The following is a 259,464-nucleotide window of genomic DNA, read 5'->3' on the forward strand; positions in this document are numbered from 1 at the left end:
TAAATTGAGTTATTGTCTCCCAAAAGAAAGAATCGATTGTGAACTTCTGAAACGAGTCGTCAGTAATTCCAGTCTTACTCCCTGCACAAACCTAAAGTGCCACTTTACATGCACTTCAAAAGGACGAGGACTCGGGCTCGGATGTACAGTATGCAGTAAATCCACGCATGTTACTGTTCACATTACTGTGTGTATCAAGTGCTGAAGAACATTGGAGCTGAAGTTCAGATATTGTAACAGTTTATATCCAACATGTGCTATAAGCTGTAGACCAATCACAACACACTGGGTCATCTGATCAATCAGAGCAGAGTATGCTCTCAAAAAGGAGGGTTCCTTTATCAAACCGTTTCAGAAAAGAGGCGAGAAAAGATGCTGCAATGTATACACTTCTTATCAGAAGAGTGAAGTTTTCTTTCCATTGTTGACGTATTTCCTATTAAAGTTGGAAAAGCAGGCTACTTAATTTTTTTGGAAAACAAAACAATCCAAACTTTACTCTTCCTAAAATAAAGAGGATGAAACTATCACCATTTGCTACCAATTATCGGCTTTTATTAGGACTTATTATGTGGTCTTATTCTTCCTTTTCATTTTCTTTAGAAGCTTCTGTGGGAAAAACAGACCACCCGCCATGACACGAGTCAACACTGACACCAACCCAAACCATCTGAGACCAGACATCTTTGATGTAGGCTACGTAAGGGATAATCCACGGCTAGCTGTGATTTTAATGCAAGACTGGAGGCAAAGAACCACCCAACGGGAAGCAGAGTGCATTCAAATCGTTTAATGCACAGCTAGTCGTGGATTATGCCACTTATACCATGGTCATTTGCCATCATCAACAACTTTTAAAGCTGTTATAGATGTTTGAGAGAGATGGGAGATGTGTGTGTGTGAATTACCTGCATCTGTTCAGCATCTCTCTCTATCAACAACAAAGCTTTTAGTTTAATTACTTCAAAACCAGCAATGTTACCCCATCGTTGCTGAGAAATATACTGTAGCGATTCAGTAGCGAAGCTATTTTATCAATAAAAGTCGCGTTGATAACAAGTTTCTGTGCTCCTGAATGTTTCTGTGTGCAGCGCAATCTCCGAGTGATGTATGCTCAGTGTTGTGGAGCAACTACGAAATTTACAAAAAAAAAAAAAAAAAAATCTAATTAAATTACAGTTACTTATGATAATGTTAATGATTACAAAGGGGGTTGGATAGGATATGTTGAATAATATTAATTCACGAGTTCACACGTATTTGTGAACTCATATTTATGCGTATTTGGCTTGCTGTCCAGGGGAGGGCTCCCAGCTCGAAATTTTGCCCGAACCCAGAGTACACCCCCCTTATACTGGGGTAGACCCAGCCGAGTGTGATGTGATGGGGTGGTGGAGGGATGCTGAGAAACTTGTCGTGAGACCGAAGGTGAGGAAAAGCTTTATTTATACCGGCTTCCTCTTGAGCTGATTGGTTGATTACCTGGTCGTGCTCCTCCCAAACTTTGTTACATAAAACTTCATTCTGTTGCTTTGTCTATTTTTGATGTGCACAATGTCTTCTGCCATTTAAAGGCCATTTAGTAAATCAATGCTATTTTGTTGCTTTGTATTGGCTCTTTTGTTTGAATTTGCACCACGTCTGCCAATCACATCAATCCGCATCGCTGCTGAAAGCTTTAGGCTACAACCTGTCTGCGAGTTTAAGAGATAAAATTGCGTTACAGTGCTGGAAATTTAAAAAAACATTTCATCCAGAAATCAGCACATTAATATAGAACTGTAATTAAACTGACTTGGAACTACCTGTGCATTAAACGGTTTTATTGCACACCTTCCAGCCAATCGGAATCGAGTATTTAGACAGACCATGATAAAAACCAAAACAATGCCATATTCTTTTGGTTTTACTGTATAAGTTACTGACATGCAGTTTTTGTAGTAAATGTCAAACACATTTTGTTGACCCATCTTAAAGTCAACTAAAAATTAAAAAATAAAATGATGTCCCCAAAAAGAACACAAATGTGTATTAAGAAAGTAAATAAGGTTAAATTTGATTTGGTAGCACTTTATTAGACAAGGTCTCATTTGTTAACATTGTTTAATGCATTAACAAACATGAACTAACAATGAACTATATCTCCTTACAGCATTTATTCAACTTTGTTAACAAAAATGTTCATAGTTAGTTCACAGTGCATTAATTCATGCTAACAGATACAAATTTTGATCAGTAAATGTTGAGATTAACATTAGCTAAAATGAATAAATGCCATAGAAGAATTTGTAATTGTCATTTCATGTTAACTAATGTAGTTAAAGGAGAACTCCGGTCAATTTTCACATTGAGCTCATTTGTTTGTACATTTGGAGTGCTGTCAATACAGAGAACAACGGCAAAAATCGGTGTTGCCTACACCGAGTTATTCTATTTTTAAAATTTGCACCCTGTTGACTTCAATGGGGCAAGTACTAAACCTGCTTTTAGCCTCTTAACATCCTTGATGTGTCATTACAAGTGCACAGAAAATGTGAGTGATTCCTTCTGAGTGAACACGAGTTAATCTGACTGCAGTAGATGTGAAAGATATTTATAAAAATGATGTTATTTAAGCCAGCGCATATACCTGTGTTTACATCCTGTAACTCCATTGCCGAGTTCACGCGCATAGGTTTAGTTACCTATGATCACGCGCGTGAACTCGGCAATCGACTACTTTGGGCTTCAACCGAAAACAGGATGTAAACACAGGTATTTGCGAATTTTAAAAATAGAATAACTCGGTGTAGGCAACACCGATTTTTGTCGTTGTTCTCTGTATTGACAGCACTCCAAATGTACAAAAAAATGAGCTCAATGTTAAAATTGACCGGAGTTCTCCTTTAATGTATGTTACCAAATGAAACTTTATTGTAAAGTGTTACCGTTGATTTTATGTTGACTTTAAAAGTGAACACTGTGTTGAGTTTGGTGATTCAGGCCAATTCAGCATGTGCTTTATTTAGATCCAATTCTGTTCATAGTTAAGGATGTGGAATCTGTCAGCCGTTGGATTTCTGTCTGTCCCTGTTTTATATCAGTGTGCTCTTATTGATTGTGTGACTCCAATCACAAAGGCACATACATTCTCATATAACTGATGGTATATCCCCTCTGTTACATTTATAAGCGGTGATTTGAAACAGACCACTATAAACAGCTGGAGAGGTGGGCACATTTGGCTTAAAGTGAAGGCTTTGCTCATAACAGGGTCACGACCTGGTCTGAAAATGAACAGACACACTTCAGCTCTTTATAAATAAAGTATATAGGTCTCAATTGACTCCAAAAGCCCATATGGTGAGGTGTGAGGGGATACACTCTTTAAAAACCATTATTGGCCACAGTTAACTCATTATTCTGCTTTAGGTCTGTACTATTCAACACTGTCAAACACTCTGGTCATTCATATAGCAGCCGTTATAATATAAAAAAGATTTAACCGTCACTGTAGCCTAATTAAAGTGTCTTAGCATCTCAAACTTCACATTTTAAATCCTGATACTGTCTGCAAATGTGTTCAAGGATACAAATAGCACCCTCTGCTGAAATCATCTGAGATAAAATCATCAAAGGAATGGTGCTAAAATTGTTCAGAATATCAAACCAGCTAATAGTATGGCTAAACATTCGTAAATGAGTAAAATAATGATAATAAATCATTTTGCCACGCACTTTTAGACATTGTCTTTTAAACAACCCTCTTAGATGTCTTAAAGTAAAAATGTGAAGTTGATTTTATACATTTTTAGTCTTATTTGTTGCTTTGCAAACTGGTTATATAAAGTACAACATTATAGCCAGCAATAACAGAATTAGCTTCATTTGCTTTTGAATATTTATTTTAATTAACCATCCCCCTATAGAAGATCCATGAAAATGCAAATGAAAGCTCTTTAATTATCAGGCACCAAGAGCTCTGGATTGCCTTCTCTCCTCTCCAAATGTGTGTATAGCATGGCCGGCTGAACTCCAGCAAATAAACTCTGACCCTTTAAGACTTTTTCTTCTGCGTGACAGATTCTGAATGACAGACAACAGCTGTTTAAACAATCAAAAGCCTGTGTGTCTTTAAAAAAACTGACATGACCACAAACAAAGGTGACATTGGTCGTAACACAACTTTCCATTAATCATGAAGACGCCTCTATTAAAACCTTGCACTGCAAACACTGAATTCCTGTCTGCATCATATCCCTATTGGAGGATATATTTAGTTGGCAAACCCTTAAATGTGCACTCGCAGTGTATTCTGAATCTTAAAAGTATATGTATATTTTTAAATTATTGGCCAACTTGCAGGTAATATAATAAGGTTTAACTTAGGTTTACAAGAGTACACTTTCATGCCTTTTAAAAAGGGCACTTTGTAATAATAAATATAATGACATACACATTTCAATAGATATATATACATATATATATAATAGGTTTTTTTATTTATTTAAAAATAAAAAATCCATAAATGCTTGTTGTACATTCTGCAGACTAATCAAATTTCAGAGACAATAGAATTAATTATGAAATTACCTATAAAGATGTAGTCCTTGGTGGGTCAAAAATGACTCATAAGTTCAATGTAATTGTACATGCAATTAAGTGTCCAAAAACATTGCAAACAGTTTGCACATACAGTAAGTATTTCTAGAACCAATATTATTTTAGTATTAAATGCCCTTTTTAAAAGTATGCTAAAGTGTACTAATTCTTTTCCACCTTTTTTGTTGTGTAGACAGCCTTTTTCAGTAATAGCTCCTTATTTGTAGCCCAGTATTTTGGTGTTAAAAGTGTCAAGTCGAATATTGTACAACATAGCACTCTTAAATTAAAGGGAAAATAAACATCAAAGGAGGAAAAACAGATGAACGACAGGAAGAGTAAGGGGTTAAACTCAGGCTGGGGAAACCTGATGCTAATTAAGTCTTTGGAATGCCACACACAGGCTGTGTGCCGAAACCTAGCAAGCCCCCTAACTAGACAGCAGTTTTGGCCATGATTTGCGGATATAGCAGTTTTGGGACATTGTTGGTGTGTGCAGCATTATTGGGCATTATAGGCACACGTGGAGCATTTGTGAACATCACATGTGCATAGGATTATTTGGGCATTATGCATGCAGCAATTTTGGGCCTGCTTGGCACAAAGAGCATATTTTGGCACACATGCATTTGTTTTGGGCATTATATGTGTGCAGAATTTTTCCAAACACTTCTGGAGGAGAATGACATAGACTGCCTCAAAACTAAACTGCATGAGCTTCATTCTTAAACAGCATCTGTGGGCATCATACATTCCTAATTTGTTCAAAAATGCAGCATGGGACGATGATGCCCAGAACTGCTGCTTACATTGCCCAAGAATTATGTAAATGCACATTTGATGCTCAAGAATATTGCATGTGCACTTACAAATGATCAAAACTGTTGTGCATCTGCTTGTGGTGGCCAAAATGCATACACCAATAACGCAATGCTGCATAAAATGATGATTCTTAGAAAAACTGTACACATCTATGATGCCTACATGTAGCCTACATATGATGCCCAAAGAAATGTTGCCTAGATAGGGAGCTCACTGGTTTTTGAGACACAGCCTATAACATTCTCCTTCAGAAGTGTCTAGAGTGTCTCACACACACACACTGCAGTAAAGGAGAGATGCTCACCTCCTGCTGTTTATATTTTAACTGACATTCCAACAGAAGGCAGCTGCAGGTAATATATTTTCACTGTTTAAATAGTTTATCTGCGGATTAAGGCAAAATCAAAATATCTTTATGTTTCAAAACATACAGTTGTTGACGTAGCAAACTTTCTATTTTAACTCTTTTAAACGCGTTTTCCAGCTTGAGTCATAACTGTTGTTTTTTATTTTAGTAGATAAATGAATTAACAATGTCATCATCCAAAAAAACACTATTGCTGCTGGTTTATGTATGCACGTTCCGCTCCGCGCGTTCGGGGGACTCTGGAGACGCCAGACCCTGCTCCGGATCACACTGTCCGGGAGGCAGATCGCACAGACCACCGCGACAACACAGTCCGATAACACAGGGCAGATCAATAAATCAACATCATGCTCCCTTCAGCTTTTCATCTGAACATCACGCTACGTTTCTGTCCCAGCGCGGGCGGTCTGGAGACCAGACAAGGGAAACCGTCCAGACGCGCGTCGCTGGAGTGTTTGATCCTGTGTGCGCAGATTGCGTTACGCCTCAAGGACCAGATCATGTTGCGAACGACACCGGGGAATGTAAAGGAATTGAGTGCCGTCTGCCTCTGAGGATACGACAGAAGCCCCGATCGAGACCCTGCGCTGGAGACGGGTGTGTACCCGAGCCCAGCCAACCAACCCTCATCCATGTGGCAGACAGAGCCGCTCAGTTTCTGGGGGAATTTCCGGACATTGGATATCCCGCATCAGAGGTCGGGGCTCCTCTGGGAGTTCAGCTCACGTGTGACATCAAACCAGGTGAATTGAAACAGTGGTTCCAGCTGTTCTGCACTTCTTGACTGAAATAGCATAACACTTAACCAAACAGAGTAAGCTATTGTATTACTATAGTGTATTAAAAAAGGAAATCCAGCTAAAATTATTTTTTGCTATACTTCACAAAAAGTACTATGGTAATACAGCATGCTTTGTTGAACATGGCAATATTATTTTGAAACATGTAATAAGTCATTTTCATTACTTTTTCCACTAACAAAAAAAGTACAACTTTATTTTTTTGTTTGTTAATGTAGGCTACTGGTAATACCATGGTATTCCTCAAAGTACCTTGGGCTGTGGAAATTGCATAGTTAATCATTCAGTACCATGATATAAATCAGGTGATTCCAACCTTTGTATTCACCTGATTATTTTAGCGGTAACACTTTACAATAAGGTTCATTAGTTAATGAACTAACAATGCGCAATACATTTGTTACACTATTTATTAATCTTTGTTAATGTTAGTTAATAAAAATAGAGCTGTTCATTGTTTGTTCATGTTAGTTCACAGTGCAAGTAACTAATTAACTAATGTTAACAAATACAACCTTTGATTTTAATTAATATGAACTAACATTAATAAATGCTGAAGAAGTATTATTCATTCTTAGTTCATGTTAAATAAGGTAGTTAACTAATGCTAACTAATGAACCTTATTGTAAAGTGTTGCCATTTTAGTTTTACATATTATATTTCATTAAAAAATGTCCATAAATTAATAAATAAAATTTAAACCATCTAAAATATCTAAAATAGATATTTTTTCGAATTGTTGAATTTATTTGATAATTATATCACAGAATTATATCATATCTGGGATTACCTTAAAGCTACAGTGTAATTTTTTAAGTTGATTCTTAGCAAAAAACACTTTGTTCTTTCAAAGTAATATGTGCTCATTAATATGTAATTACTTCTACCAACTAATCAAGTATTCTCGTAATCGTAGAATCTGCCATTTAGAATACATACGAGCGAGTCGCTCGAATGGCGGCAGCCATGTTGCGCCTCCATCTTGAAAATACATAAGCCAAAGAGGGACATACCTGGAAATTCAAGCTTCGCCTTTCGCGTTTTTACACTCAGTGGCACCGTGACGAATGTGAGGGGGAGATTACTCGCGACTGCCGGCAGATTTGAAATAATACGGCCACCATAAGAGTTAAAACGCCGTCGGAATGGGAGGGGCTAGAAAGTAATATTCAGTTGGTAGTCATAAACAATTTCACCGCTAGACGGGAGAAAATCCTACACAGTGTAGCTTTAATAAATTCCATATCATATTATCACTGATCCTTGGTGCCCCACACTGCTTTTTTTTCAGAATTATTATCTATAGATGTAATACAAATAATGTTGTCAAGTAGTCTAATCCAAACTACACAGAATAAATCTCTTTAATGCTTGTGTGAGACGTTTGAGTAAATTTACAGATATCACAGAAGAATTCTCTCTGTTGTCCTTGAACAACATGAGAGACATGCTGCAGGGTGGGGAGTGTGCACAAACTATCAGACTCCATAATACTCATCGTTTATTTGATTTTCACATCACTACTGGTATTTCCATACATCAATGAATAGGGGAATTTGACAGCTGGTCCAAGAACTATTATTGCAAACACACACATCTGCTTGGCTTCACAGAGGGTTGAAGAGCTGCAGAACCACTGGCAGTCAACTGTCAAGAAATTGCAAACTACTTTGATCCATTTCCATATGATTGAAATAGTTCTACCACCGAAAAAAAATAGTGCTTGGTTGTAAAATTATGCAATGAAATCGCTTTGACATTCACACATCAAAAAGCTGTTAACTACTAATGATACTAATTTACTAATCACTTCTATAACCATTTTCTCAGTTCACACAAAATTGCATCAAAGCAAGAGCATGTTAAACTGTATGTCTCTAATTACTCCAAATAATCATTTTTATATAGAAATATAAGGTAGAAAGGACAACTATTAATTGAAATGTACATGTCATTCTTAAAGGTGCACTTTGCAGGATTTTCAGTTCTAATAGTAAACGACGCCCTCTTACCGACATGATATCAGGCACACGGTCCATCCGACGCAAAAGAATACCAGCGGGAAAATGAGTGATGAGCTTTTTGCAAATATTTTTGCAAATATTGTGTTTATTATGCATAAATGGCATTTTTTGTGTATATGTAGCCATCTTCAGTCTTGCTCGCTAATAAAAAATAAGTACGTGTCACCATAAAAACATAATTTTAAAAAAGTTTCAGACAACAGTCAAAAAGGCAATAGCAACATTAGCAAATTGTTTTGTGTCGAGACAGAAGAACTTAGCGAAGCTTCCTGAGCTTCAGACAGACACAATAAAGTCCCGCCCTCACCTGCGCCGCGCGTTGCCAAAGGTTGCAGTCCAGAAACATTGTAGACACAAACACCGTCACACATTTCTAATGGATCATAAGTATTGATTGAGAGGCATTGTTTTTGAGTCTATACTTCTATTTTGATGTTTTTCCAAAAATCCACTTAATGCCACTTAGTCTTGTCTGTTTCGTTCTTTCACAAGGAGAAAATGAGGTCCCTGCCGAGGACGCACTTATCCTACACCTACAGCTGGCAAAGGGACAAGAGAAGCTGGTGGAGGCTTTGAGAGCTCAGCAAGTGGTGATTCGTGATCTGCAGCAGAGGCTGGTGGAACAGCAGGGAGCCCTCCTCTCCCAGCAGCGTGAGATACTCTCCCAGCAGCGCCGCATGTTCGAGCAGATGGATGTGGTGAAGGCTCAGTATGGTCTGCTTTCTGAGACGGTCAAGCAAGTCTCTTTCCAAGGTCTGCAAGGAGAACTGAAAAGCCATTTCGAAAGTCACCTGGCCGATCTTCAGAACCAAGCACGTAGCCACCTGCAAAAGTCCTATGCTGTGCATAAGGTAGATGTGGACGCCAAAGTGATGAATGTAGTTGGGGACGCAGGGCGTCCATTGTTGGGCTGTCGAATTGCTTGTGGACCTGAGGAATACTGTGACTTCCAAAAGGATCCACCGCAGTGTGAAAGGTGCACTATGTGTCCCCCTGGATTCTTCCTGGTGTCACAGTGCTCGCCCACTGCTGATAGGATGTGCCAGGTGACACTGTGGCAGAAATTGCATTATGCATGCAATACATAAGATTTCAGTAAAGAGCAAGCAAAGGTGTATGTGTTAATCTTTAACATGTCTTTGAGTAACAAATATCTATCAACAGGACAGGGATGAATGCCTTGAATTACCGAGCTTGTGTGGGGAGCGAGTAAAATGTCTTAATACCCCAGGTAAGCAAAATAAAAACATGATGCAACTCCAATGTCTGCCTTCAAATGGTCTCTTCCTGGGATTCACCAAGCCTATTTTTTTGTTTTGTTCATCAGGAGGGTTTCGTTGTCTTGGTGTCTCTGAGAGGGAGATTTCCGCAGGGCTGTGCGGTCATGAGTACTTCTACAGTCAGGAACTTCAGGAGTGCCAGGCTTGTTCAGACTGTGATGGTGAGCCTGTTGGTATTCCCTGCACTTCCACCAGTGATGCTGTATGTGGAACTGTGTCTGAGAACATGCTCTCACAGTCTTGGGCTGCTTCGATTGCCATACCACCAACAAAATCGAAGAGTACTTCCATCTATCCGGGGCTACAGCTTAATATTCGTAGCAAAGAGGGAAACAACCTATTGACCAACCATGATGATTACCTCAGTCTCCAACAACATGGACTGGTCTGGATAGACTACAACTTTGCACTAAAGCACAGCTGCAGGAACTTTCTCCAGGTCGGGATACGGATAAACGGCAGTGAAGAGGAGGGTCGAGACCTTAGCGGGGTTCGAATTGAGCAACCAGAGAGAAAGTTCTTCCAGGGTGTGACAGTAAGTGCAGCAGTTGAAGTGGAACCCAGTCATATACTGACACTCGTGCTGAAGAGTCCCAACCAATACTGCAACCAGAGTAAAGATATTCAAGTCTATGAGTTTGGAGGGGCTTCGTTCAGCTTGCTGTGGCTATCCCATGACACCGGTGCCGTGGCCATGACTGCTCAGATGTCAACAGCAGCCCACTACCAGAGTAACCATCGCCCAACCTTCCGTATAGCCGCTGTTTCTGATCCTTACATAGTGGCACTGACCCATGACAGCCGTGGGGTGCGTTTCATGGAGAGTGGCGTGGTGAAGTTTGTGCTCCAGCAGGCCATCTATTCCATGGGCCATGCTTGTGTTCGAGAAGGTTTCTCACTGATTGCCTACGTCAATCGAAATGGCACTAACCAGGAGGTGCTACGCTCCTTTAAGTCTGGTGTTAACTACAGGGACACTTCCATCACCCTTTCCGGAGCCACAAGGGTAGACAGAGAAGACTGGCTTAATTTTGAGATTGTTGCCCCATCTCAGTGCAATGTCCGCTACTTTGGCGATAGTTCTGGGATTAGTATGCTAAGCTTGATCTGGATCCCCACCACTGTCTCCTCTACATTCACAGCCACTGTCTCAAGAACAGGTCTTCCCACTGGGGCAGTACGAAATAAACCCCTGCTTTTCAGGCAGATGAGCCCGAATACAGACCAAATGCGGCTAGCTGGTTCAGGTGAGGCACATGCCCAGAGGAACTTTGTGTTTTCTGAGGCTGGGACAGTCAGTGTGGCCCTCAACCTAAAGCTGATCCACTCCTGCAATGTGGTGAAGGTGACCCTTTACCGGCAAGGTAAGGATGGAGGTCAGGCGTCGTCCTTGGCCCAGCAGGTGGGGGGACATATGCCTGAAGGTAGTGAGTGGGCCAGCGTGGGGCTGAGAACTTCATTCGAAGTGCAGAATGGTACTGCCATCTATGTTTCTTTGGACTGCGTTCGTGGGCGAATTAACCAGATCACCCATGAGGGAGGCACCAACATCTCCATTCTTTGGTTGGCATCATGATCCCAAATATGCAGATCAATGGTTTTGTTATTAACTGATTTTTTTTTTTTTTTAAATGGTGCTTTCATAAAGTGCAGTCACACAAAGTAGAAACAATACAGATGGACTTTGATTCATTTTTAATAGCTGAAATGCACAGGTGCTATTAATACTCCTCTGGTATTCAGATTCTGTGTTTATTGGAATTATGTGAGGAGGAATGTAGGAACAGTTCAGTTACAGAAATAGAAATAGAAATAGAAATATGAACATGTTTCTTTCTTTTCTTGGCCGGAACAATGAACTTTAAAAAAAGTACTTTAAGTGCTTTGGCTGGTTGAGCAGTGACCAATTTTGCTTTTCATATCTGTTTGTTTTGGAATCGATTTAAATTTGCGCAAACAGTATTTGCGTATGTTTGTTACAGAGTGTGTTTGTTAAAAAATAAGTAAGAATGTAAGAATTTTTTATATGTATTTGTGAGCTGATGTGATGATTTTACTGCACTTAATCATAGTGCAGAATGTTGTACAGTGCACACTTTTGTGTTTTTCTTTTTAAACCGATTGGGATTCAAATAATATAGCTTAATCTATATGAAAGATATAGATGCATTATTGACTTATTTTTTGTTTTAATATTTTACAGTAAGAAATCAAATAACGAAAATCCTTTTGCATCTTTCAGATCATGAATATTTATATTTAGTACCATGAATGAATACTGCTGGCCATAATGTCCTCTCATTGTTTATATTTTATATTTATATATATATAAAAATACAAAACAGACACAAATTTGTCCTAAGTTACAGTGTAGCGTTATTAACTGTAAGTGGCATATGTCTTCTATTACTCAAATACCATTGCCATATGCTGCCTTGCATACCATGTTTAATTGCTTCTGTATGTGCTCAAACTACAGATCACAAACAGTGAGGTGAACAAACATTTGACAACATTAATGCCATGTCTGCTTTGGACTAGTGCATTTTGATGCAACGACTGGGAATTCATTTACTCTAGACATGATGTAATGTGTAATCTTTGATAAAACAAAATTAAAGTCATAACAATTGCAATTCTGCCAAAGAACAATATTCTTTTTATTATTTTATTTAAAAAGCTTTTTGGTGATGCCAGAATTTATAAATTACTACCTATGGACCGAAATCTGTAAAATTATACTTTCGAGAACATGATCTAGATCATTGTTGATCCCAGATGTGTACCAGACAACCTTCTATTGGGCACAGCGTCAACTTAAAGAGGGCAGCAGTTTGGTGAAACCTCAGATGGCAGTACAGGACATCTTTACACTGAACTACTTAAGTGTGACAAAGAAAGAGCCATGTCATTGGAGCAAATAGTGCCCGAGATATATTTGCAATACACTTTTTACAAGTTTTTCAGGAACTTGATAATGAAAACAATTGAATGTCTGCCGTAACATGACTAATAGTGCTTAAATTAGCAAGAGAACTGATTGTGAGAAACAATAGATTGGGAATGGAAAGCAGGTGTGTAGAGCGCTGAGCCAGATGTTTCTGGTGTAGATGAGATGTCACTGCATACAAGAAAATATCCATATAAATGCTATTGCTGGGAAGAGAGACAGACATCAACTATACAGAGAGAGAGAGAGAGAGAGAGAGAGAGAGAGAGAGAGAGAGAGAGAGATGTATGAAAAGTAAAAATACAACATATTTACACATTTTTTATTAAAGTCTTCTTCTATCTTTTCTTCTATCTTTTGTGATACAGCCAATCAAAAATACAGGACTTTATATACCCATGTCAAAATGTTATGTGTTAAAACCGCCCTATAAATGATCTGAGATAATTTTTCAAATGTGTGTATGTGTGATTCAGATACGAACATATGCACAAACAAATTAACATACAAACAAAAAACAAACATACACACATACAGCTCTCTTCCAGATGTGAAATCTATTTCTGCATTATAGGCCATTTATAGCCTATAGATTGGCCGAAATAATTTACACATGTAGAACCAAAGTATGCATACTAAATAACGTACTGGTTACTTTCGTAACCTCGGTTCCCTTAGAGATAAGGGAACGAGTACTGCGTTGCAAACGCTATGGGAAAACTCCTTTTCTCGAGAATATTGAAGCCTTTATTTTAAAACGCATTTGCTACAGCACAGGCGAGAGCATCAGACCCACGTGAGTGAGCTGATAGGCTGTGCTGTGGGCAACTGCACAAACCAATGGCGGATAGACAGAAGCGCGCGAGCCAATCAGGGCGCTTGGCGCTCTGTCACTGTCAAGCGCGCGAAACTACACGTGACCATAACATATAAATACAGATAGAATCCGCCATTTGACAGGTATAATCGACTGAAGCGACAAACCTGCCATAAGAAAAATAGCACGGCAAGGCAACGCAGTACTCGTTCCCTTATCTCTAAGGGAACCGAGGTTACGAAAGTAACCAGTACGTTCCCTTACGAGAACGTTCTCTCGTACTGCGTTGCAAACGCTATGGGAACGTTTCCATTTAAAACGCCGTGCTATGAATCTTTTGGCCGCTCTGACTCACCAGAGTTCCGGGAAGTACAGAATAGCCAGGATAAAAAGAGACCGAACATCGGGCCCATCAATTATCCGTAATAAAGACTGGCCAGAGCCAGTCATTTAACCCACAAGGTGATAGCCGTGTGTTTAATATCAAACTAGTCTGGGTCAGCAGAGCCAGAGTCTAGACTGAAAAGACTGTAACTGCAAAGCAGGGACATTAAAGTTATAATTCATCGGATCTGGCCAGAGCCAGTCACTTAGCCCACAAAGTGAAAACCGTGTGTTCAATATCAACTAGACTGGGTCACAGAGCCAGTGTCTAGACAGAAGAACTGTAGCTACAAGCAAGGGCATTAAAGCTATAATTCAACAATGTGGACGGAGCGGATATCCGGCCGCCGCACATATGCTATAGATGGAAATACCCAAGTGACCATGGTTCAAAACTAGTCTGGATCCACAGAGCCAGAGTCTAGACAGAAAGAACGCATGTCTGCAGAGCAGGGACATCCAGCTTATAGAATCTCACAAATGTGGACGGAGCGGACCAGCCGGCCGCCGCACAAATGTCTTCAATGGGAATACCACTTGACCAAGCCCACGAAGAGGCAACACCTCTCGTGGAATGAGCTCTAACACCTATGGGACAAGAGAGGCCCAGTGAGGTGTAAGCCAGGGCAATGGCGTCAACTATCCATCTGGACAGTGTGGTTTTAGTGACCGGGAGGCCCTTGGATCGGCCCCCGAAACACACAAAGAGCTGTTCAGACTGTCTGAAAGAGGCCGAACGCTCCAGATAAATTCTCAAAGCTCTGACTGGGCAAAGCATGAGAGAATCGCTATCCTCCTCGGAGGAGGGGAGAGCTGACAGAGAAATAACCTGGGCTCTGAACGGAGTTGAGAGCACCTTAGGAACATATCCATGTCTTGGCCTAAGAATGACCTTGGAGTCATTAGGACCAAACTCCAGACAGGAAGCGCTGGTAGACAGCGCCTGTAAATCCCCTATTCTCTTTACTGACGCCAGTGCTAGAAGCAGGGCGGTTTTCAGAGAGAGAGACTTAGGATCAGCTGACTGAAGTGGTTCAAAGGGAGGTCCCTTAAGAGCCCGCAGGACCAAGGAGAGGTCCCAGGCCGGAACAGACGGTGGCCGAGGCGGGTTAAGCCTCCTGGCGCCCCTGAGGAAGCGAACTATAAGGTCGCTTTTTCCTAAGGAGGCCCCGGCTTCCAATACGTGAAAAGCAGCAATGGCTGCCACGTACACTTTGAGAGTGGAGGGGGAGCGACCCGCGTCCAACATCTCCTGTAGAAAAGACAGTACTCTTGGTACTTCACAAGTGTATGGGTCGAGGTCTCGAGCTAAACACCAGCTGGAAAACACTGACCATTTACTGAGATAGAGGCGTCTGGTAGACGGAGCTCTAGCTTCCTTTATAGTATTCAGGACGCCCTCTGGGAGGTTCTGGGGTACCCGTTGAGTGGCCATACATGTAGGGCCCATAAGTCGGGACGGGGATGCCAGATTGTCCTGTTGGCCTGAGTCAGGAGGTCGCGCCTCACTGGGATTGGCCACGGGTCTGCTACAGACAGCTGCATCAACTCTGGGAACCAAACCTGGGTCCGCCAGAGAGGAGCTACTAATAGCACTGCGCTTTTCGTGTTCCTGATCCGTTCAACTCCGTCCACCCGCGTCCAACATCTCCTGTAGAAAAGACAGTACTCTTGGTACTTCACAAGTGTATGGGTCGAGGTCTCGAGCTAAACACCAGCTGGAAAACACTGACCATTTACTGAGATAGAGGCGTCTGGTAGACGGAGCTCTAGCTTCCTTTATAGTATTCAGGACGCCCTCTGGGAGGTTCTGGGGTACCCGTTGAGTGGCCATACATGTAGGGCCCATAAGTCGGGACGGGGATGCCAGATTGTCCTGTTGGCCTGAGTCAGGAGGTCGCGCCTCACTGGGATTGGCCACGGGTCTGCTACAGACAGCTGCATCAACTCTGGGAACCAAACCTGGGTCCGCCAGAGAGGAGCTACTAATAGCACTGCGCTTTTCGTGTTCCTGATCCGTTCGATGACCTGAGGGAGCATCGAGACCGGGGGGAACGCATAGAGAGGAAGGTTGGGCCAGTCGTGGGCCAACGCATCCCTGCTCTTTGAGAAAAAGATTGGGCATTGACAGTTGTCTTCTGAGGCGAAAAGATCTACTTCTGCCTTCCCGAAGACCTCCCAGAGTAGGAGAACTGTCTGAGGGTGGAGAGACCATTCCTCTGGGGGAACTCTGCCCCGAGAGAGCATGTCTGCTCCTGTATTCAACGTGCCTGGCACGTGAGCTGCCCTGAGCGAGCGCAGATTGGTGTGAGCCCATAGCAAGAGCTGTGAGGCTATGGTAAACAGGTTGCGGGACCTGAGGCCGCCCTGGCGATTTATGTAAGAGACCACCGACATGTTGTCCGTCCGTACCAACACGTGGTGTCCCGCCAGGTATGGGAGGAATGTTTTTAGGGCTAGAAAAACTGCTCTCATTTCGAGGCAGTTTATGTGTAGGCGTTTCTCCGAGCTCGACCAGAGGCCGGAGGCAGGCCTGCCCTCGTACAGAGCTCCCCAACCGGAGTTGGAGGCGTCTGTTGAAATCATCCTCCTCTCTGAAACTACCCCCATGCTTACGCCCTGCTGGTACCAGCTGGCGTTTTTCCAAGGGGCCAGGGCTTGAACACAGCGCTGGTCCACCTTGATAATCAAGTGGCCTGAATGCCAGGCGTGGGGTGGCACCAGAGGAGCCAGCCACAGCTGAAGAGGACGCATACGCAGTAGGCCTAGTTGAAGTACTGATGATGCAGAGGCCATCAGGCCAAGGATCCTCTGAAACGTTCTGAGGGGTACAAGAGAGCCCTCTATGAACGATGCCGTGAGCTGCTGAATCGTTAGAGCACGGGCCGGTGTGGGCCATGCTCTCATAAGCACGGAGTCGAGAACTGTTCCCAGGAACGTGATACGTTGGCTGGGCAACAGAACACTCTTTGCAACATTGACCCTGAGCCCTAGACATTCTAGATGGCTGAGGAGCCAGGCTTTGTGAGTATGTGACTCCGCCTCTGACTGGGTCAGTATGAGCCAGTCGTCGAGGTAGTTTAGGATGCGCATTCCCCGCTGTCTCAGGGGGGAGAGAGCTGCATCCATGCACTTCGTGAATGTACGAGGCGCTAGTGCCAGTCCAAATGGAAGAACTGTGTACTGGTATGTCTGCCCCTCGAAGGCGAATCTCAAGAATGGCCTGTGGTGGGGGTTCACTTGAATGTGAAAGTAAGCGTCTTTCAGATCTACTGAGAAAAACCAGTCGCCTGGGCGAATCTGCGTCAGGATATGTCTGGTCGTGAGCATTCTGAACGGCCGTGACATGAGAGCCTTGTTCAGATGTCTGAGATCTAAAATGGGTCTCAGGCCGCCGTCTTTCTTTGGAACAAGAAAGTATCGGCTGTAAAAACCTGACTCGCTCAGAGAAGGGGGGATCTTCTCGATGGCCCCTTTCGCCAGCAGACTTAACACTTCGGTGCGGAGGACATGACTCAATGTGCCCCTTACCGTGGTTTGTATAACCGCGCGAAAACGCGGTGGTCTGCGGGCGAACTGAAGCGAGTAACCATGCTTTATGATGTTCATCACCCATACTGAAACTCCGGGGATAGCTTGCCAAGCTAGAGCCGCAGAGCTAGAGGCATTATCATATCTGGAACACCCAGAGTGGGGGGCTCGGACTGACATGTATGCATGTGAGAAATTATGCTCGATTTGTGCTTTGTGTGGGTCGCTGTTAAAACAGCGTTTGTTTGCAGGGGTGCGTGACATGTGACGGGCCCATGAACTGCATTTAGAACTGCTGCAGCCGCCTGAACTGAAGAGGGAGCCGTGAGCAGTAGTCGAGCGATTTTTGGGGCTGGTCCAGCCGCAGCGGGACAGTGACCCCTCTTTGTGCCGGTTAGGACGGCTTCTTGGGCTCGTGATCGAGCGTCAGCTTCGGCCGCGGGCCCTGGCGCTTAGGGAACGGGAACCGTTTCGCTGGCTTCATGTGCTTACTGGTCTCAGCCGCTGGGCGGGGCTGGAGGACCTGGGACACCACTTTCTCAGGTCGCGGCGTGCTCTTGGGGCGCCGTTGGACTGAGCTGGAGCGCTTTGGTAGAAAGTGTCTCATGGCGCTGGAAGCCTTCTGAGCTTCAGTGAAGCGATCGGCGAAGCCGCTGACAGATGGGCCGAAGAGACCTGAGGCTGTGACGGGCGAGTCGAGGAAGGCAGATTTATCCGCGTCCCTGATCTCGGTTAAGTTTAGCCAGAGGTGGCGCTCCATTACCACTAGGCTGGCCATATTGCGGCCCAGGGCTTGAGCGGTGGTCTTCGTGGCCCTCAGTGCCAGATCCGTGGCACTCCTGAGGTCTTTAAATGTGTCTGGGTCCGGGCCTGACTCATCCATGGAACGGAGAAGTTTGGCCTGGAAGGCTTGAAGCGTCGCCATGGCGTGAAGTGCAGAGGCGGCTTGACCGGCGGCAGCGTATGCGCGGCTGGCAATGGCCGAAGTAGTTCTGCACGGCTTAGAAGGGTGCACCGTCTTAGACCTCCAACTACCTGCAGTGGGGGGGCATAAGTGTGCAGCGACCGCTTCCTCCAGTGGGGGGAGAGACACATATCCTTTCTCTTCAGCGCCGTCAACAGTGGAGAGCGTAGAAGAGGCAGATGAGCGCGTTCGCGCTGAAAAGGGCGCGCGCCAGCATTTTGTGAGCTCTTCGTGAACCTCAGGCATAAATGGAGCGGCGCGCTGACGAGGGGCCTGCTGGCGCCCCGGCAGGTACCATTCATCGAGGCGGCTTCTGGCGGGCTCAGCTGGAGAAAGCCAATCGAGTCCCAACTCGTCAACAGCGCGAGACATGACACGGAGAAGTTCGGCGTCAATGCTCGCTCGAGTATCAGAAAACTCTAGCTGAGAGGGGGGGGCGGGGTCCGCGGAGCCCGACCAATCCTCGCTCTCAGATGCCGCCATAGAAAGTGCGTCATCGACGTCATCCGGAGATGCGCCGAAAGAGACGAGTCCAGCCGCTTCAGACGAGGGGCGCTGCTCGCTCCGAGAGAACAGGACAGGCGAAGAAGGCGTGGGCGAGGCACGAGGAGAAAGGCCCGGCGTGCACTCGCTAAACTCACCGCGCTCAGGACGCCTCTGATCGCGCCGCTTCTTCCTACGGGGCTCGTGGGGCGCCGAAGACGGAAGGTGGGCGGAATCGGTCACCGTCGAAGACAGCCTTGAACGGAGAACGGAGACAGGCATCCCGTCGCAGAATTGGCAGCCGCCTTTCATGAGCGCTGCCTCGGCGTGCTCAGGGCCGAGGCAGGCCGCACACTGGGTGTGTCCGTCGGATGCATGCAGGGAGACCCCGCAGCTCTCACAGATGGAGAGAGGCATTATGCCGCGCTGTGAAAACAGCGGTTTGCTCTTTTAGATAAATATGCAATGAAAAGGATATAATTTTTCGTCGGATGCCACAGGGAAACGCTCAGCTGGTGAGATGCCGGGATGCGAAGCTGTTCCGCTGGACGGCTTTTCCACGACGAGGGCTTCTTACGACCGCAGAAAATCAGCGACAAGGTGAGTCGAGCTGAAGGAGATTAAATCTGTCAAATGGCGGATTCTATCTGTATTTATATGTTATGGTCACGTGTAGTTTCGCGCGCTTGACAGTGACAGAGCGCCAAGCGCCCTGATTGGCTCGCGCGCTTCTGTCTATCCGCCATTGGTTCGTGCAGTTGCCCACAGCACAGCCTATCAGCTCACTCACGTGGGTCTGATGCTCTCGCCTGTGCTGTAGCAAATGCGTTTTAAAATAAAGGCTTCAATATTCTCGAGAAAAGGAGTTTTCCCATAGCGTTTGCAACGCAGTACGAGAGAACGTTCTCGTAAGGGAACTGAACTTTAATGCTGTGTAATTAATAAAACAAGGTTTTATTATTATTATTGCTGATTAGATATCCAAATACCTGCAGTACTCCGACTCTGCCATTAGGAAAATAGCATACGCCTGCTTAGAACCTAACTTTTTTATCTGAACACTGTCATGGATTTAAGTGTATGCACACTATAACATCAAATCTGTGCGTACACAAGTTTTATAAATGATGCCCCAGGTTTTATGCTGTACAAGCTGTGGAATGAGAACATAATTATTTTGAGATTTCTTTGTCCATATACTCAACAGTTCACATAAAGCAGAACAAACAAAAACTTTTAGAAGATCTGAAACTAATATGAAAGGACAATGAAAACCCAAATACAAACACAACCTTAAAAACACATACAATTCCATTACATGCACTCACAAATAAACCTGCTCTGTCAATAATGATGTAAGTTTACATTCTGGTCAGAAATTTGGTTACTTTAAAAATATATCCAAAATTATGTAATTAAAGGAATATTTGGAATAAAATAAATAAAAAAAAGACACAAAAACAAATTGAAAGATGCAATTATTCCCATCTATTTAGCAGATCTCTAAATGAATACCTTTATGTTTGTAATGAGCCCAAGACAAAAAAAAAGTATACACTACCTTTTTTTAATATATATTATGTGATGATACTTGTTACTGCTATCTCTCACACACCTCCTTATTTTTATGGCCAACTTCGTCCACTCACACTTTCTCTCCTCCATCTCATCTCTGTTTGCTCATTAGGCTGTTTACTGAGGCATGTTAATGAAGGCCAGCAGGTCACCACGCACAAACAGAGAGAAATTCACAGTCTGCAGCTCATGAAAGCCTTTTCAGTTTCACCAACCACAAAAACCTTCCTCCCACTCAGCAACATTTTCCAATGAACTCATAAAGATGAACTTACCGTGTTTCCTATGGAAAAAATAGTAGGTGTCTATGTGGTATTGTAATCATTACCCAGATATAACGTGATGGCACCCATTTCACACAGTTTGGATTTTTTTAGAACACTGACAAAAATGCATCCTATTATTTAAATCTACATTTAATAAGTGAATTTGTAACTATTGTTTTGCCACTGTCATGACTCTATATTTTAAGACATCACTATCACTATTACTCATACACAAGGTTAATGATTTCAACAAACTTCTAACCCTAAGCATTAAACTTACCACCATATGTGCTAAGGACATGAATGGTACATAAAATCACTTGGCTTGTTGAAGACAAGTGCAGTATATGACTGCGTCTGAAGTACCTGTGTAATCACTCATTGGGGTAACGTCATCCTGTGATAGTGACGGCGTACCGTGGAAGCAATAAAGGTTGTTTCTGTGCCTTCAGTAAGCGCTCTGTGTGAATCATTTATCTTATTTGGTGTTTGTCCTATTAAGAAATGAATAAGGAGCATAAAGATCTGTGTGTCTCCTTTACATTAAGGAAGGTGACACACATGATCTGTGTGTGGTTTGCTAGTCTTGAGAGACTGGCTCTCTTATCAGCATGGAAACTTCTGCCAAATGTGTCTCAGTGAGTCCTGCAGACTATTGAGAGAGGCTGCAGAATTATTCAACGGGGTCCTTCCCACCGTGGTAGGCCCTGAGCAGGCTTTGGTAATGGAACAAGAAGTAGTTACTCTCTTGGGATGTAGGCCATAGAACAGGTTCCTCTACCCGAGAGAGAATCTGAGTTCTACAGCCGGTTCTTTGTCGTTCTGAAGAAGGATGGGGGGTGGCCTCCAATCTTAGATATGCAAATTACATTTTATGGTTAAAACATTTAAGTTAAAAATGCTAACAGTGAAACAAATCATGACTCAAATCATATCCGTTTTTTAAATGATCTCTAGGACGCATACTTCCATGTATCCATCCTTCCACAACACAGGAAGTCCCTGAGGTTTGCTTTCGGTGGCGGGGCTTACCAATATCAGGTTGCGGTCGTGCCCACTTTACAAACTGGCATACCAAATCCTCCTGTGGTCCCAGGGGAAGCTGCTCCCTGAGAGCGGCTTACATCCCTGGGCACCAAAACCAGGGAGCAGACATCCTGTCGAGGCAGGGGCTGAGGCCCGGGGAATGGAGGCTCCACCCCGAGGTGGTGGAGAATATATATGGATGGAGTTTGGCCAGGCAGAAGTGGACCTATTTACATCTCAGGAAACACACAGGCCACTCTGGTTCTCCCTCACACTTCCAGGTCCGCTGGGGATGGATGCCATGGTGCAGACGTGGTCTAGGCTTCCCCCCCCCCAATCGATCTGCTCCCGGGAGTACTAGAGTGTGGTTCTCAGACCTATGTCTCACCTCGATGGCTCTCCATGGGAGATTCCCATCATTAGGGACCTTCTGTCCCAAACAAAAACCCTCACCCAGACTTGTGGGTTAGGCCCCTGAAGGGGTCCAACTCATGAACTCTGGTCTCTCAATCGAGGTTGTTGAGACCATCCTAACTCTAGAGCTTCCTCCACAAGGGAACTATATGCCTATAAACTATGCTATAAGTGGAGAGTCTTCACTTCGTGATGCAGGAATTGCCAGCTGAAGCCAGTTATTTGACTGGTTGGTTCAGTGCTGGAGTTCCTTCAGGATCGCTTTTCGGGTGGGCGATCTCCCTCCACACTAAGGTTTTCATGGCGGCCATAGCTATTTACTATGCACCTGAGGTAATGGATATCTAAGGAGACACCCTCTGGTATCCTGTTTCCTTTGTGGCGCAGAGGTTAAGACCTGCTACACATGCAGGAGTTTTAGGGATTTCTCGCTCAGTAGTCTTGCAGGCTTTTTATCCTCCTCCATTCGTGTACCAAGGGAAGTTCAAGGGTCTCAGGTGCATATGTCCTAAGCTTTGCTCGATATGATTCACACAAGAACAGGCACTGGTCAGTATAGCGCAGTGGGTATTATCATTCCCATAGCGTCGCTACTTCCGACACAGCACGAGTTGCCTCAAAAGCGAACATCTCAGGTTACGGCTGTAACTATATTGTTCCCTGAGAAGGGAACGTGATACTTTCTGCATGCCTGTGAGCAACTGTGAGCTGACTTGGTTTGGTCCGGGTATCCTTTATAGCACCAATGAACGATTACACAGGTTCTTTAAATCTACAGAACAGAATATCATAGAGACTTGGAGGTGGGGTCTTTTGACTTGGACCAGTAAGAAACCAAATAGCGACTATTCAGGTCCCACCTTACAGCCACCACTAAAAAACACTCAGAGCATCTTACCACCCGAATAGTAATGCCTCATATCTTTGTGGTGAGTTTGCAACGGCGGACAAAACTATTCTGGTCACAGTAACTGAATGGCATTGATTGATTTGCTTTAGTTATTGCTGAGAAGGGGCCAAGAATATAAAACAACAAAATAGAGTGAAAAAAAAAACAATGTATTTGCATTGTTCCAAAACATGTCAGAAAGAACGCTCTTGCCCTGAAACAATAGGCAGCTCAGGCTCTGACAAGATGCAAGATGTATGGTGTCCTTTTAAAGAGCTGAGATCAAAGCCGTTCCCCTGTGAGCACTGAGGTTAATTGCCTTCAGCAGCAGGAACTGAGAGATTAAGTGTGTGTAAACAGCTGTAAACAAATTACCTTCAATATACAGTCACAAGCTGGCTACTCTGAGCACAGTATAAATTATGGTGATAGCATTTAGCTTATGTATAATTACAATATTGTGAAATATTATTACAATTTAAAATAATGGTTTTCTATTCGAATCTATTTCAAAATAATTTATTCCTGTGATAGCAAAGCTGAATAATAAAGTCGGCATGAAATGGAAGTTGTGCAATGCCCTCTTTTCTTGCATACTGTGACATAAGTGCAAGTGAAGCTTCTAAAAAAAAAAAAAAAAAAGCCCATCTGGAATTGATAATCATTGTGGTTTGCTATTGGTCGATCTCATGTGAGTGACAGGTTGTCCCGCCCTTGCTCAATGGATGTCGCTGTAAGAGGGAGGGGAAGTTATTTTGATTAAAGATTATGAGATTGGCTCATGGATTTATGTGCATGGATAAATCATTTAACACTGCATAATTCTATAAAAAATAAGAATTGTCCATTTTGATTTCATTGTGACGACCTAGCACTTCCCATAACTTATACCTAAAATCAGAGAGAAATGATAGGTGAATAACACAGAAGCACCTAACCCTGGTTATAAGACGAAACATGACATAAATTGTAAATTTGTCCCTAAAACCTTGTTGGTTGATTGGAATGTTGTTCCAGGATAAACAAAGATGTCATGCGAGACTGCAATCAAGTCAAGTCACCTTCATTTATATAGTGCTTTGTACAATACAGATTGTTTCAAAGCAGCTTTACAGAGATATTAATGCAACAAAGATTGTTTTGGCTGTACAGCAGTTCTAGAAGAAAGTCATTATAGCTTAAGTAAGTTTTTAATAAATTTATTTCTGTTGTTCTACTAAATTCATTAGTTATTAACTTAGGGACTGCTTCCTCAACACTGTTTTCAACAGAAAACTTTTAATGCATTCTGGCTGTTCATTTACCCGACAATGGCGCAAACTCTCAAGTAGGTTACAAAGTGCAAGTGCTGTGTCCAAAAGAGCCCATTCTCAAGCTTCTCACTTTAGCAAACACCACTTAGGTTTTATAATAGATTCTGTGGTGTTATATCATATATGCACTTTATGTCACAGGAAGATTTTTTAGCGTTCAAAATCAATACACAAAAAGTGAAGTACATACTTTGCAGTGGTAGAACAGGCTTTGAGGACAGCCTTTTTGTCCTTTCTGAACACTGAATACTATGGAAGCTTGTTTCCGATTCTGAAACAATTCTGACTTTTTTTTTCTCAGAATTGCTAGAAATAAAGTCTGAATTCCAAGTTATAATGTCTGAACTGCGAGATACAAACTCGTAATAGACCTTAATCAGGGCAGCACCATATTTACATTAGGGAAGTTCAGGACTGAAAATGAGGATGTGATGGATAGAATACTGTCAATGGAGTATACTGTTGTTTAAAGACATACATTGTTCAGCTGACAAAAAGAAAAAAAAACTCAGCAGACGAAACAGTTGTAAAAATTATGTGATTTAGAACCTTTATATAGTGCTTGCTATGGTAAGGACTGTAAGTCTATTCCTCACCCTCGTTTTCAGTGAGAAATAAACTCGCAATTGTGAAAAAACAGCCTAAATTTTGCCTATATCTGGCAATTTGGACTTGAAATTGCGAGTTTATATCTTACAATTGTGAGAAATTAAGACAAACTCAAAATTCTGACTTTTCTTCTCATAATTGTGTTAATATCTAGCAAATCTGACTTTATTCTGACTCGCATTTTTTTTCATATAAAAAATCAAAATAGTGAGTTATAAAGTCAGAATTGTGAGATATAAACTTAGCAACTACCTTTTTTTATTTTTTATTCTTTTTTATACAAGCTTCCATATATAGTTTCAGTGTTTACTCTGAAATCTGACCTCTTGAACACACGGCCAGAGTTTGTCTGCATGTCAGGAGATCCCTCAGGAAGTCCAGGGGTGACACCACACCAGATAAACTGCTGCCACGCAGCGGGCCGAGGGCTGAGTCTTGTCCTGTGAAGAACCTGCACCTCACATCTGGTTTGGATTAACTGCCCCGAATGGCAATACAAGCAGAAAGCAACATATGACAGTACTGCCTAAAAGCCTTCTGGAGGAGACAGCCTATTAAAGGTCTAGGGCCTCATTTATTAAACGTGTGTACGCACAGATTTGAACTTAGAATGTGCGTATGCTAAAATCTACGCCAACGTTCAAATTTATAAAAATGGTCTTTGCCGTGGAAAAGTGGCAGAGAGTATTTGGAAATCTAAGCGATTCTTGCTGCTTACAGTTCTCAAGTAAGGGGCTGTTTACAAAACACCGTTTTCAACTAAAAACACAAAACTTTATGCGTTTTGGCCGTTCATTTACACGACAACGCCGTTTTGGGGGCCTGAAAACGCAAACTTCTGAAAACAATAGCATTATCGTCTAAACCACGAATTTGTGAAAACGGTGACGTCATGCATGTGTATTACATGTTGAGTCTATAGGCGCATATAGTGTTTCTTTACAAACTGACATCGCCAACTACTGGCCTAACAGCAGAATACAACGTTTTTAGTCATTTTCACAGATCCGTGTGAACGGGGATCATTTTCACTACATTGTCCTATGTACACGAAAAAAGCTAAGGAAAAACATTGTTTTTAGTGCATTGTTGTCGTGTAAACGTACCGTAAAGTATTTGGATGTTGACTGGTGCTCTTTTATATGTTTATGGCATTAATTAGGCGTTGTTTACAAGGCAAAAATCTGAAACCATTCAGCAGTTTATGAGATATAAACTCGCAATTCTGACTTTATATCACATAATTCTGAGATAAAAAGTCAGAAATGCGAGATGTAAACTCGCAATTGTGAGAAAAAAAGTCAGAATTGTGAGATAAAAAGTCGCAATTACCTTTTTTATTTTTTATTCTGTGGTGGAAACAAGATTTCATAGGTTTTTTTTTTTTCTCAAGAAATCTTTTACATCTATTTTCTTGTTATAGGTTATATTATTGTGTAAAAATAAAAAGATACTCGAGGCACCATTTATGGTTCCTCACATCGTTAGCATCATTTCAAAAAAGACTTGTTCTAACAAAGTTCCAACAAAAACTCTAAAGATCAGAACTCTAGGATCTGCAGGATTCAAATGTATAACTTGAGATTGAAATGTACTGTGCAAACTTAAAACACAGGACATGCATTTAAACATTCTGCATACATCAGAGGCCATTACAAGCAGAAAGTAAACCGTTGATTTAAATTTTTTTTGGAATCAGGCTCACAAAGTAAATGTGTGAGACTTTAGAGCAAACACTGCGTGGTGATGGTTTCTGATCACATCACGCACATAGCTGATGCATTTTATCTGCAGTGACATGATAAGAAACAGGACTGAACTGATAACAGCGGAACTGATGGTTTTCTATGTATAGCTGCCTCAGACAGATTGCATGACTATATAGGGAACAAATTTGCCTTGGTAAGCAGCAGCAAAGAACGCAACTTAAAAATGAGGAAAAACCAAAGAGGAAAGCTGAGAATACTGGATGTCTTGTGAATGTAAACACTGCGACCGTTTGTCAAGAACAATTTGGATCAAGAAAAAAGAACAAAGGGCAACTTGGGAAATTAATTTCATGTATGCCGAGAGAAGGAAAACAAGCTGGAATGTTCTGCTTTTTCATCACTGAAAAGTGACAACAGTGTGTTTTTTTCCTGGTACTGACAACTGTGCAAATCCAGCTTAGATCCGTGAGCTGCCAAACCTCAGTAAAGCTCAGTCTGTTGGTGCACTTCTATTTGTAATCAGTGTCATGAATGTCTCAGATGGGGGATTTGGTACATATGAGGCATTTGTAAGCACGAGTGCTTCTCTTCTTTCATGTTTGCATATTATTGCATATATTATGACATTTGTTCAATATCACTTGAGTCATGTTTTCTATATGTGTGAAACTCCTCAGAACTGAATGAGAGATTTCACATGAAATATTAGAATTAAATTTAAATTGTATTTTTACAAACTTTTTACAAAATAGTATTTATTTATTTATTTATTTATTTATTTATTTATTTATTTATTTATTTAAGTGTACTTATTTTTGTAGGGTTAATAAATAGAAGAAAATCACAGCTGGGTACAGCACACACAATTGGGGATGAGATATTTACTTTCAACAGCTATAAGATTAGTATGTTATATATGTAAGCTTGTTCAAGATTATATTCATTTTAATAAAGCAATTCATCTAAATACTTATAATATTTAGATAAGAAAATTACTTAGTGGCCACTGCAAAGAGAATAAGCTTTTTAAATTGATACTAAGATTAAGGTTGAGGGACAGGTTTTTTTTTTGTCCTCTATCTCTGGTTTAGTTTGGACTTCCGGAGAAGACAGTGATACATGTCACTCGATTGGGATTCAAGTTCAGGATGTCAACATTCAAAATATTACAAAATGTTACGGATTATTAAAGTAAAGTAAAATAAGAGTCAATTGTTATTATTATTATTTTTACCAGTGATATGTTTAAAATGTTTAAAAATGATAAAGCGCATGTTGTACTGGAGTTCACAGTGGCACTAGTAAGGTCACAGTGCCCCCTGTAGGTTGATATCAGTCAGTTATTCAACTCTCAAAACCATTGGTTATTCCTGTTACATCCTCTGGGAGTCCTACTACATCACAACACATCTCACACACCCTGATGAGACGAGATGTGAAATTACATCCCCAATGACTCGAATAATCATGGCAATCTCTTTCCAGTTTATTAATAATCTACCACTACAAGTCATTATCAGTCACAACAGAATTATGCAGAATACAGACAGACAGACAGACAGACAGACAGATAGACAGATAGACAGATAGACAGATAGATAGATAGATAGATAGATAGATAGATAGATAGATAGATAGATAGATAGATAGATAGATAGATAGATAGATATTACTGAAGGTCAAGTGTGTTGCTGTTTTGCGATGTTGGAGAGGCATGATGGTAAAACACCAGCTCTCCTTATGCTCTGCAATATTTACTGAAGAACCTCTTCAGATGCCACTTCACTTTATATGGCTTTATGTAACTTTTTGAGATAAATTTAGCAGCATGTTCACAATTGACAGTGCTTTATGACTTTTAGTTTGATCTACCGTATAAAGAATACACAGAAAAGTAATGGACTTTAATATATTTAAAATTTACTAAATTGTAACTTCATCCTCACAAACGTGTAAATGTGAAAAGTTTCAATTGGAATTACACGAAAATATACTTTAATTTACTTTAATGCTTGTTAGTACATTCTGCAGCATTAACCATATTTAATAGACCATATAATTATGAAATATACTTATAAAGAGTCCTACTTACAATGTAGCACTCTACATTTTCAATACCATTTTAAATGTATAATGTATAATGGATTTTCATATAGTGTTATAAGTGACCGGAAATATTGAGTTTGCACTATATATTTTTTTACAATATTATTATGTATTAATTACTCTTTAAAAAAAAAGTTTACTGTACACCATTTTCACAAGGGTGGGTGGATACTATTTTGTTGCTAGGGTGTTCTGAAAGGTTGCGAGGGCATTGAGATGGTTTCTAAGGCCCTGTTTACACCTGGTGTTTAAATCTGTCTCTTTCGACCGCTTCTGTCCTGCATTTCTTCGAGGGGAGGGTCTATGGGTGGGTAAATGTATGGCCTTTGTCAGATCTTTCGATCTAATGGACAAAATAAGCTCACACAACTTGTACATTTGAACACGTTCGGAGATGACGGAAAAACATGCAGAGATAGTCAGCTTTAGTTTCTCCTCTGACAGCCGCAAGACCAGCCGAACGCTGTGAGTGTGTGTTAGAAATCAGGAAGTGAGAGAACATTGTGCTTGGTATGTTTTTCATCTTCAAACTAAACTTGGGTCTAAAGAAGACAAAGTTTAAATCCTGTCTGGCTAGTGCGCATCTCATAATGTTTATCCGTTAAATCAGTAGGCGGAGAATAGAAGGTCTTTTGTGGCTGTTCAAACGCGTTCGACCACATGAGCATATACACTACAAAAGCAATCCGGTCGAATGCTTTTTGACTACCTCAGGAAGTGGTTGAAAGTGGGCAAGCTTCAAACGTTTTAGACCTTGTTTACCCCTGTATTTAGCGTCATCCACTTGTGATCTGAGCGACTGAAACTCATCTTAATACCAGCCGTGAACAGGGCCTGAGGTATTCTGGGAGGATGCTTGGTCAGAAGAGCCCACTGTCTTTCAAACAGTCAAGAGATGAGGTTTCATAAAAATCCAGACAGGCTTGTTTGGCAGTAACATTTATTGGTGTTTCCCATGAAAGTAAAACACATTTCAAGAGGGTCTGTTATCTGCCTCTCTCTATATAATTTCAACACACTAGTTTATAACTTTCATCTGAACGTCAGTTCCTCAGATAATCACTTTTCTTTCAAGCAATGTTGGGTGACAAAGAAAAAAAATGAATTCACCCAGTCAAATGGATGACCCTGAACTCGGTCAGGTTCGTGACAACACATGAGTTCCTCATTTGACAAACTGATGGACATGATGGGTAGCCGTGAAACAGCAGGAAAACACTGCTTTTAAAGGTCTGAGAGCTGCTACAGGGCAAAGCAAGAGAGAAAGACACACAGGAAGAAGAGAGAGTGCGATAGAGAAACACTGAGACTTTGAATATGCTTATACAGAGGCATGCCAAGAAACTACACACACTAGTATTAAAGCTGCGGAAAAGCGATAGACAGAGAGAAAGATAGAGATACGGTTGCAAAAGCATACAACTTCTAGCCACACAGAACATGCTTGCTTAGCAGATAAATACGTTGGGTAATGCTAATACAGAGTGAGCAAGCTAGCGACAGTGTACTATATATTTGAAGCTAAGCTATCCATTTGCCACTAAAACTAACACCAGGTTACACTATATATATATATGAATATCTGGGATTGTATTTCACAAGCTCGGAAAGCAAAGCGTTCATGCACGTGCAAAGAGAGCAGGTTTGTAGCAGCAGCAGCAGCGGGGAAAGACGGCACAGTGGGCGTTCCAAGACTACCACGTTGAGGATGTCAATGCGTTTGTCATGATTACAACAGCTTAAAATACACAAACCATGTGACACAGCTTGTCGATCCAATGAAATAACACTCATATCTCAAATATTATGAACTTAGCATTCCTTCCATGCTGAAAAACCAACTTAAACTAGCCAGTTGTTAGCTGGTTGAAGTTGGACTTCCACCCTGACTAGAATGGGAAAGCGGCTTAGACCAGATAAGGCTGGGTTCAGTTGTGTTTATCCAACCCGATCTCATGGCAATTTTGGCACGAATTTTACGAGGTGGCTAATTCGTACGAATTCATAAGACCTCATTCGAATTTTACTAAATCGTACATATTTTACGAGTAGCCCAATTCGTATGAATTCGTACGAATAACCTACACCTGACCCCGCCCCTAAACCTAAACAAATCGTGCGAATGCGTACGTGTGAGGTCGTAGGCATTCAAACGAATTAACCACCTTTTACTCACTTGTACGAATTCGTAAGAATTGGTAATGAGATAGTGTTGGTTTTTCAGCAAGGTTGACTGTTAAGTTCTGTAAGGATACAGGTAGTAATGTATAGCATCAGCAAATCTACCAAGGATTTCAACTATAAAGCAACTCTCATCCTGAAACGAACATCCAAGCTGGGACACATTCAGACAACGCTCAGTTTCTTAAAACATCAAACTATGAACATCCATTGGACAGATCATCATACATATAAGCTAAAGTGCACAAGCTCCTCTTCAGGAGAACTAGACAATACTGGCAATTAATACTAAGGCAATACAGTTACAAACACACAAAAATACAAATCGGCACAGGATGTCAAGTTTATCACTTGGGCACAAATACAACCAGTATTGGTTCAGAAATGGCTCTCATAACTACCGAAATGTGCTATAATAATCATTTCAAGTTAGTATGTTTAAATGCAGTGGCTTCAAGTGGATTTAAAGCCAGTTCCTTCATACACATATCTTTGCAGTTACATAAGTCATCATATTCAACACATCTGACACGCGCACACACAACCATTTATGATTAAATATTTGTTGAATAGAGAAAATAATATATATTTTTTACCACACAAATAGACTCTGCCTTATATACAGTACAGTGATGTATTCACATAGATATGTAATTGATCAAGAACATCTTAAAAGTCTATTTACACTATCATAGGGCAGATCCCTATTATGCTTATGTGTTGTTTTCTTTTTGGAGTTTATTTATAACATTAAATTTAGCTCTGTTAATACCCTGAAATATCTATAATTCTGTATAAGAAAGCTAAATAAGTACATGAACGGGTCGGTAAATTAAGAAATCTATTGCTATTATGTATGTAGAAAAGCATGTTACTACACAATTAGACTAAATTTGTTTGAATTTAAATACAGCATATAATGTGCATGTGCTATTGTTGTGTATTAAATAATATTTGATTTCTTTTTTCTTTTACTTTGCTTAAAAGTGAACATTTACCTGGGCAGCGCCACGTTTACAACGAGTTTCCAAGAATAACTGCCTTTCAAATGCTGTTTTATTGCACTTTTCCAAGAATATTCTTAAAATTCTTAAAATAACTATTCTTAGTAAATTGCACATGCTATTAGAGGGAAGAGAAATTCTCATTTTAAAGGGCATTTTATCCTGCAAATAGGATGAGTCAAGAATATTTGTCGGGGGGTTTCTGGGAAGATACATTTTAATTTATTTTTGTCCTTTTTCATTATTATAATTTTAGCTTTTAGAAGCACATTAGCATATCAAGGACACAAATTTTAAATGTTTAAGTTACATTTTTGTCAACATAGACATGTCTATATAAAATGACCTCTTTCCAGCGCAGTCAAACATTATATTTGTGCTTATTTTTGCGCATACTTTAATTATCTTCATCTATTTATGAACTTCTTGGTCACACTCAATACTCAACAGCTCAAATCTCTTCTGAATCTTGACATATCAATAAAAGATAAGTCACACATTGTCTGTGATTGCAAAAGCTTAAGGTATGATGAAGTGTTTTTGGACAATTATGTGTCTTTACTATTATAATATAGTCATATAGATTAACGAAACCTGGCACTTTAAATAACTAGTCAAATAGAAACGTATGACCTGCACTGAATAGAAGCAAACAACTCTTCATATTCATATTCATTAAACACATGTAAACAAACAAAGTCATGTCAAAGACACTAAGATAGACAGTAAAAGCAGACGGTAACACTTTTACGGGGCTTTGGACCACGAAGCCCACAACAACGCTACAATACTAAAGTCTAGATATTTTCATATTGTCATTTTTTTAAATCATACTATCTTTATGTGACTTTGGAGAAGAGGAATCAAAGATTTACCGTTACATTCACAACAAATATTCGATCCATCCAGGGACACAAGAATAACAGGTTTTGGTGCAGTGAGTTTTTAAAGATCCTGCCCCAGTCGCTCGATCTCTTCAATGAGGAAGTCAATGTCTTCAAAGGTAGCGGCTGGGTTGGAGATGACCATTCGGAAGAAGTTGACCTTGTCTCCTTGCGGCTGATAGCTCACCATGGTCGTTCCATACTCCATCATTCTGGCTTTGATTACAGGGGCAACCTGTGAGAGAACATTTTATTAGCTTTGGGAATGACGATATGCTTTGTGCTTCACGGTTTCCGAAATTTTTACAGTTTGCCCTTGCAAAACTTGTTGGGTACTGTTGGTGGTTTTCATGGCATTGCTGGTCACCGTGATTTTGCCAAGTAAGACATGTTCTTGGATCAACATATTTTGTTGATCCTGGAATAACATACCTGTCCCAAAATTTTGTCCTTACCCTATCCCTACCCCTAAACCTAACCCCACTCATAACATTTTTTGCCTAAAGTCAGAAGGAAATGATAGGCGAGTAACACTGATGTTGAACCATCTCACCCTGGTTCTAAGCCTAAACTTGACAAACTGTAAACTTGTCCCTCAAATCTGATTGGTTGATTGGAAAGTTGTTCCAGGATCAACAAAGATGTTGATCCAGGAACATGTGGTACTTGGTGAAATCACGTTTACCTTGCTATATGGTTCCTAAAGTGTTCAGTGTACTTTTTAACATCTTGCTGTGTGGTACTGGCTGGTTGCTAGCGTGCCACTATAGGTGGTTGTTAACTGGTCCAAGTCAAAAGAGTCTCTATGATGGTCTGGTGTCTCGATGTGACGGGTCTCTCCTTCATGTAAGTCTTTATTCCTCACCTTATTAAACACCACTAATAACAGTACATCTCCAACTCACTGAAAAGTAGTAAACCTATAATAAAGTGCTAAATGACGGCAGTACTTGTGTTTTGTCGATGCGCTGTCTGTTATTGATCGTAATGGCAGCGCTTGAGCAGCCTATTGATTTGTTGCCATGGTTACCTAAGGCGACTTCTGAATTCTATTCAGTGCATTCTGATTAACTTGGAGGCAAACTTTTGTGGTTACTAAAATATTCTTTGAAAACCCTGTCTATATGTGTATATATACTGTATAACTACTGTTCAAAAGTTTGGGTTCAGTAAGATTTTTTGATTTAAAAAAATAATAATTTGAAGACCAAGTGATCAAAACATACAGTAAAAACAGTAATATTGTGAAATGATATTACAATTTAAAATAAGTTTTCTATTTTAACATTTCTTAAAATGTATTTTATTCCTGTGGCAGCAAAGCTGAATTTTCAGCATCATTACTCATGTATTGTCACATGATCCTTCAGAAATCATTCTAATATGCTGATTTGCTGCTCAGGAAATATTTATTATTATTATCAATGCTGAAAACAGCTGTGCTGCTTAATACTTTTGAAATATAAATTGTTACTGACATTTTAGACCAATTTAATGCATCCTTGTTAAATAAAAGCTAAATTAAAAAAATAAACTTACTGACCTCAAACTTGAATGTTAGTGTATGTACAGTATACGTACTTTTTAAATACTTAAAAGGAACAAACCTCCGTACAGATAAAACACTGTCAAAATGATTCCAGTTCACATGGATACGCGGGAGCGACAAAAACTATTTTTATTATGAATTTTTAAGGCCATACAAGTAGTTTGTTGAGGTCAATTTGTAAGAAAGACTACACGCCTGCTCACATATACAGTATACTAATTTTAGCTGGACAATAACTTTATTCTAGAGCTGCTGTAAAGCCTAAACAGTCTCTGTTACTGTAATTTGAAACAATCTATATTGTTAAAAGCGCTATATAAATGAAAGTGACTTTACTTGTCTTCTCACTTTTAACTAGTTGCTTATTAGCATGCATATACTAGGATATATGCTGTTTATTAGTACTTATAAAGCACATAATAATGCCTTATTCGGCATGACCATATTCTACATCCCTTAATCCTACCCAATACCTAAACTAACTTACTAACTACTAATAAGCATTTATTAGGAGGCAAAAGTCATAGTTAATAGTGAGAATTGGACCATAAACTAAAGTGTGACCCAAAAAAGTTATATTTAAGCAAATACAATAAGAAAACTGCTAAAAGTGTCATGTTCAAATAAATACTAATTAATATACTGACCCAAAAATTAAAATACTGTCATTATTTACTCACTCTCATGTCATTCCACAATTGTTTAAACTGTTTTTGTCTATAAAATAAAAGTCAACGGGATCCAAAATAACACTGAACGTCTCGGTTACGTATGTAACCCTCGTTCCCTGAGTAGGGAACGGAGACGTTACGTCGGATGACGACGAATGGGGTTTCGCTTAGAAATCCTATCATCTTCGAGTATTAAAACACGAGCCAATGGCAATGAAATGCCATGGGTCTGCGGAATTTGCATAGCGTAACTCCGCCCCATGCAGGGGGTATATAAGGAAGTGCGCGAGCAACATGCAGACTATGTCTTCGCTGAGGAGCCGAGACTGAACTCAGGCGTTCCAGCGGTACAGCGGAAGTGGCAGGGAGACGTAACGTCTCCGTTCCCTACTCAGGGAACGAGGGTTACATACGTAACCGAGACGTTCCCTTTCGTTGTCACTCCGAGTTACGTCGGATGACGACGAATGGGGTTCCCAGTGTAATCACGCCACCTCTCGACTGTCTTCCAGTGCCCTGCGTAAGTCTGAGCTCCCTGTCGTGAGACTAGCACGGACGAAGGACTCCTACTTAACACAGGAATACCAAGGTACACTGGGAAGCATATCCAGTAGAAATATGCAATCATGCCCAGCCCGAAGGGGGGGACTTAAGAATACACATATGACCCGAAGGAACTGCATAAGGAGAATCACTGTGGTGTCCAGCCGCAGGTGGAATATTTCAACCCCAGGGGTGGCAAGGTGGCTTGCCAAGGGAAAGACACATGCTCAAGGAGGCTTACAGTGGAATACACATGTGGGGGTCGCCCGGAGGGGAACCATGCACATGGAGGCACCTAGCCAACGCGAAAGCTGCCGGTGGCATAACTCTGGCGTTGACGTCGTCAGTGCTGGAGGAGACTCAGGGCTTATTAGGCTCACCTGAGGAAATATCGCACGTATCCCGTCCGTGGAGAGGAATGGCGAGCAAGCGAAGACACCTGAGCAGAATCTAGTACCGGCTAGTTGAAGCGAGTACATGAGAAGAAACTGGCTCTACTCGGAGATTGTAAAATCTCGCAAATGTGTTAGGTGTCGCCCAGCCTGCAGCTCTGCAGATGTCTGTTAGCGAGGCGCCATGCGCTAGAGCCCAAGAGGATGCCACACTCCGAGTGGAGTGGGCCGTCACACCAAGGGGGCACGGTCGACCTTGCTGCTGGTAAGCCAAAGCAATGGCGTCCACTATCCAGTGAGACAACCTTTGTTTGGAGAGAGCCTTTCCCTTCAGCTTCCCACCATGACAGACAAAGAGCTGGTCTGAGGTCCTGAAAACACTGCGTTCTGTCTACGTAAGCACGAAGGGCGCGTACTGGACAGAGCAGTGCCAAGGCTGGGTCTGCCTCCTCCAAGGGCAGCGCTTGCAGGTTCACTACCTGATCTCGAAAGGGTGTGGTAGGAACCTTGGGCACATATCCAAGCCGGGGTCTCAGGATCACGTGAGAGTTAGCCGGCCCGAATTCCAGGCACGCTTCGTCAACCGAAAATGCCTGCAGGTCCCCTACCCTCTTGATGGAGGCCAATGCAACCAGGAGCTCTGTCTTCATTGACAGGAACTTAAGCTCCACTGATTGCAAAGGCTCAAATGGAGCACTCTGCAGGGCAGTCAGAACCACTGAGAGGTCCCAAGAGGGTACGAGGGGAGGGCGAGGAGGATTTAGTCTCCTCGCTTCCCTCAGGAACCTGATGATCAGGTCATGCTTCCCCAGAGACTTACCTTCAACTGCATCGTGATGTGCGGCAATGGCGGCAACATACACTTTCAGGGTGGAGGGAGACAGCCTTCGCTCCAACCCTTCTTGCAGGAAGGAAAGCACGACACTGATCGGGCATTTCGTGGGTTCTTGCTGTTTGGAAGAACACCAGTTGACGAAGAGGTTCCACTTCAACGCATAGGCATGTCTCGTGGACGATGCTCTAGCGGAAGTGATGGTAGCCACCACCGCTGGTGGTAGGGTACTCAAACCTACCTCGTCCCGTCCAGAAGCCACACGTGGAGGTTCCAAAGACCGGGACGAGGGTGCCAAAGGGTGCCCCGTCCCTGAGAAAGGAGGTCCTTCCTCAGAGGAATTGGCCAGGGAGGTGCTGTCGCAAGGAGTATGAGTTCTGAGAACCAGGTGTGGCTGGGCCAGTATGGGGCAACCAATATAACCTGCTCCTTGTCCTCCCTGATCTTGCGCAGGGTCCGCGCAAGAAGGCTCACTGGGGGAAACGCATACTTGCGTAGGCCCCTCGGCCAGCTGTGCGCCAGTGCATCCGTGCCGAGCGTGCCCTCGGTCAGGGAATAAAACAGGTCGCAATGGGACGAGTCGTGGGAGGCAAACAGGTCTACCTGTGCGTCGCCGAACTGATCCCAAATCAGCTGAACCGTCCGGGGATGGAGTCGCCATTCTCCAGCGAGAGGCTGAACTCGAGACAGCTCGTCGGCCGCCTGGTTCAGGTGTCCCGGGATATAAATGGCTCGAAGCGACCTCAGATGCTTCTGACTCCATATAAGGAGGTGGCGGGCGAGTTGCGACATACGGCGGGAGCGTAGACCACCCTGATGGTTGATGTACGCTACTGTTGCGGTATTGTCTGATCGGACTAGTACGTGCTGACCCCTGAGCAACGCATGGAAGCGGTGCAGGGCGAGACGTACAGCCAGCAACTCGAGGCAATTGACATGCCAAAGGCGCTGGGGTCCTGTCCAGGAGCCCGCGGCAGCATGACCATTGCACATGGCGCCCCAGCCCGTGGTGGAGGCATCTGTTGTGACAACAACATGCCAGGAAACTCGTTCTAAGGGCACTCCGGCCCGTAGAAAGCTGAGGTTCGACCACGGGGTGAAGGTCTGACGGCAGGCCGGAGTCACTGGGACCCGGAGCTTGCCGTGTTGCCATGCCCACCTCGGGACTCGATCGCGAAGCCACAGCTGAAGCGGTCTCATATGAAGCAATCCGAGCGGCGTTACTGCGGCTGCGGATGCCATATGCCCCAGGAGCCTCTGAAAAAGTTTCAGTGGGACCGCACTCTTGCCCTCGAACTGGCGAAGACAAGTCAGCAGTGACTGCGCGCGCTCGCTCGTAAGCTGCGCGCACATGGCGACCGAGTCGATTTCCATACCGAGAAAAGAGATCCTCTGCACTGGGCAGAGTTTGCTCTTCTCCCAGTTGACCCGAAGGCCCAGACGAGCTAGGTGCCGGAGCACAAGATCCCTGTGTTCGCAAACCTGGTCTCGAGAGTGAGCTAGGATCAGCCAGTCGTCGAGATAGTTCAGGATGCGAACCCCGTGTTCCCGGAGGGGAACAAGGGCTGCCTCGACGACCTTCGTGAAGACGCGAGGAGACAGGGCTAGCCCGAAAGGGAGAACCGCGTACTGTATGCCTGTCCCTCGAAAGCAAACCGTAGAAACGGTCTGTGTCGAGGAAAAATGGAGACATGGGAGTAGGCGTCCTTCAGGTCGATCGCTGCAAACCAATCCTGCGGCCGCACGCATTCGAAAATGCGTTTGGCCGTGAGCAACTTGAACGGCGTCCTCTTTTTTGAAGGGAGCGGTTCAAGACGCGCAGGTCCAGGATTGGTCGTAACCCACCGGATTCTTCGGTACAATAAAGTAGGGGCTGTAAAACCCAGACTTCATTTCGGCTGGAGGGACAGTCTCGATCGCACCCTTCGCCAGTAGGGTAGCGACCTCCGCTCTCATGACAGGGGCATAGCCACCGGCCATAGTGAGTGGATTCCCCTGAGGTGGGGAGGAGACCACGCGAACTGAATCACGTAGCCGAGCCTGATGGTTCTCCGACCCGGCGGGACAGTCCGGAAAGCTCTAGCCAGGCCTCCAGAAACTGCGCCAGCGGGGTTATTCGAACCACAGACGTACCGTCGGGGGTGCAGCGAGGCGGAATGACCGGCCCAGGCGTGGGTGGCATAGCAGCCCGGTGCGGGGGCACGGCCATAAACCGCGTCCTGCCAGAGGAGGCCAGGGGAGGACCAGCGTCCCACGGGGGCGTGCTCTGGCAGGGGTCTGGCGACAGAGGGGGATGAGAGGAGCGTGGCCCGTGGGCGGCGCGTGCTGTCATCCACAGCCTCTTGGGGCTCAGAGAAAGAGCATTAGTTCTTTTGTAGAGATCTTCACCCAGCCCTCAAGTGGGGGAAGGAGTGGTCCTGCTACCAGCTCCTGAAGAACTGAGCCCTAACTCCAAGCTGCCTGTCTCAGGTTTTGTGCTGCTCAGCCAGGTGTTAGCCGGCTAAGGGGCAGAGACAGGCGGTGCCAGCCTCCAGCGACCCCCTTGTGCTCAGGCCAGTGAAGGCTCGAGGGGAGGAGCCGCAAGGAGGCGGCGTCGGCGGGAAGCAGACTAAGCAGACCACACCGACAGATGACCGTCAGTGCAGAAGCCTCAGTCTGCTTGTGGATTGATCGAAGACTGTTGGGCGCAGTCCTCAACCACCCCGCCGACCAGGCAGCCCGCCTCAAGGTGCTGCTTAGGCTGGCGTGGCAGTCTAAGGGGCGGAGACGGGCAGCGCCGCCCTCCTGCGGCTTCCTCCTGCTCAGGTCCGTTTGCAGGCCAGAGGGGAGCAGCCGCATGGATGGGGGCTTGGCGGGAAGCAGACTGAGGAGGCCGCACGGATGGATGACCATCGGTGCCGGACCCGAGTCTGCTTCAGGTGGTCGAAGCCACACCGCCAAAGAGCTCAGCCTGGGACATGGGGGAGCTGAGAAAATGAATTCTCAGACCCTGCCACATCAACCTGGCTAAGCCCATGTCTGGACCACATAGTGGACATCACCTGACCCAGGATCACGCAGGTACCGATGTCGCCCGAGAGCGAGGTCAGTAGTGTGCGTGGCGGAACAACCAGGCCGGGCATGGGAGGCATAGCGTCCCAGCATAGGGGCGTGGTTAGAATTTCCGCGTTCTGCCAGGGTTGGCCAGGGAAGGACTAGCGTTCCACTGCGGCCGGTTCGACAGAACTCCCGGGACAGCACTGCATCGAAGGCGCAGGCGACACACAGCACTGCATGACCGTGCCACTATAGTGACAGGGAACATACAGACCATGATCGCCGTGCGATCGAAAGCAGCGAAGGCGGAGGACACCCGCGGGCCGCGAAAGTCACGTGGAGTTTCGCGCAGCGCAGGTGTCCTGATGCACGTCCGGGAGAAGCTTACAGCGCTCGGGGGGAGGGCGGGGCCACTCCAGCCGATGCTTTCAGCTGCCCGGGAAAGCATGGCTGACAGCTCTGGATCGGTCCCGGCAACGATGGCACTCCCGTGGGAGGCAACGCAGTCGAAACTTCATTTCCAGAGGAATCAAGCCCGCCTTGTGATGCTGTGAGTGCATGGTCTGCGATGTGGAGGGGGGTGTGGCCCGAGGAATTGACTCGTCGGTTGTTGTGCCACACCAAACCCTCAGATCACCCTGGCCACCAGCCAAAGTATCCCTTCTCGAGGAAGAGATAAATTGGGGTGTGGCAGAGGGGACTCTACTCACATGGAGATCATTGAGTCTTGATCTATAAACATCGCGATGGTCATGTTCCCGCAATGAAAACATGACTCATCAACGAGCGCTGCCAAGCGTGATTAAGCCCAACACGCAAAACAGCGCTCGCGACCGTTAGGCAGATGACTGACGCACACACATCCAGAAAATACACGGGCGAACCGTCTTGAAAAAGACGTGCCGCGTGCAGCTCTTTTAGAGAGTGGAAAAGCTCAGCAGAGTGCTGAAGCACCCAGGGAGAAACACACTCACTGTCGGCAGATTACTGCACAAATCAGCAGCAGGAAATGCGATCTCGCTGGAAGCGCCGTCACACCAACACACTGAAGAGCCGCTCGTCTCGAAGAGATTTGAGATGACACTCAAAAGGCTTGTGGAGTGAAGTACTGAACTTGGCTCCGAAGCGAAAACATAGTCTGCATGTTGCTCGCGCACTTCCTTATATACCCCCTGCATGGGGCGGAGTTACGCTATGCAAATTCCGCAGACCCATGGCATTTCATTGCCATTGGCTCGTGTTTTAATACTCGAAGATGATAGGATTTCTAAGCGAAACCCCATTCGTCGTCATCCGACGTAACTCGGAGTGACAACGAAAGGGAACCCCATTGATTTTCACATGGACAAAATAACACAAAGACATTTTTGAAAGTATATTATATTCCACAGAAGAAAGAAAGTCATACATGATTGTAACAACATGAGAGTGTGTAAATAATGACAATTTTCATTTTTGGTGAATTATCCTTGAGAAAGTCTTTGATACAGTACACCTAAAGGGAAATATAAGTTATATGTCAGTGCTTTTGTGTTCTCTCGCAAATTATTTGCTTTCCTCCTTTTTTCCATTCCTTTAGGGGCTCAATACTTTGAAAGCATAATTCAAAGCATAAAATATTTGTTTGATCATTTTTTGCATTTATTTGGATGTACATTTAATAATACAAGTAGTATCAGTGGGAGAGTTGAAAGACAATTATTTTCGCGTCAAAGCAAAGTCTCTATGTTAAGCAGTTCAAGCTAAATTCATTGCAGAATTTTTATATTTTAGACCAAACCCTGTCCAGAATGTTTGAGGAATATAAATACAGTGCTTTCTTGTAAGCATACATCCTCATCTTGTTGTTACTAGGCTTAGCTTGAGCAGAACTGAATTGATTAGAGCAGAAGCATTGGACAGTATGTGGGACTGTAATCTGAATAAAAGACACACAGTCACTCATCACCACATAATTACACTCACTTCCCCTCAAATCTGTTGCAGGTTTCCAGATAATACCAGCCGGCCTGTGTCCAACACCTACATAACCTTCCATCTCTATGAAACAAGCCTTGATATACTGGAACCTGTCCAGTAGTGTCTTTTCATAGGTCTAAGACAAACAAAAAACTGTTTTCCCTGCAAACATATGTGTGTATCCTGTTACCCGAGAGTCTCCAGAAACCAGTTTCTATCATTTGTAACAGAGAGAGCATGAATGTTCTACTTTCAGGTATATGAGGAGTGGTTTGTGGGTAGTGTGAGATAGAGAACCTCTTTGTATGAGTAGCACGCGCACCATCTGTTCGGCCTAATTGCCGGTTATAGCTTTACAGGCATGGGAGTGACAGCCAATGAAAGGACACCTGATGAACAGCCCCTCCTCCTACAGTGACATCACTGCAGGGTTGTCATTTTAAATATTTTTCTGGTTTGAATTATCTAGACATTACAAACAGACATCACCTTAACTGTCATGTGCTGAGACTTATTATTATGTTTGGGGCCCAAGTGCTATAACAGTCATTTTAAAATTACCATAATTTCCCTTTAGAATATTTTAATATCCCTCATGAAAAAGACATACACTTAACATACTTTTAAGAAGAGTACTAATTATGGAAATAATACACTTTAACACATTTTCCTTTCATTCCAATTAAAATGCAATTAAGTATATTCTTTTAAAGTTTACATTTATATTTAATGCAATTAGCTGGTCTTTAGATTGCTTTTTTGACCCACTTATAGGAATTAAGCACATCTTTATATGTAATTGACTTTGAAATATGGTTAAAGTGTATTGCTGTATGCACTGACAAACATTTATGGTAAACTAAAATATATAAAAAAAAATTGTATGTAATGTGTTTATAGTTGTAATTGCACATTTGTCATGATGAACTCCCAAATTAGTGCATTTAAAATATATAAACGTTAAATGTAATACTGAATAATATACAGTTAAAGTTATAATCAGGTACTTCGCATGTGCTTTAGTATATTATAAATGTGTTTCTTGAAAGCATGACAAATGATAAAAACAATGATTTAATGCGCTTTATTTATCTATATTAATTTGACATTATCACAAAGCACACTTTTTAAAAGTGTAAGTGTGTTATGAAAGTGTACTCTCTTTAAGTACACTTAAGTACACTACAAGAGCACATTCATTTAAGCACACTTCTTTTAAGGGATGTTTCTCTGCCCTACACAACATCTAAATAGATAGATAGAAAAAGAAAATAGATAAATACTATTCAAGCTTTAATTCCTTTTGTTTCACAGCACACATATGTAACCATTTTGAGTTACTTAGCATATGGAAATTCTGCATAAATTCAACAAATTGAATATATATTTTATTTATACTGTATAGGCTAATGGAGGATTGTTTGTTCTTTAGCTTATAATCTGTTCTTATAAGATAATAGCATGCAGTATCAATCTGATATCTCAATGTTAAATTTGTTTTTGGGTTTGTTTAAATGACCTTGGTATCTTTTAAAACTCCAAAACCGAGCATTAAGCGTAATATTCTTTTTTTACGGCAATGTACCATTGAAATGAGTTCAGTTCACATCCATTGATTGAATCGAAGTTTTCTCACCTTGTGCAGACGCTTCGTCTTCTCCACTTTGTCCTCCAGGTTGCGCATACCCGGTGGAAGGTACCAGAAACACACATTGGTATGCTGAGGCTGCAAGGACACGAGACAACCAGATAGCATCAGCGTACGTTCACGCAACACACACACCTATCACGCAATTTAACATACGACACACGCTTGCATAAATAGAGCACTCTGGGGAGTCCATTAAAGATCCGTGACGGAATATTCGATTAGGAGCCGTCTGGGGCCATAATGGGAAATTTTGTCGCTGTCAGTTTGGAAGCAGCCATGTAATCTATTCAATCAAAAGCCTTTGCTTTGAGGGCTTTGAGCGCTTGAGCAGGTAGCTCATAGACAGACACTACAGTCCATTAGAGGCCCTCATGGCCATTATGCGGCTCCAGGGGCCATGCTGGAGAAGAATGCCTCCATGCACCAGTGAAAAGGGCTCATTAGCCATTCAGATGGTGGGACACACAGACAAAACACAAATCGAGTCATACCTCACTGTGCTAGAACCAAAAAGAGCATGCTAAACATCAAATCGAGAGCTGAAATGTTTTGTTAAATGTCATTCGATCATACTGCAACACCGCAACCTTCCTTCTTCAACAAGAGCACGCTCACTGAGAAGCCTCCAGCCAAATCATTTTGTCACATTGGCACCAGGCACAATTTACATTTAAATGAGCCTCGAACGACTGCTCAGTCATTTCAAGGGTGAAACATTTCATGTTAGCTGAATTAGTGCACACAATCAGCTCTCAAATTTACTTAGAAATACAGGACTTGCATTTAAATTTAGAGAGGATCGTTGTTTTTTTAAAAAGGCATCAAATGTGATTTAGAAATTCAGTGTGTTTTGTATCTTTAGCAGATGTGCTATTTCCTGATAATTCAGGATGAAATAAAATAAAAAAAAGGAATTATTAACTGCAATAATTTCCATCCCACCATTAAATTCTGAATAAATTTAAATAATGAAATAATAAATGAACCACAGTGCACAGTTCAGATTCTTTAAACATAAAATAATAAGCAAAAAAAAAAATTAAAGGTGTATCTACGAATTAATTAGCACATACACGCATTACACAGAGACTAACGTTCAAAAGGTTGTGGTCAGTACGTTTTTTTTTTTTTGAATCAATTCGAATCAAGTTTTCTGCAAGGACATTGATCAAAAGTGATGGTAAAGTACAAACTATTTCTATTTCAAATAAAGACTTAAATTATGAATTATTATATTAATAAATAAATCCTGAAAAAAAAATATATGATGGTTTCCACAAAAATATGAAGCAGGACAATCTGTTTATGTTTTTAACATTAATGACAATAAGACATGTTTCTTGAGCAGCAAATCAGCATATTAGAATGATTAAATTGGATCATGTGACACTGAAGACTGAAGAAATGATGCTGAAAATTCAGCTTTACCATCAAAGCAATAAATGACATTTTAAAATATATTCAAATAGACGACAAACCCTATTCCTAACCCTAGAGAAAGTACATGCTGTTAATTAATGTTGTTAATTACAGACCTAAACGTTTTGAATGGTATGCATCTGTATCATGTTTAGCCCCACACAGTCAGACTTTTGAACATCAATATAAAGCCTAATCAACACGGCAGATTATTTATTCAGGAAGAGCCCCCTAACCGAAACGGGTGGGTTATATGGGCATGGTTTCACAGACAGGGCTTAGATTAAATTGTGGTGCGACAGCGTCACAGTAAAAATAACAGAAAATGTCTGTCCATTATTGTGGTTTTATTGTGACATTATTAGCATTATTGTGTGTAATATGCTGAGGGCGTCAGTGCACAGACTATGTGCGGTCCATTTATATTCCATTCTGTTTGCTCAAACCAAACAACAGCAGAGAAGTTCTGTCAGTAGAAATGGCCTGTTATTTGGTAGTTTTGCCTAATTCCTTTTTTTGAGAAAGGTGATTTTCTCTTTTCTTGAACAGTTTCTTGATTTCTACTGAATAAAAATCATTGATCACATGATGCAAGAGTAAGACAAAATAATCTAATGAGACTTACCTTTCCATCAAACACCATCTCATATCCTTCCCTGTCCTTGATCTTGTTGTAGAGATATTCTGAAAGCTCCAGACATTTGTCAATCTGAGACTCAAAACCAATGGTGCCCTTCAGAGAAGAAGAGAGAGGGCAAACATTGTGATAACACAATACATCACTGAACAACCAACCAATTTGGTTGTACCTTGTAGCAAAACGACTGTCCCAAATGTCTTTACAGGGGTCACTTAAGGCAGGGCAGCTGTGATGCTGGCTTGTCTTAGTGTCAACTTAAATTCTTGTCTTAAAATAGTTTGAAGTTAGGTTAGCCTATGATAGGATAGGATAGGATAGGATAGGATAGGATAGGATAGGATAGGATAGGATAGGATAGGATAGGATAGGATAGGATAGGATAGGATAGGACAGGATAGGACAGGACATGAAAAGATAGGAGAGGTTAGCCTAGGATAGGATAGTAGAGGAGAGGAGAGGAGAGGAGAGGAGAGGAGAGGAGAGGAGAGGAGAGGAGAGGAGAGGAGAGGAGAGGAGAGGAGAGGAGAGGACCGGGCAGGATAGGATAGGTTAGCCTATAGGATAGGATAGGGAAGTACAGGATAGCCTAGGATAGGACAGGACAAGACATGATAGGATAGGATAGGATAGGATAGGATAGGATAGGATAGGATAGGATAGGACAGGACATGAAAAGATAGGAGAGGTTAGCCTAGGATAGGATAGTATAGGAGAGGAGAGGAGAGGAGAGGAGAGGAGAGGAGAGGAGAGGAGAGGAGAGGAGAGGAGAGGAGAGGAGAGGAGAGGAGAGGAGAGGAGAGGAGAGGACCGGGCAGGATAGGATAGGTTAGCCTATAGGATAGGATAGGGAAGTACAGGATAGCCTAGGATAGGACAGGACAGGACAGGACAGGACATGAAAGGATAGGAGAGGTTAACCTAGGATAGGATAGGATAGGATAGGATAGGATAGGATAGGATAGGATAGGATAGGATAGGATAGGATAGGATAGGATAGGATAGGATAGGATAGGACAGGACAGGACAGGATAGTCTAGGATAGGACAGGACAGGACAGGACAGGACATGAAAAGGTAAGAGAGGTAAGCCTAGGATATGATAGTATAGGAGAGGAGAGGAGAGGAGAGGAGAGGAGAGGAGAGGAGAGGAGAGGAGAGGAGAGGAGAGGAGAGGAGAGGAGAGGAGAGGAGAGGAGAGGAGAGGAGAGGGCAGGATAGGATAGGATAGGATAGGATAGGATAGGATAGGATAGGATAGGATAGGATAGGATAGGATAGGATAGGATAGGATATGATAGGATAGGACAGGACAGGACAGGACATGAAAAGATAGGAGAGGTTAGCCTAGGATAGGATAGTATAGGACAGGACAGGACAGGACAGGAGAGGAGAGGAGAGGAGAGGAGAGGAGAGGAGAGGAGAGGAGAGGAGAGGAGAGGAGAGGAGAGGAGAGGAGAGGAGAGGAGAGGAGAGGAGAGGAGAGGGCAGGATAGGATAGGATAGGATAGGATAGGATAGGATAGGATAGGATAGGATAGGATAGGATAGGATAGGATAGGATAGGATAGGATAGGATAGGATAGGATAGGATAGGATAGGATAGGATAGGTTAGCCTATAGGATAGGATAGGAAAGTACAGGAAAGCCTAGGAAAGGACAGGACAGGACAGGACAGGACATGAAAGGATAGGAGAGGTTAGCCTAGGTTAGCCTAGGTTAGGATAGGATAGGATAGGATAGGATAGGATAGGATAGGATAGGATAGGACAGGACAGGACAGGACAGGACAGGACAGGACAGGAAAAGATAGGAGAGGTTAGCCTAGGATAGGATAGGATAGGATAGGATAGGATAGGATAGGATAGGATAGGATAGGATAGGATAGGATAGGATAGGATAGGATAGGATAGGATAGGATAAGATGGATGGATAATAGACAGACAGATAGATAGATAGATAGATAGACAGACAGATAGATAGATAGATAGATAGATAGATAGATAGATAGATAGATAGACAGACAGACAGACAGATAGATAGATAGATAGACAGATAGATAATAGATAGATAGATAGATAGATAGATAGATAGATAGATAGATAGATAGATAGATAGATAGATAGATAGATAGATAGATAGATAGATAGATAGATAGATAGATAGATAGATAGATAGATAGATACTGTAGATAATTTGCAATAATTTATCTGAACTATAACTCATGTTGTTATAGAGGGTATGCACGTGACGACACCGAGTGACTGTGGTTACGCCCACTGGGTGGCAAAAAGACTGAGCTGCAACATTGGTTTTCAGCGTGGATGCCGCGAAAAACACACAAAACACGTTCTAAAATGGGAAAGAGCTTTGAGACTGACTGTACAACTAGATTTGACAAGAAATCTGAAGTAAATTTTTACAGACTGCCGAAAGCTACAGAACAGAGAAGCAAATGGATCGCTGCAATTCATAGAAACAACTGGACTCCAGGCAGTGAAACGTGGATTTGCAGTTATCATTTTTGTGTCAATATGCTGAATTTAGTGGTAAAATCATACCCTATATATTGTACTGTTATACATTGTATTGATAACTCATCAATTAAATATTTACCATCATATATTCTGCATAATTTGACTTTTTTAATAAACGCTGACAAAAAAAGTTTTAGGTCTAGATGATATGATGATATATATAACATTTGTTATAAGTGATCACCCGGATTTAAACCTACCTATATTGTATTTATATAAAGCATTCACAGGCGAATTTGCTGTATGTATTTCCCCGGCGTCGAAATCAGAAATGTCAAGAAACACGATTCCTGGCTGCATGTCAATATCCATGGATCACTGGATCTTTAGTAAGTTGAAAGGAACACTATATTGAGTCCAATCTTTAGCTTAAACTGATAATCATTTGTTTTACTCGTGTTTTCGCAGTTTCCCCTATTAAATCCAGTCATCCAGCATCTCTTCTGCCACTCAGTCCGGATGATGGGGGACGTGTTCCGGCGGGAAAGTGACGTCAATGCATTCCTTCTATTTGTAGCTATAAGAGGTGTTTTGCAATATCAAGCAACACTGAACATTAAGCTGTACAATACCTTAGCTCTCCACATTAGCCATAGTTTGAAGATGTCCACATGGCGGCCGCACTGCAGGGCCTTGTCCCCCGTGTCATAGGACAGATCATAGTGCTTGTCCTGCTGGAACAGATAACAGGCCTGCATCTGATTGCAGCTCTGCATCAGTCCCTGGATCAGATAACAAGAAGAGGAAGGAAACAAATTACAAAAAATAAAACAAATTTTTGATGCAAATGATGTTCACATGTTAAGTGTGAATGTGATAATGTGATGAAGTTGTAATGTGATAATATGTTAAGTTTTGGTTTTGATAGAGAAAGCAGAGAGCCTCACCTCCTCTCGAACCAGTAGAGCAGAGCACTGCAAGGGCACAGCCATCATTTTATGAGGGTTCCAGGTCATAGAATTAGCCCTAAAATTGTATAAAAATAATTAAAATAGCACATGAAATGAATAAATAACTACATAAATATGTATTTTGATTTAGACAACATTCCTCCCCGAGGCATTGTGTTGTGCATTTCACGGAGAAAACTTTTCAAACAGAAGTTTGTGGATTTCTCAATCATATTTCATTCATGGCAACTCTTTGAATTTAACAAGCATTTACTGATAAGAATGAAGTGTTGTCATGGTGGACTAGATATGTCACGCTGCTACTGCTACTACTGGGCAAGTACTAAGACTTGTTCTGTTAAACATGCTCAGACAAAGATTTAAAGGAGAACTCCGGTCAATTTTAACATTGAGCTCATTTTTTTGTAAATTTGGAGTGCTGTCAATACAGAGAACGACAAAAATCGTGTTGCCTACACCGAGTTATTCTATTTTTAAAATTTGCACCCTGTTGACTTCAATGGGGCAAGTTTTAAACCTGCTTAACATCCTTGATGTGTCATTACAAGTGCCCAGCCATGTGAGTGATTCCTTCAGAGTGAACACAGTGAATCTGACTGCAGTAGATGTGCAAGATATGAATAAAAATGATGTTATTTCAGCCAGCGCACATACCTGTATTTACATCCTGTTTTCAGTCGAAGTCCACAGTAGTCGATTGTCGAGTTCGGGCGCATGATCGTACGTACTAAACCTATGCGCGTGAACTCGACAATCGACTACTGTGGACTTTGACTGAAAACAGGATGTAAATACAGGTATGTGCGCTGGCTGAAATAACATCATTTTTATTCATATCTTTCACATCTACTGCAGTCAGATTCACCCGTGATCACTCTGAAGGAATCACTCACATTGGCTGTGCACTTGTAATGACACATCAAGGATGTTAAGAGGCTAAAAGCAGGTTTAAATATTGCCCCATTGAAGTCAACAGGGTGCAAATTTTAAAAATAGAATAACTCGGTGTAGGCAACACCGATTTTTGTCGTTGTTCTCTGTACTGACAGCACTCCAAATTTACAAAAAAATGAGCTCAATGTTAAAATTGACCGGAGTTCTCCTTTAAGAATGCAGCTGCAAAAGGTAAAGTAAGAGTAACCCTTCGTTGCAGATTTAGACAGGTGGTGCTGGGGACGAGGAGGGATCAAATGAAGAATTCTCATAGCTTGCACAGAGAACGTGCACCGGCTAGTTAAGTTGGCATAATAAGGAGCTATGTGGATGAAGAAGTGTGATCAAAAGGGCGTGGCACAAGCACTGAGAGAACCAATCAGCACCAGATAGATTTTCATGATTGAACTAGACATTTAGTCGATAAGAACTGCAGATTGTACTGACCTCTCGACTCCATTCAGCTTCCACCGGTGTTTCCGGGACATTAGCAAACTTCCGCCCCATGCTCCCTGTAGGAGCACAGAGACAGCAGTCATTTTAAAGACATTCTCATACGTGTCAATATGAACATGTTTGTCCTTCTTGTTTTAAAAAAAGGAAGGAGGGTTTAATCTAGATCAAGCTCCAACCATTTGACCCAATTGGCTCTGAGTCTGCAACGAGCACCACTTGAGATATGAATGAAAGCATGATACTCATGTTTATTATTACATTTCTAAAGGCAGATCTTATGTTTTTTTCATCATTATATTCATGTACATCATATTCACAGCTCATTTGACATTGCACAGGAGTGGGATACAGGTCTCATTCTGTACTACATGTCTAACTGCTGCCTTGAGGGTTGAAAAATGAGACTAAGTGCATCCAAACGTGATTCATGTGTTTGAGCTCCGGCATGCCTCCACAATATGTCTGTGTGGCTGTTGAAATGCCAGAGGCGTTTATATTGTTATATTGAGGAATAATATCAGGTCCATGAGAATGAATACACACATGTTCACACTCACACAGACTGATTGAAAGTAATTCCTCTAATAGGAAACATTTAGATGAAGCTACATTTCAAAAGGAGGTCATTTATTGCATGCTTGCTAAATTAAATCGTTGCCAAATTTCAAACACAGCTGGGTCAATAGTAACAAATAATGAGATTTTTACACTTTCCATTTAAAAAAAAAACATTCTGGGTGGTCCTGGGTGTTTGGAGTGGGTTTTTAGCACATTGGTGGTTTCTAGGGTGTTCTTGTTGGTAACTAGGAAATTGCTGTATCCACTAATTGAAAATCAGAAGTTTGATTGCTTAGAAAGTAACAGCACAACTTTACTCAACAGTACAGGAGTTCTACAAGGCTTTGTTTAAATCCCTGACTTTATGTATAAGCAGTGAATACTTTTTTTCTTAAAACATACAGAGCTCATCAACACTCAGTAGTCCATATGTTACAGGCTGTAATGCAGAACAATCGAGAAGGTCCTCAGTTCTGCATCCAGAGAATGATACTTAGGCTTTGCCAACACTGAGATCACTCTTGGATCACAGTCCACTGTCTGTATTTCACAGGTGAAACGTTCAGGAAGTTCATGTAAGTTCAGGGCGGCAGATCTACTCACATCCACATGCATCCAGATTTCATGCTTCTTGCAGATGTCCGCTATAGCGATCAAAGGATCAAAGGCACCATAAACCGTGGTGCCGGCCGTGGCGCTGACGAAGAACGGCACGTATCCCTGTGAGAAAGAAATCAGCAGGTTATTCAAGGGCCCATTTTGCCACAGAACCAGACAGATTATTCAAACAGACCCAAGAAGAGAGACACATGAGACGGTCATGGAGATACGGTCATTGGAATTACCTTCTGCTTGGCTTCAATGATCCTCCTCTCAAGGTCGGAAGGAATCATCTTACCCCTGGCAGAAATGAGAACAGTAAAGCTGAAGTCATGTGGTTTAGTGTTTATTATGTTAAGACACACATTTCTCAGTCGTCCAGTCATGAAGTAATGCTTCAGTTGTGACAATCCAGACTAACCTTTCATCAGCTTTAATACAGATGACACTCTCTGTACCGATTCCAAGTGCGGCTGCTCCTTTCTTGATTGAAAAGTGACTCTGGAAGGCATAATGATAGAATAATAATAGAAACTGTGCTCAGAATATAGGTAGTGTATTCATTTTCTGGAATTATTACTAATAAGAGTAATCTGTTACAAGCATATCAATTTTTGTCTTTTTTTCCCCGCATTTTAATGTGAAATTGACATTTTTCTTTACCCTTTTGACACTTCAAAAAGTTCAGAAAGAGATCATAAAAATAATCCATATATGAATTGAGCGGTTTAGTCCAGATTTTCTGCAGAGACTTGATCGCTTTATATGATTAACAGATTTAATTTAGGTTTTTATTCACATATAAACATTGATCAGTGAACTAAAACAGAAGTTCAACCAAACCGGCTATGATGCGCGAGAACAAACCTCTCCTGGAAGCTCAAACGTGCTGCATAACATGAGAATGAACCTCATTGGTTCTTGCTGAAGCTCAAACGTGCTGCGTAACACGAGAATGAACCTCATTGGTTCTTGCAGAAGCTCAAACACGCTGTTTAACAAGAGAATGATCCTCATTGGTTCTTGCTGAAGTTCAAACACGCTGTGTAACACGAGAATGATCCTCATTGGTTCTTGCTGAAGCTCAAACGTGCTGCGTAACACAAGAATGATCCTCATTGGTTCTTGCAGAAGCTTAAACGTGCTGCGTAACATGGACTAAACTGCTCGTTTCATATGGATTAGTTTTACGATCTCTTTATAAACTTTTTGAGGCGTCAAAGTGGTAGTTGCATTGTAGTCAAATCTCCTTTCTGGTTTGTTTGTCAGACAAAATGGTGGATTCGTGGATTCATTATGATTGGTCAGATCACCTGTTAATCAAACTCTAATGTGACAAGTGAATTGGGGTCTATTTCCACAAATGACTGGTCATATAATAATGGTCATAAAACATATTACATTAAAACAAAAAGGGCTTCTATTTTGACACCAATGATTGAGTCATGTGCAGTGACTGACAACATTTATTTGTAATTGAGTTATCTCTCTGTGTACTTTAAAATACTGCCCAAAAATAAGTAGACATATTGCTGTTTAGGAGAAACATCTTTACTACAGGTTGTTGTTAATTATACAGGAGGACAGGTAAAAAAAAAAAGAGATAAATAAATGGACGTACATGTTCAGATGTGAAGGCCACCAGTCTGGGTACGGATGACATTCCTTTCTCCTTCACCTCAGGGAACATTTTATAGCGAGCCAGGAGCATGGCATACATGTTGGAAATGGCGCCACCTAGAGAACAATAAATCAATCCTTCCATTCCATCACTCAGGTAGGGCTTGACTTCTGTCAGTTTTTACTCAAGCCTAATTCTGTGCTCTAATTCTCCACATCACATCCCAATTGTGATCTGTTTATCAGTGCCTACAATCTGAGTCAACTAGAAGGCTTTTTTTTGCAAAGTGGGGCAAAGAAAAGCAGTGCAGAAATGACAATAATTTGCATCAGTTTCACTTTTTTTCTTTCTTAATGTGTATGGTTGGAGTCACATTCATTGTTAGATAACACTTTTACAACCCAACCCAACAAATAACTGAGATTCTTCTTTTTAAGATCCTCAAAGAGTAATAGAGAAATCCTGTCCAAAAACTTCCGACTTTTCCTGCGCTTGCGCTCACGTCGCAGCAGAAGCACGCAGTGCAGAATGAGGCAGGTCACTCAGATTGACAGCTGCTTACCCGGGGAGAATATTCCATCACCGCGACCGTCCTGCCAGCCAATGATCTCCCTCATCTTCTTCAGCGTGACATACTCCAACAGCACGAAGACCGGAGCCACCTCATAGGTGAACCTGTTTGCACAGAGATCACATGACCCAGTTACACAAGCCAGAAAAAAATGTCACGACAAGCAAACGTCACGACAACCTGTTTCGCAACTGATGTTTGAGGGGATTCTGCAAGAGTCTGCAGGTTTTACAGCCGTGTGTCATTGCCAGCTTAAAACGATGATGGAAATATAATCCTGACAAGACATGAATTTTTATAATATTTAGATTTTTTAAAAAGTATTTTCTAAAATAATACATTTGATTTCTATAATATAACCAATTAAACAAACTGAAAAAGCTGTTGTACCCTCACAGAAACTGTTACATTGTTATTACATTGTTATTACATGTTTAAGCGTCTGTTAAATTAAAACTTTGACTCCCAACATAAAATACATTTTCTTATCAGCCTGAATATGAATTTCCATATCATTTTCTCTCTGTGAATGAATCTGAGCACAAGATGAAAGAGGGGAGGTTATATTTGCTGCTCTGATTTCATCTGTGCCTTTCATTTTATTCCATTCAACTGATATCTGTGAGGTTAAGGTAGCCACCACAAAGACCAGGTCAAAATAATGCTTATGAAGGCAGAGAAAACAGAAATGATCTCAACCTGCGTTGTATTTTAATGGAAGGAGACACAAACTCACATATTGGTGTTGGCAGTGGACGTTAGCCAATCTGCAGCCAAGCCAACCATGTCTAACCCAGTGGAGAGCTGATTGAAATACCTGGGATGTGCTGAAGATTGACACAACATACAGGGAAAATATAAAATTAATGAATTTAATGTCTGATAACTATATTTATGCCCAACTAATAGTCCACTAAAAATAGTCGCTTGCGGCTTGATGTAAAAGCTCAAATGAATCTCAGACCGGCGCAGACAGCAATAAATCAATCAATCTTTCTGGTCATTCATATAATTCCCAAAACGAAAATCATTTTTCTCTTAGTTAAAATGCCACAAGAGAAAATAAAATCGTCCCTAGACGCATTCATTTAATATCACGTCATGTTCCGATCTGATTCGATTCGCCTTCAGGCACAAACTGATGCTTGTGGTTCTGCGGTCTAAAAAATCTGTTTTTACAAGCGAGGCAATCAATAAAACATCTTTTTTTATAATGTATAGTCTAAGCTAGATGATATATAGATATGTTAGATTGAATATAAAAAATATAAAATAATATATATTTTAGTATCGATATGAACCCTTGTATTGCTTACTAATTAAAACACTCACCAGTTTTTATGGCGTATTTTAGCGTCGCGCGACAGCTGATCAGAATATCATCCAAAGTCTCGGGTTCGTCCGAAAGCTCCCAATTATTCCTTTGGAGCAATTCATTTGGATAGTGAAAATCAATCACTTTCGTTGATCTGTCAAAAGATTCCACTATATAAGCCAGCAATATATCAACAACCTCCTGCAGAAAATTCAGAGTCTTCGCGTCCCCGTCCAATGCAGGTAAAAGATCTGTAAATAATAATAATAATAAAACATGACTGCATTACAATAACAGATGATGGTGTTTAGTGCAGAGAGCAAAAGTGAAATAGCTTCATTTAACCTTGAATACAAAAAAAGGACAAAGCATTCATTGATACATAATAGCTACCTTTTTTATTCAATAATTTACACAACAATGCACATGCACGCTTTTATTTAACTTATTCTTTATTTTTCTTTTTATAATTGTTTTTATTCAATATAATGAAATTAAAAAATGCCTTGGAAATGGCATTTTAAAATAAGTAGCCTTTGAAACAGACGACGTGCAAAATCAAGAAATAGCCTAGATATATTTAAAAAATTAGTTTTAACGAAAAACGTCGCCTGGATGAACATACCACAAACAAAAACTACTGACACCATATCGAATAAAACCACGTAACCAATATAACAATGATATCCAGGCGATTTGACCCTTTATTCAGGTGTGATCTAGAGATGTGATTTGAGGTGATTTACCTGTTGAATAGAGATCAGAGAATCCCACGGTGGCTTTGGAGCAGTTACAGGGTTTATTACAGGCGCAGCTCTCGGCTGTAGACTCATCTTCGGCTTTAACTGAGGCTTGAGCTGCTTTCTCAGCCTCCCCGACATTTAACAGAGCTACAGGAGAAACCATTACTCTATTATCTGAATAAAAACAGCACCTCAAATTGTAGGCAATGGTTACTTTTTTATTCGTGTAGGACTCCAAAAACGAAAATATGCTTTTATAAATGATTTAGCCAATATATCACATTTTAGGAATGTAGGTGAGAGGCACAAATAAAGATCTTAAATCATGTTAAAAATAAACGTACCACATAATTTGGAGCCGATGCCTCCGGAGAATTTCTGGGCCGCCGCCTGACACCATGCTCTGGCTGAAACGACCAAGTGCGGGATTTAAACACCATATCCGTCATAAAACTTCCATCAAGAGCATCAATTATCCATGGCATGGAATCTGCCTTAAAACACCGAACTAAATTCGGTTGTTTATCATGCGACACACTTGACATGACATTTCAAGGTTTAAAATAACCTTGAGCATTCAAGACGCAATAAATGTCGCATTTCTTTGTCTCATAGCCACTAATATATAAAACACAATTTCAGGCTTCCTTTTGACGCCACGCCACTTACGAGTGTTCGGACTTTGACTGCCGTCTCCAGCCGGGTTTTCAGCACCCATAAACCAAAACCCGTGTGATGCCATCGCGAAGAGAGCGGATCAGAGCAGAACCAGAGAGACGCGAGCAGCAGCCATCCAGACGCGCGTCACGGGGGAACGGGAGCTGAATACAGCTGCGTATTCACAATCACACCTGTCCGAACGCTTCGACTAGCTTAATTTCTAAGGTGCTCATAAAAAGATGTTCAAACCCCTCTGACGGAGAACAGCCGAGACGGAGTGTCTTTATTCAGTTAGTGCGCCGTGCGCAATGATTTGGAGCAGCCGTCACCGAACTCACGGAGAAACACTGGCACTGATGGAGACACATGCATCCACTGACTCTCATTCTCTTTCACATGGCTCAGCTGCAAATGCAAGTTGAGGATGCACAGTATATTTCTAAAAACGCACTCGTAGCAATCCGTAGCGCGGGCTCTCCAACGTGCAAACTTGCAACTTTAGTGGTAATGAAAGCTTGTTGTGGCGTAAAGATAATCCGCCTCACGTCACCAGAGAAATTCCGGCGCGATTCGGCTCATGACGACACTATTTTGCGTCGTTAATCGTGACCACACACACACACACACACACACACTAGTTTATGAACCTCCATGGCTCACCACCCGCATCTGTGCCGAAGGCACAACAGTTTTTTTGATTCTGTAATTGCTTTCCTCTAATATTGAACACACCACATCAGAAGCAGGAGGAGCAGCCGGGCCGCTCTATGGACCATGACATTCAGATCTGTGGTCCATATCCCTGCCCCCCTTTTTAAATCATCAAATCATTTCTTATGTGAAAATTGGAGACCCAGTTTCAAACATGATCGGGATAGCCTAGAATTAGTCAAAACATTACTCTGATTTTATTTATTATCAATGTCAGTTGTGTGCAGTGATCGTGCGCAATGGTACACATGCTATTTTTCTGCATGTATATAATAAAACGAAACCCTTAATAATGCAGAAATAAACTACAATCATAAGATGTAGAAAATAACAGCTTAATCAGGTTAATGTTGGTGTGTAGACATTGTTTAATCACATAGAAAAGCAGGTCAATAGAGTTACATCGGGGAATTTTTTTTCAATGTCAGTCCAATAAGCAATGGTCATGGTCAATGTCAATGAATATAATAATAATAAAAAAAAAATAATTATTAGATCAATTATTAAATAAAATTGGAATTTATTAGGCATCTGCTTTCCACTGTTGTTACTAAACATGAAATCCAAAACTATTTAATACAATGTATTTCACATGAACTAAGACTAAAAAAAATGAAGCTGAAAATGGCATAAGAAAATGAAACTCGTACAATAATTACATTTCTCTATAACTGTAGTCCGCTCAGGGTTTATCATCAACCATTATGTACACTATTGTATGCATTTTATCATTTCATTTGACTAATTACAGAATAATTAAATATTTATAAAATCATATTTACAAATAAGTGACATTTCAAGAATACATATATCCATGTGTTTGCATTATGTGAACAAGATACAAGTGCATACTGTACATGCATCTGGAAAAGTATAAATATAATCTATATTTTTACATCCTGCTGATGTCTGACTCACTAAATCATCCAGGATCCATTAGAGACTGTAATTCAAATATAACCCCTAATTGGTGGAAATATAAAGGTCATTTTATGAATGTCTTTGAAGACGAATCTCTATTCCCAAAGAGACTTGAACAGAATGCATCAACAAACATCAACGGCTAAACCTGAGTTAAAAATCAAGCAAGGGCAGCACTAAGAGCACTGGAGTTTGGCTCCATCCATGAAAACATTACTTCAATTCATTAAGCCTCTGATTAGCTTATTATTGTTACATTCTGTGCAGCAAAAAAACATTAATTGGTCACTATTTTCGTAACTATTTAAACTAAAGCTATATTGCAGAATCCATGCACATTTATCTTTTTAAAAAATATGTAAAGAAAAAAAAGTAAAAAATAAATAAATTCATGCACCCTCATAATCAAAATAACTTCCCCATCTCTTCTTTGATCATGTGTTTACTGGCGTGAGGGCGGGACAACCTGTCACTCACACCAGATCCACCAATAGCAAACCACAACCATCCAATCAACTCCCAAAAGACAAAATCAAGTCCCGTCCTACATTGTTTCTAGTCTGAGAAGCCGTTTCACTTGGATATACGTCACAATAGGGAAGAAAAGACTATCACAACTTCCGTTTCTTTGAGAAACCAACCAAGTGAACTGATTTACTTAAAGAAACCCGTCACCCAAAGAGGTAATCTGTTAACCTCTGCAACCGGATCAGTCTGATTTCTGAACAAATCGTTTCAATAGATTCAGCTCTGACTCAAAAGAATGATTCTTTGATTAATTAAACATCACTTTCTGGCTTATTGGAGATTTGAAAGCTTCAGTTCTTGATTATTGTATTATATGGAAAAGAGCGGCTGTAACATTATTCAAAATGTCTCCTTTCGTGTTCCATGCGAGAGAGAAAATCATCTGGGTTCGGAATGACAAGGCGGTGAGTAAACGATGCCAGAATCCTTTAAGGACAAACAGCATTCTCTGCTGACCACATTGGTCACTGACAGTTAACATTAGTCCTGTTGTTGAGGGTTATGGCTGTGTTATAAGCCTTCTTCTCTGGGAGGTCTTCCTCAGTATCTTTCTATAGTCATAGGGGTTGTCCTCACTTTGACTCTCTGTAGAGGGCATTTTAGAGAACGAGTGCCTGTGGACAGAGAGATAAAGCATGACTTCACACAGAAAGGGAAAGAAAGCGTGGATATCTGCATCTTCTGCTCCAACACATTCATCAAGTCAGCAGCTCAGTGTATAGCAGTGTGAGGTCAACGTCCTGAGGAGTGCATTTGTTAAACAGACTGAATGATGCAAGAGTTCTTTCACCTCTTCTCCTTTGGATCTTTAGGGATATCAGATTTCGGGACATCGGACAGTGGCGTCTCAGAAGAGCGTCTTCTCTCAGCGGAAGCCCTGCGTTTGCTGGAGCGCCGTCGGTCACTGGGCAGGCTTGTGGATTTACTGCTGCTCAAACCCTGGTAGTACTGGTCATCATTGTCCAGCTTTTTGGGGCTGGTGGGTGCAGAGAAAACAGATGAATTTGTACTTACACTCTTAAAAATAAAGGTTCTTTATTGGCAGTGAAGATCCATTGAACCTTTACAATATACAAAAGGTTCTTTATAATGGAAAATGCTTCTTTAGATTATTAAAATGTTCTTCACACTAAGAAAAAATGATTATTTTAAAGCCCCCCTGTAGTCAATAATTGTATTCCTTAAAACTCATCTTTCATCACCAATATGACATATTTAAATGTTTTTTCCTGTGGAAAAAAATTCTTCATGACTTAAAATAGCTTGAATGAAACTCTTCACTCGGCCAGCTTACTGTAGTAAACGTTGCACAATGGTATGGCTCTGTCTTTACAGCATCGGACACATAACGGACATTAATATGATTAGCCTTTTGCTTGACTATGTTATCAAACAGCTAATAATGTGTTGTGAATGTTACACAAACCATGTTCCCGTTCACCATCTCAGTCTGCCTTCTAAAAATCAGCATCCTTACAAATGCTTTGAAAGGCATATAGTTCATCATTACATCATAATATACATCATATACATAATTCACCCACTATATTGCTAAATGTGCCTGCTTTCATATCAACAGAAAAATATACCAGGATAACCTGTCTTCTTGAGACTCCCCTGCTACAGAGTTAATGATATGCTAAAGCCCGCCGGCATGTTGACGTGATTGGTTAAAAGGTAGTTTATGACGTCAGAAACACCAGCGATTTCAAACCGTGTTTTTGAGACCGTCTTTGGCCTTTCACTGCAGTTTTAAGGAGAAAACACTCAGCAATGGTGTTGACTGATGAATTTACAGACGGTTTGTCTTAAAGCATATTAAAATGACATGCGTTTGAGTGATCATAACAGAACTATTACTGTTTACAATGCTGTATTTATAATTCTTTGCTTCAGAAAACCCTGCTTGCCGTTAGCCAAAGTTTGTTGTTCCCGATCATAAATAACGTCTATTTTGTCATAGCAGGCTGATATTAATAGTTGGCCATTATGCTGTATTGGGTGCATTTCATGGCTGTTCTGCAGTATGTAAGCGATGGCCTTCAGGACAGACTCTGATTCATGGCTCCTCAGCAGACTCAAATGGGAATGTTCTTTCAGTAGACTTTCCCATTGTCTCAAGGCTTATGGAATGAAAACAGTCATCTATGAAACCAATGAAGCCAAAAGCCTACGGTCAGCACCAGTCAGCAGCACCACTGGCCTACTGACGCTCTGATATCCAACCAACAACTAAATATATACATCAAAAAATTATTTAGTATTATTTTAACATGTATTGGTAACACTTTACAATAAGGTTTCATTAGTTAAGGTTAATGCATCGTAAATGCATTATATTAACTAACAATGAGAACACATTCGTTACAGTACTTATTCATCTTTGTGAACATTAATTAATACAAATACGACTGTTCATTGTTAGTTCAGGTTTATGAACTAATGTTAACAAATACAACTTTTGATTTTAATCACGTATTAGTAAATGTTGAGATTAACATTAACTGAGATTAATAGATGCTTTAGAAATATTTTTATTGTTAGTTCTAATGTTAACAAATGAAACCTTATTGTAAAGAATGTAATCTTTTATAATATGATACTTATAATAATAAAGTATTAATATAAAATTTTTAAATATACAGTTTGTATATTTTTATTGCCATAAAAATTATATTTATAATAATTTAATAGATTATGATATGATACCTAAAATAATAAAGTATTTAAGCATTTTTTCTTTGTAATACAGTTTATGCTTTCTACCTTTATGCTGAATTTAAATTTGACAAAAATTCATGAAGGCGAATTTGTGCGGGAAACATTAAAAAAAATGCCAAAATGCAGACAAAGTATTAATGTATGAAATATATTAATAAATAAATGTATTTATTAAAACACTTTTATATTATTGACATAAACAATGGTGTTTGAGAATATATTAAATATCAAAATTGAATGCATTATGATACTTTAAATAATAAAGTATTTAAGATTTATTGTTCTGCCTTAATGCTGAATTTATTTATGTTTTTAAATGAATCATTACATCTACGTAAGCAGAATTTATGTGGAAAATGTAATGTAAAAAGTATTAATATAACATACACAGAAAAATATATAATGCTTTAAAAAGGCCTTAAAATAGTATACAAATAATAATAATTTAAAACTTTATCATATGATACATAATTATTAATTGTATTTAATATTTGTTGCTCTGCCTTTATGCTAAATTATTATTATTATTATTAAATGATGGCATTTGTGTAAGAAAAGGTTGTGAGGAAAACATCATGAAATTACTGTCAAATGTCAAAATGCCAAAAATCTAATTATAATGGTCATAAAATTATGCTTCATTTTCTTCATGATTAATATAATTTATTTTTGTCTTCTTTGAATTTCACAGTGAAATGTGCCCTGTCCACGGTTAGATGAATTCATATGGCAGTAAAAAGCGAGTGTTCTGCTACATCTTTCTGCTCTGTCTCTCCAGTTGTGCACATTTGTCCCGCAGGACTCCCTCATTCCCTGTGTGTCCTAAGCCTACACTCTTATCCCGCCAAGATCCCTTAATGTTCCCCTATCTCTCTCTGTTTTCTCTCTTTCCACTTCCTCTATTTCTCTCTGACACAACATGGGCCAGTTATCAGACAGAGCCTGAGATTTGTCCATCCTACTGACCTTCTCACTCTTCAAGTCAACATGAAACACGCAAACCGTTTGAACTCCTCGTGTGACGTCCAGTATTTACAAGTGAAACAGGATATACAGTGAGGAAAACATATCCTACACTATTACTGATAGATCACAATGCTCATGTATTGTTCACAGCAAGACCAGGAATATGTATTATGGAAGTTGATTTCATGAATACCGTCAGCTGCCCATATCGACATTAATTGCTATTGCTCATTTGCTAAAACTACTCGTCCTTGATGTTGTGTGTCTGTAAGTGGCGTTATAAAGTGTCTGTCTGTCAGAGCTGTTCGTCACTCGACTGGCCTGTGAAATCTCCCGTCAGCGGCGCTCGAGGAGGTCCAGATTCATGTTCACACACACAATATTTCACACATGCTGTGACACTGCAGATATGTCACGCTGGCCTCAGTCCTGACAGGGAAACGCTACAGGAACTAGCCGTAATATGCCAGCTATTAGCATCCGCATTACAGTTGCCTGTTAATATAATTAGATCAATCTGAACATTGTCTATAATTCAGCTTTTGAATTATAAGTATGTTTCCTACATGCTTTATTACTGTATGTGTGGCATGAGAACACATATCACTGCATGAAGTATTAGTGGTTATATACTGAGAATTTTTAAGAGCAATTAAGATATGAACCTATTCAGAAGTGGCCTGGCAACAACACAATTATTCACCTAAATTAGATTTTAGGTGAACTGATATCAATCATGTGTGTTAGGATTGAGCTTTATATTCAGTTTTCTTATGGATTACTTTGCTTTGCTACGTTTGGAACAGTATACTATAGTAATGCGTGTACTATTTCGGAAGTTTTTGTGCCAGTATGCAAATTTTCTTACCCATAATGCCCCACAACATTTCTAATTTGTGCATTGCACAGAATACCTTATTTCATCATGCATTGTGTTTGTCATTTTGACCTTTGTAACATGTCTATCTTGCCTCTAAATTAGTTAAATGTTATTGGATTTAATTAAATTAAAATGCAAAATGCAAAATGATAAATGAAAAATTAACAAACTTGCATTACTGGTCAAAACTTTGGGGTCATTATTTATTTATTTATTTATTATTAAGACATTTCGGTTTCAAATAAATGCTTTAAAAAAACTTTCTATAACAATTACAAACGTTTCTTGAGCAGTAAATCATCATTTTAGAATGATTTCTGAAGGATCATGTGACACTGAAGTGATGATGTCGAAAATTCAGCTTAGAATAGAATGCAGTTATTTAAAATTGTAATTAATGTTACAGTTTTTATTGTATTTTTGATCTTTGGTGAGCAAAGGTTCTTTCAAAGACTGTAAGAAGTCTTTCTGACCCCAAACTTGAATGGTAGTGTATTTCTGAGACAGTAAATAGCAATAAATATTTAATGCATTGAGGTCATGTGACAACAATGTAGTGAATTGTTTCATTCCACATCATACACCGTTCCATATACTATTAAAAATGCAGTATAAGCAGCAGCATCTAGAGAGAGGGCACATTCTTGTTCAGTAGGCCTATTCACTTCTGCTTATTGATTTACCTTTGTTTTCTCGGCCTCCTTTTATCGTCCTGGACAGACCTCTGGAAAAGACCCAGCATGAGAAAGATCATTAAAGCAGAAGCCCAGATAATCCTCAGATAAAGTGAGTGCCATTGTGTGATGTAGACTCACATGAATGAGTGTGTAGTACGTGGAGTCCTCTGGTGTGTTCAGGGTCTTGGGTTGTTGTGTGCGTCGAGGCGTTCGGGACTGCTTTGTGTCGGCTGTTGGTTCAAATCACATCAGAAAAATAAAAGGTGAAAATGGAACAGGAAAAACCAATCAACGATTAAAGAGTGCCTAGTGATATTTGACCTTGAAGCCTTTTGAACCTTGTCTGGATATTTTATTATGGTCCCCTGTGTGCACGTTGAACAAAGAAAATACAACAAATAATTCCCTGGTGGGAGTCCCACTGAGACAAACTGAAGAATAGGATCAGCACACAACATCCAGCTGACCTTTGACCCCTTTGTTCTTATCGAACAAACCGTGTGGCACGGTTTAGCCCCTGGGTCTCGCTATTGTAATTATCCACTAACAATCAATCAGAAATGCCCTACCAGTCACAACATGTTCCTACAGACTGACAGACAGAGAAACTCTGTTCCAAAGGCAGCATCATAACTGAAATGGAACCTCATAGGTGACCGACTTGAAACACTCAAAATAGGCTAATTATTTCACAATCGATTGCAATAGAGTTTGATGTTAGCATGTTGCTAAGCTAACTGTGCAACACTTTAATGAGCATAAAAATAGTAGACTTAGACTTTTGGTAACACCTTATTTTGATGGTCCCTTTTGAACATTCTGTTGACAATAAGGAACTTTACAACTAGATGTCAACTAACTCTCATTAAAGTATTAGTAGACTGTCTGCTTAAAATCTGCTAACACTTTATTGTGATGGTCCACCAACAGACATTCTACTGACTAAAGTAACTTTGCAACTACATGTCAACTTATTCTAACCCTACCTGTCTACTAATACTATACTAACACTCTAATGAGAGTTAGTTGACATGTAGGTGCAACTGTACTTATAGTCAACAGAATGTGTCAAAGGGACCATCACAATTAGCAGACTTTTTGTATTAATATGTTTCATTACTGAAGGAAATACATTTATGATTTTGCTACCATTTTTTTAACTAAATGTAAATAACAATAAGCAATATATTTTACAGCATTTATTAAGCATTGTTAATGCTAGTAAATAAAAATATTCTTGTTAATGTTAATTCAGTGCATTATCTCATGATAACTTTTAATCTTAAAAATGTATTAGTAAATCTTGATTACATTAACTAAGATTAATAAATGCTGAAGAGTAATTTTTCATTGTTATTTAATAACTAATGTATATGTTAACAAATAGAACCTTATTGTAAAGTACTACCATAATTTCTCTCATTTCTGTTGAATTTTGAATATTTTTTTTACCTTGTTCTGTTGCAAAGAGTTCCGCATGTACCTTCGTCATGAAGGATACATGCAATTTTCAACAAAAAGTGATAAGTATGAAGAATAATTTGGCATGCTTACTGTTTTAGGCACCTATGATGCCTAAAAATGCTGAATGTAGGCTGGCTAGGTTTTGAAACGGAGTTATAGAGTGTTACACACTGAAATGTCTTTCAAAGAGAATACTGTTTTTATGAAATGTGATCTTAGAGATCAAGAACAAAAAATACAAAAATGACCTTTGATGTATTTAAATATCTGGTAACTCAAGCACTGTTTATCATGTACAAAAGTCAGGTATGATAGAGAATACTTTTTTTATGAAATATGATCTTAGAGATCAACAACAAAAGATACAAAAATGACCTTTGATGTATTTGAATATCTGCTAACTCAAGCACTGTTTATCATGTACAAAAGTCAGGTATGAAAGAAAATTAATCAACGTCCAGCTGGACCAGTGGGAACAGGCTCGAGAGTTTGTCATATTTATTGAATGTGTCTCTTGAAAGGTCATCAGCAATTCTTGATTGCTCAGAGGTATAAAGCCAATTTGCAGCTCTTATATTAATGCTTGCTATAATTGCCAGGGCAATTCGATTAGCATTTAAAAACCTTTCATGTACTGGCATTGTGACTGGCATTCAAAGGGCACTTCTATGTGGAAACAATAATAATTGCACAATAATTTCCACACAGAAAGATTCTGGTTACAAAGCAAATTAAATCTAGATTTTCGTAGAACTTCAGCTTTCACAGAAATTGAGACTGTGTGAGAGAAGAAAACCACATTCGTCATAAACAAACCATAATCACTGTTGACATAATAATCCAGATTCATTTAGACATATCAAGAATAATAGAATCTGCAAGAATTATCCTTCCAAAAGCAATTACATATATCGCAACAGAAATCAAATGAAGAGTAAATCTGTGCAGGCAGGGGAATTTTCTGATGACACATCTTGTTGAGACCAATTTGCCTGTTTTTGATATGATCAGACAGTCACTGTTTCATCAGTCATACTGATAAAATCGATAGCAAGCAAATATAATTAAGGTAGAGCTTTCCTACAGCTATTTTAATCTCTGACAGAAGCAGTTTTGGATAGTGCACTAGGAATACTGAAAACATTAGCTATATGTTTCCATCTTTGAAAAAAAAAACGTTAGTTTTCTGTGCAAATAACCAAAGCCCTTGTGAAAAAGAAGTACACGTTAACATCATTTTAAAAAGAGTACCTAAGTAAAAGATGGTAACACTTTAGTTTGGTGACCAATTCTCACTATTAACTAGTTGCTTATAAGCTTGTGAATTACTAGCAGTTTAGTCATGTTTTAGGACACGTATGCAATTGCAATTAAAGGATAACGGATTACATTTTTAGCTTAAGGGGATAGTTCACCCAAAAATTAAAATTAGCCCATGATTTACTCACCCTGAAGCCATCATAGGTGTATTTGCCATTCTTCTTTCAGACTAATATAATCGGAGTTATATTAAAAAATGTCCTGGCTCTTCCAAGCTTGATAATGAGAGTGAATGGCTGTTTGACTTTGGAAGTCCATCAAAGCGCATCTATTCATGATAAAAGTGCTCCACGCGTCTCCGGGGGTTAATAATGGTCTTCCGAAGTGAAGCGATGCATTTGTGTAAGAAAAATATCCATTTTTAAAACTTTATCGACTAAAATAACTAGCTTCCAGCAGACGGCCATACGCATCGATTCACGCCAAAAGAGTAACACTTGAACTTGATGGGCAAGGTTGCCTGTTTGTTTGAACCGCGAGAGGCCTTAATTGACGTCATTACGTTGTGCGTCAAGTGCAAGGGCATTTTTTCTTTCAAATTTTGCTTCCAAACTTTGGTCTACCAATTAGTTTGGGGGAGGGGGTTGGGGAGAGAACAGCTAAAAGTACTGAGAGTCATGATTTAAGACAGATGTTTACCTGGCGGCTGATAGCAGCCCATGTAGCCATTCATGGCTTGTCCTTTCACAAACATCCCATTTTTGCTGGGGTTGAGCTGATGGGCAAGGATGATTTCATTTAATTTCTTCTGCAGGGAAAGGTAATCTTCAGAAGCCTTGGTTACCTGAGCAGGTTACAAAGAAATATGACAGTCATCAAATTAATTTTGTGTAAAAGACTTGTCAAATTTCTGAAATACATACAATAGTTTGGATTGACATCAGGGTGGGTAAATGAGAAGAGAATAAAAATCAAACTAAAATAAAAAATTATCAACACCTCTTTGAAGAGCGACTCCACTTCCTCCTCCTGTTTTTGTGATGTAGCTTTCAGGTTCTTTCTGTCTTTGTAACCTCTAAAATTGCTCTGGATTTTAATGGCTGCCTGCTGCTCATCGTATTGGCCTTCCTCATCCTGAGTGTCCTCCTCCTTCTTTTCTAGCTGAACATCTGTGATATCCAGACCTTCCTCATTCTCCTGCTCCTCCACCTCTTCTGACATTTCTTGCTCGCTTCCTGTGGCTCCTCCTCTCTCAGCTCTCAATCTCTTTCTCTCCTTGTGGCCTCTGAAATTGCTTTGTAAAACAGTTGCGGCATGTTCTTCATCTGCCCCTGATGGACTGGAATCTAGGTCTTGGTCTTGATCCTGGTCAAGTTCTACTGGAGGAGGAGGAAATTCCTCAATCAGAATGTCTGGTTCTGAAGCTTCTGGATTAGACAGATCCTCTTTAGTTTTTTTCCTTGGTATTTTGCCTTCATCCTGGAGTCTTTTACGTTCTTTGTGGCCACGGAAGTTGCTCTGAAGGACCACAGCGGCTTTGGCCTCTTCATCGTCTCCTGAGGGTTCAGCTGGAGTTTCATCTTCCTGTTCCATTTCCTCTGTGAATTCCATCAGTTCTTCCGGAGGTGGTGGATCTGGAATAGGAAGCTCATCCTCAACTAAAGGACCCTGTGTCTCCCTCTTCCCTCTAACCGGCATCTTCCCCTCCTCCTGGAGTTTTTTACGTTCTTTATGACCTCTGAAGTTGCTCTGTAGAACAGTGGCTGCCCTGGCTTCCTGTTCAGTGTCCTCATCTCCTCCATCTGCAGCCTCTTCCTCAGTCTCCTTTTCTTCCTCTATATTCTCTGGCACTTCCGTTTGTATAGCATCCAAATCTTCTCCAGAAGTATCTTTTTCAGTGCTGGATGAGGAAACATTCAGCTCATCCCCAGTCAAGGTCTTATTCCGTTCCCGACGCTCCTTGTAATTCTTCCTTTCTTTGTAACCTCTGTAGTTGCTCTGGAGGACCACAGCAGCCTTCTCATCAGCATCATCCATTTCCATTTCACCTCCTTCCTGTGGCGGCTCCTCTGAATCTGGACCATCTGCTTCTGATGGGACATCCGTCCCTTCCTCTGTTTTCTCAGTCTTTTCCTTCTGCATGGCTTCTCTGTGTAAAATATATCAGTTTATACAACCACAGCATTGTCAAATATTTGATTCTATGAGTATCTAACTGGTCAATTGCAGCATTAAGGGCCAGACTTACTAATCAGGGCAAATTAGCGTGAGAGCGCAATTCCAAAAAAGCACAGATGGGAGTGGAAAGTTCTGCACGTGATCTATCTATATTAAAGAACACAGACACAGCCGGATCATTTCCATAATAACCAATGCAATCTTCCAAGAGCAGAGCAAATTAGTGTCTGGTTTAAGACATGCTTTTCTTGGCCGTTAAATAATGGCGCAAATACCAGTAAATTGACTTGCGCAAACCTTAGTAAATCACCTTGCATGATTCATTTAAATACTCTCCTCCCATAAATTTTACGTCTGAAAGGGAAACTCCAACAAATGCATATGCAATAGGGTCAGCCGCAAACATAATCATATCCACGCTTTTCCAGCGCATATTTTTCACTGCGTGTGTCTATAACAAATTCTGACAGTAGTTTTTTAACGCCAAAAGAGGGTTTGCGCTGGCCAAGCTGTTTGCAAATCTGGCCCTAAGTGTCTAAGATTTTAGTATATCCCAGCATCCTGGGCCATAGGCAGCGAAACATTCTAGAAGGATGGCCAGTCCACTGCAAGGCTAACACACAGATACACATTTACACTTACACCTATGGACAATTTAGTGTCTCAAATTCACTTATCCAGCATATCTTCATGGATTGTGAGGGAAACCGGAGCAGCCAGAGGAAACCCACAACAACACGAGAGAACATGCAAACTGGCTCAGACCGGACTGGCGATGTTAATGACTCTCCAAGGTATGTCAACATACCGGTGTTACTGGTGTCGCTCATATCACTTCCCTTCTCTCATTTCATACCAACACAAGTTGGAATAGCTACTGTAATCAACCTCATCTTGCTAATTTAGTAAGGTCATTTTAATAATTAATTTTAATGGCCACCATATACCTTTTGTTAGATAGCTTGAGTCCCCAGTTAAAGCAAGAATATAAATACATAGCTTGGAAGCACAATGAAGCAGTAAGAAAAAGAGCTGGATAATAGAGAACTTAAAATGACCTTTGATGGACTGAATATTATGGATTTTGTTTGTTAGCAGATTCTTAAAGCAAATCTCCAAGAGAATAAAATCAGATGGAATAAGAATAGGTCTTACTTTTTCTTCTTAAAGCTCTTCCTCTCTTTGTGTCCCCTGTAATGGGCCTGGATCTTTGCAGCAGCTTTGTTCTTCTCCTCTAGCAACTCCTTGTATTTCTGCCTTGCCAGATATCCCCTGCACACTGCACGAAGAAGGTGTGATTTAGTCATTATGTATGACTTCTAAACCCATTTAAAGTGCCCCTATTATGGATTCATACAGTGTGTAATGTGTATGTGAATGTAAACAGTCTACAAAGTTGTAAAGCTGAAAGTGCATCATAATTAAAGTTAGTTTATCTCAAAAGAAAGAGTCGACTCTGAACCGCCCAAACAAGTTCTTTGGAGTTTGAATCTATTTTCGCGAAGTTCATACGTCACAACTTATTAAATTAGCATAATGTCCGTCTACATTCTGCGTGGACAGGACATCTTGCTGAAGCTCGTTCGTGTGGATATCATGTCGTCAAGACGCTGTCTGTGCTCTCTACTGTGAAAGTAAATTTGGTTTATTTTCACTTCCAAAGGATGAGGCTGTGAAGAATCTGTGGTTAAAATGAATCTTTACCACGATACCACAGAAGTGTAATCACAAACTTTTGCTGTGTTCCCTTCATTTTACTGAAGACTGCTTCTATAATCTTGGAGTTCAATGAGGGATTCACTTATTCTAGAAAGATGGATCAGTACCATTTATTTGGACTAACTTGCTCCTCAGAATCACAACCTGTAAGTATGACTAATTATTGATGTATACATTTTCTACCGGTGTTCAAAATACTTAGTTTTGTGTTTTATATTGTGTAGGTCTCCTGCTAACTGGCTCACTCACATATTACTGTCTCATTGAAATACTTCTGCCCATCATCTGTGGGCCACGATTACCTAAAACTGTGTCTATGTAGATCATCTGTCATTCTTACGACTTTGAGTAAAGATAAAGGATGGAGCAAAATTTGTTTTACCAACGTTTATGTGACATCAGTCATTAACGCTAGAACTCGTGTTTGATACAGTTCCCTCATGTGCACCGCAATAAATTAGAAATATACTCATCGGTTTGTTAATGGACATACATTTGTTAATGCTGATGGGGAGGAATTACAGTTGCAACATCTCATAATGTACCTCAAACTGAGTAGCGTATCACTGAGAAACGTCCTGCTTGAGTCGTCCTTGCGATGGAGCTTCGGGTTGAATAAATATTTCTTCCAATGTTTCATCTTTGGACTCAAGATTGCGCTCAGATTGATATGGTAAAATCAAGTAATCGTTTGTTACTGTCTTTAGTTTACGGTGTGCAATCGCTGAGCTGTAGGAAGCCTCCGGATGGAGCTGAAGTTCAGTTATGGTAATGGGTGTTTCACAGACCATGGCCTATCACAGATATACAGTATATGTTGAGTGTGTGAACACAATGGCCAATCAATGGGTGTTTATGTTTTCGACGCGCTGTACGCGGTAGACCAATCACAACAGACTGAGCAGTCCAGCCAATCAGAGCAGCTCGCGGAAAAGAGGGATTTAGAGAGATTGATTTATCCATGGAGTCGTTTGAGAATCATTGAAAAATGATGCACCTTTGATGCATGTAAACCTGTTCTAGGAGACCTCCAAAACAAAATTAGGAGACTTTAAAATAGCATAATAGGGGCACTTTAATAGTCTCTTCAATACTTGTATGATTTCTTTTGTCTTACAAGCTTGAAATTGGGTTAAAACAACTTCAGACTTTGCTTTGCTTTTCTCATCAGCCACTGTTTTCCGAACTTTGTGTCCTCTGTATGCTAGAAAAAAGAAGATTTTAGAGCTGGTTCAACAGATTATTGAACTTTTTGCATTTTAACATCCAGTCAACAACATGAGCTCACCTGATTGTAACACCACGGCACTTTGTTCTCTCTTTTCCAGCATCAAACGATATCGTCTGAATGCCAGCCAGCCCCGTACACATGCCTGGACTAGAACAATCCGGTCCGTGGTTTGCCTCACCATCAGATTCAGCTGCTCCGCGTGATAGTACTTAAGAAAGACCTGAACAAATAATTATCATACTTGTGAGCTTTGTTGAACATCAACAGCAGAAGTTATTAATGCTTTTCTTAAACAAACCTTTGTTTTGCCCAGAACCCAGTTCTCTAGTTTGGCCTTCTCCAAAATAACCGCACATGTCTCTGGATTCATTGGTGGCTCTTCATTGGCTCTAAATGCTAATATAGAGTACCTGAAAAATCCCAATGGTTAGTAAAATATTGAACATAACAACTGAGAAATTCTACACCCAGGAGGAAATCTCTTTTTCACCGGCAATGTGCTAGTGCTGGTACAGGAACTGGTGGTTTCCTTGTCTTTGAAGTTTATTTGCCATACATTTGATCAACTTTTGATTGCTGAATCAAAGCCAGTTTGTGATGGCATAATGGATTCTTAATTAAATGACTTTGGATTTTAAAATAAGTTTTTAAAACTAAGATCAAAGTTGATGATGGGGGTGAATCATGATTGTTTGTGGGCTGGTTGTTTACACTCTTAAAAATAAGGATTCCAAAAGGAGGTTTTCACAGTGATGCCATAGAGGAACCATTTTGTGGAACAGTAAACAGTTCTTAAAAGAACTTTTTTTTCTTAGTGTGAAAAAGAACATTTTAATAATCTAAAAAAAACGTTTATGCAATAGAAAGGTTCCATGGATGTAAAAGGTTCTTCATGGAACCATCAATGCCAATTAAAGAACCTTTATTTATAAGAACACAGCCTGGTTATGAGGTCCTTTGGCAGGGTATTGGCTCCAGCACCAACACAGACACCATTTAGGTGGAAAAGGGGTTTATGCAAAATTGATATGATCATATCATCTGTCTGACCTCTCAATGAAGTTGTTGAAGAGAATGCGGTGAGAGTAACCCTGTCTGCGGATCTTGGCCGTCTCTAGAATTCCAGTGTAGCGTAGTTGGATCAGAACCTTCTCCCTGTCGTACTTGTTGGCTTGACGATCATTATTGGGTTTTATGCAACGGACAAAGTGAGGCTGGCCTGCCACCATCTTTGATAACAGGTCCATTAGAGAATACTGCAAAGTACAGTGAAAAAAGAAGAAGCAAGATTGTGGACACGAGTGGGACCATTTTATTGGTTCTTATCAATATTAGGTCTTCAAAAGTCTTACTCTGAAGTAAGAGGCAACAGTTTGAGTCTTCATGTTGGTGGTCTCTCTGGGGTGATGTGTGGTTTCCCCTGTGCTCTCCGCCTGTACAAACACAAAATATTCAGCATGCTGATCATGAAAATCTACAAAAGGGATAATGGGTCTCTTTATAAACATAAAAAGAGTCTTTTTATAAACATAAATCTGTGTTTATAATAAATTTATGCATGTTGCCTCTTGGAGACAAGTCATACAACAAATCACCATTTGCACAGTGGCAACAGGCAAGGCAAGGATTGATTTGTCATGGTTGGGAGTTAATTTCCGAGAAGAAGACTGAAAAAGAAATGCATAAAGATTGTGATAAGACAATCTGATTTGAATCCAGAAAAATATATAAAACTGTTCGTTAAAAATAGTAAAAAGAATAATATACATGACATTAACTACATGATTCATTTGCAAAGCAATCTAACAAGCATTATTTTAGGTGGAACTTATGCCAATTATCAATAAGACCAAATTTCCAAATGGCGGCCATGAATTTTTCACCAGGCTATATTATCAAGGTGTTTTCGATATTGAACACAAAGCAAAATCACACACTAACACAGGTGCTTTTATTTTACGTGGGCTAAAATGGATGGAATCTTTCATGTGAAATTTTCTAAAGACAGCATGCTGAAATATGCAAAATAATGGTAATGTATGCAGGTCATCATCAAAGACATCATTTCAATATGTTTAAAACCCTCATTCATTTCAGAGTGCAACCTGAATGAGAGCTCTAAGTAGCTCAAATGTTCTCTTAATAATTCTCTTAGGAATAATGAACTTAATGGTAAAAAATACAACTTGGAACACAGATATTTTTAACAAACACACAACTGCACAGAAACAATTCACAATTCTCCTTATTCCACAGGGACACTCAATTCTAATGAGAATTATATGAACTAATCTACAAATGCATTAGCTATTAGGGAGCTGGTAGGGCAATGTGACATGAGAAGATACTCTTTCATTCTCACAGACATGGGTCATTTTCAAGAAATGGTGTCTCCATAACTACTGTCGCAAATAAGACTTTTGGTGCATTATTTGATGGAGCTGACTGTTAGTATATAATACAAAAGAACTTTTAAAATTAAACTGAATTTTACTTGTTAAATGTTCGATTCTCAAAAAAGTCAATGTGCATGACTCTATTCACCACCATTGGTATTTTGACATTTCCCCTTTTCATTTCTTTTTAAAAATCATGTTTTATTGGACCCCATGATGAGTTTCTCTTTAAAAATTGTATCAGTATTTCATTGTTCACACTTACATTGGCCCCATCAAGCTCAGCATTTCAATATCTTTATTCAAAAACTTTCCTTTTTTTTCAAAGTTACTTGATACAAATAATGATAATAATCACTGTAAATCATGTGATGTGGTGCAAATTTATGATATTTGCTAGTTAAAGCTATCAATTTTGTATATTTTAGCAATGCATTTTATTCAACCCTTAAACATTTTAAATGTTACTGAGCTAGAATAAAACATTTTTTGAAAGATAAAATCTTTTTCAAATGAAACAATAAAAAAGCACCATTTCCTGAGAAAGACCCACATGTACACAAACAGACACCCGAAACAGTGAGCACAGTGTCGGCTGGCAAAAGGAGCATATCCTTTAAGAACACTTCTCTACTGTACAGCACAAACACTACAGGATCATTACCTCACCGACTGATACAGTACTGAACAACATAAGACCCTCCAACTTTAGACAGAGGACATTATAGAAAGGAGGAGTGGAAATTTCATTGATGGAAAAGTAGAAGAGATGGAGAGACAAAATAGAGTGGGAAAGAAAATTAGTAAAGTTCGGAGCTCCTTTCAGATAAAAACAGCACAACCATGATCATATTATATATGAATGTTCAAATTTACATATCAATACCTATTCAGGTTTCAGCAACTTATTGTTGCTCATTTCACTTCCATAAAACTAGCCAATCAAAACAGTAGTCATTTACATATGGAAGTCTTAAAGGCACAGTGGCAATAACAGAACAGAGAGGAAAAGAGGGCAAAACAAGGTACCTTGGCAAAGTTAATGGTGCGCTGTGATTGTTGCGTTCCCATACGAGCAGAGCCCGCCTTGCCTTTAGTGTGAGCCAGGTTACCTGCACAAAGAGAAAGGTCAGGGGAAATATCTCCTCTCACTGTGATAACCACACACATTAGAAATCTGCTGTTGATCCTTTATTAGATAAGTCACATGTTGTTCAAAGATAATCTACCATTTATTTCAAGGTTAACCATTTCAAGGGCCCGGAGATATACGGTCTTTAGAGGTCAGTGCTGTGACAGATAAATAAGCTTCACAATGGTCAAGTAGCTAACAAAAGACTTATGAATGAAGTCTAGTTTTAAAAATCCCAGCAGACTTCCTGGAAACAATCCCCAGTGAATCTCATTGGATGTAATCGACTGTGTCAGTCAGACGACCTTCATTCATCACGTTAGACCACATGGGAGTGAGCACATTTTCTTTCTAGAGAGAGATAGCTATATTGGCCTACATTCATTCAGACCAATGGATCAACATCCCTGCTTAATGTTTTAGACAGGATGGTGTTTGCACTGTCATTTCCAGTCTGTGTGATTGTGGTGTGACCTATAATGCAGTATATCAAATAGAACGTGACTATACTGACCATTTGGCTACTCATGCAAGCTATGCTAAATCAGGCTAGTATTGTTTTCTCTAGTGGATCATGTACAGGAGCACCAGTTAGAAGAATATTTTGGTTTAAATACAATTTAAGGGCCTGGTTTCACAGACAGTGCTTAGATTAAGCCAGGATTAGGCCTTAGTTAAATTAGGACATTTAAGTAGCTTTTATAAACGTACATTAGAAAAATCTTGAGACAAAACAATGGCACTGACATAGTTGAAGACTTTAGTTAGTAATCTGGGACTAGGTTTAAGCCTTGTCTGTGAACCCGGGCAAAGATCCTTTAACAGAATCTGTCATGTTGTTAGCAACCATGTCACTCGTCCGTCAGTCTAAAGGACAAATGTGCTTATGAAGAAAGACTTTGGGGCATATTGACTGCAGGGTTTACATTGTAAATATGTACACCTTGTTTTTTTATTTTTTATTTTTATTAAAGCATTAACTTAAATTCTTTCCTACCATAAAAAAAAATGTTGTCCAAGCTGTAAAATTTCACTACTTTTATTTGTGGATGAATTTAAGATTTTGTGGCATTTCCTCCATGCTCCAGGTTCTTGATAGTTTATTGGGAATTCTGTTTTATTTCTCCTGGATTCTGTGTTTTATGATTTAATATAAATGTGTAATCAAAACTGGAGTCTAATGAAATTAATTATTTAAACTCTCTAATATTTTAAAATGTTATCAAATGAAAATATAACAAAAAAAAAATGGCAACAAAACATTGCATTTGATTTTTGTCAAATAAGGTGCTACACAAAAATTGTAAACTGTATAAATAAATAATGGGCTAAAATATATTGATTGTATATGATATTCCTTAAAATAATAATAAGAATAATAATCTGTTTATAATATAATTAATATAATATAATAATTACTACTACTTTTGAGAGATACATTTTAAAATAGATAATAGTAATATATATTTTTGTTTGAATGATTCAATCAATATCAATATCTTAGAGATAAAGTTTTATTTTGGTTGGTTGTAGTGAAGACCTTTGAGGTTCAGTATTTGTATTTTATTATGTATTGCTGATAGCTTTTATCATTTTTGCCCTTGAAATACTAAAGATGTGAAGATGAAGTTGAAGATGACGTTCATTTGGAGTGTCTCATATAAATTAGAGACAGTAGATGCCAAAAACACCATAAACACATTTATGGTCATCATGTCATCATTCACACAGAGACACATGGAACGTGTGAGCTACATATGTAAAAATGCTTTAAGAGTTTATTATCATTATCCTGGATTTTTATTTTCTTATAAATATCAAGATGTATCGAACAACCCTAATCTAGGATTTCATGTGAATAGAGCCTCAGCCCTTGTTTCTCGCTTTGCCAATAAAAAGCAATCACACTGCAGGACTCTAAAGTCATGGAAACTGGTGGATGTACTCAAAGCAACAAAATGTCCCCATTTTCTTTGTTCTCTGACAGCACAATGGAAAACCGAGTCCTTGAACCAAGTAATTACGCAATGATAGGACTGACTGACACATTAATAGAGGTCACTGTTTAGAAAATCTATCTCACAGAGACAGGGCGAATTAAAAATACACACACACAGACACACACACACACACACACACACACACACATACATTGTGTTTTCATGTTTTAGGGGACTTTCCATAGACATAATGATTTTATACTGTACAAATTGTATATTCTATCCCCTTACACTAACCCCACCTCTAAACCTACCCATCACAGAAAACTTTCAGCATTTTTACATTTTCAAAAAACATCACTTAATGTGATTTATAAGCTGTTTCCTCATGGGGACAAAAAAAAAATGTCCCCATAAGGACAAGGATTTTGTATATTGGTGCACACATATGCGCGCAAGCACACACACACACACACACACACACACAGTAAAAAGTCAAAGCAAACCTGTTTTAGTGAGCGGGTGAGTAACCAGTTTACGGATCAGTTCATTTTCTGACGACCTCAGCAGAAGAACAATATCAGCAGGAAGAGCATCTCTGTTCTTAGCCAGGAAGCCGCTGGCATTATAGATCACCTAATCACATGAGAAACAAGATGTATTTACATCCAACAGGCTATTATCTTCACTTAAAGACATGCAAATGAGAATCCTCTCATCATTCACGCACCCACACATACATAAAAGAAGATATTTTAAGAAACGTACAAAAGAAGTCAAAGGTTTTGTTTCCAAAATTCTTTTAAATGTTTCTTCTTTTATGTTGCACAGAAGAAAGAAAGTCATACAGTTTTGCAATGGCATGAGTAAATGATGACAGAATTTTCATTTTTGGACCAACTATACCTTCAATTATCCTTAATATCTGTTTCTGTTTTTAGCATGTCTAAAACAATAAATATTGATAAAATATAACATATTTTTACCTTGCCAGCATAGTGATGGATTCCAAAGCCCAGATCAACTCTCTTTGGTCTCCAGAAGTTTTTAGATTTTAAGTTGTCCTCAAATTTCTCTGATTAAACAAAAGATGTGTTCATTACAATTAATTCATTCACTCATCCATTTGTTCAATAGCTCATTCATTTATTTATTCGGTCCCACTTTATATTAAGTGGCTTTAAATACTATGTACTTACATCTAAAAATAAGTACAATGTACTTATTGTGTTCATGCTGTATTGTAGAACACATTGAGGTGTGATACGGGTAAGGTTAGGGATAGGTGTGGTGGTATGGGTAGGTTTAAGGGTGGGTTAAGGTGTAAAGGAAGGGTCAACAGTGTAATTACAAATGTATTTACATAAATTAATTACAGCTGTAATGCAGGTATTTTTAAAATATAAGTACAATGTAAAACATGTATGTACACAATAAGTCCATTGTATCAAATTATTCATTTCAATGTTAGTACATAGTAGTTAAAGCCACTTAATATAAAACATTTATTCATTTAACTGTCTATTGTCTACATTCCCGTCAGTTTATTCATTCACTCACTCACTTGTTCATAAATTTGCTCATTCACCGACCTGAACCATACACTCATTCATTAATTAATTGATCCATTCATGATCTCATGACATACGCGTGAATGAATTCATCCATCAGTTTCATTCAGTATAAAGGAAAGCTAGCTCATGGAAAACCAGCTAGGCGTCTAGTCTTGGGATACTGAATTATTAATCTGTCAGTTAAAGACTCCATTGAGAGAGTCCTCAGAAGAAAGAAGATGAGAACTTAGCATGCAAGTAAATGTTTGATGACTGTCTCTCCCTTGTTCTCGTGGGTCTGACCATACGTCTGAGTGTATGTGTGTGTATGTTTGTGAGAGAGAGTGAGCAAGAGTGTTAGTGTCTCTCTGGTCATAACCCACTAGGTGAACACAGCTAAAGATTAAGGGCCCTATCATACACTCGGTGAAATGCAGCGCCAGGCGCCAGAATGGGAGATGAGACTCTGATTGGTTTATTGCATGTTACGCCCAAAACACACCCATTACTCATTAAGAATAGGGACAACCCTTTTAGACCATGCGTCGAGCACGCCGACCATTTTTCCAGAAGTTAAACTAGCAAAAGTGGATTCGGACATGTTCTAAGACAAGTGCACTTGTGCCGTGCGCTTTAGACCTTGTGTTTAGAGTGTTGAATTAGGGCCCATGAGCTCTATGATGTTTTAGGGAGGGGAACTTGCCGACGAGGGTCTGGTCGGTTGCCTGAGGAAAGCGACTCTCCTCGTCCAGCAGCGATAACATTCCCATGGGCTTCTGAAGGAACAGGTCCAGCAGCGGCCGGTTGTCTTCATATTCGATCACTCGAGCATCCACATCTTCGTTCAGATACTCGTCCTGCAGAGAAACCACATGTTTTGCTGAACTTTCTATCCATCAAATAATCCTGAAAAAACGATTATTTATCACGGTTTCCATAAAAATATGAAGCAGCGCAACTGTTTTCAACATTGATAATAATAATACGTTTCTTGAGCAGCAAATCAGCATATTAGAATGATTTCTGAAGGATCATGTGACACTGAAGACTGGAGTAATGATGCTGAAAATTCAGTTTCGCCATCACAGAAAAAAATTTGCATTTATATAATGAAATAGAAAACAGCTATTTTAAACTGTAATAATATTTTTACAATATTACAGTTTTTAGTTAATTTTTGATCAAAACTAATTTTGTTCTTCTTTCAAAAACATTAAAAAACCTTACCAACCCAAACTTCTGAATGGTAGTGTAGCTGTAAAACTATCAGTATTTATTTCTTTTGGATAGAAAAAAAAATTAACCTCAAAGTCTACACACAATTTTATGAATATTTCTTCATATTTTCTCCAGACCAAAGCTGGAAAACAGCATTAAAAACAAATTTAAGTATGATGGGTCACTTTGCATGTCACTTAGGTGGTCTCTTTCTGTCTAAGTGTGGGTTTTTGGCCAGAATAAGCTGCGACTGGACAATAATTCATGCTGATAGTCAATATTCTGGTCTTGCGTGACTAATTCTACACGAAATGTCAAAAGAAAACTCTTTATTATAAGACAATGCATTTATATTTTGAAATGTCTTGTTTGATTACACTATGTCTCTGAATGTGATGTTTTCTGTGACCTTTACGCTTGATGCATGCTGTTGTTTTGGCCCTGAATTTCTCCTTGGGGAAAGAATTTCTGTTCATATCCTCAAATATTTGTAAGCTCTCAACAACACTGTTGAACTCTGCTGCCACTACTCGATCCGTACCGGAAACACGATCTGTACTGCGCATATGCGAAAGCGCGTCTCCTTGTCTGAAGTATGTGGAAAGCATTTAAGGCAGTTGTTGTTCGACACTACACGATCCGTATCGTAAATAGTTATTTACTAGTGATTATCTTGACAGAAATAGTTTTTTTTTTTTTTTTTTTTGTAAAATATATCAAGGTTAATATGTGGCATACATTAAATTGATTAAATTAAATAAATGGAAAAATTAAATAGAATTACACTAAATTGTTTACATTTGCTAGATCCCATATGGGAAATACAGATGTGCATTAAGTGTGTTTGTTTACATTTAATATTTCATTTTGTAAAGGGTTGTTCTACTTATTTCAGCATACTTTAACAAATGTCTGCAATTAAGAAAACACACAGGATAACTATTTATTTATTCATAAATTAATTCATCCATCCCTCCCTCCCTCCCTCCATCCCTCCATCCCTCCGTCCATCCCTCCCTCCCTCCATCCCTCCCTCCCTCCGTCCATCCCTCCATCCCTCCGTCCATCCCTCCATCCCTCCCTCCATCCCTCCCTCCCTCCATCCCTCCATCCCTCCCTCCCTCCCTCCATCCCTCCATCCCTCCATCCATCTATCCCTCCCTCCATCCATCTGGCATTCCAAAGAAAACACAAAATACATAATATGTAATTAAATGATCAGTTCTGAACACTGAACATAAAATTATCAGTTCTCTTCTTTTCCTCTGACAGGACAACTAACCGCATTTACTGCCTACTGTATGAAATGTAGAAGATGGCCGATGTAGAAGAGTCTGCTGTTTTAAAAGGAAAAAAGAAAACGTCTGAAAGAGTTGAAGTTCAAAGTAAATAGAAAAAGATCATATTACTATCTGATATCTGACAGATTAAACTACATTAAAGTATATTAATACCCAGATATGGGAGCTGAACAAGTACAGTTAACATAACTTTATATTTTAAACAAATTTGTGAATTTAGCACATGAGGTTGTACCAGTCAGTCAGTTCTCTTCTTCTTTTTTCATTATAAAAGCTCTCGGTTCTTATACCCCCGGTTTCACAAGGCTAGGCCCAGAGAGTAAAATGCATATTTGAGCTGTTTTAACTGAAAGCAACACTGTGACTGATACTGTATATCTTAAAATATGTCAGTGCCATTTTTTTTTTGTCTTAAGATACACACCAGTAATGTTTATTTTTCTAAGGCACGTTTATAAAAGCTACTCCCTGGTGAAAAAAATAAATATGCTAAGTATACCTGCAGCGTATATAGTATAAAGAGTATAAAGTATAAAAGTATAAAGTATACTTGTAATGCATTGTTATAATGATCATTTCCAGCACACAGTTAAAATACATTTTTAATAAAGTGCAAATAAATACACAAAAAAATAAACTGAAATTTCACTTCAAGCATAGTTTTTTTAATATATTTTTAGAAAATATACTAAAGTACAATTATTTTAAAGTGTGTTAAAAGTTGAATTGTGAAAATAGGTAAAAGCATGATGCTAATATACTTTTAATATATTTAAAGATAGTAACATTTTTGTTAGTATTTGCAATGTACTATTGAAAAAAGGGAATATATTTCAAATACAATAAAGTATACTTTTTTTCACAAGGGCTTATATGGCATAATTGAACTAAGGCCTAATCCTGGCTTAGTCTAAGCCTTGTCTGTGAAACTGGAAAATTGATGATAAAATTCGTAGATGCCCGTTTCATTTTCCGACGCTCTGCGTGATTGTCAGGAATTTCGGATCCTTTTAAGAGAAATCCTTGAACTTGTACATAAAATGCAAAAGAATCCATGTAAATATCTATGCTATCTACGTAACCAAGACAGGACGGATCGAGTAGTGACAGTGACGTAATTGTATTAAAAACGTTGGCGATGACAGGAAGTGACAGCAAAACTTGCGCAGTACAGATCGTGTTTCCGGTACGGATCGAGTAGTGACAACGCCTGGAGCTCCGTAACCTCCTAAAGGCAATTCATACTGCTATAAGATGACTTCCTGTGAGCAAAACACTCAACCCGAAGAGCAAATGACCTGTCTGTCTTGTCTCTAGACTGCCATGTTGATAAATTACAATACACACATGGACCAAGATTGTTCACTGGCGAAATGCATCAACACACATACAGAAGCTAATCCAAGAAATCTAATCTCTGGTGTAGATTAGAGCTTCTAGCCGTGGGTAAAGTCATCCGGCGAATGGGGAACAACCTAATTTTTTGGGACAGTAAGACTGCTGTTGACATACAAGCCTCAGGGATGCAAAAACAACAGCATTTCAAAGCAACACGGGCACCACAAGAATGACAGAAAACATGCTCTCAAGTGTTTACTTGAGGCTATATACTCCTGTGTACGAATAAAAATATGGACATCAACAAATAGGATATTAATAGATTTTACATGTGAAGCTCACAAAGCCTTTTTTGGGTCACATATCAATCCAAATTTTATGAAAAACAACTTAAATAGTATTTTTTTTTGGGGGGGGGGGTACCAAGTTTGGACAATTTGCATTTTGGTATTATTGTTTTTATTCTAATGGAAATTAAGCACTTACCCCAAATTATCAGTGTAATTAAAATATCATTCTCATTAATATGTATTATTATTTAAAATATAAAGTATTTATAGACACTAATATAGTGTCACGCTGGGGTTGAAAAAAACAAAACAAAAAACAAACAAATAAAATACCTGGATCTGTTAGCAAGCAGTACCTTTTACCGAACATAAGTACCTTTATACTTTTCAGGTTTTTGGGAAACAGAACAACCATAATTGTAATGATGATCTGACATCTAAAGAGACAAACACAGGGCTACAAATAGACCCCTTTACAGTTGGTAAACATGGTGACATTTTTTTGTGGGCGGAGCTTAGGTGGGGGCAGAACGATCCCTCTGGCCGCTTCACTAACGTTAGTGTGCAAGTTTTGTTAGCTTGTTTTTGAACAATGACTGGAGAAAATCCAATTTTATCTTAATGTGCAAGGTCACTCACTGTCCAGGACCGCGATTGTTATTTGCAAAAGTTATTTTTAACGGACATCCCAGATTGGCTGACCCGGCATACACGCTCATTCAATGGATGGACGATCTGACAGGATTAACGTTAACGCTACCTCCGGTTGAGTGGCCTGCCTTCTACACCTACCCGATAGAGAAACCGAGGGTAAAGAGAAACTGAGGGCATATACATATTTAGATGCCTATAACTGTACTAAATGGTCACGTACAAGACTTGTGTGGTAACGTTAGCCTACGATCCGCAGTTCTGCCTAGCCAGCGCCATGGCCAGACAGAAGACGACAATGTAAAGAGTGACATACGGTGCAATTTTAATGATGTGAATATTTTCTAGAAATAAAAATTCCAGATACAGCATATTCATTTTTTTACTATGTATTTGATTACACTTTCTTACCAGGTTCTTCAAAAAAGTCTAGTCACAATCAATCAAAACAATGTATACAATCATAGATGATTCACAAATAATCACAATAATTTAGAAAACATTATGTGATAAAATTTCAAATTGGAGCCTGTACTCCATTGATTCTTGCACCCAACAACACAACAAGATGACATTTAATAACAATAATAAAAATTTAAGCTCCTTATTATGTAGCCGAATCTGTGCTGGTTTGTATTGGGCGCCTCCAGTTTTCCGTTTGTTTTGCCTCCAGCTAACGCTGTGACGTAATTGTGACGTCAGCGCAAAAGGGGTCTAAAGCAAACTAAACAAGGAAATGAGAGACAGGTGTAGGGAATGAATCAAACAATAAACCACCGTAGTAACACAAGCAAACATAGGAAAACAGAGCAAAAACCAAATCGAAGTCAAACTAAAACAGACTCAAATTCAGATCACCTGTAACAAGAAGCTTGTTTTACTGCTTTTAATTAAATCTGATTAAAATCAATTTAGTTTTTTTACCATGTACATTAAAGATGATCTAAAAATTATCTAAAAGCACATTTCCCCCTAAAATCTCATTAGTATAATTTAAATAACCATTCCCATTTTTGAAATGTTTTAACTATTTAAAAGTATTTTATATTTTTTAGTGGTATGTTTTACTGCCTTTTAATTGATACTGATTTAAAAAAAGAATAATTGTATTATAGTATGTTTTACTTAATACATAAAATAATACTGTATTACAGTAATAAGAATCTATAAGAATCACCACTGAGAAAAATATAATAATAATTTAATAATAAATTCTTCAAAAGGTAAAATACATATTACAGGAAATAATTGTATTTAAAAGTATTTTTATTTTTGTAGTGGAATGTTTTATTATGATTTAGATAAATAAATGTTTTTACTGTATATGACCTGGGCATTTCCTATGTTTTTTTTTTTTTTTTTGTGAGATTTACTCATATAAATACCAATGAATTATGCATTAACAACACATATGTGGACTTCACACTCACACATTTACGTAAGGCAGCTGCTTATAGAAACACCAGCAAAGTCAGCGGCTCCTGACGTAACCCTTGTTTCGGATGATTTATGAAGCCACTAATGTGGGTTAGTCTCAAACGTTTAGAGGCACCAAATCACTTTCTCCCCAAGGCTACAGTCAGTCCAGTCAGTCTGGGGAATTGCCACGCTTGTCTGCGTTAAAAGAAAACTGAATATTCTGCTCCGCTTCCCTCCCTCTCTCACAGCACTGTGAAACCATAAATGATGAGGTGTTACCACCATTTAGATGGAAATAATGTTATGCTGAGATAGAGAAATAAAAATGCTCCCAAAAGGCATAGAAAAGCTCTCAAACTATTCAGGATGGGATGAGATGACTTTATCAGAGTCGGGATGTACCTGCTCCCAGGCGAAGATGTGCTGGTTGAAGTAGAACTGGATCTGCTCATTGGCGATGTTGATGCAGAGCTGCTCAAAAGAGTTCCTCTTAAAGTTTTCAAAGCCGAAGATGTCCAGGATGCCAATGTTCAGACCCTTGTCTTCCTCGCTGAAGAGAAATTCAAAGATAGAATCAGAAAATTTTGACATTGAATTTTAAAAATGCTATATAAAGAGTTGTCATTATTTCTTTCCAGACTGTCTATTTGTACCAAGTGCAAATAGCTTGCCTTGTTGGCAGAGGCTATTTACACTAACTCCACCAACCAATGTCTGGTTGAGCAAGACTAAATTATGAAAGAAACCTGATAATCTGATAACAGGAGAAGTGGTGTGGGCACAACCTGATTTCACTTAGTGCAAAGGAAATACTGCTATTTTCACTTTGTGTAAATAGCGATATATGGTAAGGAAATACTGATTTTAACAAAGTAAATTGCATCTACTGCAATTTGCACTAACTGCAAATAGCCTCTGCCATTTCTTTCTAGTATTCGGTTAATTAGGAGAAGTTGTCTCAGCGCTGGTCTTGGATGAACAATTTGATGCAAAAATGTTCATATTGAGAAAACGTTGAAATCTTGGCAAATCTAAGCACAGTTTGAGAACACTCTCTTTCTCTCACCCTGACTGGTTGTCCGGTTTCAGGAGAGAGTTGATGCGGTTGACAATCCAGCCGAACAGGCGTCCATAGAGAGCTTTGCCCATGGCGTCCCGCACCTCAGTGGCCTTCTCCACTGTGTTTGACCTGACGATGGTTTCGCCGCGTGTGACCACGCAGTGAGAGGTCAGTGCTTCCTGTAGCTCATCTGCACGGATACACAGCAGCGACGCAGCTGCACATACAAACACATACGAACATAATGACAATCTGCTTCAATTTGTATATTGGATCTGCATGCCACTTCTACTGAATGCAAAAAGTTTGTCCTGCATTAGTGATTTTAAAGTACATAATCTCAGTACATGTGACAAGCCAGTGCACCAGTTTAGGAGCATGGTACCAGCTCATGAAATAGCAGAAAAATTGTATACCACAAACCAGGGTTACTATATAGTTAAAACTAAAACCATAAAAAAAGGAATTTATTTTATTTCAGATAGTTGCCAACATGTCTCATTTTCATTTCATTTCAACTTGATGCACTAAAATAACTAAAACTGAAATAAAAATTTATGAAAAATAAACAGACATATATATATATATAAAAAAGATTAATAAAAATTACAAAAACACACAAGAAATGTACTAAATTTTACTAAATTACTAAAACTTTAAAATTAAAACAGAAAATGTAAAACTAAAAACAAAAACTTTTAATAAAAACTATAATAGTGTTTTAATTAACTTATTTATTTTACATTCTGTTAGCTTTGACATCTAGCCAAATTCGTTAAAATTATCTTAAAATTTATTCGAAAACCCCTTTGCTAAGCTAATATAGGAAATTAATGTACTATGATTGTAATTTTAGTATTTTTTATATACTAATACAGTATTTATTAATTTTAAATTTATTAACTTTTTTTTATGTGCTTTTGTCATTTTTAATTAATTAATTTATTTATTTTTAATCAGTTTTAGTTTTAGTAATTTTAGTACTTCAAAATCAACTTAGGTAGTTGCCAAGTTTAGGTTTAAGATTTCATCTAATATTTATTTTTTATTTCAGCTATATTTCAATGACCAAAACAACAACAACAAAACAGTGGCCCTCCAGGACCGAAGTTGCCCATCCCTGATCTATACTTTATATAGTATAGATCAGGGATGGGCAACTTCGGTCCTGGAGGGCCACTGTCCTACAGAGTTTATCTCCAACCCTGAAAAAATCACCTGCCTGTAACTTTCTAGTAATCCTGAGGACCTTGATTAGCTTGTTCAGGTGTGTTTGATTAGGGTTGGAGCTAAACTCTGCAGGACTGAAGTTGCCCATCCCTGGTATAGATAGTATGTGACTGGAGCCGCATCCCAATTTACATACAAATAATAATCATTATTGGTATACTTTTAGGTTCAAATATTTAAAACTGCTGTCTCATACCTCACACCATTTTTTTTCTGCAACAATAATGGCAAATCATCACAAGGGCGAATCATTGTAGTGCAAGGGGTTATGGGTGAAATCATCCTAGACACTTTATGAAATTAACCCAGTATGATTTGAAATGCACTAACCCTACATACTATTTACTACCCATGATGACTGTGTAAAAAAAACTAGTCAAATGTGGTTTGCTGGTTTAAGTTGGATAAGCTGGTCTGGATAAGCTGGTGAAAGGTGCCCTTAAACCCTCTAAAACTATTAAGTCAGCTAAGAGCAACAAACCACCTTAGGCTTGTTTATGGAGATTTTTTTCAGAAGGGATGCCAATAGGGATTTACCAAGGTTTTTTTATGGCTCTTCAGAATTACATAAACACACAACACCCATGACTGATTATATAACTGTGCTCAGGCTCAGATCAAGAGGTTGTGTTGTACAGCATGAAAGGTCAGCCTTGAAAAACTGGAATGCATGTTAATTCTTACCACTCTCTAGCACTGCCATGTTGGAAATGTTGCTTTTGTCCGTCTGATGTTCAGAAGCCACTGATGTGAACTCGACATCACCTGCATTTAGGATCCCAGCTAAGACGCTGTAAACGCTCCCGAGCTCCTGATGAAATTATGACATAGAAATGCACCACCGTTGGTCATATTAGTGGAGAAATAATATGTATTAAGTACCACAGAAGAGATGTCATACATAACTTGATTTATTACTAATAACATCAGCGTTTAAGCATCCCGGCCCAGAGGAATAAATACGCTGCATATTTCTGCAAATGTAGCATAGCAGATAATATCAAGTGGCACATTGCCATGTCTGTTTATTTGATTATGTGGATCCCTTATGAATACCATGTTCAGTAATGTCACAGCAGTCACAGTCATGTCAGTCAATGGCCTGCGATTACTTCTATCTCCTTTGAGAAATGGGAATCTAAACTGACATTACAGAGATAGAATAAGTTTCTAATAGAAAGCATTGATGTTTGTATCCCTCAGATATCGGCCTGGTGGTAAGTTCAGTGGTATAAAGCGCAACAGTGGACTTTTTTAGATTTAATATATTTAAAATGTATTCTAATATTCTGTTTCCAGGGTGTCAGCAACTTCTCGGATTGCTTGATCTCTCACCAAGATTATGGACTGTGTAGTTCTTCACAAGAATTCGGCTATTTAAATAATTTCTTATTTGTAGCTTCTAAAATATACTTTCGCATAACCTCATGTGTTTGCATTTCTCTATGAAGAACATTAATTGGGTTTTTACTTTCAAAACCCAACTGTTGCTCTCTGTTGTGACAGTTTCACGATCTTGGGATATCTTATATCACTGATAAGCTTGGATGTGGCCTTCCAGATAAAACATGCTCTGGTAATGTATTCCAGCATGCATCATTGATTCGCCTGATGGTAATTGTGGAGACTGATGGCATTAGAGCACTGGGTCACAACTTCTACATAACCCTCCGCATAGGCCATCAACAATGTTCAGAGCACTGGACCTGAATGGACAGACAGGCAGATCACGCTCATTGCACATCAGCGTTCCTCCTACCTACAGTTGTAATCAAAATTATTCAACCCCCATTGCGAATCAGGGTTATTGGCAAAATTTACAGACTTTCAGCTGTTTGCAATGAACAAATCAAACAAAAGTAATTGGAATAGCTCAACACAACAAACGTTTCAAGTGGTTTCCCCAAATTCAACTGAAAATGCAACTTTTAAAGACTTCTGCAGTCTCAAAATTATTCAACCCCTTCAAGGCAAACATCTTTAGCACTTAGTAGAACACCCTTTTGCTGTTATGACCTGCTGTATACGAGATGTATAACCAGACACAAGCTTCTGGCAGCGTTTCTGAGGAATCTAAGCCCATTCCTCATGAGCAACGGCCTCCAGTTCCGTAATATTCTCCAATGGTCCAATGGCTCCATGTCCAATGATGCCCAAGCTTCAGCTTCCTCACTGACGGCATGAAGTTTTTTCCAAGGATTTCCTGATACTTCAATGAATCCATCTTGCCTTCCACACGCTTCAGGTTTCCAGCGCCAGAGGATGCAAAGCAGCCCCAGAGTATCACAGCACCACCATGCTTAAATGTAGGCAGAGTGTTCTTTTCAGCATATGCTTCATTCTTCTTCCTCCAGACATACCGCTGATCCACAGGGCTAAAAAGTTCCAGTTTTGTTTTATCACTCCACAGAACAGAATCCCGAATGTCTGTGGCTTATTTATACGATTTTGATCAAATTGGAGCCAACTTTTCTTGTGCTTTTGGGTCAGTAGTGGTGTACATCTTGGAGTTCTGGCATGGAAACCAACTGTGTTTAGTATGCGTCTTACTGTGCAAGCTGAAACCTCAGTGCCTGTTGCCACCAAGTCTTGCTGCAGGTCTTTTTCAGTCACTCGAGAGCTTTTTTCAACCTGCCTTCTCAGAAATCTGGTTGCAGCTGTTGATAGCTGCCTTTTTTCTGCCTCGTCCAAATAGTGTAACCACTGTTCCTTTAACTTTGAACTTGCAAACAATGCTTCTAACGGTGTCTCTAGGAATATTTAGTGCCTTCGCTATCTTTTTGTATACTGTTCCTGTTTGTGAAGGGGCGATGATATCTTCTGTTAACTTCTTTTGACTTAGCCATATTTCTATCATGCAGGCAAACATGACACTCAACAAACCTAGCCAGTTCATATATTTCATGTGTTCTAGCTCAAGAACACCTGGTGCATCTAATGAAGCCCTTGATTAGTTGCACCAGGTGTGCTTGAGACAACACCTGTTTTACAGATTTGTGCTTCTTTTCAGGGGTTTGAATAATTTTGAGACTGCAGAAGTCATTAGAAGTTGCATTTTCAGTTGAATTTGGGGAAACCACTTTGTTGTCTTGAGCTATTTCAATTACTTTTGTTTGATTTGTTCATTGCAAACAGCTGAAAGTCTGTAAATTTTGCCAACAAACCTGATTTGCAATGGGGGTTGAATAATTTTGATTACAACTGTATCACCCTTCATTATTTAGTAACTATAAGGGCCTTTTAGCCCCTTCTCCAAAAGAAACAACATTTGCATTTTGGTGTAACGACAGTCAATGCTATCACTTACAATTGGCCAAAAAAAAAATCAATGCTGACTCTACTTGAAAGTACAAAAATAAAAGTTCTCTGCAGCAAAGAACACTTATTAAAAATGTCACTATATACTAGTATTCTTGTGTACCTCCAGGGTGAAGCCGATGACTTTGAAGCATTGCTCCACTGTCTCAAACTGCTCCTTATAGAAGGAATTGCCCACAATGTCAGGCACTAATTTAACATTCTCATTGTGGAGATACCTGGAATTGAGAAAAACAAAGAGTACAAAATAGAAAAAAAGGATGTCAGATGAGGATAGAGATAAAAGCAGCAGGCTGTTATCAGGTGTTCAAGAACTTACTTTGGAGTTTTGCTGTCTGACAGCTTGTAGTGGCCGAGTTTCTTCCTCTCTGCCAGACCAGAATAGATATAGTAGAAGATGTGAAAGTTACGCTCCCCTCTGATGAAAAGAATGCTTGGTTATAGAATGGATTTTTATGGAGCCCCTAAAGGGACGTGGTGGTGAAAAAGAAAGTTAATGGGAAGAAAAATAATAAGTCAATATTTTTGCGTTCTCTCGCAAAAGTTTTGCATTCCCTCGAGAAACTTTGCATTCACTCGCAAAACCTTTTAAACTATTTGCGAGCAAACACAAAGTTTCTTGGCGGAACACTAAAGTTTTTGCGAGGGAATGCAAAGTTTCTTGGGGGAAGTGTCACATGTCTGTCTTGTCTTGTTCTGCACTTGGGTGTTTGTTATGTTGTGCCATGTGCTTGTGTCATTGTTAGCCCCGCCCTACTTGTTATCTGATTATTGTTTGAGTTCTCCCACCTGTTCCCCCTGATTAGTTTCCCTTTATTAGTTCCCTCTTGTTTGCAGTCTGTGTGGATCGTTGTCTCTGTTTCCCCCTGTGTTATGTTTTGAGTATTTGCCTGCCTTGTTTTTTCCCCCACGAGGGAGTTTTGGTTTTTGGTCTGTTTTGTTGTTTATTCATTAAAATTCCTTTCTGCACTTGAATCCTCGCCTCACCTTTTGACTTCCCGTGACAGAACGATCCACCTAGAATGAGGATTCAACAAAAGGATTCCTGCCCTCACCTGGAGCGAATCATGAAACTCAGCGGGTTGGTTTCCCTCCGACAGCAGGGGACCAGGGTGAAGGATTTCGCCCGGAAATTCAGCGCGGCTGCAGAGGGACTCGGGCTTGGGGATATAGTCCTCAAAGACGTATTTAATATTTGTTTGGATGTTCCCTTGCCTCAGTGGGAGATGAAGGGGCTGGAAATTTTAGACTTCCCGGGTTTCGTTAAGTATCTCCACCATCGTGCTCGGTGGGATACATCGGACCCGCCTGCATCCCCGCTGCCCAGCCCAGAGAATGCATCGTCGCTGCCCAGCCCAGAGAATGCATCGCCGCTGCCCAGCCCAGAGAATGCATCGCCGCTGCCCAGCCCAGAGAATGCATCGCCGCTGCCCAGCCCAGAGAATGCATCGCCGCTGCCCAGCCCAGAGAATGCATCGCCGCTGCCCAGCCCAGAGAATGCATCGCCGCTGCCCAGCCCAGAGAATGCATCGCCGCTGCCCAGCCCAGAGAATGCATCGCCGCTGCCCAGCCCAGAGAATGCATCGCCGCTGCCCAGCCCAGAGAATGCATCGCCGCTGCCCAGCCCAGAGAATGCATCGCCGCTGCCCAGCCCAGAGAATGCATCGCCGCTGCCCAGCCCAGAGAATGCATCGCCGCTGCCCAGCCCAGAGAATGCATCGCCGCTGCCCAGCCCAGAGAATGCATCGCCGCTGCCCAGCCCAGAGAATGCATCGCCGCTGCCCAGCCCAGAGAATGCATCGCCGCTGCCCAGCCCAGAGAATGCATCGCCGCTGCCCAGCCCAGAGAATGCATCGCCGCTGCCCAGCCCAGAGAATGCATCGCCGCTGCCCAGCCCAGAGAATGCATCGCCGCTGCCCAGCCCAGAGAATGCATCGCCGCTGCTCAGCCCAGAGAACGCATCGCCGCTGCCCAGCCCAGAGCTCCATCCACCATTAACTCCGTCCAGACCTGAACCTGCACCTCACCATCGAAGACGGCGGAGGAGGAGGAAGACCTCCGGCCTCCCCAATGTCCCGGAGGATTCCGTTCCGGAGGAGCCTGAGACTGTTCACGTCACGTCTGCCCAGCCAGAGACTGTTCACGTCACGTCTGCCCAGCCAGAGACTGTTCACGTCACGTCTGCCCAGCCAGAGACGGTTCACGTCATGTCTGCCCAGCCAGAGACGGTTCACGTCACGTCTGCCCAGCCAGGGACTGTTCACGTCACGTCTGTCCAGCCAGGGACTGTTCACGTCACGTCTGCCCAGTCAGAGACTGTTCCAGTCACGTCTGCCCAGTCAGAGACTGTTCATGTCAAGTCTGCCGAGCCGGTGTCTTCGGACAGGATGGCCGCCGCCGAGGGTGTTCCCGTCACATCTGCTGAGCCTGTGTCTTCGGACAAGATGGCCACCACTGAACCTGTTCACGTTACGCCTGTCGAGCCTGTGTCTTCGGACAAGAAGGTCACTACCAAGACTGGGTCTTCGGACAAGATGGCCGCCGTCAAGCCTGTGTCTGAGCCGGTGGTGTCTGTTCCTGAGACTGAGCCCCCAGTGACCGCGACACTGGCCATTATGGCCACAGCCATGTGGTGTGTGTGGGCTACACACACACTTGAGCCGGTGGTGTCTGTTCCTGAGCCGGTGGTGTCTGTTCCTGAGCCGGTGGTGTCTGTTCCTGAGCCGGTGGTGTCTGTTCCTGAGCCGGTGGTGTCTGTTCCTGAGCCGGTGATGTCTGTTCCTGTTCCTGAGCCGGAGCCAGTGTCTGTTCCTGAGCCGGAGCCAGTGTCTGTCCCTGAGCCGGAGCCCGTGTCTGTCCCTGAGCCGGAGCCCTTGTCTGTCCCTGAGCCGGAGCCCGTGTCTGTCCCTGAGCCGGAGCCCGTGTCTGTCCCTGAGCCGGAGCCCGTGTCTGTCCCTGAGCCGGAGCCCGTGTCTGTCCCTGAGCCGGAGCCCGTGTCTGTCCCTGAGCCGGAGCCCGTGTCGGTCCCTGAGCCGGAGCCCGTGTCTGTCCCTGAGCCGGAGCCCGTGTCTGTCCCTGAGCCGGAGCCCGTGTCTGTCCCTGAGCCGGAGCCCGTGTCTGTCCCTGAGCCGGAGCCCGTGTCTGTCCCTGAGCCGGAGCCCGTGTCTGTCCCTGAGCCGGAGCCCGTGTCTGTCCCTGAGCCGGAGCCCGTGTCTGTCCCTGAGCCGGAGCCCGTGTCTGTCCCTGAGCCGGAGCCCGTGTCTGTCCCTGAGCCGGAGCCCGTGTCTGTCCCTGAGCCGGAGCCCGTGTCTGTCCCTGAGCCGGAGCCCGTGTCTGTCCCTGAGCCGGAGCCCGTGTCTGTCCCTGAGCCGGAGCCCGTGTCTGTCCCTGAGCCGGAGCCCGTGTCTGTCCCTGAGCCGGAGCCCGTGTCGGCCCCTGAGCCGGAGCCCGTGTCGGCCCCTGAGCCGGAGCCCGTGTCTGTCCCTGAGCCGGAGCCCGTGTCTGCTCCTGAGCCGGAGCCCGGGTCTGTCCCTGAGCCGGAGCCAGTGTCTGTTCCTGAACAGGAGCCAGTGTCTGTTCCAGTGTCTGTTCCAGTGTCTGTTCCAGTGTCTGTTCCAGTGTCTGTTCCAGTGTCTGTTCCAGTGTTTGTTCCAGTGTTTGTTCCAGTGTTTGTTCCAGTGTCTGTTCCAGTGTCTGTTCCAGTGTCTGTTCCAGTGTCTGTTCCAGTGTCTGTTCCAGTGTCTGTTCCAGTGTCTGTTCCAGTGTCTGTTCCAGTGTCTGTTCCAGTGTCTGTTCCAGTGTCTGTTCCAGTGTCTGTTCCAGTGTCTGTTCCAGTGTCTGTTCCTGTGTCTGTGGTGCCTGTTCCAGTGCCTGAGCCGGTGGTGCCTATTCCAGTGCCTGAGCCAGTGGTGCCAGTTCCAGGGCCTGAGCCGGTGGTGCCAGTCCCAGTGCCTGAGCCGGTGGTGTTTGTTCCAGTTCCTGCGTCCTGGCCGCCCGAGGGGTCTTCACCGTCCTGGCCGCCCGAGGGGTCTTCTCCGCCCTGGCCGCCCGAGGGGTCTTCACCGCCCTGGCCGCCCGAGGGGTCTTCACCGCCGTGGCCGCCCGAGGGGTCTTCACCGCCGTGGCCGCCCGAGGAGTCTTCACCGCCCTGGCCGCCCGAGGGGTCTTCACCACCGTGGCCGCCCGAGGGGTCTTCTCCGTCCTGGCCGCCCGAGGAAAAGTCTCCGCACTGGCCACCCGAGGGAAAGTCTCCGCCCTGGCCGCCCGATGGACAGTCTGCTCCACCCTGGCCGCCTGATGGACTGTTCGTCTCTTCCGTCCTGCCCTGTTCTGTCCCTCCCGTCCTGCCCTGTTCTGTCCCTCCCGTCCCGCCCTGGTCTGTTCCTCCCGTCCCGCCCTGGTCGGTTTCTCCAGTCCCGCCCTGTTCTGTCCCTCCCGTCCCGCCCTGGCCTGTCCCTCCGTCCCGCCCTGGTCTGTCCCCCCCGTTCTAGTGGAGTGTCTGGAAGCCACTCCTTTAGGAGGGGGTTATGTCACATGTCTGTCTTGTCTTGTTCTGCACTTGGGTGTTTGTTATGTTGTGCCATGTGCTTGTGTCATTGTTAGCCCCGCCCTACTTGTTATCTGATTATTGTTTGAGTTCTCCCACCTGTTCCCCCTGATTAGTTTCCCTTTATTAGTTCCCTCTTGTTTGCAGTCTGTGTGGATCGTTGTCTCTGTTTCCCCCTGTGTTATGTTTTGAGTATTTGCCTGCCTTGTTTTTTCCCCCACGAGGGAGTTTTGGTTTTTGGTCTGTTTTGTTGTTTATTCATTAAAATTCCTTTCTGCACTTGAATCCTCGCCTCACCTTTTGACTTCCCGTGACAGGAAGAGAGAACGCAAAAACATTGACAAATATATTTTCCTCCATCTATTTTTTTTTCCTTCACCATGTCCCTTTACGGGCTCAGTAGATTTGACTGCAATTGGGTACAATTGCAGGTGGTAAATGATGATAAGTGAACACATGGAAAGTAAATACTTATTTTTAACATATATTGTAGTCTTCTGGATTAATGAAGCTCAACCATCCACCATTCAAACTTTTTACAATATTTATTGTAAGAAAATAAAAATTTCCTTTTTTCTTTTTTCCTTTTTAAAGTTTTCCTTTAAAATCACCATGAAATCAAATTTGACAGTTATTGTTTTTAAAAAAAAAAGGAATATTGCATTATTTATTATAAATTATTTATCCATGCACATCATTTTCTTTTCTTTTTTGAATTAATGTGCCCTCATAATCTTTAATTAAAGTAACTTCCTCTCCCTCTGGCAGCGACATCTCTTCTCTGATGACGTGTTTTCTAGCGTGAGGGCGGGACAACCTGTCACTCACATGAGATCCACCAAAATCAAACCACAACAATCCAACCAGCCAATCAATTCCCGATGGACAAAATCAAGCCCTGCCCAACATTTTTATTGTTCAAGAGGCTGTTTTACTCGGATATATGTCACAACAGGGAAGAAAAGACTAGCCTATCACAACCTCCAACTTTAATGTATGGGAAATATAAGGTCATATAATTTGTTGAAAACAACAAGGGCTTAATGGTTGTCTTTTTTCTTTTTAAACAAATGATGTACCATATTCATTGAAAGTGCTAACTGATAAAACAGGATAACCATTAAACAAAAAATGTGTTCAGTAATTTTGATCAATCCAATGATTTGATATTTAATTTAGTATGCATGCTGAATTTGGTCAAGGTCATATGCGACGAGAGGACTCTTACACAGCCTGGTGTACGACCCGAGACTTCTCCAGGAGGTAATCTGAGATCTGAGCTCCCACCACCGTGCCTCCACAGGTGAACTTCATCTCCAGATACTTCCCAAAGCGACTGGAGTTATCATTGATCACAGTGCAGGCATTCCCAAAGGCTTCCACCAGACTATTGACCAACAAAATCTTCTCCTGGAGGGTCCGGTTGTTGGCCTGAAAAAAAAAAAAAAAAAAGAACTGGTCAACTACTTCCCAATAAATGAGCATAACATTTATATGAGTTGAAAGAATTGTATTTTTTGAGAAGAAAGAAAGCAAGAAGTGATATGAGACAATGCATGACAACAACTTGACATAATACAACAGTGAGAAGATAAAGCCGCTCTCCAAACCTTTCCGAGGACGGTGAGCTGTTGGACTAACAGGTGGGCGCTCTCTGTTTTCCCAGAGCCACTCTCTCCGCTGATGACAATGCACTGCACAAAGAGATGAACACGGATCAGACCACGACTGATACACTCCAGCAGCTCATAGGGGAACATACTCTACCTGATCAGCATTATAGGACACCATGGATTGATATGCGATGTCTGCGACTGCATATATATGAGGAGGGTTGGACGTTCTTTTGGCTCCAACGTAAATCTTAGAATGCTGCCAGAGAAACAAAGTATTCAACAAGGGTATTCCAGATGCACCTATTGCTAGACGGTTGGTTTGATGTTCAAACTGTTTTTAGCATTAGCTATTAGCTATAGCATTTAGCTATTGCTAAGCTGTTATGAATGGTTGCAGAGGCGTTGCTATGCATTAGCTAGGGTGTTTAAAGGGTTGTCAGGGCACTGCTAAATGGTTTGGAACGACATGAGGGTGAGAAAATTATGACAGAATTTATATTTTTGGGTGAAATATCCCTTATTTTAAATGTACAAATTGCAACTTCATCAGATCAAATGTGTAATTACAAACATATTTAAATACATGACAAAAGTTCAAATAGAAATGTCATTAAAGTATATTTTAGTTTATCATAAATGCTTTTCAGTCCATTTGGCAGTACACAAACCATATTTCAAAGACAATAGAATTATGGGTAACACTTTACAATAAGGTTTCATTAGTTAACATAGTTAACATGAACTAATAATTAACTGTTCTTCTACAGCATTTATTAATCTTTGTTAATGCACTGTGAACTAACATGAACAAACAATGAACAGCTGTATTTTTATTAACTAACATTAACAAAGATTAATAATCTCAGTAACACATTTATTTCTCATTGTAAGTTCATGTTAGTTAAAACATTAACTAATGTTAACAAATGAGACCTTATTGTTACCGAATTATGAAATTACACATAGATACTTAAGTTCTACTGTTCTAATGTTCAGCTAATCGCATAACAAAATTCTAATTCATTTTCATGTAATTGCAATAAATGTAATTAGCTCAAGTGCTTGGAAAAAAATATTCACAACTTTATACTTTTAAAGTATATTATTTCCGTAATGAGTACTCTGTATCCTAAAGTGCACTTCTGGGTTTTTTTTTTTTTTTTTTTTTTTTACAAGGGAATCAAGAGAGAGGAGAGCATGTGCAATGCATGAATGGAAAAGGGAAATTAAATATACACTCTTTCTGCACAATACAATGACACAAAACTGATGGCTGAGAAAGAAAATGAATGAGAGATTTGGCAGCAAATGGAATGTAGCCGACTATGAAATGTTGACGGCATCCATAATGAAATATTATACACGCACCTCAGGCGTATATAGCTCCGTATTCTGGAATGGATTGACCGCTATAAGGATGTCTCCAACATAGGTGTAGATCTTCTCCTTTGTGTAACGTCTCTGTAGCTGTTCGGTGATTGTGTTCTAACAGAGAAACAATTACACATCACAGATGGCCATCCCATCAAACCACTGCACACCACTGCACAACAAAATAACCACCAGTACCGCACAGGAGTCTCCATTTTCATGCATGACCGAACATAGACACAGTAAGATGATTCATTATCTAGACTACTGCATTCAGAACTCTTTACATTGTGATTACTGCACACTATGTACTTTGTTGTTGCCATATGCGCCTAATATGACCATACAAGACAGTTACACACATCACAGGTTTCCATCTGGTGACATCAGTCCAAGGACATAGGCACAATTCAAGCGCTTCCTGTCAAAACTGCTACCATAATGGATGAGAAAATATATCTAGTGTCAATGAGACCCCCTCTGAATTGATAGATCACCTTAAATGTTTTCCAATACAAACTCTGTTATTGTTCACTAATCTGTCTATTTATTCACTTGACAGTTAAAATATAAGACTACTAGGAAGAGTTATGGTCACTTGCAGTCTCTCTGAAAAATGCTCCTGGAAAATGTAAGAAAAATGAATGAAATGAATGGGCTGTCTGACAGAGGGATGGGAAATTTCCTGTCTTTCCTGAGTCATGTATTGATGATCAAAACTAGTGTGTGTGTGTTCTTTGGCCTTTCTCTTGTGGGGCCTGAGTATTTATATTCTTACTTCATCCAGAACCTCTAGGACTGCCAGATCTTCCACGTCATCACACGTTTGACTTTGAGACTTCATGTGGCTGCCTTTTTTGGTGTGGATACGCTCATGCCTGCAACACAGGATCAACGTCTATGAAAAGCAACCATGGAAGTTAAAATCACATAAATTACTCATACAAATGACCTTGTTGGAATTATTGATAAAGGCATTAAAAGTTAATGATGAAATAAAAATCAATAGTTATATAAAAATTGCTTTTTTACCCAATTCATTTGAAGAGCCCCATAACTAATTTCTATCTTTATTTCAAGGTTATTCTACTATTTAGCTTTGTTTCAAAAACTACGCAAAATAATTATCACAACATATTCAATAAGAGTTTGACAATGTCATTAAACTAAATAGATGCTGTAACAAGCAAATACAATACACTACTGTTCAAAGGTTTGTCAGTAAAAAATTTTTCCAAAAGAAATTTATTAGCAAAGATGCATTAAATTGTTATAATTGTCACAATTATATTTCAAATAAATGCTGTTCTTTTGAGCATTTTATTCATCAAAGAATATTGAGCAGCACAACGGTTTTTAACGTTGATTACAACCAGAATTGTTTCTTGGCCAGCAAATCATCATATTAGATTGACTTCTGAAGGATCATGTGACACTCAAGACTGGAGTAATGAAGCTGAAAATTCAGCTTTCATCACAGGAATAAATTACATTTTGTTCAAATAGAAAACGGTTCTTTTAAATTGACATCAATAATCAATCATATTTCAGAATACTTTTTACTTTATTTTTGTTTAAATAGATGCAGCAAGATGAGCAAAAGAGACTTTTTTTTAAAAAAACATTTGCACATGTGCATATGTATTAATAATTATGCTGCCTTAAAATATACCTCAATGTAGACAGTAATTTCAGAATACTTTAAAAATATTTTTTGCGAATATGCTAACAAAGAAATGCTGACTTACCATGCTTTTTAAAAAACAAAAAAAATCCTAAATGGTATTATTAAAATATCTCAGCTAGTTTTACCCATAAATAATATGGCTGAACTAGTTTACCCAGTTTTTGTGTTTTGTATTGTTTATGCTTCCTAAGGTCCTTCCACATCAAACACAAATGTTGTTAGCTTAGCAACATGCTAATAGCAAGCCCTTTCATGCTTCTTGTGAGTAACAAATGCTTGAAAAAAATACTGGGTAAAGCAAGTATCCAGTGTAGGCCGACCCTTAACGCTGGTCCAAACCATATATTTACACATTTAAATTTTGTGAAAACACAAGAACACAACATTGGATACACAATGAACACTTTTGGGAAAGTAACAAGGGGAGTTGCCACAACACATGGCCAGATACAGGAAGCTGCTACTACTACATCCACAGGAAGTAGGGTTGATCTAGCCCATGTGACAGTCAATATCTCATACCTGGAATCACTGTCTCTCCTTTCTGTCATTCCAAGATGGCTTAAATGATAAAAATAAAGTTAATATCTTATGCCTGCTTCAGACTGTGCGATTTCGGCAATCCTAAAAGATCATTACAAATCACTGCACCACATGGATCTAATAAACTTGGGTACGACATGTATGTAGACTGTACGATGATGACACCTACTGAATCATAGGCTATGATGACGCAAGTAAGTATAGAAGAATAAATGTCATTAACATGCACTAGTGGTAAACAAATAGAGCAAGATGAATCACACTTTTGCAATTGTGGCTTTTATGTGCGCTGAAAAAAAGAGGAGTAAGTGAAAGAGGAGAATGTGGATGAGGTCATGGCGAGGGAAAAGAGGCCAAATTGGCATGCAAAATTTTGCAAATGGAGCTTGAGGTAAGTATTTTTTAGTTTAATCACCATATCGCATGATCAATACGTCATTTCATGTTGCATTTTTAATGGCTAGTCAGTAGACGTAGGTCGTAGCAGCAAACACACTGTGAGAAGATCATGCTATATTTCGGACACTGTCAGAAAATGACCTATCCAAGGTCGCAAGACCGGGACAATGGCTGTCTTTGAACCTCTGTCACTGTACGACGTTGGACCACCATATAGGAGCCATGACCACAGAAATCGCCACGATTGGTCATCTTTCGTCTGGGACAGCTCAAAATCGTACAACATGTACCGGGCATTAGAGGCATAGCAGGGGTTATGATGGGGGTCTTGGCCCTTCTAACTGGTCCAGCCACAATGGCTAAAACTGCATTCAGCAGAGATACCATATTTTCATCTACATGTTTATGTAAGTTTTAAAATGATTATAAGTCTGATGACCTCTTCCTGAGTAAGTGGGCAGTTCTTGACCAAACGCAGCAGCTTTAGAGCCCAGACCTTATGTCATCAAACAAGACTACTCACAGAAAGCACTAGAGCTGATATTTACGTCTTATTACCTTGTTTTCTCAATAACGCCGATTTGCTGGTTGAGGTCGATCAGCTCCATCAGCTGCATCTGCAATATCCTCTCTCGGCCCACAATCTGTTTGATGAAGACATGCTGAAGAAGGTCAAACACATTGGGCCTGAGCTCAAAATCCTTTATCAGACACCTGAAGGGGATACAATCGAAAAATGGGAGAATTTGTGCTGAAATGTCCAAGATGTCACATCAAATGGCAAATGATAAGGACCAGATTCAGGAAAACACAAACTAAAGGTTGTTGAGATTAATTCAGTTACAAACAATGTTCTGGTAAAAACAGTAGGCGGTTCATTGGAGTATGATGAAGCTTTATGAGAAGCTCTTTATGAGAGTAATTAACCTACAAAATCGGTATAGAAAAGAAAAACTAGCAAAACTTTTACAACCAAACTTTGTCTGGCAAATACAAATAGAAATGCACTTAATCTGTGTTACTCACTTGCATATAAAATCGTTAAAATCGTTTGACCAGAGCTCTGGTTGATGTAGGGTGGGTGGAGGATTTCTGTTCAGAGAAAAACAGATAAATAGGCAAAGATAAGTGTGAGATGAGAATTGAGGAGACAACCGCTCGCAGCAAATTGATCCCATTAATTTCAAAGGTTCCTCACTTGATAAAATTATTGGATTACGGTTTAAAAATTTCTGATGTTTAGATGAATAATTTAAATGGTCCTTATAAGCATAGATAGACAATATAGCGTATACGCAAAGAAAAATGTCTATATACCAAAATGCATATCTGCATATACTACAAGAGTTATTGAGTTATTCATCAGAACCCATTTGTATCCCAAGTGTGTGGGAGAACGTGTCCTGCAGCAGGGTAAATGAACTGTGTCTTTTTTCTTTTTTTTTTTTTTTATAGCAATGACTAATGAATAACTAGTAATGTTTTGTAGTGAAGGCTCGAAGCTTTGTGTCTATACAGAAAAAAAAACAAAACAACAAAAAATAAACCCTGCAAAATATTAAATGGGGTAAAAAGTGTGACAGTTATTCCCGCTCTCCATTATGTTTTTATTCAAGGCTGAGGTTGCACAAGTGAAACAGCATTTTCAGTAATTTTGTGTTCTTGTGAGAAGCTTTGTCCATGAAGGCTGCCAGAACGCTTTTCCCTGTACATGTAAATAAGTAAGGACATAAACACTTAAACGGTGTCACGGAGGATCTGACAAGCATTCCCTGCTGTGGAACAATAGAGCTAATTAGCCATCATTTGGTGTCCTGGTGAAGGGTGCTATTAACAGAGGGAGAGCAGGGTTGAGGAGGTGCACTCCAGCTCAACGGCTAGCGCGTCAGGAGCGCGCTCTGTGCCTCTGACAGCGATTCATTACCCTAATGGGGGGGCATACATCTCTGCTTATCTCACGCTGCACCCCACACAAACAGCTGGTGTCAATGGAAACGGCAGGAGAAACGCTTGGACTATTAAAATGCATCCTTATCACAAAAAACAGCAGCATAAAACAGAAAGATTACAGATAAAACAACATGCCATCTGCAATTTAAAGCACAATGTTAAGAGCACGGCATTCAAAAACCACAAGACAACAGCAGTAATGTAGGCTGAGATGTGTTTTTGCTTTTGTTTTGGTTAATCATGTCACCGATAAAAGCTGCAAATAATCAGTATTTTTAAAATGTCGGGTCGGTAAGATGTAATGGTTACAGTAAAAAAAAAAAAACTTTTCTATTTTAATATACTGTTCATTCCTTTGACGCAAAGCTGAATTTTCAGCATCATTACGCCCGTTTTCAGTCACATGATCCTTCCGAAATCAGTCTAATAACAATAAGAAAAACTTAAATCAGCTCAAAAACATTTCGTATTATCAATGTTGTGCTGCTTCACACTTTTGTGCATCTTTTCAAGATTCTTTTATGAATAGAAAGTTCAAATACAGCATTTATTTGAAGCATTATAAACGTCTTCACTTACTTTTTGATCAACTTAATGCATCCTTGCTGAATAAAAGAACTAATTTCTTGATAAAAAAATTGGCTGCCTTTAATATTTTTTTATGTTAATACACTGCAAGTGGAATATATTTAAAACACATTTATTGAGACCCTTAGTTTTTTTTTTCTATTTGCACCTGTTCATGTGTGAGTGGCATATTCAGATTGAGCATGTCATTGGATGTGTTTATTTCTGGTTCATTTAGGCTTTTAAGCTCCTGTCCACTAGCTACATGGGTGTATTCCTGGTTTGCTTTGTTGGTGGCAGGGGGGCTGAACGCAGACATGTTCCATGGCTCGAGGCTTAGTCTGCTCTAATCTGGGTCACACAAACGTAACACTTAACATGCCATCAGCATGTGCCACTGGCCTAGTGCAGTTCAATGGGCACCAACTCTCAAACCCTGCAGTGCCACCGTCATACCAGATCAACTCTATGATTCGACCCAAGACAAAATCATTCAACATAAGAGACTCAAATCTGACTAATGCAAACCTGAGACATGACAGTTCTGCAATAAAATGGGGATCTAAGTGGCAAGATATAACAGAGCCACATTTTTTTAAGAATTAGCAATACAAATTAGAAACATTCCACTATTTTTATGGTGACAGAGTTACATTGTACTTACTCAAATAAGTACTGAGTAATATTAGTTAACTTCATGTACTTACTATAGAGTTAGGGTTAGGGTTTGGTTTAGGTTTAGTTACTAGTAATTATGCATATAGATATTAAATTAAAACATTTTTTTTTAATATAAATGTAATATATTTTGTAATATCATACATTTTATGAATATATAAATGTAATCTGAACTATAAATCTTTACTGCTCAAAATGTTGTTGTTTCTTCAAAAAAATAAAATACTTTTTTTTAGCAAAGATGCATTAAATTGATCAAATGCGATAGTAAAACAACAACAACAACAACAACAACAACAACAACAACAACAACAACAACATTTCCAGAAAAATATTGAGCAGCACAACTGTTTTGAACACTGATAATAATCAGAAATGTTTCTGAAGAATCATGTGACTCTGAAGACTAAAGTAATGATGCTGAAAATTCAGCTTTGCATCACAGGAATACATGACATTAACATAGAAAAGATTTATGTTAAATTATTATTTTTAAATTATTATTTTAAGTAATAAGATTTCACAAGTAGAGTTTTTTTTCTATATTTTTGATCAAATAAATGTCAAAAAAAGAAGAAGAAGAGACTTCTTTCAAAAACATTTTAAAATGTTGGTTACATTTATTTTACAGTACATGTACTTACAGTGTACTTACCCAAGAATGTACTGGGTCATAAGGTAACTACATGGGTAACTACATACATCCCTTAGCAGGTTAAGGGTAGGTTCAGAGTTAGTGCCTTATAAGCCAGTTATTGTAATTGCTATAATAAGCACCTATATGTACATGCAGAACAGGACTGTAAAATAAAGTGCTAGTGTATATCCAAATACCTTTCAAAATGAATCTTGAGTGAAATATTTGAGATTATAATGGCTGCGTTCCAGTTTTGTCACATTGCATTGCTCGTAATCAGTTTGGATGGGTGAGGGGTGTAAGGTGTGTTTTTTCTTCTAAGCAGGAAATGGGAACATTTGAGAGACCCAACAAAGACTGCCTGCAGTGTGTACATGAGCAGTCAAAAACATTACCACACCGCTCTGTGATTATACCCCCCCCCCCCATACACACCACTGCTCTGAGCTCAATCAATGGATGCTGTATGTGTGTGTGTGTGTGAGAGAGAGAGAGAGAGAGAACACAAAAGTGCTGCACCATCAAGATGACACTAGTGATAACAGTTTCTGTTCTGAGCCCGAAAACAGTAAACAATCAAATTCCACCTTCAGACAAGTAGATGCACAATGGAAAGAAAAATTGCTTGTTCTCTTTTTTGTGTCCACAAAGATACATGTATTTCAAGACATCTGACATACAGTACATTAAAGCTGCTCTAACATAAAAAAAAATAAAAAAAAGCCCTAAGAATGAACATATACTGGTTTCTGACAGCTCCAAGGCCCAACTATACAGCAGTGTCATTCATCTCTGTGCTAAAATCACAAATTATTCCAAACACTGATACAAACGTGACTCTGTGGACTGTGAGGTTCCTTTGTGTCTGAATCTCAAAAAGTGTCATAAATGTACTGAAATGAAGGCGTGTCACCTTGGAATTTTGAAGAGAGCTCTCATTGGATGAAGTTCAGCGAGGGGCGGGTCTCCATCACCCAGCTCTATGGCAGTGATACCCAGAGACCACACGTCACAGCGCTCGTCATACGTGGAGTCGAGCTGCTGCTCACACGCGATGACCTGGTCAAACATACAAACACATTCATTACTCAACTGCAAATGTTCATAACGGACCTTGACTGCTGAACACAGTAACCAGAGTGCATTAGAAAATGCCACAAAAATGGTGAAGAGCAATTTTTTTGTAATTTGTATATTTTACACAGTTCCGCTTTAACAATTTAAATGCCTATTTACTTATTATAATGCATAGTATTTATTTATATTTAAAAAACAGAAATGGAAAAATATGTCAATAAAAGCCAGTTTTTCAAATGATCAAGTGATAAAATCTATGAATGGTCTCGCTTTCAATTAATCAGTTGGAATTTTGAATTTCAATTATTTTGGTTTCACTTTATTTTAAGGTTATGTAGTTACATTGTACTTAATCAAATAAGTAATGAGTAATATTAATAAACTACATATACTTAGAGTTAAGGTTAGGGTTTGGTTTAGGGTTCGTTACTTGTAACTATCCATAATTTACTTTTATTACTAAAGTAAGTAAATGTGTAACTACGTCCCGTTCAGTGTTTTTAATTAAATTCCAAGACAATTTACACAGGTAATGACATTCTGGGAAATTAAGCGTTCTTGATTATATAACTTTTTGCTTATGTTAACTATAACTATAATTACATTATAAACAACATATGCTTAATAGTATATCAGATACACAGGAATATTACACACTCTAAAAGCATGTTAATTTTAAAAGATTATATTCATAAAAAATAGAAAATATAAATTTAAAAATATGATTAAACAGAGGATGAGAGAAATTAAATGGATCTAAGGTTAAATAGCTACAAATCAAATCGTTTTTTTTTTTTTATAAAATGGTGAAAAATGGCGATTACACTATTTTAAGGTGCCCTTGTTGAAGTTTTAATTATACATTTATGAGTAATATTAAGTAATTACATGTAGGTTTAGGGTTAGTTGTAAGTAATTATGCATAATTTCTAGGGTAACACTTTATTTTACAGTGTCCTTGTTACATATGTTACATGTACTTACCATAGTAATAACAGTAAATAATGCATAATTACATGTACCTAACTCTCAACCAAAACCTAATCCTACCCTAACCATATAGTAAGTACATGTTGTTAATTAATATTAGTCAGTACTTAAATATATAATTACACTGTAACAATGATACCTTAAAATAAAGTGTAACCATTTATAGTTATTACTATAGTGACTACATGTAACATGTATAAAAAGGACACTGTAAAATAAAGTGTTACCAAAATGGCTTATTTATCCATTAAGCACATTACATGTACATCTCTTTATTGATCTATAAAATTGCACAGTATAGAAAACAAGAAACCAGAGAATGGATTGCAGGTGGTCTTACCTCAGAATTAGAAACACAAATAGTGTGTAAGGTTAATCCATGTGATTAGTCCAGAAATGAACCCAGAATGTTCACTGCAGATGTTTAGGAATCTAAAAGTGCACTAATGATAAATCTCTGTTTGTGTTTTGATTGTACTGACACCTAGAACAAATTGAGGCACGTAAGCCTCTACCCTTGAGTCATATGGAAATTTTGTCTTTTGACACTCAAAACAACTTCAGAGCTATAGTCCTTTTCCCCTCTCTCATATGGAAATCTTATGGAAAAAAACTAAGCTAACAAAAACATTTGCAGTCCACAAAGTCACCTCCATGCTTTGCAAACGACTTGCCAATGGGTCTCACCTCTGGAGCCATCCAGAAGGGTGTACCGACAGAAGTGTTCCTCCTCAACCGGGTGTTTGTAAGCTGGGCAGATACTCCTAATGAAAGGAAGAAACACAAAACAAACAAAGTTTTATGTTAGGTTATTCAAAAAGATTGTATGGATGACTGCTGGTTAAGTGTCTTTGGATTGTCTGCAAGTACATAATGGACAGACAATGAACTGGCTTTTAGCCAAGTACCAATGGAAACAATTTGAATACAGATCAAACAAGGTTACAAACAAAATAGAATTTTTAATCTTGGTCTGCGGTGCTCATAGTAACCTAACACTAACCCTCACTGAAACAGAAGTGGTTATATCACTGTAAGAGCAGCATGGGCATTATGCTATAAGTCATATGAAGTTTTAAAGACATGATGGAGAGTAAAGGAAGACAGAATGATAATTTTTGGGTGAACTATGCATTTAAACTAGAGAAATTTAGATAAGAAGCTAAATAGAGTTGTGCAGGTATTACGTCAAAACCCAGAAGACTAATTCGCCACTGGTTGCCTCGAGATTTTCCTATGAGGTTTTATAATGTTTTTTTTTTCAACTTATGAGTAAAATAAGGTCAGTGGAAAACAACTGTCATGTGCATGTTGTTTTAGTTTAGTTCTAGTTCCTGTACCCGTTTCCTTAGTTCCCATTTGTCATGTCACTAGTTAGTTTTCTTGGTTACTGATTAAGTTACGCACCTGTTTTATTTTCTATTGATTAGCCTCCCTAGTGTATTTAAGCCTTCAGTTCTTTGTTCGGTGTTAATTGTCGTCTTAGTGATTGTGATTGTGTTATGTATTCTCCAGCGATCTCCTGAGTGTTCCTTGTTTATTTAATTTTGGCGCTTTTCCACTACACAGTACCAGCTCGCCTCGGCTCGGCTCGGCTCGACTCGACTCGGCTCTGTTTGGTTTTCCACTGTGTAAAAGTTGTACCTGTACCTGCTTTCAGGTACTTTTTTTCGTACCACCTCCGGCGAGGTTCTAAGCGGGCTGAGGCGAGCTGAGGCGATACTAAAATGTGACGTGAAATCACGGCAGACTGCTGATTGGTCAGAGAGAATCGTCACTATTCACTGCGTCATCATTGCACGCGTCAGACGCAGTATCCTGAATAAAAAACAGCAAAAACAAAAACAAAAACAAAAACATCAAAAAACAGCATACACTCGATTTCCTCCATTGTCCTGTGTGTGTGGGTAGCGGGTGTGTCTCGCGCGTCTCGCGTAAAAGATTAAGTCACGGCAGTTTCCTGCGGCGTCGCTATGACGACCAGGTACTATTGTGGAGGTACTATCTGCAATGGAAAACGGAGCGGAAAGCGAGCTGAGCCGAGCTGAGTCGAGGCGAGTCGAGTCGAGCTGGTACTGGTAATGGAAAAGCGCCATTAAAGACTGTTATTGTTTCTCTACTCCCTCTTCGTGCTGAACGTTTTGCTCTACAACGTAAATTACACACACCCATATCGAAAACACATTTTTTTTTAAACTGTCATTCTTTAAAGTATGTTTATAATAAGTGACTAGATAAGAACATTTGGGGTGTGAGTGTGTCCAGTTTACGTTGTAAAACAAAATGTCGAAATGTTGTCAAATTATGTTTACCAGAGGCCGTATTTTACTCATAAATTGAAAAACCCCATTATAAAACCCCTAGCAAAATCTCAAATGGAACCAAAGGCGAATTAGTCTTCCAGCTTTTGATGTCATCCCTGCACAACTCGATTGTGTAAAATAATAATTTTTGTTTTCACTGGACTTTTTTTAACTAGACTGGAAAGGAAAGGAAAGGAATGGAAAGGAAACTATGGTGGTTGTCGAAAGGCAAAACAAAGAGAGTGGTTATTGTTAGGTAGGTTTACATTTACATTTAGTCATTTAGCAGACGCCTTTGTCCAAAGCAACTTACAAATGAGGACTAAATTAAGCGAGTCGTTGTGAAGAGGCAAAAACAACACAAGAAGTGCTCAAAATACAAAGTTCAGGCATTGCTCAGAGTAGCATAAGCCAGACAAGGGAGGATTAAAGGAAATAATTTATGAGGTTAAGTGCTCACGGAAGAGATGAGTTTTCAGTTGTCTTTTGAATGTTGTCAGGGATTCTGCATTCCGGATGAGGGTGGGGAGAGCATTCCAGCAGCATGGAACCGTGAATGAGCTGAGCCTGTGGTAGATCTGTACGAGTCAATGCCTTGAACTTGATGCGAGCAGCGAGTGGTAGCCAGTGCAGTGAGATGAACAGAGGAGTGACGTGGGCCCTCTTAGGCTCATTGAAGACAAGACGAGCTGCAGCATTCTGAATCATTTGTAGAGGTTTAGTTGCACATGATGGAAGTCCAGCCAGAAGAGCATTGCAGTAATCAAGCCTAGAGATGACCAGGGCCTGGACGAGAAGTTGTGTTGCATGCTCAGTTAGGAAAGGCCTGATCTACCCGATGTTGTGCAGTGCAAACCTGCATGACCGAGCTGTCTTTTTAAGTTCAGCTGGTCATCAAATATTACTCCAAGATTTCTGACCGACCTTGATGGGGTGATTGATGATGAATCTAGCTGGATGGTGAAGTCATGCTGTAGAGACGGATTGGAAGGGAGACAGAGAAGCTCAGTCTAACAGTTCAACTGCGGGGGGAAGGAGGGGGCTCTGAAGGTGGACGAAGAGCTGAAGAAGATCTGGAAACAGGCAGAGATGTCAGTCGGAGAGACCAGGTGGAGTGGATGGTGGAAGAATCCATGAATGAGTAGATAGCCGATGAGAGCCCAGAGCACAGCTGGAGGTGGCCAGGACTAGGGTGTCCCACAGCAGAACTGATGGAGGGATGACCCAAGGGGAACTCTGATGGACTGAGAGACCAAGCGGCATAGATGGACCCGGGGACCGAGGCGGAGTCCCGGCGACAAGGGGTCAAGGTGGAGCCTGGGGGCCGGTGGACCGAGGCAACTCCGGTTTGAGCGAGTACCCCGGTGAAGCCTGAGGGATGGAGAAGTCCGACGGAGCCGAATAGGGGTGGCATTTGCTGGGTTTCTTGGCCAGCGGTGGGCTCTTGCTCCACCTCCACAGTGGGTATGGGTGCTGGGTCTGACTCTGGGGTGATGGATGGTAAGTGGGGCTGGCGATGGGATCCTCATCTAGTCACTCAGTAAAAGAAGATCCTTCCACCCATAAGGCAAAGTTGATGTACTCAACCAGTGTCCAGCAAGAGTTTTCTCTTGGCATCACCATCCGGCTTTCGCCATTGAGTCCGACCTAGAACCCCCGATGAGCGTGATGTTGCTGAAGGTGGCACAATGGAAGATACTCAGAAACACCTCCACGTACTCCTCCATGTCTCTACCGTTTTGAAAAATAAACTTTGTAGCCCCATCAGGGCTATATGGAGCCAATCTCCATTCTTGTGTGGTCTGGCATTCACATACTTATGACATACTTACCTAAAATGAACACTATTCTATTCCTTCAGTAAATGCAATCTAATCTAATGTCAAATGTTCTGAGCACAAACTTCAGAAAATTTTCCCTGGGAAACAAGATATTACGAATTGGATTTATGCTGTGAAGAACCATGAAACATAGCCAAATTCAATTGAAATCTGTTAATCACAAAGAATCTGAAATGTCTAGATTAGAGCAGATTAAACATATTTTGCTGCTAAAATTAACTATGTACACATGAATCATTTAGAATCTTTTTAAATAGCATGAATCACCAGCATTAAGTAGACATCCCATTGTTGGCGGTATCAAAAAGGATTCCTTGCATTCACAAGACCCACAAACATATTAAATCCCCACAACACCAGAAACAAATACAAAAACATGGATTCATATATGCTGTGGGCTGAAAATGGACAGCAGACAATAGATGTACTGAAGAACAACAGACAAAAACACACACACACACCCCCCACTAAACAGTCTCCTGCGGCTGTTCCCTTTCTGCTACATTAGATCTGCATGGGGCCCCGGGGCCGGTCTTAATAATCATCAGAGATAACACTGCCAATTAGAATATTCATGACAAAGCCACCAAAGCGCCCTCCTCCATTCCCCCCTTCCTCTCGCTCATTTTGTCTAATAATGCAGCTTTTTTCGTTCAGATGAGTCAGTGTGGGGGCTTTATCTGCTCAGCATAGCGTGAGCCCCTTCACACGGATAACGCATTAGCCCTGCGTGACTCTGAGCGTGCTCTGAGACGTGGGCATGTGGAACCCCTGCATACAGTCGCGGTCCGACAGCCACCCACTCGCCGTGGCTCCGTTTCTGACAGTGGGAGACAGATATCGCCCCCAGCCACATATCTGGCCAAGCACTCAACGAATGCACTCTTTTTGGAAAAATTAGGTTGACGATAAACTCAGCTACGAGAGAGGTTTGTGTGGTTTTGAGAAGAAAGAGAATGTAACTAAATCAAATATCCTGTTTTCACAATAGGTTATACAGATTTTATAGTCTACTATAACATGGATAGTTGCAACATACAGATTATATAGTCTATTATAACATGGTTGCAATAGTTACAATCCTAAATGCTGATTGGTCAATATTGTGTTCTAACCGAGTTAAAAATAGCAATTGTAGGATTTACTTTGTAATATTTTAGCCAGTAAATTTCACAAATAATTATAAAGAAATGACAAGTGACGTACTGAATTATAGTAATTGTGAAATTTTTGTTTCATTTGCACCACAAAAATTAAAGTCGACATGAAATGAAAATTTACCCTAGCTATTTTATAAATGTACGTTATTGATTTTATTGTGAATAATTCATATATGCATGTGTTAAATTTTTGCAAAAACAAATTGACCTCGTAATGTTTAATCAAAATGTCATAACTCGATCTTCCGGGTGAAAACTACTTCCCTCCATTGGTACTGAACTTCTCCAATTATTTAGTCTACTTAAAGGTAGGGTAGGTTGTTTCAGAGAGGCTATAGCAATAGTATTTGAATACATAACATCCCACATTCCCTTCAGAGCATCTCCAGGCCACGCCTCCTCCAAAACACATGAACGCACAGCAGAGTCTGCAAAGCATCACGAGAGAAGGAGTTAAATGCCCTCATGTCTCAAAGACATAACATTACATTAATAATGAATGTAAACAACTTAGAGAGCTCTGACTTGTACCACCTGAATGCTGCAGATTCATTTTACAGTTGATAGTGTTGACAATGCCAAGGAAATGCATAATTCTGAGGATGTGAACAGCTCAGAGTAGAACATCACAGGTTGCCATCTCTTAATTACGGTAATTATGATACGTGAACACAGCATAAGTTCTTTTTTTTTTTTTTTTGACTTCAATGCAATGATTGCACTGATTATTGATTGATATTAGGATGTGAAGAGAGTTTCAAACAGTATAACAAAAAGAGTTTATGAAAAACATATAAACCTTTAAACCCGGCCTTTTACTAACAATCGACTGCAAACTCTCATTCAAAACCGCCTCCATTCAATAAACAACCGATGGATAGAACCAAGCCCCGCCCTACTTTTTTTTTTTTCAATAATTCGATTTACTTGAATGTTGTAATTGTTGAAATTGGTCGCTGCTTGTTTCTCATTGTGACTTTAATGATCTTTTATCTCTCCTTTTCTGTAAAAAAAAATCATAAAAATCTGGTTTACAGTGAGGCACTTGCAATGTAAGTGAATGGGGCTCATTTGTAAGCGTTAAAACGCTCACCGTTTTAATAGTATAGCCACAAGAAACAAATCAATAGTGATTTTAGTGTGAAAAAAAAAACAAGGCCTTCAAGGATGTTCTGGATTATGAATAAAGTCATAACTGAAGTGGTTTACACTGCATGTTGAGCCTAGCAACATTTAACGTGACTATATTCAAAACATAACACCACCTCTCGTACCTTTTTGCTGAATTAGCCATATTGAAAGGTTTTTTCACCCTTTGATAACATAAGCTAACAAGCTAGATGCTGACAACATAACAAATGGAAGTAAATAAATCTGAAATAAATCTGGTAAATGGAAGATTATGTAATATTATATCATATTTTAAGATATAATTGGTATAAAAAAGATGGCATTCAGTCGTTTATGTTTATGAGTCTTGTTAGCTAGCTTAGCACAAAGTGTGACTGATCTACGTCCTTCAAGCCCTGTCTGAAATGAAGGCAGTGTAGACGATTTGGTTATTAAGCTTAAATAAATAATACACAAATTGTGAATGATTTAATAATAATAATAATTTGTTACATTTATATAGCGCTTTTTCTGGGTACTCAAAGCACTTCACATGGAAGGGGGAATCTCCTCAAACACCACCAATGTGCAGCATCACCTGGATTATTGGTGGAGAGGAGACAGAGTGATGAAGCCAATCAGTATATATATATATATATATATGGGGATGATTAGGAGGCCATGATGGACAGAGGGCACTGGGCAAATTTGGCCAGGATGCCGGGGTTAAACCCCTACTCTTTTTTCCGAAGGACATCCTGGGATTTTTAATGACCACAGAGAGTCAGGACCTCGGTTTAACGTCTCATCCGAAGGACGGTGCTTTTTGACCGTGTCCCCATCACCATACTGGGGCATTAGGACCCACACAGCCCACAGGGTGAGCGCCCCCTACTGGCCTCACTAACAGCTCTTCCAGCCGCAACCTAGTTTTCCCAGGAGGTCTCCCATCCAGGTACTGACCAGGCTCAGCCCTGACACTGGGCAACCAGTCTAGGGTGATATGGCTGCTGGATTTGTTTATATCATGACATCAACCCAACCCATGGTTTGATAATCATGACTTTCTTTCCTGCCTTTATTGCCATTATGAAGTAAAAAATATATATATATTTTTTTTGTATCTATTCTTTATGGCCATTCAAAAGTAGCAGTGTATTCTAACACAATCATTTTGGCAGGAAACATACTAATCTCATTTTGCAAATGTATATTTTCCTCTGTCTGCTAACATAATTTATGATTTATTTACTTACAGCTCAAAACAGTGACTAATGAAGGACTGTGTAATTTTTATGGTGCCATCATTTGTATAAAACACTGTGAGGGAGAATATGCCATCAATATTTTTGGTCCAAGAGAAAGGCTGTAAATTTTAAATGAGTATATCTGTTAAAAGTTTATTTTGTCAACCTTTAGAAGTACACTAACATATATGGCCTCAACTAAAAGCAAGAAATGTAAGATTTTTCATAAGGCCTTTAAAGTGTTACAGACCTTTCAAAAACATCTCTTTGAGTCATGCACTAATGCCACATTACCCTTTTGCATTTATGTGGTTGCATTAACACTAATCAGCCCCTCTGCATGCACTGCTTATGTAAATACTTCATGTTAAATTATGCAGATTTGAAAACCATATATTTTGAAAGAAATGGCTTAAAGAGGATGTTGAAACTGTGAGGAATTTTTACTTAAAAGTGGGTTTCTAATTACTTGAATTTTGGAGGCAACCATCATGAATTAAGTCAGAAATAATGACCTTTAAGCCATTGGTCAAACTCTGCATGCCCTTAAAGGGCACTGTAGGAAGCGACCGCAATTCAGTGATATGATCACGGTTGGCAATTTTTTGCCACTGATTCAGAACCCCAATATTTTCATATTTAACCGATTACCTTGACATAAGCTTTCATTGTAAAAGCATTGCTGTGTAAGCACTATTTTTATGCAATTTTGTTAAGCATGTACTGTATATGTTTTTGTTTTTTTGACTCTCAAAGTGATGGGAGCCATTGACTTGCACTATATGAATCAAATTAAATTAAATTAAATGATTGACAAAGCAGTTTAAAATGGTGACAGGATGCACGTAACTAAGCAACAGAGCGATCTGTTAAAGACACAATTATGAAGTATGTAGTAAGTAGTATGTCCCAAGGCTTGCCTATGCTATTCTGCTAAACACTTAGTTAGTATACCTTTTCTTCACAAAAAGAGTTTATACTTTTAAGGTGTAGTATGAGTGGGTAAACTGTGACGCAGCAACTCACTATATGCCGATGGACTTCTATTGGTCAAATTTCTGTGATGTCACTGAAGAGTTCAGTCCTTGTCCTTGAAAAACTCTGATAAAAAGCTCATCCTGCTGACAGCTACTTTGCTACAGCAGTTTGGATTTTCTTGCATGACTCATCACTCTATCACACTCTGGCTTTTCTGTCTTTCTGTCTCCACGGCACTCACTCCACCTCTCCTCTCTCTATCCATATGCCCATCCCCCAACCCCTCCCTAAAAAGAGGAGGATGTCCCGTTATCTCCCGCATCCCTCGGATGCAGTCCACTAATTATGGGCTTTATGTGCCTCTGCTCTGGGACTGATACGTGCAGGAGGGGGCTTTGGGAGGGGGCGGGGGCGGGGGGGGGGGGGGGGGGGGGGTAAATATCTCCTCTCAGGGGCTAAATGCGCCAAGAGAATAACAAGAAGAGATTACATTTAAAGTGGATTTTAGGCTGGAAATTAATAGTGAAGGGGGTGAAGGGAATATGTGGAGCATAGCAAACGCTAGTCTGTGCGACATCACAAAAGCCTACGATTGGCTGTTTATTCCGAGGAAAAGCCTTTACTGGCTTTCTAAAGGTTTATAAGCTCTCGCATAAGGCTATTCAGGCATAGTCTCTTGAAAATGCTTCACTTACAGCCTCAAAAAAAAAGCCACACGTTTCCCCAACAGAATGAAAAGAGGCATTCGGGAATGGTCTGTTTCACTATTGTATTTTTGCTTGGGATTCAAGAGCTGGTTTTATTTGGAACAAGTTTCATTTTTGAGAAAATACAGAATAACCGATACATTTTTATGAATTTTAAGCACCCTCAAATGAAAGCAACAGCACCCTCAGTTGATAATATCATATCGACGAAACAGATTTGACAAACGCTCCAGTGCGTATTTGTGTTTGAGCTCTGAAGAACGACAAATGTTTCTATTTACAACATGCTTTTGCAACGGTGAGCAATGTAGCCAATCACAGACATGTTTGTTGATCTCTTGAACACAGTGGCCAATCAAGTGTGTTTATTTTAGTTTTTTTCAGTGCTAAGTTCTGCATGCTCCCTTATCCTCTCATTAACAAAGTGTAGTAAGTAAGAGATTAACTGTGCAGTGTCGACAACTTAATTTATCATCACAGAACTTTGTGAGATCGCGCTAAACTGAGATGAGTGACAGCTTTTTAGTAATTATAAACGGAACATGCCTTGCACAGTTTCTATGCTATAGCCTATAATTCGTTCAGAATTTTGATAAAAGTTTTGTTTTTCATGCTGCTAAGAGGACTGATGACCAATTACACGCTGCAGTTTCGAAAGCAACAACATCCACATATAATTGCGTTATTCACTCTTAAAATTCCAGCGATTAAATAGTAATAACCATAGCAAGAGACAAAAATATGTACAAATAGATACACATTAAGCAATGTTAATGCAAACTAATAGATTAATAGAAAAATATTAAAATTTTCGTATCAATATTTTTGAAATTCTATTCTAACTATTTGTAAAAGTCATGACTTCTAAATAATCGTGTTAATGTCTCACTGTACATTGCTATTCTTGTCATGGTGGAGCCATTGCATACACCAGCACTTTACTAGAGAACCCTCACTAATGTCAGAAGCACCCTCAGTGATTTGATTCTGGAACCTGGAGTCCTGTATGATTCCAGTCAAATCATGCATCTGTTTTAACTCACTCTGTTTAAGAGAGCTTCATTTGGTCAAGGAAAGCTAAAAGCAAAATCATTAGTAACTCAAAGCAGACAATATCCTCTGTCCCAATGACATGACAGTCAGGGGCTTTAATGCAAGAGTGTTAGACATCCATCAACAGCGTGCATGTAAATGCACTGCTTTTGATGAGAAGAAATAAGTGCTATTCAATTAGCATTGAAACGCTCACAAGTAATGGCTTTGACCCGTGTATAAAACAAGGTTGATCAAGCTATCGGTCTCTCACTTGCACACAAACACACACTCAATCATTCAGGCTTTCTCTTTTACAGCCAGCAGTCACTTCTCAATAAAAGAACAACTTCCTCACCAAAGTCAACCAGCTTGATTCCTCCTTCTGTGGTGAGCAGGATGTTGTTGCCCTTGACGTCTCGATGGATGGTCTTATTGATGTGTAAATGCTGGAGACCCTTCAGAGACACGAGCACATGTTACAGAGCCAAGCAGTGAAACGGCTCACTGAAAAGGTGCATTTTAAAACATAGAGGAATCCAGGTTGGTTTTTGAGTTTTACCATGATAGCTTCATGCAGGATGAAGGCTATGATGGGTTCCTCCACGCGGTCTCCTCTTTTCAGCATACCTTTAGCCAGATCTGTGACAGACCCTCCATTACACAGCTGCAAACACATAAATACATTTTTTCATTTAAAGAACACATTTATATGCAAACATGTTATATATGGCAGTGCATATGGCAGTTATATATGGCAGTACAACCGGTTTCTGGTTAAATAAATAAAATAAATAAATAAAGATTCTTAATTCAGATTGGATGACACATATTATCCATTATACACCCATGTAGTACAGTATTATTTTAGTACTTAATATTTTGAATCAATTTTATTTTAGTTAAGATTTATTAATTTCTTTATGTGCTTTGATCATTTTACACATGCAGCTATAAAAAAAAAAAAAAAAATAATAATAATTATTCAAACATAGAAAGCAACCTGTTATATAAGGTAATGTATAACATATAACATGCATAAATATACAACTGGTCCTGACTGATAATAAATAAGTAAATAAATAAATAAATAAACACATTGGATGGGCTATATTCATATTCTCTGTAAAATATCCAATATACATCAGTGTTATTTTAGTATTTTTTGTAGTATTTATTTGGAATTAGCTTTTTTTTTTTTTTGCTTTTAATTTTGTTTAGTTTAGTCATTTTGTTATGCTTTTGTAATTTTACACCGCTGCAAAGAAATTAATCCACAAATCAATTGTAATTGTGTAGTAAATAAATAAATAAGTAAATAAATATAACACATTTTGTATGCAAACGAGCAACCTGTTATATGTTAATACAACCGGTTTCTGTAAATAAATAAATAAACAAACAAATAAATTAATATATCTTAAAAAGAACACTTGCTATTAAAAAGCCTACAGTCACTTATAGAAATCAAACATTACATTCAAATGAATCATTTTCTGACTGAACACTAAAGTACTGCTTTTTTCATTTTTTTTTTTTTCATCAATCAGACCGAACGGGTCAAATAATAGATTCCTTATGGAAATGCTGAAGTTAACAGTAGGAAATATAATAAGGTTGCAGCTGTTGTAATAATGTTCAGAGAGGTCTTAAATATTCCAGGGAAGCATGTTTAAAATGCCAATTTCCATTGCTTTACAAAGTCTAACACATTATTTTTGTAGCAACAACATCCTGTAAAACTAACTGGGTTGATGCTGTGGCTATGATCAATGCTAACAGTTTGCCTTCAGTCAGAGGACACGGAGGTGAAAATTGTTCTTTTTTTCCCAGGCAAGCCCTCTTGAAATTACAAAAAATTGTCTAGCATGTTACCAAGGCAACAACAATACCCTCTTATTTAGAGCCATTTAAATCGACCAAAGGCAAACACGGCTGTCTTCGACCCGCTGCTATTGTAATGGGACAAAATGCTTGCATGAATGCTCTGACAGACTCTTATTCACAATATCCCAAAATCTATTCCCTTTTATTTTGATGGAAGAAATAGCCTACAAATACAGAAGCAGCGATGTGCACCTTGTAGTTCAAGAAAAAAACATGTCTAACCAATAAAGAAAAACAGCAAATTGGCCCTAACGTTACTAATGCAACCAATTACAAATCCTTTGAAAAGATTCTGCTTGATCCAGCCTTTTAGCAGAACACTGAACACTTCAAAGAGAACATCAATGACTCACATCACTTTATGTCCCGAGAGGGCATTTACATTTTCAAATACATTTACTTCTATTTCCAAGAGGCATCCCAAGGAGTTAAGATGAGTGGGTGGAGGGGCTTGATTTCCCTGATTATGCATAAAGCTCAAACATCTGCAGAACGGACAATTATGTAAAGCTAAATTGTGTCATTTCTGTGCCACTAGTGGCACCAAAAGGAAATACAAAAATAGCGGCATTTCTACATTTTCTGAAAAGTAAGTGTTGTTGGCAGGGTGTTGCTAGGGTTTTGAGAGGTTTTACACATTTCTATATGGATAGGGTGCTAAGGGTTGTTTCTAGGTACTGAGTGCCTCAAGTCAACAGAGCCAAATCTCCTTGATTTTAAGTTTTATTGTCTGCAAGGGGAAAACTGCATTGAATAATTATTATGACCGCCGCTAGCATAGCTAGCGAAAGCGGTCATATAGGGATTGTCAAAGTTTTTTAGTTTTTTTTTTCCCGTCAATCTACTGAATTTTCCGTCAACGATACCAGGGACACCGAAACACCGGGGAACATGAAATTTGGTGGGCATGTAGCCCCACTAGACTTTTACGGAAAAATTTCGTTTGGTCCCCGGGGGCCACTCCCCCCCCCACGCTGGGCCCCCCCAAACCCAAAAAATGCAGTTTTTCCTAAATAACTACTTGAACCGTGGAACCGAGGATGAAGAAATTTTTATGGTATGTTGGTCTTAAGGGCCCACATCAACCTAGCCCATAATCACTCATTTGTGATTTGCGCCCCTCCCATAAAAAATGAAAATGCAATATTATTCTGCTTTAATCGCCCCTATCTTCAGTGGAGATGTTCAGAACTGCACCATATTTCATGTGTATGATTAACTTGACATCCTCTGGGGGTATCCTCTGCTAAGTTTCGTAGAATTTCATCCATGGGGGGGTATAAAATAAATTAATTTATGTGCACATTTAGTGACTGTACACTCATCGGCCTGTAGATGGTGCTGTTGAGCGAAGGGTTGCTGGTTTAGGATGATACTGTCACACACACACATGCAGGAATACAAACAAACGCAAGCATACACACACACTGACATCCACACGCACAGACACACACCCATACACACACACACATACAAATCCACATGCACAGACACACACACACAAACACACATGCGCACACACACACACACACATACACACACACACACACACACACAGACAGACATGCACATATATACTACTACTTTTTTTAGGTATATACATAAACACGCAATACAGCCAAATTGCTCCACGTCATTTATTTTTGTGGAAAGCCAGTGCAGGCCTGAGCGGCGGTCATATTTTGTACCGCCATGCGGTACATCTAGTTATTATTATTATTTTTTTTTGTAATTGAACTCCAATGAGCTGCACAATTTGAGGCATCATTCATGTCTATAGTACAGACCTGCTGATATTTACTTGCCAAAATGTAATACTTAGTGGCCATTCACACAAAATGTGTGTTTTTGCATTTGAACTCTTTCCCCACCATTGAAGGAAATTTCCAGCTCTGCGCGTTTTCACTGTTATACGGTAGGGGGGCGCTATTACACATATTTTGAAAGAGTACTAAACCGCCTGCACAAAGCACAGCAGAAGAAGCAGCAGAAACAAGCGATAGCATATGAAATTCTATGCGTATGTAAAATAACGTGATCATCAATATTAAACTACATAAATCAAAACTGCCTAACGTTACTGAATGAAAAGTCGACCCAGGACGAGCTATAGGACTGTGAAGCTTTGGGGGTGTTGATGATGGACTCGATGGTCTGTTCAGAGGTGTAAAATACTTGAGTAATTTTACTTGATTACTGTACTTAAGTATTATTTTGGGGGATTTTTACTTTACTTGAGTACAATTAAAAATCAGTACTTTTACTTTTACTTAATTACATTTTTTAAGAAAAAAAAGTACTTTTTACTCCTTACAATTTTATTTACAGTCAAAAAGTACTTCTTTTTTGGAGATCACTTCATTCTATTTTTCCTTGCTATTGCCAAACCAATTGAATTGCGCTGATGCCTAGTTTAATTAAGTTTAGTGTCTAGTCTAATTTAATGAGATTTTTTTTCACATTTCACCAAATTGGTCAGACATATTCATTGGTCCTTTGGAAGTGACGTCATGTCGCATCTATTACCACAATGCACAGCACGTTGACCTATAAATTAGAGAAATTATTACAGTCATTCTCAGGGGGACAATCCAGCAGCCGAAGAGCGTACCACCCCCGGGGGCCGCCATTGGCTAACAAGCCATCACCTGCTGTTAGCATTCCATTGACTTCCATTCATTTTGGTAGGAGTGTAACAGTTCACAAAATTCACGGTTCGGTTCGATACGATACACTTGTGTCACGGTTCGGTTCGGTACGGTTCGATACAGCAAAAAGAAAGAAATGCCAGAGAAATTTCCTTGATTCAATTTTTTTTTTTTTTATTAAAACTAACATCATAAAGTATGATTTTTTTTTTTTACTTTGAGCAATTCTGGAGCTATAATTGACTGTTCTTAGGAGCATATAAAACCAAACAGCTCCTTGGAAAAAATGAAATTTAATATTGTAGTAGTTATAAACAGGTTTATTTTAGTTCAGATTAACATTTGAGGGCAGCAATTGTATTCATAATGTCAAAATAAAACCGACGTAATGGCATTGATTGGCATTCAATGGCATTGAAGGCATTGTAGCCTACTATTCCTGCCAAACTTCCATGGTTGCAGTTAGTGTTACTACAGTAAATCCATGGTAAATGTTGCAGATCTGTGGACACTGGATAGTTCATTCATGGCACAATGTTTCTTCCTGGTTTCCACATCAGCGCTGTTTGATCCGTTAATAACGGAGAAATGTGAATGTTTCTCACTAGATCTCGCAGCGATGTTATTACTTCTGTGGCGATTTTAAATGCTTTCTTTACTGGATCTCTTATTAGCGCTGTGTAGTAACAGTGTCGCATGATCACGATTGGCTCGCGCTGCTTTGGTCCAAACTGATAAACGGTCCTTCAACCACACAATAACAAGCAGTTTCGTTCCTCTTGCATTACGTTTGCCATTTGATGTTGGGAAATGTTGTGGTTGTGCCGGCGTCTCTTACATTATGAGCGCGCTTGCCACGTGCAACACGCCTACATTTGAAATAACGAAATTTTGGTCGGCAGGAAAAATGGTCCAACGAACCGAACCATTCTACGAATACGTGTATCGTTACACCCCTACATTTTGGCGTCACTTTGACAGCGAATAACTTTACATCTGAGGCGTTTGAAGACTCCATTTGTCCATTGTTTATGGTCCAAAATCAGCCACAGGATCAAGAGCACCAGTGGCTGTACCTTAGCGAATTCTTTTCTTTTAGTGGTAAAAGCATGTTTAGTTGATTGTTTAAAGAATGTTGCATATAGGCATTAGATAGTAGTCTTATAGTTTGATAAATAAATACAATTAAATACAAACAGTTCTAAAGCAGGATAAAACCTTGTATGTGGTTCATTCACTTCATGATTTTAGAGATTAAAAGCTTAAATAAGAATCTCTAGTTTTCATTCTTGCTATTACTTTTACTTCTTTAATACTCAAGTACAATTTTAATGTGGTACTTTTTTACTTTTACTCGAGTACGATTCTGGCCAGATACTTTTACTTTTAATTGAGTAAAATTTTCCCTCAGTACTTGTACTTTCACTTGAGTAACATTTTTTAGTACTTTTTACACCTCTGGGTCTGTTCTTTCTTTTGATATATTGCATGTTAAGATATTACAGTTGACACGGTCTCCGAAACTTTCATCCGTCATAAATAAATTCGGTTCGGATTTGATGTTCTGATTTTTTCGTATCAGTAGTTTTGTTTTGACAAATCAGAGCCACCGAATGACGAATATGAAAAAACGCATACAAAAATTTTGGACTCGGTGTGCAAGGACATTAAGAGTGAAAAAAAACAGTAAAAAATTCAAAGTTTAGGAGATGTGTCACGCTGTGCCCATAGCGTCAACTTCATGACGCAGTGTCTCGTTTCCCCTTCACAGGAAACCATGGTTACAATAAATTTAGAAACTACTAAATGTTGTTTATCTGTGTTCCCTGTCTTTTTTCTTCCATAACCCCTCTCAAAAAGGGCAGCATAGCATTCAGTTTAACTTGTTCTGGACGTCCAAGATTGATAAGTGGTGGGCTGAAAGGGTCATTTGTCATTGGGTTGAGCAGTAAAGGTGAAATGTGGACACTTGTACAACAAGGTATGTTAGTGGGTGTGAAGTGAAAAATTCCCACAGCTTTAGGGCCCATTTTAAAAATCTCATTATTACTGTGCCACGGGGGACTTTGGCATTGTAGCACACCTTCATGTTTCACTACCATTTACCAAAGTTAATTGAGCTAACTGCAGGAAGCAGCCCGTTTCATTTATAGCTACAGTAAACACTTCAGTGTCGACCACAGAGGAGCTAGCAAACGTGCTTCAGTTGAGTTGCTGATACAGTGACTGAACGTAATTGGTAATCAGATTGTTCAAGACAAGAAACCCTTAGAGGACCTTTAAAGTCAATATGGAAAACTGACATTTACTTAGATTTTTAATACACACTTCTAATCTTCTTTGTACTATTTTGACCAGCTAATAAATAATGTATTTACACGTAAAACAATAATTAACAATATTCACAACTGTAGATGCAGAACAAACAACAATGCCAACACTGAAATCCCTGCGATAAATCAACCAAAGTTCTTCTGAATCTCAGTTCTTATTGTTGAACTAGTACAGTGCCATGAAGACTAAAGAGCAAAGCTGACCACATTACGTCATGGCCACCTCAGCCAGAGATCATCTGCCATCATTAAATTTCACTGTGACACAGACAGACAGAGAGAGTTAGACATTTATCTGACAGAGAGCAACTTGAATGTTTTACTAAACACTTCCTTCAAGTACTGCAACACTAACGTCAAGGTTTCAGGTTTAGGTTCAGGTTTATTCAGTAAAGTTGTGAAAGTTATACCTCAAATCTCAGTCAGTTGTTGATTAGAATGTTCATACTGATATTTTCTGTAGGGAAAACGATCTAAGCACATGGTCTAACGCACGGCGCAGGAGCACTTAGGGCGTGTCTGAATCCAATTTAGTTTAACGAAGAGAAAAATGGTCGGCGTTCCCAGCGCATGGTCCTTACGGTGCGTTTCCACTGGCGCGTTGCGAGCGGAGCGGAGCGAGCGTTTTCAATTCATTCCTATGGAAGTTGAGCTTCACGCTCGCGCAGTGCATTTTGGGATTGCCAGCGGACCGGAGAAAGCGTTGAGAGCGACCGAGAGCGTCAAAAAGGTTGGGCAGTTTTTGACTTTATGCAAATATCAAGCGAAAAACGCGGTCGGCAGCCAATTGCTGTGAGGTTCGTGATGTGACGTCTGTTTTGAGAGTTTAAAAATATGCAAATTGTGCTGGAGTTTATGCTGGATTTAGTGCGTAAATCATTTTGTTTACAAATTAGACGCTTTGCAGTTGTTATATATGTTAAAGATTTTATTTTGGATGTGTTCATTGTGATTATATTGGCTGGGTTTATAAAAGTTTATAAAATTGAAAGGATATCTTTGCTTGGTGCATCTGGAAACAAAGCTTGCCTATTTCTAAATGTAATCGCGTGCATCGCTGATGATTATACTGTCCGTGTGTTGAAAAAAACTTAGATTAAACACACTCGCAGCAGACACACCCCAGAGCGGAGGCGTTATAGCGTTGCCAGCGGCACTGAGCGGACTTTTGCCGCTGTAGTGGAAACGCACCGTTACTGTGCGTTCACACCGCCGGCGGCGAGAGCGTCAAAGTGGCCGGAAGCCATTCATTTTCAATGAGAGCCGGCGGCGAGCTCCGGCGAGGGCGGCGCGGCGCGTCTTGGACGGCGAGAGCGGCGAGAAGAGTTGAAATCAAGTCAACTTTATGGTAATAAGCTATGACGCGGTTCGGCGGCAACGGCGGCAACCAGTCGGAATGTAGAAGTCCTCCGCCTGAGGGAATACGAGAGAACACAATTCTGTAAACTTTGGTTCCCACCACATTAGTTCCTAAGCAAAATGGAGGAAAAATTAATAATTTCTGTTGCGGGTTTCCCGTTATTGTACGACTTGTCATCCATGGTGTTGTCAGTTTGATTAGAAAAAGCTGCGCAACACTATTTATAGGCAACATTTTCGCGCTAGAACTTCTTTGAACTAAAAACGCTTGTTTTTTAAGTAGGAATGCAATTCATTTGCTCAAAATAATAATGATTTTGACCAATTGCAGCAACGGTTTTTGCGGCCCCTTTAAATAAAGTTTTTTATAAAATCACGCATTCTAATCTACGTCAGAGCGTCCCCGAATCTTTCTACGGCGTCGGTGACAGGGCGGCGAGAGCGAATTTTGCCGCTCTCGCCGGCGGCGGTGTGAACGTACAGTCAAGGGTTGTCCCTAATCTCTTAATGAGTAATGGGTGTGTTTTAGGCGTAACGTGCAATAAACCAATCAGAGTCTCATCTCCCCATTCCCTTTAAAAGTCAGTTGCACTCACGCCATGGCGGATTCGCTACTTACATGACGGAATTTGTAAGTGGAAAAACCAAACGCTTCTCTAGCGAGGAATCTGCTCGTGCGTGAGGTTAAAGTGCACAAGCAGACCATTTATGGGACAAGCCGGTTTCCACCATATCTATATGAAGAGTTCAGATGCAAAAGCCTCTAAGTGCCATCTGAAATTTTCTTCTAGAATGATCATTTTTATCAAGCTCATATATTAAAGTTCAACAATGTCACTTAAATGGCAATGCAAATGACCTATTAATTGTCATTTAAGTGAAATTACTGAACTTAAATATACAAGCTTTATAAAAATGATCATTCTAGAAGAAAATTTCAGATGGCACTTAGAGGCTTTTGCATCTGAACTCTTCATATGTACACAATATTAATCTTTTACATTGTAATGCTTTTATTTTTAATACTTATTCCCTGTGTGTAATAAGCAGAGTGTACGCGTGTTGTGGACCCGCTTATAGGCGCATATTACTAACGCACTCTTTAACAAAAAAATCTTGCACCATTGGACCAGGTTTCAGTTGGTCAATGGCGCAGACTAGCAAAAAACTAGCAAAAAACACTTGCATCGCGTCTGGTGCCGCATTAAGCCAGGTGTATGATAGGGCCCTACTGTAAGTCTAAACCCCTCTTTTCCGCGAGCCAGCTCTGCTCGGATTGGTCAGGCGGCTCAGTCTGTTGTGATTGGTCTACTGCTTACAGCACATGACGGGAAAGAAACGGCAATTTCCATATCAGAATTTAAGCGGAGACTTTCTCAGCGCTTGTACTCAAAGTGATACAAACAGTAACAATGGCATCCGTTTTTTCCTCCTTTCAATTCCAGCACGAGTCCTCATCCTTTGGAAGAGTACGTAAAGTGGATTCGTAGTGCTGAAAACAGCATCTTCTCGACACAAACCAAACTCTTCCAGGCTTCAGCTACAACTACAGTGTCTGAAGGCGAGACAAAATAGACGTTGTTCGCGGCAGCCAATGAAGACCATAGGCTGGCATTATGGAAATTTGTTACATTGTTACATAGGTTTGTAACAGGAAGTGAGACTGGAATTGCTAACGGCAGTTCAAAATGTATTCTCTCTTAAAGGAGAGAATAACATTATTTGTTGTATATGCTGATCTTTACAACTTTGCAGACCCTTTACATCCATAAACAGCTATACTACACACTACATGAAAGGTAATATTTGAAAAAAGCATAAGGGCACTTTAAGAAATAAGTTGTGTTTTTGTGAAGAGTCATCTGAAAGGTGTATACTCAATGGAGATGAATACTGAACTCATAATAGATTTCAATAAAAAGAGTTTTAGTCATGTATGGTGTGGGTTGCCCTCCTCAGTGTTTTTCACCATAACGTGACCCAAACTTTTTTTTAAGTCTATGGTATATACACTATAGCGTAGTGTTGTCCGGGGACCTTCTTGCTGCTCAATTTTAGTCCATTCTTTAGATAAAGCTATGTTCAGAAGACTGGGAATTTAGTGCATGAGTTGTATGGACTATTTTTTATGGTTATTTTTTGGGCTCCCATTCACTTTAATTTTTTGGAAAACATGAGCATGAACATTCATCTCTTTTTGTGCTCCACAGAAGAAAGAAAGCCATATGGGTTTGGAATGACATGACAAAATCATCAGTCCTTTTTGTTTTAATTTCTTCCTGATATTATTTTATTTTTAGAGCATATCACTCTGGATTACCTCAGGCTGTGGTGAACATGCTATTAATGTCATCTACTGACGAGTCATCAACATAATTCCTCACATAGGCTACGGATGAAAAGACTCGAGACTAATTCTGCCATCCTCCCACTGCCAGCATGGCTCATGCCTTTCAAAGTTTTAACATGGGCTTTAAAAAACCAAGCTAAACCTTTGATTTGCAGGTATCCACTCTCAAGTTCTCAAAACAGTTTATTAGTTACTTGCTAGTAACACACCTGGAGCTTCTGACCTTAAATATATTTTATTTTAACAGAATTTTTCGTCAAGTGCTGCAAATGATCAAATCAGTAGCTTTCTCTGAGCTATAGGGCCCTATCTTGCACCCAGCGCAATTGACTTTGTACACCGACGCATGTATCATTCCTATTTTGCACCCGCGCAAAGCGCGCTTTTCCCTCCACAGAAGCACGTCGCTAAACTAGGGAATGAACTTGCGCTCCCTGGGCGGTTCAGCACAAAAAAAGAGGCGTGTTCCGGCGCAAACGTTCCTTCATGCTATTTTGCAGGTTTAGAAAACAATTGCGCCACTAACCAGGAAAAAATAGTTTAAAGTCATTATTATGTTATTCATATATATGCTATTTTAAGGGCGCATGCTTGGCCATAATAAATGTAGCGTGTGCACAACGCGCATACACTTTGATTCTCTCATCTACACAGAAGCAGTAGTTTTCATTTTTGCAAATCATACATTATTACGATAGATAGATAGATAGATAGATAGATAGATAGATAGATAGATAGATAGATAGATAGATAGATAGACAATTTATTATAAAAGCATACATCTAGCTTACACATTTACCCAAATTATCATACGCCTTTTTAACCGAAGTTAATTTGGGTGGGTTTCTCCATCCCTAACGTCCCTGAAGAGAGCGTTGCTCTCCTTGGCTGTGAACCGGTCCTGGCGCGCGCCTGGCAAATCCGCCGTTATAATAGGAATCCGCTTTAGAACAAGCGCGCCTGCTCTTAAAGGGAATGTGAGATGACGCTCTGATTGGTTTATTTCAATCTTGGTTTATTTCAATTGGTTACGCCCAAACCACACCTATGAATAATAAGCTACTTCAGACCAACCCATTTTAGATTTGCGCCTGGCGCAAGAGTCATTTATCACGCCGGGAAAATAGCAACAGCGCCAAGACCCGCCCACAAAGTTACTTGCGCTTTGCGCTTTGACACTTGCGTTTCAGATCGTTAAAATAGGGCCCATAGTGTGTGTGTGGCCCTCACACCTTTCAAGAAAACAAAAAAACACCTCTTTTGTCTGAACGACCTTATCATTTACACTCAAATAATGAGCTAGGTGTCTGCTTTCTCTCAGCGTTTAATGAAAAAGCCCTAACAAACAATGGCATTTTAAACCTCATTGTGAATTAATGACGGGCACAAGACACATAAGACATAGTTCGAAAAGGGCTTCGTTTCAAAGGGTCTGCCAAAGAACCAGCCATCATATACAAGAATCAAGGCCAAGAACCACAGCCACCACTTTAACTATATTAAGGGAATGAGTGAAATTAAACAGCATTGCACCATTTGAACTTTTGGTTTAAGCACAATGTGTTAATGTTGTAATAAAAATGACCTGTAGTAGCATTTCAACATAAAAATACTCAGAACATTGCATTACAACACCCTGGCGACCACATGCAACACCTAAGCATTGTGTCCGAGGGATGATTAAATGTGAGTTTGTCTGGATGAGGCATACTAATATTTATATATAGCTATACTTCAAACCACTTCATAAATAAACCCTCATAAAAGTGGGTTGCTTCCACTGAAAATAACTGAGAGGGCAAAACACACAAATGAATAATTCACCTCATATCCAAAGTAAACCCACATACACATATTGTTCACAAGTTTAAGATCAGTAATGATTTTTAATGCTTTTGAAAGAAGTATTCAGTGCCACATGATCCTTCAGAAATCATTATAATATGCTGATTTGCTGAAAACAGTTGTGCTGCTTAATATTTTTGTAGAAACCATTACATTTTGTTCTCTATTTTTTACAAATATAAAGTTGAAAAGAACAGCATTTATTAAAAATAATGTTTTTGTAATAATGAAAAAGTCTTTATTGTCACTTTTGATCAATTCAGTGTGTCCTTGCTGAATAAAACTATGAATTAAAATTAAAATGTAACTGATAACTTTTCCTATAAATGTTGCTCATTGCTATTTCATGTTCACCATACTGCATAATATACATCTATAGAATCATATTGCAGGTGTTTGCAAATAACTTTTTTACGCAATGATGCAAGCACCATTTTATATTGATATTCTCCAGTTTCTACGAATCCAGTCAATAAATTCACTTCATCAAGAAAGCTTTTACAAACTGCATATCTACAAAAAAGGCCATGCATTTTAAAAGAAATAAATGAAATCCTACAATAACAGAGACATACTGTTTCATGTGAAACTACAACAATGAACCGCTTTCATTAGTCCTTTCTCAGCCATTAACCACCAGCTGGATCCTACAAGCCAACTTGAACAAACCTGAATAGAGATCACTTCTGATATCTTTGAAGTTTTAATATGACGGAGCGGAGTCGGCCCCTTATACGATGAGAAACCAATGAGTACAGATGAAAGCAGCCCCCTCTATACCCATAATTAGAAGCCACAACACAAAGGAAAGGCAGAACAAGCACCAGCCCTGATGAGCAGCCAGCAAAGTGGAGGACGCAATTTGTGCAAGTCCTCTCTGTAATCAGGGGTCACTCACTTCTTCCCAGATCATACTGAAATACAGAAAATTACAGTTCAGAGGGGGACGACTGTAACCATGGCAATTTAACATCTCGGCTGCTGCTGAACGCTTCAATACTCGACTATGATTCCAGCCAGGGGATTAACTTCCACATTTGGATTGCTGACTATGGATTTTGCATGCAGGAGTTTGCATACAGAAATGCAAAGCTCTTTAGGGAAACACAGAAAAAAGAAAAAAGAAAAAAAAATATCATTCCCTCTAAATACAGATGGAGGAACTTGCTTAAAGCCTTGCAAAAGAAGAAAACTGCTTTTCTGGTAACTGTGTTACATCCATATTGATAAAATGTGGTTTCTTCAGGGAAAGTGAAATGTGCCATGCTTTTACATTTCCATCAAAAATAGAATTTCGATACGGCTATGCAGAAATATCAAAGCACTTTATAAACATGATCTTTTTTTGTACAGTGGCCTCAAACAGTAAGCATTTCTAAATGTCAAACCAAGTAATACTAGAGCTTTCTCTGTGCTTTCTGAGTATTTTTCATTATTTTAAACATTACATTTATTGTTTTAGCATTTAAAATTATGTTATTTATTTAAAACAAAATTTTGATGGGGCACTAAAAACAACTTTTTTTTCTACGGTATGAACAGGGCAGGCATATACACATTTTTATTTCTACACAAAAACTGGCTCAGAAGGTTACAGAACTATGTGGGACTTGTTAACTAGCTAATGCCCTGTCCAAATACCCACACTTGAGGTCTTGGCCGTGACAGGAAGTAAGTGAGCAAGGCAGTCCCATGTGCCCTTAATGCACACTAAACCCACACAATCTCGAATACCGCTTAATCATAATCATGCATTATGTTCGGGTGTCAAGGAAAACATTCCACGAATTAAATTATTTATTACATATAATTTGGTAGTAAAACATATAGGGCCCTATTTTAACGATCTAAAACGCAAGTATCAAACACGAAACTTTGTGGGCGGATCTCAAATCTAAAATGGGTTGGTCTGAAGTAGCTACATTACTCATAGGTGTGGTTTGGGCGTAACATGACATAAACCAATCAGAGCATCATCTCACATTCCCTTTAAAAGCAGGCGGGCTTGTTCCATGGTGGATTGCTATTATAACGGCGGATTTGCCAGGCGCACGCAAGGAGCGGTTCACAGCCAAGGAGACCAACGTTCTCATCAGGGCCGTAAAAGACAGAGAAGTGACATTGTATGGGGATGGGAGAAACCCCCCCAAATTAGCTTCGGTTAAACAGGCATATAATAATTTGGGTAAATGTGTAAGCTATATTTATGCCTATTTTTTCACTTCTTCATGGACACCACAATGATTTCCCTCATGTGGAATATTTTTCCTGTGTAGATGAGAGAAGCAAAGTGTATGCGCGTTGTGCACACGCAACATTATGGCCAGGCATGCGCCCTTAAAATAGCATCTGAATTACGCGCCACTGACTTTAAACTAGGTTTTTCCTGGGGCCCAGAGTGTTGCACATTGTATTGGTGCAAAGATACGTAGGGTATGTGTATTTTATACAACATTTGCAACTGCTTTTTATCACTTAATAAGAAACACCACAATTTTAAAACTGTGTCTTCTCTTAGTTACATAGTTACGACTACTAAACAGACATTTAGAAGTTTATTTTCAAATGCAAAGTATAAACAAATATATTAAAAAACCCTCTGTAAACACTTGCATTTGTTTGCAAGACTATACAGTAAGTGTGTGCCATCGGATAATCAAAAGTTCTATACACAGTTGCAATCTTCACGCCAACTTGAACGCTTTGATCAAATACAGGAAATACGTCATGTAAGTAAACAAGTGTTCAAGAGCAAAGACTGCAAGTGTGGGTATTTGGACAGGGCATAACCCTCCTCATACCCACACTGAGACTGAGGTAAAATTTGACACCTAATGAATTAACCTCTCCAGGCAGGTCTAATATATTAAACACAGACCAAGAGTGAATTCAGCTGTGCAAAAGCAGGAAATAAAAAGCCTACTTATTATCTGTTTCCCCAAGTTGATGCTTAAAAAAACATAATATATCAAAATAACTGGCATTTGATCGTGTGATTTCTGAAGCTCTCTATAGTCAACAAAAGGACTCAGAAAGGTCTATTTGCACTGTGATCATCAGAAAACAAAGATAATTGGAGATGATGTTCAGGGGCACAGCGTGTTAGAAATGTTCGCCATGGCTTCATGGAAATAGAGCATTTATAAATGTTTCAAAGCACAAATCAGGGACACGAGGGAAACATTTCTCACTGAGAAAATTCCTTCTAAATCTGTACATTTAAATCACAATTTTGAAAAACGAACTGCAAATGAATTGCTCCTTACAACAAATTAGTGGTTGATGTGTTTGGTTTAGATACAGTATATAGACAAAGTGGAAGAAATAATGCTGGTTTAGGTAATTTAATGATTTGACAAAATTCACTTAAAGTATTTGAAAAATAAAATAAAAATTTGGAATAACTTCACTTAACTGTTTTTGTCTAAAGTTGACATTTGAAAATGATCAAATACTGGCCATTTAGTTAAAGTATTGGTCGATATAAGTACCAAAAAGATGATTATATTATGAAATGACCATGTTTAGTGGATACCAAGTGATACCATGATACCAAGTGTGTGAATTATAGAGAGACTTTCAGGAGGATAAACTTATAAAGATAATTTACATAGAAAGTTCTATAACATTAAGAAAATTAGTAAAAAAAAAAGTTTCTTTTGAAGTCATTATTCATTAGAAAATGTTGTGCTAAGCCTATTCAAAATGCTGTAAAAACGTGTGTACAGTTAAAGCTGATTTAAGTTTTGGGGTCCAAACTATTTCTTCCGACTTCGTTTAAGACTTCATATAAAGGGGGGTCAAACCCACCTGCCATGTGAGCACTCAGAAGGATGATTAAACTGACTTTTAATAAACACAGAGGGAAACAAAGCACTACACGCTATAACAAAACGTTAACACAAACCAAGTGCTTAAATACACAAGGGAACTAAAAACAGGGAACAGGTGTGAATTACAAACCAAATTAACTAGTGGCAGGAAAATGAGAACAAAGGAAACAGGAACTAGAACTAAACCAAACCAAAACACAATGTGACACCACCAAACCCAAACAAGTATACTCCCAACACTACCTATGTTTGGATATGTACCATGATGATATCATGGAATTTGAAGTACCTTGGAGTCTTATGTAAATATCATGGTACTGTATATACCATTTGACTAACATGGTATTACCATAACTGTTCCATGGTGCTTTTATGAAAATCCAACAATAGGCTTCAATTTTTAAAACATGCCTAAAGAATAAAGCAGTTTAATAGTTTAAAAACAATTTAAGAATATTGATATGTTGTATTAAGCGTTATGGCACTTCTGCAATTTGGTAAGCTAAAATGAAACTTTAAAAGTGATAAGTGTTTTTGTGCATAACCATACAAGGAATTGTGTGGCTATTAAAAATGTAAAACTGATTATACTTCTACATACTGAATTCAATAACACAAATAATACACATTAAATATGGTGTACATAATATTCTGTTCCTGTACTGGCACATTATAATTACTGTATGATTCAGCTGTAATAACACACTTGTAACTTTGCAAATTCAATACAGCATGCATAGGCTGTCTGAACACATATTTTTCTGAATAATTACTGCCGAAAGGCATAACTAATGCGCAGTACTCAACAATAGTTACAGTACAGTGCAATATAAAGTGACTTCACTTGTTAGTACAGTGGGACCCATGACAGTGGTAGACCATCTATTTCCAGCTAAAGCCAGTGTGTCTAAATGCAGAATTGGTCTCTGAACCTGCTCATCTTAGCAGGACACAGCCGGCCCACATTAGTAGTCATCTCCACCCTCCCATACCTGTCCTGCCACAAAAACTCTGTCCAGACCTACTGAGACTAAAGTCTATTATGAAACACTCATTCCATTTCCTTCAAACTTGTCTCTTCTCAAGCAGTCAAACAACACAAAAGGCCATGTGGGCCTAATGCGATTTAAAAAATGACAGTATCTTAATTGTCCTCTAAAAATATCCATTTCACAGCTTTGAGAAATGTTGTGTATGTTCTAATTTAAATGTGCTCCTAAAAATGCAGAGGTGTTGATACTAATAACCTTTTATTAGCAACTTATATTTTGCTAATCCTATATAAACAGATTTTCACTGTTATACGTATCCCATTAGCCCACACTGCAATGGCAGCAATAAATCCATCATGTGATGATATAGCATGCAGTACACAACTTTGCTATGATTTACAAAAACATTAGCATTTGCATGTGTTCCTGCTGCAAATGTAATAACCATAATTGATTAGGGCACTTAAAAATGTTTTTCTGATAATGTCACAAGCCCAATTTAACACGTGTGTCATATACATCAAGCTTAAATGCATGACATAGAATTGAACTTTACCTCTAGCACTAGCCAAAGCTGGTCCCCGTTCTTGACATCCTTCTTGTAGAACATTCCAAAGAACTTGACGACATTGGGATGGTCTGAGAGAGCTTTTAGGATGTTATATTCAGCTTCAATTTCCTCATCAATATCCTAAAATAAACAGATGAATTGATTTGTTTTACATTGAATTCAGATGATTTACACTCTTTGCTGTTTTAAAGTAAGGGTGAGCCACTGTAAATGTTTCTTAAACGGGTTGCTATATTTCTAAATGTAAAACTCTAATGTATTGTAAGGAAAACAGGAATACTCTTTTGGTATACCATGACAGTGAGTAAATAATGACAGAATTCCATTGACAAAATGACAGAATTTTTTTATTTTTTATTTTTTTAATATTTTTCCTTTAAAGGAGAACTTGGTAACTTTTTTAACTTAATAAAACTGTCTAGAAATCATTTGGATGGTTAAACAACCTGTTCTGGTGATATTGGTGACTTTCCCCGCTTCCTCCAGGGTTCCCAGGCGGAAAACCAACCTTGCAACTTGGGGATTACCGTCCCGGCAAGATAGAAATAGGAAGTCTCGTGAGAAATGAGAACGAGAACAAAAACGATAACGAGCGCGAAAAACGAATTGCTTTACGGCAATTCGACATAAAAACACACGGATGTATGATGTATTACCAGATTACCCACCTCGGTAGTCAGACATAGCTCCACACGATACAGTTGGCTTGCTCCGATCATAACAAACGCACATGAGCAGCGGTAGAGAGGGGGAGGAGGGGCCGCAAGTGAGTTTTTTACGACCTTGTTGTGAAATATACCCCCCCCCCCCACAGCTGTAGGGGGAGCTCGTGGGGAAAACATGCGACAACAAAAGGGAAAATCAGAGAAGAAGTGACTAGAGTTCGCTAGAGTTGCCGAGTTCTCCTTTAAGAAAAAAAAAAAAAAAAAAAAAACACGAAACACAGAGCAATGGCTCAAATGTCTATTTTCATTTTTGAGTGAACAAAGACTTTTCTTTAACTATTCAAAACAAATAACACACATGGAGACACTGATGCAAAAAAAAAAATATTTTTTCCTAGTCATTTTTTCTATTGAATTTAGCAAAGCCAGAAAGGCCATAAAATGTCAGCATTAACAAAGCTCCACAGCAGTGAACTACACATGAAGCATTGACTGAAATAATATTTGTTGGCTTTCACATCCTTCAAGGTTTCCTTCCAACATCAGAAAATTACTGTTTACTGATTGAGCCTGAGGAAAAACAACCTCTGAGTGTAGAATTTTAATGAATATGGTACACAGGTCTTTTCTGCGATGCCTTTTGGCTTCAAAAATGCTCCATATATATTTTACTACACATGATTATAGCATTTCATGCGGTTGCGGTTGGAAAGCAGTGCAAGTAAATATTTGTGAATAACTGAGGTACAATGGCTATGGCAGCTGCAGTCTATTAAATTAAGCCAATATTTATTTGATTTAGATGACAGATTTTAAATATACTGGCAGCCAAAGGTCCATTGAAATACTTCCAAGCCTCCTTTCAGGACTTTGAAAGGGTGAATTGGAGAAAGGGAAATTAACACAAATTGCACATCTTCTGAAAAGCCATCTCATCATGATTAGTCTGGGTATATGCTGTTAGAGGTCCTTTTATTTGCCCAATCACTAAACGAAAGAGTGTCTGGCTGGAGAAATAACGAGCAGGACAGAGACACAGAAAGCCTTTTGGCATTATCTGCAGGATATAGATGTTCTGTTCTTATATGACAATGGCGAGTGGAATTGCCTGCAGGCCTCTCTTAAGGCATAAACACTCTCACAGGTACAAACAAATGTGCAAATGCATGCATACAGATGCAGACAAATGTGAACTGATTGAACCTGAAGGGTCCAAAATTACCCTGCCATTAATGACCCTGCCCTTCTGTGCAAATCTGACCTTGAATTTTCTCTGTGTTTAAAAATGGTGACTTTATGATATGACTCTGTCTCTCTTTATAACCTAAAAACACACACCACATACAGGTTTTATTTAGTAGGGTTTTACTCACATGGATTGGATCCAATATTTTGACGGCGGCTTTGCTGCCATTGACTCTGTTAAGCACTTTATAAACTTTCCCATAAGTCCCTTTACCAATAGTCTCAATGATCTCCCAGGTATCAGATGGATCTGGAAAGCTGTCAAAGACGATGGATTTCCCTGAGCGAGGAAACATCTTCCCGAACGATCTCCTGAGGAGAAAGAGCACATATTGAGTCTTGAGCCAAACGTTTTTTGCAGTTATAGACAGCCCACTCACTGTTTTCCCATTTGACTTATAATGGTTAACACTTTAGTTGATTTATCACTTGTGATGCCTGTACAGGCAAGATAAGATGAGTAAAAGAACCCCTGCATGAAAAATACATATATGTATGTATGGGCTTAGTTAGTCTTAGGACAGCTAGGGCTATTTCTGTTTGACAGTAAAGTTACTCCAGGATTAACAAAAATCCATATAGAGTAGTAACATGTCCTACTTAATTAACACCCTTTATCATGTCTGACTTGGCTCTGAAAAAGCTGTAGGCTTTTTGCCTGTTATTGAGGATGGAAAACTTGTTTTGGACTAAAATGTTTTGGTTAAATATACGTCTCAAGGGTTTTTTGATATAAGAATTTGTGAATCCCTTTTCAAAAAACAATGTCTGAGAAAAGTAGGAAGATCTGGTCAAAGGTTGAAAGATCTGAGGGTGCAGTGAGCCAATTTACCAAAGGGCCAGACATTATGTTCCTTCAAAGGCATCATTATGCTGAGGTACTGTAACTCAACAAAAACTGCCTGTCCTCCTCAGAAACTATGACTTAGTGAAAGAAATTATTACATTTTATTTAGCACAATGCAAAAACTTTGACAGAAACCCAGTTGCAGAGTTATGCATGTTCTGAAGAAAACGTCGTTTTGCCTGTGCAAAGCATTATGCTAGAGTATTCTGGGTAGTTGCCAGGGTGTTGCTATGCTGTGGCTGAGGTTTTCTGGACAAGAGACTAGAGACTACAGAGGGTGTGTTGGAGCTAAACTCTGCAGAAAAGTGGTCTCTAAGAGCAGGATTGGACACCCCTGACCAGGTTGGATATTGAGAACCGGTTCCATTTTAGAACCGGTTCCAAATTTCCAGGCGCAAGAAGACCGCATACTGTTTTCTGTGCTGCACACACATCCAAAGTGCACTTACAGAAAAAGTTATTTTAATTTTGAAACATTCAAGCACAAAAATACTTGTGCGCTGTTTTCTGTGCTGCACACACATGCACTCTGCGTCTGAAAACTGATAAATGCTGCCTTCAGAGGACGCATTACAAGGTCTGAAGGCATCAAGGCATCTCTGAATGCAATGTTAGTTTCACTTTCTGTCTCCTGAGATACCTTCATCTGATCGATTTTTGAAGGCAGCATAGATGTATCATTCGCTGCCTTTGATATCCCACAATCCAGAGCTTTCTATTCTGTGAATAATAAAGATGGCGTCTGAAAGTTGCGGCTGTGGTCAGTTTGTGTGTAAATGTACATTTTTGATAAACATTTTCCACTTATGTCATTTCTAGTGGGAAATTACTATTGTAGTCAATAAATATTATCTAAGTTTTCACCAAAGCTCGCTCTATTTTGCTGTTGATCATTAAACCGTTACACTGCCTCAGAAGTCTGTCCGTGAGGGGTACCTTCGTACACCAACGCTGCCTGCAAAGTCATTGCCTGATAGCGAGGAAACAAGTCAGCTGCCTAAATTTTTGGACAAAGAAAACATGTGTAACAGTATATTGGATCCGTGCAGCTCTTAACGTAACAGCAGCCTAATATTCCTGCTGCCGTCTCTATAATAACGTCAATCAAACAACAAAAGACAGAGAGATTCACTCGCTGTTCTTGACTGAATAACTTTTGTAACTATATGTAATGTATATTTTATTAATAAAGTGCAGTGTTATTTTTACATTTGATTTAAGTTTCTGCATCTGAATACCTGCATATCTTAAAACACTGTTTATTTCACTCGTATCTTTGTTTAGTTGTATTTATTTGTGCAATTGCTAATTTTTTATTTGTTCTTTTTTAATACCTGAGTGTTTACTTCTCGTTAAATGCTCGAAATTTATATTAGTTAGGCTAGTTGTTTTTGCTATGGTATTTTTAAACCATAGGGAAAAGTTCCTTGTGTAAGTGTTCTTTAGCCTGTTAATTTTTGTTCATGGTATCGGCTAAAATCAAATGCTTTGCAATAAGACTTAAAATAAATGTGCATGATATCTACGTTTTTTTTTTGTTTTTTTTTACTTTATTGGAATCGAAATTAGGAATCAATAAGAATCAGAATCGATAAGCATAATCGTACTTACTAAAATTCAAATAATACCCAACCCTAACCAAGAACAAATCTTATGTCTGATAACTAAGTAATGAAATATCTACATTTAAACAAAGTAGTCTGCTGAGTTACCTTGAAATGGGAGGAATTGTTTAATAGAGGTCTTCACCACTGCTCATGGAGACCCACTGTCCTGCAAAGTTTATTTCCAACCTGCTTCAGCACATTGATTAGCAGTAGGTCCTGAGGGGTAGGGTTGAAGACCTCTGTGTTATAACAGTCAGGGTTTGAAATGAACTTTTTTACTTACCAGCCATATGCCTATTAAATTTTTAAGTTACCAGCCATACAGAACTTCTACTAGCAAAAACAAAATTATCAGAAATAAGCCAGATTATCAAAGTCACACCTTAGATTTAAATATATTTATTGTTAAATATGACTCTGAATCCTTTCAGATTTATGACATTCAATCTCTGTTTGCTGATTCCATTCAAATAAAATAAAATGGAAATAAAAACAAAAATATCTGTGACTTCTCTTATAATTGCCATGAGTTTACTTGCATGTAGCAAAAGATGCTAGGGCACCATGCCAGTAATATCAGGCATAAATACTTTAGAAAATGTAGTTTAAAAGAACAATACATTATGTCTACACAAAAGCTAAGCAAATTTGCCATTCTGTAAGTACTTTTAGTAATCACTGATCTTATTATACTGTCTGTCTAACAGATTCACCATTTGTGACCCCACCGGGTGAAAGTTCAACCAGCTCTTTCTTTACTCTAACCACAATTAAACTTACTTTCAAGATGAAAACAGCAAAGGTCAACATGCCACTTACATTCTTTTCTTAAATGGTCGATGAACATTTTGTTGAGTAAGTCCATATTGACTCTGTTGAGGCAGTCGTGCCGTGTGAACACTTGTGGAGGAGTTAACCACAGCTAAAGCTAATCTCAGCAAGCCATGCCTGGCACCAGAAACAATGCTAAGCAGCAGAAGATATGTTGGGATTAAGAGGAATTACTTGACTACGCCATGAGCCTTTCCTCATTTAGATTCTCATTGATAAAGGTGCCAAAGCTAGTTAGAACAACTAAGAATATAACGCCAGGGGGACTACCTCTCTAACCCAAAGAAAGTAACTAGACAGAGTAGCTTAGGAAGCATCCTTATCCTTTTGTAAAGGGTTGTACACCAAAGAAAGCTTTTTCATGCAGGGTTTAGTATTTACAAAACCCAGTACTTTTGATTTTTTTTTCTAGAGTACAAATGAATGCCACATTACGTTTTTTTTGTTTTGTTTTTTTTAGCAAAAAAGGCATGCATTCCATTTTCTTTAAAATGAAAGATTATGTATGTAGATTCCTTAAAATTGTAACATGATTTGGAACATTTATTTTCATAAAAACATTTTATGAGACTTTTATTTTTATTTTTAAGAGACCCATTTATATTCAACCCAGTCAACCATTTCCGGAGTTAATGTGTTAATAAAATTATCAAACAGAAATATACGCTTATCAACCACTACAAACCAACGCATGGTCCCAAATTAATTAGCTCCCTACTGAGGGACATTTTAATCTAGGCTAAATCTGCAATCCTATTACCTACTCCTGTAACATTTGTTTGTTGTCAGTGGCTCCTTTTGTTCAGTTTCAAGTTCATTCATATTTTGCACCCATTTGTAGAAAGTGGCAATTAAGTTAATATGTTTCAGTATACAGTACTATGCAGTCAAAGGGAGCATGTTGGTCTGCCCGATTTCGGTAAAAACCAGCATAAATTATATCAACAAGTTTAAAAAACAACCAATCCTGTTATAAAATGTAATTTGAGCATGATAGGACATTATCAGTCATTACTTATGCCAAGTGATTAGCCTTCTAAACAGCGAGGCCACATTGGATGTAACTGAGCACATGTACAGCTCAATGTATAGTATCCGAGGAACTTCCAGACATGTTTAATAATGAATTGAACTTCTATATGTTACAAAACTCCATGACACAGAGACACAGGAGAAACCAAAAGATAAGACAAGCCCACCTTAGCATTCACAAATTACAAGACATTGGGTGTGAGTATGTAACATGACCTCCCCTACCTGAGGTACTTAGAGGTTATTAGATGCATTAGTGTATGCATTTTTAAATGGCCTTGCAAAGGCAAGCATCACTATTCCGGCTCATACTTAGGGTTTGAGGCATTATGATGATGGACTCTTTTCATGTGGGAGCAAACACCAAGCAACCCCACAGGACACCATAACAACCACCACACTCTGGCAACCTCCCAGAACACCTTTGTTCTCAACTCTTGCCCTCAAGGTCCACATTCTTGCAAAGTTTGGCTCCAACTTTGATCATACTCACCTGCCAGTATCTTTAGGTGTGTTCACACCATTTCGTAATTACACGATTTAAACTTGTAAAAACTGTTCACGACCTTGTAGAGCTCGTAATTACAGTCTGTAGGCCTACGTTTTCTGAGAGCTCCTACTTGTACCACCTGACCGCTGCAGATTCATTTAGGCGTTGATAGTGGAGCCCTAGTGTCCGAGGATGTGAACAGCTCTGAATATAACGTCACATGTTGTCATTTCGAGACTACGATAATTATCACATGGCGTGAATTCAGCATTTCTAGTAATCCTGAACACCTTGATTAGCTTGTTCAGTTGTGTTTGATTAGGGTTGGAGCTAAACTTTGCAGGAAAGTGGACCTCGAGTGCTAGAGTTGAGAACCCCCACCCTAACCTTTTGGCAGCAAGACTCACCTTGAAGCAGTCAAAAGTGAAGTAGGCTATGTATGTTTGCATTAATTTTGTACCTTATTAACTGGTACATAAGGATATATTACTAAATCAAAGCAAAATTTCGCTAGACACACAAGGGAGAATTCACTAAAAATGAGAGCTGGTACCATTTTATTTGCACATGCTGCCTGCACTGGTTTAGCATCTGGTTAACTAAAGCATTTATGCAAATCAGGTAAAGTGAAATGCTAAAATTGTGTACTACAACACATCTGTATTTGCCTGGTTATAACGATCATCTACATGATTTGCTGAATTATTTCAGCCATCACAACAGAATGTATTCTTTTATTAATACAATTCTTTTTACCACAGTGATAATAGCAAAATGCAAATAGCAATGATCTTAGTGAATATGGTCCAATCCATAATGAGGCTTATTTGCATAGAAAGGAAGTGGTTTGCCATCAGAAGAATGACAATGACCTAATGTTAATGTGACACAGGACTATTTAAGAGCGTTTAGCACCTAGCTAAACTGTATTGCGGGTGCAGTGTTTTGCACTGAAACGCTGTGCACAAAAGTGGTGCAATTGTAAATGTAGTGCAATAGTGAATTCACCCAACATTTGCATACCTGTTTTGGCCAGATGTCATCTCTGCCTGCTTTGCATCCAGAGAGAAACTTCATGAAAGTGCTCAGCACTCTGAAACATTACAAGATAATGCATTTTGCTCTATGGTAAGGCTTGTCTCCTTATTTCACCTTTTTAAAGAACAAAAGTCGAAGCAACTTGAGGAGAGTAAGGAAACAGGAGCCAGGACCGCCAGGGAAAGAAAGACAAGAGACCTGAGCTAATTTACAAGGCTATGAGCGGGTTGAGGTTTCAGTTTAACCTTAACAGGACAAAGTATACAGAGGAAAACGACTTATTGTAAGACATATTTAAAGCATTACTACAAATGATCCTCAAGCCACTAAAATAACTATCAAGCTAAATTTAAGAAAATTTAAGAATTTGTATATTTGCAACAAAAAAAAGGAGGGGGTAAGCGCTTAGTAAATTAGATAAGAAAATACATGCATTGTTTTATGAATATACAGGGTGGGCCATTTATATGGATACACCGTAATAACATGGGAATGGTTGGTGATATTAAAGTCCTGTTTGTGGCACATTAGTATATGTGAGGGGGCAAACTCCTCAAGATGGGTGGTGACCATGACATATACTAATGTGCAACAAACAGGACTTTAATATCACCAACCATTCCCATGTTATTACGGTGTATCCATATAAATGGCCCACCCTGTACATTATAAGTAGGCACATTAAGAAGTCAACAATAGTAACTTTTTATCCTACACGTTTTGTTACTCTAAATATGTTACATTTGACCTCACATATTATAAATAGATGTACTGCAATAATACCCAGCCATTACTATCTATACCAACTGCTTCCCAAGGTCAATTATCGTCATTGAATCAAAAACATGTAACTGATCTTTACCTGACACTTTAGATGCAAATCAGAACCACATCCCTATATACTTTCTCGTTGTGGCTTAGACATCTCTTACACATAGGCACATGTACACGTACACATTCAAAGCAACAAATTGCAGCCAAACCCACACCTGAATATAAGCAAATCGCAGAATTTGGTTATCTAGCCCTGCCCTTACTAAGTTAATCTAAGGCATTGAAAGAAATGCTTTCAGCATAACTTATACACCTCAAATGCAGTACAGATAGCTCTATTGCTTTGTCTTTTGTGAAAACAAACCAAGTTTTTCTACTTAAACTACAATATATTTAATAAAACTGAAGTTTCTCGAACTCTAAAATAACCTATGAACACTTGTTTTAAGATCTAAACTTTCAAACAAAAGGTAAAAGCCCACACCATGCAAGTAAGCTAACTTCAACTTACAGTTCGCCGCTGCCTCTACATGCTCAGGTATCAATCAGTCACAGCCTCCCGACACAGAGGAAGGAGACTGTGCTTGTTACAGCCTACAGTTAGCTTATCTCTCTGTTTTATGTATTATTCATCAACAAAAAGTAACACAATATTGTACAATATCCCACCATGCTTGGCTTCTGACTGTTGCTTTAATGTCACCTCGATGTTGCTACTTGGCTAAGGTGACCTATGGACGAAGGCATGCAATATCACTTGCAGATGACAGAATAAAACAGGCGTCTGTTTGGACACCCGTACTGTAAAAAAAAGTGCAACAGGGCATAACACCAGACTTCAGGCTATAGAGTAGTGTGATAGAGTTTCAGGCACTAGGTAAAAGGAGGGTTAGGACAGACAGCTTGATTTCGATTTGAGTTTTATTGCCAGTGTTCTGTGTTTGACTCCCCTGATAATGACTAACAGAGCAACAGATGGTATTGCGATTGCCATTACATCCAAGTCTACACTGTTGCAAAGATTTAATGTTACTTATCTATCTTAGAGAGACATCTAGTGTCTCTACCTCTGGCAATAACAACACCATGACCTAGCAGCCAGGGTTATTTCAGTATCAGTATGGTGAATATAGATAATTTTATTTATTAGATATTGCTGCATTTATCTAAGTTCATAGACAAGACAAAAAAAAAAAAAAAACCTGGCCTAGTGTCTCCAATTCATGCATGTCATTAGAAAGGCCACCTGACTCAGCTGGGATTTAAACTACAACCTTCTTGCTGTGAGGGAAAAGTGTTACCCATTAAGCCACCAAGTTACCCCCCAAAACATAAAAAAAAAAAAAAAACATCTTTAGTTTCTTATTATGTAACTGCAAAAAAAAGGTTTTATTCTTAAATTTTTAATAAGACAACAAAAATAAGTTGTTCATGCCCATGTATATCTTGTGTGTAAATGCTAAGGTAAAATTTTGGGCGGTTAACGGGACATTGCTAGGTGGTTTCCTTTCAGTCAGTCACGTTCAAAGTTACGTCAGAACGGAACTGATGAATTGGGATCTCGCCTGAGAGCCCAATCACCTTAGAGTGTAAACTATACGAGGTGGAGTCCCCTCTGCTTTGCCCTGATCTAGTTCCTCTGCCCAGTAGAGGGCTACTTCTGTGAATAGCCAGGGTGACCTGAGGATCATGGTGGGGGCTCAATCTCCGTGGGCCCCTCACTCCTCTAGTACATAGCAAGTTGTGGAGCTTACAGTTGAGATTGCTGGACCTTTGCATGGAGGACCAAGTGTTTCATTAGGGGATCCGGCGGAGGATTAGATGTCAATCGCTGCATCGGAGGGTGGGCTAGAGTCCTCCGGGGATGAAGATTTGGCTGCGCTGCCCCCTTCGGGGAGAGTAGCATTGATCGAGGCTTTCCCGGGCAGCTGATAGCATCAGGCTCTAGTGGAAACCTCCACCGTGTCCTGAACATTCGAGGCTGGATGACTGGTATCTTGGGGCGGCCCATGCTGAGTACCAGAGCCCCGCCGCAGTGCCTTTCTTCTTGGAAGTGCACGAAGAGTTTACCAGATCGTGGAAGGCACCTGTTTCTGCCCGAAACCGAGCTGGTGCCTCGGTCAATCTGACAGCACGTCTCACAAACGAGCGTGCTCAGTCCATGCCTGAACACGCTCAAGGGCGTCTCCACTGAAACTATTTCAGAGGCTCCAGGGGCATATTAGCCTGGCAAGCCAGACCTACATCAAGATGTTAGGTCTGGAGACTCACCATAGTCACGGCTCAATCCGAGGGGCGGGATAAACGGCTGTCTTTCAAATTCCCTCTGCACACAATAGGACAGCGCTTCAACCAACCAGAGCGTTTTCCCAACAGCGGAGCTTAGTTGATAGATTCAACTTTTGCCATATCTGGCCGGCAAAACGACGAACACATCTTCCTTTTTTTAAGAATGACTTAAGTGCCGTTCTTTGCTCTTTTCTCAAAGAAAAACTTAACTCCAAGTCCTCCAGAGTCGCGGCCAAAGCCGATTCGAAAGACCGTTGTTCTCCATCAGCAGCCGCCATTCTTTGTTTTCAAGTAGCAGCAGCCAGGTAACCGTCGCAACTCTGTCGTGTATGTTAAGCCCGCCCCCGCCTACTCTATACACAACGTGATTGGCCTGACCCAATCTGGGTTTTTGCAGCGAGAGGGTTTATTGAGAGTTGCTAGACTACCCTGGCTGCGAAATACATTTTGCTGCCGCTAGGGTGCGTCTAGATTTCTAGGCTAGGGGCATATGGCATCCACAGCCAAAGTAGCGTCACTCGGCTTGCTTCATATGAGGTCGCTTCAGCACCGCCTCCATGACCGAGTCCCGAGATGGGCCTAAAAGATCCCCCCGGCCTGCCGCCAAACCTTCACTCCATGGTCAGACCTTGCTTTTCTATGGGCAGGAGTTCCTCTAGAACAAGTGTCCAGGCATGTTGTTGTCTCAGCAAATGCCTCCACCACCGGCTGGGGCACCATGTGCAACTGGCGTGCAGCCTCGGGCGTTTGGACGGGACACCGACTGCACTGGCACATCAACTGCCTTGAGTTGCTTGCAGTACAGGCTGCTCTAAGCCACTTTAAATTGCTGCTACAGGGCAAGCATGCATTGGTCCGGATGGACAACACTAAGGCCGCTGCGTACAGCAATCATCAAGGTGGTCTACGATCGCGTCACATGTCGTAACTAGAGTCAGAAGAATCTGAGGTCGCTTCGTGCCATTCATGTTCCTGGGCAAACTCAATCACACAGCCAACAAGCTCTCACAACAGCCCACGCTCCCGTGAGAATGGAGACTCCATCCCCAGGCGGTCCAGCTGATCTGGAGACGTTTCGGAGCTGCACAGGTGGACATGTTTGCCTCTCCGGACATGTCCCACTGCCAGTTGTTTTACTCCCTGACTGAGGATGCGCTGACGCACAGTTAGCCCCAGGGTCTACGCAAGAATGTGTTTACCCCAGTAAGCCTACACACACAGACACTGTGCAAAGTCAGGGAGGATGAGGAGCAGGTCTTTCATTAATGTTAATTTAATAAACATTAAGCTTACAAGCTAACAAGCTTTTGACTGAATAACTTTTTTATGTTTATATTTATTTCATACAGTGAGGACTATATAGTGTTTTATTTTTACAATTAATTATTCAATTTCTGTAGTAATTCTTACTACATGTTAAATAAACTTATGTTGTATCTGAAAAACTTTTTATATTTTTTCTATTGTATTTGTCCTATCGTTTGTAGGAGGACTATGCATTTACTCATCTCACTTGCACAAAAACATATTCAGTATTCCTCAAACTCAAAATAACGCTAACTTGCAATAATTAAATATTTTAAATAATACAAATATACTTTATGTATTTAATGTCACTATATTTGCTGCTGACCTTCGATAATCCAATTCAACCATACCAAATAAGCAAAAATGAGTTTAGATAAACATCACATTTGTGTTTCATTTTTAAATTTTATCTAATTAAAAGTACTTAATTTTTGGAATCTGATTACATAATCCAGATTACAGTGTAATCAGATACTACTGAGCACTGTTTGTAACCATGGAAGTAATATTGACTAATGTAATATTAAAGATGGCAACATCCATAAAACTGGAAAGTCTTATCACATTTGACACAACAAGATTCCAATCATGGTTTAGTAACTACCAGATGTGTAAATATGATGTATACTAATAGTAATACATTTTATTTAAAGGCACCTTTCGCAACACTCAAGGACACCGTACAGTTGAGTGATAGTCATAAAACAAGACAGCAATACAACAAACAACAGCTGTTTACATTACATGATTTAAATTTTATCAGAGAAAGCTAATTTAAATAGATAAGTTTTAAGATGTGATTTAAAAGTAGTCAGTCAATCACTTTCTCATATAAAATTGTGGAAGAGAATTCCAGAGACGAGGAGCAGCACAGCTGAATGCCCTGGACCCCATAATGACTAAAGGAAAAAGGGAAACAGATGAAGAAGATCTAAGACTACGCTTGGGGGTGTAAATATGAAGCAAGTCGGAGAGATATGAGGATGCAAGATTGTAAAGAGCTTTAAAAATGAGAAGCTGAATCTTGTACTATACTCAATATTTAAGAGGAAGCCAGTGTAAATGATAGCGAACAGGAGATATATGCTCAATGGAGGAGGTTCTAAATTATACGGGCATAATATGTGTCCGCTGAATCCTTTAGATCCAGACACTGTCTCCCACTGGAGCTCCGGTCAGTTTTGTGGTCAGCATGCAACTCATGCTCCCCTCTCTACTCTACTATAAAAGCTGCTTATTAAGAATTGAATGATGAAACATTAGGGGGACTCTTGTTGTTTCAAATGTGAGAAGACTTAACAGTTTTATGGAAGTCATCATCTTTGATGTGGTTACAAATGATAGTCATGAATATAATATGGGCTTCACTCCCATTGCACATATATACAGACAGTTCTTGGGTTAATTTTTTTTCCACCGAACATTTTACCATCCATTCATTTTAGGGTTTTAAAGCCTGGTGTTATTGGAGAACATTTTTAAGTTCCACAAAGACATTTTTCTCATCTAGTGATTTAGAAAACCATGTATATTGTGGTGCACATAAGAGCCACCTCAAGAACTCTCAAAAAAGTTCTCTGCTAAACCTAAGGTGTTACTAAGACCCAATTTAGACCTATCGGTTCAATGATTTGTTGCATGCCACATACAAATGCAAGCCATCAATCCATTCTACCCTTTTCTGCATCAATCAACACTGACTTAAAGTCTTTCCGGAGTTTCCATCCTCTCTTTGCTTGACTGGATGTCCAGTAAGTTACGGCATTCAACTCCCATTATAACATCCAATTATTTGCAAGCATTGACAAGCATCTTCTTCTCTGTCAATCAATTTCAGCAGTTTTTCACACTTCACTGGGGACAACACTCACCAACAGGGGCTGCTGCCCAACCTCTATATGTGTGTGTTTATCTGTGTGGCCTGCAGAGATAGAGCATTATATTTGAAGAGCTGCAGAAAGCTGAAATATTCATGGCTGCTTCTCTGTTTCTCTTGATTTGTTATGAATCTCCCGTGGTGTTCATTAGGTCCCTCCCTTCCCCGTGGTTCAGTTTTCACACCGGAGGAATTGCCAGATGCCATGCTGTTCACTTGCCGTGTGCAACCCAGGAAGACTCCGTCAGAAGATGCCGTTACCTCTTCCTGAGCACCTTGATCATCTCTTTTTACCCTCCCTGTCTCTTTCTTTTTTTCGCACTCTCTTTATCACTTTCTCTCATATGACTAGCCCAGGCAAACATCATAATTCGAAGCAGTGAGTAGAAGCCAGCACTGATATTTCAACCTCTAGAAAGAGGACCATCAATCACAGGCTGATGGGAGGACCACAGGCAATCAATAACTCTGTATGAAGTCGTCCACGTCCCGACCCACGAGGAGGCCCCTCGTCATGCATCACGGTGACACCCCCCCACCCCCTCTTCAGGTCTCCCTGGCCTCTGACGGCCTTCATTTCTAAAGGGGCCCAATTTGATCAGCCTCTTTAAGTGGTGCTCCCTCAACTGGATCTCACAGGCTTGAGTTACCACAGCTAAAGTGCCAAATTTCCTGCTCTGTTGGGTTACAAATGGTGCAGTCCAACCCACAGGCGGAGACACAGCAGTGGCCATAATGACCCCATGATTAGTGTGGGCACTGGGCCCACAACCTACTTGGACTGAATCTCTGTACCAAGACCAGCCCCCCCCAATTCAGACAGTGGGTCAGACAGACATTACCTGCTCTGTGCTTCTATTCAAGCAGAGAAGTACAGTCTCTATGAATCACCAGTCCCTTTTTATGGTGGTTATGATTTAACTAACTTAACAAAAAAGTTAAGGTGTTCCTTACGAAAATTAACCATGGTTTTACTACAAATAATACCAAAAAAATCATGGTTATTTTAGTTAAACCATGGTAACTACTAATTAACTATGGTTTTGCTACACTAACCATAGTTTAACCAAGGTATTTGTTGTAAAACTGTGGTTATACAAATGGTCAATCAATCTGCCAAAAAACTATGGTTACTATAATAAAACAATGGTTAATTTTAGGTGGTTGCCAGGGAGTTGCTATACGGTTGTTCTGAATGTTTTTAGCCTATAGCTACAGTATGTGGTTGTTTGGGGTTTTCTAGGTGGTTGCTAGAGTATGCTAAGTCGTAGCTAGGTAAAAAAAAAAAAAAAAAAAAAATAAAGCCCAACTCCAAGTCTCTATCCCTCCGTCCGAATATGCTTTCTAGTATATGAAAAACTATGTCAAATAAGTAGTCTCAGGTCTAAATACACAGTATTTGCCCAACAGTAAGATTATGAAGAACTATCTGATGAACACTTTACCATTTTTTTCAATGAGGCCAAAGAAAGGTAGTCTTCAATGGCAGGGAACCATTATGCAGCTAACGCCATAGGTCATGATGGCATGGCAGATCAAGTATGTCCAGATTGCATTCCTACTTCACACATGGATACTTATGTTCTGGTCTATATAGTGTTTGGTTTAATACTTAGGGTTAGGGGTTTATTCCAATCAATATTCCTAACTTCATGCAATAGCAATAGTGGCACTTGTCTTAATAAACACAAATAATAATATTTATTGAGACCTTGAAAAAGGTGGAAACTGCACTTAGGCTGTGTGTCAACCAAAGCGTTTTTAGCCAGCTGAAAATGCTAGGCGCTCTGCTGAAAACTCCTAGCTGTGAGCGCTTGAGAGCGTTTTGCCAGCGCTGCGTTTTTTTTCAGTTGAGACACTTTGCTTGTTATGATACGGAATATCCGCGAAAGTGTTACTAGTATCTCATTTCAGACATATTTTGTTTCTGTGTTGATTCTATATTAAAATGTCAATACAATGTAATGTATTTTCTCTGGCTCTTGTTTTAAATTATTTTGTTCCGTTATTATGCTTGTTGTTGTCATCTGTTGACATACGTTGTACAAACAGAATGTGGCGGACGCGGTTGGTCGGTGTGGTATTAGTCCCGCCCCTCCTCCACTGTGATTGGACGGTTGGGAAAAAGTGACAGTGATCAACATTCTTCAACTCTCGGCGACCTGTAAAAAACGGCGAATGCTCAGCGCTTCAGCGTGAAAAAGACGCTCAGCGCCTCGTTACGGTACGTTCACACGGGTCGCCAGCGTCAACGCTTCCCATTGACTTTGAATGGGTGACGTCAAGCGTTGCCGAAAAGAATTGTGGATCCGTCGGCGGCGCTTCACTGGCGTTGCTCGCGGCAGAAGTTGAGAATTTTTCAACTTCTGCCGCGAGCAACGCCAGTGAAGCGCCGCAGACGGAAGCGTCAGCCAATCAGGATCGCTCTATGCAAATACAGTAGCCAGGCGGCAGCCAATCACGTTCATCACGTTCATCCTGTTCAAGAGCAGCAAACTGAGGATAATTTCATTGGCTGACGCTGCTATGACCATGGCGTCAGTGCCAAACTTCAGCCACGCCTTCCGTCAAGCGTTGACGCTGACGCCCCGTGTGAACGTACCGTTACGCTCATGGCGTTTTAAAAACGCGGCGCTCCCATTGAAAACAATTGAAAAAAACACGCACGCCAAAACGCTTTGGTGGACACACGGCCTTACACAGGGTCTATATAAGATGCAAGTGGCATGATGCAATGCAACAAAAGCAAATAGAACCCATTTATAATTAGTGATTCTGTCTACAATGGATGCAGCGTCATGATGCAACGTGACAAATTCCCAACAGTAAACTGATGACCCTTTCTATTTCTGACGTGATCCAAGCACTCTCACTACTTCGAAGGATTTGCAAATGGATTTGCAATGGTTGCTGTGTCGCATCCAGTGTAGACAGCTTCTAGCTGTTGCGGTGCAGCGTGACATGACACTGGTCTCGTCCGTAGACACAGTGTAAGTCTTAGGGTACGTTTACACAATAACAATGTACTAAAAACGGAAATTTCTTTTTTAACGTACAGACGACAATGTTGTCAAAACGATCTGAGAAAACTACTAAAAACACTATTATTCATGCTAGGCCAGTAGTTGGCGATGTCACTTTGTATACGCCTCTAGAGACTGAACAGGTAATAAGCATGTGCATGATGTCACCATTTTCACAAATTTGTGTTTTTGTAGTTTACACAGAAGGTATTGTTTTCAAAAACTTGCACTTTGAGACCCATTTTCGAAAGCTTGCATTTTCAGGCCCCCAAAAAGCAGTTGTCGTGTAAATGAATGGGCAAAAGGCATAACATTTTTTTTGTGTGTGTGTGTCATGTAAATAGCCCCTCAGAGCTGCCCCAAAAATAAGCTACTTAATGTGATGTTTGGCTATAACAAGCTGTTAGTGAGACAATAAAGACAGAGCTACCGACTGGTTACCAAGCATAAACCAGCCCAGCAGTGTTTAACTATTCTGCAATGAATCAATGATATAAATCTATTGGTGATCCTTTGTCTTCTGTAATTAAAAGGATTTCACAGGTTACATCGTCAAATGTGTGAAATTATCAGCAAGACCCATTCAAAGCAGGTTATGAAGATGAATTAAAGTCTGTAATTAAACAGTACTAAGGAACATACATTTTACACTATCCATTAGACTGATGCTGATATGCTTTAGGCAAATGTCCTACTTAGATTTGCGGTGCATCATCCCACTCAGAACATTATTCACTCACTGTTTGACATTTTATGCTTGCCATTTCCTTACATGACAATGAAGATCATAATGAGAAAAAAGGCCATGCTGACAGATGCCTAATGCAAGATGCTCATGGTTATGAAGATACAATATTGAGCTCATTCCTGTTATGCAGGACATTTTTATGTCCCTATCATGTACTTATGATATACTGCATGTATCAGAAAAAAATAGAAAATTCTTGATATAATAAATATCATTTAGTTTGGAGAGTTTTAGACAATAAGGGGGTTTAGGGTGTTGGAGCGCTGAAATTATACTTCATTTAACCCGCGGAGAAAAAAAATCAACCCGCATGCAACAATTTTAAAAATAGTTCCGTGGACTGACAACACTGTTGTAATGTCAGCGGGTTGAAGAAGAAGACAAAGGTCAAGCGAAGATACAAAATACTCAAAATTTATTTCCATAGGCAAAATCCAAACAAACTCGAAACAGTGTGCTAGTGCACCAACAATAACCGACCCAGACATGAGTGAGAAGGGGAACTTAAATACAGAGGTGATAATGACACGACAACAGGTGATGGTGATGATGATGGGTGAACACAGGTGATGAGGATGATGATGACGATGTGCAGGTGAAGGTGATGATGGAGGATTCTGGGAAGTGTAGTGCAGACACAGACGAGGAAGAAGGCGGTGAATGTGACAACTGTCAGTTAGATTGTCTCCCTTTTAACCATTCCAACCTGGATCAAAACTCTAACTTCAGCTTTTAATTTCCATCCTATTATTTTTCTTACCACTGTGTTAAAGGTGCTCTAAGCGATCCCAGGAGTCATAACTTCTTGTTGACATTCGAATTGTTGTCAAACAAAACGGAGGCTAGCTAGACCCTCCCTCCTCCTCATCCCGTCTCCTCCCTCCTCTCCTCCCTTCCGACATAAAGGAAAGTCCAAATAGTCACTACAAACAAAGTTAAGTTTTACTGATACTTCATTCAATGTGTAATGTCGACAAGTTAGATAAATGCTTTTATATATTGCAGAACAGAATGCAGAAAAAGAGAAACATTATCTTAAAATCGTTTCGCCACCTGAGGTTATAACTATAGCTCCCATACAAGGACGCAATAATAGCAAGATAATGTTAGCTTCGTGTTTCCCAGTGAGCATAAACAACGGCCGCGTCGTAAACAAATTTAGTCAAAGTTGTCAATAGCCTAACGTTATAAATGAACATTCAAATTCATAACAAACAGTGGGTGAAAACAATCATTCACACAAATTGTCTGTTGTGAATTTGCTTGATCATTTACAATAGAGATTGATCGCTGCTAGAAACATGTTGTATTCACCAAAGTTAACGCTGACTGCATAGATCTAGCTAATTACATCCTTGCGTTGGTTTGGCGAACATGAACGTCATTTTAGAAAGAAAAATGAATTTACCTGTTCTGCCAAAAACAGAGCAAATATGTCGGATTGGAAGCCCTTCTGCCGGCGGAGTTCTCGCCACCTTTCAAAGGTTTTTCCGATGTAAATTCGGGACTTCGCGCGTTCTTTATCCTTGTCACTCTTCTTTGCAATTTGTTCATCGGAACGTCGTCTCTTTGGTCGTGTGTCGGCCATAATTCAAACTTCCCTCTTCATGCTTCTCTGTTCTCTCTCCTCCACACACACCCTTCATGTGCACGCACACTAACCCCCCAAACCCCACCCTCCAATACTTCTTGTCGGTTATTGGCTGGAACTCTGTTTATTATGTTTCGTGGTGCGGGTGAGCCCAGTTTGTTTTTGTTGCCGTTTGTGGAGCCTGTGGTGTCTAGAGAGACCGCGTTTTTTTACAATGTGTTCAGGGGACAGGCAGCTAGCGGATAGTGAGGAGATGTTTGTTGTATGTGACAAAAAATGTTTTGGCCTAAAAAACGCGTCGCATCACTTAGAGCACCTTTAATGAGTCAAGTTTACCCTTTTATAGAAATATTTCCTTAAAGCTTCACTATGTGGGATTTACTCCCATCTAGCGGTGAAATTGTATATGACTACCAACTGAATATTACTTTCTAGCTCCTCCCATTCCGAAGGCGTTTTAACTCCTACGGTGGCCGTATTATTTCAAATCTGCCGGCAAACGTAAACAAATCTCCGTCTCGCATTCGTCACGGTGCCACTGCGTGTAAAAACGTGAAAGGCGAAGCTTGTATGTCCCTCTTTGTCTAATGTATTTTCAAGATGGATGCGCAACATGGCTTCCGCCATTCGAGCGACTCGCTCATATGTATTCTAAATGGCAGATTATACACTTACGAGAATACTTAATTAGTTGGTTGAAGTGATTACGCATTAATGAGAACGTATAATTTTGAAATAACGTGTTTTTTTTGCTAAAAATCACCTTAAAATATTACACAGTGTAGCTTTAAATTACAATGCAAGCATAAAGCAACAGAATTCCCGAGGAACTACATAACAGGAATGACCAGCATACATATAATCATTAATTTTCAATAAACAATATGGACTGCAATTTTGATTATGAAAAATCAGTGGCTATTTATGCAAAAGCGAAAAATGTGATCCTTGACTCGTCACGCATCATCTGTGTACACTATTAGCTTCAACAACAGAAGACACACAGCTGTCTCTTCATATTCATCTCATTTTATTTCTTTTTTTGCTTCTTTCCACAATCAGTGCATCACAGCTGGAGATCCAGTGTATTTACACAGGCATCGTGATTGTTTCCATACACACTTGAGTCTGGGCTGTTGTGAGGCAGGTGTTGATTCAAATGGCTTTGCCTCGGGGTGACAAGTATGTCAAATTCATCAAATCCCCCACTACTGACGGGCCACCCAAGGTTAATTTACTCATCAAAGTACAGATTTGATTTTTTGTGATTTTCCAATGTGTAAAGTTAAATGCTCTTTTTATCCTACATTCTAAAAAAGAATGCTGGGTTTGGGTAGCCTGGAAATCCAAACCTAAACCTGAAAGATTAAAGGTCTGGCATCGACTAATGAAAATCGGCCAGCTTGAGGGGCGGCACCAAGCATGCATTTGAAAATCTCACTGCACGTAATTGGATAACACTACGACCAATAACAACAAGCCCCATATACTTAGCTACCAGCGGAGCTAACTGGTAGATTAGACTCCTGCCGTATCCGCTCGGCAAAACAGCAAAAACACCCTTCTTGCAAAGGAACGATTCGAGCGCCGTCTTCTGTTCCTCTTTTAGATAAAAAAACAAGTCTAACTCATTCATTGTAGCGGCCAAAGCCGTTTCAAACAACTGGTGTTCGTCCATAGCCATCTTGCAATGTTTACTAATGACTTCGACATCACAGCGCTGTCGTCATCTGTTTAGCTCGCCTCTGGCCCGCCTATATCAGATAACCCGATGTGATTGGTGCAGCTCAGATACAAGGGCATATTTAATGAGCATCATTACTCGACGCCAGAGTAAACTCGCTGAGCAAATTCAACTTGTGCTCTCGCGAGAACTCTGGATTTCCATGGTAGGGTTTAGGTCAAATATGGACAAACCCAACCATTGGGTTTAAAAATTGGTTGGGTTTGTCCACGTTTGACTCAAACATGGGTTGCAACAACCCAGCATTTTTTTAGAGTGTAGGAAAATTTTAGTGAGAAAATAATCCCAAATTTAAATAAATAAATAGAGAAAAAAAAAAAAAACTAAAACAACTGAAAAAAAATGATGGCACTTGTCTGAAAGTCAGTAGCTGCCAAGGCATTGCTAAGTTGTTCTTAGGGGGGTTTAGCATGCAACTATGTGGGTGTATTTTTTTTCATCTAACAAAAAATTCTTACTCACCTCTCGTCAGTAAGCCAAATGATTTGAGATATAATTTATGCCTGTATCACAAAAGTTAGGCATAGGGGTTCATATCACTAACTACAAGAATGAGCAATACTAATAGCAAGCCTTTAAGACTTTAATTGCTTATTTCTGTGAGTACAGCTGTATCAGAGGCTGGCCATGAAAAACCCCTACAGTTACTATTTCATTGCTTCTAACCATTTCAATCATTTTCAAATGCAACTTCTCGAGGTTGTGAAATCACACAAAAACAAACAAACAAAAAAACAATCAATAATGGATTTATGTGGTTGGAATTCAGACAATAAATATTCAGACCAAGAACAGTGTAGGATAAAAAGATTGAGAAAGGGCTAACATGGAAAGATCAATGTAAACCCATAGTAAAGAAAACATAAATGAGATCTTTAATATCTCATTTGTTTCAGCAAGATAACATTGTGATTAAATAGAGCGCAATTTGAGACTTTTGCTTAAGTTCTCTGCTTCTCAGATGTTGAGAAAAAGACCAGTAATCTCTTATATCTCCTCTGGATTCAGATAAATCTCAACAATATCGCAAAATGTATTCATAGGTGACAAGATGCCAAGGTCAACAATCTCAATATGCTCTCAAACATTTCTCAAGATATTTCTTCAAGACCAAATATGTGCTGTGTTAATTTGTATATTTCTAAACTATTTGTATTCCTCCAAAGAAACATTAGGAGAAACATCTGAGATAAACTTCAATTAATGTTTCCATTCTATTATCCAGCTATGCAAGAGCAACATCTGAACAATAATAATAAATAAAAAAACTTCTGGGAAACAATTAACAAAAGACACTTGACCCTGTTCAGAACAATCAATTAGTGTTCGACCGATGTTGTTTTTTTGATGGCTGATGCCAATATCTTAGAGAGCAGGGTGGCCGATGGCCAATATTTTTATATCAATTATTCTAGTGTCTATCAGCTAGCAAAATACAGTTCTGACTGACATTAATACAAGTTTAGTGCAAACCGTGATGTGAAGATGATCAATGTTTTGCCAGATAACAGTATATGAAGACTGAATGAACAAAATTATGGATTCCTGGAAAGATATCAATCTAATGGATCTATGGTGGAAAAAGAGTGTAGATCTTACCAGAGGAGAATGCAGCTGTCTCCAGACATGGTTGGACAGTTCTGCACTGAGCGATTTGGATATGTGTGGCTGCTTTTAACACAATTATCTCATCAAAAGTGAAGTGGCTTCTGTGGGGGAAAGCATCTTAGCCCACACACTGGACTCACGACCAGATAATCATCATAATAACCGTCATTCAGAACATCTCCATCATAAAATGTCAGATCGGTGCGAATGTATAAGAAGTTTACCTATTGGGAAACAAGGACAGCAAATCTAAAATGAAAAAACACGCATTATGAAACATTGTTCAGGCATTCTTGCACATCACCAGAGACTTCTTGCAGTTCAGTAGTGTTTCATTTAAGCTTTAAGTTTGCTCCATGATGTTACTCCAAAAATGAAAATGAAAAAAGGACACAAATGAAACTATTTGTGGCATACAGAAAGAGTCTAGAGCTTTAAAAAAAAAAAAAAAAAAAAAAAATTGGATAGCATAGTTCAGATAAAAGGTCATGGAAGAATTTGATGAGAAATGGCTGAGATCTCTGACAACTGATTGCAGATTAATCTTGACAAATCCGAACACAGTTTGAGAAATGTTTTCATCTCTCCTCCCGGAATTAGGTTTAGGAACATCCCTAAATCTAATTTCTGTGTGTAGGAGAAACAACTTTTCTTTCTTAATAGGTTTACTGATAATGCATGTCCAAACATTTGGCTATGAAAAATTCCAGTCTAATAAAGGCCTATATAGTAACCAATCCATTGAGACATTTGGAAGTTAGGCCCTGTCCCAAATGGCACACTTCATATGCACTTTAGGTCTTGTGGACTTACAATGGCTGCCGCGTGCGTGTGTCCATTAAGTCCGTAAGACCGTAGGGTGTCCGAATTTGTCATTTTAGGCCTCAGAAGGGTGCTCACGAGCACCCCCTTTGCGGTCGATATGCACCCTCGATGCGCACTTTTGCCAAGCCCGCTGTGCAGCAGACTTCTTCCCAACAGTCAAAGCAGCATTACGTCACGAAAGTGTGCTTAGGGTGCCATTTGGGACAGGGCCTTAATGTGTTCACTCCTGAAACTCATTACTTATGTAAGTGGTCCTACTTGCACCCGCTCTGGGCGGGATTCAAACCAGTGTAACCAACTTGGGAAGCGGGCACGCTAACAAGGATGTTATAGATTGCAGCCTCTAGTATTAGTTGCTAGTGTGCCTCTTGAGGCCAGGGAAGTGAGGTTTACTTGCACAGCTCTTGTCTTTAATAGCTGGCCTCCGCTACACTCACCCCCCAAACCTCACTGCCATCTGGGTCACGGCACCAATGTATATGGTCCTACTCGCATCAGGAACAGGATTCAAATCAATGTCACTGGTGTGGGAGGCGGGCGCGCTAACAAGGGCGCAAAAGACTGCAGCTTCTCACACCCCTCTTGAGGCCAGGAGGTTTACTTGCACAGCTCTATACTAGCTGGCCTCCTTACTTACATAAGCTAATCAACTGATCAGCCTTTATTATGATGCTGTTAATAAACAAAGACATCCACCTGAAAATTGATTTCAAAATTCTGAAATTCTAAAATATTTCAAAGGATTTTTTTTTTTTACTTCTGCTATGATAGAGAGAGAGACAGTCTGTTTGGAAAAGATTTGTGAAAAGCCATAGATTCTCTTGGCAGGTTTGATGGGCTCTGAAGGTTGCAGGCACGCATCAATAGACTGATGTGGCCAATGATGAGGCCATTGTCGTGCAGGGGGACATGAGATGAATGTGTTCCTGCTGGAGCGCTGCTAAATCTGCTCACCATTGTGAGGGGCTACTGGAGCATGACTCACCCCAGCTGCCGCTGGAGATAGCAGATGTACTGGCTTATAAGATCCATATTCACATTTGACCACCAATATCACATCAATTTATGTCGAAATTAGAGTTCTGTCTCTATACTCTCTCTCAGATCTTAGTGTTTTCTTGCTACTAAAATATAATTTTGTAAATGTTTGATAATTAAAGGCAGGTGTTAACCACGTCACTAAAGTACTGGTGTGAATATTTTATAGTACATTTTATTCCCTGTTTACACCTGGTATTAAGATGCGTTTTGGTTGATCGGATCACAAGTAGACAACCCTAAATTTAGTGTACAACAGTTTAAACAGTGTCTAATGCGTTTTGAGCTTGTCCACTTTCGAGCATTTCCAGAGGTAGTCTAAAAAAGTGCATTTGACCGGATTGCTTTCGTAGTGTAGACGTTCATGTGGTCGAATGTGTTTGAACAGCCACAAAAGACTGCCTACTCTCTGGCTCCGCCTACTGACCTAATGCATAAACATTATGAGATGTGCAGTAGCCAGACAGGATTTAAACTTTATCGGCTGAAGACCTAAGTGTGGTTTTAAGTCTAAAAAACATACCAAGCACAATGTTCTCTCACCATTCCTGATTTCTGACACACACTCACAGCGTTCGCCTGGTCTTGCAGCTGTCAGAGCAGAAACGAAAACTGCTGCTCTCTGCATTTTTTTTCCTCGTTTCCAGTCGCATTCATATGTAAACTGTGTGAGCTTTTATCATCCATTAAATCGAAAGATCTGAAAAAGCCCATACATTTACCCACCCATAGACCCTCCCCTTGAAGAAATCAGGACAGAAGTGGTCGAAAGTGGACAAAAGAGACTTGTGGTCCGATCGACCAAAACACATCATAATATCAGGTGTAAACAGAGCCTATATGAGGTAATGCTAAAAATGGTCTTGTGAATCTTTTGCTGATATGCACATAGGGAAATCTATGCATAAACTAAAATCCCCACCCTACATTTTTTTCATTTTTGATAATCCATTTCACTTGGATGTTCGTCACTAAAAGGAAGAAAACCCACATTTAGTCTATCCTTCAATTGTGAGGCTGGTTAACACAGGCTGTTGAATTTTACTGCATTTGATCCGGTTTGATTGAAGTCATTGTGCAGTGCCTTGACTGAATTTACATTTATAGACGTCTTTGATGTACAAAATTAATTCTACATTTAATCTACATATTAAGTGAACTTCAGTTTCCTCAGGAAATGGTTATTAATTTCTTTAATGATTTGATCAAACCTGTAATATCCCCAAATAAATGCCATTTGAATAAACATACAGCTTATGGGAGAAAACAGTGCATAAACAAGAAGTAAACATTCCTTACTTTTAGAATTGCCAGCAAAATTCCCAGAATAGCAGCCTATAATTCAGGTGTGTGCAATCCTGCTTCTGAAGGACCACTTTCCTGCAGAGTTTAGCAGCAGCACACCTGCCTGGAAGTTTCTAGTGATCCTGAAGACCTTGATTAGCATGGTTCAAGTGCGTTTCATTTCAGCTAGAGCTAAATCTGCTGGAAGGTAGGCCTCCAGTGCTATAACTAAACCTACGTCATTGTGAATTTGGACAAGAGCTCTCAAAATGGACTTTAAAATATTATTTACAACAACAAAAAACGTCATAAGCCATATCCAAAAAAAGTTATGCCGTTTCATAAGTACTGGTTTTGCATTTCTACTGAGCTGACAACTGTGTAGATAGCTGGAGATGACAATATGTGTCAGAGAGAGGCGCTTGACAGAGAGTGTAAATGGCTCATCAAGCCTTTAGAGTTGTATAACACTTAATCCATATTAATCCACCAGAAGGATGAGTCTTACTCCAGCCTTATGAATACTGCAATATGACTAACTCTAGTGGTACAGTAACAATTTTATTAGATTAATAAAACACATGGTCAATGTTGCCCATGAAAAAGTCGTCACCATGATGCTAGAGTGTAGGTGGTTGCCAGTGCATTGCTATGCAGTTTGCTAAATTGTTCTGAGTATTTTAGATTGTTATGCCATTCTAAGTGGTTGCTAGAGTGTTGCTATGGTCATTTTGGTGGTTATTTACTGGTAAAAGTTCCAAACACCAATCCAATCTTTCTCCTGGAAGATCACCTTACAGTTTAGGTCTAGCTGTAATTAAACACCTGAACCAGTGAATCAAGGTCTTCAGGATTACTAGCACTGACTCTGTATATGCCTACTTTCCTACTATATAGTACTGTAGGTGAAAAACAGTATGAGAAAACAGTTTTATGCCCGAATTCAACTGTATTCATAAAACAGCAGCCGAACAGTACCCGGATGGCTTACTACTTCCCCTGAGATTCTGAAGTGTGCATCTGATGGACACTATCCCATGAGGCCACTGGAGAGTTGTGAATGGGATGAAAGCGACACAACTGACGAAGTCACATGACAATGACAACATGGCAGATGTAGTGCATCTGGATTTTATTCATGCTACACACATTAATACTATATATTGTAGTCGCGAAGTTCATCCCTCATCGAATATGCATTGCATTCAATTTACATTCATTCATTTAGAAGACACTTTTATCCAAAGCGACTTCATCTTAAAGAGGCAATAAACACGAAAACTAAGAGTAATACAAAGATTCAGACATTAATCAGAATAGAACAAGAGGATTAGAACAGGGATTATTTAAGGAATAGTGAGAGCACAGACAAAGGAATTGGAATAGTAACTACTCAGACAGTAGGCCTATGCGATTTTGAACGCAGTCTAGAAACTTCCAAACAGTGTTAGACCTAAACTCACAGGAAAGTGGCCCTCCAAGAGCAGGGACACCCCTGGTCTATGATAATCTGGTCTCTAGATATGGCTGTGGGTCTATGGGATTTTTTCACCTGTTCTATTGTCCAATAGGATCTCTGATATCTCAGAAATGTAATAACAAACCTCTCCTCAACAAGACCCATAATTTGACATATTCATGTCTGCAGCACACAGCAAATTTCAGAACTCCGGGTTAGTGATTTGAGCAAAAGGAAAAGCAAACACAATTAATTAGGAATAATCAAAATTATATATCCAATCAAAACATCTATTTGGGTGTCATCTCTTGCTGGACCTCTACAATGTTGCGTAAATCATAAGAAATGACGTTCTGAATGTGTGGGGGCTGAGCGGCTCGTTGGTTCACGCTTCCCTCAGGCCTGAGGGAGGATTTTCCAGCCGTCTCATCTAGCTCTTGCCCCGGTTTGATTAGTCTCTCAGCTGTCTGCGTCACCTCGCCTGAGCACGACCAACAGCCAGCCAGCCAGATTAACGTTTATATTTCACTACACCCTCCTGCAGATACGCCACTGTGAGGTAATCGCATTTGACACGACCAATGGAAAACACCACAAAAATGGACAGAAATAGTATCCATGCTAGAAACTCATTAATGGGTACAGCTAGAGAAATATTCCATTTCAGTCTTTTCAACTGAAAGCAAAAGGTTACACTTTGAATTGTAGAATCAGTGGTGTTCTAATGCAAACGTCAGAATTGCTCATACTGGCATTCAGGGTGTAACTCGTCCTGCGCACTTTTAACTACAAGCCTGAATAATACTTAAAAAAAATGAGTTATAATGTGAAACTTCACACAGAACTCGTTTTTGCATTCCATTGTTTTCTATCTAACGATGCACAGACAGACGTCTTTGAATGTTGAGCTCACATCTTTTTCACATAATGCTGCCTACTGGAATTATCGTAAATTTCCTAGTAAAATGCCCTAGTTTCCGAGTAAAATTGGGACATGAATGCCTGCTCAAGTCGTATTTACCACTGTGAAGCTCTGGGATAATTTTGAGACCCAAATTTCTGAGTTTGGCAGGCCATAAACTTTAAACATGGCAGAGGGGAGAACGATCGCTGCTGCGACTGCTATTCTTTATTCGTTTTTTTCAACAACAGCTACATCACCTTGCCTTGTCATTAAAATGAGTGCATATTTACATATAGGCCAATGAAGAATAATTTGAAGCGTATTGTATATTTTATACACAACGAAAATAGCCTGATTTGACCGAAATTCCAGAATCGTCAGCAAGCTGACTATATAGATAGGGCGGGGAATGTTTATATGGTTGTCAATGAATGGGATGCTAAATACCATTTTGGCTTTAATACGATTTTCCCAATATATAGACAAGAATAAACCTGGTGTCCTCCATGATTCCTGTTCTTTCTGACAAGAAAGCACTTGAAAGCAACGAGCTCGTAATCACAACATCAGTAGGAAGTAGGAAATTTCCGACAGCAAGTGAAGGCAGCAGCATAAGCCTAAAGACCTTGCGTTTATTTATTGTCACATCTCACATTTGTCACATCTCACATTTTAGCAACACCCTCTAGTAGTAGTGAGTTTTGCACCAATCATACTTTCTCCAGGAAAATGTCATTTTATATTTTATATTCAGTATCCCAATTGGTTCACAGAGAACATGCTGCCAGAGTGCTCGCACATGCTCTTGAACCCAAACAGCAGACGCTTCCTTTGTGGATGAACAGGTGAGCCCATCGTCGTGTCATTAACCAAGCTTATCGTAAGAGTCAAACAGAGAGAAAGTAAAGAATATGGCTTCTGCTTATCCCTTTTCCTCACAAAGGGCACGATTATGCTTTCCGAAGACCATTAACAGGATCATGGAGCGCTTAAACAGCAAATCATTTCCCCTTCATCACTGAAATCCCATCGCTCCTCACTGCAAGGCATTGTGTTTTAAGGCACCACCATGCACACTAGCGCAAACCAACGTGTTTCCATTGGTTACCACTCTGCACCCCTTCTATCTGTTTTGGCTGATATGACAAGCTGTGATTGGCTGATAATGACCAGCAGTTTACATAATTTAAGTCCTCTAATTTTCCCTGTCATTAAATCCTCAGAGAGAACACAAGGCGGTCAAACACCAGGCGATATTTCTCAAAGCACAATGCAGCACGTATAGTAAAAAAGGGCTGGGTTGTAAAAATAAAAGAAACGAAACCTGAAAATGTGTCTGACTAAAAAAAAAGAAGTGGCGAGGGGGGACTGAGAGAGATCTCTCTACGTACTTCTTTGCTGACGTCTGTTCTGTCTTTCGTCATAGCGCTTGGAGCCAACTGGGTCGAGGAGGTGGAAAGGGGCGTTTTGCAGCTTTTTTGCATAATATGTCATCAGCCTTCTTTGTCTTGATGATTGTAAGCATTGCTTTACACACACACACGCACACACACACACACACACACAGACACACACAAATAAACAAATTTATCAATTTTTTTCTGTAATTAATTGTGATGAATCGAAACTAATATTCAAGGTTTTAATATATTTTTTATTGTAATCCTTTCATATTGAATCTTTAAAATATTTGTTTAATAGCTTCTTTTTACTAAGCACTATGAATGAAGGCCAATATCAATGATACCAGTACTGATAGTGATGTCTCTATTAAATGGATTTTTCCCCTCAATTATAGCCATTAATTAAAGCCATTCAACATTACTGTAATTGAAAGTTGTTATATTACTAAAAAAATAACAACTTTTAATTTAAGTGAATTTAAAACAATCTTCACATAAATCCATTGTAATAAATGTCACATGTTGCTGTGCTTTTAATATATCGGGGCTCAACGCTAAGTTTTTTTTTTCCTTCAGATTTTTACCTGCAGAGCTAAAATGCCAAAAAAAAAAAAAAAAAAAAAAGAAGTAATTGTTTTCAATGTTTTTGCTTTGCTTTAAGATTTGGAATATAGATTCATTACATTTTTTTATTAAAAAATCCGGAACACAGCAATGGTGAAAAACTGTTTAACGGTCTAACTCCACAATTCAGTACTTCACATTTCACAGTCTTTGTAATATGATTTAGCAATACATTTCTAACATTTATAATGTGTTTAGAATTTTTTTTGAAAATTGCCTTTACAGGGACTTTAAAGGCCTGTTCACACCGGGACGTTTAACGCCTCGTGACTAAACAAAGGGTGCCAATGTGAGTGTGCACACCGACGCGAAAAACGGTCTTGCCGAGCACACATACGTATCGGCGTAGAAGATATATGCCGAGTAGCGTCTAAACACTGCCGGGAAGAAATAAGACGAAGAAGATGCAAGGCAAGATGAATGTAGAGCTGCTGGTCTCGTTGGTGTCGGAACATAAAGAACTATATGACAAACGCGACAGCGACTACAAAAATATTGATAAAAGAGAATTGTTATGGAGTGGTATTAAGTGGTATTATTCCCTGATCTAATGTCAGGGAATGAATTTGCATGTTCACTCGGCTCATCGTCAGCGAAAATCGCTTGGGTGTGAACACAAAAAACGCGTTGAAAACGCTGGCGAATAACGCGCACCGATATTCGTCCTGGTGTGTACGGCCCTTTAAGCTACAAAAGTTATTCAGTCAAGAAAGTGATTTTCTTTTTTTAACATTAGCTACGTTCACATGGACACTTTTTGCTTCAAACTGAATGAATTCATTCTAATTGATGAATCTGAACGTAGTGTTTACATGAACAATAAATAAAGTGATCGGGTTGATGTATTTATATGTCACAAGCTTCAACTCGGAATTGAATGTATTGGCATGCGCACACTGAACCAATATACAGTTTCCCGCTGTTGTTGCATACCAACCATTCTACTTTTCTTTGTTATATATATATTAGGGCTGTCAAAATTAGTGTGTTCATTTTGCGATTGTATATAAATCTATATTATATATAACTTTTTGTGTGTATAACCAAAATGTGATGCAAACTATCAATCTAAATCTTTAGGATGCTAATGTAGAAGAATAGATCACCTTTACAGTGTTGTACAAAATTCAACTATGAAGCCTGGAAAGGTACTGAGACTTTCTGGAAAATTCCAGATCTACACCCCCTCCTGCCTCCCATCATGTAATATCTATACAATCTGGCATCCCATCATGCACCTTGCGAAGTTGACTCCTGGGGCATAAACCGTAGCTCATGACCCAGAAAATAGAGGTTGTGTCCCCGCAAGTCCTCTGAGCATGAGCATGGTTACAGACTCCACCCAGAGAAGACACGACCACAGAATACATTTGCAGTTATGTATACTGCATGTATATTAATGCATTGACATATAAATGGGTGAATCTACCAAAAACATGCCATGAAAGCAAAAAAACTGCCTCCGCATATTCTCATTACCGTAGTGCATTTGGATGTTTTACTGTGGTGTAATGTTTTTCTCATTATTATTTGCAATGGTAGTTACCATAAATTATATAATACATTTTTAATTAAACTGCAATTTGAATAATGAACTATTTTTTTTTTTGAAATGTGCCGAATGGTTATGAAAATGCAAAAACAGGCTTCATTTTCTCATTGAAGCAAAGTATAATTTCTTAATATGTTCTTTTGATTTTGGATTGAAACATAACCCAGACATGTTCTTCAGTGATATCAACATTTCATCATGTATGCAAATATTTGATCATAAAACAGTTCCAATAGAAACCGACATGATATCTAAATTGAAGTGGTTTAATCTGGAAACGTAAAACAGTATTTTTCCATTCAACCTCTGCCGCAATTTTCAGTTTGCTGTGAAGATTTTTGGCTCCCCCTCTGGCCCTGAAAGCAGCCATTTTGTTTCTCTCTCTCTGAAATGGGGGTGCAGTATGAATCATGAGTCTCAGAGAGACGCTCGCCTCTAACCACCGCACACTTCACAGCTGATTGTTCAGGGCAGGAGACGCAGGCTGCCGGCAGGGCCATCTCAACCAGAATACATTACGTTCCAGCTTTTTAAGTCAGTGAAGACTATTACCCAGAAGCCCTTTGGAAGTTCTTATCAGTGCCAACCAGATGGAGAACATGTGAGCGATGTCAGTACCTGCAGACTTGTTGATAAAACAACACAGCCAGAAATCTGAAATTAAAAAGAGATTGTGAGGTTTACTGGCTTGATTTGGTTAGTAATGAAATCTTATTAATATGTAATGTTTAATTGTTTAATATGTAAAAGACATTGCATTCTCTGATACGTATTTAGCTCCATTGGTGGTTTATGGCTAGAGACAATGAGTTAATGTATTGGATGTGCTTTTGTTTTCCTAGGCGTGCGTATGCGTCGTTTGTGTTCAATGAAGACGTCAACACTGAATTTTGTGGATGCAAGTTACATGATTACAGGACATGAGTCACATAATCTCACAGTTTGACTTCAGTCCAAGCCCAACAAGCATCCAATTGACTCATATTCTACAAATACATCCCCCAAAACCACAATAATCATGTATGTCTGCATATGCCATAGAGACATGTAACAATTCAGTTTTTTTACAGCAGAATGCATGTCTGCCCCCTTGTGTCTGAAAATAATTGATGAACGTCCAGGGCATATTTCAACCAAAAATCTGAAAGAAACAATGATTTTAGGATCTCTATGATTTTCTTAAAATATTTTCATGATAAATAAGCCCATTTAAATAATATATTTCTCTTTACAGTAATGTGAAAAAAATCTCATTTTTAAATAATATTTATATATATATATATATATATATATATATATATATATATTAATTACATACTACAAATAGATTACTCAAGGGTTCAGAGTTAGTACCTAGTTATTACCCAGTTATTGTAATTACTATAATAAGTACATAGATGTACATGGGGAACAGGAATGTAAAATAAAGTGCTACCAAATTGTCTTTTTAAATTACATACTGCACACACACACACACACACACACACACACACACACACACACACACACACACACACACACACACACACACACACACACACACACACACACACACGGGTTTTAGAACAATGTTTTTGGACAGAATTGTAGTTCCAGGATCAACAAAAGATGATAATCAAGTAACATGTCTTGCCAAAATCACAACAACCACACACACACGCACACACACACACACACACACACACACACACACACACACACACACACACACACACACCAGTTTAGACAGAAATGATCTCAGTCTGACTAGCTGAAGACAGTACTCTAGCTATACCTTTTAGACACAGTACTTCCTTGAAGATAAATTCCAGCACAGCGCTACAACAGCCCTAATGAATTGACCCTTCACAACAGATACTGCTTTACAACAATGAACTCTTAAGAGAGCTACATATTGCAATTTATCAATAAAATACCTTACTCGCATGTTTAGTAGGCTAATAAAAACGTCATCTCCGAGTCGCTTTTACAAAATTTCAAATCCCTCAGTTCTTGCCATCTCCAAAAAGCCAATCAGTTTTTATTCTTGTTTTATTACGGGCTCTGTCGCGTTCTCTTTTCGCCAGCCGACCAAACTCTCCTCTGTTCGTCTAACCTATGCCACTCCTACATCATACACGCGTCAAAGTGGCCGGTGTTACAATATATTCAGTTCCTGAAATATCTGGTTCCACTGGGTCACACTTTCATGAATATTCATGATGTCCTCTTATTTTCAATGTTAAGCATAAGCTTTTTTTGATTTTGTGATGTTTCCACATAACTCGCTGTTTGTTTCAGACTGGATGTGAGAGCTGAAGTAACTGGTAGCTCTGGCAGTGTGTGATCTGGACATACAAGGAGGCTCTTTTCATTGAGTGCCAAGGCATTCAAGGCAAGTCATTGTTGCTTAACATTGAAACTTTTATTACCTTTTCGAAACAACCCATTAAACAGTTGCGATTGAGGAGCGTGCAGTAATATTTTCAGTATCATCACATAGCCTTCACCATACCTAGAGATTGGCATGGTTTTATTTCAGTTAGCCTAATAGCTGGTTTGATTTGCATTGAGAGATGATCTTATGGAAAGTACTCCATGCCAATCTCTAGTTATGGTGAAGGCTATGTGATGTTGTGGGGCTATTTTAATTCCAGAGGCCAAGGGAACTTTATCAGGATGCGTAGTATCCTGGATCCATGAAGTAAGTGGCCTTTAAAAATAAAAATCTGCCTGCCTCTATGGGAATTTAACATAGGGGTGTCCAAACTTATGCACCCTGTATTTTAAGGAAGAACATTTATTTATTTACGATACATTATTCATTCACAAAGAAAATTGGTGTCCTTAAAGGTTGGATTTTTCCTAATTTTTTTAAACTCAGGCATTAAGTTCAATTTCCAAAAGATGATTTTTTTTTATTCCTCTTTTTAGTCAAATTTAGCATGGGTGTCTAAACTTATGTATAACACTGTATGTCGGCAATTTCCTGCAGAATCAATCCCATCAAGTCTAAAGTATACAAACATATAATAGACTAACCATAGTGAATCAGGGCAAGACAAAAACTGGTTTTGGAAGAAGGATTGATTATGTATTATTTAAATTGATTTTGTTCATTTTTAATTTATAGTGTACCGGTACCTTTAAAATGGCTACAATGTCAAAAACAGAGCAGTATCCATAGCTGTCCACTCTTTATTTCTGTTATAATGTAAGTGTCAATGATACACTGACCTGCATTAACCAGACACAGTATCATTCTTCACAATTGCTTGCAGGGAAAATGACCAGGATGTAGCTCAGTATGTCCATTGGTGCATGTGTAGGCCTTTGGCATCCACTTCCTGCTCTGACCCACTTAGAGTGGTGTGTTGGTTATTTTAAGACACCAGTCGCACACCCTGCGGCACAAACCCACAGCACGAACAATGTTAGAGGATGGTGTGGCGGTCCAGAGCCAAACTGGCATGTGATACCATAGCTGCAAATGACAGAGAGAGATTTTGTGCTGGAAAAAAAAACAGGAAACCAAACCGATGAGTGCAAGGAAACACAACATGATCCCACTGCATTCCACACTGAGGGGGTGATTTGGTAGAAGTTAAAAGAAATCTGATGTTATATTTTCAAGGGCACATCATCAGTCACAATATATATAATGTGGATGGTCTGTTCTGAAAAGCATAAGTGTCTATTTAGTTCTCTGCTAAAAAGTAGTTGTTTTTCTGGCCCCTATATATATATATATATATATATATATATATATATATATATATATATATATATATATATATATATATAATGTCACACGGGTATATTTGTGGCAATAGTCAACAATACATTGTATGGGTCAAAATTATCGTTTTTTCTTTTATGCCGAAAATCATTAGGATATTAAGTAAAGATCATGTTCCATGAAGATATTTTGTAAATTTCCTACCGTAAAAATATAAAACATTTATTTTTGTGAGTGAATGCAGCACAATCGTGAACATAAATGGACAACTTTAAAGGTGATTTTCTCAATGTTTTTTTTGCACCCTCATATTCCAGATTCCAGAATAGTTGTATCTCAGCCAAATATTGTCCTATCCTAACAAACCACACATAAATGGAAAGCTTATTTATTCAGGTGGTGATGTATGAATATAGTATTTAAACATTATTTAATTTGCAATTTGAGAGTATATTTTCACAAAATACATATGGAAATGGTTTATTATTGTTTAGTTGATAGTTCTTAAAATGTATAATTGTTATGTTTGTGATGGACTGTAATATTTTAAGATTGAAAAAATCACATGAAAGGTGTTTAAAGGGGACCTATTATGCCCCTTTTTACACAATATAACAGAAGTCTCAGTTGTCTCTAAATACCCCACAGATCCTTTATTGCATCATGTTGTAAAAGCCCATTTTTGAGTGGAAGGAAACATGCTGTTTTTTGTGCATGTATCTTCAAATACAAATGAGCTGCTGCTCCCTGCCCTGCTTTCCAGAAGAGGCCGGAGCATTTACAGCTCGTGCCTCGGATACTCTGACAAAAACTAAAACATCTGTTTGGTTTTGATTATCATCTCTATCGCGGTCAAGCTCACGTGACATCGCAGTTTTTCATGCACACTAGGCTATCGAAAACACACAAAGTTCACATAAACACAGTCGGTTATGTCTGTGAATATAAACAGCAAGTAAATAAATCACGTGTATATTAGATCTGTGTATTAAAGTGCCAGCAGCGTAATAGGTTGTTTGCATATGACGTCACGTTACTGTGTTGCCATGGCGCGAAATGCAGATGGAGGGCAGGAAGTGATTTGCTACATTTAGGAAGCACTATAACAAACTCAAAATGCCTATGTTTTGCGTCGTTTATGGTTGCTCAAATCGATCAAGCCGAGAAACCATGAGGAGTTTTTATCGTGTACTAAAAGTTGTTGTTCATAAGGGGTAAAAATGCAAGAAATTGACCGAAAAACGCCAGAAAAATGGCTTGCAAACCTACGACTGCGGTCAGGAGGAGCCGAATCGGAAAATGCCCGTGTGTGCAGTGATCACTTCATCAAAGGTGAGTTAATACAACTTATGTGGCTATGTTTGTGTAACGTACCAGTTTCCATACTTTGTAAAGTCAAAGTAATTGTTTCTTCTTTTCTTTGAGTTTGTAAGTTACCCCTGTAACTGAAGACAAACGCATAACGTTAGCAAAGCTATCTACAAAGTGTTTTGAGGGTGCTGCCTTCAGTGCTTTAGTGGTGTTTCGGCGGACCTTTGAGAGTGGTTAACCTAATAACGTAAAGCAAACAGCCGTAAAAGTAACGCCGAGAAGCGCTGCAGCGTTGAATGGTTGTTAGGGTTATTGTTACGGATTAATCCACAGGACAAAAAAGAATGACAGCCTCGATGACAAGCAAATCTTTCAATTCAGTTGAAAAATCACTCCTTTTCATAACGCAAGGATCACATCCAACATATGTTTCGATTTTTTGTCTATATCTTTCTCTTGTAATAGCGTCTAAAGTAGTACAGTACAGACTTTCCTCCATCTCGTCCATTCCGCTCTTCACTTCCTGCCCTCCATTTGAATGTCGCCCGTCATCACAATCACGTGACTGCAAACCACCTATATACAGTACCTACTGCTCTATATGCAGTTAATATGAATCAAACAACAAAAGAAAAACAGAAAATCACTCACTGCTCTTGATTGAACAACTTTAGTAGCTTTAATAAGAATACATTTCTTCATTGAATGCTGCTGTTAATTGCTCTGGTAAGGAGATAAACATGGCAGACTGTGTACAGCTCACTTAAGGGGAGGAGCTAAGCTAATAGGGAAGGTTTTGTTGCCAGTCGTGGGCGGGGCCTGTTCTAATGTGATGTCACACTGCATAGAAACAGCAAACATTTTATTCAAGCAGAATTTGAGTTATATTATACCATCATTTTTTAAATATTGGTAACACTTTAGTTTAGGGTCCAATTTTCACTATGAACTAGTAGCTTATTATTTAGTTTATTAGTACTTATAAAGCACATATTAATGCCTTATTCTGCATGACCATATTCTACATCCTACATCTATATCATATTAATAAGCAGTAATTAGGAGTTTATTGAGGCAAAAGTCATAGTTAATAGTTAGTAAATAGTGAGAAATGGGCCGAAGTGTGACCGAAATATTTCTCAAACATTAAGCAATGTAACACCAATGACGCATATATTAAATAAAACCAAACTTTTTCAGTGGAGAAATAAACATGCAAATTTTAAAGGAGTGCTGTCAGTACAGAGAACAACGACAAAAATCGGTGTTGCCTACACCATGTTATCCTCTTTTTAAAATTTGCACCCTGTTGACTTCAATGGGGCAAGTTAACATCCTTGATGTGTCATTACAAGTGCACAGCTAATGTGAGTGATTCCTTCAGCGTGAACACGGGTGAACGCGTGATCATAGGTACTAAACATATGCGCCGCTCGACAATCGACTACTGTGGACTTCGACCGAAAACAGGATGTAAATACAGGTATGTGCGCTGGCTGAATAAACATCATTTTTATTCATATCTTTCACATCTACTGCAGTCACTCTGAAGGAATCACTCACAATGGCTGTGCACTTGTAATGACACATCAAGGATGTTAAGTGGCTAAAAGCAGGTTTAAAACTTGCCCCATTGAAGTCAACAGGGTGCAAATTTTAAAAAGAGGATAACATGGTGTAAGCAACACCGATTTTTGTCGTGGTTCTCTGTACTGACAGCACTCCAAATTTACAAAAAAATGTAGTTCTCGGAGTTCTCCTTTAACCTCTTTTACCTCTAAATTTTGAATTTGGATACTTTCCCACAACTGTTGTACTTTAAAAAAATATATTGTTTGAGGGGACAGTTACATTGTACTAACTCAAATAAGTAGGCTACTGAGTAATATTAACTAACTACATGTACTTACTATAGAGTTACGTTTAGGGTTTGGTTCATAGTATAGTAAGTAGTAGCCACTTTATTTTAAGGTGTAGGCTACTTGTATAATGTGTACTTACTAAGTACACATTATACAAGTACACCTTAAAATAAAGTGTTAATAAAATATTAAATTATTAATTACCTATTTTATTTAGCTTTTTAGAACTTGCAGTAATGCAATCAGTCAACCAATCAATAATAAACAATAATAATAAAATTTTGTTATAGAATTATGCCTTTTGTATAGTTATACTGAAGGAGACTAACATTGAAAGAGCAGCACTGTCAGAAAAATGGATTTCCAGTTCAATTTAAAGTTTCAATATAAAGTTAGTCGATGGGGTTTCTGTCATATTTTATGTACGTTATGACTAGAAAATAAAAATTGGGAGGCAGTTCTGAAAGGCAGTTTTGCTCCTGGCTGAAAACATGTTCTCATAACAATCTGACAGATGTAGGGAATATAGTGGTCATGACTGGTCAAAGAAGCCTGCAGGTGTGCTCTATTCATCAAGTGTTTGGGATCTTACATAAGCGCAGTTTTGGGAGGAAGGATGGTGAACTCTGGCTCAAAATCATGCCAGTGCACCTGCCACACATTCAGCTCGTATGAAACCACCCTGTGAAATCCGTCACTTACAGGACCTCAGCGCCGCAGCTGCGGTCGGTCCTCATTCCAGTCACGTCCGTTATGATGCTTCAGGCTCCATTAGGCTCAAAGCACGGCGAGACCCTCCGGTTCCTCAGCCGTCTGCAAGAGGACTACAGCTGTCAGCTCTGAAAAGACAGCAGGTGGACACACTCTCACACACTCAGCCTGTTTATTTATCGGAAGTCATCCCATCAAAAATGACTGCAATGGCAATGCCTTGTTGAGAGAGAGAGAGAGAGAGAGAGAGAGAGAGAGAGAGAGAGAGAGAGAGAGAGAGAGAGAGAGAGAGAGAGAGAGAGAGAGAGAGAGAGAGAGAGAGAGAGATACAAACTGGAAGGAGAGATAGACAGGAAGCCGAGAGAAAACGTGTGTGAATGACAAAGACAGAGTCCCACAGAAAGATAAACAGCCACAGAGGAGGCCTATAATGGCTTTGCACTGCTAATTTGTCACTCCACTTGAACGGCAAACAGCAGGAACACACGCCGAACTGTCACTCCCCGCTGCCCAAAGACAAGCTCGCAAGAACCTTCATTCTACTGGTGAAGACATCAGCTGTATGTAGACATCTACAGTAGATCTATACAGAATAAAAATATATAAAATGGACAGCAGCTGTCTTGGATGTTGATTTGTCAATAAAGCATTCCAGCCACAAAGACAGTTAAGTTCTCTTACGAGAGTTCTCTCGTACTGCGTTTTATCAAAACGCTACGGGAAAAGTCTCTTTTCACGAAACACTGAAGCAAAAAATTATCCTTTAATTTTCATATATGTAAAACGCGTTGCGGCAGCAGCAGTCAGCTATGGCGAGACGGCTTGCTCGCTCATTGGCTGCTCTGCGGCAACTGCTTAAGCCTATCGAGCGAGGCCTGAGATGACGTCAGGCCAATGAGGGCGCTTCGCGCCCTCCTCGCCACTTCCCGCCGAAACGGGCGTGGCTTACCTCTATAAAAGGAGCTCGAGAAGGCTGATTCACTTGATTTTAATCTCTTCAGCGAAGCGCACGCATCGCTGGATCACGGAAGCAAGCGTCGTTCGAAGCAAGCACTTCAGCGGGACGAGCCCTCGAAGCCGCTGGCCAACGCCGCCTTCTACAGCCGTACCTGCTGCGCTTTCCGACGCCTATATCCTTTATTGCTATATTGCTCTGTTTTCTCTGTGTGTGTGTGTGTGTTCGCTGCAACACTCACCCCTAAAAGAGCTGCGTCTTTTTCAAGACGCCTTCTCATGCAGCGCTCGCGCTCGCTCCGAGCCAATTGCCTACGGTGACTCTGAGGACTCGCCAGGCATCCTTTCCGAGGCTGCCCTTCCTGGAAGCGGACGGCGGGATTAGTTTTTCTTTACGTTACAAGAAAAGCTACCCTGCCTCTGCACGCGTCATTCACCGGCGAAGGAGAAAAGAGTGTTCTTAGTCCCACCGTTGGTCGGTCTGACCTCTTTTCTCTCACATTTCTCAGTTCCCTGTTCGGCGACTGGAAATATTATTGCTTGTTGACGCCGCTTTCAAAGCCTGTATCCCCCTGTGGCTCAGTGGTGGAATTATAGGTTCTCCTCGCGGGAGACCGGGGTTCGGATCCCGGTCTGGCGGCATATATATTTATGCCGCCAATGCTTTGCTCTGTAAGTCCCCTGAAGGCGACTGCAGAGATGCATTTTGCAGCCAGCGAGCGCGTAGTACCCGCTTGCCTGCAACCGAACACCGTTTCTACGGTTCCCGCGCGTCACTGGCGAAAGAGAATGGAGTGTTTTCAGCCCCGCTGAATCTGGGCGATTTCCACTCTTCTCACATTCTGGCATTTTGCAGGCGTTCTGAAAATGCAAATCACTCTGTCTGTTCCCCGAGAGGCAACTGCAGACGTGTTTTTTGCTGCCCACGAGCACGTGGTACAGGCCTGCAAGCAAACGCCAGTGTGGATAATACTCGCGCTGACTTTGTCTATGTATCTTCACTGTGGTCCAGTGGTAGATTCTTAGACTTGCGCGCGGCCGATCGGAGGTTCGAACCCCAGGCTGGCCGGCAGAAAATATTTATGCCGCCGAATGCAAATCACTCTGTTTGTTCCCCGAGAGGCAACTGCAGACGTGTTTTTTGCTGGCCACGAGCACGTGGTATATATGCCTGCAAGCAAACGCCAGTGTGGATAATACTCGCGCTGACTTTGTCTATGTATCTTCACTGTGGTCCAGTGGTAGATTCTTAGACTTGCGCGCGGGCGATCGGAGGTTCAAACCCCAGGCCGGCCGGCAGAAAATATTTATGCCGCCGAATGCAAATCACTCTGTTTGTTCCCCGAGTGGCAACTGCAGACGTGTTTTTTGCTGCCCACAAGCACGTGGTACATGCCTGACAAGCAAACGCCAGTGCGGATAATACTCGCGCTGACTTTGTCAATGTATCTTCACTGTGGTCCAGTGGTAGATTCTTAGACTTGCGCGCGGGGGATCGGAGGTTCGAATCCCAGGCCGGCCGGCAGAAAATATTTATGCCGCCGAATGCAAATCACTCTGTTTGTTCCCCGAGAGGCAACTACAGACGTGTTTTTGCTGCCCACGAGCACGGCCGATGATGCTATATGTGTAGAGAAGATGCCCACTGCTAGTGCCCATCCCTACACACAGGGCCCGCGCTCATATATTCGACTCGGGTCGATCACGCACACAACATAGTGAACGTGCCCACTGCCTAGTGCCCACAAACACTATGTTCTGCATGCCTTGTGGTTTCTGTAAAGACGAAACCTGTGTGCATTCACTCTGCTCAGACAGACAGTGCACTCATTGCAGTAACTGTGCCCGCTCTCCCGCGCCCACACTTACTCACGGTACTTCTGGTGTCCCGGCCACGGCCGATGGTGCTATAAATGTAGTGTCGATGCCCACTTCTCAGTGCCCATCCCTACACACAAGCACAGCCCTGCACTTAGGGCTCGCGCAAATAAAATCGACTCAGGTTGATTGCGCTCCCCACATAGTAAAAGTGCCCACTACTCAGTGCCCACGAACACTATGTCTATCAGATCACAGGCTCTCTGTAAAAACGAGACCTGTGAGCGCGCGCGCTGCTTACACAAGCAGCGCGCCCCAAGCAGTAAATGTGCCCGCTCACAGCCCACATCTACTCGCACACATGAGTCCCATGGGACTCGCGCAGCCCCCCCTCACTCAGCCAAACACTGTTGTAAGGTCAAGGGCGAGCGCTCCGCCCGCTGTATTAAGCGCGCCCCCCGCCTCAAATGCCGCAGGCATAACGCCTATGTTTGTGAGCCCCATAGCACCTCTGTCGCACGGCGAACAGAGCGCGCTCTGTATCCGGCCCTTAGCCAACCATGCAGATGCATGGGCAGCGCTTCCAGGGGTTTCGGACTGGGTCTTAGGCATTATAAAGAGAGGCTTCTCGCTACAGTTTTGTCGACGCCCTCCGCGCTTCACAGCGCGCGTCGAAACTTCGGTTCCGCTGAATGTAGCACACCTACTTCGCCGCCGAAATATCAAAACTGATAAGCAAAGGGGCGATAGAGCTTGTTCCCCGAGTTCAAAGCGAACAGGGGATATACAGCAGATACTTTCTAGTCCCCAAAAAGGACGGCGGTATCAGACCCATTCTGGATCTCAGACGACTGAACAGAGTATTAGTGAAACGCCGTTTCAAAATGCTCGCAACCAGCAAAATTCTCGCGCATGTTCGCCGAGAAGACTGGTTCATGTCGATAGATCTGAAGGACGCGTATTTTCAAATACAGATAGCGTCACATCACAGGCGATTCTTGAGATTCGCCTTCGAGGGTCAGACATACCAGTATACAGTCCTGCCTTTCGGCTTGTCCCTGGCACCTCGTACATTTACGAAATGCATGGACGCAGCGCTCGCTCCTCTCAGACTCAGAGGCATGCGAGTGCTGAACTATTTGGACGACTGGTTGATCCTAGCCCAATCACGATCTCAGCTCATAGAGCACAGAGCCATTTTACTCGATCACCTCGAGAATCTTGGTAATCACGGTCATTTGGGCGAAGAGTTCACTGAACCCCAGCCAAACGATTCCGTTTCTGGGTATAGTTCTGGACTCAGTCTACGACAGCGCGGCTGTCGCCACAGCGCGTGCTGAACATTCAGCGCGCGGCGATGTCTTTCCGCCGCGGCGCTTTCACCCCGCTCAGAAAATTTCAAAGGATGCTGGGTCTCATGGCCTCAGCATCGTCAGTTCTCCGGCTGGGCTTGCTCCGCATGCGCCCGCTGCAGTTCTGGTTGAAAGCGCGGGTTCCGCGCAGAGCGTGGGTGTCCGGTCATTTACGCCTCAAGGTCGATCAGGACTGTGTCACAGCCCTGGTGCCTTGGATGGCGAACGACTGGTACCAATCAGGTGTAAGCCTGGGGACTTCCTCGAGGGTGAGGATGGTGTCTACGGACGCATCCACCTCGGGATGGGGAGCGCTGCTCGAGGGCAGACCGTCCTTCGGCCTATGGTCGGAACGGGAAAAGCTCCAACACATAAACTGCCTAGAAATGCTGGCAGTGCACAACGCGCTGACGCGTTTTTGTCCCCACATCAAGGACCAACACGTCATAGTCCGTTCGGACAACATGGCAGTGGTGTCCTACATAAATCGCCAGGGCGGTCTGAATTCCATACCCCTGTACAGGCTGGCGAAACGCCTCCTGCTATGGGCTCAGCACAACCTGCGCTCGCTGAGAGCAGTACATGTGCCCGGGCTGCTGAATGTGGGCCCGGACAGACTGTCCAGGAACAACGTTCCTACGGGCGAATGGTCTCTACACCCACAAACAGTCCGGCTGTTGTGGGAGAGATTCGGCAAAGCGGAGGTGGACCTATTCGCGTCCCGCGAAAACGCTCACTGCCCCGCATTCTTTTCAAAGACTGACAGCGCGCTGTCCCAAAAGTGGCCGCGCTGCCTGCTATACGCTTTTCCCCCCATCTTCCTCCTGCCTCAGGTGTTGGAACGGGTCAGGAAAACGAAATGCCCAGTGCTGCTTGTAGCACCGTTCTGGAAGAACCAGGCATGGTTCCCAGTTCTGATGCAGTTAGCAGACATCGCTCCATGGCCAGTGCCGTTGAGGAGAGATCTCCTCTCGCAGGCCAGGGGCTCGATCTGGCACCCACACCTGGAACTATGGTCCCTTCATGTGTGGGCGCTCAACGGATACCCGTTGGTCTCGCAGAGGGAGTCATGAATACCATCACGGAGGCTAGAGCGCCGTCGACCAGGCGACTCTATGCTTCAAAGTGGTCGGTTTTCTCCGGCTGGTGTACAGCTCGGAGCCTTTCACCCCTCGAATGTGAGGTAACGGAGGTTCTCTCCTTCCTACAAGAGCTGTTGGATAAGGGCAGATCCCCTTCCACGCTCAAAGTGTATGTGGTGGCTATTTCAGCGTTCTCCGGTTCAACGCTGGGTCAGTCACTGGGAAGGAATGATTTAGTCATCCGCTTCCTCAGGGGAGCTAGGAGACTGAATCCACCCAGACCTCCTTCAGTCCCTATGTGGGACCTTTCTACGGTCCTGGCGGCCATGAAAGGTGCCCCTTTCGAGCCTATCCAGTCTATTAGCCTCAAACATTTGTCTTTCAAAACAGTGTTTTTGATGGCTCTCGCTTCAGTGAAGCGCATAGGCGATCCGCACGCGCTCTCTGTGAGCCCGGTGTGCTTGGAGTTTGGTCCTAATGACTCTAAAGTCATACTCAAACCTAAGCACGGCTATGTGCCGAAAGCCCTCAACACGCCTTTTCGGGCTCAGGTTATTTCCCTGGCTGCCCTGCCGGCATCGAGTGAGGAAGGGGACTCGAGTTTTCTTTGCCCTGTTAGGGTTTTAAGAGCTTATATGTCCCGCTCTGCTGTCTTCAGACAGACAGAGCAGCTCTTTGTCTCGTTCAGTGGACGTTCCAAAGGAATGGCTGTTTCGAAACAAAGTCTATCCAGATGGATAGTTGACGCCATAGCGCTGGCTTATACTGCCAAGGGCATTCCATGCCCGTAGGGAGTTAGAGCGCACTCTACGAGAAGCGTTGCTTCTTCGTGGGCTTGGTCCAGCGGGATTTCCCTACAGGATATATGTACGGCGGCAGGCTGGGCCTCTCCGTCTACATTTATCAGGTTTTATAACCTAGAGGTTCCCGCCTTACAGGCTAAGCTTTTGTCGGTGTAATCTGTTCAGCCGTCTAGTCAGACCACTGAAACCCATGCGCAATGCGCTACCGACTATCTTGGGCAGAACTGTGTAAGACCCACATTTCCCACATTAGTTCAGGTTCCCTACCCTGTCTATGTGATGTTATACTTGCGTCTGTGGACATGTCTATTCTACGACGCTACAGTATAGGGAATTAAGGCTCCCACCCTTATTCCCTGACTCTGTGTGAGTCAATCTGGTGATTATGCACTGTGTGCCTGAAATAGCTTCCGGTGATCAGTGTTTTTATCCCAGCACGCACGGCGTTTTGCAAGGGGTTCCCGTAGCGTTTTGATAAAACGCAGTACGAGAGAACTCTCGTAAGAGAACGTACTCGGTTACTAACGTAACCTCGGTTCTCTCTAGAAGAGGGAACGAGTACTGCGTTCTCTGCCGTGCGTACGGTTCACTCTGGTTCGCTTCGGCGATCAAAATCAAGTGAATCAGCCTTCTCGAGCTCCTTTTATAGAGGTAAGCCACGCCCGTTTCGGCGGGAAGTGGCGAGGAGGGCGCGAAGCGCCCTCATTGGCCTGACGTCATCTCAGGCCTCGCTCGATAGGCTTAAGCAGTTGCCGCAGAGCAGCCAATGAGCGAGCAAGCCGTCTCGCCATAGCTGACTGCTGCTGCCGCAACGCGTTTTACATATATGAAAATTAAAGGATAATTTTTTGCTTCAGTGTTTCGTGAAAAGAGACTTTTCCCGTAGCGTTTTGATAAAACGCAGTACTCGTTCCCTCTTCTAGAGAGAACCGAGGTTACGTTAGTAACCGAGTACGTTTTCTCTACAAGAATATAAAAACGATTCAGTTTCCAAGCGATATTTACAGTGGTTTTTCTTCGTTTTCTCTTCACACTTCACGTGTCTCATCTCATGTTCTTCTGTCTAAAGGGTAAATAAGTACACTAACTTTTGATTAAACATTATAGGGGCAAAAATTTTCATGGAAATGACGTCAGAGCCTAATTAATTTCTGCAAATTTCTGCAAAACTAAAAAATGCCAACATGGTTTATTAATATTTCAGCCTTGTTTAGCTGATAGATAAAAATTATTTATAATTATGTTTATTTTCATGGTTTAAGATTGAAATTCTGTGGCAAAGGTAAACAACATAAAAGACATTTGAAATGTAGCACAAATAAATGATGAAGACATGGTAAAAGGTTTCCAACAAATGATTAGCATGAGCAAGTATACTAGAGCGAGTTAAATGTATAAGTGGGGTTTCACAGTGATGGCACAGAAGTGATAAACCTCTACGACCAACTTTCTGACAGGTCATAAGATCCATTTTTGGAACCACAAATAACATTTTATAAGTGAACAAGTGACTTTTTTCAATATAAACAAACTTGTGTTGCATTGAAAGCTTCCGTAAAGGTTCTTCATTCAACCATAGATGCCAAAAACAAAAAGTGAACACAATGAGTAGAACACATCTTAAATGTACTTCAAAACACAGTCCACCGTTAAAACACAATTAAAACATGTTTGGAATGACGTGAGTAGGCCTAAATGATGACATCATTTTCATTTAACATTGTATGTTTCTTGTCTAGCTTCCCACTTACCGCTAAACAAAGTTCTTCTGATTCTGTGCAGAGAGAACCAAGAACAATCAAACTAGTCACTAGAGGCTTTGATAACAAGCTGATGCAGAAGAGGTCTCAGAGCTCCCTCTAATGTCTAGACGTGTAGCTCGCAACAGGAAGTTGTGTTGTGTTGGTGGAGGTGTTCTGTTCATCAACACGATGCACTCACCTAGTTCAAGACCCTTTCTGTAAGTTAAATCACTCACAGGTGAAGACCAGTGACTGTCCGTGTGGCCTTCGTATCTTTGAGTGTCGCTTATGATAGAAACGGATATCCTTTACTAAAATATGCATGTCTACAAATATTATTTAAAATACCCATACCTTTTCTTTATGTTGGTAGTCTTGATTTTTTTTATAAGCTATCAAACATCGACTGATTAAATAGCAAATCAAATAGTGAGTGCTTTCGTTCTACATTGTGCACCAAAGCAATGAATTTTTAATAGGTTACTCAAACTTAACATTCATTGTATAATAATGTCATTCATAACTTTGTTGTCATAGTTTCTTTTTATTTTTTTTATTTTTTTAAGACTGAAGGTGCCGCCACCCCTGCTGGAAAACAAACAAACAGGTCAAATCAGCCTAATGTTGACTGGCTGGTCTGAACTGGTTTAAGATGGTGTTCAGTTGGTCTCCCAGCCTGACCAGCTAATTAAATGACAAAAACCCATCTAAATCCATCCTGCTAAACCAGCTAAGACCAGCCAATAATCTTAAGGTGATGATACACAGGGCAACTTTTTGGGCAATGTTGGCGTCAACGGGCAACCAGATGAGACACAGGGCCCACAACTATCTAAATTATCCAGATATATATTTATTGCCTATTTTCAATGGGAAAGTGCCCAAGCAACAATCGCTTGGCAAGATTGCCCAGCAACATTGCTCAAAAAGTTGCCCTGTGTATCATCACCTTTAGACTGGATTTAGCGGTTTCTCTCAGCAGGGACATTTGCCGTTTCTCAGGTGAAGAATTGTCAGACTGCTGTATAGATCATCCATGTAAGCAGCACTTCATGCATCGCTACACAACACTGATGACAATGGACAAGTGAAATTTTGCCTGTGAAATTTGAGCAAAATTGCAAATCTGCGTGATGAACCAAGTAGTTGCAAAATCAGCACATGGAAATCTTACGGCAAAAAAATTCCAGATTGCGTGGATTCCCAATGACTGAATTTTGCCAGAGAAAATTCGCTAAACACCAGTAAATAAGCACACACCTTTAGCGACAGAGATGAAGATGTTTTATTGTCCCAGAAAGTCACACAGGTTTGGAATGACATAAGGCAATTATCAGTAAATATAGTTCATTAGGATGAACTATTCCTAATAATAATGATAACAACAATACATATTGAATAGCTAATACATACTGGTAATGGTTCAAAACTCATTCAAATAAATTAGTAACAATGATCAAATGACAAACGCAAAAAAAATAATTTAAAAAATGTTTGAACATTAAGGGCGCAAACCCATAAAAGCGGCGATGGGAGTGGAAAGTTCTGCGTGTGATCTACTGACGACATGCAAATTAAACAACACAGACACAGCCGGATCATTTCCATAATGATCAGCCGCAAAAATGTCTTCGTCTACGCCTTCTCAGTGTTCATTTTTCACTGCTTGTCTTCAGTAAATCCTGACAATAGTTTTTTAACCCCAAATGAGGGTTTGCACTGGCCAAGCTGTTAGTAAATCTGGCCCTAAGGGTCCATTCAGTTACAGTTCATGCACTGACTTGAAGACTTTCATAGGAACCATTTAACTTTTTCCAGTCGCTTCATCGGAAACCCCTCGACAGACATGAGTAGAGAGAGCGCCGGTGAGGTTCTCGATCTGAGAGCGGAGGAACCTGCGATCCTCCTGTAGGTCCTGAACCTGTCTCTCCAGAGCTTCAATCCTCTCCTGTTTGCTCTCCAGCAGACACTGAAGTTTGGTGATGGTCAGCATAACACCACTGGGTAAACCCTCCATGATCGGTGGTATCACTGCTGAGAAAGACAGAAACAAAACAAACTATATGTATTTGTTCCTAAAAAAGAAAAAAATCTCTAACTGATCATTATCTCATTTAATTATACACTTTGGCAAAAAGGAAACAATGAACAGTGGGAATAAAAATAATAAAAAAAATTAGCAGCACAGCCTTCCAATAATAACCCAATTGACTGGTTGGGATTCGAGGTGTTCAATCAGAAGTTAGTCAGAATCCACTCACCGATTAAAACAGAATTTTGGTTCAGTGCTGACTCTGAGTTCTGCACACTCACGATTCCTCTCATTATAGCGAATGAAGTGAAGACACAAATTTTGTTTTAAACTGCAAGTAAAGTGTTTTCTTTAAAGGAACACGCCGACTTTTTGGGACTTTAGCTTATTCACCATATCCCCCAGAGTTAGATAAGTCCACACATACCCTTTTCATCTCCAGCAAATCACTCCGCCCAAGTAGCAGTGCTTCGCCTTCTGAGAATATAGTTCCCAGTATGTATACGGTTAGAAGATGGCTGTGTCTCATGTGACCTTGTTATTCGTACACGCTGTGACTATACAAATCACAACATGTAAATAGGAAAATGTTGGCGTTATTTTGTCACTTATTGGAAGCAGTATGCTAGCTGGAGCCGTTTACCTCCAGTCTTTGTGCTAAGCTAGGCTAGCGGTGGGTGTGTCAGACAGAGTTACGGCACGCACGGAGATGAAAAGGGTATGTGTGGACTTATCTAACTCTGGGGGATACGGTGAATAAGCTAAAGTCCCAAAAAGTCAGCGTGTTCTTTTAAAATAAATGTAAGCTTCTGTAATGTTTTTCCCTCCTTTATATTGAATGACTAGGACTGTAGTCTAATGGCTCTAATAGACTTGGGAACGACATGTATGTAGGCTGACCTACAGAATCATAGGCTACGCCGCGAGCAAGATGAGGTTTTTATGTGCACTGAAAAAAAAGAGGAGGAAGCGAAAGAGGAGAATTTGTGAATAATACACAATCTAAAATGACATCACTACAGACAATACTTAAACGCTCTCTCTAACTCTGTCCCATCATTGCATTTTGGAGATTGACATTGATTCTCAGTAAATGAAAAATCACGTACTGGAGACGGCACTGTTCGGAGTGTTGTCCTGCTCTGTATAATTATCAGCTGGCACTGAGTTCATATTTTCCCACTGGATTATTTCAGGCTCCGGTTCCTGTTTCATCCAGCTGTAGTTGCTCACGGGACTCTCCTGTCTTGTGGAGCTGGAGTCAAGCTCACTGCTGGGGGAGTACGGAGCCAGATCCTGCAGCCATTGAGAGTTCATCTCATCATGAGAGCTGCAGGAGGACAATATCATACAACAATCAAACAATTATGGAATAATTCCTCTCACAAATATTACTTTAATATTTTACTTTAAAGGTGCACTATGTAACCTTTGGTCCTCTAGTAGTTAAAAAACAAAACTGCACGCATTTTGTAGAAGAACATTGTTTTGGTTGTGCTTTGGCTTTGAGAAAGAGAAAGTACAATGGGTTGCGAATAAAGCATGTTGAATTTCATTATATCCATTTATGTTTAAAAATGGTTCAAGATGATGAACAAATCTTTAAAAACGTATTTTGTCAAGTGGTTACATGTTATTTTCTTACATTACTTATAATAAATATCCATGACACAGTGGATAATGAGAATATTCACGACAACTGTGGTTGTGTTCGTGCTGCTTCTATCATATCCTAATCCATTTTTTTTTGTAATTTCAACAGGATTACAAAAAAGTGTATTTAAAATAATAATAATTATTATTACTATTATTATTGTATTAATACTAGAAAGACATGAAAATTATACAAAATAATGGTTACTGCCATATTCAGTTTGGAACATACCAGGATTCCAGAGGTAAACTACGAATCTTGTTTCTGTGGCTTCTCTGGTACTGTCTCCATTTGTTCCTCAATTCTGCCTGTCTTTCCTTAGAGAGTTCAGCAACTGCAGGATGTTTCGTCTTTCCCTCTGTCTTTCTTCGTTGATAGCTAAGAATTTTCAAACAAAAAGACGTTGGTTGTAATAATGTAATATTACATTATTACTAAAATGTAATAATTTCATATTTGCATAATACATTTGTCACGGTTTGGGTTTTGTTTATTGTTCCTGGTTCTTGTCTGTCATGTGATCCCCTGTTCTAGTCATGTGATCTTGCCTTGTGTTCCCCTGTCTGTTGTCATTTTGTCATTGGTTGATTGTTTAAATGTTCACAGGTGTCCCTTGTCTCGTCATTAGTCCAGTATGTATTTAAGCCCTGTGTCTAGTTCAGTCTTTGTGAGTTCTTGATGTTGTTAAGTGGATGTTGGTTGTTCTGTTCCTGAGTCCTGTTCCCCGTTCCTGTATTTGAGTTTGTAAGTCTGGAGTTTGTTTAATAAAGTGAGCTGCATTTGGATCCTGCTTCCTCCATGTTTCAACCAAATCATAACAGAAGAACTCACCACAAAATGGATCCAGCAGTGGTTAGCAACCAGGCCCTGAGGAAATTCCTTTCTTCATTGTTTCAGGATGGCCAGCCCATTGAGAGATATGCGAGGGACTTTTTGACTTGCTGTCATCTGGGATCATTAGATGACATCCAGCTCATGGAGCTGTTTTGGAGCGGGTTGGATGATGACATTGCTCAATTTATGCCGGAGGACTATACCGGCTGGACCCTGGAGGGATATGTCGACCTGGCCCTCTCCTTGAGCGGTTTGGCATTTACTGTGGGCTTGGCTAATGAAACACCCCTTGAGCTCACAGTACCCCCAGAGCCCTCACCGCTGGTCCCGTCCAGTCCAGAGTCTTCACAGCTTCACGTCTCATGTGCCCAGCCTGAGAATCTTCACGTCACGCCAACCATCAAGCCAGCCACTGGATTGGTCTATGGCCGTCAAGGACTGGTTTCCAGCGTGGCCGATTCCCCGCTGATGTCAGCACATGCTGCCACAAAGGCCATCGTTCCAGGGACTCGTCCCGCCGAGCCTTGGCTCCACGTCAGCCCTGCCGAGACTGAGCTTCACGTCGCTTCTGCTGATCCAGAGACTGTTCACGTCGCTTCTGCTGATCCAGAGACTGTTCACGTCGCTTCTGTTGATCTAGAGACGGTTCACGTCGCTTCTGCTGATCCAGAGACTGTTCACGTCGCTTCTGCTGATCCAGAGACGGTTCACGTCGCTTCTGCTGATCCAGAGACGGTTCACGTCGCTTCTGCTGATCCAGAGACGGTTCACGTCGCTTCTGTTGATCTAGAGACGGTTCACGTCGCTTCTGTTGATCTAGAGACGGTTCACGTCGCTTCTGCTGATCCAGAGACGGTTCAAGTCGCTTCTGCTGATCTAGAGACGGTTCACGTCGCTTCTGCTGATCTAGAGACGGTTCACGTCGCTTCTGCTGATCCAGAGCTTCCCGCCAGTCCAGCCGAGCCTGCACTTCCCGCCAGTCCAGCCGAGCCTGCACTTCCCGCCAGCTCAGAGCCCTCTTCGCCGCTGGTCCTGCCCAGCTCAGAGCCCTCTTCGCCGCTGGTCCTGCCCAGTTCAGAGCCCTCTTCGCCGCTGGTCCTGCCCAGCTCAGAGCCCTCTTCGCCGCTGGTCCTGCCCAGCTCAGAGCCCTCTTCGCCGCTGGTCCTGCCCAGCTCAGAGCCCTCTTCGCCGCTGGTCCTGCCCAGTTCAGAGCCCTCTTCGCCACTGGTCCTGCCCAGCTCAGAGCCCTCTTCGCCGCTGGTCCTGCCCAGCTCAGAGCCCTCTTCGCCGCTGGTCCTGCCCAGCTCAGAGCCCTCTTCATCGCTGGTCCTGCCCAGCTCAGAGTCCTCTTCACCGCTGCTCCTGCCCAGCTCAGAGCCCTTTTCATCTCTGGTCCTGTCCAGTCCTGACCTGCCCTCGTCGCAGACCTCGTCCAGCCCTGACCTGCCTTCATTGCCTGTCTCATCCAGCCCTGACACGCCTTCGCCACCGGACTCCTCCTACCTGGCGCCTAAGTCCGTTAACCTCCCCAAGAAAATTTTGGGGGGGGGCAATAAGCCTTCACCGCCATGGCCACCCGAAGGGATTTCTTCACCGTGGCCGCCCGAAGGGTCTTCTCCGCCGTGGCCGCCCGAAGGGTCTTCTCCGCCGTGGCCGCCCGAAGGGTCTTCTCCGCCGTGGCCGCCCGAGGGGTCTTCTCCGCCGTGGCCGCCCGAGGGGTCTTCTCCGCCGTGGCCGCCCGAAGGGTCTTCTCCGCCGTGGCCGCCCGAAGGGTCTTCTCCGCCGTGGCCGCCCGAGGGGTCTTCTCCGCCGTGGCCGCCCGAGGGGTCTTCTCCGCCGTGGCCGCCCGAGGGGTCTTCTCCGCCCTGGTCCTCTGCACATCCTGATCCGCCCTGGCCACCCGCACACCCTGGTCTGCTCTGGTCCCCTGAACAGTCTGGTCCACCCACGCTTCATGGCCCAGGCCCGCCATTGCCATGTCCTGGATCTATTCCTCTGCACGGGCCTGGCCCTCCATCCCTCCCCCAAGACCGCCTCCGCTCCACCACCCTCCTGAACTTATGTTTTTGTTTTTATGGGCGTCGGGAGCCGCCCATAGAGGGGGGGCTATGTCACGGTTTGGGTTTTGTTTATTGTTCCTGGTTCTTGTCTGTCATGTGATCCCCTGTTCTAGTCATGTGATCTTGCCTTGTGTTCCCCTGTCTGTTGTCATTTTGTCATTGGTTGATTGTTTAAATGTTCACAGGTGTCCCTTGTCTCGTCATTAGTCCAGTATGTATTTAAGCCCTGTGTCTAGTTCAGTCTTTGTGAGTTCTTGATGTTGTTAAGTGGATGTTGGTTGTTCTGTTCCTGAGTCCTGTTCCCCGTTCCTGTATTTGAGTTTGTAAGTCTGGAGTTTGTTTAATAAAGTGAGCTGCATTTGGATCCTGCTTCCTCCATGTTTCAACCAAATCATAACAACATTACTATTGTTTATGGTAATATATAATAGTACAACTTAGGATAAGATCAAGTTTATTTGAATATGTGAATTGTTTGCTATTTAGAATTCGCTGTGGAATAAAATTCAAACACCTCTCTCTTCTTTTTGCAAGGTATCTGGCCCTGGCAACAGGATCAGCATTCACCTTTGCTCTGTGTCGAGCCGATTTTTCATTGTTTGATAGTGGCATCTACAAATAGAAGAAGAAAAAAAAACACTTTGTGTTACTATCCATTAATTATGTTTATATTATTTTTAATTATATTTTAAGGCAAGAATATAAATGGGACATACCTTTAGGCTACATATTCCGCATCAATAAATCACCATAGTCTGTGCTAGATATTTCCATTTGAGTCAAATGAGGTGACAGGTTACACCATTTGACATTTTAGTTTCCATATTTTTCTGAATAAAAAGGATTTTTGAGTTATGACTCTCCAAAAGACATTTCCATTTATATGTGAACGTCAACAAACATGCCATGTAATAGAAAGATCAAATGATCTGCTATTTTGAAAGGCATACTAACCTTGACACACAGCCATGAGGGTTTGCAGTGTTCCTCTCAGTCACACCATTTCCTGTTTCACGGTCACATGACAGCAGAACGGCTTCCTTCATGTCGTCGGTTACACCAGCGATGGGGGAGGGGCTCTGGTTACACCACACAGAACAGCTTCACTGCACGTTTTCATAGAAATACTTATCATAAACTGCTTCATACGTTGTTTTACAAGGATCTCAAGCTTGTGCAGAGACTTTCTCTAATTCATAATTTAACAGCGGTTACACCACCTAGACATGCTTTGTCCACCACCACCAACAACAAAATATCAAGATGCGTTTTAATTCAGAGAATCAAGTCAAATAAACAATTAAGGGACGATGTCTTATTCGTGAACGATTGTTTTTGCTGGATCCTTTCAAAGAATTGGTTGCACGCGGGTTCCCCGACTGAACGCTTCGTTCACGAATTGGACTCTGACTGAATCAATCAGTCCGCGCGGATCTCGAGTCAACAGCTGAAACTGACTCATTTGAACCAGAACCGTAGTGAGCTGATAACAAGTGAATCAAGGATTTGACCAGGTCAAATTTACTGTCCGACTAGGAGAAAAGTACGTTTTATTGCAGATTACAAATGAAACTTGCATGTTTTGTTTGCATTTTATTAAAACATGAAACAAATCAGCAATGAATTTTCGTTTTGTTTACTGCACATCCGAAATGTATTTAGGTTCTAAATTACTGTTTTCGAGCTAATTCGTGGCTTAAACAAACAAATTAAATGATATCAAATCTTATATTCAAAGACCATAACAAACAGCTGTGTAATCCAGGATGGCAGGGACAGCGTAATGACGTAATTACGTAAAAAGAATCTCCTAACTGTCAGGTTCTTTGAAACGAACTGTTCATAAGAACCGATTCGCGGAAATGAGTCGGACGTCCCTTCCAGCGTCGTCAAAAAGGAACTGCTCAAGGGCAAAGAAAGTGGTGGTGCTAATGTCTTTAAGTGTGAATGGGTCGGTAACAGGATATGTAATATTTCTCTAAAGATGTGGTATCTGATATTTGCAAAGTGACCCCAGTCGCACGTGCACCCCACCTTTTTGCAAGCAAGAAATGTTTTTAAATAAATCTCTGGATGGACATACTTCCAGATAGCCAGAAATGACAAAATAAGAGTGCACTGTAGTCTCTTGTAGTAGATGGGGAAAATAAGAAAAGAGGAACATGTAACATAAAGCAATATCTTTATATGTGTAATGGGTGTACTTTCCGTCATGTGTTTACTTGAAATAAGTAACAAGAGCAACAGCTCAAAATAAAATAGAATTTAAAGGTATGAGTGAAGACTATTTTATTTGCATAAAATATCCCTTTTCTGCAATAAAATTTTTTGGAGGACGTTGTTATAGAGAGCATGTGGTTTCAGATGGGGGTTTCAAGCCTGCAATGTTCTAGTAATCTGCAGGTACAGGTGTGTTTGATTCGGGTTGGAGCTAAACTCTGCAGGACAGTGGGTCACGAGGCCGGGCCTGATTTAAATTACCCTGACATAAAGGAACATGTGATGGAATTGTTAGAGAATACAACCTTGGCAGAGTTTATGTGAAGAAGAAAACAAAAAACAGACACAATATGCAACCAACACATACATACACACCAAATCTGTGCTTCGAGTGGACTGGATGATCTATTTCACTGTATGCAACAATATAAAAAAGCACAGTTCTAAGAGATCTGTGCATTTATTACACAAACCACTTAAAACTTCTAAGAGATGTACGCACGGTAATTCATATGATAAACTAGTGATTATGCATAACACACGTTTTAATGTCACCCACTACTTTTATTTCCTTCCTTTTCACTTTTCAAAAGTCTCAGAGCGTCCTCTAGTGTCCAAACACGGAGAATACTCGTTTGTTCAGCAGTCCTAGGTAGAAGCCTTCATCCGCTCCATCCTTCTTCTGAGGGCTTCGTCATCACAAAACAGCTGTTCAGTTGTGATATCGTAGGCCAACCCGGAAGACTAAGGTTATCTTAGGGATATCCTAATGGTTTCTTTTAGAGTAGCATAAGAAGAATGTGAGTTACTATGACAAATCATTGTAGTCCTTAATATCAACTTGCATTTTGAAAGCAAAAATAACACTCATATGTACTCATAAACCAAAACCCACTAGATCAAGGTTCCGAAATCTCGAGTCTTTTCCGGGTTGTAGAATTACAAACTGAACAGCTCTGCAGAGACGCTGAGGGTGTTTCCTCACACGGCCCGACCCACCAGAGGAACAGACCTGTTAGAAACCAGCAGCAGTTCTGCCACGAGGGTCGTGTTGGGGACAGTCAGGCAGGGTCAACCAGGAGCGCTGTCCCAGGCCAGAAGATGGAGGGCCCAAATAAGGTCCTTTTTACGGTACAGCCCACTGTACTCCTGGGCACACGGAGGCTCACTCGTAAAAATTGTCCCTTGCCCTGTGAACCTTAGAGACAGACTTGGACGGAAAGCCCAACTCTTCTTCTTGATGAAGGCACATCAAGACCTAGTCACACTGGGAAACATACCCTGTTGAGAAGAAATTGAAATACAGCTCAAATCAAATATGACCTTTTGTTAAAATGTTACATGGCATGCAGCTACTATAGTAATAACTATGAATTATGCAGCTAAACCTAAACAAAAACCCTAGTCCTTGCCCTATAGTAAGTACATGTAGTTAACTAATATTACTCAGTACACCTTGAAATAGTTGAACCAACCTTTTGTTTGAACAAATGTTCACTATTACATGTATTTTACTGTTAAAACTCAAACTTTGATAAATGCCATCATCCCTTGTGGAAAAAGTGAAGTACACTTGTAATGTACATGTTTTCTAGTATATTTATAAAATAAAATAAACTGTCCTCACAGATAATATAATATGTAAGGGATAATCCACGGCTAGCCATGCATTAAAGGATTTTAATGCACGACGTAGAGGCGAAGAACCACCCGACGCGAAGCGGAGGATCCAGATCCCGCTTATACCTTGGTTATTTGCCAAGTTAAAAATAAGTTGAAGCTGTAACTGATGTTTACAGTGTAATTTTTTAACAGACGTGTAAAAATGACGGTTATTTCTTAAGTTAAGGCCAGGGGCGTAGCCAGAATTTTATTTTTGGGGGGGCCAATCTTAAAATGAGGGGGCAACTAATATATTTAAATATATAGGCCTATATATATATATATATATATATATATATATATATATATATATATATATATATATATATATATATATATATATAGGCTATATATAAATATAGCCTAGGCTGGCGACATAGCTCGGCGATTATTATCTTTAACGTGAAGTAGCCTACGAGGGCGATTATAAAGTGTCAATCATGTCATCTTACTCAGCAAATATATAAAGAGTTTGGTTCCAAAATTAAATATATAGCCTATATATATTTATAGGCCTATATATATATGCTATATATAGGCTATATATATATATATATATATATATATATATATATATTAGTTCCCGCAAAAATCTGTATTGTAGGCTATCTGGTCGGTGTTAAAGTCCATTTTAAATTTTTCGTAAAATGCGATATCCGTGCAGTCAGCGCACCATTCCACGCTTTGTAACCCGTAACGGCGGCGCTTTGAAAAAAACCCGGCATCCTAGTTTCCCTTCTACTTTGTAATCCACGAAATAATAATAATAATAATAATAATAATAATAATAATAATAACAATAATAGCCTAATAATAATAATTTTGACGGCACTGGTGACCCTATGGTGGTTTCTGCGGTGGGGGAGAAACGTAGCCATGATCGAAATCTAATAATTTAGGCTACTTGAGGAGATTAAGAAGATGAGGCACGCGGGAGGAGGACAAAATCTCGACTGTTGCTTGTTCTCACCATAGACTGTAAAAAAATGGTTCTCACACGACAGCATCAAACTTCTGTCACGCTGAAATTTTGACCCCAGGGGATCTTTTGAAAAACTTTCAATTGTTTTACTCAAAGTCAACGAAAAACCAAGCAGGACCAAGCCATTTTACAGCTGATCGCTGTAAAAAAAAGTTCAGGAGGTATTTCTTAGGGATGGTGATTTAATGTCTGCTATTTTTAGTCCAGTGCCTGTATAAGATTAGTATTGACCAAGTTCTGAGGCTGTCATATGTGGATCAACTTACTTTGTTGTGTATTTCAACAGTTAAAATATGAAAAATAATTTGTGTATTGATTCAATGGATTAATTGCATTTTGGAAAAAAAAAGTGTCATGAATTTATTGCATTTTGAGGGGAAACTAATCCTTTATTATATTTTAGAATATTTGAAAATCAAATATGGATTTAAATGTTTTTTATTATTATTTTTATAACCTAAATATGCTATGTGAAAGTTTGAAACAAAAAATAGTGGTTTTCATCTTTCCACTCTCTTGGTAAAGAAAACACATTATTACTCAAATTAATCATAATGGATTTAAATGTGTGGTCATCACTGGTTGTGAAGGCGGTTCATCAATTGCAAACAAGTCATTGCCCATTGTGCCGATCTGAGTCGAAGTCTCACCGCTATTCCTGTGATGAAATATACGTTTCTGTCTCCTAGCCGCTTCACTCGCTGTCGTCTTGTAGTAAGCTGAAGCAAACTCAGATGTAGATGGCTTATTTTCTCCTTCTCGCTCATCTTTTCGTGCGTAATATTGCACTTTGCACAACGCTGCCATTCACCGCATGAACTCTCGATAATCTTCACGCGAAGATGACGGCATAGGTTACGCACAACACGTCAAATCAAGTTTGAAAACAGCCGCATTTTACCGCGCAGTATTTTGATTGGTAAATCTATCAATTAGACTAACACATCAACAATTTCTTATTTTTATTATTTTATTTTAAGCAATCAGAAATATGAGGGGGCCGGACATGTAAATGAGGGGGCCTAGGCCCACCCAGGCCCCCTCGTGGCTACGCCACTGGTTAAGGCTCGTCAGTTCTTGCACTTCGTCCGCTTTAAATAAAGTAGAGCCATAAGATTGCTTTTATTTGAATGAATTCACATTTATTTAAATTCATTATTAAAAGAGAGAGACAGAGAACTGAAGAAGGAACAGAGAGAGAGAGATGCGTGCGCTAGTTACCTGTGTGCGTCGATCTCTTCTTTAAAGTCTAGCAGCTACAGTCCTTTCGTTGCTTAAGCATATAGCTAACTTAATGATTCTTTAATGGATTTATTACAATTATTTATGAATGACAGGCAACACTGATACAAATTAAACGATATTCAAAAATCATCCATTTAGCCTACCTAAACGTTTTCATATGCGTCTCTCACTCTGCTTGCAAGTGTATCTGTGTTACTATGGTTACCAATGTAGCGGATTAATTTCGAACTGTAATCAAACTGACTGGAACTACCTGTGCATTAAACGGTTTTACTGCACACCTTCCAGCCAATCAGAATCGAGTATTTAAACAGCCCATGGTATAATAATGAAATAAAGGGCCACTTAAGTGTACACTTTTGAGTATAATTTATTCTGTATACTTTTAAAAAGTAATATCAAATTAAAAGTTTTCAATACATTTTAAATCATTATATTTTACTAATCTTTAAAGTGTACTGTACACACAAAATTATTTTATTATTTTGATGTGTTGACTATTATACTAAATCACATGTAAAGTACTTGATTATAATTTGTAGTTTATTATTTGACATTACATTTAAAATAAAAAAAATGTTTTAACATGCTAATAAATGTGTAATTACAAATATATTTAAAGCTGCAGTCTGTAACTGTTGGCGCTCTAGCGGTTAATAAACAGAGCTGCACGCGTCTTGCAGAAAAACATTGTATCCGGAGCTGCTTCTCTCTGTCTATGTCTATGACGAGTCACGCCGGTACTGGGATACTCTGCTGTGGTACGACCAGTGCCAGTCTAAAATAGTCCCAATATAAACACTTATTATAGGTGTACCGTAGTGATTCAGATAAGACAAAAACACAGTTTTAAAAATGGATTCATGATATAATACTCGCTTATTATATACATTTTGTAAATGTAAAAAAAAAAAAAAGTTACAGACTGCATCTTTAAATACATGACATACAATTAAGTCCTACTTAAATCGGATTAAAAAAGCTCTCTAACAGAGGCCTGCGTGGGACGGATTTTTCCTTTCTCCTGCTCCCACCCGCAAAATACATGTTTGTACCGCTCCCACCCGCAAATAAAGGTATACATAGATTATTTCAGTACTTTCATGAAACTTCAGTGAAATAGTTTCAACGTGTCACCTAGCCACAACTCAACATGAATGCCCCGATAAATTATTTGTTATTATACCATGGGCTGTTTAAATACTCGATTCTGATTGGCTGGAAGGTGTGCAGTAAAACCGTTTAATGCACAGGTAGTTCCAGTCAGTTTGATTACAGTTCGAAATTAATCCGCTACATTGGTAACCATAGTAACACAGATACACTTGCAAGCAGAGTGAGAGACGCATATGGAAACGTTTAGGTAGGCTAAATAGGCGAATTTAAATAAATGTGAATTCATTCAAATAAAAGCAATCTGATGGCTCTACTTTATTTAAAGCGGACGGAGTGCAAGAACTGACGAGCCTTAACTTAAGAAATAACCGTCATTTTTACACGTCTGTTAAAAATATACACTGTAAACATCAGTTACAGCTTTAACTTATTTTTAACTTGGCAAATAACCAAGGTATAAGCGGGATAATCCACGGCTAGCCATGCATTAAAGGATTTTAATGCACGACGTAGAGGCGAAGAACCACCCGACGCGAAGCGGAGTAATTAAATAAATACGAAGTAATTATCCCTTACTTAACGCATCACAAACTACTTAATTTTAACAGAAAAGCAAGCATACGGCATGAGTGATTTATGAATCACAAAAAAAGCTGTCACTAATTTTAAATCACTATTTAGCTATAATCAATAAAGCTGTCTACACTGCACAATGAGTCATTTATTTACATTGTCTCTATACTTCATTTGTAATAGTGAGAGGAATCGTGAGGGTGCAGAACTCTTTGACTGGTGAGTGGATTCTGACTTAAACACCTGTGATTGCCCCTTGCGTTCACAAAATCAACATATATGTTTGAGATTGGCTACATTGCTTGAAAAAAAAAAAACGCTGCAAAAACAGAAAAATTGATGCTCTCCAAAGTGCAAACATCTAAGGTGAATTTATGAACAATCCAGATTCTAGATACAAAACTGACACTAAAAGAACATTTGCCAAGTTCCTGTAAAAGTGCGACTTGTCGTACCTCTCTTCCCTTTCTTCTTGTGGCGTCTCTTTTTCCTGACGCTGCTGGACTCTTCAGATGAAGAAGAGCTGCTGGATTCATCAGTGACGTACGAGCTGGACGAGCTCTTACGCCGCCTTTTACGTGACCTGGACCCTGAGAACACTGATGTGCTCGCTGAAGGAAACGAGAACGGTAGTAAACGAGAACATGAGCAAGTGCAAATGTAACAGGAAACAGAACATCAACTGCAAAATTCATTCATTCATCATTTGAGCTGAAAATACATTTACATGAAATGGCTATGTGAAATCTTGGATTTGAAAAAGTTAAGTTTGGAATCTTAATGTGAACAGTCACAGTTAAAAAGACAGGTATTTGTTGTCTTGGTATATTTAGCTAGAACATTATTTTAATGTTTTGTAGATCATTAAAGAAAACTGCATGTCATGTTGGTTATACTTTATTTGTAATTTTGCGTGTGGTAAAATGCTATACTGTGACAAAGTAATTGCGACCAAATACAATGTCATGAAATTTAAAATTTTGTGCAGAAAATATATCCATTCAAAATAGGTCTAATATAATGCAGTTATCTTCATTCTTGAGCAAAGTGTTTTGAACAAGGCCAATTATGTATTTTTATCTCATCTTTCCACCACACCTTCAGGCACCGGAACCAAGCGAGCGCCGGTGAGGTTCTCGATCTGAGAGCGGAGGAACCTGCGATCCTCCTGTAGGTCCTGAACCTGTCTCTCCAGAGCTTCAATCCTCTCCTGTTTGCTCTCCAGCAGACACTGAAGTTTGGTGATGGTCAGCATAACACCGCTGGGTAAACCCTCCATCGGGTTCGTGTCCGCTGCTGAGAAAAAGAGACATGTATTTTCACTCAATCTATGTCCCATCATTGAAATGTGGAGATGCTAATGAGCTCATTGACATGGATTCTTAAAAAAATGAATAAATATCATACTAGCAACAGCACTGCTCAGAGATTTGTCCTGCTCCGCATCAGCGGCGGCCTCCGAGTTTATATTTTCCCACTGGATTACTTCAGGCTCCGGTTCCTGTTTCACCCAGCTGTGGCTGCTCACGGGACTCTCCTGTTTCGCGGAGCTGGAGTCAAGCTCACTGCTGGGGGAAAATGGAGCGGATTCCTGCTGCCACTGAGTGTTAATCTCAACCGGAACGCTGCAAGACAACAATATCAAACAACAGTCTCATAATTACACTTTTCAAATTATTTTATTACTATCCTTCTTAAATATTATTTGTTCATTTACATTGCTGATATTCACAGATATTTTATATATACCATATTACAAAACAGTATTTGAGTCAATGACTAATAAGGACTTTCAAGATGACAATGTGCTTCCAACATTCATAATGTAAAGAAATGTAACCTTTGAATACACGACACGTTGATTTTACAAATATAAAAGTTTTACAAAACTTTGAATAACTGAAATGTTATATGGTGTAATAAAACAATTATAATAATGTTCCTTACACTTTTATAGTCTACACATCTTAGGGTACGTTTACAAGACAACGATGTGCTAAAAACGTACAGACGACAACGTTGTCAAAACAATCCCCTGATCCACGAAAACGACTAAAAACTATGATGCCTGGCCAGTAGTTGGCGATATCACTTTGTAAAGAAACACTACGCGCCTATAGACTGAACATGTAATATGCATGCGCAATTGACCACAGAGGACTCATCTTCTGATGGCTATTTGCTGACAATGTGTTCACTATACTCAAGTTGTCTCCACAGTCACCAGATCTAAATCCAATAGAGCAGCTTTGAGATGTGGTGGAACAGGAGATTCACATCATGGATGTTCAGCCGACAAATCTGCAACAACTGCATGATGCTGTCGTCAATTTGGACCAACATCTCTGAGGAATGTTTCCAGCACCTTGTTGAATCTAAGCCACAAATAAGTAAGGCAGCTCTGAAGGAAAAAGGGAGTTCAACCCGGTACTAGCAAAGGTGTACGTATGAAGTGGCTAGTGAGTGTGTATAGTATATTTCTATTTAGCTTTGATTTACTTTATTTCATCATGTTTTTTATCCAACGGCTGTATGTGATTAGTTATTAGTTAAGTAAGGGGTAATCCATGTCTAACTGTCCATTAAACTATTTTAATGCACGAAATGGAGACCACCCGACAAGAAGCCGAGTGCATTTAAATAGTTTAATCCACAGCCAGCCTCGGATTATCCCGCTTATCATCTGCCAGCATTGACAAGTTTAAGCTGTTATTGATGTTTGCAGTGCAATATTTGACCAGAAGGTTATTTTTGTCAGCTTGCTTTAACTCAGACACAGAAATAAAAATAGAGAGTTTGTGTAATTATCATCGAGAGTTTCTGTGCTCCTGAATGTTTCTGTGTGGGCTTCAATGAAAGCAGCGCATTAATAAACTGACTGGAATTGCCTGTGCATTAAATGGTTTTAATACAATCAGAATCATATGAGACAGACTATGGTATAATATCAGTTATACAACAGATCAGAATCAAATCAACTGCTCAAGTGGTATTCGAAGAGTGCTGATATTTGGTATCACAGCACTGGGTTTCACTCTTTGTATCACTCTACCCATCAGCGTTTGCTGTGTACACTCAGATCAGAGTATAAGAGGGGAAAGGAGTTGTGATTTTTTTTGCAATAGAACAATAAGCAGTATCATTCCAACGTACAACAAAACTAAAACAACTAAAACGTTTCATATCTAGCAAACATCTAGGGTATTTCTGAAAGCCAGTTAATAAAGAATGTTTTACAAACAAATGTTTTTCTTTTGAAAAAATTTAAATAGCATTTTTAAGATTTACTCTGATACTCATGCTGCATTCACACCATGTCTTAATTACCATAATTTTGAGATGACAACACGTTAATGTTCTACTCAGAGCAGCACTTGAAATTACGCGTTTATATTACACCGAAATGAATCTGCAGTGGTCAGGTGGTACAGCGGTCACATGGTACAAGTAAATTTTCAGCTTACAAATTGTAATTACAAGCTCTACAAGGCTTTTTACAAATTACTGTTAATTACGACATGGTGTGAAGGCACCTTCAGTATACAAGCACAATTGTGAATGTGATTTTGCTTTTAAACAACAGAGTTTTATAAACGAAGTTTAAGTTAAAGTTAAAGAAACGGTTTACCCAAAAATGAAAATGCCATCATCATTTACTCACCCTCATGTCGTTCGAAACCTGTATGACTTTCTTCTGTGAAACACACACACACACACACACAAAAAGATATTGTGAAGAATGTTTCAAATTCGTTCAACAAGAACGAACAAAAACCTAAAGGATGCGTAAATGATGACATGAATTTTTATTTCTGGGATTCAAGATTCAAGGAGGCGATTGAAAAAGGAAGGGGAAAAAACGCAAAAAATGCTTCCAATGCAAAGTTTGTCTTCATGACTCTGTGTTGCCGAGCAAAGCTAGACAGAGCAGGAGAGTGAGACATTCAAGGCCCAACGTTGTTATACGAAATAGAAGCATTCTTTACGCCTGTCCAGGCAAACAAATAACCAGAATGTAACTTTTGCATGAATATAAATTTGGTGACAGTTTGTAACCTGGAAAGGACCAGCTTCTGTTTGAAATTTTAAAGGTAGGGTATGCAATTTTTGGAGTGGCTAGCAATAGCAAGTTAGCTTTGAAAGCATGAGATCCCAAAGCCATGGCTCACAAGCTGAGCCATTTCGCATTAATTATCGTGGACGTATCGCCTGCGATAATTAATGCGATATGGCTCAGCTTGTCAGTGAACTACAGCTCTGTGTTGTAAATGCCGCTCCATCTGAAAGCAGGTGATGGCGATTTACTACTAATCAAGGAACCAGCTTTACTGATGAGATGCGCCTAACAATGTCATGCGATATATCGCCCAGCCCTACCTTCAAAACACATGAACGCATCCAGCAGATTCTGTAAAGTGTCATGAGTAGATGTAACGATTCTCTCCGAGCCATTTGAAAATCGATATAAATATCTGACGATTCTAGTCGGTTGAGATGTTAAACTAATCGCGATACATGTTTTAAACAGCAAGGGCATTTTCTCTATACTCACTTTACAGGAACAATAGCAGCGAGTGTTTTCAGTTCATTCCTAGGGAAGTTGAGTTTGTGAGCATGAAGCTCAACTTCCATAGGAATGAATTGAAACACTGAGTGGTTCTGCTCCGCGCCAGTGTGCACGCACCATCAAACATGGCGACGGCAAGCACGTAGATGTTGACGTTGACTCATTCAAATTTGAGGTGTGGTGGCATTTTGTCTTTCCGAAGACTGATAATCACCACAGTGAGAAGCTAGTCACCTCCGTCTGCATGTAAAAAAATACGAATAGGCCAAACCACACTGACAGGCGGATTTACAACCCCACTCATGACGACATGCGAGAGCCATGGAGATCACAAGGTGCATCTGTGTTCTCATGGCAAAAGATACAAGGCCGTGGTTGTTTTCTGTCATTATAAATGCAGTCCAGGCTCACCAAGAGAAAGACCAGTCCAGCACGAGGATGTATTCCACAGACTGAAGGAGAAAGCTGCGCTGCTGCAGAACCAGGTGTTGTATATAATCTTTATGTCTACATGGATTTTTAAAATAATTTGTTGATTATTATGGCATATTTGTCTAAATGTGTTCTGGTTTTCTAAATCTTGCAAGTGTAATGATGCAAATTAAAATAATTAATAAAATAATATTAAAATCTTGCCTTTATAACAATGTGAAACCCCTGTCACTGTTATACTAGTATAGTCTTTTTATTTCTGCTATTCCTCTGTGCAGGATGAAGCTGAAGACTCAGTGTCCCTCCTCCTGAAACAGACAGAGCTGAAACAACCTCCTCCTGAGAAAACACCATTGATCGCCTTGAGTATGAGGTCACGGGTTTCCATCTCTTCCTAATTACAGTAGTCTTGACGTGAACGCAGCATAAGCTGTAAGGGTGTCACGATTCTCCAAATCCTGGATTCGATTACATTTTCGATTCTAAAGTCACAGTTCGATTCGATTCTCGATTTGTTTGATTGTAAAAAAAAATTGCATCACAATAAGTGTTTTGTGATTGTCACTAACATTTTAGTAACTAAACTGAATTGTATTAGGTTTAGTGACAACATGTTACAATGTTTACATGGTACAATTTCTGTTTATTATTTTTTATTTCAAAATTTCAGTTCAATTCAACTATTGTGATTTGATTTAATATTGACTCATTTGGATAAATATTAGGTAGGCTACACAAGATAGGCATTAATTTGTCTAAAAAGAAAAGAAAAAAACTCACCTAATGCTGTAAACATACAGAGAGCCCTATCAGCTGGTAGTAGGCTATTATTTAAGGTTAAAAATAATTAAATATAATGCGTTTTTTTTATTATAATAACAAATTTATTTAATGATATAAGTAAAAAAAATATAATATGTAATATAGAGCACATATTTAGCAAAATACTCTCTATAGCTATTTTTTCTTGCCAACTGCGTGCGCTAGCCTATAGCCTATATATTATGGTCATCAAATGGCTTTCCTGAGGTAAATGTGACATAATTGTTCTCAAGCTATGTTATTGACCTCTTCACGCTGATGAAAAACACTGATTGATCGATATTATATATGAGGAATATACATTTCGGTAAGTTGTACTGTATCTTTCAACAGTGTTCGTGTTTTTTTTACTATTAGCTAGTAGAGATGATCGGTTCACGTGCGCTAGGGATCTGTCACGTAACATTTACAAGCGCAAAAACGGTACTTATTGTACTTATGGTACTTATTTTTTTATATCATAAAATAACCTGCTCTAGTCTGTCGGTCTCCGCGTCCTCTTTGCTTCGCGATTTTTCTGTGCGTGAGAGCGTGTGAAAAGTGTCAATTGCGCGTGTCTCACGGCGAATGCGTGAGAGTTGGCAGCTGTGCAGCACTTCAACACGTGTTTTTTTTTTCGCTTGGCAAGCCGAGCTGATGTGACATCATTAGGGCGTGACAGCATCGACGATTCTATTTTTTGATTCGATAATCGAAATTGAGCATTAATTTCGATCGATTTCGATTAAAAATCGAAATCGTGACACCCTTAATAAGCTGGTTGTTTTAGTTCAGAAGGGACTGTAAAGGCGGCTGCTGTTTTGTTTGTGGCGCTCGCTGACTGGCGTCTGTCTAACTCTGCATAGCATTAATCGAGCTGTTAAAGTGTGATGTCAGCACGAAGGTATGGAAATACCTGTTGACAGGCAGGTAGGACATCATATCGGACCGACTGGACGAACTTTTTAATGGTCATACGTCTTCCACAGACAATATACATTTAGACCACTTAACTTAGTGGTTGAGATAAGGACCCCAAAAACCCCTCAGACCCCAGAGGGTTAATGGTCATACGTCTTCCACAGACAATATACATTTAGACCACTTAACTTAGTGGTTGAGATAAGGATGAGAAGAGACTTTCAACCAGCATAACAAAAAATGTTTCTGGAAGAAACCGCCTACCCTGCCTTTAAAGGGATAGTTGACCCAAAAATGAAAATTCTGTCAGTAATCACTCACCCTCATGTTGTTCCAACCCCATAAAGCTTTCGTTCATCTTCGGAACACAAATTAATATATTTTTGATGAAATCTGAGAGCTGGCTCCCTCCTCCATAGGCTTCTATGCAGGGTCCGAAATTTTTGGCTCACCTGCCACGGGGACTGGTAGATGAAAAAATCCACCAGGCCAAGCATATTTTTTACCGGCCAAAATAATAAACAGCCCCTTTTTTTGTCACATATACATTCATTTCAGTACTTTTAATTGAGATAATAAGGTAGGCATATTATGTTGAATACAAACATAAAAAATTGTCCAGAGCAAAATTTGAAATGTATAATAAAAAAATAATTATATATATATATATATATATATATATATATATATATATAGGCTATATAGATCAAAATGAGAGAAATATATGAAATATTACTCTCATTGGGGTGAAATCAAATTTTTTTTTTTTTTGTCAGTTTTGTTTCCTGACTCATGTGGAAGGGAAGGCAGAACGTACTCGGCTAAGTTACTTACGTAACCTCGGTTCCCTGAGAGATAAGGGAACGAGTATTGCGTTGCTAACGCTATGAGAAAACTAATTTTATCGAGAAAAGAACGGCCATGCATGGTGTGTAAAGCAGAAGCAGCCTGGCCAGCGGCGGAGTATGCAAGATCCGCGAGTGCTGAAGACGCTCTGCACGGCTTTGATGAGCAGGACACAAATGGGCGGCGACCGCTTCTTCCAGTGGCGGGAGCTTCACATATAATTTTTCCTCAGCGCCGTCAACAGATAGAGCGTTAACTGTACCTACACACCGCCGCCGACTTGAGCTACAAAGAAGGCCTGGCCGCCCTGTCAAGGACGCTTGTCAAAAAGTACGGGGAAGCTTGACGCTTGTCCGCTCTGAATAGTGAGTGCGCGCGCGGCCGGGGCTCGCTCTCGCTCTCTCTCTCTGCTCGTTCTTAGGAGGCAGAAGAGTGCGTGCGCGCTGACAATTTTATTATTTTGGTATGAACATTCAACCGCCACTGTGGCGGATAGCCTTTTGAGATATTGCCAAACGGAAAATCTACCCGCATTTGGCGCTTGGCGGGTGTTAATTTCGGACCCTGCTTCTATGGGATCGAAACTTCCGGCCCAGAAAAGTTATTAAAGACATCGTTAAAATAGTCCAAGTGACTACAGTGGCTCAACCACAAGTTTATCAAGCGACAAGAACACTTTTTGCGTGCGAAAACAAAACAAAAAATAAGGCTTTATTCAACTAGGCCTATTCATTTTTGTCTGGGTTGTATGTCACCATGTAGGCTCACTATTGGCCGACGCTGGTCATGTGTGTGATGCGTGTGACATACAACACAAAAGCGCTGCGCTGTTTCGCTAACTATCACGATGTCTTTACTAACTTTCTGGGTTTGCAAGTTTCAGTCCATTAGAAGCCTCTATGGAGGAGTGATCCGGCTCTCAGATTTCATCAAAAATATCTTAATTTGTGTTCCGAAGATGAACGAAGGTATTACGGGGTTGAAACAACATGAGGGTGAGTAGGGCTGAAACGATTAATCGACATTGTCGACACCGTCGGCAATAAAAAATTGTCGACAAATATCTTTGTTGTCGAGTAGTCGTTTGATCCCACGTGACCTAATGTAAGGGCCTGCAATATCGCGATTTGACCGCTACGGCGCTGTAGCGCTAGAGTGTGTAATGCAGCCGTTACAAATGCTATTGCGGTAGAAGAAAACACAGCGCGAATACGAACCATAGACAGTAAAAGATCCGAACGAGCAAGGTGTGTGAAGTTTCACAAAACTTCAAACCAAGAATGCTGTCGTATGCAATACATGCAAGGCGGAACTTGCTTTTCACGGGAGCACAACATGCATGTTAAAACACTTAAAGAGGAAAAACCCGGCACGAGACGAGCCGGTGAGAGGTGAATGTTCTCCAGCTGAAGCTAAATAACTACCAGTAAATCTCTTTTTAGAGAATGCAACACTAGAGGTCGACCGATAGTGGATTTTACCGATAACGATAGCTAGGTTGGGCCATACCTGCCGATAACCGATTAAACCGATAGTTTTTAAAATTGATACTGGATAAAAACAAACATAACACTCCAAGTAAAACAGTGCTGAACTTTATTATAAAAATAATAAAACTGTATTGAACCATGAAAACATGCTAAATGAAATAAATATATAATATGAATAAATATTGAAGTCAATAAAAGACATCCATTCAAACTGAAACAAAAAGTAATACTCTAAATAAACAAATAAAACCAGTTACATTTAAAATGTAACTGTTATACTGTTCTTTTTCAAGCCAACTTAATGAATAAAAAGTAACAAAATTTGATCTGTATAATATTTTAGCAATACAATTGCACCATGATCATTCATGTTAGTTTGATAGTGCATTAACTATGGTAACAAATAAAAACCTTAATTTAAAAATTTATTAGTACATGTTAATTAACAAATAATGAACAATCCTTATACAGAAATGATTAACCTTAGTTAATGTTACATATGGAATTTTATTGTAAGTGTTATCATTTCATATAAATCCAAACAGTCATGCTTAAATATCTACAATGCCAGATCATTGAAATGACATAAATATTAAATGTATAGTCTCACACTTTTGCTTCTATTTTATAAACACTTGATGATTATCTAATCAAAATAACAAAACATGTATTAAAGTGATGATGAAAAAATAACCGAAATCTAATGCTTTTCTGATTTGTTTATGTTTCTGTCGGCTGTATGAACATATCAGTTTGCTATCTTACATCTCTAGCTTTAAATATGCAACTTCTCTGCATATTAAATGCATAAAAGTGACCAGCTGGATATAAACTAATGCAAATAGAGGTAACAATTGTGACATTAAACATTCGGGTCGGACTTACGTTTATTTTTGTCAGTGTTTTAACAGCTTGAGGTACTACTAATGTTAGCGTCCTTTCAGCCTCGAAGGCAAACAAACATACTGTTGTGCTGTTCTTTCTCTACTAATGCAGCATTTAGTCAACAAATTAATCACTTTATAATGATATGACAAAATGTACTGTGTATACAGACCTTTTAGCTGTCGGTGCTTTAAACGCGCATCTGATATCAGCGCTCTCCACGCAGCGTGTGCTCTCAGCGCAGCACGCAGCATCACGTGTCGAAATAAACAACACGAGGCATCAGTGATAGTTTGTATTACACCTCTAGAGGCCGCTCTTGTACTGCATGATGCCAGCAGGCCCTTCTCAGCTCTCTCTTACTGTGTAATGAATGACAGCGCGCGCTTCTCAGCCGCTCCAGCAACGGACGCAACCAGGAAAAACTATCGGTATGTATTTTTGCCGATAACGATAGTTCCACCAATCAACTATCGGTGCCGATTAATCGGCAAAACCGATGAATCGGTCGACCTCTATGCAACACTACTATTAATAGCAATAATATTAACAATAATAATATAATTACAGTAATGTGATGATTTATTTTTGCATAGAATAAAGCTTGATCGAGCTTAGGAGTCAGGGCTGTTTTTATTATTGTAACTCTTATTAGGTAACGCTATTACAGTCTTATCACTTGCCTGTATTTTGTTACATATTCATGAAGACTTACAAAAGGAGATGTTATGAAGAATATCATGTCAGTTAATTTTTTATACTGTAAATTAAAAGGTGAATGAGAAAGTCTCTGTCAGCTCAATTGTCAATTTTAAAAAAATGTATTCTTATAATAATTGTTTGTCATTTTTTTTGTTTATTTTTTTCTATTGAAAGAGAACAGAATAACCAATGCTTAGAGAGCATTTGTGTGTGATTTGAGTTGGACAGAAATCTGAAAACTTAAAGAGAATGGCCTGTTTAGTTGGCTCAAAGTTCATTAAAACAATCATTTCAAAAGCTGAAGTGATTCTTTTTTTATATTATAGTTAGAATATGTATAAACTCAGTGTTTTAACTAATTGAAAAGGCTGAATAATCGTTCCAAACTTACTGATTAGTTGGGCGAAATAATCGATGATTAGTCGATTAATCGTTCTAATAATCGTTAGATTAATCGATTATCAAAATAATCGTTTGTTGCAGCCCTAAGGGTGAGTAATTACTGACAGATTTTCGTTTTTGGGTCAACTAACCGCGTCAATATTTTGGCTAAACATACCTGTGCAAACATACCGCCATGATCTCCCTCGTTTCGCTCAGTCTTTGAATTGAAGTGACCCTCATATGGCAAGCCATTTTAACATTTAAAAGCAAATTTTGACTATCCGGAATTAACATTGTAGATATCAACAATGTCTTTCTGACTAGTCGTAATTACATTTTGGATAGTTGGAATTGTCATTCAAGATATCTGTAACGTAATTGTGACTAGTCGAAACGACAGATAGAGATATCTGTAATTCAGTTTTGACTAGGCAAAACTGATTTACAGATATCTGCAATGACCTAATTGAAAATGACATTCAACTCGTCACACATCTTAAATGACAATTGCAGATATCTGTAATTCAGTTTTGACTAGGCAGAATGAAAGTTAAAGATATCTCAAACGTCATTATGACTAGTGCAAATTATTGTGCATGACATTGCTCTATTTTACATATCCATTTCCCCTCCCCACCATAATCAAAGAAAAAGTGGGTTAATTTCTTTATTTCTATGAATGGAAGAAGAAAGAAGCAGGCATGGCGTTGGCTGTAATCGAAAAAAACCACCAGAGAATGCTTTTTATATACAAAAAAATAAATAAAAAAATTTACAATGCTGTTCATGTTCATGCTTAAAAGGTTGTTGTTGCTGTAAGATTTATGCGTGAAAAAGATTCACACTAATTCACTTTAACCCCCTGAGGTCGACGGTATCGCCGGCGATACCAGCTCGCTTTTTTTTTATCAGTGTAAAAGAAACTCATGAATACTCTGTTGACTTTGATTTTCCATAGGAGTTCTATACATCAATCGATTCTGTTAAATGTGTATTATTTTTGTGTATACTCACAATAAAAACATAGTGTTGTGCTTTTCGACAAATAAAGAAAAATAAACACGAAGCGAGTTCTGCCTTCTCTCTGTCCGTGTAGTCCATTCTGAAACGCGTCCGAAAATGAACCATAACTCAGTGAATACTTCTCACACATACACGTGATATATGTCTTTATGCAGCTTGAAATCTCTTCTTTTAAATGAAGTAATTTATATAAAAAACAAATATTCTCATCTTGTGAAATCTGTATTAAAAGAGAGCGATTCCAGTCGACCTAATTAGAGCTAATTCAAATGTAATGTGACTCCGCCCACGGAGAGCGCGCGCTATTCAAACGCAAATGGCTGAGGTAATCCGCGCAATCCTGTGAACGCCCCCATCAGCTCGAGAAAACCAAAACACAAGTTTATTCAGAACATTACTTGCTTACACCGTCTTGCAGCGCTGTGAGGAATAATGAGGAATACGAGGAATACGAGCTGAGGAATACTAGTAAGTTTTTCCTTCTCGGGTTTCTGTTTATTGACGAATGAACGGCATGCGCTCTGTTTTTTCTCCATTATGGACACGAGCTCTAAAAAAAAACACTAAAAGACTTTCAAACTTTCACAGAGACCTCAAAACAAAAAGTACAAATCCTTTCTTTAAAACGAATTTCGTTTTGTATCAATTGTATCTTAATTTTAATAATTTTTTCATTAACAACTTTCCTGGATTTAAAGTAAATAAGCCTATCGTCAACGAATAATGATGTTTTAGCAAACTGTATTGCTATACTGAGATGAGTAAAAATCGACTGAAATATGTTGAAATAAAATGTTGGCTATTTGTATAAGCAACGTAAACTGCAAATTAACATTTATATGCCCTAATATTTCATGAAAACAACTTTACAGTCAGGCGAAATATGAAAGACAACATTTTGTTTAGTAGATTTGGGTACAGTTTTTACTGTAGAATATACTGCCTCGTCAAATAAGCTTTTGTTTAGCAATTTCTATATATAAAATAGCCTAATATTTTTGTCAAAAATAAAGTCATCAACTAAGATGTTAGCTGTTCCAATGTTGGCTATTTTCAAAGTAATGAATACATAGATAAAATGTAGGCCTATAATCTTTCTCTTTTTTTACAAAGAAAGAGTACACTTGAAATATTGTTGAAATTGAAATTATTGTTTTTTATTACCTTTTTAATAAAATAGCACAACATATGTACAAGATAGATGTAAGCAAAATCTTAAATGGTCAATATAAGTCTTCTTCTAAATATCTTAGGTCCAAGCATTGTGGCTCAGCCAGTTTCACACCTGTGTGAATGGCTCATCATTATACAGAGTCATTATGCAGAGTGGGTGGTAATTCAGGTGAAAACCACTCCTCGTTCACGCCTCCTCGCATATTGGCTTTCCAAGCAAAACCTGTTTTACATCAATTTAAATCAATGTATGGTTTTATTTGAACGATAAAGCAAGACTATTTTCACATAATTTTGAAGAAAAAACTATAGGCGACGACATCCATTGGTCAAAAGTCTTATTGACACATATTTACTATGTGTTTTGTGGCCTTATTTCAGAAATTTTAGTTTTTAGTTTTTTCAATATCCACGCATAAACATTATTCTCTCAAAAATTAAAACATGTACATACACGTGGCTCACATATTATGGTAGCCCTGTTTGTGCTTTATAGAGTGAATTTACACCTTTGCCATTAATATGTTTATAAGCAACTGAAAAAAGCACAAATGTCAGGGCATGTCAGAACATCTCAAGGGCCCAGAAAACCGCTCAGACTCCAGAGGGTTAATAAAGATGCTTACATGCATGCTATTCTTGAAAGTACAATAACATTAACTTCCTTAGATGAGAAACAAAGTTCTTAGTTCAGATTAGTTCTTATTTTTTATTTTATTTTTTCAGTTTGAAACAGCATGAAAAAAGACGATTAAAAACTCTGGTTGCTCCGACATGGTGCTAATCAGTGCTAATTAAAGTTAACAGTTAACAGGTGCTATGTGATTTGATGATTTGAACAACACGCTCTGCTCCCGCCTAAAGTGTGATGCATGCATACAGATATCTGCAACGTCATTTGGCCTAGTCAAAACTCTAATTCAAGATATCTGTAATTACATTTTGACTAAGCAGAATAAAAGTTACAGATATCTCAAATTTCAGATATCTCTAATCAAACTTAATTTCAAGATATCTTTAACTTGATTATAGATATCTACAATTAAATTATGACTATCCCTAACTCCAGTTTGAGATATCTACAACGCCATTTTGACTAGACATAACTCCAGTTACAGATATCTACAATGTAATTTCGCCTAGTCAAAACTTAATTTAAGATATCTGAAAAGGAACATGTAGATATCTTGAATTGAGGTGAATTAAAGATATCTTGAACTGGAGTTATGACTAGTCAGAATCTAATTGAAGATATCTCAAACTAGAATTACAGATATCTACAATTCAATTGCAGATATCCGTAATTCACATAGTGGATATCTGCAACTGAATTGTTGATATCTGTAATGATAAACCCCATTCAAATGAATGGCAAAAGTGATGTCATTTGTCCTAGGAAGAATGTCTTTGTGGATATCTGAAATGACAATTATGGATAGGAAGAATGTAGTTGCGGTCGATATCTGAAATGTTCTTTTTGACTAGGCAAAACTGAATTACAGATATCTGCAACACATATCCAGTCTAGCTGTTAAATGTTAAAATGGCTTGCCATATGTGTTTACATTCTAGCTGTTTTAAAAATGGCGGGTGCTGGTGTTCCGCGTGCGTTCGGTCATCAGCATACACTAACGTCACGGGTAGTTCCGATAGTGCTGGTTTAGACCCTACTCTGAAGTAGGACCTAAATTAGTTCCTCCAAATGGAGTTCCTGGAACTAAAATCGTTCCTAGTTCCTGCGGTGCGAACACGCCGACATCCGGGTACTTTAGCCAATAGTTTTAGGAACTGTGAAAAGGTTCCTCCGGTCGGAAAGCTAATGAAAACCAACGCGTTGCCTACAGCGTAGAGGCTCCGGCGTATGTCCGACGCAGAAGTATAAATCAGCCTTTACTGCATAGAAACGCGCTGTTAAAGTACTGCGCGAACAGGTTGCGTGAAGGTATGGAAATACCTGTTGAGTGTTGACAGGCAGGTAGGACATGGTATCGGACCGAATGCAATGATTGGACGAACTTTTTAATGGTCATACGTCTTCCACAGACAATATACATTTAGACCACTTAACTTAGTGGTTGAGATAAGGATGAGAAGAGACTTTCAACCAGCATAACATTTTTTTTTTTCTGGAACAAATCGCCTACCCTGCCTTTAACGTTTTGCGTCAATATTTTGGCTAAACATACCTGTGCAAGCATACCGCCATGATCTCCCTCGTTTCGCTCAGTCTTTGAATTGAAGTGACCCTCAGACTGTGATTGGTGTAGGTCGTTCTCGTCCCGGCCTCTTTGCAAATTTTGGGCAGCATTTGGGACAGATAATTGACTCCCAAAGGAACCGCAGTGAACCAGATCTCATCGCTGATCACATACATCCTTTTGGGCTGTACATAAAGCGCTTTTGCGTCGGCTGGAATTTTGCTGAGATATTTCTCCAGAGAGGCAACGGGACACAGCGGATTGCCAGGCTCCTCAAACATAGCCTTGCGTTTTTTCTTGTCCCTCTCCTGCGGGTTCTTCGTGTCCTCGTTTAATGTCATGGTGAAGTATCTGAACCCGTTTTGGTCTCGGTTCAAAGCAAACGCGTCTGGCTGCAGGTGTCGGTTACCCTCCTTACCCCTGAGTCCAAAATGTAGCTGGATGTCATACCACACCTTATTTAATAAGCCTTTTGGGTTGCCAGGGTCCAGTGCAGCAGAATGTTTCAGCATGTGCTGGTCTTCGGGTGAGATCGGCGGATAATGTGCTGTTATATCCCTACCGGAGCGTCGCATCTGCTTAACAACCCCTTTAAACACATTGTTGGCGGACCTGAACTCGGTGTCCTGCATCAGATTCCACGCACGGTTGATGGGAGGCTCGTTGATGAACCGATTTAACCCAGCCCGGAGCCCGACGTAACTGCTGATCCCGTACAGCTCTCCTTTGCTCGTCCGAATAGAGCCATAAAACTCGCGCAGCACCGGGTTGAGCTCCGACTTCTCTGCGGTTTTTAAGTCGATTGTCAACTGCTTTTCACGCAGCCAGGCTTTAAAACAGTTCACTGCCCATATTGTTTGCTTTACGGTGCTAGATTCGTTTCGGTTGTGTTCCAATTCGTCCAAATCCGCTGATGTTACATTTGCACACCTGGATACTTGTGCTGTTAAACTGGCCTCTCCTCCCTCCGTCTCTTCCTCTTCACCTTCACCTGAAGAGCTTTCACACTTTAGGTCAAACATTATATTCATGGGGACAAGGTCCGTTGGTTCAATTGGATTCTTCTTTCTTCCAATATCATGGATGTTCAAGGTGTTCGTTAGATCATACATAACATCCAAACTAACATTTCCATGTCCATACAAAGCTCAAATGAAGCATTATTTTAAGCATCTTGCTGACCTGTATACATAAACATCCACGAGTGTTTTCAGGATTTCTTTGTTGTTCTTCTTCATTGCGATCCTGGCGGATGAAGAGTCACAGAAACATAGCGCCATCTGCTGTTCACTGGCAAGAAACACGAGCGACACTAGCCTAGAAATCTAGACGCACCCTAGCGGCAGCAAAATGTAGAGCGACACCGCATTGATCGGAGAAATCATCTCACTTTTAAGTGTTTTCTCAACATTGAAACATTGCATATAAACTCCTGACGAACACACATTAAACACACATTATTTATTATTTGAATTATCACTCAGTGAGTAATTTAATGTGTTACTTTGGAAGGCTTTCGTCTTTCAAACACGTTACATTTTGGTATAATTTGTTGTCAGCTGAACAACTTTTACCTAATATATTTACTTCAAGTACCCACTGAGATTTTAATAAGTTATGTCAATAATAAATAATAATTAAAATTAAGTTTATGGATCCCTAATGTCGATTGATGGTCACATGGCATGCAAGCAAACAAATATAATATTTTATATTTTATCATTTTATTGTGATTGTTTTTATTTTATATTTATATGATTTATTTATTAGCTTTTATACCATGGGCTGTTTAAATACTCGATTCTGATTGGCTGGAAGGTGTGCAGTAAAACCGTTTAATGCACAGGTAGTTCCAGTCAGTTTGATTACAGTTCGAAATTAATCCGCTACATTGGTAACCATAGTAACACAGATACACTTGCAAGCAGAGTGAGAGACGCATATGGAAACGTTTAGGTAGGCTACTGCTAAATGGATGATTTTTGCATATCGTTTAATTTGTATGGTGAATATGGCAACTCTGAGAAATGGGCCCAGGCACAAGACGAAATAGAAGACTTGGAAAAGACGTTGAATGACAAAAAGCGGCACAAAGAATTAACAATAAATAAATGACATGATTAGTTCAAATAAAGATTGCCTTGTTGTCACTGTCAGTGTTGCCTGTCATTCATAAATAATTGTAATAAATCCATGCTTAAGCAACGAGGGGACTGTAGCTGCTAGACTTTAAAGAAGAGATCGACACCAGTGATGCGCGGGTCAATGTATAAACAAACCGCACCCGACCAACGTTTTCAACTAACCCGCCCGCAACTCGGACCGCAAAAAACGAGAAAGAAAATATTGTACCCGACCCGCTTCCTGACCCGCATTTTTTTTAAAGTAGCTATAATGCTCATCGTAGCGTCTTAATATAACTTAATATTCTAATTTTGTCAAGAATTATAAAAAAAAATCGTCAATATAAGCTCAATTTGTACTAAAATAGTCTAAATGTTTAGTTTTAAAAACAATTTTAAAAAGCTGGCTATGTCTATTTTGATGTTTCTGCGCAAGTTCAGCAGACACTGAGGTTCGGGTTTGTTCCGATCAGAGCTCGTGCGCGGAGAGCGCATTTCTGAATATTCCGCTCCGCTCACGGTCGCTCGCCCAACCCAGATGGCCTGCTGGTTCGAAAATATGTGGAATAAGGGCTGCCTCCGACTAATTTGTTCATTTAAGCCATTCGTGGACAAATCGCCCCTTTATATTAAATTAATAACTTAAATAATAGGCTAGCCTACAGGAATAAGCGTAATGACCGCACGCATAAAGCTTGCCACAAAGAACCGGTTAAAGTAATGATTATGAATGTGTCTAAATTAGCAAGGAGACATTTAATTGTTTAGTAATAAACTGGTGTTTTCTGTGTCGCTGCAAAGATGAAGTTGACAATGCGGAGATTGCGGACTCGCCATGAACGCCAGAGAGAAATGCACATTTCATATGGATTAGCCTACATAATCAGAGAGTATAGCCTATTTATTTTGGTTTGAATATTTTCGTTTAAAAGTAGACATTTCAAGCTTTCTGTAATATATAGCCTATATTTATCAAATCTGTGAGGCACAAGCTGAGTTTCGGCGCCCTCCAGTTCACATGCAGTGATCGCGTACCGGCGCCTTATTTTGTCTGCTATATATTTGCTTCTTATTTAATAAATACGGGCAATTGATTGATAAAACATTGATCAAAATTAAGATACAATTTATACAAAACGAAAATCTTTTAAAAAGAGTTTTCTATAAAACAAAACTTAATGAAGTCGTCAAAATCATGTTTTACCAAAAACAGCGCCGTTGCTGAGGGCGCTGGCGCCTCTGCCTCTCAGCGCCTCTGCCTCGCGAGTGGATGATAGCCCTGAAGACGCAATGATACACCTTTAGTGGTACAGTAGTATACCTTTAGTTAAGTTATCGCAGCGCGCTAAGAGACAATGTTATCGGAAAATGCAGCAGGTATATGCATAATGGAAATTCCAAAGCTCTCTTCTTTGGTCAGAACCATGGAGAGCGATCGCGGATTTACTTTTACAATGCAACACAATATTTAAAGAGCATCAAGCTATTAAAATCTATATTATGTATACGCACAGATAATATAACAGTAGGCTATATTAGTCAATATTTTTTATTAGGTTAAGCAGTGATTGGATAACGTTTTTTTATTTTTATTTTATTTAACATTTTTAATTTAAGGCCCACCCACAATTGGTCTGGCTTATCCAAAACTGGAATCCTGGCGCCGTGCCTGGTTGGTCGTGCCAGTTTTGTGGCTATATCAAATGTGTAAATAGCATCGCAAGAAGTAGCCTATACATGACAAAGCCAGCACTTTGGTCATCATCTTTCATTATTTCGGCAAATGTCTCCCACACTTTGCTCTTTCTATTTGTGTATTTGCGGAGCTTCCACTCCCCAGTCTTCGCCTATTTTCTCTTGCCGCCTCCATCTCTACCTGCAGACTGAGCTCGTGCGTCATCTTCGCGCCAGTTAGCCTATTCAGCCAATAAAGTGTAAATGAAATTTAAAACGTATTCATAGAAAATTGTGTCTAAAACTATATAAAATGACAAAGGTTTAATTGGCATCTTTATTTCAAACGACCCGACCGACCGCGACCCGAATATCATTAAAAATATTTTTGGATGACTTGTAACCGCGGGTGACCGCAGGCACCCGCTCATTTCACCCGCTCTCTCTCTCTCTCTCTCTCTCTCTCTCTCTCTCTCTCTCTCTCTCTCTCTCTCTGTTCCTTCTCCTTCAGTTCTCTGTCTCTCTCTTTTAATAATGAATTTAAATAAATGTGAATTCATTCAAATAAAAGCAATCCGATGGCTCTACTTTATTTAAAGCGGACGGAGTGCAAGAACTGACGAGCCTAAACTTAAGAAATAACCGTCATTTCTACACGTCTGTTAAAAAATTACACTGTAAACATCAGTTACAGCTTTAACTTATTTTTAACTTGGCAAATAACCAAGGTATAAGCGGGATAATCCACGGCTAGCCATGCATTAAAGAATTTTAATGCACGACGTAGAGGCGAAGAACCACTTCGTAGAGGCAACCACCCTCCGCGCCTCTACGTCGTGCATTAAAATCCTTTAATGCATGGCTAGCCGTGGATTATCCCTTACTTATCTTAAACTCACAAACTAACCCCTGTCTGGGAAACCCTGACACGTAATGCACTTTATGGTGTTCATAAAGAATATTTTCTTTCTCTTTGTATTTTTATATCAGTATGGTTCAAGATTATCCATCTCAAATCAATGTGGTAACGAGTTAGGTCAAAAGTAATCAAAAAGTAATCAGATTATATTCTCTTAAATGTGCAATAGGCCTAATGGATTATGATAACTTGTGAGACCAGGAACACTGTGAGTTTGACAAGTCAGCAAATATCTATGGTGATGTCATTGTCATCAATATCATACACTAGCATCACCGTTTTGATCTTACATGAGACGTGGTGTGTGACTGTGAGCAACATTGTAGATTTTATGACCAAAAAACGAATTTTCAGGAAAGAAAAATATTGCATATCAATCACTGTATTACAGATATAACAGTTAGGCATATGACTTGCATAATCTAGCTATTTCTCTAGTTTGATTTGATGATTTGCATTCACGCTAACTTCAAATATGCTAAAATAGTTGGATAAAGTATATGGCTGTTAGGGGGTGGGGATTGTTTCAACAGTTCATTAAAAAAGTGACCAACCTCTTATGATATTTATGATAATGAATCGTTTTTTTTTTTTTTTTTCACACTGAGGGATTTATCTGGTAAATATGTTTCCATCATAGTTTATGCACGTCTTTTTATAAGATAAAAACATTATCCAGCTCAATTGAGCACTTGTTTGTGCATCTTTTGGTGAAATCCCAAAATTCACATTAAATATGTGGATGGCAACAGTGACAGAACTGTTATGTGACAGGAATACAGTACGATACAGACACACAGCAATTGTTTTTTGTGAAAAGTCCTTAAAGAAATACAATTTACTTTAAATTGTTCACATTATTCAAAAGTAATCATTCTTTGTTCTTCAATGACATTCTTGAATAAATTTAGAATGTGTGGATCTTATTTCAGCAAACGACCTCTCTACATCTCTCCCCAGCCTGTGTTACAGATCACCCCAGTAGTGAGGTCGGTTGTCGAAGTGAAGTGGACGGAGGACGGTCCACTTCTCATGTTTATGTTCCCTTCCCTCGCTCACTTACTCAGATGTGTGTCATTGCCGTTTGAGTCTGCGCGTCAAGAACGGAAGTGCTAAAAAAATCGCTAAAAATGGCCTTCACTTGTCTCAATGAGATGGCTCTGTCTGTCCACTTCTTATACTGTCTATGGTCATTGCTTCGGTTGCTCGAGAGAAACACATATCCAGTAATCAAGCAATCACAAGCAACTGTGATTGGGCCATCTCAACCACCGGTGAGAAAAGTAACATATACCACGTGACAACTCCTCTTACGTGATAGGACAATGGCAGGTGCTGCTAAATAATAGCAAGTTTAACAGACGTTTAATAAAAAAAATACCCATATAAATAAATAAAGAGAAAATTATAGATTAATAATGCTAGTTCTCCAGTAACTTTGCAAGATACCCCGGTGTACTTTGAACAGCTTTTTTATTCAGTTGAATGAAATACAATTGTGTTAATACAGAAGATAGTCCAAGATCCATCTCATGTGATTTATTCAAACTTAGTTTAATTTAATAGTCATGTCTCAAATATTAAGCTCTAAATTTACTGAATGACAGGGGGTAGCAGCACTCTGCCTTTATTCTTGTGTTAAACATATATTAAAATATAATGCATGTTATATTAAAATATTCCACCTAAATGATATAAATACTTTAGTCTTATGTTAGTTACATTAATGATCAGGTGAATAAAACAGTCACTTCAATAATGCAGATATTTTACCACAGGTTGACATATTAGCTGCATAGAAGTCTCATACATTATTATGCTGACCAAAAATGTTACATTGTAATTGCAGAGTTTCTCTGCATGCTTCATGAAGTCATACACACATATTCAGAATTCACATAGTCATGCACATTTTGAAATGGCCAGTAAAACAGTGAGGTTTTTATATGGCAAATTACTGGCAGGAAAATGGTCTGATGACTGCTATTTGACTAAATAAAAATGCTGGTCTTACATCATTTATGTTCTTACTTCTCAACTCATAATTATCATAATGTAGGCTAACAAAGTTATCTTCAAATCCTTGAAACCACAAGACTCCACTTAAACAAATCCAACTGGCCAATTTAGTTTCAAGAACAAGGAACGTCACAGAAACTGGACACTAATCCATGACTCTGTTTATGAGGACAGCTGTTCATGAGACTTTTGAGTGGTGCTATGTATATTCATAATTTATACAGGCATATATATTTGCACTGTGTAGTAAAATATTAATATTAAATATATTGTACTTGAAGGTTTTGTCCCTTTAAACTTAGCAATATAAAAAATGTGTTTGTAGACTATAAGACAGAAAACTAGTCATGTTAGTTTGCCTTGATTGGGACTACTGTATAATGAAAGCTTCCTTGGTCCATGTTGCGCACTGGGTCTGAATGTGCGTCTCTCAGTGAAGGATGGCCAGCAGGAGTCGCTTGAAATCTCCACCGCACTCCGAGCTGATGGCCTCTTTCAGAGAAACATCATATTTCTCCAGGTACATGTCTTTAATGGTCTCCAGATCAATCTACTCAAGCAGAAGAATGTCCATTACAGGTTGTTCTGTAAGATGGTCTAAAATAATCTAATCTCTGATCTCTGTGCAATTACAGTACAATGCACTTCATGGTAAATATCAATGTCTATGATCAGAATAGCATATTATACTAATTATAGTGTTTGCTATATACTGTGCACGGTATGCAAATGCATGCATGAAATATCTGGAATACAATACCATTCAAAAGTTTGTTTTCTTTGAAAGAAATTATTACTTTTATTCAGCAAGGATGCATTAAATTGATCAAAAGTGGCAGTAAAGACAATGGGCCCTATCATACACCATGCACAATGCGGCGACAGGCAAGTGTTCTTTGCTAGTTTCAGCCTGACGCAGTTATCATTTTCATGTCCTTCGCCACGTTGTTTAAATAGAAAATGCATTTGAGCCCATTTGTTCGCCCATGGGCATGCTGGTCTGAAAACGGGGTGTGTTCAAATATTAAAAATAAAAGGATTACAATGTAAAAGATTAATATTGTGTACATAAAGATATGGTGGAATCCGTAACTGGAGTAATTATGCTGAAAATTCAGCTTTGCATCACAGGAATAAATCACATTTTTAAACGAATTAAAATGGAAAACTTTCAATTTTAAATTGAAATAATATTTCACAAATAATTTCACATAATATTTTTTCTGTATTTTTGATCAAATAAATGCAGCCTTTGCTGAGCATATGACACTTCTTTAAAAAAAAAAAAACATTTAAATATATCCTACCGACCCCAAATTTTTGAATGGTAGAGCAATATCATTCATGACTGTTAATATTCCAAAGTTAGGAATAAAATTAAAAATACTGGATTTAAAATGCATACCACTTTTTGAAATATTTACTGCATGCTGTTTCACATGCTACTTTCTAAAAATGTCAGCATTTAATAAATGCTGTGCAGTAAACAACACTCTAGTATTCCATTCTGAACACACCCAAAATGACTAGTAATACTGATAGAAGGCCCGTTCACACCAACAACGATAACTTTAAGGATAACAAAGATACAATTCTAAAAATCATTCTAAATATAACAGAATAGCAGAGTCCAATAATGGCACAGAAACAATGTAATTGAAATCACTTTAGGAATGATTTTTTTTCTAGCTGATGAATGATAAAATCAATGACAGCCAATCAGAATTCATCCTGCCTTGAACATTTAAAGTGACAGACGACAAAACTGCAGCATGTGCTTAGAATAACATGCGTTGGTGTGGACGCGTCGCTAATGTACTTATCTAGTTATCTCTCTTGGTGTGAATGGGCCTTAACACTACTCAAAGCATACAAAATGAGGAATGGTATTATACCTCTGAGCGACACACAATGATGCGGATGAGAGTGTCTTCATCAGTCCCGGCACCTTTCATGGCGGCGTTCAGCCTCCGGGCAAAGAATAGCTGGGGGTTCTTAGCAACCCTCACTATGGGTTAGATAGAAAGTGTTAAACAAGTGAAGAATTGCTATACAAATAATGAAAGCTGGAAACTCTAATATTGTAGTATTTTAACATAGCAGTTTGGCTTTGTTCTCATATCTCGTGTATTTGCACTTCAAAGTTGTGAAGTTCATTCTCATTCTTCGTGTAGGGGTAAAAATTAACTTATTTACTTTGCAGTGGTATAATGTAACCGAACATCCCGACGCCACACACACTGCTAAGACTGACGTGAATATGTAAATATGTGCTGCATGCTTTCCTTTCAATAACAAACAAAACAAATGACAGCGGTGAGAAAAGCATCTGATCATAGCGATGTGTAGATGTTTGCACCAGCTCTGCAATTGGGTGAATTTAGACACACTACAAGCTGTAGACACTACTCGACATTGAACAACTTTTTCAAAGCTTTCTATTTCAAAATCAGATGTCATGTGATTTCCTTGCTGTTCATACTACAAAAGGCCAGTGTTTACAATACAAACCAAGTGTGACGTAGCAGTCCTTCAGAGTTCCAGAGGTTTCCTTATCAATCGCATCCAAAATCTCAGTTCCAGAAATCTGTTGGAGAACATGAAATACAATCTAAAAGTAATCCAGAGCTACTACAAGAAAACTAAGACAACTTATTGTACTAAATTATTACTTTAAATGGATAGTCCCCCCCTTAAATGAAAATTAAGTCATCATTTACTCACCCTGGTGTTGTCCTAATGCTGTATGCCCTTCTTTCTTTTTCATACCACAATTAAAAAAAAAATGTCCTGCTCATGCTCGTCCATATAATGGCAGTGAATAGTGACCAGCATCAAGCTTAGAAAAATATGCAATATCACAGCATGATCCCATGCAACACAAGTCTACTAGAATCCCAAAAAAGTATGTACTAAGTGTACTTTCTTCACTTAGTTGAATATCTCCAGACCTGAACTCTGGTTGTCAGATGACAGTCAGAATGACAGTTGACAGATGTGAATATGAACATCAGAGAAGAAAGTACATGGATTGTATTTTATGTTGTGATTTTATTAATCTGTATTTCTCACATCTTGTGTGCTTTTTCTGGGCGAGTCGTAGTGACTGCGGCACAGAGTCTGAAGAGGGCGCACGTCCCGCAAAGACCAACAGCCAAGGTCAGGATTTTTGTTAAATAATACATTACATTTTGGTTTGTTTTTCACTAAACCCTATTATATTAGCCCAGAACACTTGGAATATACTACACGTGTTGCATGAGATCATTCTATGATACTTTTGTATCTGATACTCTTGTGGTCCAAAAACAAGGGCAAATTGCATTAGAACAACACCAGGATGGGTAAATGATGACCTAATTTTCATTTTAGGGTGAACTATCCCTTTAAGCTCATAAAACAGAATAAAAACTCACGGCTTCATAGGCTTTGAATGTGGCCTGCAGTTGTAAGTAGTTCCTGGTGGCCAGAATGAAGCTGAAAGTTGACTCGTCTGTGCCAAAGCCGCCCTCTCCAGCCTTACAGATCATTAAAACATATATTAATAAACTGGAATAAGACTGGACATTCCTCCAGTTTGGGAAAGCCTGGTCTATCTAAACATACAAATATGTATGTGTGCTACAATGTTCAAATTCATATTAACATGTATTTGAACATTGTAGCACACATACATATTTGTATGTTTAGATAGACCAGGCTTTCCCAAACTGGAGGAAACTGCACTAAATCATAATAAAATATATACAAATATATATGCAAACAAAATATATATATATATTGTATTTTATAAATATATTATTTGTTTGCATGTCATATGACCATTAACTGACATCAGAGAACTGTGAACATATAAATGTATTAAGTGACTGAAATATTAACTGAAAATCTCAGGAGGTACGTCATGTCAATATTTTAGGTCTGAGGGGTTCAACATTTTTTGGAAATCCCTGAGATAAACAATGAAGCAAAATATCAAATTATTAACTGCATCTAAACCATGATAAGCCTTTTAGACACAGAGAACAGCATTTAACCGACTGTGTTAAATTAAATGCATTTCATAAATGACATGCAGTTAAACACATTAATCTAAATACGGATAAATATAATATAATAATAATAATAATTCAATATTATACACTTCTGTTCAATACTTTAATTCAGCAAGGATGCATTAAATTGATCAAAACTGGCAGCAAAGACATTTATAATGTTATAAAATATTTCTATTTAAAATAAATGCTGTTCTTTTGAACTTTCTATTCATCAAAGAATCCAGAAAAAAATAGATTTCCACAAAAATATTAGGAAGCAGAAATCTTTTCTACATTGATAATAATCAGAAATGTTTCTTGAATCCATTCAAAATCACCCTACAAATGCAATGTTCTATAAACCTCAAATGATTTGTAAACCCTATCTGTCTAAAGTTATACATACCATAAGTTAAAAAACATTTTTTTTAGATGCTGTCCACACATTTTATATTGTGTTTCCAGACGTGTGCTAGAACCAGGCTTCACGTATGAATATCTATAAAGTGAGATGGTGTTGAATGTCCCCTACTTCAAACAGTGAGACGGCGTCTTGCTCTGCCAGTGCTTCGTCCACCTCGTAGCTCTCGTCTCTGTTACCCTACAAGAGAGAAAGTATTGACCGAGAGAGTGAAATCCAATCTGAGTCACGTCATTGAATCCTGCCTCCACTTATCTAATGAAAGGGGATCTGAACCACTGCCAAGAGCCTCCGCCCTATAAGGACCTGAGGAAAGGGGAGGGGTGCTAAACACAGGCTGACAGCGAGCTCTTCGTGTCGCCCAGGACTGCAGTGTAGTCATTTTGTAAGATGTAAGCAACCATTTTGATTCAGAATGAAGAGGATTTACCTGGAGAAGAAATGTTAGTAGTCGCCTAACATCCCCACTGGTGTCTCCTTCAATGTCTGCCTCCAAATCCCTGTCATGCACTGTAGACAACAACACACAGTTGGTTTTTTCATTTGATAAAACAATAGAAAAACTGTTCAAGATGAAGGAAAATATTTTTCCCACCTCAACAGTCTCAACAAGTCTGTTGGATTTTTTCACCCATTGTATTGTCTTTTGATTCTTTACTAAATTATTTGAAACATCATGAATCTAAAATCTGGTCAAATCCTGGTAGAAATTTTGTAATGTCAGAAATATGAAGACAAATGTCACTGACTAGATACATTTAAAATAATGTAGGCCACTTTTTATTGGTACCATAAGACATTTGTCATTACCAGGACCCACAAATATTACACCATTGCATTATTGAACATTATATTCAACAAAATATATAGTAGTTTAATGAAGTATTGACACTAAAACTCTGTAAACTTGAATTCTTTCCTCACAAAGAAATTTTCATTTTTGGTGAATTATACAAAATACATATTGTCACTATCCATGATACATATTGATGCATTTTTGTATTGCGATATATTGTTTAAATTAAGGTTTAAGTTTTATTTTATCTGTTAACCTTAGTTAATGCACTATGAACTAACATGAATGATCAAGGTACAATTGTATTGCTCAAATAATAAAACATGCAGTAAAATGTATATTGCATAATGCATATAGTCCATGTCAGCTAGCTAATACGTCCTTGTCAACAAATGGGACTTGCAAAGTGTCACCTATGAAATGTATATACGTCTCTATGTTATAACTAAAGAAACGCACATTTGACCTGTAATTATGTAATATTTTAATGTTTAAATTATTTTCTGTAGAATTTTGTTCTGTAGAACTTCTCAGTTCTTGTAATTCATATTAATATATTTATTTCATTTAGCACATTTTCATGGTTCAGTACTGTTTTTTTTTATTTTTGTCACTATCGGTGAAATCCACTCTCGGTCGACCTCTAATGAAAGGTAATATTCGAAAAAGCATAATCTGGGCACTTTAAGTTTTTTCAACAACTGCTTATTATACAGTGTTGAAAGCATCTTGGTTGAGTCGTTCTTACCGTAGGTGTAGGTCTCTCGGTAAGTGGCAATATCCTGTTGGAAAACAAAAAGTAGGAAATGACTCACTTCAATTTCTAAATCTATTTAACTGTAAACATATTAGTAACAGACAAACATTTTTCCCTGCTTTGATAACAGTGACGGACACAGGAACTTGCAGAGGTTTTCAATTCAAAACAGACATACAGCATTGGTAGCAGTGCACAGGATCTCCACCAGGACGTCCTCGTCGGTGCCAGCGCCCTTCATGGCCTTCCTGAGCTCTTTAACAGCAAACACGTGAGGAGGATCCAACATGGCGATGATGGCATTCTCAAAGTTACCAGACAGCTCACTCTTCAAAACATCCACCAACTCCTTCATAGAAAACATTAACCTTGAAATGCATTCTCTTTATTCTTAAAATATATTTTTTTAACTATTTCTTTGACATAAAAAGGTTTTCAGAATACTCACATCATCATATTTCTCAAAGTATGCTTGTTTGATCTCCATTCTCTGAGCTGCACATCGATTGGCTAGGATTTCTATGATGGCTTTCTCATCAGTTCCTTGAAAATTTGATAGAAAATGTCATTCATATGCATCCACCGGTTATGAAAATAGCCTGTAAATAGCAGACTAACTATAACTGCATGTCGAATTGTAATTGCATTCTATAGACATACGGAATCAAATATAAGACTGGCATAAACATCTCACCTAAACCTTTGCAGGCTTTGCGGATGGCCTTTATGTCGGCAACTACGTCAAAGTCTTCATAAGGAAAAACTGTTGGCTGTTGAATAAAACCAAAGATAATCATTTTCAATGTTCATTATGTTTGTATTAGAAGGTCACATGAATTAGGTCACTTAATTCATGTTTTAGCATTCAGCATTCAGTGAATTTGCTTACTATGACACTGGCAGTCATTATTATTGGATGAGGAGGACATTTAGATGTGCCACCAGTAATAACATTAAATATTGATAAAACATTTAAATTTAATATAAGAAGTCAGACTGTTGCAACTACTCCTCTTACATTAAAAAAAAATAAATTGTCACTGCTTATTATTGCTAAATAGTTTTCGCTTAATGGTAGCAATTCTTGGAGCGATCAAGAATAATGTGTTTAAAGCAAACCACTGTTATGATACTTAAATGAAAAAAGTATTTAAAGATTTAAAAGTCCTAAAACATTTATTACTGCTGCAATGGTGTATATACATACCATATATCCCCCAAAAAACTGCCATTATAAAATAAAAATATTATAAATGAGCGCCACCAAATCTAACCATCAATCAAGAGATAAATTAGATGTTAATAAATAAATACTAAATCAGCAAAAATTATCAGAGAAATCAGTACAGAGCTGAAAGAAACAATGATAAGTCAAAATTTCTTTTGCAAACAAAGATAAAACAATGTAAATACAGCTGGGAAACAGCAGATAAAAAGTAACTTTAATAATATTCATGCCCCAGTGCATGATGGGAACACCAGTATCAGAAAGTCGAGTAGGTTTTACTTAATTTTATAATGTTGATATTTACACTTTGATTTCTACAAGCTTTAGAAATTACAAAAAAAAAAAAAAATTACATTTGTTTTTTTCTGTAGTATTTACTTCACCACAGAATAGCCTAAATATTCAATGATATTATTGATCTGCCTTGCACTGACATCATTATATGAGAACTGAACTGAGCTGGATGATGACATCACAGTTTTCTCCAGAGCTAAATATAGATAAATTAACTAAATTAATAACTTTTACAACAAAAATGGTACGGCTCGGTTCAGTACGGCTCACTTATGACGCATTTCCACTGCATGGTACGGTACGGTACGGCTCGCTTCGGCTCGCTTTAAATGGTACCACCTCTGTTGGGGTTCCAAGCGTACCGTACCGTACCGTACCGATACTAAAATGTGACGTGAAAACACTGCAGATCACTGATTGGTCAGACAAAATCATCACTACCAGCGTCATTGTATTTACGACACGAGATACTAAACCCGCTAGATTTAAATAGCCAGTAGACAACAGCCAACGCTGTATAGAACCGTACCGAGCCGAACCGAGCCGTACCATGCAGTGGAAAAGCGCCATCTTCTTTTGCATTATTTTCCTGTTATCAATGTAAAGCTGCTTTGAAACAATCTGTATTGTAAAAAAAAAAACCTATATAAATAAAGGTGACTTGACTGTGTGTGTGTGTGTGTGTGTGTGTGTGTGTGTGTGTGTGTGTGTGTGTCTGTGTTATGTTATAGGGGACCAAATGTCCTCTCAACACAAGGAAAGTAATACCAGTAAATGTTGACCTTATGGGAACTTTTTATTTTATTTTATAAAAAATCATACTCAAATGCAGAAAGTTTTCTGTGATGGATAGGGTTAGTGTAAGGGTAAAGAATATGCAGTTTGTACAGAATAAAAACCATTACGTCTATGGAGTGTGTGTGTGCGTGTGTGTGACTGAAGAGGTTAGTGAGCTACTATTCCCCTCAGTCTCCCCCATATGAACAAAAGGCCGGCTCAGGAATGCTGAGACGGAAGCGCCCTGTCCAAACACACACACACACACACACACACACACACTGCAACCCAGACCGAGGCCCTGCACTGGCAATATGAAGAGCTCACAGTCTCCTCCCAAAGCATTTCCTCTGACTCATTCATAACGGGATTCTAATACAGTCCTTCCCTTTACGATTTCATATAACCTTATAATCTAAATCACCGTAAGACATATTCGAAAAGTGGAAAAATAGTTTTTCAACATTTAACAGCAAAAACAATCGTGGATAATTACAGTTTACACGATAAGGGCTGTTTCCCAAAAGCATCGCGTGGCATCGCAGCCCAGATCAGACATCTTAACTGTCTTTATTCTTTTGTCACTGTATTCATTTTTCTTTCCTTCTCTTAAAAACAGATTTAAGTCCCGTATCAAACTCTGCGCAGGATGCTACACTAACACACACTCTCTCTGTCTCTCTGTGGCGTGTGTAAAGTGTGCATTAGCAGGGGAAAAAATGAAATTTAAAACTCACTTGACAGTTTCCCATGGTGAGAGTTTTTGGTGTTTGATGATCAGATGATCTGACCGCTGTCCGAACTGCAGGCCACACGCGCGAGAGTTTCGGTAAGTGACGTCAGCACGCAGGGAAATAACGGGATGGATTTCCAACGTGCTCGTGAGAGGCAGCATAAACGGGTCTGGCATCTGCATTTTTGAAAACCATTACTATCATCTATACATTATTATACATGACCTCTGCATACATTATAATTATTATTTCTGATTCTGTCTTAGTATGCATTTAAATCTTCCAAATTCTGACGTATTTTTTTCTTTCTTCTTTCTTTCTTTCTTTCTTCCAGGCAGTTATAGTTAAGATAACATCTCATAGTATAGACCTAGACCTAGACCTAACACCTCACGTATGACAAACAGATACAATTGTTTGGAGACACGAGAACTTATATATAAACTTGTATTTCTTTAGCACATATTCTAAAGATAGAAAGACTAATTAAGGGCGCCCCCTACTGAACAATAATACACTTTTCAGTAACTTATTTCAGAGTGATGACATATAACATCAAACACGTTCAAATGCTTTATTTGTTTGTTTACATCAGATTTACAAATGAATGCTGTAAAGTGTAGAACAGTATAATTTAGAGATCAGCAACTTCACTGATAAGGAGAGGTTCGGTTCTCTATGCATCGATTCTCCCACACAGCTTGATGAAACACTCAAAGCATGTTATCTAAATAAGAGGTTAATATTACATTTATGTTGCATGCATACGTGTTAAACTATTGAATGCATTCAAGCGGTTTTCATCACATTTGTGTCATGATGAAGAGAACAAAATCTCCATTATTTTGCTTACCCTTTCTTTTTTGTTGAATACGTTTAATCTACCAACAGTTATCATTATTTAATCACTAATTTATAATGATTAATATTCTTCTTATTATTATTATTAATATTATAATTATTAGCATTTGTACCAGGGCTCCTGAAATTTTCATTTTTAAAAATACTATAACGATAGAGGGTGATTTGACAAATCTGCAATAGGCTACATATTTCACTAATATAAAATGATAAGCCAGAAAACATCTGAACATTCACAAAACAGATTTTCAGAAGTATTCCCATTGACTTGAACTCAAAAACACATTGGATTATTGTTGGCTTGTGTTTCTTTTACTTCAGTGAACAGGAAATGTGTTCCCCTTCGAGACTGTTTACTCACATTTTAGCTAACACTTATTGAGGAAAAGTTCTCCTCTTTTCTCCAAATCCTAAAGCCTGATTGGTTTACGTCTGAGCAACTGTATAGACAAATGGCATTTTAATTCGCCAAAAAGGGCGGGTTGACTACCTATAGAAGTCATGCAGAAACGCTGTCAGTCAAAATCTTTCTCCTTGAGCGCGAAGATCATAGCGCTGCTCTGAAGAAGACTGAAGCCTCTCTCTCACCTCTTCTCGCAGTCGAACGAGCCTCGCAGAGGAATGAACATGATGCTTTGCAAGCAAGCTGATTTAGCATCTCCCCTGCGGCCATCCGGCGACTTAAATACATGAGCAACTTCAAGAGCAAATTTCCAGCGACGTTGTTGCAAATGTCACGCCGTAAATGCGGCTAGTGGAGGGCTCACCTGCCCGCTCTGGATGAGCACTCTGAGTGTGCCTCTTTCCTGGGCCGCGCCCACGCCGAGGCGGCACCTCTGGACTAAAGCTGCCAGCACTGTGAGAAGCTGAACCTCGTGCTCTTCAGTGAACCTGCCGCTCCCTCATCTCCTTCCCCTCTCGAGCCGAGGCGAAAGAAGAAGTGGAGCCGCCAGGCTGAGCAGCAGGGCAGAAGCGAGCTCATGTCGGTCCAGCGCCCGCGTGCCTTGCTCTCACCGTGTGCCTTGCTCTCCCCTCAACGCAACGAGTCCCCTGTTTTCTTCACCCGCGAGGACCAATGCCCCTCATCTGGCATGAGTGGCTTGGTCTCATTTGGTGGGTCTGGGGAAGAACTAGACTCGAAGTCTCTGGCCGCCTCTGACTGTGAAGAGTGGGCGAACTCCGGTGATGACTCTGCCCCTCTACCGCCTAAACAGTGACGAACGGCCTCGCATGGACTCTGGAGCTTTTGCCAGTCCTCACTAAAGCCTTTGAAGAACTCGGCTTGGAATGGTCGGCCCCAGAAGAGCCCTCTCGACGAATAGTTCCTGCTGCCGGGGCGCCGCCAACGGGCCTCTTGTCGGCGTACAGCCCCATTCTTCCTGGAGGTCTGCAAGGGACTCACTAAGACATGGCACACCCCCTACTCTGTGTTCGCCCACTCTTCTTCTTCTTCCACTCTTGCTCTCTCCACGGTTGACGGAGCCGAAGAAAAGGGCTACACGAAGCTCCCTCCAGTGGAAGAAGCTGACTCTGCGCATCTCTATCAGCCTGCCCACGGCTATCCGCTGGAAGACCAAGGCTAGCCACCCTTCCAAGCCCTGCAGGACCACGTCAGCACTCGCTTCCAGAGCGCTCGCCGCTGACGGACAGCCAGCCTCTGCACTACACACAATGGCAGTACTCCAGGTTTCTGCCCCCATATGGACGAGTCTGGACCTGACCTGGCTATGTTCAAAGAGCTGCACAGTGCAACGGATTTGGCCCTGCGTGCTACAAAAGCCCCCGCACAAGCCATCGGCCACGCTATGGCCAGCCTAGTGATGTTGGAGTGGCACTTGTGGCTCAATCTCACTGAGATTAAGGGCGCCGACAGGACGGCTCTTCTTGATTCCCCCGTCTCCCTCCCTGTTCGGCTCCACGGTGGATGGCTTTGAGGAACGCTACATCGAGGCCCAGAAGTCATCGCAGGCTATGCATCACTTCTTGCCTAAAAGAGCCAGCTCCACCACTGCCTCCAGTCGCTCCAAGACGGCCCGCCGACTCAGCAGCGACCCAAGCCAGCCTCAGCGCCCGTCCAGCCCCAGCCAAAAGCGGAGCCGGAAGTCAAGCCACGCCTCCGCCTGATGCCTTAGGACAGAGGAGAAAGGGTTAAGTCCCATCGTGGCCGGACACAGCCTTCAACCATATACCACTCGACTCTGTGCTTGGCAAGCCATCCCCAGAGCGTCAAGGTGGATTTTGGGGATAATAGAACGAGGTTACTGCTGGGAAAAGGTACAGTGGAGAAATTTCCCATTTCAATGCAGATAGTCAGGCTTTTACAGTCGCTACATCCTCGTCCCCAAGAAGGATACCAATATACTGTCCATCTCTTTAGCTCTGCATACTTTTACGAAGTGCGTAGACGCGGCTCTCTCCCCTGTGAGACAGACGGGCATCCGCATACTCAATTATCTCAACAATTATCTGCTTATAGCCCAATCAGAACAGGAGCTATGCACCCACAGATCCCAGGTCCTGAGATGGTCCTCACTGCGGAACAAGAAATCCACGGGGAGGAGTCGGATCCAGATCCAACTCCTCCCACCTTATATATACCTAAACCTACCCATCTCCACCCCCTGATCCCTAAACCTACCCATCTCCACCCCTTAATCCCTAAACCCACCCCTAAACCTACCAATCTCCACCCCTTATATCTGGATCCAACTCCGCCCCCCGGATCTCGTGTACTGCATTGAGGTGCTACTGCAGCTCCTCTGCCATCTTGAGGACCTGGGCTTCAGGGTCAACTGTGGCAAGAGCTCGCTGCTCCCCGGCCAACGAATTTCATTCCTGGGAGCAGTCTTGAACTCTAATGAAGGCTAGGCTCTAACAAGAACACACCTTGAAAATCAAGAGCATGGCAACCTCATTCAAAGTGGGGTCCTTTCACCCCCTCAAGAGATTTCAGAAGAGGCCTCATGGCAAATTCAGTGAGTAACGTTACATGAATGTAAATGATCTGTGTGCGGTTTATGATGTCACATTGCTATTTCTAGAAGTTTTTTTGTTTTGTTTTGTTTTTTTTGTGATTTATACATCCACTACATTCACATGTCCAATCAGCATCTAATTAAATTTGTTAGCTTAACTTCATTATTTCTTTACTTTTATAGGATGCAGCCTACGGCTGTTCATATAAAAGTCCCTCCCATTCTTTAATCTTTTTTTGCACAAACACCTTTTTCGTTGCATAAGGAACTGTGTTAATGATCTTAACAAATTTCACATACTATTTAGAACTTAGATGTCACTAAGATGTTGGCATGATACATTTTACTAAAGTTATTTAGTTACTAAATACCATGAGTTAAAACCAACAAAATATCAAAGTATAATGGTTATAATCAGGCTTTGGTTATGTTTATGTTTATCAGGCATTGGGTTTTGGTTACCTTACCTCATGTCTAAATGTCGGTGTTTGATGTCAATAGGAAATGTACTGTACCTGTACTAACAATGTTGTTCTTTTTCCACTAGATGTCAGTACACTATAAAAGTAGTAGAATGTTTAGAATAATATCTGGAGCAGAATTGATGAGGTGTTCTGCCTTATTAAGTGTTATTAGACTTCCAGATTGATTTATAAAAGGCATATTTATTAACTGTCGAGTTTATATAATCCCAAATCATCATTCATACACAGTCCACTTTATATTACACTGTAGGCTATCAGAAAGTTAGTTTATTATATGTAAATATAATTTACAGAAATACATATATATGAATAGATATTTAGAGATTCAGTGTTTCTGTGTACTTCATGCAAAAGCAAATAGTGAAACATGCACCAAATAAATGCACGAAAGAAACTTCCTAATATATATATATATATATATATATATAAAAGGTCCACTGATAAATGTAAAGGATAGTAAGTCTTTGGACTTAAATCTGCCATAACAATTAAAACAAACCTTTATGTTTGAGATGCAGGCTATTGTTGCAAGATAATGTATACTGAAATAGTGAATCAGTTTTATTATAGCCATTGTCTTCAGCCATAAATTGTGGAAAATATGAATTATATATGTTGTTACAATGCTATTCTTTGGCTTAGTGTTTGAATTCAATCCGCCCAGCGACAGCAGATGAAAATGATCTGTTTATATAACACCAGTGCTAATTAATGTGTGTTGTCATTGACAAATAAATAAATATACAGTTTATATATATACACTGAACAAATGTTTTCAATCATCCAATTAAAAAAATGTAGGGCAATGGTTCACATCTATATTTTATAACTTGAGCCAATGAAAAATAAATAACTTGCCCTAACCAATATTTTCTATGTATTTTCTTGGCACAAAGTATATTTTTCTAGATCTTAGATCTTTGATCTAAACAAAAAATATATAGATTCAATCAAAACAAAAATTCACATTTAAGATATGTCATGATTCTGCCTTCCTGTCTGATTTTCCCTGGTCTTGAGGCAGGATCATGACAGGCCCATGTTTTATGTGCAAGCACATGGCCATTTGTTTGGGCCATGTGCTTGTGTTGTCTCGTTCTCTTGCCCCGCCTCCTTGTTATCCTCGTTTTGTCATTATTGCTTTACCCTTGTCACCTGTTTCCCTCATTAGTTTCTCCCCATTTAATCCCCTGGTGTTTGCTGTCCTGTGCTCGTTCATTATTATATCTTATATGATATCAACCTGTGAGTACTGTGTCCAGAGAAAGGTCTTGTCTGAGTTTGATCCTGTCTTAGCTGTTAGTTTATTGTTCAGTTTTTTGTTTGAGTCTTAGTCTTGTCTTGTTAGTCTAGTATAGTTGGTCCTGTCTTGTTTTGCCCCCTCGTGGGTTTTGTTTTCCCATTTTTGTCTTAATAAAACCGTGTTAATGTCTGCACACTGTCTGCGTTTGGGTTCTCTCCTGCTTCCACATAACAGAATGAACGAGCCATCAAAGAACCCAGCAGACAGTAGGTCCTCTTTTGTCGAGCATAACCCTGACGACCTTGCACAATGGTGGCTGAGGACTGTTTCTGATGCTAGGAATGGCAAGCTGCCAATTCCTCCCCAGGGGGAGCGGTCCCTGAAGGAGTACGCCCGGGTCGCGAGTGAGAGGAGGTTGTTCCTACCAGAGATTCTCCTCAACCGCTACCTCATTGCGGGTCTCAACGCTCCTCCACCCCTGGCAGAACGGGAGAAGCTTGTTTGGTGAGATGGTGAATTGTTTGTCGCAGAGGGAGTTGCGGGATTCCACCTTGTCGTCACCATCACCCAAGCTGTCAGTGATCCCGGAGGGTCGTGTCCTGGCTGTGGTTACCCAGGGGAATCAGGCTGGCTCCACGTCCACCCCTGAGGCTTCAGTCATCCCTGAAAGTCTCCGTGGCAAACGAGGGAGACGGGTTTCTTGGGATTCTCCATCGGAGTCCTCCGCGACTGAATCAGCCCTGTCAGAGACTGTCCTCCATGCCCCAGTCACAGCTCCTGTTGAAATTCCCCAACCAGTTACAAGTCTGTCCGTGGCATCTGCTCCACGACCAAGGAGAAAGAAGAGGAGAAAGGGAGCCTCTCGTTCTTCATCTCAGGCTGTTCCAGAGCCCGCTACTGCAAGCGCTGTTCCAGAGCCCGCTACTGCAGGCGCTGTTCCCAAGTCTGCAGTCGTAAGTGCTGCAGAGAGAGCAGCGGCTGATTCAGCTGATGAAGCTGTCTTACAGTCGGTTTCTGCTTCGCAAAAGATGCCTGTCCTCGTCGCTGCCGAGACAATGTCTGAGTACTTGAAACGTCTGGTACAAATTCTGGAAGTCCCCGTCATGTCTTGTCCTGAGTCTAGGGGCGCCGCCGTGAGCGCCGCACCCCAGTCAGCTGCCGTGAGCGCCGCACCCCAGTCAGCTGCCGTGAGCGCCGCACCCCAGTCAGCTGCCGTGAGCGCCGCACCCCAGTCAGCTGCCGTGAGCGCCGCACCCCAGTCAGCTGCCGTGAGCGCCGCACCCCAGTCAGCTGCCGTGAGCGCCGCACCCCAGTCAGCTGCCGTGAGCGCCGCACCCCAGTCAGCTGCCGTGAGCGCCGCACCCCAGTCAGCTGCCGACGACGATCTCCCCGATTCTGTGATGGGGAGCGTTAATACTGAGCCGTCTTCGGGGAGCTCTGTTTTTGTTTCTGCTCCACAGTCACCTTCAGCATCCCCTGTCTTGTTTCCTGGTGTGTCGCCTCCTGTGTCCCCCATCAAGAGTCCTGTCCTGCCACCTTCTGTTTCTGTTCATGTGTCAGATTCCACCCCTGTCAGACTGCCTAGTGTTTCCCCTAGCACCCCTGTGAGTTCCCAGCCTCGGACTGTTTCCCCCAAGTCATCCCCTCGTGTGTCCCCATCCATGTCTGCCCGGACCCCTCGCCGTCAGCCCTCGTCCTGTCCACCCAAGACCCCTAGTCCGCCTGTTCACCCTGGACTGCCCCCCAAGGACTTTGTGTTTCCTCCACCTCCTCTGCCCTGTTTATTGTTTTTAATTTTTCACCCCAACCCTGTTATTATTTATTTATGTTTGCCGTTGTTGGTTTTTGTCATGTTTTGTTGGTTTGTGTCCTTGTCTCAGTCTGTCATGTCACGTGTTTAGTGTTCCCTTAGGGAGCGTCTGGAAGCCGCTCCTTAAGGGAGGGGTTCTGTCATGATTCTGCCTTCCTGTCTGATTTTCCCTGGTTTTCCCTGGACTCCGGTAAGATCGCAGGCGCGCGCGTACTCGTAGACCAGAGCAAGAGAGTGAAAGCAGTTCGCCATCAAAGCGCTCTGCCCGGCTTTTGGGAAGCCATTGTCACCAAAGAAGTCTGTTTTTGGTTGCCAGGGCAAGACAACCCTGCACAGATTCCCAAAGAACCCAGCGTTAAGGAACCCGTGGATGGAGTTTGTTTTCCTGAGCATAAACGGAGTTGTGTAAGACTGTTGTTCCCTGCATTTCGACGATGATTATTTTATAAACAAAGCCCAGATCGACGGATTTGCAGATCGTCTAATGCTTAAGGATCGAGCAGTCACAATGATAAAGGTTCGCGGTCGTGCGTTGGAACCGGACGGTGAGTAAAACTGTTGAACAAATGTCTCTGTGTGTTGTCACTAGCTCGGCGCGTTAGCACCATAGACCATAAAAACCATAAAAAAATAGCTAAGCTTCGCCCACACGGCCCGCCTCCAGCCGCTCGTTTTTTTTCCGGAAAGACTCGGTACAGCCATCTTTCTTTTAAAAATATAATAAAACAAAAGACTTTTTGGAGATATGAAGGATGCAATATTACTCTATAGGTACTCAAGATTAACAGGACATTGAGTGAAAATGAGCATTTCACCCCCCCTTTAAAAGTTGACCAAGAGGATAAATGATCAATTTTACTCCAATTAGTTGTTGAAATATAAATATAAGTCGCATAAACTTACCAGCGCATGAGACTCTGATTTTAGCTGAAAGGAATTGTATCTCTATTTGAAATTACGCCTTCAGACTGTTTTCAGACATATATCTGAACATAGTCTGATGGCTAATTTTGAAGTGGAGCCTTAGCTAGCATTTTCACATGTCTAAAGTAATCTTGTCTAACCAGGAAATCTTTGAGGTCCTCCACTGCTTCTCCCATGCAAGGATGAGACATTTAAGTGCAATATCCCTCTTTGTAGCGGTGTCAGTATCCTGCTAGTCTGACTTTGTCATTGAGGCAGGATCATGACAGGCCCATGTTTTATGTGCAAGCACATGGCCATTTGTTTGGGCCATGTGCTTGTGTTGTCTCGTTCTCTTGCCCCGCCTCCTTATCCTCGTTTTGTCATTATTGCTTTACCCTTGTCACCTGTTTCCCTCATTAGTTTCTCCCCATTTAATCCCCTGGTGTTTGCTGTCCTGTGCTCGTTCATTATTATATCTTATGTGATACCTGATGTGATATCAACCTGTGAGTACTGTGTCCAGAGAAAGGTCTTGTCTAAGTTTGATCCTGTCTTAGCTGTTAGTTTTTTGTTTGAGTCTTAGTCTTGTCTTGTTAGTCTAGTATAGTTGGTCCTGTCTTGTTTTGCCCCCCTGTGAATAAAAAGTTTCTGTGCCGCTAGATAATCGTATCTCTGCTATCAAACTACAAAAATGGCTGAACGGGGTGGAGTTGAACCTCTGCAACCTGTAGAGGGGCGGGGTATGAAGTGTCTCAGTTGTATTTAAAGAGACCGCACCAAAACGGGTTGATTGAGACGCACCTCAGAAAAAGGGTAGAAAAGGGGCCTGTGGAGCTATAATAATGAGGAATTCAGACCCAAGCATTGCAGTTCCGCTTTATATAGACTACAAATGTATGATTTATATGTAAAAAGGAACAATTTAAAAGCATGATATGTCTCCTTTAAAGGCAATGTTTACTTGTTTGAATACATTTTAAAATAAGTAAAAAATCAAGAGATATAAAGGACTTACAGAAGCTCCTGTGCTCCATAGACTCTTACTCCATCTGGACATGGGTGCTCCCTCGGGAGAACTGGGTGGTTGCTGTGGGGAACACGGTGGAGCAAGCGTTCTCTGTGGGGTCTTGGCCGGCACAGACACTCCCTTTTGGATATTCTTCTGCCTCAGCAGCTCAGGGTGTTTAGGATCTCTCCTCTCCGAGATCTTGTCTGGCATTGTTGCTCCATGTGAGGAGCGTGTGAGCACCTTTGAGGAAGCCACTGGTGGTGGTAGAGACTGGATGAGTATGGGTGTTTCTAAAGCGGCCTTTTTCAGATGTTTAGTCAAATGTTCAGGGATCCTGAGTTGTCCTCTGTTTTGGGACCCTATAGGCACAGGAGCTTCCTTTGGGGACTCAGCAGGCACAGGTGCTATCTGTGGCTTTTTCTGCCTCCAGCTTCTCCTCTGGTCCATGGCCCTTGTTGTATCAGAGAAACTTGAGTGTTGAGCTTTCTCCGATGCATCACTGAAGACCAGGGATGAGGTGAGGTCCTCTTTTTTAGCACTGAGAGAGTTCTGCTGCCTCCACTGCCTCGTGGTCTTCAGTTCTCCCTCCTCATATTTCCCATCTGAGAAGCCGGAGTGCTGGGAATGAGCCTTCTCAGATGCCTCACTGAAGACCAGGGATGAGGTGAGATCCTCTTTTTAGCACTGAGAGAGTTCTGCTGCCTCCACTGCCTCGTGGTCTTTAGTTCTCCCTCCTCATATTTCCCATCTGAGAAGCCGGAGTGCTGGGAATGAGCCTTCTCAGATGCCTCACTGAAGACCAGGGATGTGGGGCATGATGTTTCTCCTTCCTCCACTGTTTCCCACCACTGGTTTGAGATGAGGTCCTCATACTCAGGATACTCAGATATGGGGTCTGAAACCTCCATTATCGCCCACCAGCGCCCCGCAGCAAGGGCCGTAGTGAGCTCATCTGACAATTCAGTAGATGAGGACTGCTCTGCACTCTCAAAAATGGTGGGCATGGTTGACATACTCATATTGATGTTGGATATGATGTAGAAAATGAACTAGAAGTGAACAATACTTTTTGCAATTTATATCTGTGAAACACTATGAAAGAAAGAGAAAGGGAAGAGATGATTTGAGTAAACATACAGTACAAGAACCTGAAAGCTTGTTGTCTTAAACCCAATGTAAACTTATGTCGTCCGCATTCTGCAATTTTTGTCATCTAAAGTTCTACGGACATCCGTGTGTAGCCCAATTTTTGGGTTTGCACTAACATTGTGTGCACAACAACACATACGCTAGGTGATTGTTAAGACAAAAGAATGTTGAAACGACTATGTACTGCTCTTTGACATCTGGTAGAGTATAAATCAGAAATTGTGTGGTGTCAAACTGGTCCACCAATTAATAGCTGTGCAGATATGACTGTGCGCAAGATAGAGCACGGAAAATAAAGTATACCCGGGCCTTTAAATTTCTAAAAAAAAAAATTAAAAATAATAATTTATACAGTGTATGCCCAGTGGCGATCCATCAGAAGAGGTAAGGGAGGCTGAGAGCCTCCTTATTTAAAATGAACAATGAAGCTAAAAAAGTTCATTGTTATTTTTGATCAATTTCCCTACTAATATGCACAACTCAGATGCACATAATGTAAATGTATATAGCCTAGTAATTTTTTTATTATGCCCAGGTAAATTTGACTGATTAAACGAACGTTTAAGGCCAATAAGCTTTCAGTATAACTTCAGTGTCATCAGATCTGCTATCATTTTGTCAATGAAACTAGATGTACCGCATGGCGGTACAAAATATGACCGCCGCTCAGGCCTGCACTGGCTTTCCACAAAAATAAATGACGTGGAGCAATTTGGCTGTATTGCGTGTTTATGTAAGTTGTATATTTTAAAAGACTGTCTGGAGTATTCCTGTGGATCATGGATAATTTAGAGTTTTGTAATTATTTGCCATTACTATTTAAGTTTTATATCAAAAGTCATTAGTTTAGACACTTAACATCCATAATGTGAAAACGTCACATCCATAACTGTGGTTCCCTTTCGTAAAGGGAACTCCCGCTGCATCGATACTCGATACTTTGGGGAATGCCTTCGGCATGAAGCGTCTGAAGTCTACTATACAACTATTCCAATCTTGATTGGTGCAACGTCATTACGTCACGCGTGACGTCGCATGTGACGGTGATCCGGAAGCTATAAAACGGTCACAGGAACCAGGAAGTGTTAGCTTCTGGTCTTCAGCAAGCGCTCTATGTACAACTTGTCTGTCTTATTTGGTGTTGTTTGTCTGTGAGAAAGTTATATATATATATATTTATTGTGATGGCTGAGAAACAGTTCAGGCAGTGTGCGTCCCCTTGCCCGCGATTTCTCGCTGAGGGTGACACACACTCGCTGTGTGTAGTTTGTTTGGGAGTGGAGCATGCACAGGCAGCGCTCGAGGGCGCTGTCTGTGCTAACTGTGAGATCATGCCCCTGAGAACGCTCCGCTCCCGGCGAGCTATGTTCACTGAAACCGGCCAGCCCCGCGATCCTCGTGGATCAGGTCCCGCGTCTGTCGAGGCAGCGCGGCGTCTGCATTCATGGGGATCGCAGCGGGATCTAGTGGATAATGCTGAGACGGCTTCGGCCCTTTCTCAGCATTCTGAGACTAGTTCCCGTGGTTCCGCTCAGGGTGCGGAAGCCCGCGTTGCGGCTTCTTCCGCCCCGGTAGCGGGACCGATGCTCGAACTCTCTGGTTCTGAGGAATTGGAGAGTATGAGCATCGACGCGGGGGAATGTGAAACACAAGCATCCATCCATTCCCCTGCATTTGAGGAGCTGCTAGAGGTTGTGACCAGAGCAGTAGATAAATTAAAGATTGACTGGCCACCTGAGGTGCAGGAAGCGACAGTAAAAAGTAAGCTCGATGAGCGCTTCCTGCAGCCTCGGTCACAACCTCTACGTCGGAGCCTGCCATTCTTTCCCGATCTCCATGCTGAGGTGTCGAGATCGTGGAATAAGCCCTTCTCCTCGCGTATATCTGGCCCCAATATTCATTTATATTCCAACATATTGGGTGCTAAGGAGGAGGGCTATGGGATGATGCCCAGGGTTGAAGAGTCGTTTGCGTCGCACCTCTCCCCTGACGCTGCATCATCCCTGCGGGCTCCGACGCTTCCCTCCAAGCCCTGCCGTACAACATCGGCCTTGGTAGGGAAGGCATATATGGCGGCAGGTCGGGCTGGTAGTTGTCTGCATACAATGGGGCTGTTGCAGGCATACCAGGCCGACCTCCTCAAAGAGGTGGACGACAGCGGGGAGGTCGCCTACGATGACATCAGGGAGATGCGTCGTGTGGTTGACTTGTCTCTCCGTGCTACCAAGGAGACGGCCCGCGCCATCGGCCGCTCCATGGCAGCATTGGTAGCTACGGAGAGACACCTGTGGCTGAATCTGTCGGGCATCGGGGACAAGGACAGGGCTTGTCTCCTCGATGCCCCGCTTTCGCCTTCTGGCCTTTTCGGCGACGGAGTCAACCAAGTCGTCGATAGGTTTCAGGAGGCGAAGCGACAGTCAGCCGCATTTAAAGAACTTATCCCCCGCCGTCGTTCCAGGTCTCGTGGGTCTGCTGCCAGGGGGCAGTCCCAGGAGGCCGCCGCCAGCTCCTCACACCTGCTGAGGCAGAAGGAGAGTGTTGCTTCTCGTGCTCCCCCCCAAGGGGCCTGGAGGCAGAAGCAACACCCTCAGTCGAAGTCTTCTAAGCCGAAAACAGATCTGAGGACTGTTATTCAGGCGAAGAAGGCTTCGGCTAAGAGGCCATGACGGGACACCCAGGCCTCTGAGGGCATCCCCCTCCGCGTGAGATTTTTAAAACTTCGCTCCGCGGAGCCCTCAGGAAATCGATGTTGCTTCCCGCCGCCGAGTGCGCCTCGGGACGCATCGAGTTCCAGCGAACGTATCACACAAAATATTTCTATAACATCTAGTGGGTTAAAGCGTTCGCTACCTCTCACGAGGCCTGTAGAAAAAATTATTCGGTTAGCTCCTGCCAGGAAACTGCTTCAGGTCACCGATAATAAAAATAAATACAAAAATAAGGAAAAGAATAAAGATGTGAATATAGCACCTGAGGTCAGTCCTGAGAGACTGATTCCCTTAGTAGATTATTTAGACACCTGGAAAGGTCTTCAAAATATATCTCAGTGGGTCCTGAATACAGTTGAGAAGGGATATAGAATCCAGTTCCAGTTTAGACCACCTAAGTTTAGTGGCGTTATTCATACACTGGTAGCTCCTGATCAGGCTCAGGTGATGGAAGATGAAGTTCAGACTCTTCTAGCTAAAGAGGCCATAGAATATGTGCCCTTAGAGCAGAGGGATTCCGGGTTCTACAGCCGGTACTTCATAGTTCCAAAAAAGGATGGTGGGCTGCGTCCCATTATAGATCTTAGGGTATTGAATAAATCTTTGAGGAGATTTAAGTTCAAAATGTTGACTATACCTATGATCGTTCAACAAATCAGATCCGAGGACTGGTTTGTAACGATAGATCTTAAGGATGCATATTTTCATATTTCCATCATCCCACATCATAGGAAGTTTCTTAGATTTGCTTTTGGGGGAAAAGCTTATCAATACAGAGTTCTTCCTTTCGGCCTAGCCTTATCACCTCGCACCTTCACTAAATGTATGGATGCTTCCCTTGCTCCTTTGAGACTTCAGGGGATTCGTATCCTGAATTATATAGATGACTGGCTGATTCTAGCTCAGTCGAAAGAACTGGCAATTCAACATCGAGATGTTGTTTTGAACCATTTGAGGTGCTTGGGGCTGAGACTCAATGTAAAGAAGAGTTCATTGACTCCTCTTCAGAGGACTACGTTCCTGGGAGTAGAGTGGGACTCAGTCACGATGCGGGCACAGTTGTCTCCCGCTCGTATTGAAACCATTTTAAACACAATGAAGAGTATCAGGTTAGGCCAGGCTATCACTGTAAAACATTTTCAGAGAATTTTAGGGCTTATGGCTGCAGCTTCCACGGTAATTCCCTTTGGTCTGCTTCATATGAGAGCCCTGCAGTGGTGGCTCAGGAACAAGGGTTTTTCTCCTCTGGGAAACCCTTTTCGCACGATCAGAGTTACGCACAGATGTCTTCGTTCTCTGGTCATGTGGAAGAAACCATGGTTCCTGTCTCAAGGTCCGGTTTTGGGAGCACCATGTGAGAGAAGAACTCTTACTACGGATGCTTCCCTCACGGGCTGGGGTGCGGTTATGGAGGGCCGTTACACCCGAGGTGCTTGGAAGGACCATCATCTCTCATTACATATTAATTGTTTGGAGATGTTGGCTGTATTCTTTGCCTTGAGGCACTTCCTTGTATACCTCAGAGGCCATCATGTTCTTGTTAGGACAGACAATATGTCGGTGGTCTCGTATATCAACCGCCAAGGAGGTTTGAGATCTCGCCCTCTTTGTAGACTTGCGCATCAAATCCTTCTTTGGTCCCAGGGCAAATTTCTCTCTGTGAGATCCATTTATATTCCTGGGGTTGAAAATATGGGAGCAGACATCCTGTCGAGGCAGGGGCTGAGGCCCGGGGAATGGCGGCTCCACCCTGAAGTGGTTGAGCTTATATGGAGAGAGTTTGGCCGGGCGGAGGTTGACCTGTTCGCTTCTTATGAGAACTCTCATTGCCCGCTCTGGTACTCTCTCTCACATCCAGCTCCTTTGGGTTTGGATGCCATGGTACAGAGGTGGCCGAGGTCACTTCTGTATGCTTTTCCCCCGATCGCTCTGCTCCCTGGGGTTCTAGAAAGGGTCAGGAGGTACGGAGTGAGACTACTCCTTGTAGCCCCGTACTGGCCGGCCCGAATTTGGTTTTCGGACCTTAATAGTCTCCTGGAGAGTCCTCCATGGAAAATTCCTGTTAGGAGAGATCTTCTGTCCCAGGCTGAGGGTACAATATTTCATCCCAGACCAGAGTTATGGAGACTATGGGTCTGGCCCCTGAGGGGGTCCCATCCATAATCAGGTTGCCTTTCCACTGAGGTGGTTAGGACAGCCATTCTAGAACCTCATTCTACTAGGAACTAAACAATTAAGTTAGGGAGGGCATCGAACCCAGTGTTATTACTGCCCACTGGCTTCAGTTCTGGTGTTCCATCCTACTCTCTAACGGGACCTCCCGTTCATGCTTAGGGCCTCTGTGGCGGCCTTAGTGCCCTCCGCAAGCCTCTAAGGGTGTATATGTAGGGACATTCCCACTCAAACTCCATGTTCCAGTAGATTGGAGGATAAATCCTTTCGTCCAGCTTATTGGCATCAGGCTGATGGGGTATCCCTGGCACCCATCATGTCCTGTGGATGACATATATTATATGTGTGAGTATATATAATATATATAGAAGAATCTAATGAGTCGGTTTCCTGTTTATCTTACTCCCTGGAAGAGTGGTGATGCTGCCCCCTTTCACTTACTACTGGAGGAGCCACTCTGAATTGTTTTTTACTCCGGTACTGAGGTGCCGGTGGGTAATAATTAAGATTCTTCAAGGTATTCTATCCTCCATCGCATGTGTCGGATGGTCAAGGTCATAGCCTTGGAGGGTTCTATATAGACCTCAGGCTGAAAGGAGTCAGTCCATCTAGCTAGATCAGGGTTAGGAGCTATTCCCTTCATTACCAAGTGAGCAGCTGGCTTTCTATAAACCAATAGGCTTATCTGAAGTATAAGGTGCGCTTTTGCCTTCACCTCTTATCCAATGCTTTCTATTGTATGGGGCTCTCATTCAGGAGGTCAGTCGAGCCTCTAGTTCCTGACCTCCTCTTTTTTACAACCAAATCTTATGACAAGCTAGTTTGGATCTGTTCTCCACTTATTCTATCGTCCGTGAGATGTACCAGATGCTTTGTACCAGGGCGTTTTTCTCTCAGTATGGCGGCGTGGGTATTCGTTCCCCAAAGTATCGAGTATCGATGCAGCGGGAGTTCCCTTTACGAAAGGGAACGTCTCGGGTTACGTATGTAACCCTCGTTCCCTGAGTAGGGAACGAGACGCTGCATCACTCGGCCATACTTTTCGCGCCCTGAGAACGACTTGCTTTGACCAATTAGAAGCTAACACTTCCTGGTTCCTGTGACCGTTTTATAGCTTCCGGATCACCGTCACATGCGACGTCACGCGTGACGTAATGACGTTGCACCAATCAAGATTGGAATAGTTGTATAGTAGACTTCAGACGCTTCATGCCGAAGGCATTCCCCAAAGTATCGAGTATCGATGCAGCGTCTCGTTCCCTACTCAGGGAACGAGGGTTACATACGTAACCCGAGACGTTTTCCCTACATAATGTATTACAAAAATGAGTTTCAAAAACACGCTTATTGTGTTCAAGCCATAGACTGTAAAAAATAGGTTTACATCGGCAGTTTGTTTAATAATTCACAGAGTTTGTAGGACACTTGTAAAGTGTGTGTATTTCATGTTATGTCCATAACGCTGATGAAATGTGTGCGGGTGTGCGGGTGTGCGTGTGTGCGGGTGTGCGTGTGTGCGTGTGTGCGTGGGTGCGTGTGTGCGTGGGTGCGTGGGTGCGTGTGTGCGTGGGTGCGTGTGGGTGTGGGTGTGTGGGTGTGTGTATGCGTGCGTACATGTGTGTGCGCATGTGTGTTTGTGTGTGTGTATCTGTGCATGTGGATTTGTATGTGTGTGTGTGGGTGTGTGTCTGTGCGTGTGGATGTCAGTGTGTGTGCATGCTTGCGTTTGTTTGTATTCCTGCATGTGTGTGTGCAACCCTTCGCTCAGCACCATCATCTACAGGCTGATTAGTGTACTGTACAGTCACTAAATGTGCACATAAATGAATTTATTTTATACCCCCCCATGGATGAAATTCTACGAAACTTAGCATACCCCCAGATGATGTCAAGTTAATCATACACATGAAATATGGTGCAGTTCTGAACATTTCAACTGAAGATAGGGGCGATTAAAGCAGAATAAGATTGAAGTGTCCCCCGGGGACCAAACTAAATTTTTCTGTAAAAGTCTAGTAGACCAACATACCATAAAAAATTATTCATCCTCGGTGCCACGGTTCAGGTAGTTATTTAGGAAAAACTGATTTTTTCGGGTTTGGGGGGGCCCAGCGCGGGGGGGGAGTGGCCCCCGGGGACCAAACGAAATTTTTCCTCAAAAGTCTAGTGGGGCTACATGCCCACCAAATTTCATGTTCCCCGGTGTTTCGGTGTCCCTAGTATCGTTGACGAATACTAATAATAATACATTAACAACAATTATATATATATATATAGAAAAAGATTTGATCATTATTGATTCACATATCATCCTCTCATTTCCACTCAAATCACCACAGTGTAGCCTACCATGCCTATTTATTTATCTAATTATAGCTACTACAGCGAATCGAGACAATAACATTCCACAGTTTAAGCAGATTCTTCTGCAAATTATGAAAAGATTAAAATTCAGATCCCCAAACCTTGTGTAAAAAGCATACTCACACAATCGCCGAAAAAAAGAAAATGGCAGGGCTTGTATTATTTGGTAGCCTATTGTCTTATTTGCTTATTTGGTTTAAAATAAAATAAAACACACTTTCGGAATCGCTGTCTTACTGAAATACAGTGAATTATCATCATTTGTGTAAAATCCCGAGTTTGTTTTTATTCACCAATCCTAATAGAAAAATGAAGAAGCATAAATTAATGATGTAAAATTACGGAGCCCTGCAAGACATTCGAAAAATATTGTCTTTATCAGCCTAAAAGGCTATCTCTCCTTGAAATGCTAGTAATTTAATGCAGTCATGCTCATTGCTCACTTAAAGTGGCACTGACTTATCTGCTGGGTAAATTAATAAATATAAATCTCAAACATTGTATCATTTATATCAGCAACATATTTCTTATATCTCCCAGCCCTGAACTGCTCAATATTAAAGCCTATATGGACTGACTTTTTGTAAAGCTGATTTAATACAAAAGCAATTTGTATTGAGCATTATTCAAATATAATTTTGACACTTTGATATAGACCTAGGTATATATAGGCTATACAGCCTATATATCGTGGCCACGAATGAAGAATTAGTTCAGATTTAGCAGTAGCCTACGGCTATATTACATGACGGTCTGCCTGAAGGGATTGTTTGTTGTAGTAACTTCATCTAACTTATTAATAACTGTTTATCTCAAGTTAATCAAAACATTATCCAATTGATTAATGAAATCACCATGGTTATCACTTAATATTTCTGTAGTACGGCCAAACAGTGTTAGCCTGGAAATCCAGACCTAAATCTAAAAGATTAATGGTCTGGCATCGACTAATGAAAATCGGCCAGCTCCGGGGGTGGCACCAAGCGTGCATTTGAAAATCTCACTGCACGCAATTGGATAACACTACGACCAATCACAACAAGCCCCATACCTTAGCTACCAGCGGAGCTAACTGGTAGATTAGACTCTTGCCAGTCGGCAAAACAGCAAAAACATCCTTCTTGCAAAGGAACGATTCGAGCGGCGTCTCCTGTTCCTCTTATAGATAAAAAGCTAAGTCTAACTCGTTCATTGTAGCGGCCAAAACCGTTTCAAACAACTGGTGTTCATCCATAGCCATCTTGCAATGTTTACTAATGACTTCGATGTCACAGCGCTGTCATCATCTGTTAAGCTCGCCTCTGGCCCGCCTATATCAGATAACCCGATGTGATTGGTGCAGCTCAGATATTTAATGAGCCTATTTAATGAGCATCATTACTCGACACCAGAGTAACTCGCTGAGCAAATTCAACTTGTGCTCTCACGAGAACTCTGGATTACCAGGGTAAAACAGCGTAGTAGATCATTCATAAACTCGTACATAAAGGAATGCGCATGCTCATGCCTCAAGCATCCACGCCAATAATATTGCTGTATTAAAAACCAACGAAATTGGGGGTGGGCGGAGCGACACGTGTAGCCCCGCCTTAATGTGTCGCCCCGCCCCAATCGTCCAGACTGCGCTCTGGGGTTACTCAATTCCTTTAACATTGTATATCAAGACTGGATGAGCAGGTGAATTCGTGAAGCTTTACATAAGTCCATGTAAGATTTGTTTTTAACACAGTTGTTTACATTGCACACTGTTCAGTATTCATAAGTGAATATTCGTTGAATAAACGTACCCTGTGTGTGTGGCGTGGGTGGAATAGTGGAGTTGTAGCGTTGGTGCTGACAGCCAGGCGCTGAGGAATTTCTCATGGTAATGATCCTCAGTGTAGAGAGGGCCTTTAATTGGGTGAATATGTCATAAGGCCTCACAGTTAATCATAGCAAATAGAGGATGGCTGAGAGGAAGTTTGGGTCGTTTGGGAAATGGTGAAGAATGTAGGCTGTTGTAGTTGGGCTTTAGCAATGTGTGCCATAATTGGTGACTGAGTTTTGTAGATAACTGGGTGTTTCTCATTTATGTGATGGATGCAAGAGCTTTTTGAAGCCTTTAATGCCTCTTAGATGATAAAGAGTGCCATTTTATTTACACTAGCAGCATAGACGTAACACTGTAAGCCTGTACCATAAATAGTGACTCATTAGATGGGATTTGTATTTAAAAGAATTATGAATAAAATTAAGAAGGCGTAATTGACATGCGTCATAAATTTAACTGCTACTCTTATTCGACCCATGTAATCTCTTGAAACTTTAGGCAAAGCAAAGAAAAACATATAAATGTACAATACCATTACACTGAGTTGTCTTGAAAAGGTTATAATAAGATAGATGCTAACAAATCTGAATCAACAAAAACAAAGCTTTTGCTCATGAGTATCAATTAGGCCCAATGTAACCTTCACCCAAAGAACCAATTTTTTAAGACGATCACTTGAGCCATAAATGTCATGTGACTAATTACTCTGAAAATGATGCTGATTGGCTGATGGAACCACAAGAACACAGTCGTAAAGCTTTTACTAGGAGCAATTATTCTGAGTGTCAAAATATTACTGTTTTTCTACAGAGCAAAGTCTCTCACTGGTAATATATCTGCTTTAATATCATTTAATATACTGTTTAGTCACAATACATGGCTACTTCCGAAAGGCAGTCAATGGAGAAACTTGCTTTTTGCATGTACAAAGATAGTTACAGAATCAGTAGGAGCTAACTGCTGAAACTAACCAGCCAAATACTGAACTGTTATGAATAATTAATTTACTGACAGACAATTGATCAGTTGGTTATGCAAGTTTTGAAATCTTGCCTCATGATTTTGGTGGCTGGGCACTCCAGGAAGTTTACCATGGTATACCTCAGCATGACCGAATTCATATTCATGACCTTAGCCTTGTAGGATTTGTCACATCGCCTCCGGAACACCTTGATGAGTCATGAATTGTCCCAATACAAATGCGTGGCCCGCTGTACGCTGCCTAGGGGAATGAAAAGCTTGTGTGGGTGTCTTGCGCTGGATTTATCTTCTGAGCACAGCCAGAGCTAGCAGGGATTTAGCTATACCCCTGAGCTCTGTGGGCATTAGACCACCCACTGTGACAGTCAGAAAGACATTCAAAAGCTCTTCTTGATAATTTATGAAGATAAGACATCAAAACATTTAAACAGTTTGAATGTGCAATGCTTTTATTTGATAAAAATGAATATGTGACTAATTTTTAAAACCACCAGCAATAATACATCTCTAGTTAATAGACAGAAGCTTAATAAAATTCTTTATTATTGAAATCTTCATGAATTAGCACCTAAAGACTGCATGATTTTTATGTTTCTGCATTGGAAACTGGAAGCCACATGTCAGTGGATGATGCAGTCAACATGGGGCAGCATTATGTTCTGAAACATCTGGATAAAACAGGGACTTATGTGTGGATCCTGTTTTGTGGACTTTAGTTCGGCTTTCAATACCATCCTAGCACTCGTCCGGACTAAATGAACCCAGCTCTCTGTTCCTAGCTCTTACTAGCTGTTGCCTATCAGTCAGAAAGCTGGTGATCCATTGACAGATAGGCAACAGCTAGTAAGAATGGGGAAAATCTGTCTAACACCGGCACAATCAGCACTGGCGCCACCCAGGACTCTCAGATAAAAAAGGTACAAAAGCTGTCACTGGGGCAGTACCTTTTCAAAAGGTACACTTTTGTACCTAAAGTTAGTACCTCCTAAAGTCTACATATTACCTAAAAGGAAAATATTGTACCTTTTTTTTCTGAGAGTGATTGATGTGTAACCGATCTCATGAAATGCATCTCTATAGCACGGATTGTATTTATCGTGCAATTTATAAGTGAAAATGAGTTTTTATGTGCATATAATACGCAATGTAAACCCCTTGGGTAAGATTATTGGTGTAGGGGACGTGCGTATTATGCGCCATAAAGTGCGTACCATATGCACGCGAAAACTGCATAGCCTATATGCACGTAAAAAAAACAAAAACAAATTTTCCCGTATAAATTTCACGATAAATACAATGCTTGCTATAGAGATTGATTTCATGAGATCAGGCTGGCTCGCTCATGAAGGACTGCATACATGAACGACTGCATAATTATATAAAACAAACAATTAAACAAATAAATAAATAAATAACCAAGCAGCTCAAATATTTAAAACAACGCACACTAAATTTGATATTTATGAGTTGAAAGTGAGATATCACCTTCGTTAAAAATACTAATAATAACAGTGTGAATGTTTACTGTGGATTTGACATCTCTTATATTCTTATTTTATTCGATAATACCATATGGAATATAATATCTAATTAAACCCAGAAAATAAAATTAGAATTCAAATCTAAGACATGAATGGCTTTGTAAAATCTAAACAAATACTTTGTATAAATGAAGATTCATTCAGATTTAATTTGATGCTCTTTGGAACACTCTGAAGTCATACTGGAGAACATCATCATCAGGTTTAGTTCACGAAGATGGAGTGCTGCTGTATTTGGAGAGTTTTCGAAATACTAAGTAGCCTAATTCATATTTTCTTCCCTACTGGTTTTGGGCATGAGGATATAACAAGTGAGTCATAACACAGGCCAGATCAAACCTGTGTCTCCCACTCATCCTCTCTGGAGCGTGTGTGCTAAACGCTATAGGTCACGGTTATGACATCGCTAAAATTTTTATTTAATATACTGAAAATAAAAGGCTCCTCATAATTTATGACATGTATGAATCATTTATGAAATATGAAATGACCTCTGCAGTCACCCTTTAGACACAGATGTGATGCAGCGAATCTGAAACAACATTCTTCTCCATTTGTGCCAGTGTAGAGAGAGGCCAGTCTCACTATATTGATTGGCTGTTCGTTCCACTGACAGAGTGCTCTTGAAAAGAAAAATCAATGCTAAAGTGATTTGTTTATACTCTTTTAGTATGCTTTTACCTTACATTACAGCTCATCAGGACTCACAATCCAAAGAGTTTACAGCGACCTTAGGTCATTAAACCTTTAGTATCGAAGGATGGATGAAGCTTGGGCTGTAGAGTTTGTTGGAAGGAGAGGAAAAATGCTACAGTAGCCAAGACTTCAGTTTGGTCACCCCATTATCTTCCCCCGTTAATATGCAATTATGCACTGACAAAGTTTTTGTAGTATTATTAGTGGTGTTTTTACTGAAGAAAATGCATTAAAGGCCCACTGAAGTTCCTTGGAATGCGCAGCTTTGTGTGATGCATTGGCATAATTTCCACTGAAACAGGAAGCTAAGACGGGACATATTGAATGGCCCCTCCTCCTTTATAGCCAATAGCGTTTAGTTTACCTCGCAGACTGAAAGTCGTACTTGACAGCAGCATGGAATCGAATCCGAGTGCTGATGATACGTTGGATTCAATAGTAGAGGTGTGAATAAATTCTCCCCATTTCATTCTTAACCAACATTGGTTGCGTTGGAAAATGTAAATAAAACTCGAACGTTTGAGCAACCTAACACACATCTCCAACCCATATTGCTCTGTGACGTGTCAACGGTTGCGTTGGCCAGGTGGTATTTATAGCAGAGGGGTGGGCCGTGGGACGCTTTAGATTCTAGAGAGCATTTGATTGGACAGAAGATGTGATGAGAAGCTGAAGATCCATTTTAGCGGAAGTGAGAGACTATGTCATTGTTTTGGAACACACCAGCTTATTCATAACCTTAAATCTAACATATTCATAATAAAACCTAAAAAACGTACATTTTGAATTTCAGGGGGCCTTTAAGAACTTTCATAACCTTGATATGTAAATAAAGTATTGAGTGATCCTTTTGTGCGTAAGCGGGCCTGAGAGAGGTGTGCTATAAGGCTTAAGGCCCCGATATCGAAAAACTAACTGGTGTCAGGCAAAAACGAAGTTCATTTGGAGTTTATTTTGGCAGTTTGAAACAGCTTGCAAAAGCAAACTTCCTGGTAGAACAGGAATCAAGTATTTGCACCACATTCAAAAGGCAGTTGGCTAGACTGATCTTCAGCAGCTTGGCTATTGACAGAAATATGAGGAAGAACCCGATATCATCTTATCCACTTTCCCCATACTGAGCACCAAATGATCCCTGTCAGAAAGACTACAGTGTCTCCATAAAAGCTTTTCCGGAGCTGAGCCAAACGTGCATATGAATATCCTAAAGTGGTAACAATGTAGAAGGCTTTAAAAGGCTTCCTTTAAGTTTAAAGTAAACAAACCTTGCAGAGAACTAAGACTGCCGGGATACAAATTTACTTTGAGAATAGGCCATGACCACTTAGCTGGAGCCTTTATGGGGAGATCAGTCATTATTAATGAAAGCAAAAATGCTGACAAGCCAAAACCAACCAAGAGATTTTTGCAAATGCAACATATTTGATCCGCTGTTGGCTATGATGCAATTATCACCCTGTTTACACCTGGTATTAAGATGCGTTTTGGTCGATCGGATCACAAGTAGATTCACCCACTGAGAATCCTGTTGAAAGTGACACACTCTTTCAGTTTAAATCTGGACTAAAAACACATCTCTTTGACCTAGCATACACATAACACATTATAAACTTCTAAAAATCAATGTTAGGCTGCATAGATCAGGTCAGTCGGAACCAGGAACACTCCCCATAAATCCTGATGTACTTGTTACATCGTAAGAAGAATGGCGTCTACGCTAATATTAGTCACTCTGTTTATCCCGAGGTTTACCGCAGTCCGCCAGATCCAGGCTGTATCCAGATCTGATGAGGACCTGCGCCTGGACACGACGACAACGCAGTCCTGAAGTGTCAACCAGTCTCTCCCCTGTGAAGGCCTCCTTCTCCTTCCCTTTACCTCTGTACAGATAAAACATTGTCAAAATAGTTCCGGTTCACATGGTAAGCGATAAATAATTCTGTATTATACATTTTTAAGGCCAGACAAGTGATTTGTTGAAGTCAATTTGTAAAGAAGGACTACACGCCTGCTCACATATATATTCAAACACGCATACCTATGGACTGAACACGTACGGCGTCAGCGTTTTCACAGGTTTGCGTTTTAAAAGCTAGCGGAGAAAAAAAATAAATAAAAAAAATAATATTTATATATATATATATATATTAGAGGTGGGCATAGATTATTTTTTTTAATCTAGATTAATCTAGATTAATTTTGAAATTAATCTAGATTAATCTAGATTAAAATGGCTCATTTGAATTCTGCCGAAGGCATTCAGAATATGTGTGCTACCCAAATAATGACTATAAAAGTAAGTCTTTGAGAACGGGTTTCTCAAGCCAGGTGGCGCATTAGACCAGGGGCTCATCTCCTGTTTCCAAAATGCATCACAAACTGCTTGAGAAAGCTGTTCTACTCATAGACTGTAAAAAGTTACTACTGTACTGTTACCGTCCGTAGGCAACATTAGGTAGGCCTATGTTATTATCAGCTACTATAGGCTATCAATTAGGGATGGGCGATATGGCCTAAAATCCATATTGTGATATACATTGCAGCCTCTTGCGATAACGATATTATAATAAAACCATTTCAGAACAGGTTACACAGACCCTGATAAACAACTGCTAAATGTTTTTTTTTTTAAAGGGTGCATGTAATTTTGAGAACATATATTGTGCAAAACTGTAAGTATACAACATAATTTTGCAGATAAATAAAATTTAAGTACACTAACTGCAGAGACTTAAGTAGGTCTAATGTTTATTATGGCTTAGAGCTTATAAAACCCCAAATTTAAAATTAGAATATTTTAACTGATGTCTTTTCAGTTAAAAAGAAACACAACAACGATTCTTTAAATCGGGCGCAGACAGAGATTATATTCTACACCACTCAGATATATTGGGAATAATACGCGCGCGCTGGTATTCAGTGATATGTTTCGTTTTGAATTTGAGGTGGTACACTTAGAAATCATGGAGGGGTCTGAAATTGTCATCGTAGGTGCATGTCCACTGTGAGAGACATAATCTAAAAAAAAAAATCCAGAAATCACAATGTATGATTTTTTTAACTATTTATTTGTATGATGCAGCTGCAAATAAGTATTTGAACACCTGAGAAAATCCATTTTAATATTTGGTACAGTAGCCTTTGTTTGCAATTACAGAGGTCAAACGTTTCCTGTAGTTTTTCACCAGGTTTGCACACACTGCAGGAGGGATTTTGGCCCACTCCTCCACACAGATCTTCTCTAGATCAGTCAGGTTTCTGGGCTGTCGCTGAGAAACACGGAGTTTGAGCTCCCTCCAAAGATTCTCTATTGGGTTTAGGTCTGGAGACTGGCTAGGCCACGCCAGAACCTTGATATGCTTCTTACAGAGCCACTCCTTGGTTATCCTGGCTGTGTGCTTCGGGTCATTGTCATGTTGGAAGACCCAGCCTCGACCCATCTTCAATGCTCTAACTGAGGGAAGGAGGTTGTTCCCCAAAATCTCGCAATACATGGCCCCGGTCATCCTCTCCTTAATACAGTGCAGTCGCCCTGTCCCATGTGCAGAAAAACACCCCCAAAGCATGATGCTACCACCCTCATGCTTCACAGTAGGGATGGTGTTCTTGGGATGGTACTCATCATTCTTCTTCCTCCAAACACGTTTAGTGGAATTATGACCAAAAAGTTCTATTTTGGTCTCATCTGACCACATGACTTTCTCCCATGACTCCTCTGGATCATCCAAATGGTCATTGGCAAACTTAAGACGGGCCTTGACATGTGCTGGTTTAAGCAGGGGAACCTTCCGTGCCATGCATGATTTCAAACCATGACGTCTTAGTGTATTACCAACAGTAACCTTGGAAACGGTGGTCCCAGCTCTTTTCAGGTCATTGACCAGCTCCTCCTGTGTAGTTCTGGGCTGATTTCTCACCTTTCTTAGGATCATTGAGACCCCACGAGGTGAGATCTTGCATGGAGCCCCAGTCCGAGGGAGATTGACAGTCATGTTTAGCTTCTTCCATTTTCTAATGATTGCTCCAACAGTGGACCTTTTTTCACCAAGCTGCTTGACAATTTCCCCGTAGCCCTTTCCAGCCTTGTGGAGGTGTACAATTTTGTCTCTAGTGTCTTTGGACAGCTCTTTGGTCTTGGCCATGTGAGTAGTTGGATTCTTACTGATTGTAGGGGGTGGACAGGTGTCTTTATGCAGCTAACGACCTCAAACAGGTGCATCTAATTTAGGATAATAAATGGAGTGGAGGTGGACATTTTAAAGGCAGACTAACAGGTCTTTGAGGGTCAGAATTCTAGCTGATAGACAGGTGTTCAAATACTTATTTGCAGCTGTATCATACAAATAAATAGTTAAAAAATCATATATTGTGATTTCTGGATTTTTTTTTTAGATTATGTCTCTCACAGTGGACATGCACCTACGATGACAATTTCAGACCCCTCCATGATTTCCAAGTGGGAGAACTTGCAAAATAGCAGGGTGTTCAAATACTTATTTTCCTCACTGTATATATATATATATATATATATATTCTTCAAGGCTTGCACCTTGGAGCCTATTTCAAGGTTTACGTACTCGAGCCACCAGGTACTGTTGTTTTGGTGTAGCCGGAGCACGTTAAGGGTTTTCTGTTAGAACGGTGTCGTGTAAACGGACCCTAAATTAATAAATAATGATCTTTGCAACGGAAGTGAATCAATTGAAACTAGCTGGACAATAACTTTACTTAGAGCTGCTGTAAAGCCAAAACAATCTCTGTTACTGTAATTTCCTATTATCACTGTAAAGCTGTTTTGAAACAGTCCATATTGTTAAAAGCGCTATATAAATGAAGGTGACTTGACTTGACAAGTAGAAGAGGGAGACACAATACCCATAGACACCTGGTGTTTTAATCCATCTCTTTTGTCCACTTAAGACCACTTCTGTCCTGATTTCTTCAAGGGGAAGGTGTATGGGTGGGTACATTTATGGCCCTTTTCAGATCTTTTGATCTAATGGACAAAATAAGCTCAAGCATTTTACATATGAATGCGACCGGAGACAACGGAATACACACGGAGAGCAGCAGCTTTCGTTTCTGCTCTGACAGCCGCAAGACCACGCCAAACGCTGTGAGTGTGTGTTAGAAATCAGGAATGGTGTGAAAACATTGTGCTTAGTCAAGTCAAGTATTCAAACTAAACTTGGGTCTTTAGTCGACAAAGTTTAAATCCCGTCTGGCTAGTGCACTTCCCATAATGTTTATGTCAACTTTATGCCATAGTCAACTCAGTTTATGCCATAGTCAACTTTATCACATCATAAAAGCTTTTTGCTTTGTATCTTTAGGTTCAGTGTTAAAAATGACACAGTGAATGCAAAGTGAACCAGGGCTACATGCATTAATTTATTTTGAGACGGAACTTACCTAAAATCTAAAACAATGCTGTGTGCTGGCCAGTAGTTGGCGATGTCACTTTGTAAGGAAACACCACTACCTATAGAATGAACATTTATTACTCATGCACATGATGTCACCGTTTTCACAAATTCGCATTTGTGTTGTTTACAGAGACAATAAAGCTATCGCTTTAAAAAACGTGCACTTTGAAACCAGATATCAAATGCTTGAGTTTTCAGGCCACCAAAACGCTGTTGATGTGTAAATGATTGGCCAAAACGCATTTAAAGTTTTCCGTTTTTAGTGACGTGTAAATGGCCCCTTAATGTCCTGGAATTATCAACAGAACTTTTCTTCTGTATTGTGACATATTGAAGGATATGGATTGTGTACAAAAAAAGAAAGAAAAAAAAAAGGCATCTATCTTTTGTTTGTGCACTGGATTTTGACATGCAGTCAAAAATGAATGTGATCTTGCAGTCGATTGTGGATGGCCAGGTTTTTGGACCAATTGAATGGTGAAGATATGGAAGAATTGTTCACAAAAATGGCGACTTTAAATGTGCGAGTGAATCCTCAAAATGATTGCTCAGAGTGTGTACAGAAAACAGGAGACATGTCTTGAAATTGCGACAATTGAAATAATGATAACCAGTGAAACATTTGACTTCAACCCAAATAGTAGAGCTATTTGAATATTAGTTATCTGCAGAAATATTATTGTCCAGCAACAGTGGAGAGAGAGTTTCAAATTTTGTGTCAAGACGCACACCTCTCATCGATTACAGGTTTACCTGAAATTCTAAGCCACGAAATAGCCTGTCAATGGAAAGTTCTTACCTCCAGGGCAGAATACCTCCAATATGTCTCACAAAATGACTCTTGTGAAAAGCAATACAGTTTCAATGTAGGTGCTTTATGTAAAACTTTTACAAAAACAAACAAACATATTTTCATCATTTTGATTCATTCAGTCAACACAAAATTGCTTTTTGTAGAAATATTTATTGCAGAGGAGGTATTTTTATGTACATGCTATCACAATATTACACAATATAAATCTACCAAATATCTCCATATGTGTATGCTATAAGCTTGTCATAGAGCATTTAATATAACAAGCACATAATACAGTGGGTAGGGTACAGTTTCACTCACTATACAACTTGTAACAGTCCAAAAAAGATCAAAGATTCTTTTTAAAGTTCTATCAAGGGCAGTGAAACATCAGTCTTACTAATTTCTCATTATCATGCAGAAGCAACGAGAGTTAGAGCTAAGACAATACCGCGTTAAGTAGTAGGAGTGTTCCCCCAACACGTGACACGCGGGGCTCAAGTAAACGAGCTAAATAACCAAAATCAATTCATAAATAGATAAATAATTACTTTTGTAAACTCCAAAAACTGAACTAAACATTGCACTAAGACAATGTAATAGGCAAGGTTACCATTAACATTAACAGGTCATGAGCTGAGTGCTTAGATCATACTACATAGAAATCAACCTGCAGATGAGTAAAACTTGTAAACTAGAGGGATGCACTACGATACAACAACCATTCCCAGAAACATTCTCTATGTAACAAAGTTGGTCAATTTTACACATCCATCTAGGCATACATTAAGAACGGACTCTGGAGAGTGTATTATTCTTACCAGAGTATGAGATGACTAGACAGTTTAGGAGCAGTAGATCTATAGGTTGCTGAAAGATCCCTTTAGTGTACCAAGAAATCCATGAGCACATATCCTGATGAGGATAGCAGAAATTCTGGGTTCTAAATTATAAGCAGATTATATAAATTTTGGAAGGTGGTGATACTCTCTTGATTGCTGCTTTGTAGTCAATAAAATACTACCTGGGTCATTCTTACTCCGCTGTACAGTTTGTATCAAATATTAAACTCACAATGTTTAAAGATGGAAATAATATAAGATGCATTTTTTGGAAGAAAAGGTTCTAAATGGAACCTTAAAGGGTTCAAAACCTTTTAGGAGTTTCAATCATGGGATCATTTTTAGGATTTACTTTGAATTAATTTAGTTGGAAATAACCCATTAAACATGAAAGTGTTATGCAATTATTAAATGCATTTCTCCTTATATAGAACCTTTTTTTTTTTTTTTTGGCATAAAAGGCTCTTTAAAATTGAGTCAAGAACCCTAGGGTTCTATATAGAAACCCATTAAACCTTAAATTCTTTAGTGATAATTAATCATGTCAAGCTTGACCAGAGCATATTTCTGAAAGTCTGGTAAAAGACTAAAAGTAGTGCAGAACAGAAATGACCCACTGTGTTAATATAACATGGGAAGATACCCAGAGATCATTGGTCAATTTACCCACTTAGAGAGATGGAAGTGTGACATCATTTGATTCTTTCACAGAATGTCAAGAATTATATATTTAGGTCCTTTTTTTTTTTTTTTTTTAACCTCTTTGGTACACATAACATATGTACATGGTATAACCTTTTCTTCTGTATTCTTGCTAATTCTTAGTGCGCACATACAAAACACAAGAATCTGTCAATACATTAAAAAAAACATTTAGTTACTGTAAGATTGGGTCAAAACCATTTGCAATTGCGATATGTCAACATTTATATGAATATTTCATTACTGGGCATTGTACTGTACAGCAGTTCATGCCTCATGTGTTGTGACACCATTACCTTGACATCATTACAAATTACCAATGACCATGTGAGAAGGCATACAAGATATGTTAACATTCCAACAATAATTTAGATAGATTGTTGAATTCACATCAGTTGTCTCTGGGGATGTTTCAAAATGTTCTTCTAAGAAATCGTACAATTTCCAAAAAAACAATACAGTAAAAGCTAGAGTTTTATTTGTAAACTGATGTAATCATCATAAAATGTTAAAAATACCAGACACATGATAAAGAAATTAAGGCTTGGGTCAGAATTTGATATGACCTAGACTGGAATTTGATACGTTTTGTATATTATCATGAGTGTTCTAATTGTAAAAGATAAAAAGGAAAGTCATTATAGATGCAGAAACCTAAATGATTGTGCCCTACGCTGAGAGAAATTATATCTATGGTCCCACGAACTGAGTAGTGGATTTTTTCCCCCTAGCATACCCCATTCAAAAAGCATTTACAATTTTGTAACATTGCTAATATATAAACTAAACTTCATTTCTTTTCAAAAATAAGATGCTGATTTTCATCAAGTGTTTCAATAAATATTTATGGGCTATGACAAAGGTTTCACATCTCCCAATACAAAGTAAGACTGGTACAGGACTATTTAAATAGGCACATTCAGGATAATATATCAGCAAATTTGGAAGCATTGGAAATGTTTAATTATTATTATTATTTTTTTACTAGCTTTCTTTCTAGTCAAGAAATCTAAAAAAAAGTGTTGCAAATGTGCACATATGATCTCACTGCGGAACAGCATAAAACACCAAGGCCAAAAAGACAAACAAGAGAAAATATGAATGGAGTTATGTCCAGTTTACATCTGTCTTTCTTCTTTACTAAAGTGCTACAGGGTAATTTTCTAGCAGCCATATGAATTCGGCTCACTGTACAAATGTAGTGGTACTCTATTATGCTGTTGAGGTTTGAGTTCTAAGATTTATTGGATTTTACCGCTATCTTTGGCAAAAATGTTTTACTCAAACCAAACGATAATGTATGAATCAAATCAAAACAA

At 40.1% G+C, this 259,464-nt stretch overlaps 5 protein-coding genes across 9 annotated transcripts; all 5 read right to left on the bottom strand.

The window, feature by feature from the left end:
* Positions 1–31,825: 31,825 nt before the first annotated feature.
* On the bottom strand, positions 31,826–56,982 carry gad2 (glutamate decarboxylase 2). Its single transcript, XM_081352221.1, has 16 exons — positions 56,583–56,982; positions 56,258–56,320; positions 55,917–56,060; positions 55,188–55,421; positions 54,592–54,682; positions 53,847–53,959; positions 53,285–53,400; positions 52,085–52,164; positions 51,909–51,963; positions 51,667–51,783; positions 50,497–50,561; positions 49,093–49,171; positions 48,778–48,927; positions 45,658–45,765; positions 43,599–43,688; positions 31,826–33,215 (listed from the first exon to the last, which is right to left on the bottom strand). Exons 1-16 carry the CDS (start codon positions 56,653–56,655, stop codon positions 33,042–33,044), a joined length of 1,752 nt encoding a protein of 583 aa, XP_081208347.1. The 5' UTR covers positions 56,656–56,982; the 3' UTR covers positions 31,826–33,041.
* Positions 56,983–59,232: 2,250 nt separating this feature from the next.
* myo3a (myosin IIIA) lies at positions 59,233–137,138 on the bottom strand (the record flags this gene model as incomplete). Of its 2 annotated transcripts, XM_081352175.1 has the most annotated exons (37): positions 59,233–59,347; positions 59,524–59,709; positions 63,984–64,024; positions 64,116–64,207; positions 67,401–67,545; positions 67,701–68,850; positions 70,035–70,158; positions 71,716–71,802; positions 71,887–72,049; positions 72,128–72,239; positions 72,880–73,085; positions 73,182–73,262; positions 73,425–73,496; positions 74,890–74,931; positions 75,255–75,337; positions 77,804–77,933; positions 78,284–78,372; positions 79,554–79,707; positions 85,470–85,617; positions 86,134–86,344; positions 88,042–88,168; positions 90,779–90,893; positions 90,995–91,093; positions 96,450–96,652; positions 96,832–96,915; positions 96,989–97,093; positions 98,206–98,322; positions 98,987–99,086; positions 100,418–100,456; positions 101,396–101,551; positions 101,864–101,929; positions 105,583–105,728; positions 107,424–107,500; positions 117,473–117,572; positions 117,677–117,781; positions 134,918–135,052; positions 136,971–137,138. In XM_081352175.1, the coding sequence occupies 37 exons, from the start codon at positions 137,136–137,138 to the stop codon at positions 59,233–59,235; spliced, it is 5,373 nt and encodes a 1,790-aa protein (XP_081208301.1). The 2 variants fall into 2 exon arrangements, with proteins under 2 accessions (XP_081208301.1, XP_081208302.1); XM_081352176.1 differs by lacking the exon at positions 100,418–100,456.
* A 46,216-nt stretch (positions 137,139–183,354) lies between these two features.
* On the bottom strand, positions 183,355–190,078 carry LOC308682935 (uncharacterized protein). Its single transcript, XM_081352954.1, has 6 exons — positions 189,625–190,078; positions 189,387–189,500; positions 189,185–189,282; positions 186,008–186,154; positions 185,232–185,452; positions 183,355–184,124 (listed from the first exon to the last, which is right to left on the bottom strand). Exons 3-6 carry the CDS (start codon positions 189,280–189,282, stop codon positions 183,895–183,897), a joined length of 696 nt encoding a protein of 231 aa, XP_081209080.1. The 5' UTR covers positions 189,387–189,500; positions 189,625–190,078; the 3' UTR covers positions 183,355–183,894.
* A 115-nt stretch (positions 190,079–190,193) lies between these two features.
* Positions 190,194–213,188, bottom strand: LOC308682934 (uncharacterized protein). 3 transcript variants are annotated; one of them, XR_014029211.1, is made up of 6 exons: positions 211,879–213,140; positions 197,876–198,093; positions 197,567–197,764; positions 196,924–197,079; positions 191,786–192,171; positions 191,184–191,666 (listed from the first exon to the last, which is right to left on the bottom strand). XR_014029211.1 is itself a non-coding variant. In XM_081352953.1 (5 exons), exons 1-5 carry the CDS (start codon positions 213,000–213,002, stop codon positions 192,149–192,151), a joined length of 1,719 nt encoding a protein of 572 aa, XP_081209079.1. In that variant the 5' UTR covers positions 213,003–213,188; the 3' UTR covers positions 190,194–192,148. The 3 variants fall into 3 exon arrangements, 2 of the variants coding, with proteins under 2 accessions (XP_081209079.1, XP_081209078.1); XM_081352953.1 differs by having other exon boundaries at positions 190,194–192,171; positions 211,879–213,188; XM_081352952.1 differs by having other exon boundaries at positions 190,938–192,171; positions 197,567–197,761; positions 211,879–213,129.
* A 4,858-nt stretch (positions 213,189–218,046) lies between these two features.
* anxa13 (annexin A13) lies at positions 218,047–227,783 on the bottom strand. Of its 2 annotated transcripts, none has more exons than XM_081352510.1 (11): positions 227,673–227,783; positions 225,331–225,406; positions 225,085–225,179; positions 224,815–224,985; positions 224,628–224,661; positions 223,514–223,593; positions 223,195–223,263; positions 222,042–222,143; positions 221,137–221,212; positions 220,521–220,633; positions 218,047–219,175 (listed from the first exon to the last, which is right to left on the bottom strand). In XM_081352510.1, exons 1-11 carry the CDS (start codon positions 227,685–227,687, stop codon positions 219,056–219,058), a joined length of 951 nt encoding a protein of 316 aa, XP_081208636.1. In that variant the 5' UTR covers positions 227,688–227,783; the 3' UTR covers positions 218,047–219,055. The 2 variants fall into 2 exon arrangements, with proteins under 2 accessions (XP_081208636.1, XP_081208637.1); XM_081352511.1 differs by having other exon boundaries at positions 224,815–224,982; positions 227,673–227,759.
* Positions 227,784–259,464: the final 31,681 nt, after the last annotated feature.

The sequence above is a fragment of the Scardinius erythrophthalmus genome (genome assembly GCF_964197995.2).
Source record: "Scardinius erythrophthalmus genome assembly, chromosome: 22".
Taxonomy (NCBI): domain Eukaryota; kingdom Metazoa; phylum Chordata; class Actinopteri; order Cypriniformes; family Leuciscidae; genus Scardinius; species Scardinius erythrophthalmus.

Bases quoted from the DNA above. Each gene is read 5' to 3' on its own strand.
- anxa13 (XM_081352510.1), bottom strand. The intron at 224,662-224,814 runs GTATGTCTGTTT...GTTTTCCAACAG, and splicing joins TGTGCACTGCTACCAATGCT to GATATTGCCACTTACCGAGA. The intron at 219,176-220,520 runs GTATAATACCAT...CTGCTTGAGTAG, and splicing joins TCATTGTGTGTCGCTCAGAG to ATTGATCTGGAGACCATTAA.
- LOC308682934 (XM_081352953.1), bottom strand. From the start codon at position 213,002: ATGTATGATCTAACGAACACCTTGAACATCCATGATATTGGAAGAAAG. The intron at 197,765-197,875 runs GTATGATATTTA...TCTTTTTCTCAG, and splicing joins TCTGAGCAGTGCTGTTGCTA to CAGCGGACACGAACCCGATG. The intron at 192,172-196,923 runs GTACGACAAGTC...TCTTCTCAACAG, and splicing joins CAAGAAGAAAGGGAAGAGAG to GGTATGTTTCCCAGTGTGAC.
- gad2 (XM_081352221.1), bottom strand. From the start codon at position 56,655: ATGGCATCACACGGGTTTTGGTTTATGGGTGCTGAAAACCCGGCTGGA. The intron at 53,401-53,846 runs GTAAGCAGCTGT...ATTGTTCTCTAG, and splicing joins TGATGGAATATTCTCCCCGG to GTGGCGCCATTTCCAACATG. The intron at 51,784-51,908 runs GTAATTCCAATG...TCTTTCTCACAG, and splicing joins TCATTGAAGCCAAGCAGAAG to GGATACGTGCCGTTCTTCGT.
- LOC308682935 (XM_081352954.1), bottom strand. From the start codon at position 189,282: ATGCCACTATCAAACAATGAAAAATCGGCTCGACACAGAGCAAAGGTG. The intron at 186,155-189,184 runs GTGTTTGAATTT...GAAAATTCTTAG, and splicing joins CTTGCAAAAAGAAGAGAGAG to CTATCAACGAAGAAAGACAG. The intron at 184,125-185,231 runs GTACGTGATTTT...TGTCTTTCTCAG, and splicing joins TCCGAACAGTGCCGTCTCCA to CAGTGATACCACCGATCATG.